Below are 288,358 nucleotides of genomic sequence, written 5' to 3' on the forward strand. Positions count from 1 at the left end.
AAGATAACACAGACGTAAAACCAGTGCTCTTGTTCATAGGAAAAAGTAAATTAAACAGGAGCAAATTCCTTGGCATTTAGCAAACAATTACAAAATAAACAAACAGTATTACAAGTTTCATGTAAAATTAATTTCTTTTTTTCATCCCTGAGTTTCTGAAAAATTTAGTTTGGCACAAAGTTCGTAACATAGCCCTGGAGACCATGTGTTAGGTGACATATGGAAGGATAGCCAACTCAGACCCAGGGGATCTAACATAGCTCTAAGAGGTAAAAGTTTTTTAATTAAAAAAGTATTATCTCCACAGACTAGCTGCATGGGGAGTAAATCCTTTACCCAAGTCTAAGTTACTTAACTGGACACGCAGACACAAATAACAACAGACTTAAAACTATTCAACATCATTTTTTCCATTTTACTTTTTATACTTGAGACAACTAAGTAAAGGTTGTCCCTTTCCACAAAGTATTTTTTAAATTTCTGCCATTTACCAGTGAAAGTTCCAGTAAAGAACTCAAGGTGTGGATGGCTCGCTTTTTTTATATACCCATCAGGCAGACCATGAACTATCACATATTCAAGTTCTTCCTTGCATTCATGAGTTTGATATTTCCACTGTACAGCAAGTATCTGGAATGCCAGCTCTCACATAGCTGGAGGCATATAAAGGGAGCGATGATCAAATACGTGAATATAAAAAAATGTTTGAAGAGTTTGAATTTTAGTCTTGAACACAATAGGAGCCTGACACATGCATGTTGTGTACATCATATAACTTTCTGTGCATTACTTTTCACATCTTTCAATCATGCAGAACAAAATTCTGACAGGGACACATACATATGTATTCCAGCAGCTAAAGGGATATGGTGCCAATATGCCTCTGTGTGCTTTTTGGCAAGTGAAGAGTGCACTAGTATTTCTGCATAAATAGTCAAGGAAAGAAGGTACAGATTTTTAAAATTAATAAACTGATTTTAACAGGTGGAAAATGTTAACATTACGTTATGACATCTGTTGACAGATTAACCGTAAGTCCAAAGGGAACAGAGTTCAACAACATAGGCTTTCACTTACGCAGGAAGGTGTAAACAGTTACTTTCAACCTACATGAACATTTCTAAATGAGTGTTGAGCTACTTCACACCCCATTTGGGCATAGGAACAGTAATAACTTAATTCTACAACATAAAAATAAACACTTACTATTTCAGCAATTACCTGGAATACTATAGAAGAAAGAATTGCAGCTGATGTGAAGGCGTAGGAGATTATTACAGACTTTGGTTAAAAATATTGCAGGCAGGCAAGCCCAGCACCAATCCCAAGTCACCACTGTGTGGTAAAGGTGGGACAGCAAAGAGGTCTCGTGCCAGGTCCTGGCACAAGCTGCCAAGGACTCTGCTAAAGTTACCCTGTCCACAGACCACCCCCAGCGCCCTTTGGGCAGCCACAGACCCTGGACAATGATCATCTGCCACAGACCTTAAACTGGCCTTTGTAGGGGAGAAAAACATTGCGGCTCTCCAGGTACTGCAGCAGGTAAGAGGACCCGAGCTCCTGAGATTTCTTCTGGTGGCTGAAGTAAGAGAGGACTTGTTAACAAGGGATTAAGTATCACTGCTCAGGGAAAATACTGTGACACACGTGAGAAGTTTTAGGAGTATCCAGAAGGGCCAGCAGTGATTGTATTCACATAAAGCATTATTAGATGTTGCCTGATTTCAAGCTACGAACAAACCAAGAGCTGCCACGTAACTTCTGTGGTCATGCTGCCAGACCCAAGCGCAGGTAATAGCTAAACGTGACAGCATAAGCAGCATCCAGAAGAATAACCAAGAATAATTTCCAAGAAGCCAGTGAGTATACCACTTCTACAATTTCTGACATTTTTAACAAAAATAGAGATAAAGAACTCAATAACGAAGAAAAAACTATTACTTCTCAGTATTTGCTAACACACAGTATTACAATAGTCATCCATCCTTATTTAAACATGGAATAAGAGGGTACTTACATCTCAAATTAACATCACTGACTTGCAATATCAGCTTAATTTTACTTATACATGTGCATCTTATTCCCAATAGTAAGCGAAGCTAGGCATATACAGAGGAAAAAAACTCACGCAGAACTTAAACCCCATACCCCAAATCTAGAGCACAGATAAAGGCAAGAACATCAGTACAGCATTGCCTGATCCAAAAAGCATCAACTGACCTGAAATAATGAAAAAGCCAAAAGGCATTACATGATTTCCTCCCCCACCCCCCCATTTGTTACACAAGCTTATCAGGGATGGAGAGAGGGAAAGGAGTAGCTTTACCAAGTACAGTGCACCTCTAGTTATTCCTCTAACTTGTGTGTTATAAAGAATTAGATTTGTTCCTCAATTGATGTTAATCCTTATAATATTGACTATCACGTATTAATTAAAAATTAAGAAAGGATATTAAATATTAGTTAAGTGTTAATTTTCCAACATTAAAATATTTATTATCCTTAATTTATTTTACCCAAAATAATAAAATCCAGAGAGCCTCACTTTGGCAGTATATCATACTTTGGAATAATTTAATTAATCTGGTCTTAGTAAAACTTGGAATTAAAGTACAGCTGTTGAGCCATAACAATTCTTGAATCCCTGGTATCATGCTGAAATTTTTTCCTTTCTCGCGTTACTGCAAGATGGTCTGATATTTGGAAAAGTTTAGAAAAATAGCATTGCAGTAAATTAGTATTTGTCAAAAGTCTCATTGCTCTTTAAAGTATTGATAATTGGGACTGAAATATGCTGCCTTCCCTGGTCACACCCTTCAGTGATTGAAGCAGTCCCTGATTTGCATGCCTTCTCTTTTAGTGAAAGCCCAGATGGCAATTACTAGTGCAAAAATAAGCGTTGAAGGGGCATTTCAGTCAACAGTCTGAGGTTGTTTTTCCCTCCTATTCAACATACCCAATATCCATCTTTTTGTTGCTGTTTGCTTGTGGCTGATGAAGTTTGACCCCACCAATAACAATCCACACTGGAAGCTAAAAATCACCCAACACACATTCCACCACCACCCACCTTCTCTTGACACATTAATTCTCTCTGCACAACCCCTGCATTACAACTGCAGGCAGAAATGCATTTCCTTTAGAGCAGCTTTGAAACAGCCTTCACAGTTTATCTTTATGCTTAATTCCCCGCAGCTGTCGGGGATGGTGGCAGGCACCGGCCGCACGCGGGACCCCACTGCAGTGCCCCAGAGCCGCAGAAGCATTTTGTCATTTCTGCCTTTCTCCCCCTAATCCCCTTTGCTGGCCGCAATCCGACCAACGCCTCATGAAAAAACAGATGGCAGTAACCGATACTGTCCGTAATTGTGGCCAGTTAATAGCAGAGGATAAGAGTGAGATAAGGACCAAGCTCTGGTGGCCAGCTGCTGCCGAGTTAACCCTTCCCAGCATCACCTCAGTGGGGCTCAGCTGCCTGCAAAATCCCAAGGATGAATTATGGTTGTTTCCAGCTCCCCCTCTCTGCTTTTTTTCATTTCATTCATTTCAGGGCTTTTGTGCCTATCAGGATAATGAATTTGAAGCCTGATTCTTCCCTTCCACCTTCCAGTCAAGGACCTCAAGAGCCCTTGCCATTACTGAATTTCTCAGTGGAGCAGGTAACCCTTACTCCATTTTGAAGAGGGGTCAAAGAGGAGGAGAGAAGCTAAGTGACTTCTCTAAAAGCTCAGGACCAGATTTATGCTGGTATATACCCAGCATAACCCAGTTTAAACAAAGGAGTTGTTCTGTGTCTCAATCAAATTCAGCCCTCTAAGTAAACATAAACAGAAATTCCTTATCCCAAGCTATGAATGCCAGACTGGAAAAAAACCAAACCAAACTGAAAAATAAACTTCAAAACAAAGCTAAGATACATGAACAACAACCATTTAATGCAAAAGCAAGCTCTAGCTCAAATTAAGTGATTGAGATATTGCAGCTTTATTTTCTAGTCATGTATTCCCACTCAATTAAAAAACAAAACAAAACAAACAAACCAGAAAACACAAAAACCATACATCACTTCATGAGGTACTCGTCATGCACTGCTCGTGTTGTCAGCTTCCCTCTTCAGGAAAAATACCCCAACTATTGCTAAAATTTATTCCAAAACCCTTCATCTTGTCTACCTCCTATTCAAACTCATAGGTAGCAGCAAGAAGTCACAGTGGGATTGCGCGGTGTGGGTCAAGTGCAGGACAATGTAGAGAGCGCGCACTACTGTAAAAAGCATCAACTACAATGTTATCCACCATGTAACTAATATTCTACCAAACATTTTCCTCCACCTTATGGAAAAACCTCTGAATCTATTTTAGAGACTTTGGCCTCTCCTGCCTAATAGACAATTCCTTGAGGGTTTCTCTCCATTGTGTCTGCTTGGGAGGCAGAAATGTGATTTGTGCTAATGTAGACTTCTGTATGACATTTGGGCATTCTGTGCAAAGAGAGTCAAACAGATTCAAACTCTATCCTGCAAGACAAGTGGAACTGCAGAAATCTAAACCATTACATTTAGGGCAACACATAACACAAATACAGAAGCAGTTTTGCATTTCTTAAGAGGTGTTCAAAAAACGCAGCAGACTTGGGTAACTCAATTGTTTAGTTTGTCAATTAGTAAGGAATTGAAGGTGTGGTTGCATATACTATTTCCCCCTCAACCCTCTTCAAGCCACTCAGACTTCTGTAAAACACAGCTTTTTCCTACAGCTCACACCAGAAGTGAGTTTGGCCTCTAGCTGTTAATGATATTCTTTTCTATTTTTAATTTTACTTCTTTTTGGATAAAAGATATCTGTTTCAGGGAATTGGATTTTTCTTCTATTGACTAGTTAGATTTTTGTTAATAATTTTATTGAGAATCAGTTCCCAGATCGTAATTTTTAAACTTGCCACTTGCATTGTGGTGGGTCTGTGCACCCATACAACAGAAAAAGTATCTCCTTAAAACTACTGAGCTAAATTCTGCAGTGCCCTAAAAGTATTTCTTGGGTAAAACATCCTGGTGACTATGGCTTGAACCACATGGAGCATATGAAGATTTCACCCAAGTACAGACTTGGGTGGGATTAAGCCAAGTATGAGCCACACCAGCAATGGGAGTGCAATTGTCACTTGATGCTGTATAGTGCGGGGATTGTAATGATTATACATTTTCTAATCCTGCTTCCTTCTGGTGAAACAATAGATTTACTATGACTTTATAGCCACCGTATGCCAATCAGTTGGGTTTCCATCACCAGCATTCCTCCCTCACCACTGACACGTTGCTTCCACTTGGCCATAAGCCGCACACTAAACCCTTTCGTGCCATGGAGTTTGATTCAGGCAGGAGGAACAGCCCAGCTCACGTGCCCTTCTTGCAAGTGCAGAAGGCTGTGGTTGAACATCTTGTTTTTTCATTTGCTACAGACATTTGTTCTTGCAGCTGACCATGTGCAGGAGAATTTGCTCATGTTCCAGAAAAGGACAGCTGCACCACAAATTACCTTAAACCTCCTTGCTCCAGGGATTATCTGGGTACAGTGAAGTGTGTGTATCCTAGGGCAGGGGTCTTTTCTTACTGCAAACAGAGTTATTAACCTCTTATTTACTAGAAGTGTTTATAAACTCAGTAATGGAGACTGTTTTGATATCACTAGGCACTTCTTTCTGGTAATAATTTTTTTGGATGGTCCATCAGTCTACACTCACAGGCTGGTTTCCTTGACTACTGCTTTTATACTTTTCCCTCATGAATTATGTCTGCTACTAGCTACCTGTACTTATGGGACAACATACACCTCTTGGGGCTGTGGGCACACGAAACTGGGGACTCTAGCCCCTCTTTGTCACATTCTCCTTTTGGGATTCTGCTACAGTAACTTGTCAGAGGTCTTCCACCACCCTTATTGAACGATCTCTCTAGTAATTATGCCAAGCATCAGCCTTGGCTCTCAGTGTACTTAATCCTGGCATTTATAAGAGGAACTACAGGAGCAGAATGAGCATCATTAAAACCAAAGGCAATCCAAATAAACATTTCCAACTCTAAAATTGTAAGCATCACTTCAGCAACACAACTACAGAAATAAATCTAAATCCAGGTAGTGAACGCTGTCATCAGCTGACTGCTATTCAGCATCAGGTGAGGAACCAGTCAAGGGACAGGCAAAGACAAAGCCATTGATACAGGTCCAATGAGACTACTAGCTTTTCACAAATCTAAGTAATAATGAAGACATAACTATATGGACCTTCAAGACATAACAGCATTCTGTCTATTTAAAATTCATTCTTTTAGTCTTCTATTTTTCTCCTTTTATGTTTTCCATTAATGCAAACATTTTCAATATGAAGAGGCTTTTTACATGTGCTTCACATAAAAATGTTTAGCCTCCCTTTGCCCGAGATCAGTGTACCACCTCTTGACTCCTGCTCTAAAGCCAATACCTGCACTTTGACACTACAGCAAATTCTCTGCTACTGCAAATAGCCTCAGAGAAGCCCTATCCATTTCCAGCAGCAGAGGTCTTGGCTCACTCCCCTCGAAGTTCTTCTCTCTATTTAAAGCATCACAATAGATGAGAGGTTGACATATTTAACACACGAACACACTTGTTTTATGAAACATCTATGCAAGTAAAGAAGCTAAAACAAGAATGAAAAAATAGAAAGGGAGCTTAATGGGACCCCTCAGAGTTCTCTGTTTTAACATCAACAATGCAAACATTTGTGCAACTAAAAATGTGTGTTCAGTCTAACTTCAGGTAGGACTCAAATGGAAATTTCATGCATTCTTCAACTCTTCATTTGTAACTGGATGCCAGTTAAGAGGTTTGGAAACACATGTCAATCAAAAACCTGGACCATAAGAGATAACATGCCAATAAAAAAATACTAAAAAACACTGTGACCAATAACCGTTTCCTCAAAATCATTTTTAAGAATTACTTCTTTGTTAAGCCCAGCTGTCCTGCTGCCGCAGTGCTCCAGTAGACATGCCATCCAGCATGTTTAATAGGCCTGATGGCAGTATACTCTTGCCACTAGCAGTTAAATGGCTACCTTGTGGCTTCAGTGCACAGCTTTGGACTAGGCAAGGTGCAGCATTACCTTTCACTGCAGTTCCCAGGTACTAAACCAATCTGTATCAGGCAGGCAACCTGCCAAAATGGCAGAAGTCACCATCAACCCAGAGGCCCTGACTCATGTGGCAGTGCTGGATTGATGGCAATTCTCAAAATTTTTTAGAGTTTACCCCTGAGTTGATCCAAAATGAAGTCTTTCAAAATTGCTACAAACTGTAAAATTGAACAGAAGTTCATCTGAGGCATCCCTCTTAGTGTGGTATATTAATAAGTCAGATTTTTTTTAAGACAGCTAGGATCTCATGTGTAGATCCAACAAATACAGGATATATTTAGGGAGACATTTTTTACACGCAGAAAAAACACCAGCAATATCCTCAGCAAACTCAGCAATCAGATTCCAGATGTCAAGGCAAAAATTAATAACAGCTTGCTTTTTTTTTAAAAAAAAAAAAAAAAAAAAGACACTCAGGTTCTTACCAATGGAAAAAGCCCTCAAGTGATTTTCAACATTCTTAATCATAAGCTGCCCTGATAAAAGCACTATGACCCTCCATGTTCAATGGCATGATGTGGTTTGGCAATACATTGACTGTTATGTCTAGAGCCAAACACTTCCTAGATCCAGATAATCCTGTATTTAATTTTTAGGCCACCCTTCAGTTCACAATACTTGTACCAACAACTTTGAGCTATTTACATATATCTCATAGTTTCAAGATCTTATCTAATAGAAATAAGGATATCACTACATATATTAATTCATCAAAGCTTTTGCACGTACAAGCTGTAGCATCTTTCTAAGAAGTGTTTCCATTTGTTCCAAAACTTTCACTCTGATTCCCAGTAGCATTATCACTGTGATGCTTTTATCTGGGATGTATATTGTATTACACTTCTAGAAGTAAGTCAAGGGTTAGATATTGCTGGGAAAACTATGCAACACAAATTCCTGAAGTGTACTGGCAGCCCACAGCCACATCAAGACCAGTCTAAAAATAAGTCAATTTGCTCTGGTCCAGAAAGCAAAGTACCAACACCAGCTCCTTGAAACAATCTTCCTTCCACTGTTACCAAACAAGCCAGAATCATTACCCAGCAAAGAAAGAAATCCTGGAAAGAAGAACAAACCACCGCTCTTTGTTATAGTGGTAAGTTATGAGCTTCAAGGAATATTTGAAAATAAAATGTCAGTGATGCCTCTGAAATCAGATTCTCAACCTGTTTTCATTTCATCACAGTCCTCCCTCTCAGCATCTGAGGGCTGTCTGTAGGCTATATACGTCTCAGTCTTAAGAGATCACAAAAACCAATCTGGCAACCAAAGAGAAAATAGACCAGATATTTTTTGTTGTTTTGTTTTTTTAAAGAGACCAAGAAATGAACACATTTGTACTAGTATTCTTCACATACTCATATGAGCTAGAGAAAAATCTCCAACTTTTCTCATCACTGCTTTCCGCTACAGCATTTAGAGAAGTCCAAGACACTGGGAGCTTCCAGCCCTGCTAGCATTTCTTTGTAACAGTTTCTTTTACTGGAAAGTATGGAACACCAGAATCTTCTGACCTGGTGCACCCATACCCACCACCCTTGCCAAAACTGCCAACTCCTTTCTTCTACCAGCAGAGGAGGACACATCTACAAGGAAATGAAGCTGTATCCTGTTCTGGCTTTTACCTTTTTAAGCCTTTTTCTCCTCAGTGAAGTTTCAGTGATCTAACATGGATCAGCCATTGTTTGTCCACCAAAAAAAGTCTAATCCTTACTGATTTAGTACAAACCAGCATCTGGGGATAAGGAGGAGAGTACCTGCAAGATGGCAATCCTTTCCTGGTGGGTCAGGAGATTAGGAAAAAAGAAAAGTAGTATCTTATGCTAGAATGGATACATTTGAAATGGAATCAATAGGGACACCCAAACAAAGTCTGTGTTGTACCATAGGTTTTCAGACTAAGTTTTACCAAATACTACACTTCTAAAAAGACATGGTTCTACTAGTGCTAGAAATATTCATTGATCAGTCCACAGTTTTCCACAAGCCTGTGTGCTAGAAAAAACATGCATCTGAGGAAACAAGAGCATATAATCCTGTCAGCTGGAACACGTGAAAGCATACTCTCAGTTTACCCTATCCTTCTGCACAAGAAAGGGCCACCCAAACAGTTGGCACAGACTCCCCTGTCCAGATATCTCTGTTTCCTTATGGGGTCCCAAAAGAAGGGAGAGGGCCAGAGTGCCCTCCTGCAGGATGGGAAAAAAGGCTGTATTTTGGCAGGGAACACAGCATTTCCTCCACCTGAGCCAGAAAGGGACACAAGAGCTCAGTGGCTGTGGGGAAATCACTGCGCCTGAATGAGACTGGAAACCTATAATGGGAAGGGTTTGGCTTCCTCAGAAAGTCTTGTGGGGTGAGGAAGAGGGAGAAGATGGAGATTAAATTTTTTTTTTTTTTTTTTTTCCTTTCCTAGAGACTTTGGAGGTAAGAAGAAAACAGAGTTGTTCAATTTGGATGCCAAAAAGCCTGAAGTTCATGCTTCAGGTGCATTTATTTCATTAATAGGCAGTTTCATATTTAAGGAGAAGCAGCTATAGGACATATGACTTTTATTCCCAGGAAGGAGCCACACAGCATCAGGATGTTTATAACCTGCACAGACAGCTCTGGTGGAAAGCAGTGTTAGAGGCTCTTCACATGTGCACCCACAGGGAGCAGAGCCCCCACAGTGTCCTCCACACTCCAGCTGGGGAAGCCAAAGGCAGAATTCACCCTTCTGATTTCCCCATGGTTATAGCAACAGCATGATGCAGCAGAGAAGGTGGCACTTACCACTTCCAGAAAAGCCATTTGAAGACAGCCTGAAGCATACCCTGAAGCCCATTTCGAAACATTCACCTTTTGAGATGCAGTCACACCACTGCTATGAACATCAGTCAGGACCCTCTTAATCACAGGACCTTTGTGCAAAGCATGTGAGATGCTGCCAGGCTGTTCAATGACAACAGGGCATCCCAAACTTTCACAGCACATCCAGTACATTTCAACAGGACAGATCAACTGGGGCTTCTTTTACACAGCTCTCAGAGTCAAAAAAAATCAAAGCCCACACTTCCATAGTGTTAATTATATTGTTTTATGTTAAAACAATAAAATATGCCCCACTTGCTTTTTACATCCTTTCAGTCTTACTTAACATGCATTAGTTAAGGAAAGAAGATAGCATTACTGAACTGAGCAACTGCAGTTTTTACAAATATAAGGAACAAAACCATGCCAACTTGGATGCTTTTTCACCTACAGATATCAAAGAAAGTGTTGGAGTTTTATTCTAAAACATCCTTATTTTTTGTGCGGCAAACATAAAATTACAGTCAAGCATCAGGAAAGGTGCGCAGAGTAGACCATGGTTTTCCTGGCATCTCGTGTCAAGCTCCACATTGTCCAGTGACTGACCCACCACAAAGCATTTAAAACCACAAAAAAATATTCCTATCTAAATAGCATCTCTCAGCTTCTATCTCCTCGCCATCATTAGGTCTCAAAGATCCATTTTTAAGTGTTTAGACCCTCTGAAGAGAAAAAAAGAATAGGGCTGAAGGAGTTAAAGAGTTTATTGTGCTTTTACACATTTTAAGAGATCATCTTTCAACAATGGCAGTAAAATCAGCATGTAGCCTTAATTTTCTATGGTTGAACCTTGAACGTGAATCATTATATTACAATGTACTTATTGATTTCAACAGGAAGAGGATTAAGCCCAGAAAATCAGGTTAGGAACCTGAAACTGGACTGAGGAAAATGGAATTTTTCTGGTACTAAAACCCTCTTATGTTATGTAAAATACATTAGAATTTTAAATATGAGATTTGGCCATTTGGAAAATATTCCTAACATCTCAAAAATCAGCAGAGAAGTGACAAGGTCAGTGAACTGAAAATCTGATTAGTAACCAGTGCTTTGAATAAAAAACCCTACTACTACACATATTATACAGTAATATCTGATTTTACCCACTTTCACAAACAGACATATATAAAATGAAAGGTGGTTTAATGGAATATTCAACAGGTATAAAGACAAAACATCTGTGACCACTGAGTTTGTTGGCCACCAATACCATATTATCACATTTCCATTGTATGCATATATAATATACACACATAGAGTATACAGAGTATATATATACTTCAAGTACAACCAGAACATCAAATAAGTGAAACCATTTTCAGTTACCTGTTTATTGGAAGTACCAGGCTAACTTAGCCACAGGCGCTGGCACTTGCTCCTGCTGCTCCCTTCCACCACTACTTAACTTGCTGGAGAGCAAGTAACACATTTCAGCTGCACAGCCATTAACCCTCCATGCATTATTATTATTTTCTAGAGCTGGTAGCAGCAACCTACCCCCACCCCCAATAATTTACCCAGAACTCTTACTTGTAAAAATCCTAATTTTGGAAGTTTATGGTTTTGACAAGCAAATAATTTGGACGGAAGTTTTCTGTAATGGACATATTCCTCTCCAAGTTTGCTATGTGTGCTATTGAAGATCTCAGCTGGAACAGTTATTTGCTTGTCCCTATAACTAAAAGATACGTATGTCTGTGGAATCATTTGACTGGGAGTTTCTAGTACTTACAGGCTTTGGAACAGAAACATGGCAAGGACCAGCCTCAGCACAAAGATAGTCCCTTTAGCCTGTAAAAATTCACCTAGTTTGCCCAGATATAGTTGTTTCCCCACAGCCCAGTTCAGGCAATACCAGCTCTGCCACACTCCACCATCCTGCACCTCAGACATGCCAGCTGGACCATGAAGAAAACAAACCACCTGAGAGGAAGAAGAGGGAAAGAGGCAGGTTTGGGGCAGACAGAAGCAGAGAAAGCTGGCAGTGACAAGGCAGGCTGCTCTGATTACTGGGGGCTTTTTCATTACCACAGCTTTCAGACAACCCACAAAAGAGATTAAATAAAAAATTAAAATAGAAAATATACCCCTTCTTTATATGTGTATGTGATGCCCCAACGTGGCACTCTGCCTTGTCTGTGCTTTTCTAACCTCTGCTGACAATGGCAGCGCAGACACCTGGGGACATGGCACATGGTTTATGCAAACCCACTGCTTGCAGCAAAAGAACTGGGAAGTGGCTTGAATACTGGCACAGGCTGGCACCCTGGAAGTCCCCAGACACCTTTTATTCAAACGATTTAGAAGAAATTTTGCCCAAATTCCACATCCAACAAACGTTTCTTAAAATGCTCTGTATAAGGATTTTCTTACACAGCAAATAGCCATATCTTATTTTAAAGAGTATGCTGCAAACATCTTCAACTACTTTGAACTTCAGATGACCTGTTAACAAAAACAGATTATGTAAGCAATGAGCACATCGCATATTTCAGCAAGTAAGAGCACAACTCATTGAAATTTCCAACTTATTACAAATACTTAAATCAGAATTAGCTGTGTCAGAGGAGACAAAAATTACTTCATTAAACTTTAGCAGGAGGCGAGGGATGCTGGTAACACGTGGGTGCAAATCACTCATGTGGTACTATCTCATTATTACTTCAAGCAGTTTTGGGCAAACATCAGACTGATAAAAATATTCTGGTCTGTGCAAGGTGGCTTGAACTAGAATATGGAAGTACTGGAAGTGACAAATCTTTCATCAAGCAAAAGAAACAAATGCAGCAAGGATGAGAAATTAATCCAAATTCACAGTCACAAGGCATCAATCTCTCTCTCTCTCCACCCCATCCCCTGCCCCCTCCGCAGCAGCCCCAGCTACCTGCACACTGGTGCTGTTTGCTGCTACCAGTGCTTTGATCTGCCCTCCATGGGTCCCAAGCTCATCTTCATCACAACCATGACTTGTGACCAGCTAACTGGCTCTCTACCAGTCCTCACACAATGGTAGAAACAACTCTATTCCACTCTAGTAGTGCTTCACTGAAGCTACAGATCAAGAGAAATAGATCTATGGGACACCTACTGCCTTAAAAAATAGCGGGGGTTGGTGCAAGCCCAGAGAAAGCGATACTACCAGAGCACTCCCAAGTCACAAGACAAAAGGAAGGCTTCTTGTTAAGCTGCAAATTGTCTCTCATAAAAAGACCAGATGGCACTAAGTTAGCACAGATGGCATGAAGTTGTTTAGGGTAAATTGCAGTCTAAGTTAAATCTGGACAAATACTTCAGTTCTGTTTTTAATCATTCCATTGTTAATGGAGTTAATTGCATGGTCACTTGGGAATAAGCCCTTTGCACTGAATTCAAAGGTTAAAAAATGGCCCTAGGGAAATAAGCAAGCACTTCCACTAGCCACTTCCACCAAGTAACTAAGTCTTCCCAAAGTTAAATTGACAATGTAACCAACAAAAATGCAATTTTAAATTTTTATTTTTTTTTTTTAATTTATTTTGGCTCTCCAAGTGTAACATGACACGTTTCCAAAGCTCTAAGGCACCATGTCTCTCTTGGGAGCTGACACAGGGTACTGCTGGAGGAACATTAGAGGAGGCAAGAGCTACGAGCACTCCAGCACCTCTGTGCTAGCTCCACCATGGCCAGAATGGAGCAGGGAAATGGATGTGGATCAGGAGTGTTGATACCCAACTTAGGACACCCGTTGTCAAAATGAAGCTTGTTGTAGAGAGCAGAATATTCAAGCTCCACAAAGGCATGGACAGGTTACACCCAGGGCATCTTGTCTTTGAGCACAACTAGCACGCACTACCTACTGGTGGCATGGCTTCCACTCAAGGTAAAAGAAGGCAATAATGGAGTTTGCCACCAATTATTCAGTCATGCATGAAGTGGAGCATCTGAAAAATGTTGCTGCATTCTGGAAACACACTGCTCTTATTTGATATTGCTGTATAAGCACCAAACTATTTTGTTTTAAAAGCCATGGTAAATTTATGAATGAAACTGTGCAAGAGGGATTTAATAAGAGATCCATAGCAAGTGTTCAGTGGTCTGGACGTTGCCTGCCACCAGGGTAGCATGAAATCATTTGATAATTAGACCATGGCCATGCAGGATTAACATACCATAAAAATATAGGGCTGCATTATTTTTATTTATATAACAGATGGATGTTTAAAAAGGTCGTGCATTTTTAATGAATGCAACGTCACGCCAGTGTTGACAGAAGATTTAGGAGTGCTACAATACGGCCAAATCTAAACCCCAAAAATGCTAACTTCCCTTCCCCCCTTCTCCTCCAGTCATGGAGCCAAGAATCAAATGTGCAATAGTGCTGTGAATTTCATTCCAGAGATCAGCTTAAGTACTGTATTTATAGGACAGTAGGTTATATTTTCTTTCATTTCATGCCTATTGTACATAATTACAAGACTCCCATTACTAGAGCTACCTGAAGGCCCCATACTCCTTCTTTAGCCCCACAACACATGGATAAGATAGAAGAGCAACTACTACTAAAAAAATATGGTAAACTGCTAAAACTGTATTTTTTAAGCAGAACAGTATTTGCAAAATTTTCCTTTAAGTACAGGTTTGCAGAGTATTTCTTCTTAAAAAAAATAATACAGGAGACAGACCTGGTAATGAAATACCAGTTCCTGATACTGTAACATCACAGAAATTGCATCCTTGCATTAACTGTGATCTACAACTCTTTATTTTTGTGGGCAGCCCAAAGCTTCACAGCCAAGCTGTAACAGGTAACAAACTTTGTGGCCCTGTGCAGCTGCTATGTCTCCATCACTGCCTTCAGACAAGGCAAAACTGCAGCCCTGAGAGACCATTGGACACATCCACGTCTGAAATAATTCACAGAGCCAGAAACCTTAATCAAAACTCTCACAGGCATTTGCTAGGGAAAACAGCAGCAGTCTTCAGCCCCTGACTTTTTGGCTTGCTCTGACCCTATTCTGGCATCACCAGCAAAATGCACAGGCAGTGCAGTCTGGAGACATGTGGCAAACCTACATTGATACTACACCAAGGGCTGCACTCAAGCCCATTGCTATCAGCATAACCACAGAATACATCATTTTAACTCCATTATCAAGAGAGGGGTTTTTTTCCCCCTCCCCTCTAATACTGAAACTCACAATAGGCCCTTTAGGTACTGATTCCCACTTTCCCCTGAATAAAAACTTCATGAGAATTGGGCTTGCCAGTCCAATTTGAAGAGATAAAATTCTAAAAGTTTTCCTCAAAAATCTCATTCCTCATGTCCTTTCTCCCCCTCTTCCAGAGGGGAAGAGAAAAGGATGAGGGACAGGATCGAAAATGCTGATATTCCAATGAAATACTTGAAAATAAGAAGGTTGCCAGAAAACCACTTTTAACATTTTAGGGATTTTAACTAAAAGTGAGGGGTTTTTTCCACTTAAAGTTATACTAAGCAGATACGATAAGCATTTATTTATTTTTTTAAGCCAGCCCTTTTGTCAGGCCCCAGTTTTCTTCTAAAAAGTTTTCATCTGGAGAACTTGGAGTTCCAGGAAAATACATAAGCAGGAGTGCAGTATGAACTCATCCTCCATTCTCCACAAGGTTGGTCCTGCCCCAGGTGGTACTACTGAAATCCTGTCAGACCACCAGTGGAAAAATGCTTTTAAACAACCGCTATTTTAAACAATAACACTGGGAGAGGCCAAGGGGATTTCCAGGTGTGGAGCCTGAAAAAATAGAGGTGAGGGGAAGCCATTTACCAAACTGAGCATAAACACCGCATCAGCAAAATCTGCTTCCAGTGCGCTCTAGCTGCCTACATACAACATGGCCTTAAAGAGGGTTATGGTGAACCCACACGTAACAATAAATGCTACCAATAGCCAGGACCTATTCCTCTCCCATAAACCAAAAACCACCTAACTGTGAAGCCATGTGTTTCCTCACAGCATCCAATTAGCCTGTACAATTAATTGCAAGCAAATAATCATTGAAAGTTTTTTTTATGATTCATAAGAGATGGGGGACTTTGCTATTAGTGTTGGACAGCCTATCAGTATATTTGCCTAAAAATGCCAGTTTTGCACCCAAAATTCTAAATCACCTGGTTTTTTTCCAAAAACACTAATCTAAAACTTCCCCCTTCTTGCAGTTTCCTCAGAAGCAAGAGGTTGGAAAGGGAATGCTGGGCTATACAACGTACAATTCCAATACAAAATGATCTTCATGTGCTACTGTGTTATCTAGTATCTAATCGCTCCAGCAATACTTAACAAGAACACTTTGCTTTAGTGATTAGTTGTCATACAGCTAACTTTTGCCACTTGTGGAAATAGCTTTGCTTGGGCAGGGTGGGGTTCTTTGAGGACCAAAAAAAAAAAAAAAAAAAAAAAAAAAAAAGGAAATATAGCAGCTATCTTCTACAGATAGGAAATGGAGAACCACATTATTAGTGACGCTCGTGTTTTATAATCAAAGGACACTACCCTGCATACAGCCAGGTTAGAGATCAGGCCTATCAGGCACCTTGATGCCCTCGTCTCAGAAGGTCCTTCTCTGCTTTTCCCCCTATTTAGTAAAATAAAACATCAATATGGAGCTTAACATGGAATATGGTCCAGAAAAGACAGTTGGGGGATTAAGAACAGGCATGCTCTCAACATTAGGCAATACTCCAGCTATTCCGCCTTTGATATTTCATGCTTAAGATCAGACTTCTGCATAATTAATCAAAAAGAAATTTTATTAAAGTGATCTGCTATATTTTTTTTTCTTTCCAACCTTCTACTACACAAGGCACATATTGGACAAATCTCACATACTCAATTCATGAACTAATATCAGTCTTGAGAAAAACCAAACACCAAATCTGATGTTCCTTTCAAGTATATTAACTGAGGTCAGAATCTGCTCCCAGGCAATTGTATTAAAAAAATCAAACAGTTGGGAAAGGCCTGTGTGTTCAAAAGCCTCTCTGCTGCCTTGAACTCAACTCCAGGCACTCTAAGGAGCTAAAGCACAAAGATATTTCATAGGTGGGTTTCATAACATTCTGAAGAATTGCATTACCTTAAAGATCTTGGAAGCCAAAAGCTTAGAAAGCAAGATCACAAATCACCTGTAAGACTCGAGCCAACACTTACACAATAAAAGGTCTATAAAGTAGAAGTACTTCAAAATTCACTCACCTTATAGATCTTTTCCCACTAATATAACACCTTGTCATGGCAATAAATGCATTGTATCTTCCCAAATTCAGTTGCGCTTTTCTATCTTGAAGATTTGCCTGATGACAACATCTTTCTTCAGCTCTAGAGATACAGGGATAGTTTAGCTATCATACAAAATGAGTATACTTTAAGACATACAGGAAAAACTGTACAAGACATTACATTCAGCTTCATGCAAATCAAACATTACCATTAATCACCTCATATGAGGAGGTCGGATAAGATGCTATATACACTATCAGAGTAGCTGACTTTTGAGCCTGTTGACATATCTTTAACCATTAAGGGTGAATTTCATTCCAACTAATTTTAGCAACCTAAAAACGAGGTGCCTAACCACATCTTGCTATCCAGGTTCTCTCTACAGTGAAAAGGAAAGATGATACATCTGGAGGATGATTCATCACATCTATCTTAGACACTTATTTTAGGATGGGATGAGTCACTCTCTGGATGCACCTCTCTTCGGTGATGGATGGAGCCTGGACACCCGAGTTAATTCAGATATCTATGTTTTAAACGGCTAAAGTGAGTTGACATCATCAAAGCCTTGGTCAAAAGTCCATACAGAAAGCAGACCTGAGGGGATGGCAGTCTGTCAGGTGCTATTTCTAAAGAGGTTATATGTCTTCATCAAACTGAGAGGGGATTTTTCCAAAAAATCACCATCTGCATAGCAGCTGTTACTCCATTTTAATTATTCATGGCTAGCCAGTTGTACTGGGGAGAAAGATGATGGTGTGGGCAGAGATAAGAATGAGGACAACATTTTTTTAATTATTTTGGTCTGACTTCATGGACTGCATACTTGAGAGGCCATCTGAGGAGATTCAAGTTATTTAACTTGTGACTAATAGTTTGCATTAAGCTGCAGACCAACAGATGACAATATTTCAGATTAATTTACCAAACCACCAAGCAGCACTATCACTAATTAGAGGAAGAATTATTTGAGAGGCTGTTATCCCGAGACCAGATCATGTACTAATAACCAGACAGTGAGAGTTTTGATAGCGCAATTGATATTACTATATTTCTTTTTAAAGACCTTTCTTAATGGCCAATACCCATCACACTGAGGGCTTCCGCTGCCAAATCATTTCTGTTTTCCTGTGAATCATGGCTGGCTAAGCTTGCTTGAGGTAACGCAAGTAAAGTGTTTTTTTAAAGGATTTAACAATGAGCAATCAGCACCATAACAAACAAGCAATGTTTCCATACTCAAATTGCTAAATATTTTATTCAACGCTGGAAAACAATCTAGCATTAGAAAGATTTTAAAATCCTAGTTTTAACAAGATACAAGCCTACGATGTTTCTGTACCTACATTAAGAATCACTTTTGTGTAGAAACTCCACATATGCAAACAAATGCAAGGAGAACGTGACCTTTGGGAGTGGAATAAAGTTTCAGGACTTGTGAAGAGGCCTTGAAACAGGCCTCAGTTTCAAGAAGGTCAGGGTTTTACTCCCACAGCATTTTCATTCACATTAAACAAAAAAAAGTTATTTACTGTGATGTTTGACATCAAGGAGAAAACTATTCCTGCCCACTTTTATCATATACCTATTCCCCCTGACTCCCCAAATTACTCAGTCTCTCTACCTTCTGAAGAAAATTTTTCAAATTTGGTTTCTTTTATTCAGGATAAACAACTTTACAACACACTCAGCCCTGCACAGCAGCAGTCACAAGATGTCTGCCAGAAGAGCACCAACAGAATTTGTTTAGAGGAATCACATAAGCACAATTTTTGAGTTTGATCTCAATTAATCATCCTCTAGAAGTCCATTTCTACAGATAGCCTTGAAGGCAATAAAACCCAAGAAAACTAGAGAATATTAGGTGTGTTTTCCCCTAGTGATCACCACAGTTTCAGATTTACAGAAGTGAGGCAGGTCTGCTCTCCACCCAAGAGCCACCTCTCCCAGCAGAGCCTGAAAAGCTCATTCAACATGGTTGTACGAGCACCAAGTGTTCCACCACCACCAGTATTTTTATTTATTTCTTTGCTGCTTTCACAACCCAGAAACCAGCTTTTACAGAGTAAAAGATGACCTTTACAAATCTCTCACAGCCACACTGAGATAGGCACAAGGGAAAGACTAAAGACCTCTGCCAGAGCCTGTAAGGCCACACACCTCCTGCCCCTCATTTTACAGCCCACAGACCCCATATCAACTGGCCGGCTGTTCCTCTGTTCTAAAATAAGGAACTAGTTCAGGAAAACAGCACTCACCACACACACTGTCCACCCCTCCATGCTGCTTCTAGGCCCAGACACCCAACCCAATCCAGCACCACCACTTCTACCTTCATTGCCCCACAGAAACAGGCTTCAGCTGGTGCAAATTGGCTTTTTAGCTGGAGGGAGGGGAGGAGGCCTCTCCTTAACCCCTTCAGGCTTCCCCTCTGAGAGGCAGCAGGAGCACAGGTGTTTTCTCTGATCTATCCCTATGCTTGTGTAGGAGCAAAGTCTCCCTGCTCCGGCCTTCGTGCTGGTTGCTGCTCCAGCAGTCACCCAGCTGAGGTGGCTCTCCAAAAGACTACCCAGAAGCTGCTAGATAGGCAGCTTTTTTGTTCTCTTCGGCTTCTAAAACCAGGTTTTTCTTTCTTTTTTCTTTCTTTTTTTCTTTTTTTCCCTAGGAAGCACTGTTCTTCCACAAAATACTGCAAGAAATCTTCACTGAACGATCCAGTCATGGTTTTGTCTCTGAACCATGAACAGTGCGCTGCTGCAACAGGAGCAACCATAACAACAGAGCGTGTCATGGCAGCAATGCTTTTAGAAAGCTAGTTCCCCTCCAGTGACTTGTTTTATGTGCTGAATGCAGGATTTAACTTTTGCCACTATGAGAACTTACATAAAAGCTCTGGTATTTCATTAGCTCCAAGTGCACATATGCCTTTATGGGTAATAAAGACACAAACAAGGTTGCAGTAGTAAATTCATGTATTATAAAAAGCATAGCCTCAGTGCTGTATACCCTTTGCATTAGACCTATATAATCAAGCAAAAGACAATGTCCTAGTAAGGAAGTAAAGCTGTATTGACTCAGATATTTTTACAGTCCAAGTGTCTCCTGCATGGGAGGGTCAGATGAAACCCGCAGCTCATTGAGGTCCCTTTGGTTTCCAAAGACGTGGAAGTACAAATATGGCAAAATCTTTATCCAGCTGAGCTGCTTTATGCAAACACAGTGCAAGGTAAATACATTGTAAAGGCCCAGGTTGCTTTGACCTAACCACAGGCAGACAGGCTAAGCATCCATGAAGGAATTTAACACAGAGGCAGAGATAAAAATAGCTTCCCCTGTCAAGCCATAGGCAGTTTGGATCTTTCCCCTTGACTCTCTCAGCATAAGCCTCATGTTTACAAAATCAGAAGTAGGGACTAAACATGATGTTTATTATTTTACTCCTGAAGTAGAGGCAGCAGCAGTGTTTAATTATGGTTACTGGATTCACTACAGTCTGCTTTCTACTCTTACTGCCAGTACTAACTTTGCTCTTCAACCAAGAGCTGAAAGTTTGGATCTCGAATGGTTTTCAGAGTAACTGCCTTGTGCTGCTGGCAGCAACGAGGGCTTTGCCATTAGCTCAAGTGGCAAGAGGAGGGATCACACCACAGCCGATGGAAACATGGTGGCTGGCCTAATTCCTGCTCTAATCCTGTCCCTCATGTTGGTAGCTGGCGTTTCACAGCAAATGCATCTTGCTTGAGAGCAAAAGAAACACCTCTTATTAATTCCTACCCTCTAGGATAGCATCTGCCAGCTGGTACTCAGGGAGGCTTAACTTCACCTTTGCAAATGCCAAAGCTTGAATTTTAGGCACTTGGGTTCAAGTACTTATGTCTGCTTAATGTCTTGTAAACACCTTTTTTTTCTGCTTTCTGTTTTCCAAAGGATGCACTCCTCCAAGATTCTGTGCTTTCTCATGATTTAGAAGATGTCTTTGAACAAGGAACATGTCTTACTAAATGGGTAGGGACTGCACATATCACAGTTAGATCTTAATGACTTTTCTGGCCCTAAGTACTGAAGGGTAATCATCACTGTACAACAACTGTGTTATAACAAAATGTCTACACTTAATCAAAACACAGTCTACTCATTGCAGTCAGTCCTGAGGGCCAGTTTAGGAAAAAGCTGTGAAAAGGAAATGTGCAGAAATTTACCCTTCTTTTTTCCTGTTTTTCCAGAACAGCCTATCTGACAGTGTCAGAAATTTGTTGTTATACTTTGATGAGCAATAGTTTTCCAATTTTTGTTTTGAATAAAATGACATCATTGAATTTTGCATTTCTAAGGATGAAAGTAAACTCTGATAGAATCAAAAAGATGCAGATTTTCAAAAACCCATATGTAGGTCTTCCTTGATTTAGTATTAGATCATTAGTATTAGTGATAGCAGCAAACACTAAAATTAACCATGTCCACTGCTGAAAAACAAATTAGTAAACACCGTGTGTTGAATCTCAACAGTAAGCTGCTTTAACAATGACAGCACAATTATTTGTAACAAAATTCCTGTTGTTTATTAGATATTGTAAGAATGAAATGTACAGTATACAAAATTAATATAAAAAATGTTCACGACTGATTTTAACAACACATTTTTCTTTGGATTAACTGCAGACAAGCAGCTTTTTAAGAAGCTATGCTGAAATCTATTTCCTCTTATAGGATCTCAAGCGTATCACTATCTGCTATCTATAATTTTAATCTACAAAATGAAAGCTACCGAATGTTTGCTGAATCTTGGTGGCATTTGTTGGAAAACAATAGAACAGCCACATTATCTTAGAGGAGAAAAAAATTAATTCATTACAACAAAATGTTAACTGTTCAAGTTCATAAGCAAAACTCCTTTTGAAATTTCAAACCTTAAACTGGTACATTTTCAATATCAAACACTTCCCATAAGAAGTTACATTCTACTACACTGATGACAAAGATTTTCAACTTTGTTTTTCCTTTAGACAGATACATAATCCTGGTTTTCTTTTGCCTAATGAATTTTCAGATCTTTAAAATTAGTGTTAAACAAAATTCATTCTCCTAAAGAAACAGCTGAAGTATGGTGCATTTCATAAGCTGAATGTTTTAATTTAAGGTGTATCTATATAAAGAAATGTAAAATGGTTTTCATTTGTTAAATCTGTGTATTTTCAGTTTATGTCATATTGTTTAGCAGAAAGATGAAGGAACTACTAATGACTAATCTAGATAGCCTAAAAACAGTCTATCTGTTCCATACATTACATGTTTGCCATAATGCTTATCACTACAATATAAAATACACTAGAAAAACTGAAATTATTACCAGGGAATATTACATACAGTTATAAGTATTGACAATTTTTCCCTGATTAAAAAAAACCAAAACCCACCTTTAATTGAATTTTTCACACATGCTCTACTTTGCAATAGGAATATGATTTAAACTGAAAATTCTTCTCATGTTGTCCAAAAAATTTTTCTTAATAGACACTGAATGTATTTGCACAATTGCAATGCATTCAAAATAGCAAACTGCTGCCAGATAAGCCGATCAATTATTTAAAACAGGAATGAGTGCCTGGTAAAGAGTGGGCCAGCCTTCCAGAACAAAATAGATGGTGTTCTTTCTCTTGAGGGGTCTCTAATGTAAATCACTTCACCTTTTAAGTTGGCACATATCACAAGAACTCTTAAAACAATCCCTGTGAATGAACATGAAGACAAATCACAATACAAATGATGCAAAGTCATTCTTCAGATATTTAGAAGAGTCCAAAACCATTTTTGTTCTTTTTTCTTTTAGCATTAAACTGGTAAAATGCAGTGGATTGGGTACTGTATTTTTAATAGATAAACTATTCAAATTATCTTATGCTGGGAACAGCTGGGCTTGCCATTTTCTTTCCTTTTATGCTCTTTTTAAGACCATTGGCAAGAACAATCTGTAGGCTCTTGGATTGAATAGCTGACCCAGGTTGAATTACTGGTGCAATACAATTGCACAGTTCGTCTCTGTAGTCTGAGCTCCCTGCAGCATTTGCAGAATCTTGCATATGTGTTGATGTTGTAGTTGTAAATGCTTGCAGATGGGCACTTTCCATCACATGAAACAATGTTCACCTGGTAACAAACATGAAGAATAATCAGCAAATTGAAGCAGCTAGGAAGTAAAGTTAGGAGTTCCAAGGAGAATCATTACTAATGATACCAAAGCTGTAATAAAGACTGTAACAGAAACAGTCAAATAAACCGGGAATTTTTTCAAGTTTTATAGTCAGGATTTGCATTTCTGTTCAATGAGACACTGAAACTAAATTTTCTGGCTGATCAACAGTTTACTCTACAAAACGTACTCTCAGAGTCATTTTAGAGGTTACAGCTGTTTCCCTATACTCTTTTATTACAGCTTTTCCAGGCGCTCTTACACATCTCACACAAGACGTCTGTCTACACCCTTGCTGCTGCTCACACTGCCTTACTGTCCAACAGAACATGGCTGGTGTCCTCCTACAGTAAATCCTTCGGCAGACACACAGATAGTGCCTCATTCTTCCTACACATTTTACAGTATGCTCACACTGCCATCTAAAAAAACCCTTCAGGATCCAAGATTCCTTCCTTCATAAAGCTGGCATTTACTTTCCCTAGACAGAGAGAAAATTAAACACATATGCAGCTGTTTTAACTGTAGTATATCACAGGCAAGATACTGTTATATCAATTTTCATACAATAATTGCATTATAGGTTGAACTGAGACCTTGGATTTGCACTAAATCAACATGCACCTAAATGCATACAAAAGCAGAAGTCCCATCCCCCTTCTTATTATTTGAGGAGATGATTGCTGAGAATGCAGGGAAACATTAAAACAGCTCTATGAAACATAGAAACCTGACTCTGTGAGAGAGATGCAGGCAATAGCCTTGTGGAATTTGTGTTCCTTTCTTCCTTCTTTTTCTTTTTTTTTTTTCTCTTCTATTAAAATAAATTGTGATAGTTATTTACTTACTGGTGTGTTACTCCTGCAGTCATTCTTGCGGATAGTCATCCTAACAGTCACTTTTTTACAGAATTTTCCATCTTCCTTACCTGCAAAATGGGCACTGATTGAAAAATATCAGCTCAAAACTCTAAACATTTCAGACACAAGAACATTCCTGAACATTTTATGGGGTCAAGAGACACAAGGAAGAAAATACCCAATACATCACTGCACATACAAAACTTTGGCAAAGTGATGTTAGCTATACATTGTATCACTTTTAAAACTATTCTATTTCATGCATTAAAGTAATCTGTGTCATTGAAACTTCAATAAAATAATTATAAAAGGTTCATTCTTCACTCAGAAGTCTTTTCAGAGTAAGTCCACTGTCTTTAAAAAAATTTTGTAAAATTGATCATCCACTCCTGTGAGAAGGCTTGTCAATAATGCATAAAATGCATTTTCTATGAAATAACTGTAACAAACTTTCATAGCAGGAATTGCATTCCAGTGGCATAAACAAAGTTTAAAATGAACACTTAACAGCAGAACCTGATGAAGAACATTACTGTATGTTTTTATTAAATAAGAAAAAGAACACCAGTCAACAGATAAATTTTTTAATTTACATTTTCATTGGCATTATTTCCACAATTTTTCTCAAAGAAGTAGGTACGAAGTATATAGATGAATAAAGAAGATAAAATGAAATCATGAAATGAAATGAGGAGTTAATTTGATAAGGGAATCCTGAACCTTTGAAGAAAAGCAAAGTAGTTCAGTAAAAAGTTCAGTTGTTAGAGATCAGAAAGCACAGTATCTTCTTACGATGATCCTCTCCGTGCTGAAGAAACCACATCACATTGCAGATCTGTAAGAGAAATGAATAGTCCATTCCATTATAATAGCTTCCACAGTTTCACAGCAGATTTTACACACCATGATGCAGTCCCACATGACCCTCCACTTACAGAGCTGCATTTTCTTTCAGCCAGGAAATCCAAAGATGTTGACAAAAGGTGAATACTGTTAGCTCCAGAAAAGCAAGTGCAATAAAAGACTCACTGGTTTGAACAATACCTAATACTGAACTGTGACAGAGGTTTATTATATCTTGACATGTGATGTCCAGTTCCCTGCTCTAATCACTGTCAAACCAGGTTAATACTGCTTCTCAAAGAGAAGTACTTTTTGTGGTGGTTTTGTTTTTTGTTGTTTTTTTTTAAACATAAAAGTCTGCTACTGTTTCTAGACATAGCAGAGGTTTCTGAAATGTGAAAGAAAGGACAGCAATGAATCTGCTTGGAAGCAAATAAAAATCTACAATCAGAAATGGCTGGCTACTGCTCAAATACCATTGAATTATATTTTCTTAGGGAAAAAGTAAACTAAGAAATGAAAAAAAAAATTGTTTTTGAAAATAAAAAACTCACCATTATTTTATGTTCCTCATAGTCCTATTCATGTCTTTTCTTCTTTTATGTTATACATGGTGTGTAGGATGGAAAATTCAGTGCAGCTGTGGCTATGAATTCATCCAAGCTATAGTGAAAGTACATCATATCTCAAAGAAATAAATACATAATGTATTTCCATGCATGTACTTTAATGTCCAGTGGCTTTTGATGAGCTCTACAACATAATATACTTTTCCACGAACAACCTTATAAAACATTTGAGCATCTTATACATGTCATGTTATGATGAGATTCTTTTTTCACAGTCTGTATGGCTGGAAATCCTTGCTTACGTTTTGAGTTGACTTGTAACACCTTTGTCATTTAAAATGGTGTCAATATGAAAGAGTAATACAGATTTCAGTGTAGTACTCCTAGAGTCATGAGTGTAATTTAAGGAAGGATGTATCACTCAGTGACGTACAAAATTACAGTCAACATAATTTCTCCTACAGAAATAGAGAGAGATGTTTTTACAAAATGAATGCAAAAACAATTGCATTCATACCATGTGACAATTCAAATAATTATCATGCTCTACTAAAAAGAACAAAGATCATCTCAATTTTCATGGAATAAACATAGACTTGCTATTTTCAGTACACTGTCCTAACTATGGATGGGAAACAAATGATCTGCTTCTACTGTGTATGCCACTGGAAGCAAAACTGTATGATACATCATCTGCGAAAATGTTGTCTTAAATTCTTTACAATGTTTAACAAGCAAAGCCATTAGTCTCTATGTTCTACAGCACTGTAAACATAATGGAATTAGCTTACATTTTTAAACACAGCAATTTTACACATGCAGCAAGCTAAAGACTATATGCAAGTGCATACTACCAACAGTACATTGTTGGCTAACAACAATGCACTGCCCACACAGTGCAAAATGAAAAACAAAACCAAACTGTGAGCCACCCTGAACCATGAGCAGTTATACTACACTGCACCTTTTGGCATAATTGGGTAATGTGAGGCCTGATGCTCCTATCAGGGAGTACATTGTTGGAAATCAACAATGATGCTGTTTGGGTTGGTCCTACTTATTTCCAGGAAAATGTACCTGTGTTACAGCTAGTATAGGCTGTAGGAGTGACTGGGCTAACAGGGAATGGGAGGAACATTGACACTGAAGAACCTGGTAAGAATATTGCATATTGAACAGAGTACATGTTACAAAGGATCCCCTACCAGTATGAAACATTCTGGAGTTATTAGATTTTGGCATATTTAAGAAAAGAATTCAACCTTAAAATGTCTGTATATTACGTGATCACAGAATGGCTGAGGTTGGAGGGGACCTCTCGAGGTCATCTAGTCCTACCTCCCTGCTCAAGCAGGGATCACTGTGCCAGCAGCTCAGGACTGTGTCCAGGTATTACTTGCATTGCTAAGCCTAATGTCAAAACCAGGAAGCATCTGATCTATGCTGGTATAACTAAAACAATCTGGTACCCCAAATTTAAGTTGTCCTTTGGGGCTACAAGCAAGCAATAGTATAATTTCCTCAGAGCAGTGTTTGTAAAAACTGTCTAGGTTTTGATGGAACTCCTGGGACTTAATTTTCAAATACCACTTAAAACTGAAAGCAAAAATCACAATGATTTCTAATGGTAAAGTACATCAAAAGAAAACAACCTGATAACCCTCGTCAAATATGATTCACACAATTACAATTGACTAACAGCTCTCAAGGCAGATTTCTTCGGAGTCAGAAGGAACTACGTGATTCATAGAGGTACTATGTTGTCTACAAAAAGGTATGAAATCAAAACTATTAACCTACTCATAAATGCATGTCAGAAGTCACTGGATTTTTCAAGGGTTTAATTTTACTTTGTGATGCACCCCCCAGTTTACTAACTTTACTTTTGCCTTAATTATTTAAGACTGTGGTTATGATTTTTATCTAAGTGTAGTAGCAGGATCTTCTGTCTTGCTGAAAAGTAGCTTAATGGATTTTTAACGGTCTTAAATTGTTTGTTCAGAAGCTGGCTTATATGGCTGCTAAGGCATTGAAGGGTAATGTCAGATAATCAAAAACTAATCTCAAAGAGCCTATGGAGAATTGTCTGTAGAACTAGGACAAACGCAGGTCCATCAGAGTGAAAAAACATCAAGAGAGATTACCATTCCCTTAAAGTGATCAGGAGCAGAAAAAAAAGTGGGTAAATCTTACAGTTTCAATAACCTTTGTACTACAAAATGCAATACATCAGGAATAACACCAAAAGGTACCTCCCAGTTGGCGACACAAATCCCACTGCAGTAACTGTGCATGTGGTACTGTATCTGGTAGTCATGATTGTTCAAGTCCCATCCCACACAGCAGGAAATACCTGTATTTTTCTCCAGCTCTCTCCCACACTTTATCTCCTACTATCTTTAGCTTTTAGGTCACTATTCCAGCCACTTATACAAATGAATTGAGATTTTTTCACCTTTTAGAAGATAATCTGATACTGTCCAGTAGAAAATCTCTTTTTCAATTGCTTTTAACATTGTCAACTGCAAGTATCTGAGCTTAGATTCTTCAGGTTAGGTGTCTGCCTCGGGCTAATTTCTTCAGGAAATCAGCCAAAATGTTCCAGCTATGTACCAGTGTGTTAAGAAAAAATGTACTTTGGTCTTGATTTATTTTAAGAATTAGCGTATTTGGAATGTATTCTGCAGAGAATTATTTTATTTTTTTCCAGAGAACCTTTATTAGCTCTCATAGATGTCAAAACATATCTTGGTAATCAAGTAAGGGGGATTTTTTAATTGTAAGTTCTTTTAAAAGGTATTGCCTGAAAGCTTCTGAACTGTGTCTATTAATGGAACCTAAGACTATATTACAATCAGTTAATTACTTACAGCATTAACTTACAAACTGCATAGATCAATCTTCATTTTTACCAAATATGAAGATATGAATGCAGATGAAGCATGTTTTAAGGCACCTTCCAAAACACAGTACCTTTTATTATACTAAATGCAGTAACTAATATTTTGAGGAGTTTTACATGAGAACTACAAAGTACTCAAGGTAGCAATTTTAGTGACTTGGCCAGCCACAGTCACTATCAGTAGAGGAAGCCCTTCAATGTTAAACTACTTTCTTCTGATTTAACTCCACTGGTTTCACTGGTATTCACATGAGTAAAACTGGGAAAAGCACAGCCTTTGAGATCAGTGAATCAAGCTTTCATGCAGGAAAGAATCAACCTTATTTCTAAGGTAACAACAAATCAGACAGGCTTGTGAGGCAGGAAGTATCATTAATCACTTACACGTTTTGCAGCATCCTTCTAAGAATGGTACAACATAGCCTCCAACCTGACCAAGACAGAAATGAAGACAAAAAACCCTTGAATTCTTCAAACATTCATTCCCATATATCTATACTATTAGAAATATCTTCCAGATAAAGCTCTGCAACATTGTTCAGGCAAATGCAGCACTCTGGTGAGTGGATGAAGGTTTGGCTGTAAATGATCTAACTTGACTGTTATAACACAAGTTAATATTAAGTTGTTGTCACTGAATGCCACTATACATCACCAGCTATCAAAATGCCACATTTGGAGAGGAAATGTGGCATTAAGTCTGCTTCCATCCTCTGTTACTTAAGAGTAAACATCTGACTTCTTGTAGAGGCCGTACTGACAATCACAAAAAACTGATTCTGAAATCAAAGCAGGAAGAAATCTCATTTATATGAGAAGCCACTCATTCCCCATAGTGGAGAGTCATTGCTCTCTTCAGTGCTGTAGCATGAAGCACTCCCCAGAGTACTGTGGGAAGAATAGCTGCAGCTTCTTAAAAAGCTCTCTCAGAATTACCTTGAAGTTCAATTGTTGATGTCCACCTCAGTATCTGAAGCCATGATGATCTATCTCTATGCCTTAACTTTTTTAGTTTGCCTAGAACAGCAAAAGGCCTTTCACCAGCTGTGAAACCATGACTCACTCTGAAGAACCAATTCACTGTTATCTGCAAGGAAGAATTACAGCCACCTAATTCCTTTAGGACTGTTCCCTGCTTGTGTACCATCATTCATTAAGGAAAGCATCTTCCCATCCACATGTAAATGTAGAACTACAGAGAGCAATGTGAGATTGCTCCCAGCATACATATCCTGGCACTTAGAGTAACCTCATTTTGCAAATTCAAATAGAGCTTTTGCTCCTCCTGCAAAACTAGTCCGCAAAACCTTATGTCTCACTGTGGAAAAGATTTTCCTGATATTCAGGCAATCTTTCCATTTCTTCAATATTTTTGACTGCTGTGATGAATCAAACTGTTATATGCAGAAAATCAGTTAGAAAGGGTAAGTCCAACCCAGAAAAGCATCCAAGTTCAGACAGCTGTATGAGGACTAGTGTGATATTACAAGCCTCTATGAAAAAAAAATTTTTTTTTGGAGCGGAGGTCTCTCCAGCTGTGTTAACTGGGCAGTCTGGTGGCACAGTATATGTGTAGAGTTAGAGATTTTCACCTTCACATGTCTGGGCAAAAATGCAGGCATTGCAAGAATTTATAATTTCTCCCTTCTAGAGGTAAAAACGTCTTTTGTCAGTGTTAATCTTTTCATGCAAACATAAATCATAGCTGGAATGCAAACAATGTATTGAACACTGACCTTCACACATTCAGTTTCATTAAAGGGTGGGCAGCCAACTGAAGAGGAAACCAGAACTGGTCCTATTGCTGTGTTAGTGCATTCATATCTGATGCAGTTTGAAATCCAAACAGTACCAGGCTGTTAAAAATTGTAAACCAGAATCCTTACTCAGAAACCCAGCAAAAACAGTATTATAAGTATTTATAATACAATTCCATTGAATGTGGTCTTGTCTGAATCAAAAGTAATACTTATAGCAAAATATAATTTAGATGCATGTTAAAGTTCTGTTTAAGTACAGAAATTGAAAGTCCACTAAATACATAACGTTAAGCAGGTTGTAAAATAGTCAAGTGGACGATAATTCTCTGATATATCAAATTCCTTAATCTTTGTAGACAGCTACATGATTGACACTCCAAGAAATTAATGTTGTGTGCATGCAAAACTATTCCTAGTATTTGGCCAAATAAAGTTGTTCTTTGCACATTTTATATGGCAATGTATGTACAGTAGCTTATTTTTTGTTTACTGCTCAGTATTTTGAGGGAGTAAGACATGTATAAACTCACCTTAAAATTGGAAACTGTGCCATTGCTGAAGGTATGGAGACAAGACAAGTTCTTACAGCTACCACAGCAAGTTGTTAAATCTTTTGGTGGCTGATAGACTTGGTTCTGCCAAAATAAAATAGATTATTCCTTGTACGACACCATCTTGCAGCTCAACATTTTACTACAGTAATAGGCAGATTTTTTTCAGGTATCCGATTTTAGGAAAGGTTTTTAAATAACTTGCAAAACCACATAACTTACATTTGTACACACTGTACATTCATGAAGCTTTTATAAAATACCTTAGACCTTAATTGAAGTAAATGGGGAGAAGTTCCAAGTCTTGAGAGAATGAACTGGTCTTTCTACCATTTTCAAATGTAAGTCTGACAGCTTACTTCAAGAACCACTTAAATTTTGACTTTTTACACATTAGACATCAAGTAAGTACATAATTGGAAAAAGCAATCTTTATACTATTCCCATGGTAATGTATCATACTTTGTAAAAAGACGGGGTATCATTTCCTTATTTTACAAAGCTGTTTTCACCACATTTAGAATTATTCTTCTATTTATAATTATTGTCTTCCCAATTCTTATTGAGCTAATGTCTGCCAGGAATTTGTACCAGTTTGCGCATAATGCAGCTATAGTTATACAGGGATGCAAGGTGGCAGTATGCTATATACATTAGTTTGTGCAAGATTTACATGGGGGAGAAAACAGTGAAGGGAGTGAAAGTTCTATACATTTCTATCAGAAGTGCGGTAGCACGTCATTAGAGGGAGATCTCATAGTTACTCTTTTGATCTTGTTCCTATGACTAATCTACTCAACAAAACCCAGTGAAAAGTAATAAAAAACACCAGTCACAATACACTGTCTCAAATTCTGAATTTCTTACAGCTTTGCACTTGACAGTACAGTCTACTGAAGATGTGTTTATTCGGTAGTATTTAGTGGAGGGATCAATCACATTTGTACAATAAGAAATATGGCAAATGCCATCTGCACTGTGTTCCACGACCGTTTGTCCAGGAAGCAGCACACCTCTCTCATTACTCAGGCAAACTTTGTCTCTCACTACAAGAAAACAAAAAAATAAACAGCATGCTCAGGACAATCAGCTTGGTATCAAAACTCTGTTAAAAAATGTTTCAAAAAGTAAAAAGGAATGGAAAAAGCTACTCTACCTCTAAGAATTATGGGTCAGATTTTCAAATATAAACTGTTAATACTAGTCTAATGCTTCACTATAATTTCCAAATTATTTTAGATTTAACCATGCATAGAATCTAAATAAAAATATCATACTCTATTAGCTGCACCACCAAAATGATGGTGCAGGCTTCTTCAACTAATCTGTTTTACAAGTCTACTTCAGTATAAGAACGTACCTGAGAAATTTTGGTTTCTCCCCACTGATTACTGAGGGTGCAGAGGATAATTAGCTCAGAAGTATACACCTTTGATACAGAAATCTAGGCAAGAACAATCCCAACTCTATTGGCCAGCTGGGTGCCCCACAGGAATTATTTTTTTCTGAGTTTTCCCAGATGCTATTTGGCACGCTCTAAGATGAGTTTGCATGGTGCTGAATGCTATCCTTGATCTTGCAAAGCACATAAGCATATCTACCAGCTCCTGAGTAGTTCCCATAATGTGCTAGCGGGACTTTTCTATATGTGGACATTGAGCGTGTGTTTCAGCTTCTTGCTGGAGTCCTTACTCCAGCTCAGCAATATGCAGGCTGCTTAGTCAACACCATCCAACTTTCCCAAAACTCTGTCTGCTATTTCCCTGCACAGACCTCCTGCTGCAGGAATTAACAGAATACAAGGACAAGCCATAAACAAACCAAGTACTTAAGGAGGGGTCCTATCTCCTTGCCTTTTCTTACACTGTTTGTGAATTACGTCAGTCAATTCTTTCCTCGTCAGTATCACGTCAGAAGTGAACATCTGATTTATAATTCCTAATTTACCTTAGCATTTGAAAGGGTATTTCTATGAATTAAATTATTTTCTGACTTACCACATTTGTACTTAACACAGTTACAGATATTTTCTGTACTGTTCTGAAACTGTTCATCTATCTGAAGTTTCTGCCCCTAAGTGTATAAAAGGAGAAAAAAAAGAGAAGTGAAATAACAGTGTTTTCTTATTTGTATGATTTTTTTTCTTCTAAATACCTTTCCTTCAGGATTTGAGTAGCAGTATCTCTTGCCCCTAGAAACCTATTGTGAATCCACTTTCATCACCCAGAGGGACATTTAATTTCGTAATGATACCAAATGAGAATTTTTTTTTTACACCTGAAAAACGGGAATGATTGTTGGTGTCAGTACAGCAGCCATTTAGGACAGAAAAGACTAAGGCAGGTCAATGAGGAAATGCAATGGCTTGCCTTTGCACAGAAATCTCCATGCAATGTGGTGTGTATTCTTTCATGGAATAACTTAACGGATATAAATAGTATTACAGTAGTACAGATTTACTTTTTAATTTTGCCTTTTCTTGTTTATACGTATGCATATTAAGATTCTTTTCACAGTTTTCTGCCAGTCCTGATTGCTTATAACCAAGTTTCTTCATCTATGAAATGAAAGCACTAACAACAACCTCACTTACAAAGCATTTTAATTTCCTCTATAAAAAATGAGCACTATTTCCAATTCCTTCCTAGGACTCCAAACTATAATTTTTATAAATTATTCCCATCACAATATTATTTTCTGGATAAAATAATGACAAGCAAAATCAAAGCATACACAGTACTGACTGAGAACCTAACCGAGCAATGCTAATAAGCATTTTTGTAATGCAGGACAAGTCACAATGAAATACAGTTTATAAGTTCTGCATAGTCAGCAGTCTGAGTGCATGATATATGTTAACATATTCACTATAAAAAATAACATTTACAAAACACTGATGCTTTAAAGCATTTAGTTCTACCAATTTAAAACCAAAATTTTATCCCTGGGTACATGAAAGCAGTTCCATTCTACAAATACTGCAGGGCAGGATATGGTCATAAAAAATACAGAAATATCAATGCTATACAGACATATTATTCTGCAAGATATTTAAACTTAGCTGGCTTCTTAAAAATGGATATAACTTCTTGTAAAGCAACTTAAAAAAAAGATAATGACATGGCAATTCATATTTCACTGACAAAACTATCAGTAAGATACAGATAAATAGATTTATTAATAAATTAATAAAAGAATACTACAAAGATGATTAATTTCATACCAGCTTGCACTGAGGTTTGGGGATCGTTTCACATGCACATTCTAAAACAAAATATGATAACAGAAAGAATAGTTTACAAAGTTATACGCCATTTGCTTAAAACAGAACATCGGAGACTAGAAATTGCAGTTTTACAAGTCATCACTGAAGAAGCTGTGTTGTTTTTTGCAGTATACCCATCTGGGGAGTCCAGAATTATGTTTGATTTCTATTCCATCCTGAAAACTAATACCAGCTGCTATGACCACCTTCACTTATTACAACAATTTACATTGTAATGTTTACTGCATTGTATCAACTGCAGTTCACCTGAACACATTAAAAGAACAGATTATCATTCCAGCCGCTAGCCTCCTTGCAGCGATGGCAATCATTACAATCTATATAAAACAATGGAGAATTATGTTTAAGGCATTACAAAGAGATGTATGACATACTACCGTCTTTGTAAACTGGCAAATTGCTGACCTGCGAACCTAACTTTTTTTTTTTTTTGCCATAAATAATTTACTAACTCTTACAAAATTTTCAAGATGGTAAGTCACCCAGTTTGGACAGGCAAATTCTACAGTATGCTATCACCCTTGTGAAGCAAGAAAAACCAAAACAGGCAGATTAAGAAGTTCGGTACCATGACATGACTTTTCTATATCATTTGTTTATAAGCAGAGCACAATGGTATAGCTGGCTTAAACTGGACTTAAACCCAAGAGGCCAAAGCTCTTTTCAGTGTCTTATTGTCTAAGGCAACTAAAATGAAAATCAGTCATTTTACCACAGGTCTGAAAGGGGCAGCACTTCTCTGGGCTCCATACCTCCACCAAAGACATGCCTAGCATACATTTGAATTCAGGACAACGATGTATTTCACAAACTACAATTAAGGAAAAGAAAGTCCAATAAACAAAGGTTGTCATATTTTGATGAACAGAAATATGAATCAAGAGATAGTAAATTACTTATTCATAATAAATACCTTTAGAAAACATCTTACTTGAAAAGATTAATAATCGAAATGTAATTGTTGCCATCAGGTAATAGTAGCATGAAGTACAACTACTCTAGGCAAATATTTAAAACAGTTTTACATCTCCAGAATTTGGTGTCTGAAATTACTCATTTGTCTCCATGATACAGATATTCAGATAATGCTTTAGGCACATTTGAAGTTTTAAAAACAAAGATTATTTGTTCAGGACTACAGATGATAGCTTGCTTATATGTACAAGTAGAGCTGTATCTCTAATCCATCATGTTAGGCACTGAACATCCACACTACAAAATTTGACATGATTTCTGTTACTTAAAATATCAAAACCAAGTCAAACTTACTACACTGGTAGGTAGGGCAACACCTCTCTGTAGTGTTGGTATCCACAATAAGAACTTCTCCTTCTTGACATTTGGGTATTTGATCAGAGCAAGCCCCGCATGCTGGAGAAAACAATTATTTAAATCTAAAACACAGGAAGAAATTTTACTACTTCCTAGGAAACATGCCCATAAGTTTGTCACAGACACATATGAAAGACAACAGAGATACTCTGCATTCATTCTATATAGTCCCTATACAAGAGGCTAATTTTCAGTGCAGATTGCCTATTCTTTGTCCCCTGATATAAAGAATTAATACATTGTTGATGAGTCACATCACAACAAACAGGATTTTCCCTCCCTTTCTGTTATGAAAAATTTTGCTAGATTTTCTCTCCTACCAAGTCACCCTGTTGTTTTCAGCTGCTCGAATTATAGGATCTTTGATCCCCAATAGAGGGCATCTCCTGTGATCCCAGTGCTATTCTCCTACTTGAACACATATGAAAACCTCAAACCACAACTTTTTTATATGTACAGTGCAAAGACTCATTATATCAAAAAAGAGACAGAAGGATGCTATGTGGACAGCGAGAAGAGCCAAACACAGCACATCGCCATCACATGATCAAAGTGACATCTTGATTACTGTAACTAACAGAAGTATAATTCAAGTTTTCTATTAACACTTAAATTTTTGCACATGGAAGAGCTACTCAAGATGAATCGACCTTTGATTCACAGATATCTATGTGCAAAAGTAGAGTAAATTCAATAGGACCTCATTTTCACATTATTATCATAAAGAAAACAACCATATGGTAACATCAGAGCTCCTACGCTGATGACAAAAGTGCAATTTTATTGTTGAATTAAGTCATTAAAGACCAAGCCCCGAAATAACTGAACAAATTTACATAATAGTCTCATATGGGATATTTACCATTGACTAAGATGGGCCATAGCTGATACAACAGAACATAAGGAACAAGAGCATATATAACTTCAGTCTTCTTTCAGATAAAATATTCATGCAGCTAGTCCACAGACTGTACATGGACAGTCTCTCAAAAGCTGCCAACTCCCTCATCGATGGACTCCACCACCACTCCTCTACATGACCCAAGAATATTACTCAGTCGCACAAAACTGTTTTGAGACTCTTGATGAGTTCTTGCCATTTCTCATGTTTTGTAAAATGAATGCCCATTTGTTTAACTACTTTCAAGCCTTACTATGTTGGGAGAGCTAAAGGAAGTACAAGGAGCCTTAATTGGCAAGATAAGAGTAGGTATCATTGCAAATACAAAAACAGTTATAGACTCAACCAGCCAGATACTCTACCACATATATAGGAAATGCAGCAGGTACTCTCGACCCGAGCAGCAATTAGTGTTTGATCATCTTGACAGCTTGGTATCTGCTCCACTGGTTCACATTTTGCTGGGTCACATTCTGAAAAAAGTACAACAGATGTATTTCTTTATACAAAGTATAGCATTCCTCCTTTGTTATGCTATAACCCTAAGAAATGGCAGTGCAGAGCAGAGAAATACTACAAGACACTTTGGAAAAACTTTTACCTTGTATGGCAAGAAAGCAAAGACACATTCTCGCCTGATCACTAAACACAAAACTCCTTCATGATTATATCTGCTCAAATTGAGGCACAGACAACCCTGAGCTTTTAGATGAAAGAGAATTCTGTAAATGGCCATACTAACCATGATGTTTATACTAACTACCCTTTTACTTCTAAGTTGATCTATTTAGTTTACTGAATGTCTTTTACAGGGTGAACTTTTTTACCTTTTCAAAAGAAACCTACCGCAAACATAGTTGGGACAACAGGATTCTTCACTGTAGTAAGTGACCAGCTTTTCCAAACCATTACATTCAGGGATTAGGGGTTCACAGAGGCTCTGATTACAAACTGTTACATAAAGGGAAAGAAAAAAAAAAAAACCTCTTCTAAACTATCTTACACATTTATAAGTTGAGTAGAGCAGTGGCAAGCAGTATTTGCAGTTTGATACCCTGAATCTCCAAATAACAACATGCATATGAAAACCACAACAAGCTAGCTAAAAAACCTGAGGCAATATTCAGAAGTGTCCAGCATTTGCAACACTCTCCATGGAGGCAAATTTAAGCTAGAGCTGAGTGCTTGTGAGAATTTAAAAAAAAAAAACAAAAAAACAAACAAACAAAAAACACTCCTGTGGAAAACTCGCTGTTACATCATCCCAGGTAGTCAAAACATGAAACTGCTTACAATTTCTTTTTGAAGATGGACTTTCTAAGGTAAATAAGGATTAAAGAAAAAATCTTTTAGATCCTTTTTTTACTGCTCACTTTGTAATTTAGATAAACAATAATCTGATCTTTTTTCCTAGTAACTAGTTATATCATTTATTTGTATTTGGGTATTAAAAAAAAACCAGTAGCCTGTACAGCTGAGAGGAACACAATTCATATCCAAATAAACACACAGCTATTTCAGTCCTTATAACCCTTGTCCCCTCCCCTCTATCTCTCCCCTCAAACCTACTGGATATTGAGCCAAATCGCACAAAAGTTTCTACAGTTTTCTACATAATCTGTAAATTCAAACCAAAGTAATTTCCGTTCACTTAAAAAATAGGATGTGTAACAGGAAAACAATCCACAGAGAAAGGATATCCGCATATTCCAGTGGGCAGTATTCATAATCATTAAGGAATACTTACTACAGATCTTCTGAGGACAACATGTCTGATCACCAGGAACAAGCAAGGCCACTTCTGCAAATCGCTGACAGTCTAAATCGTGGATATCTGAACAGTCATACTCCACTGGAATAATGGTCTCACTGTCAACACATTTTTGCATACAGCATCCGCTCAAAGAAGTTTTCCAGATCTCACCTACTGCATGAGGTGCTCCTGAGCTGTCTGTACAAGCTAGATCAGGACAACAGAAAATGGAAGTAAGTCCTTTTTACTTCAAATGTTGACCACCATTTTCTTCCACAGTGGGTATAGAACTATGAAGTGTAAAAATCCCAGAGTTTTAAAGGTATCACTTATCCCCATCACCCCACAAAAAAGGGAAAAAGGAGACAGTCTGAGTTTGTATGGGAAAGCAAGACACTCAACACTCTCCAGAGGATCAGGGCCTCCACTTTGTTTTGTGTCTCCAATGCAAGGCTAGTCACTTAAAATCCCAATCCAATCCTTTGTTTTTAAAGCAGTGATCTGAAAATTTACTTTTGTATTTCACACACAGCAAAACTATTATTAATTTACAGTGCTTTATGTAATCTGTTTTATAATAAACTGCATCTTTCAGGTTTGTGTTGTTAGTGCTAAGTATTGGCCCAAAATTTGGTGTGCTCAGGCAGAATTGTAATGTAAAAAAATATCAATGCTGGCAGGAAGAACATAAGACATATACATGTATTATTCAAAATGTGTAATTAACTATTGTTGCATGTCTTTTGAATGCCATTTAGTATCAATAGGTTCAAGCCCTTGGCAAGGGCTAGGTGAAAAGGAGGCCAAGACTAACATACTTAGAATGCTAGGATGCATGAACATGAGCAAACCCTTCCATTTTGAAGAGCATCCTCCAGCTGAGAGAAGGTGAGCAAAATTGTATGTCACAAGGACATTCCCTGCTTGCTCACCCGTACAGTTAATGTTTACTGAGTACCTAGAGTCCTCAAGTGAATGACACAAGCAGAACCCACACAACATCAGGCCAGAACTCAACTTACTACTAATGAAGTATCTGACCACCAACCTGCAGATTATAAAGAAGAAAATCATATCCAAACATACCACATTTTTCTTCAGGAATACAGACAGCAGTGTGAGCTCGGTGAAGGATGGTCCCTCCAGCACAGACACAGCCTTCTGTCAACACTGAGCAGGAGTCTGCATCCAGAGAGGCAACCTCATTATTCTGACAACTATCTGCAACCTCACAGGCAGCTATACAAGCCTGATAGGAGAAGTTTTCAGAGCAGGGGAAGGCTAGGACAGAAATAAAAAAAATCACTCATTCTGAAGTTGTAATCACATGAGGCAGTACCTAAGAGAAGACGTTACTGTCTTCTTGTCAACTTCCTGTGATTGCCAACTTAGTAGGACCTACCAACCTATAACACCAACGCAGACTAGTTACCTTCTATATGACAAAATCAAACAAAAGGAAGTTCTGAGCACTTCTACTTTTCTTGTCGTAACATCTTCATCAGGCTTTGGTTTGCATTTTGGCAGTAGAGATATCAAACCATGCAGCAGTGCTGACACAAAGTAACTTAAACTTCAAAAGCATTTGCCAATACTACACGGATTAACAATACGCTGTTCTGGATCATTCTAAATACTTTGCAGTGGCTAAAGAAAATACAGCAATTACTAAAAGGGCAAAGCTTTGTTAATTACAAAAATATATATGTAAAGGCAAATTCAGCATCGTTTTACGTAGAGTAATAAAGAATGGGATGAACTCATTACTACATTTAATAGATATCCACACTAATTATCCTTTTGTATGTGTGTGAGATTTTTAAGTCAATGAACACAGTTAAATTTAACATTCTTTATATTACTAATGTAAATTCATTGACATGTTATGGGTGCATGCAGGAATAGACCAAAAAAGCATCTCATTTTGATTTAACTTTTGCTGTTGAAAACTTAACATGATCTTTCATTGGTTCAAAATAGTGATTAAAGCTGCATAAATATGGCAAATGGAGAATGACTATAAATGCCAACAATGTGGTTCTGCGAACTACCAAAATATATGATCCTCATCATGTAATGATACCTAAATCATACAGCAACACCATATGGAATCATGGTAATGAGACAAAATCCAGTGCACAAAGGGACTGTCTGCTCAAAAATGAAGAAGGTTCCAGTTTAGACTTTAAAGATTAACTGGGAGAGGAGGTTGATTTTATTCAGCTCCTCACTACTGAAAATGGTGATAATGCCCGACAGGAAATATCTAATAGAGCTCTGTAAATAGAAGACCTCAGGCTTTTAAAAATCAGTCTACAGCATATCAACACTTAGTGATCACAAAATCCAGATGCAACTTCATGGTTCTTCCTTGCTGGGCATGCACCATCAGAGGTCACTGTGGTATAAAAATATGAGTGATGTGTCCCATCAAGACAGATGGAGTACCTAACTATATTTACATATACACTTTGTAACATCTCTTTCTAAACAGTTATTTGCTAGTAAAATCCATACAAACCCAAGAGTTTAAAAAACAAAAAGACTGTGTTTAAGCTTTAGACGGCTATTATTTGCAGGGCATTATGACATGCCTGCATGAAGCCTGTACACATGTACACACCTTAAATAACTTTAAAAAAGACATCACTTATGATTTCTATGTACAGTGAGTTCTCTTATTTTTGTAGATCACGCTTCATCAATAAGTCTTTCCCTTTTCAAGCAGTGAAACCACAGATCTCCCTATGTTATCACTGCATAGCGCTTTTCCTAGGCAATCGTTGACAACAAACAGATGCTGTAATCCAAATTTTCTATTTACGCTACTGATGACTACAGATCCCATTTAGCCTTACATTTTAGTATGTTTCTATGGGAGATGTCTTCTGCCAGGATACTCTAGCTGTCAGGCTTTACTCCTTACTTTCCATCTAACCTCAAAGGAGTTTTCACTTCTCTAACCCTTTCTCCAAAGACACAGCTTTCTGGAGCAGCATCAAGCAGATATCGCCACTTCACAATACCATGAACTTTCTGTGGCTTCCTCCTTTCCCCATCCAATTCTGTTGTGTTTTGGTTTTATCAGTGGAAATTGGCTAAGAGAAATGAACACTACATTGCAAGTGAGAAGATTTGACTTCTACAGTCAATTACGTTATAACCCAGAGGCAGACTTCTGAGCAAGGTTCTTTAGCTTGCCTCTCCCATCTGTGAAATGGCTATAATGTTCCTGATCCCTTTTGCACACTGCTTTGAATTCTATCATAACAAAATGCTGAATATATTATCTTAATAATGACTTCCAAAGTATGTGAGGACTCAAGGAGCATTGGTATTTTCAACTTACAGTAACACATTAAGCAAATTTTGTATCTGTGAACACTAGAGGTACACATACATGCAGAATACTTACGGCAGTAATCAGAGCTCCTCCATTCTATACAAATATTAAATTTGTTGCACATTGCCACATAGGCAGCTAGTGAAATGCATGGATTTCGAATGTACTCAGTGTCTCGAACCCATATATTACAGAAGAGCTCAGGTGAAACCTAATAAAGAAAAAATAAAAAATATTGCACCTTCATAGAGACCCTGCTAGGTAGGAAACAGACTGACCTTTTTAAATATCAGCTACAAACAATGAAGCCAAAAGTTCTTGGTTCACAGTAAGCAAGAGGCCACCAGCCTTCACTGATGTACAAAGAGACTCTACTAGTATTTAAAAGTAAGGCTTCCTGAAAGTTGAAAAAATATCAGACATCCTTATATTCCTCGGTTTCATCTCTTCTAAGTGCCAAGGCAAGAGCTAATACAGTTTTTTCCAACAGAAGGCATAATTACTGATTATTCCTTGTTCTTCCTTACCTCTATGTTTTTGTCTATTTTTGGTCTCACCTTCATCAAGCTCAACAATATACAATAGATGAAATGGTAAATGTACTCATATAAGCCCAAATACATACTTTATTTGCACACTATGAGTTTGTTACTTGCTGTAGTTTTGCTTTAAATATCATCTCTCTAAGCTGGAACTCCTTGTCTCTAAAGTCTTTGAGAATGAAGGCTCTTAGATCACCTACTGCCATTTAGAACTTGTTAAATTACTGAGCACTTATGGATTAATTAAATCTTAGAACTGTTTTATTTTACTTTGCTCTACATCATATTGATGCAGTTGAATTAGCTGGGACCAATTTATAAATTAGATGGTATTGTCAAAACTAACAGATATATTATAAATTCTGAAAGCGTGAGTTGCTTATTACAACTCTCCTATCAAGCTGCCACACTCTTCAATTGTTTTTACCTTGCAACTGTAGATACAAAAAGGCATATATCTCGTTCCACAGATGTGGCTACGTATAGCTTCACATTAATGAAGTTATCAAGTATACAAAATTATATCAAAACTGCAACTCTCTCAAAATGTAAGCTTCTGAAAGTTAACATACATAAGGATGACAGCTGCTGAAGGTCTGGTTCAACACCAGTCTTAAGCACTCTGAGCAGTCCATGACTGAGCAATTAGCTTCCCGATGCCTGTCTTCTCCAACATGCTTTAACGTGTCTGGCACTTGCCAGCTGTCTATAAAAGTCGACGGAGCATCACTTTTACTTAAAAATGTCCTGTTGGGTAGCATCAGGTCATTTTCCAAGCTTCTATCACAAAACCCTGTGTATTACCAGAAGAAAAAAGCAGGTAAACACCGACCTCATGGTTCATTCTGAAGTATGTTTGAAGTGACATATTCAAACAAGTGAATAGCTTTTAAAAAACTTATATGACATGACAGTATCACAACCCACAACAGATGTGCAAAGTCTCTGGCATATCAAAATACACAAAATTCAAATTAAGCAAAGCAAAAGTAAAGATGCATCTATGAATTCAGATAGGTGAAAGGAAATCTATTGCATATCAAAGAGCTGTTCGCAGAGCCCAGCTATGGCACACAAGCTTCACCTCTCAGTTGCACAAGCACTAAAAATGTATTTTAAAAAAGGTTACAAAGCACCTCCATGTAAAGCAACAAATGAAAACTGTGAATGTTATAAGAAGAGGGAACTGCCATAAAATGCCAAGATGCTTACCCAATACTGTACTTCAGAAATACTGTACTATTCTACTTAGGCTTCTGAGCTGTCTTAAGCATCTATTGACTTAAGCTGCACCATAAAAGTGCAGCTTCTGGCACTTCCAGGTATGCTTTTCTTAACCCTCAGCAGGAAAAAAAAATAATCAAACTTTTCTGTATTCACTTCTCAGAAGGCAGCATCATGTTTTGTTTCTGTTTAAGGTAGCTGGCAATTCTGAAACACTTTGGAGCAAAAGAAGCAATGTAACATATGGAGAGTGACTTTGGGCAACACAGAACATCCAAGTATTAACAGTAGTCTCCTCTGGAAGGTCCTTTAAGAGCCAGCTGGTACAAAAAAGCAGAATGATGGATCAGTCCCCCATTCTTTTGTCCTAATCACAATTTCTGAGACTTCTGTATTAGACTTCTAGAATGTTTTCTTCTGATGTCTCCACAAACTTGCATGGCAATTCCAAATCTTTATCTGTTCAAAAACTATTTGTAGATTTAACCCTTTTCTAGAGAACTGGTCCATTTTACCATTTTTCACCAATTCTTGATGACAAGAGCAAGCCATTGACAATCAGTGATACAGCAATAGGCATTCAGAGAATAAAACAGCTTTGAAACTGTAACAATTATTGGACCAAAAAATGTTTCTGGTTAACCTTTTTGAGGTTGTGAGTCTATGCAACACAAATAGGAAGTACTTGATGGTTCCAAGAGACTTCAAACGATTGCTATCATGTCTGGGATATCTTTTTCCACTTCTTCTCTTACACAACAACAAGGAGATTTAACACAGCAAAACTAAGGCTTCACATTTGGCTTTGTGGGATCTGTTTGCAGCTGAAACTGACATGCTTGCACTCTCCTTCACCAGTTTTGCTATAGAGATGTCTATGTTCCCTTCCCACATTCCTCATCTCCTACACCAGCTCTTCACCAGTTGCCACGTTCGTGTGATCCTTCTACTGTAAAAGACACCGTTGTCTCTGACACAGATCCTTCCAAGGAATTCTCGTGCTGCAAAACTGTAATGGTGCCTCCAGTTTTATCATCTCCATGAAGCTAAGAAATTAGGATCTACCAATACTGCAGTTCAGCTAAAAGACATCTGAGAAAGCTCAAATACAAGAAGCAGCAGGCTAACACAGGAAGCACAGGAGATCAGGGTAGACTAATTTACCCTGAAAAGATGCAATAGTCAGTTCATTTAAAGCAGGCTCTGGTAAGTCACATCAGACAGCACTGTGCAGGCAGACTTATGCAGAGAATCCCAATCAGAGAAGAATACCAGAAAAATACAGTACATTCTCTGAAGAAGTTGCACTTGGAACACCATCCACAGAAATGTGTTGACCTCTAGTTAAAGCGCCTTGTAAACCAGGAACATAATGTTCCCAATTCTCCCTATCACAGTAGTTAAACAGGTAAAGGCAAAACAGACTTTCAGGATAACTTGAATCAGGCTTACTAAAAAATAGTCTTTACTTTCTTGTTTCTGTTTAATCTAATTACAGTAACAATTAGCCAAACAGAGCCAGAATGATGATGAAAACAAAAGTTAGGGCAATTTACAGATAATAATCCAATTTCAAAATGGCAGTAAATTCTAACTCTCTTCCTTTGTGAGAAGCACATTACTGTCTGCAGGACTTGGAACTGGACTGAGCTATCACTGGTATTTGATACTGAGCTACAAGCACTTGCCCTTTCTGAAACTGCAAAGATATCCACTGTAATTATATGAACTCTGTAACCCTGGTTTCCAGTTCTAATTTACAGCAGATAAATTCACAGAATCAGGTGTCACAGCAGGGGTCTACATCAACAGATACACGCTTGCAAAAGCTACAGCACCAACAGCTTATTCAAGGCTATGTTTTTAGAAAGAAACTACATGAAACTATTGAGAAGACCTAACAGAGTGCAACACTATGGTTATTTAACCCATTACTATTAAAAATTCCCTCTGAACTATTTCCTCCAACAGATAAATTAAGATTAGTTCTCTCAAATTTACATTTCCTGTGAATTCTGACCTTTAGAAACTGAAAATAGCACATATTACTTCCTATCAGATGGATATCAAACACTAAATCTGTAAATGACCTTATTTGACATTATGGATTTATGCCTGACTTATTTATTTGGGTTTGGTTACAGCAATCATGGCTGTGATTCAAACAAGTTACAGTCAGAAGCAACGCTACAGGTAAAAAGCAATTACATGAATAGGTATCAAGCAAAACTTCAACAATTAACAAAATTAATAATAATTTAATTTTATTAGTATCTTAAACTTTGCAAAGATCTGCAATAACTCTTTCTGGACCAGATCTTGCAAAAGATAATTTATGTCATTAGGAAAACGTGCCTCCCTAGCAAAGCATCTGAATGCCTTTATTTCTTGCACTACTCTATACTTACCACATAGTCCCAAAGCTCTTGGTTCTCTGGTACTATTAAACTCAATAATCATCACACCTGTGCTGTGAAACCACTGAATTCTGATTTTTGTTGGGGTCTCAACTGCATACTTGAAGCCTGAATCCTCGACTTTGTATCCGTATTTTCTAACAGTAGGCCAAGCAAACCTTGAATTTACCGTTACCTAAAATACATACAGAAGAGATTAAATGTCAGGTACCAAGTGCTGCAGGTAGAACAACTAAGGCCAGATTCTCGACAGCTTAGGAATCTAACTCGTAACTCATTTCAGAAGACGTCAGGCTCACCTCATTAACTGTCCTTGTATCACAGTTTGACTCTGAATTTACAAGCAGTTTACTAAATTACAAAGTTGGAAGAATGAATTATATTACCTATTGTGTCCTACTCTAATCTTCAGTATCCACATGAGTAGGCAGTTGATTACAGAACTAAGATGCTATCTAAAGGCAAATAAAAACTAACCCTCAAAATACTTACTTTTCTACTTAAACGATTGATAATAATTTGGTTTGATACATAGGTTAAATTCAACATTGCCAGGCACAAAGAAGGTGAATCTGAATTACTCTGTGGAGAAAGCAAAAATACATCAACCACAGTCATGATGTGCAAAATATTCATACATTATCTACTTATTGTTTTTAGGTACTGGGGCATTAAGGATTTTGCAGGGGATATGTTTTTAAGAGAGGAAAACTGCTGCTGATTGTAGTTTCAAGTCTGGACTACAAAGTTCATCTGGATAGCATTCTTACAAAATAAACAAACAAAATATTATGATCTCGTGTTCAGCAACTACGTTCTATCACCTGATCTTAAATTTACAACAGAAATAAAGGTTTTCAGGAAAAAAAATAATACAGTGGACTAGCTGTTTGGACACTGAAAAATATGAACTACAGATCTGAAGGTGAGCAAGAATAAGACTGGGAATGATGAGTCTATATGATATATGAATGGATCAGAATGGATCAGAAATATACCCATGCTGCCCGAGCTATACAGTGCTGAACAAAACAGAAAGCACTGAATACAACAGAAAAACAAATCTGAAAGTCATAAACAGATCTCTTTTTTCATATCAATCATATCGAGCTTCTGGAGTTAACTTCCATAAGGTACTACTTGGGACCAAACTTTGTGATGGACATTGATATGGACATCAAAATTACCTAGCTTTCATAGAAGAAACTGGAGTTTAAAGAGTTTTGTAAAGGCTCATGAGAAATTAACTCTTCATGACATAAAGCAAATCTACACTACCCATTAGGCAGGATGCCCACTAGGGTTTCTCTCTTCCCTCTCTGAAACAACACGTATTTACTCCTGTCAAAGACTTGGAATGCACAGGGTGGTCTAATTTAGTCTGACAATCCTACAGTCTTTTATGGCTCTGAAGATTGGCATTTCCAGTGCAAATTTCTTTGAAGGAACTATGCATACACAGTCAGGTGATAAAGCGCTATACAATTTACAAGTGTTGTAAAGTGTAAGTACAATTCATAGATACTGCACAGAAATGAATAATTAACCACAACTATGTCATACGACTATGCCCTTCCTTTTAAGATACATCTTATTAGCAGTACTGAACACAATTTGTTAGCTGACAAATGTTAGTTACCATTCTACAGTCAAGGACATGGATGGTTATAGTTTCATCTTGAGTTTGACTAACAACGTAGGATGCTTCTTTGAATAAAGCCAAATGATTTCCATCATAGGTTACAATGCTCAGATCAGAGAAAATTGTGCAACGACCTAAGAAAAATTAAAAAAAAAAAGAAAAAAAAGAAAAAAATTTTTCTAACTTATTTTAGAATTTCTGTAAATTTTACAAAATATGAAGATAAAACAATAAATTTTGTAAGATTAACTAGCTTACTAGAGTTTCATATATGCGCATATATTGTCAGCTACATTCGATATTGTTGCACCTCTGTAAATGGACAGCAGAATCAAATCCTGCATATTTCAGTAGGACAATTTGCAGGCCTCTAATTAGTTATTTTCTTACAGTTCTTGCCAGCAAAGGTTTGTAATTTTTACAACCCCCAAACTAGCAAAAACATGAATGACAGTGGATCATGCCAGATCCTTAGTTCCCTTCTAGTCTTGCTCCTAAAGTGGGAGCTCATGTGGAAGGTTTCCTTCTTCCCAGTCTTATCATTAAAGCTTTTGTGTTTCAAAGGGCTTGGAGTTCTATTATTTCAAACTCTAAAGCATAAACAGAAATTTGCATTGCTTGACTCTGCATCCTTTCTTTGCTATTATGGACTACATTGAATTTACTTTAAGGTTTGGATTCTTCCTGCCCCATTCTAGGTAATTGATGGGAGTGACTACAGTAGAGCTGTAGTCCCCAAACTGTTAACAGAGCTAGTTAACAGTCTAGGGAATCTTCTCATCCTGAAGTAGATATAAGCTGAACCAAAAAATCCACTGACTATAACTGACTAGGTGTCCTCTGATTAGACAGAAGACAAGATGGGTCTAAGTCAGACTTAGACATGCCCACTGCAGATACCTAAAGTTGGGTAAAATGAATATCCTACATTAAAGGAGCATTTTGATTTCATTTCCCTGGATGTAGAACTAGAATTGCATTAGACAATGAGTAAGCCATACAATATGCATCTTCTATTTCTACGCCATGGTACAGAAGCATCAGTTCTTAGCCTTCTTACATATGTATTAAATTGTTACCTAAATTAACTTCAAAAGTACTGCATAATTAAAACTTACATGCACATTCCCACTTTGGGCAGCATTTGTCACCATTCGTTTGAGTAGCAAATCCTAAAACTCCACAGCTGGGTTGAGTTGCATTGTATGGGCAGTTTTGCGACTTATTAACTTGGATCAGTTGTCCATCCAAGCAAACATGTTTTATGCACTCATTTTCTGTGATTGGCTAAGGCATATTTAATAAAAGACATAGGTTACCATTCTTACCAAGGTAGTATCACAACATTGCAGAGTATTTGCTCAAAAACGGGGCTCACATTCTTCAGGTACAGAATACTTATGAATCCCCATGACACTGATGGAAGCTACAAGTGAAGAGCACCTTTGAAAAGCCAACCATTCTGAGGACAGTTTAAAACTGCTGTCCTGTTGTAAAGTGGAGAACAGCATTATTGAATTTTTAACTTTAAAAGAAGTTGAGAAAGAAAAGTATAGAAAAGCACAAGAGGAATAATAACAGGGATCTCTGGAAAGATGTACTTTAAAGAGGGTAACGTAACAAAAAACTGCCATTGAACAATATGAAGCACCATATTTTGCCAAAACCCCATTCTTCTAACAGTCACACTCAGGAAACTGAGGCCCACAACAGTGTATTATAGCACTTATGGAAACCATTATGCACAATGAAATCATCCAAAGTTAGATACAATTGAGAAAGTAATAGGACTCCCTGTTTGATACAGATATTTTAAATCCTAAAGATCAAAGTATGGCTCACAATTTTTTTTATCAGTGTGTAAAAGTAACCAAGACTTATTCAAAACCAAACATATTAATATTTATAGTTACTCACTGTACAAGTTTGAATAGCTGGTGTTTCTCCAGGCAGCATAAAAGCTGATCCTGTGACTCCTGAAATTGCTTCAGCTGTTGCCAGTCCATCAGAAAATGTAGTCAAGCCATAAAGTGGTTTGGCAGACAAATAGGCAAATGAAGAAACTGATGGAGCTGTTGTGTCATTTGGATGGTCAGATATCATTAGCAGTGAACTCACAGAAGGCATTTGCACCTCGGGTGATATCTCAAGTTTTGAAGTTTGAGTAGTAGTGACTGATGACGCAGCTATAGAAAAAAAAGGTTTTGGTTCAGAGGATGAGTGTAGAATGGACAGTACTGATACAGTTCTATTAGAAGGAACTGCAGTTGTGTTTGTGAAATAGGGAGAGTAAAATGTCTGAGGTGTTTCTGGGGTAACTGTAGCACCTTGAGTATGGATAGCTTGGACTTCTGTTGGTAATTCTGGCTCTTCGTATTTTACTGTATCAAAGGACATGGTTCCTTTTGCTTCTGAAGTAAGAGAAAAATAGGTGGGCTTCACAGAGCTTGTGATGGATTCTGTTACTGCTTCTGCTTTGTCTGAAGTTGCTGATACAATACTAATGTTTTGCCCAGTACTACTTATTGTTGAAGAGGCTGAAGATGCAGCTGACGAACGGGCCAGAGCTGACAATGCTGTACTTGCTAGAACCATAGAACTGCAGGGGGTGGTTGAAAGTGTGACTTGCTTAGGCAACACTGCTGTTTCCTCTGTACCACTTTTGCCCATTGATGTGGATGGCCCAGTCCCCATCATGATGGGAATTTCTGTTGTTTCTGGTAACAAAACTGATGAAGAGGTTGACTTAGATTCTGGTGAAGCTGTAGTCGTTTCAAGTGTTTGACTTGATTCAAGTGATTCAGTAAATGAGGCCTGCCGTGTGAACTTTAGATCAGTACCTGCCTTTTGTGTGGAAAATGAAGGAAACACTTCTTTTTTAACTGTTGCTAAAGTAGAGGAAGCTGTAAGCTCTTCTGGTGAAGAAGGGAGAATTCTGGTGCCAAAAATCAAGTCAGCTGTCATTCTAGTTGAGACCGTAGACTGCAAAACAGAAGTTCTTGATACAAATGGCTGCATGACTGAATCAGTTAAATGCAACTCTTTTTCAGTTGGTAAAATAACTTTTGTAGGACCTGCTGAGGTAGGTAATATACTTGAATGAATGCCTTCAGGTAGTGAGGTGATTAAGGGATATGAAGAAGTCAATTCTACTGTAGCTTCAGTTGTCCTAAAGACATGTTGTGGCTGACCAGTGGACTTTGTCAGAGTTTCTGCAGGATACTGGTAAATTGGGGCACTACTTTGGCTTGTCAATAAAGGCTCAGAAGTCTGATGACCAAGTTCCATAGCCTTCTGAGTAGAAAAATGTGGTATAGCCATGGTCTTTGTGGTCTGTACTGAAAGTTTATCTGCTGAAGATGTCTGCCAAGAGAAGGGGCCTACTGAAGATGAAGGAAAGGATGGCTGAGCTGTAACTGCTTTAAGTTTTACTGTATCTGTTATACTTTGGACTGTAGATTTCAATGCTGTAGAAACCATTTTACTTTCTACTGGATATTTTAGTGTGGTTGTTACTTCTGGTATCATTTGTGTTAAAGAAGGTGAAGAAACCAATTTACCTGCTAGATACTGAGAAGTGGAGAAAGTGTAAGAAGACTTTGTTACTGGAAGTACAACAGAAGGGGACAGCGTTGATTTTTCTTTGGCTGTCATTACTTTTTTGGTTGTTATGAGCTGATTGCTGAATTCAGAGGATGGGGAGGATGTGGCAAAAGTGATATTTAAAATGGCTTTGCCTGGCGATTTGTCATGTGATTCTGTTGTTATTGTACTTGATTGTTCTGTTATAGCGGATAAAGCAGAGAAAGTCAGGACTGGAGAGGCCTTTTCTGTTGGTAACAGAGACTTTGCTATAGTTGTTCTTGGATATAAAGAGATTGTTTCATGGGATGCATGCACAGGACCGAGAGCTGTCAGTGATGCTTCTGTTCCATATGACGGTAGTGAAGGAAGAGAAACGTTTGAAGAGATTAGAGAACTTGATGGTGAAGAAGGGAAAGCAGATGGCTTCCTAGTAGATATGCTAGTAATTCTTTCCACTTGTGATTTATCAGGCTTTGTTGTCAACAGTGTGGTTTCAGTTGCACTAAGGAGAGTAAGTGGAGATCCAGTGACAGATATTCTTTGAGCCAACTCTCTTTCTGTAGCTGTGAAAGGAACTGTGGTGATTTCTTTTGATGAGATGGAGGTTTTCATTGCTGGTGTGGTAACACTACCTGAATATCCTGAAGTGCTTGTCTTCACTGTACTTGAAACTTGAGTTGACTTGTACTTGGTAGATGTTTTTCCAGAAAACAAAGTTGACTTTGCTCCTAATTCAAAAGGGGATGTTATTTTGGATGTTACCTCAACAGACAAAGGTGCCACACTCATAGTCTCAGCCACGACAGGATATTTAGTATATAATGTAGTCAGGAACTCTGTTGTGTTTAGAACTATGTATGAGGGATATCCTGTAGTTGAAACAGTTTTAAATGTTTTTTTTAATTCACCTGAAGCTGGAGAAGCAGAAGTAGGAACAGACACTGAAGGTCTTTTTGTAGAAAGGGTGATGGATTTTTCAGTTGTAGAACTAGGATGTAGTGAATATGGAGGGAAATAAGAACTTGACGTATGCTCCACATGAGGTGTTGTTTGGGGAGTTTCCTTTTTAAGAGTTGTAAATGATAACAAACTCGTTTCTGATGATCTTTCTTGAGTTTGCAGAGTTGTTGTCTTCAGACCTAGAGCTGTAGTGAAAGGTACCTCTGCAGTACCAGTCAGATGTTGAACCATTTCAATAGCAGGTTCTGTAATTGCCTTTCCTAATGAAATAGGTGGTGTGGATGTTGGTGAAAATGTAGTCTTTGTGCTTTGTTTGGTTAAAACAATTGCTGCTTTTGTTGTTGCTGAAGACACTGGTTTTAACAAAGACAAAGTAGTGATCACAGGAGAAAATAATGCTAATGTAACATTAGGCACTGTGCTAAAAGACTGTCCTATACTTATTTTCGTTCCTTCTGAAGTTCCCGTTAGGTTTACTGGTGGTGTATATGAAGGCATGCCCAGAGGTGGTGATGTGGAAAACTGGGGCACATACACAGTAGTTTTTTCTCTTATTGATTCAAATGAACTGGGTGTATATGTTGTAAGTTCTTCTGGTTTTACTTGTGCTTCTTTTGTGGGGAGTGTTCTTGTGGCTATTTCTGGTATTTCCATTATTTTAGTTTTGACTGGAAATGCTGTTGTTCTAAGTATAAGAGGTGTCCCATTAAACATAAGTGTAGAAATTGGTTTGCCTTCTGATTCTGTGCTTGTAGTCACTGCATGTGTAGCAGTTACTGCCTGAGGTCCCGTAGTCCTCAATAATTTAGTGAAACCGCTAATGATCGGTTGTATCTTTGTGGAAGTTTCTGAACTGAGAGTAGACAGAAACAATGGAGAAATGTCAACAGGAGAAGACAAGCTTATATTAGATTTTGTTGTCCCAGACATTGCTGTAGTGCTTCTCCCAGATGTCATTTCTGTTGATTGTAAAGAAATATTTGATGATGAAGTTATGGCTGGAAGTGTTATATTAAATGTAACAGCTGAAAATGCAGTTTTCCCTGTAGTTGCAGTGAGTTGCAATTTTGAAGCAAGTGTTGTTTCTGTGTCCTTTGCTTCAAGTACAGGAAATGAAGGTACCGCTTCACTGATCACTGCCCAACTTGTACTTGGTGTTATGTGTGAAACTGCTGGTGTTGGAATACCGGGTGGCAAAGGTCGACTATCATCTGCAGGTTCAATGCCTGAAATCAGACACAAGTAAATAGTAGTTTGAAATTTATGAATAATCACAGTCATGAAGGCAGCAGAACTAGAAGGAAGTTATGTTAAGTCACATAACTCTGATCTTTTCAATTCCCTTTAAACTTCAAAAATTCATAGACAAATTATAAAATAAATTCATTAAATAATTTGCTGCATACCTAATGTTACTAAAATGTTTTATGAAGAAAGAGCATCTTTCTTAGTTTAAAATTTGTCTCAAATTTTTGAGGAGTGAAATTATTTTAACCAAAATGTATGTTTGGTGAGCTCAAGATTCATTTAACTAAGGTCATAGTTACACAAATTTAAGCACCGATATTTGAAAATTTGACTAGAGACCTAAGAAATTAATAGGGTAAGTATCATACATAATATATATAATTTTTCAAACATACAGTCTTCAAAATACACGCATCTTTGAGTGACTTCATCCAGCAACATATTGAGAGGACAGGCAGGGATGCATCCTTCCACTCTATAAGAAAAACAGTATTAACTAGTTGAACTAGTTGAATTTAATTTTAGGAAAAACCAATTTATTTATAAATTAATTCTAAGTAGACAGTCATGTTCTATCTAAATCTCATCACCTGAGTATACTCCTTCAAAATGTCATTGCCATGGCTTCCATTCTCACTCAGATCTAAGCTAAAACATGAACTCCGTGATACTCAGCCTTTGAAATGAATGGTCACAAGTTCAATAGTGAATGCTATCACTTAAGCAATGCCAAATATTTTTGCACACCAAAATCCAAATGCCACTTTTACCAGACTTAGCACAAATTCCAACTGGAAGGAAAAGTCAAGGAAGGACAGATGTGGCTGTTGCAATGCCATAATGAAAAAGTAGAGGCACAACTATTTGAAACAAAGTTGTAATCACCTCTCTTTATTAATACTCCATAATACCCCCCCCCCCTAGCTTAAAAGTTAATACTTACCTAACAACTGAAATGTTACTTTCATGTAGCTGCTGCAGCAGGTTTTATTCCATTTCTTTTCTCCTTCACTTACCTCCTTATACAAGAACACAGTCCCGCTATACTGAGCCTACCTCTGATCTCTCATATTCTTACTATGCTGCATAAATATTTTACCCAAATTACATACTTTTCCATAAAAATACAGATACTTACTTTGGTACTGCCTGACAGGTTTTTCCCAAAGGGTCCTTGCATGTCTTGAAACAAGGGCTTGTACAGGCATCATAATGCCATTCACATGCAGAATGGGATAGAAATTTGACATCTGAAAAACAATCAAGATATGTTATTCTCATAGTATTTCTAGAAACACACAGAGATACATATCACTAAGAGGCATGCTTTGAGTTCACTGCAGCTCTAAATCACTTACCGTTTCTACCTGTATTCTCTACAAACAAAATTGGTAGTATTTTTTTTAACTGCTAAGGTCTTTAAAACATAGACAAACAGTTTATTTTAATGCCAAGTATATTAAAGAGTGCTGGCTCCACAGCCTGTCTTACTCTTTGTAGTATAAAACACGACATCAAATTTGCCACGTTTACTGCATATTACAATCACTTGAAAATAAAGCCAAGCAAGTTAGAGCTGCTGTTTTAAAGTTTTTACAACTGTATCAACAAGGAAACTATATGTTCGGTTATTCCAAGAAAATGCAAAATTAAGATTATGTTGATTCGGTGCAATTATTGCTATTAGAATAAAACTAAAAAGCACCAGTTTGATACACTGATATTCTTCATAACAATGTATCATATCAGTTGTTTACTTCATGTGTAAAATTTGCTGACAGAGCACAAGCGTGTACATAACTTGTACAATACAATTGTACTTTAAAAACCAAAACAAACACCGTTCCAAATAAAGCAAGCAGAAATTATGCCAATTTAGGCTCTCTAAAGCAACAGTTCTTAACAGTTGATCTTCTCAAAAGCAGTGTAAGATAGCCACTCCAGGAGAAATTCATTCAAACCTCAAAACATTTTGAATGTGAAATTCTTACTGCTCCTACAATGAACAAAGCAACTCAGATGAGATGAGACATGTAGTCTTGCAACATTTAACTCAAAACATATACTTCACCAGACAAACTAGTACCAATAATGAAACATTATGGCAAATTAAAAAAAAATAAAAATAAAAATAAATCAAACAAAACCTAAACCAAAAACAAGAACCACCCCCCCCCAAACCCAAACTGCCTTCAGAGTATCTACACAGATAGTGTGTGAAAGACTTCAAATTCACATAATTGAAACCCACAGTACAAATTCAGACAGAGGAAGAGTTAAAACTTCAAAGTGAGAATAAACAGAAATAAAGATCAGCTGTACTTCCAGTGCTTATTAAATTATGCAGGAACTTTACATAATTAAAGAAGAAATAGACTGAGTGTAAAATCTGAGAAACAAATTTGTGTCAATCATCATGTGGGTGACATGCACTTGCATGTTCAAATGCCGCATCATGCTTTCTTTTTCACTAAAACCTTGCCCCACCTGTATGCAGGATGGTTTCCCGCACAATGCTAGATTAGCCCAGTGGCTCTTCCAACGCTTGCATGACTTAGACAATATATCTGGATTTCAGTACCTGAACTACAACAGCCCATCCCAGCTCCTTCCTGTAGCAGTCAGGGCAGAGACACTTCCCTTACATTTATGCCTACAGAAGACCACTATCATGACATATGGGTCCCCTCTAGATTGGTAAACCTGATCTTAGAGCTATGTTGTTCAGAGCCTACGAAGAGTAGCTGCTCTTACACAACGTTTACATTAATGACCAGAAAGAAAATGCTTACTACTTAGAAAAAGTTTCCATTTTTGGTCTTTTGAACTCTTTTTGCTTTTTAAGTTTTGCTGATCTTCACTTGACTGAGATACTAAGAGAGCAGCTCTTTTACATCTTCTTGGAGACATTGAGGTTTTCTCTGAAGATTCTAAGAAATTGTTCTTCCTGCAATTTAGGGACATTGGCACTTACAGGTAATTATCCCTCTGCCATTATTAACCATTAATGCCTTCTTTTTAATAGAAATAATTCTCTTAAATCAAAGCTGTAAATCAAACTCAGACAAAAGAGTGTGTATGGTGCCATCTAGTGTTATCCTTTTTACATGCCACTATATGCAATGACACAACTTGTCACTGCTTTTGAAAACATGATTCTTAAGACAGTAACAAATGCATTTATGAAGTCACATTCCCATAAAAAGCTAAGTACACGTCACTAAATTCTTCTGTGACCCCTTCTAGTGAAAACAACTTAAGTTGCTTAAATCTAAGGGAGGAAAGGAATTATTTCCATACATTTTGCAAACTGATATATGGGGTATTGTATGGACTGACAGGTCAGAGTGGTAAGGTTTAAGGGCAAAAGAAGATGATACAGGACAAAAAGACAGCACATACCGGAGACCTGTTGGCACAGGCAATCACCAACAGTAGTAATAACCAGCCATAACAGTATATCCAAGTGGAATCTAGGAAACCGCATTCATCAAACTACCCTGGATTAAGTATGGAGACAGATCTGTAATTTTAACTCTTGCCACAAACCTCAGCATTAATCACAGAAGTAGTTCCAAACACAATAAAGGCACAGGCTTTGTAGAACACATACTGGTATCTGACAAAGAATATTAGTTTCTCAGTTTAGCAGAACAGTGATCGTGAATTAACACTTCCAAGTGCTGAGATTAACATACCCTCTCCCATTCTCCAACCAAATTTATACTTTTATGAAACAATTGCGATGTTTCCCTTGAGCTCTCCTACAGATTAAGTTCACAGAGGGTGCTCGTGTTGCATGCATTGGTAGGAAATAGGGTGAATTTCTACATAAAGGCATAGATAGCATTTGTTGAGTGGTTCATAAACATCATTTACAGTAAAGAGCAAAGTCATGCCTCTGCAAATTCTGTCTCTGCAGAAAGAAGTATGGACAACAGATTAATTCATAAACCTGGTTGCAAAGAATGTTTTCAAAGAAGAGCTGTAGAACCAATGGACATTTAGTTTTCCAGTCAAGGGATTTTAGAGAATTGAGTATGCCAGGCCAAGCTGTATTAGTTTTTTTAGTGAGTAAATTACATAAAAGAACAGACTAAATCACCACAGGAAGAGCTGAATATATTGCATGAATTGGTTTCCAGTATCTCAAAAGTTTTCAGTATATCTCAGTAAACCCCTTGGATATAGTGAAATTTGTGCTTTATTATGAATTATGGGAAAATGCCTTTTCAGTATTAGGCGAACGTCAGTTCAGTCATTCATCATATTTAAAGTTTTCACTATTGGCAGTATCACTTCCAGAAAGTCTAAGCAGCCCAAGGACCCAGCTGATTGACACTGCAAGCCACTGTTAAAAAAACCCAACCACAACAAGACGCAATTCCTGCTTAAAAAGTTCAGACTATATAGAGATTAGACAGAAAATGAAGGGGAGAAGAAAGAGATGTACAGAGCCGTGTTCTGAACTAACATGAATTCAAGACTAAGCCAAGAAAACAACAAATTTTCTCTATACCTTGCTAAAATAAGATTATTTTGCCTCTTTTTACTACATACATCATATTAACTATGACCCCAAATCCCACAATCATTAGGGTATAAGAAAAAGCAGTAGCAAAATGTTTTAAAGCCATTCAAGCATCACTCTCCCTAAACTGAAGGAAATACTCCTTTCATTCTCTGTATTGATTTTAGACATTAAACTTCCACGCCAGACCAACCTCAGCTTTATTGTTACTACAATACAGCTACTCCCATGACAGAAACTACCACAGCTCAGAAACTGTGGATTTCACCAGTGTCATGGCACGAATGCTTTATGCTAGCCAGGATGCTAATCAGCCACCTCCACCACATGCTTCCCATTTCTTTAATACTTAAATTCTCCCTCCAGCAACTAGTAATATGAGCTTACTGTACTCTGTGCAACAGTACAGTTCACTCACAACAAAAGAATGATACACAGTTTACAGACAATGAGTCAAGCTTCTTATATCAGGCATGTGTTCCTCAAAAGGATTTGTCATGGCATTTGAAAATAACCATGTGTCTCCTGGTGAAGTCTACCAGCATTTGTCTTCTGTTTGGTGACACAGCAAATCCTTCGCAAAATGGTAAATTATGCCCTGGATGACAGTTGCTCCAGTTGACATGCCAACTGAGCCCACAGTTCTTTTACCTAACAGGGGCTGAGCATATTGACATGTTACAGTACTGCAGAAAAGCTTTTGTATGAATGCAGGTATACATGTTGCCAAAGACAATATATTAAGAGACATTCCCCAACTCCATTGTTTTCTCACTTGCTTGGACATCAGAGAAGTATTTTGTTCCCTGTCCTTTATGATTTTTGTTCTTTGTGGTTTTAAAAAATAATTCTGTGATAATGAGAATAATTGCTACCATTTAATGAAGAATTTTAATTTTTATCACTGACAGACTGTGGTATTCTGTTGAGTCAAAACAACCTTTCTTAGTACCTTGGTCACCTTTTTGTGTGTTGACAATTCCTACTGTTCACAAGTCCATCCTGCCTTTTTTTCCTATGCTGACTTTTATCTCACAGGGACAAAATTTGCCATTGTCAGAATCTGCATATTATGAATAATTTCATGCCATGCTCAAAAAATGGCTATTTACTTTAAAAAAACCTAAAATTTGAAATGTTCTAATGTTAATAAAAGGTTGTGTTTAAAATAAAGGTTTTAAAAATAATGAAAAAAATTAAGTATTTGGATTTTAATTCTCACCCGACACTTTTTTCTGTTTTGCCACTTTTCCCAAAGATTTCAAAAAAATCCATTAGGAACAAAATTTGCTTTAAAATTAGTTCTATTTATAATGGCAGCAAAACGCTGCTTAGTAACGTAGATTCCCTATCTCCTCAGTTACAAGTTTAGAAACATGAAATCCTATCTACCCACTTAACACACATTAACTACTAACTCTGCCCATGACTTCTAAGTTTCTGCAATGAGAAATGTAAGCAAATGTCACTGGAAAAATTGAACTTTGTGCCCAGCCAAAAAAAAAAAAAAAAAAAAAAAATCACTGAAAGCAAAGTATAACTATCTACCTGTTTTAGTTTAAGATTACCATGTTAGAGGAATATAATCTTTTTAATGTAACTATTTAATCTCCTATTTTTTCAGTCAAAATTGGGAAGTCAAACATTTGAGTTTGTGATATAAATAGGAAATACATTATAATTCTAGAGTAACCTCAGTCCGATTCCAAGAGATACTGAGCAGATGTGTTCAGTGGCATACCCAGGATTTGCAGGTACAACAGCAGTTGCTCAGCATTATCCAGTCCCAGGCCCTATGTCATGATCTTCTGGACTGACAAAGCACATGAGCTCAAATTAAACTTAAAAGCAACTCATTAGAAGTAAAATAGGACATTCTAGAAGATTAGTTCTACTGATGGAAATGGATAAGAGTATGTTGAAGTTAAAATAGTCAACAATATCACTTAAGATGCAAGATGCTTTTGTAAAAACATGTTTTTCATTAAAATTAATTTCATTTTCAGTTTGTACTATGTTTCTGAATGTGCTTCAGTTAATTAACATACAAACATTAAAAGCAAACAAAAATGCCTTGTATCAAACTTAAACATCAATAGACACCTCTGTGCAGTGAGCATATACTTAGTGCATCTTGAGACAATTTTTAGCTTAAAATTCTCTCTAAGACAGTCCTCATATTTACAGCAAGTTAGCTGCTAAAGCACACAACTAACCTTATTAAGAACTTTGCTGTAGAATATATACAGGGCAAGTCACATTTTTATAATATATATAAAATTAACTCACTGTAATCTTAAAGTAAAGAAGATTATGATAATTCTATGAAAGGTAAAAGATAACTAGCTTGAGCACAGTATTTTAAAAAAGTGTAAGAAAACTACAGCTATATCCATAAAAAAGATCATCAATTCCCTACATCCACTAATTTCCCAACAATTTCAAATATGAATTGATCGCTCTTACATGACACTTCTGTGTTTCTCCATCTGGTAAGACTAAGTGTATTATTTCTTTTGACTGAATACATACCAATCCAATACTGATAAAAATTCCTGCATAAAATGCAAAATGTATTTTCTTATAAGTATAGTCTAGATATTCAAATTCAGATATCAGCTCAAAACCTCAAATGTTTGTGGGAACAGGACAGCAGACAATTCTAAGTATAATGAAGATAACCCAATTTAAAAGCTGAAGTGACTTCTCATGGAAAATACTTCACTGTGTTAGCCCATCGTATCTGTGCAATTTATAGTCAAAGTATTTCAATGTGACAATATTTATTGCTATGAAACTGGAAAAAGTGACTCGTCAGATGACTCTAGACAAACATGTATCTATTGCTGTAGTGATCGGGTCATTTAAAATTCCTCCTTTTGAATGTGCGTCACAAAGCATGAAGAAGTCTCATGAGGAACTTTCTGGCCAAGAGGATTTACTGGGTCTATTATTCTGCTCCCGATATTTATCCTCCGATTCCGCAGGAATATCTGTTCCCGGTTCAAGAGTTTCTGATCTAATATGCAAAGCATTTACAATAGTCAGCAGGAAACTCAATACACTTTTGCCTGTGCACTCTGGAGCTGGTGTAACTTTTCCATTAACTTAAACAAATGCTGCTGTATTTTTAGACCATGTAATTACCCTACATCAGCAGGCTGGCCCTTGTGAAAGTACACTGGAGAAAGATTCGAGCCCCCTGTTTCTCTGCTTATAAAACTCTGAAACCCAAGCCCTCGGATGTGGTGATTAATGAAATGCCTCTTGATCATTCGATCTGATCCCACTTGCTGAGGTAAATTGTTTTAGTTTTCCATTGGCATAGATAGGATTTTTTGGTATAATGACTGCAGGGTAAAGACTTCACACTTGAAAAGACAGACCCCTCTGTGTTAACGGATGACCACTGAGAATTGGAACATGTTTTAACCTTCTTCATTCCTCCCTCAGAGATAAAAGACTAAGGAGATTTTTTTGTTATGTCAAAAAAAAAAGTTCCTTGCTTGAAACGCTGTATGAACATCCTGGTAATAGCATTAGTTCTGTAATTCTGCTGTTCAAAAACCTCAACAGCTCTGTGATTACAAGCATTTGTCAAGAGGCAACAGGCACTTGGCAATGACAAAATCTGTCATTTTTTCTGAAGTTGGAGTGTGCCAGTCAACAGCTGCATTAGGCTGTCAGCATAACGCACCACAAAACATCAGCAGATTCACAATGCCACCATTAACACTTTAATTCAATGTTTTGATAACAAGAAGCTCCACGAGGCATACAGTTGGCCTCTTCTGTCACAGAAGTCAGTGCCTGCTTAAGATTTGTCTGTGCTGAGATTCAATATGGTCACCATAAAACATGCCCAGGCCATGCTTCATTTGTTAGAATATTTCATTTTCTTTCTTTGCTTGTATAACAAATCTTGATTTCAGAGAATAAAGAACTGATTTTAAAAAATGGTATTGCAAAGAATACGTATTAAAATACTTCTGCTACCCCAATAAACAAATCACTAATGCAGGTAAAATTACAGCACAATAAAAAAGCTTTAGAACAGAAAAACAAACACTTCCAGTGATTTTGGAATTTTATATACCACATAATGGCCAGTGGTTTCAGCAAGTAGTAGCTGTCACTGAAGTTCATACATCAAAAGCATTCATATGACTATTTATCTGATGTGTCCAGACAAGCAGACACTAAAGCAAATGATGGTTTCATGAATAATCTGCTTTGCTTTACTTCATAGGCTAATATAACTCCTGCACCTTTTTCTTGACCCGTAAGGCCATCTTCATTTCAGGGCATGGGTCCCGAGTGTTTAAGAATATGTGAGAACAGCTATTCTTATTATTTCTTTTCCTTACTAATCTAAAAAAGAGTGAGTTTGACCGATTAGTGATTTTTCCAATGTGTGTTTTGTCATCAATTCTTGTCAGAGCAACTTCTGGATCCAGCTCCTATAAAGGGTCCTAAGAATATCTCCTACATTTCTGATCCTTATGTCTCAGTGGAATGCGACTACTATTAGAAAAATGGGAATCTCTGAAGTAGTTAGAAACACTCTCACAGCAGTCTACGTTGTGTATGCAAGAGCTGTAGCTGTCCACAAAACATTACAGAAACAGACATCTAGATCCCCAAGAAGAGGCATATATCTCCAGTTAGATGATGCCTGAAACACTAGGGGATAACATCCCAAAAAGCAGAGCCTCTGTGAGTGGGCACATGGATAAATGTCAAGGTGTTTTTCAGGGGAAACTCGAGGTTTGAGAGGTGTAATCTAGAGGGAAGGTCCTTTGCACTGGATGGCATGACCTCTGAGGAGGCAAAAAAGCTCACAACGAGAATGCACTGTACAGAAAACTCTCTCTTGGCAGCAATCAGACAGAAAGGAGGGGAAAATGTCATCCACAGACCTTAGCTTTTAAAGATGCACTCAGTCCATTTCTATTCCCTTCATGAATCCATTATTCATCAGTATGATTTTTCTACTCCTTAAGAATTTCTTCACCACCTACAAAGCAAGTATTTCCCAGAAACTACACACTGGGCTACATATTTCTAAAACCAGTTGGCAAATATAGCAAAGTTGTGTGTTATGCTATTTAGCGGCCTTTGACAAGAAAACAGAATCTCATGCTCAATACAAAGCTCAGGGAAGATTTTGAGCCTACATGCCACAGACTACCCGCAGCTCCCAGTGATGCAGGGGAGAAGTAAGCAATATCATCACCTCTGAAAACATCAATACCATTTAGCCTATATTTTCACAGGGAGCAAACTGCTTTTCATAAAACGCAACTTTAATTACCTACCTACAAGTTTAAAAAGGGTCGACAGTCTGAACTCCTCTGAATGACGGTACTTCAAAAGCTCAACTGAAGAGGCTGAAATGTGAATGAAGTATCCTGGTTTTGCAAATGACTCGAAGGAACTGTATCCTGAAACCCATGTATTCTTGTGAATGACAAATGTAGATCTGTTGTGAAATGCTTCTCTTTTTTCCCATTTAGAAAGAACAAGACTATTATTGGAGGCCAACTGAAGAAAATAGTTTGGTCTCTCAGCTGTTTCAAATGAAACCAAGTTCGAATCTGAAAAAAACACACAGAACTCATTTACTTGCTGATGTATGCATATGCATTTATATGTATAGTAAATTAAACTCATTCTGATGTACTGATATTAGTAGCATGAGCAATGAAGGCTGACTTTGGCCTTATCAGTGAAAATAGCCTGAATCTGGTAACAAAATATACTATATATGGATTTCAGAGTGCTAGATTCGGATAGATATTTAGTTTTCCAAATACCCTACAGATACGAGCAGATTAAGACACTTGCCTACACCAGGATAAAGGAATATAGCCCTGCAGTCAAGCAGAACTTGAGTTTACAGCCTTCACTAAGCCATTTGTTTAATAAAAATTTAAACTTCTTCAACTAGCTTTACAAGTAACATTTGCCATCAGGAATTCATAGCTTAAGAGCTCAGCCTTTCATTAAAAATAAATTACAAAAACGTATTTTGCATTCAGCTTACAGCTTTATGTCTTAACTTCTAAGCAGTCAGCTCTCTAGCCCTTCCTCTAAGAATGTTAACAGCAAACTTTGTTTTCTGGCAAACGTACCCACATGATACCTTACCCTGAAAACAGTACTGCTTATTTCAAGCAAGCCTCTGTACAACCACTTGCAGTGTGGTAGATCTTGAGCCTCTTACAGGCATCTGTTGCTCACAGAATTACTTCATTCTATTTTGCTGTAAAATCTGCTATTCTCTTAAAAATAGCCATTAAACTACTGTAAAATCAATTAACCCTCCAGGCCTGGGTAGTATTTCTTGAAAAAAAGAATGCATAGAAAACAAATTATGTCTATTAAACAGATATGCTATCACATTCTGGTATAACACTTCTGGAAAGCCAACTTGTTTCCTGAGCATAAAAACTTCAATTAATCTGAAAAACATAGTGGCACTTGCAAATATCCTTTTATTAACTGTCTGTGGCAAGTACCTATTTGATAAGTAACAATGGACATGTTGTTACTGCACACAAATGAGTGTGATACATAATACCTGCCACATAGCCAATCAGTACATCAATGCCCAAAACTTTCCATTGTCCATTATTTGTCTGAAACTGATGAAACACATCCATTTCTCTGAGGTACCAAAGAACCAAGAACACAGATATATAATGAAAACATGGATATTAAAAATATCATAACAATTGTATAAACTCCTCCTGTATAAACTCCTCCACAGCCAAATGATGAAATGCCATTCATTCAAATTGGACTATAAGGCACAAATTCCATTTGCCGGGTTAAATTCTGAGCAAGAGATTTTTATATGGGAATAGAACAGTAGGACTGACCTTCCCTTTCCAAACCTAAATTGAACGCAATGTACAAGCGTCTCAAAAGTATGACTAATAAAAGAAATCTGGCCCTGGATATTCTGTTACATGAGTTCTTGTGTCAGTTCTACAGACAGCAGTATTACTAATCAAATGCTTGTCATTTTTTCAACTGACCCATATCTCCTCTTTGATTACACAAAGACAGCCACCTTCAGGCTGTCCAAAGAGCTGATCAGGGGACTCTGGGCAGTAAAACTGTACTGAGACTCAAGTGGGCATTAAATGCTCTGTGGGCATTAAAATCACGTATGCAGACAACTCTAGCATTTAATCAATGTCACAAAGTGCTGAATATATTCTTGTAAGCTTTCTCCACCTGTCTGAAGGTGTGCAAAACCTTTTTCTTCTGCTGAATAAGCAACACATTCCTTCAGTAGAAACTTAAGTTGGGACCTGAAGGAGACAAATTTGCAGTATACACCATTACACAGCTCACGTTAGTGCCAATGGCCATACAGTGAGTGATGGTGGCAAAGCAAGTGAATTAGGGAGTACTTTTATTGTATCATTTCTCTACCATTCTTTCCTGTGCCCCAGTTCTGCCAGAGAACTGGTGGAGGGAGCTACACCTATCTGGAGAGCTGGGCTACAACACTGGTTTGGTGCTTCTGAAGGTTAGGATGCGGGGGCACTTTTGTTTTTCAACTAAAAGTATTTGTTTAAAAAGCTACAATCATCTAATTAAAACCAACCAAATGGAAGTTCTGGCAGACAACATTAAGGTGCACAATCAGCTGACAGATAAAAAAAAATTTTGACCTAGGTCTATTCTTAAAGGTTGGCTCATATTCAAGGGCAGAATTTGCCCTGCCTTATTTAACCCTCTAGGATACAGTGACTTTACCATGTGCTTTGGGTTTATAAAGTCCTGAAGTCAGCATAAAGCTCACTGCATGTCCAGGAACAATATCTTCTTCTCTCACTGGGAAAACAACACCATCCACCAGTTTCAGTGCCACTACAAATTCTCCATCCAAATAGCTAACCAGTTTGTATGGACCCTTTCCCAGAACTGTTGAGAAAAAAGTCAGAATTACCTTTCATATCAAGAGCTCTGAATATTACAATACAGCACATAAAGAAAAACACATCTCTCCACTCTGAAAACAGCGCTGTGTGTCATACACTAAGCTGTAATGACAACCAAAACAAAGCCAAACTCTTTTAGAAAATACATGATCTGAAAACTGTCCAAAATATCTATTTTCAAATTTCAAGATTCAAGATTAGCTTCTCCTTTTCCTCCGCCTCATTCACTTCAGTTTCGTAGTCACTTTATTGAAGTCAGCTGACTGCTCAGGTATTTGATTTAGAAGTAAACAGTGTTCTATGGACCACCCTGGGAGCCTCTAATTGTTTATTTGTATGGCTGAACTGATTATACACTTCCTACTATTTGTCAAAACCTCTTTTATTAGTGTCTAAAGTATGAGGCATTTTACAGGGAACAAAAGTTTGTTGTCATCAAGTATCGAAGAACTCCTTGAACAGAGTAGATACAAATGTAACCACTGGGAAGTGAGACAGGAAGAAATCAGCATCATAAGCAAAGGAATGGTCATATTTTATCTTTAAGTTAAAAAAGGCAAAAGCATGTGAGGTTACCATTCGCAAATCTTAAATGTCACACCTCCTCATTAGTTTCAATTTCACTGTAGGAAAGTATTTTAAAGTTCATTTTAAAATGTTATTTGAAATTATTTTTGCAAATTTCTCTGTTAAAACCAAGCATTTTAGACCACACATGAGCAATTCACCTATGATTTTACCCACAAGCCAGGACATGGCCTGCATTTATCTATGGCAAAAGTGTCCCAGAACTTCTCAGCTGATAGTTGCAGCTAATACCATCGACCCTTAAAATCTGTTCCAACAGGTTAAAAGTTTGGACTGCGATTTGCAGCCTGCCCTCGTATTCTGGTTCTCCCTAATCTTAAAATTTATTAAGATTTGAAATCCTAAGGAGGCTGCACTGCAACCAGAGTTTTAGATTCTAATGGTATAAATAGGTGGCCAGTTAGGACACAAGCCCATGCCTATCTAATCACGTACAGTGATACCTGGTTACTGTCAGTGCAGGGAGTTGAAAACCATTTTAAAAATTAATTAAAACATCTAGTGTTCTGGAAATGTTATTATATGTTTAAGTCTCATATCTCAGCCCCATCCAAAACTTGAGAAACCGCAGCTACCAGCTGAGAATCAACCCTTACCAGAGACAAAAAGCTTCTGCTCCTGCCTCTAGCAGGACTGCAACTATTTCACTCTGGATTAATGACACAGTTGCATAGACAAAACCTCTCTCTGGTCTATGACAGTTTCTTAACCTTCTTGTCTCCAAAACTAAGTATTCTAGGGAGCACTACTATACTTGAGTTAGAGAAGAAAATCTTCAGTTTAGAGATTATTTTCTTCCCCATTGGCAGCTCTGAAACATCCTATGTTGAATACCAATGAGCTGGATTAACAAACAGTAGAAAGAAACGAAGTGAGAAGTATACGATAACCATGTTTATTACAAGCTGGTCACATGCACAACTCTCCACTATTTCAACTAATTTCTGTCAGTGAGAACTCAGTAACAAGTAAAACTAATAACACACTTTAAAAGTATATGTTATCATCCAAATTCACTCCACTACTACCACAGATGCTAGAGGCACTGCACTTTCAATTTGTTACAACCGCAATAAGATTATCCAGTATCAGACTGTGTTTCATTTATAAAACAATACAAACCAAAAAGGAAATGTAAAACTGCAATCACCTCTTGTATTCAACTGGTCTTTATTTAAATTAATTTAAAGGCTTAAGTAGTGATTTAGATAAAAATCCACTTCATTAGCAATCTGACCCCACTCAAAATCTTTTCAGCAGTCAGCGTATCAGAACATGTACATTTCTTGGCTGTATTGTTTGGGCCTGGCATGTTGCACAAGTCTCTTCTAATTTAAACTTGGTCCCTCTCAGACATCTTTCTGGGAGTGAGCTGCTGCAATATAGAGTCTAACAGAAGACCAAAATATCACAAATCATCTGGATAGACAGGCTTTTATATGAGCTTGATAAAAAGAGTTATAGAATAAATAGCAGGAGTCCTGACCATTCCTCTCATCAGGCTGGCTTGCAGGGCTTGTATGCATGCCATGTCTAACCATGCAGACACTCACAAGATAACTTTGAAATAGACTGAATATGGATGCTAGGGTTAACACAGCAGTACAGCACCCAGTGCAGATTCAAGGTTTACTCTAGCACCTTGTACGAGTTTTGCACCTCTCACTGAGAGCCATTCTAATGCAGCAGCAATGCTTGTCTCTCAGGAACTTAAAGCTAGGTCAAACATACCGAAATGGAGAGTTATTACCCATCTGGGCACAGAAAGTTGAAATATCTTAATAGCTAGCTCCCTCCGGAGGCTACATAGGAGATCATGATTGGTTTAACAGACACACTGGGTATCAGTTTTGAACTGCAGTATACCTTAAGCAAGTAGTGCCACTAGTACTGTTGGATGGAATAGTCTTACTAACTACTTAATGATTTAACTGTTTAATCACGATGCATAAATGCAAAGAAAATGAGTTAAACATGTATTCTTGGGAAAAAGCCAGGAATTAAAAAGATTATGAAATGAAAAGCCTTTGAAAAAGCAAAATAAACTAGTAAACCAGAATCTTGACTATTTAAATAACATATCATTCGCAACTGTTTTCATTAATACAATTATTTTATGCAAAGTACTAAGACTTATATGAAGAAACCAAAGATTCTATTGACATTTTATCATCTCCTTTAGGACTTACCTTTGTTGAAATATTCACAATCATAAGCTAAAAAATAAAAAGAAAAGAAATGCAGTTGCAAGTATGCTGCAGATAAACAGGTCTCCATTAGCCTTTACAAATAAGGGGTAAACCAAATGCTTGGCCAAGTTACATCATACACAAAACATTTATTAAAAAAATTATTGCCAAATATTTACATCACTGCTTTAAATAAAATACTAATTTAAACTACACTGACTTAAACAAAATACTGTTTTCTAGCAGGAAATACTAAGTTTACATACCTACAGCTGTCTCTTTGTGACCTCTAGTGGTTAAGACTAAGCTTTGCTGTCTTTCCATGGTCACTTCAAAGCACGTGTACCATTTCTATCAAAAATTTGGAATAACCTTCTCACTCTATGGCAAATTTCCCATGTGACTTTTAACAAGCTGCATACTTTCTCTGTGCAACTGTGAAGTTAGAAAAATGCTTGTTTCCTTCCATTCTTTCTATCTTGCACTTTTTTATCACATCTTTGGGGAAATTACTGTCTCCTGTTAGGCATTTGCACTAGGTGCCATAGAAAAAGCCCTCAGATTTTTTTACAACTTCTAAGCACAGTTGAATAGGGATATTAAGGTAATGACAAAGTCCTGCTTAAAAAACTACTTGTTTTTCTTCAGAAGACCTTTATATTTCACACTTGCTCTCAGGGCAGCAGTAAGGCAGCTATATTTCCTAGACCCTGTTAAGAACTGTAGACTTCCTGAAGACGGAAATTACTTGAGCTGTTAACTTTGTAACTGTGGTTTGAGGGATGCATGCCATATGTTCATATAGACTTCCCATGACTTTTCCTTTCACATCATACGACAAGGAATTAAAAATAGAAGTGTACCATCCACAAATATGGAAAGAACCATGTAATCCAGCTAGACCAAAATGAACATGGAGGGCAGTGAGATGCATCCACTCATCTTCCCACCAGTGTGGCTTAGTGATCCAATTCATGGCCCCAGGCAATTTAATGTGATTGATTTTTCAGGTCTGGGTCTTATGAATGCAGACAGCAGCAGCCACTGGCAACACTAGTTGAGTAAACTTACGACACACTCTAGGGGACCTCCAGTCTACAGCAACTCCATGCTGGCAGCACTGATGGGCATATGCTGATACACTTGTACAGAAACACTCACAGTCACCTCCTTGGTTACAACCACATGTATCTGTCAAGCAGTTTGAGTAAAACCAGGTGACGTCAATCTGGAAATATAAATACCACTTATCAAAATATTCATATAGACATTGGCAACAATCACCTCTATACAAAAAGCTGTGACTCTTTCAAAATCTAATATGTAAGACTTTGAAGTAATAAAGAATTTAAATGTTTCCCGAGACACAAGAAAAACAGTTTATTAGAACACATAAAATCTTATACAGTACCCAGTGGCACAATTCAATCAATGACCCATTAAAAACATGCACACTAAGATGTTGATGTGAGCTTGTGTTTTGTATGGTCTTGTAATATTTCAGTCATAATAAACTACAAAGACACTTACAAAATAAGAGAAACTGTCTCTAAACTGATCGCAAATCAATAAACATCACAAGTGCTATGAAAGTGAGATATACATAAAATGCAGGAAATAAAGTAGATGGGAAACTCTTCATGTGAGAGTGGTTCATTCTCTTCATATTGTAAGACATTTTCACAGGCGAATTTGTGATTTTTCCCTTAAATTATTTTGAAGTCTTAAGTGACAATATTTCAAAGAAAACTGTCAATGCTGATTTGCTTATTGAATTGTTACACATTCTACATGGATTTGCACTCGAGTAATACTTACACACTTTTGAGGAATGTAGTTGCTACCTATGGTATACAGTGGATGTTACATTAATACAACTTTAACAGCAGCTTCCCCTTTCTTCCAAAATAATATATAAAGCAACCCTGCAAGATTCCTGGCTGCCTTTCATATGAAATCTCCTCTCTCCCTAGGAATCACTCTGATACTTACACTCTTTAAGCTATGAACACAGTCTCAATACCTGAACATCTTGGGATATGTCATTTTCCATATAAGACCTAGCTCTAGGAATCAGTCCGCCCTCATTTCCCAATTGAACCTGAGCCTGTTGACTGTCAGAAGATGTTGTACGGCTCATTTATTTCCTTAGGTGGTTGCCTGAGTGAGGAGATATATGCATTTTTTTCTAGGAATGAGTTCTTCACATCCAATACTGCCTGGAAGAAACTGTCAATTTATTTAAATACGCCTGAAAAACGTGCATGCTATGTAATACATTTGAGCAAAATAAAGCAAGTGGTTATGCTTATGCAAATAGTGCTTGGGATAAAAAAAAAAAGATAACAGAAACTGGGTATAATTTTGTCTACATTAATTACAAAGGGGACTAATAGGACTACCCATGTTACAGAATGCTAAATTGGTGCCAAAGTAGCTTACTGTCTAGGTCAGCTAAGTGCAGATAGTCCTTGTAACAGGTCCAGCTAAACATTCACATTTTAGAATCTGAATAGGTATAGGTTAGACTTTCTTCGTGTTTGCTTTTGCTATAGTAGTCAAATTATTATGTTATGGATGACAAGATGAAGATTTAAAGTAATGTGAGCCAAAGCCAGTTGGTGGCGCATCACAAGTGGTGTTCCCCAGGGCTCAGTATTGGGGCCAGTTCCCTTTAATATCTTCATCAATGATCTGGACGAGGGGATCGAGTGCGCCCTCAATAAGTTTGAGGATGACATTGAGTTGGGAGAGAGGGTTGATCTGCTCAAGGGTAGGAAGACTCTACAGAGGGATCTGGACAGGCTGGATTGATGGGCTGAGGCCAGTTGTATGAGGTTCAAAGCTAAGTGCTGGGTCCTGCACATCAGTCACAACAACCCCATGCAGCGCTACAGGCTTGGGGAAGAGTGGCTGGAAAGCTGCCTGGCAGAAAAAGACCTTGGGTGCTGGCTGACAGCTGGCTGAATATGAGCCAGCAGTATGCCCAGGAGGCCAAGAAGGCCAATGGCATCCTGGCTTGTATCAGAAACGGTGTGGCCAGCAGGAGCAGGAAAGTGACTGTTTCCCTGTACTTGGCACTGGTGAGGCTGCACCTCGAGTATCGTGTTCAGCGTTGGGCCCCTCCCTACAGGAGAGACATTGAGGTGCTGAAGTGTGTCCAGAGAAGGGCAGCCAAGTTGGTGAGGGGCCTGGAGCACAAGTCTTATAAGGAGTGGCTGAAGGAACTGGGGTTGTTTAGCCTGGAGAAAAGGAGGCTGAGGGGAGACCTCATCGCTCTCTACAACTGCCTGAAGGGGGGTTGTAGTGAGGTGGGTGCTGGTCTCTTCTGTCAGATGGCTGGTGACAGGATGAGAGGAAATGGCCTCAAGTTGCGGCAGAAGAGATTTAGATTGGATATTAGGAAAAATTTCTTTACTGAGAGGGTTGTCAGGCATTGGAACAGCTGCCCACGGAAGTGGTTGAGTCACCATCCCTGGAGGTATTAAAAAAGCACGTAGACAAGGCACTTCAGGACACGGTTTAGTGAGCATCATTGATGGTTGGACTCAACAATCTTAAAGGTCTTTTCCAACCTAAATGATTCTATGATTCTATGAAGAGTAAAGTTTCTCTTCAGTGATATGTTCACTTTCACATCTTTCTGTACGTGACCACAACTCACCACTGGATGGCAAGCTTCAAATGCTTCACTTAACAGTATTCCACATTCCTTCTTGGCAAATGGCTCTCTAAGGGGATTCAAACTGCATGGATTTCGAATGTCAGAGCTGTCAACACACTTAATCAGAAAGCAAAATCAAAGTGAGAAACTTGTTTCATAACCACTCTGTGTTTGAACTTGCAAAGCATAATTTTGCTTGTTTTTTTTGTTTTGTTTTGTTTTTTAAAAAAAAGAGATGTAAACCACAAAACAAATGCATCATTTATGAACTAAAGCCAGACTAAGATATGGAATTAAAAGGGGATGATAATCTGAAGAAAAGGAAAATTACACAATCTGAAGAAATGTTTCATTTGTCTTGAGAGCAGCAGAAAAACACATACATACATATAGGTCTAAACAGACCTGCCATGCAGTCCCAATCTGCAGTCCTCACACCTGGATAGTGTAGCTTACATAATAATAAAGTTCACTTGGACAACATATATTACAAGTGTCAGAAATCAGACCTTCTTACTCTAACTACTAGGAAGGAACATTTCTATGAACACCACTAGACACATGACATTAAAAAAGTTCAATTTTTAACTTTACAGCATATAGAAAGAATATTTTTTCTTTTCATTGCTATGGTTTCAGTTAAATATCGCCCAGCTATGAAAGATCAGCTAAACTGATGACAGTCTAAAATGAACCCACAATTCTTCCATTATGTAAAAAAAGACTACTATTCAAACAACATCTACAAAAACACATCTAGATTCAGACCATTGCAAAGCATTTTTCTCTACATTATAGAGCTGTGTAGAAAAAAGGTGATTCTTCTTAACGGATTATGGTATCTGTAAGAACCACTGATACTGCCATTTGCATTGCTGCCTGATTGATACTTCTAGGAATTAATTTCTTATTTCATTCTAGATAAATTATACGATGTAACAGCAAAAAATCTACTAGCAAACACGTTTTTTTTACAATGTACCTCTACAGCTGTCCAGCTGTTTCCAAACTCTTGTGAGTTTGTTAATTCAAAATTATCTGGAGTCCTCAATTCATTTACTGTCTTCAAATCAAAATTTCCACATAATCCAGTCAATTTACCCTGGGGAAAAAAGATAGATAGATAGATAGATAGATATAAAAAAACATATTTCCACATGCTACAAAACACTACCAGCCATGACTGTTTTCAAAGCTTGCTTCTTAAGTTCCTGTCTGCAGTCGCTTAATTATAAATCTGGCAGGACTTGATCCTTTTCAGTGAAATTTCAGCCAAAACAGTTCAGCTCTTCGTGATAATAAAAGCTATGGAAAATATTTTATTTTGACAACATCAATATTATTCCCTTTCAACTAAGTATCCCAAGCCTTTGAGAAAGGAGCTGATCTTTTGTTCAGAGAAGTGACCTGTTTGCTAGCTATGTGCTTTTTAATGCTTCAGCAAAATAACATCTGCTCCAGTCATATAAGGAACAAGTACTGAAGGACAATGTTGCCTCAAAGATATTTGTTTCTGTTGTTACAGAAGTTAGACAGTAAATAGTCACTAGAAAAAAAAAAAGTAAATGAGAATGAATATTTTAATTGACAAGGTAGTTGAATGCTTCTCTCCTTGACTGCCAATGAGTTTCTACACGATTTCTGACACATTGTCTATTCTCTGAATAATGGTAATGTCTTACTTAATACGACTTATATAAATACCTCAAAGAAATGGCCATAAAAGTGTTGACTTCCACTTACCTGCCACTGATGACCCATCTTACCTGCCACTGATGACCCATCTGTACATGAACTGTTGTTCTCTGATCCCAAAGAATGGTGATGTGCTCATCAGGAAAATGAACAACAGTGAAAAATCCAGCTTTCCATAACTGTATTTTTTGTAGTTCATCTATGTAACTAGATAAGCTCTGTTCAAAATAAAAAGACAGCTTATAATGTAAGTAATGTCTTCACAAAATGTTCACTTGACAGGAAATGAAACACCTAAATAAAATGAACAAAATGGTTCTCAGACAAAAGTCCAAAAACTGACAGAAGGCCACACAAGGATAAATGCTTAAACAAAAGCAGTCTGGATTTTGATTGTGAACTGTGTTGTATTTCTACGATTTCCCTGTTTTAAGAGTTGATTTTATATCAAATTCACAGGGTGAGTAACAGCAACTGGAATGAAGATTAAAATGTTAGTGGTTCATTTAAGAGGTAAAAAAATTAGTCTTAAGGTTCCTGGTGATGGTTTTCACTTAGTTATACACCATTGCATTCAGAAGGTCTTAGTCACATGCTTTTTTTGAATATGGATAGGTATAGAGATGTATAGAGCATCTTCTTGAAATAAGTAATTGTCTAAATATGTCCAGAGATTGTGGTCTTATTTACATAAAGCGTTCTTCTCTCCATCCAATAACAATCAGATTCCAAATTATTTGTATCATGGACTAAGATGTCTGGTTTGATTATACACTACCTCATACAAAGAGACACAACTTCCTTTGTATAGTCAGTCTATCAACTGTAAATAGTACTATTTATACTAAAATTACTAAAAATACTAAATATTTACAGCAATAGAGTTTGCAGTTTGGCCAAAAAAAAATTACATTCAGGCTGTGTAGGATATACCAGGGACTGCAACTCATTTTTTACAACTGTTTAGGAATATTCTTTCTATACATTCCAGACCAGACTAAACTCAGTTCTAGTGGAATTAATAGCAAAACTCCCACTGACTTAAAAATATCTGGATTTTTTCCTAAGACACTAAACAGGAATTAAGTGTAAACAAAAGAATTATGATCATTTCATCTAACATTTTTGTGCAATATAGACAAAATTTTGTTTAAGGTTTCCATTGAACAATACAGATGTGATCAGCATTCATGGTAAAGACATTTATGCCTCTACTATTTAGGTACACCCAGAGAAGTACATATGCTACCTTTTGATCAGCGTTCAAAACTGAAACTTACTGGATTTCCAGTTTCATCATCAAATATTAAAAAAGATTTTCCAACATTAATGAAAATGTTTTTTCTGCAAATTAGTCCAGTATTAAAGCAGTTAATATTCTCTATAATAACAGAAAAACTGGTTGAAGAAGTACCCTGAAGGAAAAAAGAAAAGAAATGGATACTTTAAAATATACTAATACGTATATTGTTACATAGTTCAATTAGCAGAAAATGCAGTGTATAATTATTATGTTATGTACGATTCAAAGTCTAAGCAACATCAAAGCATAAAAAATAGTACGTAGGATTCAATAAAATGTACAGGTTGGAAATAAGTAGAAGAGTAGTTTTTAACAGGTAGTTTTAAAATCCAGTTTTACCGAGGCTTTACAGAAAAGTCTCACCTTAACTAGGTATGCCTTACAAGTTCCAACAAAGTCAAATGTTAGTCCATCAAATGTTCTGTAATGCCGATCCCCATATGCAGTACACATTGATGGGCAAGGATGGAAGGTGCATTGAAACGATCCATGCTGGCAAATGCTGAAAAATGTATGACCAATAATGGTAATATCGACTGTAACCACAGATAATATTGCACTGAGAAGCAATAAACCAAAAGCCATGCAAGTATGACGACTATGGACGGAAGCATTTTGAAATGTTAAATAGAAGCAGCATATGTAAATTGATTCTCTGGGGAAAAAAAAAAAAAGAGTACATATTGAACTCTCACAGTCTGTGTTTCTTCCTGTTAGAATGTATAGGTTCCAGAATACATAGACACCAAAAGGGCATTTATTTTGTTGAAACAAGAAAACAAAAACTGCCACTCAAAGTAATACAATTTATTCTCTAGTAACTCCCATCAATAATGTGCAACAAGGATAAAGCTTTCTTTTTCAGCTTCTCACAGAACATTTGTTTCTATACAAGCTGAATCTCAGAATCAACAAGCAATGTGTCCTACTACTACCATCTTTATTCAGTCTCTGCTTGAACGATAAATTCATAGAAGTGCAAAGGAAAAATTTCGGTAGCACTACTTTGGTGCTTAGGTTCCTTCAAAGAACTGTAGTTTGGGTTGTTGGGCTTTTTTTTTTCAGATGCCTAGGTAGTATCACCCCCAAAGCCTAGCCTAACAGTTTAGGGACTTCTGGAATAGTTCAAGTTCTGTCTATTGCCACTGTAAGCATCAAAATGCTTTTGTCACACATACACTAAGTTATTGTTCAGACTTTTCCAAATTACCTTTGCTTTGTAACTGCCTAACAGTGAGGCTCTGTAACACTGGATACTATGTCTCTTTTTGCACCACCCTGTTGCAATCTAAATAACATTTTCAGATTTATAAATAATGGATAAAATTTCATTTCCTGTATCCACAAGTCATTTTTACAATTTTATTTTTTACATTTCTAAAATCACCTGGACGCTTAAAAAACTTGCCCCAATAAAGACAGCAGAACTGGTGCCTGTTATACAGGTATATTTTATAAATATAGGTTAAATTAAGTATGTGATATAATTTCAGCACATATCTAACTCTATTTTCAAAAATGCTGAATTTTGAATTTCTTGATTAAATGAAATGCTTCATATTTTACAACTAAAGTATTAATCTGACTTATGGAAATATTTGACAAATCACTCATGTTTAGCATCTCATGTACTGAAGCACCAAGCAGGATGAAGTTTTTTGTCAGAATAACTTCCTTTTCTGTTCATATTGCTATCATATATGACAAGGTCAGAACACCACTGTTTTCAAAAGAGCAGCAATAATCTAGAAAATCTAGGCAGCTCCAATTATTAGTAGTATCATGTTTTCTTCTGTTCCCTTAGCATGTAGCTTGCACCAACCTCGCCTCATTTTCCAGATTTTCCAAGACTCCGCTTATCCCATCATTGATTTGACTCGTTGCTTGTGTTTTGTATAACTACATATATAAATATACTAAGCACACAGCTAAACTAATTTAAAAGCAGGACATGTGAAAAGGGTTTGCTGTACCAAAGCACAAGTAGATGGTAGTAGGACTCGCCCAGCTAACACTAGTCACCTCAAAGCGGTACCTAGGGCAGGAACATAATCAAATTTATGGAGAGAGAGGCAAATAGAAGAAATTATATTTGGATTGAAAGAATAAGTGCTGCTTCTCATGCTCTCTGTGAGTCATTAGGTTTTGGATTTACTCTTGGCCTAATCAAATCCTCCTCCACATGCTGATCTGTTAAGGGCTTGTGCAGAAACATTTCTTAACACGTGATAAGTAGCGAGCTCCTTTGCATACTTTTCTTTTCAGGAGTTTTAACACATTTACAATGAGAAGGAAGGGCTTAAGAGGTACACAATGTCTTCAAAGTCCTCTGTACCAGTCTTGTTTCATACTAAGTAAGCTAACATTTAGTATCAGAATCCAGAAAGTCCTACTTGGAAAAGCAGACTACTAGTGTCTTCCAAACTTCAGCTAGCTTTTTAAAAAAAGTGTTTCCAATAAGTATTTGTTTAAGAACACAGAAGGCCCAATTCAGCAGCCCGCAGAGACTAACCAGCATTTGATCAATGGTCTCAATGTATGACAGCATAGCTAACTGCACCACCCACCTTACCCTGCACAACACAGCACCAAAATGCTGCACTGATACCTTCAGTTAGTGTAATAACCTTTTGTGTTTAATCTCGCCAGCACATGATAACAATTTCAGGCAGTTGCACTGAAAACCAAACTTGGGAAGCCTAGAACCACAGTTCAGTCAGACCCCAGAGCTTGGGCTAAAAGCTTCTGGCACTCCAATGGTAGGTTTGCAAATTTAAGAAGTTATTTTATCTGCCATTTTACTGTTCAACAGACAAATCAGATTAATAGTTACATTGCTAATACTACATCAGATATGATTAAGATGATATTTAGTATCAATAAACACTATTTCTGTGCACTAAATAACACTAAAGCCATCATAACTGCTATAAGTGCCTAAGTGGGTTTGTTTGCACAGGTGTATTCTTATGCTTTGCATGAGCAAAAATGCACATTTCCCTTGACTTATTAAATACACTCCTGCATACACACACAGCATTCTCTAAGACTTTATACACTTTGTATCAAGCAGAGCTTGTTACAGACATCCAATCTTTCAGTGGACAACTAATCGCCAAAAGCCATTATCACTTGATCTGTCTTTGCTTCTGGATGTGGAAGACTAGAAAAGTCATGACAACGTTAAGAATTTGTACACGAACTAATGGGCCTGGCCTCAGAAAAAAAGAGAGAAGGCTAAATATCCAGTGTCTTTCTGCCTGCACTGCTGCTGCCTTTAGTGAAGTCTAATAAAGATTAAATGGGATATAATAGTTCTTTCTGCTGCAAGCAATCCCACACCAGGTCCAATTGGAGAGGCCTTTGGAAATAAGGGGGTGAGTAACCCGGGTCGCTTTACCTGCCTGCCCAGTGGAGATGGCTTGTAAGTCGTTTCACCAGTCGACCAAAGGGCTACAAATATCTTCTAGAGCAGATACTGAGGACCTGACGAGAGGCAGAGGTAGGCAGTCAGCACAAGGCTGGAGGGGGCAACGACATCCAGACAAGGCAGTGATTAGTGCTGACTGGACAAGCCTTCACTGTACTAGGCTATACTGAGCTGTGCAGGCCAGGAGCAGTAGCTTACCAGGTGACACCAGTTAAATGGTCCTGGTAAGCTAAAAGAAGGGGACAAAAGGAAGGAACTGCTCTGCTAAGAAGCTGGAGGCTACACCACTACCATAGTATCTTGATGCTTGACAGTACAGCTGATTTTTCTGAGGCTCTGGTAAGACAAATAGTGCTGCTTCGCGCCAGCTTGCAACATTCAACAGTGCTCAGAGAAGAAAACAAGCAGGGACCATCATGAAACAAGTTTGTTTCAGGATCATGCAGATATGGCGTATTTTCACATCTTAGCTCTCGTAAAGCTTACTGAAATGGTAATGTACCATGTTCTACTGAGAGGGCTCAAGGAAACTTCGCAAAGTAACATAGCTATAGGGTATATGCTGCATTTACAACACTGGATAGTAACAGGAATAGGTTTCTGCATGTATGTGATCCTATCAACCCTTGTCTATTGGAACACTTCCTTTAAATGGTGATTGATTCGTTGGTTATCTTATCCACACACGCAATTAGCAACCAATTTATCTGTTACTGTGCTCAGTATGTGATGTTGCTCCATACTCATCTTAATTTATCATTGTTGTAGGTGTATACTTATGGCCACAGGGCTATGTTTTGGGTCCCTAGACTGCTCAGATTCAATGCTAAATGTGAAAATGAATAAATAAAGAGCTTTAACAAATATCACTCAGGTGTAATATTTGAAGGATTTTACCTGCACTTTAGGAACACCGGCCAAGCAATATTAATTTAGATTGCCTTGATAATGAAAAAGTGATTTTTTTAAAATCGAGCTTTTTTAAAAAAAAAAAATCCCAAATAGCTGTTATTTTGTTAAGTAAAAGCTCTTTGAAACAACAAACCCTAAAAAAAAAATGCCATTTTAATAGCTCTTCAAACAAATGTAAATACAAAATTAGGGTAAATGTTTTTCCAAAAGCTGGTGTGAAATTTATGATTAAGAAACATGAAGTAATAATCAATCTATAAATAAACAACGAAATAATCACCTAAATAGATCTCTGCTTACCATGTATGACAGGAAGAAATTACTTTGTCACCTGGAAAGTATTCCTTTCCTTTCCACGAACATGGACATTCATCTGCGACCAAGCACACATCCCCATGTTTAACAAGACTATCAAAATGAGAACAAAAAATATACATTCAGCAGAAGTACAGCTGGTATCTAGATACAAAAATACTTTCCTAAACTTTTAAATCATTATTACTGAAAAACAAATAATATTTAAAATCTTCTGAAGTTGAAAAGGTACAATTTTATTAATAATTATATATAAGTAGTTTGGAAATTTCCTTTCACAGGTACCTGAATATTTTATCTTTAGTAAGTGCTAGCACTTTGGGCACTAGCCCTTCAGCCACTAACCGTGTGAAGACTTATTCATTAACATAAAAATTTTAAGGTCAGGGAAACTAAGATTTTCCAAACCTCCTCTAAATTTCACCAAATTTGTTTTAAGTTACCCAATTAACATATATTTAACTAAAGCAAAGAGATCTTCCAAGAGATGTAGGAGCCATCACGTCCCTTTGCTCTAGTAATATGTGCTCTATCAAATGTCAGTAGCTTATTTATTCCAAGAATTTTTAAATGAGAATTTCTTCTTGTTCTCTTCTTTTTTTCACCTGATTTAAAGAGCTTTCATTTGCTGCATAGTTTTCCTATAGCTATAGTTACTGCTCTTGCTCTATGAATAATTTAATCAGTATCAAAAGAGCTATCCTGGTTGCACAAAATTAATTGAGTATGTATTTCTGTAAAACTAGCACCTTCATGCAAGCAATCACAAATATACTTAACTTTATTAGCAGAAATATCCTCACAGCCTTCAGAGGTGATTTTCATAACACAGGTAACCATACACATAGCTATTTACAATTCAAGACTAATGTATCAATTTGTGCTTATAATCACAACTCAGAGTAAAAACTGAAAATTCAAAAAAATTGTGAAAAAGATTCCATTAACATTGAAAGAATAGAAGAATTCCTGCCCAGCAAGACTAAATAAAGCAACTAGTCTAAATTTTAAAGTCAATATCTGTGTCTTCTAATAATATCCAGAAAACCTGAAATATAAGAGAGACGTCTCAAACAGATTCTACAAATAAATCTAAAGAAATATACCAAAAATATTGAATGATTTTATTTTAAAAGCTATCTTTTCACTGAACCCAAGAAAGTTGTCTTTCTCACAGACTGATTCATTTTTTAAAAATATTGTAATGCTATTAGATAGGCAAACAGGTATCAGTATAGGACCTAAAGGTCCAATAACAGACAGAACACCACCTTTGATGACAAATCAACCTGCCAAATCAAAACTGTGAAATGTAAACTCTTGATAAGCTACAGCGGTGTCTTTCACACTAACTGCTGTAGCTCCAATTTGATTTGTGCTCCGTATCTGTTCCTACAGAGGATCCTGCTTAATACAACATAAGAAGCTGTAACAACTAACATGCTAGTTAAACAGTACAATGATTTCTTACAGGTACCACACAACCTACAAGTATCCCTGTTTCTAAATGCTAAGTTTTGAAATGTATTTGTATTGGGAAATAAACAAGTATCTTAAAATGGTGCTGTTGGGCTGATAACCTTTTTTCTTTTTCAAGGTAAGATTGTTTAGAATTCCAGTACCTCTCTGTAGTAACACAAATTTTATACAGGTTTTCCTGTGCTCCTAACAGTTTTCCGAAGAAAACAGATTTGGTGTTTCTGATGTTTAGCACTGTAATACGGGCAAGATACTGCACCACAGACAAGAGATCATAGCTGCGAAGCGCATCCGTGACAAATAGGGTGATGACACTTTTTTTTCCCCCCTGTTACCCAAAAGGAAAGATTTCAACGTTGCATTTATCATGAAAGATTTTATTTGCTCATATTAATGAACTCATAATTTGTGTACTATGACTTAGCCTCTTCTTCAGTGTGTTATTTATCAGATGGAAATTTACAACTCTGTAGCTCTTCTTAATGGGAATGTGCAGACATCATAAAACCCCCTCCTCCATTAAACTGAAAAACTGTAATTTTCCCCCAGGGTATGCAAAGCATTCCTTGTAATCCATAGTTATTTCAAGTATTATGTCACTTGAAGACAATCACCTGTGAGACTGAAATTCCCACTGGTTTAAAGCTGCTCAGAACTAAACAGGGCACGTTCTGAAACAAAGAGTGTCAGACTGACAAAGTAACACTAAATGCAGGTTTTTCCTCACATTATTACCCTGGCTGAAACAAGCGATAACAGCTTTCTCTCTTGTAAAGCCAAGCAAATGGATAGATTTCAATGATCTAAGAATTCACCACAAATACCCTACAAAGAGGCCTTGCACAGCTCCCCTTTGAAGTATCAGACATTTTTCTTGATGCCTATACTTACTGTCCAACCTACAATGAACTGCAAAGATACAACGATAGCTATCACACTTCACCATACTGAACATTCAGTTTTGTTACTATCTCATTATTATCTATAGCTTTGTTCGTTCACATACACACAAATATGCAAATAATCTTGGTAAAGACATCATGAGAGCAATGTATATCCCGTGAGTCAAACACTGCTTTGCTCTGCAAAGCCCACAAATCTGGACCAGAACACTAAAAAACCAACTCTCAGTCTCCACCAGAGACGTTTTCAACAGGTTGTGTATTCCCTTCCCCTGGGCAACAGACTACAGCCAACTGATTTATGCAGCCACAAACCCTTCTGCCCCAGTACCACATCTGCTCTCTGAGGGTTTCACAAATCCTCCTACAACGGCCTGTAATACAGTTTAAGGGAGATAAAAAGAATGAAATAAGCAGTAGATAACGTTTCTAACACCAGAATTCCATCACCACCCATGACTTCCCGAAGCTGAGAAGAGGATAAACAAATTTTTAAAAAACAGTACATGTTGATAATGTTACTGCAGCACCTAATAGCTTCATTATAGCTCACTCACTGTCTAGACAGGGAGAGTTACTATATTCCTGCTGAGTGTTTCCTTACTTGTTTGGGGAACTTTTTACAGTCCACCTCTTCTCCCCCTGCAGTTTATTATAAAGAAATATTAAGTAATTTTGCAGAATGCTTAAAGGTGGTTTAGTATCCTTGCTGTATCCTTCTGTGTAACCACTGATGTCAATGCTTCCATGGGAAAGTGAGGTACCAAAAAAATTGCCATTTGTGAATGGCCAAGAGGACAACAGTAGCTGTCCCTGATGTATCATCACTGGTTCTTCTGAAAAGAATTGTACACTTCCGGGGGGGATGAATATTTATTAATTGTGCTTTTGGGGAATGAATGTGTATTTGCAGACACATGCCAAAGTGTCATACCGGTCTCTTTTTGTAATAAAAAGAATTTCAGAAAGTAACTCCAAATGTAACACAAGTTTTGCTTTCAAACCAAATGGCATACAGTTCAATCATTCTCTTCTTAAAAACACATGGAAAAACAGAAGGTAATATATAAAGGTGGTCAAGAATATGACTGATACTGGTGAAGTTTTACTGTGAATTAAATAAAAGTACAGGAAAAAAAAAAAGAATAGAAAAAGAAATTTGCTTGCAGCTAGTGTAAACTACAAAGCAGGAGACCAAGAGCATTTTGGAAGTATTGCAAGAGGAAATAACGAGCACTGAAATGTATCAAAAAGAGTACTAAGTCTGCGGAACAGAAGAGGATGGAAAAGAAGAACTGGATTGTCTTGTTATGGCATTGCAATGGAGGTACATTTACTCTTTGGAAATAAACTTTAATCCAATAGCTTTAGCATGCTGTAACTCTATAGCCATCAGAAATAGAAATCAGCACATAAACCCCAGTGTGGATAAATATGCACTCCTGAAGCACCCAAATACAGGAATGTTGATGCAGTCTTTGTAACAGAATTGCACAGTAGAGCGCATATCCATGATTGTACCCTCATGGGGGGTAATCCTTATTTAGCTGGAAAACATTAAGTCTTCCTGAGAGACCTCTCCAAAAGTCTGCCTAAACCAGGAAAAGATTAAAAATACTTAGCATGATAGCAGTGGCAGAGCTATCCAGAAGGTGTGAACAAAACACTACTTTTATTTTCATGCTAATATTAATACATTGAGCTTTACTTCTCAAACTGAGGAGCAGTAGGTCTTTTGAAAAAGGAGATTAAAAACACACCAAAAGGACAAGACTTTGAATTCATCTAAGGCGACATATTTTAAGACATGAAACAGTCAATGTAATTACTTCTATTAAAAGTTAGTTTTCTAAAAATATTTGATACTGAATAGCATTCTTCCTCCATTATTAGATTTGTTTGCCCATAGACACATTTATAAGATGATGAAATGCATTGGGTTTTTTGTGCAAATAAGAAAGTGATGAATTTTCGTTTTTAAGCTCCTTACATGCTATTTAGTACAGTACACCACTTCAGAAATACAGTGATAATTCAGAAACTTTTGGAGGAAAAACCTGGCATGATATTCCTTTCTTAGTTACAAAACTTCATGACAATTACAGAATTCTACAGCTTTCAGTTTACTATCTTTTTCATAGCTCTATTTTATGAGAGCAGTAAGTGATGAAAAAAGAAACAGACCTAAAAATTCTCATTGCAGTAAATTGGCCCAAATATAGTACAGTCCAGGTCCAGCACAAAAGATAATCTGTGACATAGAATACTCTAACAGTTGTCTTCAGGGGTGGACTCTTGTCCTACTGTGCTAGAGAACAGTGTCCAGCCTGGAAAGGCCATGCAACTCCACACCACTCATTCAAGACAGAAACTGGGATGGATATTGAAACACTAGCATCAAAACCTGGTCCCACAAATGTCAGTGATGTCTTAATGATATAACTGAGTGTGCTAACATTGAAGCATTTGGAATCTGGGAAAAAAAAATAAAAAAAAAATGCATGTACTTTGGAATTGCATGTACTTTGGTACCAAGAAAATTAAAATCCCAGTTAACTTTCTCCACTCTGTGAAGTGTCAACCACAAGCCACATCTACAGAAGTTCATAGCTGTAAAGTTGGCGAAATGGGACCTCAGCTTTTCAGGTCCTGTCCCCCCCCCCAGCCCCCCTTGAGTTTTGGGAGTTTTTTTGGGTGGGGGGCAGGGAAAGAGAGATTGAGGGATTGGGTTTGTTTTTTCTAAATGTATCTAAGAAAAAAAATTATCAGAGATCCTGCTTAAAAAGGTGGCTCACAGACTTATAGACAATAAAAGCATATAGTGGAGGGGAAAAAAGAAAACTTTGATACTGCAATGTCATCTTGTATTCTTGAAGTTCAGACTCATAGACCATGAAAATACACACACACATACTTGGAGATATGGAGCCCAGTATTTCAAAAAAGCATGTAAGCATTCCTTTCATGCTTCAAACTATGATCCCAAAATCTGTGTTCTTGGTCATTCTACAATGATGTTGACACTCATGATAAATACCAAGTTGGATAGTGGATGCTGCTGAGCTGTGAGAAGTTAAGTGACCTGGACCTACTAGCAGCCAGCTGAGAATTCATTTTTTATTTCCTTGCACTACTAACATTGGGGGGGGGGGGGGGGGGGTGGGGTGGGAAATGATACCACTGAAACAAGGAGAAAATTACAGCTAGTTTTGTAACCTTGATTAGGAAGAGAAGTTTGGTTATGATTTAAAGTTCAAAGTTAATCATGCCAAAGATTTACTAAAGTTTTAAAATACCCAGGAGTTAGCACAGACTCCTTCACTTAATTAATTGTATAGCAGTTGGTTTAATTAACATAGCTTATAGAGGGGACAAAACCACAAAAGGGAAAAAAATGTGGAAGATCTAATAAGTAGGTAACACTGAGGTCCTAACAGAAGTAGTAGAAATAATTACTATTTGCATTTGGGGCAATATGTATTGCAAATTATTGACATAACCCTCAGAATTTGTATTTATTATTCATATTTAGGGGCTGGAGGGCCTCAGTTTTTACAGCAAGATGGAATTAATGTATAATATACATGGAAGTTATTAAATATTTCAGTTAATAGAAATATGGATGGATAGATAACACTAATGTATATTATTAATCAAGTCAGTCCAAATAAAAGCATGTCTTCAAAAAGATGACAGTGCTTTTCTTGTGGTAGCTTTTCTCAAATGAGGTGCTTGACAATGAATGGATAAAAAGAACATACAGCAGGTGGACCCCAATGTTCAGTTTTCTCTTCTAGTAGGGACATTTAAAAAGATGCACTTAGTTATATATAAATACTTTTTAAAAGGTCACATATAAGGAAGAAAATTCCCTTTACAAAAACCCCATCTGTTAATACCTACTAATATTTTTTTTTAAATGATGCATACTCAGTTTTACAAGTCTCAATCCATTCTTCACTGTAGTAGCATTTTTTGTTGGTTATTTCAGAGCATTAGTGAGATCAGGAAGCAAGGAGTGCTATTAGAACCTGCTATACTTAAAATGAATCCATCAAAAACCCTCAAAATTGATAAAAAAATAGGATTAGCACAGATATCAGACATCACTAGTTGAATTCAGGCTGTGCAGCTTAGCTGGACTGAACTAGTATTGTTTAGTTCACACACCTTGACAACTCCTCTGCTCCCTGAGGCAGGGCCCTTCATGTTACTCAGTGTTACAAGTTCTGTAATCTCTACTATTTTTATATATTAAAAAAATTGACCTCTGGCTATTCTGAGGGGCCCTCTATTAAGAGAAGGGAAATTTTAAGGTGTGTGTGTGTGGGGGGGGAATGGCTTTTTAAAAAAGGCCTTGGATCAATTATATCCAGTAGAGCCTCTATGTTCTATATTGTGACCTATGACATAGATAAACCTGTAATATTGATGCATTCCATCTCTGACATCAATTAATCAATATTTCAAAAGCATTGTAAGGTAATCCTTTAACAAATCCTGTGTTAAATTATCAGTCCTTTTTCATTTCTGTGTGCTTCATAGGACATGCACAGGGAACATTTGCAAACCCCTTCCAGGGATCCTTCGCATTGCAGTACGGAGTTCTGTTCGTTCCTGCAGCCCCAAAGATTACATGAAGCCTTCACCACTACTACTGGTTAACATAAAAATAGCAGGGAGGCTGCTCTAAGATGTTGGTGAATCAGGCAAAATAATTACATATGCAATATGATTGTGGCCCCTATGCTGCAGTGATATGGTTCATAAATTCCAAGAACACACACCCGCACAAAACAGTACCAAGTAGCCACCAAAATTCCAGCTAACCCTCAACTGACAGTTTGAAAAGCTATATACATTGTGTATACAGTACAGTTTTTTTATACTGTACACTATATGAAGTATAGAACAGCCAAATCCAACTCATGGTGCAGTGAAGGGTAAAATCAACAGGGGACGTGAGAAAATACAAATAAGTTTCTTCGGGGAAAGTGACTGTTGTTCTCGAAGGGAACAGGAAGAGCAGGTTATAAAGAACAATGAACAGAAGCTGGCTGTTTCAGAGATCATTATTGGTGTGATTAGAGACCATGCAAAACACAGAATAGGACAGGCACAAACCAGCGTAAGTCCATTTGTGGTAAACATGTCACATAGTATGCAGACATATAGGAAATACTAATTTATTTTTTTTTCCTCGCTTTGTCTTTCTCTCTGTTTCTTCTGCAGTCTGATTAGAGTCTGTCTTCATGTCAAATCACACATTTGGTATAGTTAAAGAGGAAAAAAAATTATTTGATTCATAGCAACCCAGAAGCAGAAAGTGTAATTCAAAGATTGAACTGGAAAAATTATGAATTGTGTTGTAAACAGAATATCACCTCTTTTTCTGGAATGCAGCATGGAAATATAGGAAACTGCCATTTAAACAGTGCCAGATGAAAAGCAGAAAAACCACAAAATCTGAAAAATCACTGAACGTGTCAGCAAAGCAGGGTGGAACAATATTAGAATGTGTGTTCCATGAGAATTAAATGTTCTGCCTCAATCACTTCTAAAACAGAGGGAAAAGTACATGATCATAATTTTTATACTTTAAGAACTGTAACCCATAGAATGGGAATGATCTCCTGTAAATTTAAATATTTACAGCATAGTTACTTGCATCTGATTTATTCACTGCAGACTAAAAAGGAGGTCAAATGATTCACACTCAGAGACAACTGCTACTTTTCACTATGATTTACTTATTTTGTATTGATTTTCCATTTCATGCAAATTCCACTAGAATGTGGTCTAAGCACAACAAAGAAGGAATGCTACAAATAGTGAAATATTTGAAAGAATATTTCACTCTCCAGACACTAGAAAAATAGACTGCAAAATAAAAATATTGCCCTCTTGAAATCTTAACACCACTTTCTGCAAATATAGGTTCTTTCACTCTCTTTCTGTGTTAAGTATCTTTCATGGTATCACTGAAGAATAATCATCCCACTGAATAGATTGGTAAAATCCTTCCTCCTGAAACAATGAAGCTTCCTATACAGGTTTCTCAGCTGTGACTTATTCACTTTTCTGCACCAAGCTTGTTTTTATTGTTTACCTAAATCAACCCAAACTAATCAAACATGTTAAACTGATTTCATTACTGCTTAAATCTGCTTAAGCTTACAGATAATGAATGAAGCTAAACTGATGCAAGATCTCGAACAGGAACAGAAGCATGAATAAAGGAATGAAACTAATGATTTCAGGTAAAGAACTAATGTTAAGATCAAAGAAATTCCATGGCTGGTTTACCCTTTCAAAGTGGACAATGTCACCTCAGTTTTATATTTCACCAGTAAGAACTGATTGCCTTGAAAGGTGATTTTGAAGTTGCACACATTCACAGTGAATTTGAATACTGCACTACTTGAACTGTCATGAACATAGGATAAGGTGCTGTTTGAAAGTAATTTGTTCCATCTTTCTCTTCCAACAATTTGGTTTTGTCTTACTGTGTTGCTCTGACTCGTGGTCAATCTGCAGTACAAATCATTGGAGTGTGAATCCAGTGACTGACTTAAAACATTAGGACTATTCAGATACAACAGCTTCAATTCAAAAGCAACTATTATTAAAATAATCAATACATTAATATTTGTTGTCTAAATAAAAGAACCTGCATAATTAATACATAAAAGTCTCTTGTGTTTCCAAAAGCATACCTAAAAACCACACACGTTCAGGACCACCTTATTTTTTCTTAAAGCAATCTCAAATAAAAACAAATGCATATGCAGTATAGGACCACAGAGGACAAATACTTAAATGATATCAGATTTGACTAGCTTGCAAGTAACTCTACAATTCTCAATTTATTTTAAAATAAACATATGTGATTCTTGGATTACACCTTGTATTCCAAACCATGCAGTTTGTGATCATGGAAACAAGATGCTACCATGTTAAATTTCACGTAAAAGGACTGGCAGAACCTGCAAGCTTGTTCCCTTGCCTTTTGAGGAAGTGTCCTTCAAACACTGCATAATTGCCTTTTGAGGAAGTGTCCTTCAAACACTGCATAAGCACTTCCCTGTCAGTCAGAACCTGGGACTATATATATTAAACGCATAGAAACAAATAAGTACTTTGTCATTTCTACTTCATCAGTATAGACTGATATTCCTGGTTCAAATCCTAGGCTTGTGACACTGTTTCCTAGTTCTAACTTAAGCACTGAGGATAAAGTCCTACAGAACAAACAAGCCCCCCACCCCCAAAAAAACCCAACAAAAAAGTTTGTGTCAGTATCTCTTCAAGCTGTATCAGTGTACAGCCATAGGAGAACAGAATTAAGTTTGCCAAAGTTACAATAAATACAGAACTTCTTAATTTTGTATTTTTGTCTCTAGGAAATCATAAAACTCTGCCTCTTCTAACTATACAAATGTATTATCAGACCTTTGGGATCACCAATACTTAACACTAAGCCTTCCAATGCTAAAAACATTTTCATTGCTTAAAATCCAGAACTCACTCACACCAGGACACAGTAGAAAAGTTCACAATCCCAGTGGTCATGCACAGCAAAATAGATCATATAAACTTTTTATTCTCTTCTGAATTGCCTGCCATACAGTGCTGCTAAAGGTAGCCATTGGCTTTGAAGGGTATCAGCCAGGTCCAACAGGATGAGTTTTTGCAATTCTGAAAATGTGTGCCTCCAGTTAATTTCAAAATCTATCTTAGCACTGTACTTTTTTCAATAATGTACCACATTGATAGTTAGACTAATTATGGGTTCCATTTCATGTGAACAGTTAGACATGCCATGCTTCTGAATGTTAAGGTAAAAAACAGAAGTCTGAGTAGCAATCTTTTACCATGACACAAAAATCTACATATAAATGAGAAAGTCCACTGACTTCAACTGAGCTCTTTCAATCCAGTTCAACTGAGAATCTGGCTTTTACTCTTTGTTTTGTTACTCAAGGCATTAACACTAATTTTAGAATGACAATACTCAAAAACTTCCAAGCTATGTGCTTAAGAGACTAAATCCCATCAAAAGCAACATAATTTAACCGCATAATCGCTATTTTTATATTCACAAATCTCTCAGCAATATGGTGCTTGGTTCCAAAACACAACAGCTCATCTACACATTTTCAGCATAAACAACTGAGAATTAAAATATTGAGGGAAAGAATACTGAAAATAATGCCTAGGAATGAAGAAACAAGCCTCCCTCAGTGAAATGTTCAAATAAGATGTTAGATATCTGAAAAAAGTTACCCGGGTAAACATGATTCTGCTGTAGTACAGGGATTGGATCAAATAATTTCAATGCCCTTTACTATATTCTTGTTATTTTGTTTTTATCATTGGGAGGTATTAGACCTTTGGCTCCACCCATCTCTTGGTTTACCATTTCTTATGTCTTCAATGGCCCATATCATTGTGTGGTAAGCCTTCACAAGTTGGATGCTCACCCTTGACACCTCATATTCTCCAAGTAGAAATGTGGTATGTCCTCAGCAGAATTAATTACCCAATGGCTACTGAAGGTAGTCATCTATATTTATGCACCAAAAGATGCAAATCTGTCTGTACTCACCCCAGTGGACAGACACAACCTGAAACACAAGGAAGGTGTGCTGAGAAAGTGAGGTTTAGCAGCTGATTCTCACAAGTTCTCTCTCTGTTGAGTTCAGGATCAAGTTGTGGATTACTGCAGTTAATATAAATCTGTCCAACTGGGCAGCTGTGTGCTGTGGGAAAAAAGTGATAAACATGTTAGTCTTCAAACCTGAAATTTTGTATTCCATAAAGGTATGCAATAGATTTAGATTGACAATATGTTAACACAAAAGCGTAACATCCAGTAACATCCAATTACCTGTCCCTCCTGAGCATAGTTAGCTTCACAGAACCCCTATAAATCTCATACAAAATACTGAAATGAATATACTCGTTTAGTAGAGGACATGACTTTCTAAATGGTCACTTAGGAATCAGCCCTCCAAAACAGAAATGCAAAGTACTACCAACAGAGAAACAGAAATCAACAAAAAAGCAAAAAAATTCAATAAAAGGTCTGAGAGCTGGATGCAACTTTCCATGCTGGAGCCACTGACTATGAACAAAACAACTCTACTACACAATGGCTTTTAGGTTGCGCTGAGCATACTGTGTATGTGCAACAGAAATGCCCAAAGTGCTGGCAGTGTTTTAAAGTGGTTTTGGTTGGTTGCTGGGTTTTGTTTATTTATTTATTAGGTTCTGGATAATTGTCAAATCAGTACAAACACTGCCTTCAGGTGCACAGGGAACAGATTTCTGCTGAAGGCCAAAGAGTTGGCAATTCTAGAACTGAAACCTCAAATAAAAGTCCTTCTCACTAAAGTAAAAGGAGCATCATAACAGTATGGACCATAATACTTAACGACATGCAAAATATACTGTAATAGAAAAAGCACTTGTTACTTTTTTTTTTTTTAAGTATGACAGAAGAAATATTATTTTTTCATATTTCAGTTACTCAGGGTTTCTGGAGGAATGAAAAAATATCTGGGAAAAATTAATGCCAGTGTTCAGTTCCTACAACTGTGTTTTAGGGGGCAAAGCTAACCTTTGCTCTACTGAAGTTCTACTGTTTGTCATGCAGCTAAGCATGTTTACATTAGCAATCTAAAAAAAATAGTATTTTAAAGCTCTGGGGAAAAATACGTTGCTCAGCTTTAATAGCATTCTGGACAGTTATGCTGCTGCTTTGCACCAGCCTCGCTTTCAGTCACACAAATGTGTAATTCCTGAATTACAGATCCTCTCCTGCAAATTATTCATTTGTACATATTGCACAATCTTCTACTACAGATAAGGGGTTCCACAGAGATTGGAGGATACATATTCATTGGAACTGAAGTATCTTTTCTCCCTCTTCACTCACCTATTATGTTGTTATCACAATTCATTACTCCATCCCTGCAGTGGCTGCAATAAAAATACATCAAGATGTAAAGAGAGCCAGGAAGATCTGAAATATTAATGTTTTCTTTTTAATAATGAAACATTCAATATGAATCAATACAAAATAACTGTATGAATATGTTTGCATTAGATGTTAGAACTGTGGATAAAGTCTGCATTGCATTAACACCTGAAGATTATTAATTATGTTTCAAATTTTTGATTTCTGCTCCCAAAGACGCCAGTGCAGTAAGAACAAACCAAGCCCTGCACATAACAGAATCACCATTATGTAAAACAAAAATGCAATGAGCAATAGCAGCAAAATGAAACAAAACCCTAAACACACATATGTACATGTTACAGCAAGCTCTGGGTATGAACTCTTATATGAACATTCTTAACACTACTATAAATGCTCCATTTTCCACACCATCAGCTTAGAACTCTGCTGAAAAGCAAGCTATTAGTTTATGTGAAACTCTTGACAATATCAACAGTTCTTAACTTATCCCATAGTTGAAGGTAAAACCCCAGTGTTGAATATAATACAATCACAAGCTATTGTGATTGCAACAGTTTTTTGTACTGAACTGGAATGACTTTTCCCAATACAAAACACAGTAACAGTAGACTGGTAACTTCCTCTTTTCTCAACCACTCCTAACATGGATCATGAACAATCTATGCATCTGAAAACATCTCCTAATATAATGAATTTCTATCTCATTGTCCTGATTTCAGCTGGGATAGAGTTAATTGTCTTCCTAGTAGGTGGTACAGTGCTATGTTTTGAGTTCAGTATGAGAGGAATATTGATAACACTGATGTTTTCAGTTGTTGCTAAGTAACGTTTAGTCTAAAGTCAAGGATTTTTCAGCTTTTCATGCCCACCCAGCGAGAAAGCTGGAGAGGCACAAGAAGTTGGCCCAGGACACAGCCAGGGCAGCTGACCCAAACTGGCCAACAGGGTATTCCATACCATGGGACATCACATCCAGCATATAAACTGGCGGGAGTGGGAGCAGGGGGGATTGCCGCTCAGGGACTAACTGGGCATCGATCGTCGGGTGGTGAGCAATTGCACTGTGTATCATTTGTACATTCCAATCCTTTCATTATTACTGTTGTCATTTTATTAGTGTTATTATTATTATTATTAGTTTCTTCTTTTCTGTTCTATTAAACCATTCTTATCTCAACCCAGGAGTTTTACTTCTTTTCCCAATTTTCTCCCCCATCCCACTGGGTGAGGGGGAAGTGAGTGAGCAGCTGCATGGTGCTTAGCTGCCAACTGGGATTAAATCATGACACTCATTTATACCAAAATGAGTGTTTCTACTATTCTACTGTTCTTGGGCCACAGGAGGAAACAGTGATGCAGTTGCTAATTTTTATCCTCACACTGTCTCAAACTAATTTTGCTTTAGCAATATGATGGGAATCTGGAATAGCAACTTATTGTGACTATTATCAGAACCAACTGGAACTACAGTTCATAATCAGAACTTAAAAAAAAAATTCAAACTACTCTATGCTAACCAAAATTCAAAATAAAAATTTTAAGCTAGTGTATCATAAAGCTTGTAATTTGTATAACCATTCACATAAGCAAAATATTAAACAAACAGGAACCGATAAAACACATTTCCCCTGCATATCACAGTTCAGCAAAGAAACAAGCAAACTGCATAAATCTCAACCCTAACAAGATACTATATGCAGGAAACTACTGAGCAACATGATACTGTCTGCCCCTATCTAATTCCAGCCAAAATAGTCTAGTACTTTTATAAAATGGTAGCAGATCTGATAGCAACTCATTGTCAGGGAAAAATGTAGCAGCACTGGCTTCATTTCAGGTTCTGTGCTTCACTAGAGAACCTGAGCCCATGAACTCCAGCACTATTCTCCCATTCTTTTGCAATGGCTAATATGTCCCCCGTACAGCCACTGCTAGTCTGCAGATTCAGAATCAAATTCTGTATATGCTACAGCCACTCTGCTGTGATGTTTGGAGTTGTGGATGCACCCCAAAACACTGCAGGAAAAGTGTCCTAGTTCAAGGACTTCACAGTATAACTCAGCCAACAGGCAAAGCAGTACCAAAGGGAACTGACAGGGAGGCAACTCAAGAGCTGACATAACAGCAATATCGCAATGAAAATATTTTAAAGAACTGGTTGAAAACAACAGAACAGAAAAGCTATTCCATAGACAAAACATGAGAAAAAATTCCAGTTTGAAAATAGAAGTTCCAAAGAGGAAGTACTTGAGAAGAAAAAGGACAGAGAGAGCACAATAAAGATCATAATTGTTTCTAATAGAAAGAGTGACACAGCAAGCAAAAGTCATGACTAAATAGGAGATACAGATCTCTTATTTTATCTTAAGGACTTGTAGGTGTAAACCAGTGGATATATTTTAATTGACACATTCACGTGGAACATAAGCTGCCAGATCCCCAATAACTCCACTGAAATCAACAGAAAGATGATTTTTACCTGTAGTCATTTCTAAAAAAATGCATTTGTGGATGATCACATGATCAGTGTGCATTCAGCCAAATATCTACCATAGCACTTAGCATGAGTAACTAAACTAGACCCAGGAGGAGGAGGATAAAAGGACACAAATTCAAGACTCTACCAGGAGAAGCCCCTTCCCATGACTGCCAGTGCTGTCTGACGCATGTTCTGTGAACAAAAATATCCAGGAAGGCAGGCAACAGTGCACCCAAACTTTGCACAGCTCCATATGCAGAATGGGTCGCCTGGTACTCTCCAGGGAATCTACCGTAAGGTAAAGGTAAGCGAACTCGATGATTAAGACACAGATTTATAACAATCAGTATTTATGGACACTGGGCTGCTAACATGAGTAAGAGTGAGAATGAGTGTCTGTTTTCACTAAGTGTCCCCACTGCAACAGATGTCTGAGAATATTAATCTCTTATATGGCCTTTACAACAAACCAAAGTATTACTCTGATCTATCACAGACATGATTTGGTCTGTTTTGCTTTTAATTAAGTGTTGTGCTTTTAATTAACTGACAGAGGGAGTGAGAGGTCAAACATTACTTCAAGAAAAAGAATTTTGAAAGCTTGTTTTTTTACACAACTTGTTGTCCACATTATTTAACCTTTTCCAGATAAAACTAACTGTTGAAAAGGATGCATCTGGCAGCAGACAGAATAGTTTAACAAGTTTTCTTCTTTAATGTCATGACTAGGCAAATGGAAGAACAAGACAACAAGAACAAAAGCTAAATGTAAGGAACAATAACAGAGATGCTTATTTACCTTTGGCTGCAGTTGACAGTTATTTGTGTTGTATCTTAGTGATAAAGCCACATTGCTCTTTTACACTGATTCCATACTAGCAAAAACAGATTCTTAATAAGTGTTCATAAATGGTTTTACAATCTGGTATAGGGAAGGATAATAGCAATGAAGGTCTAGCTGAACAGACTTGAATGGACAGTCAGGAAATGTCTGGGGGTTTCTGGAGCTCTCCACATTAGTATGGATCTACAAAATGATAGTGGCTTTTCTCTCTACTTTGCACTTCAATATATTGGATTATAAGCACAGCAGCCTGAAAACCTAAGTTCTAAAGAAACTCCAGACATGCATAGAAAACAGATGTAGGTTTGTTCTGTATGTGTCATTAGAAAACAACAACAAAAAATACCAACAGGCTAGCCAAAATGATTTGACAGAGCTCTTAAAAAACAGACACCATTCAGTCAGAGGAAGAAATAGTTTTGTATCTTACCATTTGCCCAAAGATGTCATAACATTTTCTCCAGGGGGATAGTCAATTCCTTGAAAATAACAAGGGCATTCACTTCTGGAGCAGAGGAAAAAAAACCCATGTAACCATGATTAACTCAAATTGAAGGAATTAAAAAAGTCCCATTGACTTAATTGCTGTTTGAAGTTCGATTGGTTGCTTTGTTGGTTTTGATGATGTTTTTTGGTTAGGTGGGTGGGGTTTTGGGGGGTTGCTTTTTTTTTTTAAAATACAAGAAATTGATCTCAGTAACTACTGATACATACTGTCATATAATTTGAGCGCATTCCAAACCAAATCAGTAACAAAGAACCACCTCTACATTACAATTGACACCTTTTGTATCTCTTATATGCCAAAACCCAGACAATATGTAACAACTAGCTTTGGTGTGATGTTGGATGAGTGTCAGTACTACAGAAGAGCCATTTTTGATCAACATATGGGTTCTGTATAATTCTAAGATCCCGCCAAGTCTACAGATGAATAATATCTACAAGGTTACATGTTTATAGCTTTTCACCGACTTGAAATACAGTGGTCTAAAATACAGAGTGTGACTATTAGAACTGCAACTTTACCTACCTCTGTACACATCGTTCAGTCTTGGAATTCAAATACATTCCAGAGGGACAAGCACAGCCTTCAACACAATCACTGCTACACGTCTCTGGCACAGACAGTGCTTGGCAGGTTCTGCCACAGGTAGATACACAAATACTGTACTCCTTTGTATCTTCACATGAAAGAGCTGTCCAAATGAAACAAAGCTCTCAAATTACAGTGCAAGAGACTCAAGTACCTCCCAACAGTTTTCTGATAAACATCTCTCAATCACATTAAATTCCACTAAAATTGCTATCTTGGCACTATGCTGTGTAAACTACACAGATTTAAATCCGCAGTAATAACAAGTACAATGAAGTCTGCGCAGTTAATCCAGATTTACACTGGGGAAACCAAACAGTTGAAGCTTTTTTTCTTCTGACTCTGAAAACACTTGGCTCTCCTGCATGGGGCTTTGGGAAATGGACAGCATCTTGAAGAAAACATTAAAAGCAATAAATAAAATGTGCGTACTTTGTAGATGTTGCACAATACCATCTTTTCTTTTATATATGTATCCTATAAAGCTCTAAATAAAAAAAGATCTGAAGTTCTTGAAATAATAAAGATTCACATATTTTAAACCTGACAAGTGTGACTTTTAAAAACTACTCTAATAAAACTATATTTCTAAAAAAGTAAAATAAAATTAAATGGTTTGAACAATTCATTCAGTCATAGTGGACACAGCCATTCATGCCATAATGGCTCCAAGCTAGTCTTTTTAGATGTACACACAGGTACTCCAGCTTGAGGTACTTAAGCTAGCCCAACTTTCCAAAATCCTGTTTATCATGCATTACGACATAATTACATGATGTGATGAAAACTACCAGATGTTACATTCCTGAATGTTCCTTAGAAAAGCTTGTTTATGGAGCCAAACCTATTGAAACATCAGGGGTGTCAGTTTAGGGTTGTTTTATAGGGTTTACAATTCTATAATTAAAAAAAAAACCAAAAAACCCAACAAACCCAAACATGAGGGCACTACATGTTTTATCAATATCTTTCGCATCACTGAAAGTTCATATAAACTAAAGAATTCAATATTATCAGACTCTATAAGGAATAATCCTCTGAAGACACTAGTACTAATTCTGTCTTGACAAAAAAAGAACCTTGCCCTGTACACAAATGATCGTGCTAGAATTAATCCTCCTCTCATTTAGAAGATTATAGCAATTTATTTTTATTTTCTGATTGTCATTCTAAAGTCCTCAAACAGTAATTATTTAAGACTAGAAGTGAAAGGCAACTCACCACAATCTGGGACACCTCCTCTGAAATCTATCACAACTCCAAATCTTCGGCAATGATGAGCATAATGGGCCAGAGCAGAGCAAAAACAACTCTGTCCGCATTTGCAAGTGTCTCTTCTGCACTGCTCAAAATAGGGAACGGGACTCAAATAGGGGTAACACGGAGCAAAAAGTTCTTTCGTAAGGATGCTACAAGCTTCCGCTGCATAAGACGCTATACAAAAAACAGATTAAACACTGTTTCAGTGACAGAGTTTTAAAAAGACTTAGAATAAAAAGTGTCTTCTATACAATGCAACTGATGATGATTATATTCTATTGCCATATATATCCTTCTGTCTTTAACACCTACATAACTGTATGGAAGGACAGAAAAGTTAGCTGCTCATGGTTTTGAACTTGTTCTGGGAATGATTTTCAGGTATTTGGAAAACTTTACAGTAGGCAGACAGTGCCTACATATAGTCTCCTATCTATAAACTGATTCATGGATGTGGGTTAGGCAGCAGATGCTACGTACCACTCAATGCCTTTCATAAACTGAAGAGAGATGTAATCCTGTGTGTTTAAGTCATTCCCAGTAACTTAGTTCAATAGGTCAGTATTTTAAAGAATAATCTGTTGTTCCCCGTTGTTTCAGTTGCATAAGGCTGCAACCACGCCCAGAGCTGCTAGGTTGGGGTAGCACTATCGCACAGGAGAACGAGCAGTATCAAATAGGTACACGAGAAGCACCAAACAAAGCACTCATCTGAATATCTGAATTCTGAATGCATTAAATAATTGTGCAATAGTGGTCAAAAATATGTTATATTAGCACACCCAAAAAGAGATAAATTTTTATTTCCCACAAAATAAGAGAGATGCATAAACTAGGACTTCAGAATTCCTTTTCCAGAGTTTCTGACTTCCTGTACAGGCCACTTTTGTCTACATTCATGTCCAGACCCACTATGAAGAATGCAGCTTCTTAGTGCTGCATAATGTGTAAAGACTTAGAAGACAGCATGACGTTGTAGCAGGAGACATAATGATTTCCTAGCACTGCTGAAATTACAGACAAAACCTTAATCAATATCTTACCTCTGTATCTCGCCTAAAAGTGTGTACAGTCCAAGACAAGTGGTAGAAACTGTGAAATGGATACAACTGATGATCTACAAAGGTCACCATTATTAAAGGATGTCTTAGTGACCATCTGTGGTCCTCATGGCATCAGCCACTAGCCTCATTCCCCAACTGTAGACTTTCAGCTGAATGTAAAGGCTGGCAGTGCATAAGTATCTTTCTCCTACTCATTCTCCTTCACAGCAGACAACTAAACCAAAGGTTTAATTTGTTCAGTATTTTCAAAAATGATTACTGCAATATTTTTGAGTTTCCATCTTAACTAATCACCAATATTAGACATACCACAAACCTTTAACACATGTGTAGCTTTACACATTGTAATTGCATACCAGAAATAAAAAGGGAGTATTGTACGTACCTCTGCAAGAGAGAAAAATACTGAAACAATACTCTACATGATTTGTCAGGGGATCGAGCTCAACAAATGCTACCTGTAAGTATTCATTTTTTTCAGTGGGTAGGACTGGTTATTACTTTACCTGATCCAACTAGGATAATCAGCACAGATGTAATAAATAGAAATGCATTTGTCAATAACAATTGACCTTCACTGCCCACCTGCCTGCAGATGAATATCACAGGGATCCATTTGCGAACTATCATGCATGAGAATGCATGCCGATGAAGTTTTCCATGTGTTTCCAAACAGCTCTGGGGTGCTTTCAGTTACTCCAACTGGAGATCTTATACAAAACAGAAGTCAGTCACAAAATATACACTGAATTTACAAAATGGTCTCAGTTTTACCACCCCCTTCACAAGAGCTGATTTAAGTTCCCCTTCCACTGTTCTATATTCTCAGGCACTCTCCCATAAAGCACTGCCAGCTTAAGTTTCAGGACTCCTCTTCCTTTCAGGCAAAAGCCCAGAAAAGAAAGAGAAATATCTGCTCTAGAGCCATTAGATACTCCATAAGGAAGGACAGATGAAAACAAAGATCCATTTTCACAAAACAGAAGGGAGCACCACTGTCATGAAAGCCTGCACTCTCATTCATCATTGAGGAGGCAGAAGTATATCTGATCCATTTTTATCTCTCCTCTACCTACAATTTCCTGTCTGTTCCTGAGTAGCTGACTTCCCAGGCTCTCTAGTCCCTGCAAGAAAGAAGAAGGAAGAGAAATCCAAGAGTTCAGAGATATAACTCCAAAAGCAACAGGATAGATATCCATGAGGCCCAGGTAAGCAGAGGCGCAGCAGAAGCTGAAAGATAGAAAGACTTTGATCAAATTAACCAAGACACATTAATACTGTATAGGGAGAATGACTGAAACAGTGCATTTAAATATGGGATGTGACACTCCAGGGAAAAGATTGTGTTAGGCATACAACCAGCAGTATTACTTCTGGTAAAGTAGCTGGGGTGGAGGTATCGCAAAGGACACCACCGTCTATGGCAAGTTTCCCAAACCTGGTGTGGATCAGGTGTTTTGTGTACATGTCAAGACGCTTGCACGTTATGTTTGGTGTCATGTCTCAGCACAATTCATAAGTTCCTGTAGTTTAAGGGCTTTATTCACAAACATCAACTATTGAAAAAGTCCAAACATCGTCATTAAAAAGACACAACAAAATTTACTTGATTCAAACAGAGAAATACTTCCAAGTAGTTTTACATAAATAATATCTCTTGAGATCCTGTATCATGTTTTTGTAGTCTCATTATAAACAATATTCTGATAATGCTTTTTAATCTATAAGATAAAAATTGTTAAAAAATCCACTATAATATGTGTGTGTGTGTTTTTAAATGGGATCTATTATGGAAAGCTTTCTCATTTTCCTATTAGTTTCATTTTTAAAAATTCCAACTCTTTTGAGAAAAGACGTTCTCCTACTTTTTTTTCCCCCCCTTGGTCAAAGAAATATTCTGTCATGCTCTAAATTCATGTTCTCCTTCTCCTACTTCCATTAGGCTATTCGATGCCCTGGAAGCCAATTTTCTTCAGTATCTGTAGGAAACATGCTGCAAAGCAGCTGGACAAACAGCAATCTTGACTGTAGCGCTCAGGCAGCTCGAACCACCTTTCGCTGCACTACAACAAAGTGAAGCTCAGGCAACAGCCAATTCCTGTTGCTGGCCTGCAGACACTGAACAACAGAGGCTCTGTCAGAGAGAGCAGATCAGAACTTGCAGCAGAAAGTAAGAGCTGGAGAGAGATAAAGAGGCTTGCAGGAAGGCAGAAAGTCCCTTATATAGGCCACTCCATATTTTGGACAAAACTTTTCAGATAAACTAGCACTTATGAGTCATATATATTTTACTGTATTTTTATATAAAAATATTTTAAGCAAAACCTGGCTTGATATCCTATAGTTGAAGTTACAGATTTTCTGTTAGCAAACTAAAACCTCCTACCTATTGCACTAACACAAAACTTCAAAATAAATTATTCTTGGTATCTATCCATTCAGCTTCAGTACACACTTCATCTACCACTCTAACTGTAGATATTCATATACTGGCAAATAAAAATCTTGCAGCTATTCATACAAAAAGTCATCCTCCATATTTCCATTGAAGGTTCCACAAAGGCCCACAGTATCATCTTTCCACCGTCCATCAGCTTGAAGATAAAGCCTCAGTCCTTCTCTGTCATACAGTATCTGTAATCCAATGTGTGTCTTTACTTGAAGAAATAAAGAGGAGAGTTTCCGTATTTCAAATAACTCTGGTGAGTAAAAACAGAGATTGTTGAAAGGCAAAGGAAACCTGCTTGTAATTTGCATTTTGTTTCTTGTAATTTCAATGTTTGTGTTGTATATTATTTTTATGTAAGTTACATTTTTTTCCTATTAAGGCCCTATTTTTCCCTAATCATTGATTTCTCATGCAAGGTTACACCAATTCAGACTTTAAAGAAAACAAGAAACTTATGACAATCACCACACTTTTAAAAAATGCAGAGTTCACTGGAATATTCATAAAGGTTCAATTTAAAGATACAAACATTGCAGACCATTTATTTTAGACAACCTAATCCTAACACCAGCAACGTGCTTCCTGTATTAAAGCCTTTTTTGGGAAATTCCCAAAGAGCCAAGGGCCCACAGACATCAAATGTACTAATGATTTGCTTATAAAACTCTCACTGAAGCTAACATTGAATCTCACAGAACACAGTCACGTATTCATATGTGGAATACTTGCTAAAATATTCCAGGTAGGGAGAGATTTAAAAACTCATTGAAGCAAAAAGAAGCAAAAAAAAATTTTGCCAGAAAATCTGTAGCTTATCTGCAAGGGGAAAGAGGGCTCCTTCTATTTATATTTACTTGAGTTGCTTACAAAAAAGTGAACAGAAATTATCCAGTCAAGAATCAGAGAAAAGAATTTCCCCTTAGAAAAGAACTAACCAAAATGGTAAATGTGAGGGATGGCATTTGGACTTTAGAGACAGAACATAATCAATCTTAATATAGACACTAGCCCAACACAGTTACTGTATAACTCCTACCAGCTATAGGTGCTATAGCTGCTATCAGCAGCTAATTTGTGAAACATTTCATAAGAAATTAAAAATGTTGATATTAACCACTTAACTTCAGTATGTTAGCAATATGGACAGTATCACAACATACACATATGCCATTAAAATACTGCTTTAGTGCTTGAGAGGAGTTAAATGCTCACATATTATTCCTTACCATCTGCATAAGGCAGGTTAATTTTGTATTGGTCATGGACCAAAACATCTCCTGATTGAGTCAGAGTCACTTGCCTCTTGGGGTCCTGCTTAAGAATAAGGGTGATTGATTGGATACACGATCCATCCTGGTTCTACAAGTAAAAGCAAAACAATTTTTTAAAAAAATTAAGTAGGATGAATGTTAAATAAGAGTTTGAGTAAAGCTATAATTAGTGGGGAATTAAAAATTTTCAGTTGTCTTGCTTCTTAGCTAGCAGAGTGCCCTTGGAAAACATAAATCTTTACAGCTAAGTAAGAAAAATTAGTTATTTTGAATGATTTCATAGGTGTTTAAATACAATTCTAATCTGTTATGCAAATACAGCTCAAAAGTGGGATTTGGAAAGAGAAACTTAAACAATTCTTAAAATAGCCTAGTACAAAGACACCTACAATTCATGAGACCCCATGATTAAAGACCCACTGAGGCTGAGTGAATGCTCACAAACAAGGCTGCATTGTCCACATAGCTGTGCACAGAAATCAGTATTTGTACTTTAAAGTGTTCTGATATACCCAGGTTCTTTTAAAGCATATTTAAGATATAAAATTTTTTTAAAGGTAAACAATAATGAAAGATAGAAGCATCTTGTGAATCATTATTTAAAACAGCATTTAAGTTCATTATTTCTGAGAGGAGTTGTGGTGTATGTTCATATGCTCCCTGGATGAATATTGATGAAAGAAAGGCAGCATTGTGTCAGCATACAGTATCACGACATCCAACTGGCCTGACTTGCTTATTTTGTTACTACCAGTCCTTATTCTTATTTCTATTTTGGTTCTCCAAGTCAAAACAATATATAGAAAAAACATGAAAAGGAATATTGCATTTCAGTCTGGATGAAACATAATCCAAAGAAATCTTAGATCAACCTCATTTACCTCACTCTACAGTGGAACTTAATTGTCAACATTACCAAAAGCAGCTAATTGACTGAAAACCTAAAAAAAGTATTGAGACTCATGTGCTAGAGTTTCACCATATAAAGAAGCTACATTCCCTACACAAGAAAATTTCACAACAACTTAAATACCAAGAATTGAATTCAAGTTAACTGCTTTCAACAAAGTGGAAGTTAACTATAGTACAACACTTGCTCTGTGTTAGGCTGGATTTCTTTTCCATTCATGATCTGGTATATCATTTTCAAGTTTCTAAGGAACACATTAGGGCCTATGCTGATACATAGACAAAGTGGTTTTTAAACATTCAGCCATTTTTTTTTAAACTTTAATTACTTTTAAAGGTGGATGATTCCAATGCAAGACATGAAAGCCCACATGGCCTGTACTTTATAAACTTCAGCATGAAGAAACACCCAGACAGAAAAGCCTTTAAGACAGCCTAAGAAAAGTCTTAAAACAAGTTCTGAAACTGGTTGGTACCTAAATGAAGTCCCAAACTACTTAATATTCCTGCATGTTTTATATTACTGTAGTGATCTTCAACTAGTCACCATACCACACAGGTAGAAAGCAGCACAAGTCTTGGGCCTATTGCATATCAAACATTTTCAACATATCACAGTAACAAGTACACCTGTACTAAATAACATGGCAACTAGCCAGATAGATGATTAACACTAGTCAGTTCCTATCAAAGTTTCCAGGCCAGGACTTCGACCTTTCAGAAAAACTACAGGTACTTTGGCTTTCAAAGCCAATAAGGAAAGAATCTTCATTAATGCATGCTTATTAATCACAGAAGATTACCAGATTTTTCTTAATAGAATGAATTTGATCACTGCTGAATTTTTTAAAAAGAATGTTCTATCTCAGAGAATTAGGTAGAGGTGAATCGAGAGATGACTTGAACTTTACCATGTCAGCATCCTGTAATTCACTTTGATACATGCTGAAAGACATCAGAATCACAGTACACCTTCTACTTTCTCTTTGCTCTGGGAAGGAATTAAGTTTCTGGCACTCCTGCTATACTCAAATCTCTTTACTATAGCTTCTAAGGCATCAGCTTATTTACATTGGCTTAATGTAGCTGGATAAAGTGAAGAGACTGCCTATTCCCTGCCACCTACAGAGCAAAGAAGCACCCAATTGCTGTTTCTTCCGCTCAGCCTCCTTCACTGCATGACCTCGTAACAGTTTAAAAGGTATTCAAGAACAATGACAAAAATTGGGTCCAGCCGCTTTTGGCACACTGTTCAGTTTACTCTTAATTATGCATTTTCAATGTCTCATAATGTCTTATATACCCAAACATACAAAAACATGTCTGAAATCACTTAGACAAAGAGCAATCTAGGTCTCACTGGAGGATATTTCTCATTGATTGGATCTGGGCCTGAGCTGTAGTCCAGAAACATCCAGAAGAGGTGCAGGAGGCTGCACTTTCAGTCCCACTGCCTAGAGTGAAGGCATAACTGATGATGAAATACTGAAATGTTAAGCATCTTCAGTGCTGAAAGAGGCACTGAACAAGATTTAGTAAAAAGATCCCTACCTTTGGATAGTCACACTAACAGCAAAATTATAGTGTGAATAGCACCATTCACAGTGCAAACAGATTAGGATGTTCAGTTTAAAGATTTACACTTTTATCCAACTCTCACTGACTTTCACTGGGATTTGCCTAACACAGGGCAAACGTTGCCCTACTCATTGAAAACAATTACTATAGCTATAAGGATCTCTGAACACTAACACATGGCTTTGACAGATGCTGAACTAGCACAGAGCAAATCATTTGTCAGTCCTTCAAGTACCATGGACGCACAAGTACACACAGTGGTGTGTACAAACTATGTTGAGAATTTCTCCATGTCTAAATAATAGTGCAAGAGCAATCTTTCACCAACAGTTGAAATGATAAAATGAAACTTGAAAATAGCAAATTATTAAAATAACTGCAGATATTTCATCAGGTCAACCAGCTCTTTTGGACTGATAGTGAAGACAGACGTATACATTGTGAAGCCATGCTCTTGTAGCTTATTTTGCTGTCTTGCCTCTTTACCAAGAAATTAGGTTTCTGTTGATATAGAGAACGAACTGCTTATTGCTTAATGATTGTCTCTCTGTAACTTTACGTACCAGGGACTGGTGTTTGTCAGGGGTTAAGCCTGTCAGTGACTGGTACTTGGGAGTGATGAGCAAGAAAGAACCATGAGCGATCACAAAACTTAATTAAATATTTGATGAATTTATGATCTTGTTGAGAAGGCACAAGTAGAGGCCTTGCTTGAATAGATAGGGCCAGAAAAGATAAGAACTCCTGCCTTTGTTCTCATCCTTGTAGATAATTTAGCTTAAACTAGCCATATGGTTCTACACCACTAATGAAAACTTAGATAATAAGAGCAATAACAAGCACTGATGTATCAAAACATGTAAAAGACCATACTGCACAGAATCACCTGAGGAGGGTCAAATAGCGGACAAGTGAGGAAGACTATGGAAGACCACCAGAGGACTCCTGAAGACCACCAGAGACCTTCAATTCACCTGCGTAAAGGACATTTGCATATGCTAATAGTTTCCTGGAAAACTAATGAATATGTATAACATTTCTCAGAAATCTAGTGAATATGTAGGTAGAACACGTACTTAACCTGCACAATTAGATCTGACAGTGTGCACGATAGGTGGAGCAATGCCCCATGCATCCAGCGCTGCCGATGAAGAATACCTACTTAATAGTTAATCAAACTATTGTGTTAGTTTCTTTGAATCACTGTGCATATCATTCAGCAACAGTGGCTACATATAGACAATTTTGTCGACCTTTTAAGAAGCTGAAAATAAAAGAAAATAAAAGAATAAGCATAGGGGACCACAGACAAGAGAACAACCCACCATAGTATATACATTACTACACAATATTGACAAAAGCTTTATTATTCCTTCATGCTGAAACTAAAGGAGAAATTCTGCCTGACAATTATTCTCTGTTCCAATGAACTGTTTCTTTCACAGCACTATCCCTGCCAACTTTCAGCAGGTGTTTTCACAGGAATGGCCATTTCTCTCACTAAACACTTAAAAAAGATTTCTATGTTCAGAAGACCTTCTCATCATACAAACTACAAAGCCAGTGAGGTTGTCACTGAAACTCAGATAAGGTTAATCTGTGCTGATCACTTGACTGATCCTCCTTCCAAAAAGTGCTTAAACAAAGTTTCACATCATTTTGAAATAACTTGTTGTCTGATGACTGTTTATGTCACCAACTCTAAGGCTCTAGATGACTGGATTCTTTGTGATTCAGAGAGCTAAAAATCTCCCTAAGTATTTTCTTTCTACATTTTTTAATCTACTTGAGTGAGATGGGACTGATAAGTTGCTTTTTTTTTTAAAAAAAGCACATAAAATCTTAAACCATCGGGAAATATGAGATACTGCACTACAGATCTTTTAGCTTCCCATTTCAATTCATTAATTTTTATAAACGGGAACAAGCTAATGGATGGTGCCTAGGGAACTGTAAAGCAGCACTTCTACCAAGTGGTACCAGCTAGCTGATAGTTAAGACAGTTGAATAGCTGCACTGAAGCCCCACATTCTTGCATTAATAGTACACAAACTGTTCTCACTGCCCTCTCACCACTTGTACACTGATAATTAAATAAGCAGCATGGAGCCCTGCAACACACCACAAAAGCCACTGATCACCCAGTTAATGTCTAGAATGCTTCACTCAAACCTCTGTAAAAGGCTGTATCTATTAGGGACTGATCAGGTTCGTTTTTCTAAAGGCTAGGTGAAATATGAAGCCCAACATGTAGTAAAAGCCAAGAGAATCTATTTGTTCGCCTACAAACCACTTGGACACAGACACATTAAGCAAAGTCCCTAAGTCAGGGTGAAGAAGATACAAGAATTACTGCAAGGCTCTTTGTAGTCTCAAAAGTGCTGCAGAAAGCCAACTAATTCAACTATCACTTCCCCAAACAAAAGTATCGCCACAACAACTAAACCAAAAGGCACATTTCTGTCTTTTGCAGAGATAAGTGTTCTGTAACACAAAAGGGAATGAGACCCATAATACATATTCTGCACATTGCCATGGCAGATATTTGCTCCAGACCTCTGTTGTCCATTGACGGGCTTTTCAACAGGTCAGACTGAAAGGTATCTCACTGTGGGCTTCCACAAAAAGTCAATCATGCCTCAACTTTTATTTGATAAAAAAGCTGCCTACAGTGGTTTTTTTGGGATCCCCTTTGCTTATCTTCAACCATATAGTACAGGACACAGCTTCAATATACAACCACCTTCCTCAACCTTCTTTGACTCTGCGAAGTTCTGAGAATATTATGCTGACTGAACAATATTATGCCTATGTTGAATGCCTACATTTATCTTTTGTTTCTCAGCTATTCTATTTTTTTTTTTCTTCTTCTAGATGATGATATGAACCTAGCCAATGACTTGGGATCCCAAGGTTAGCACACAATGAAGCCAGCTAAACTCAATGAAATCAGAATAAGCTAAGTGAAATGTGCACTTGAAGTGGGGAATTGTAGCATGATCAGATATATTGCATCTTGAAATAGTCTCAATCTTCCTATCAACAGGAAATAACTGGCTGGATCACCAGATTCTTCCCAAGCCAAACAACAATGCACACAGAAGTAAAAGCCTAGAAGTTTTTTTAACATGCATGTTCTTGCCAAGATCTCATTTCACAGCCCCCACTGTAACTCTTCTACTTCAAGGAGCTCAAGGCTATTAAGAGCATAGCAAAGTAGTCATATTCACAACACAAGAATCCACTTGTTCAACACTGGTCTACGCCCTGTCACATAACTTCACCTGATGTCCTGGTGCACTTCTCCTAGGAACCATAGAAGAGATAGTAGGACATTTCCTTGCAAATCATCCACTTGGAAAATATATTTGGTCTCTATCTAGTGAAGCTATTTTTCTTGCCTCTCAACTTTTATCACTGAGATGAGAAGGGGGCTCCACGTGCTCAGTCTCCCATCTCTCACCTGGACTGCAAATAAATCATTTCTATTGTAATAAACTTGTCAATGCCGCTTTAATATGACTTCCTTCTGCTTAAAGGTCTTTTCTGTCACATAGAGAAGTGGGTTTTAACACACAAGGACAGAAAGACTTTACTGAAATATGTCTTTAGAAAATGTGGCATGACAACTAATATGACCATTTTTATTCTCAGGGAAATCTCAAATGCACAAACAATAGAAGCTGCAGAGAACAATGAATGTAATCATTAGTTTAAGAGGACTTAGAGAATCCCACATTTATTTAGAACACAAAGGAAAACTAGTAGAATTAAGCATAAGTAGTTACCTCCACAGAAGTAAAAAGTAATGGTGCTAAATCTGATTTTATGTGAAGTATGTAACTGCAGCAATATCGAAGCTCATCATGATAAGAACTAAAATTCAGGCCTAACATACTGTATATGGTCTAGAAATACAGCAAAGAGTCATCTTTAAGTCTATATACACTTCAAATATCTGTGCAGTTGCTCCTAGGTAAAAATTGTTACACAAGACCATTGGAGACAGAACATAAATCTGACCAAGATATAAAGTTTAACATCTTGCTCCTACAGCAAGTCCAGCAGCTTAATAAGTAGGCATCCACAGGAGCATTGTGACCCTAATACAAATGTGGGCCAAATTCTGAGTTCTACATATGCACATAAGGGCAAACTCAGTGAGAAAAGCCCAACTGCAGAAGACAGCTCAACTCAGTCAACTACACTTCTCACACCACCTATATATGTCTAAGGTCTATTCTAACTTGCCTTAACTTCCTCAAAATTACAAGACATATCAAGACTGTAGTAAGAATGAAATGCTGTAGTGAAAATCTTACCAATGTTCTATACCTCACACATACAACATTATAATACATGCTCAGAAATCCGTGTACACAACAACAAAGGAAAAAGAATGGGTCTTGGACATAAAGCAGATTAAATATTTAGTAACTTCTGTGTCCAGTATCATAAACTTTCAAATATAAAGTAGGAGCACCCTTAGTATCAGCTATATATATGCACATGCATGTTTGGTTGAAATAAATTATACAACTTAACAACACAGATGCATACATATACCTATATCCGAAAGAGCTGTCCCAAAAGCTATCCAAAATTTTTCATATTGATGTAAGTAAAAGTGAATTTCAAGCTGCAAGAACAAAGCTGAAAGAGAAATCTATATTCAAGGGACAAAAAAGTCATTCTTCCTTCAAGCAGTAATAAACAGTAGGCTTCTTTTCTGCTGGATGCAAATCCACAAAGATGGACTTAGAAAGCTCAAGAAAAAAAGTCATCATCCAGAGTTTGTTGCATGAACCACCACATGCTATTGAATGAACTCAGTGAACACTGAATCAGAATGCTAGCATAATATTTCCTATTTACTGCAAGCAAACATGACAATTTCTGTACAGACTTCCTCTACACTGTTGCTGAACAACTATTTCATCATTAAGAAAAGTTGTTGTTACTGATTAATTTAAATATATTCAATTGCAGGTTTTTTTTTGTTTTTTTTTTTAATACTTCCCCTCCCCAGTTAATAAACCTTCAGGATATTACAAGAAAGTTCTAAGCCTTACCTGTCCACAAGGAGCATTTTGCAAGGATATGGTAAACACCCCAGATGTACGGCTTTTTGCTAGAATATATTGGCAGGTAGCTTGGAAAGTGTATTTGCGCCCATCAAAGGTCATGAAATGAATGTCTCCTGAAACCGAGCATTCAGCTGACAAACAACAAATAACGTATTTAAGTATGTAGAAAAGTCAGTGTACTGTCAACAGTTATTACTGCTGTAGAGTTCATACACTACGATACATGCTGTAACTTATAAAATTGTATTCATATTATAACCAGGTACTAGGAGCACTGTTAGGAACTGAACCTTACCCTTGCTTTTGTTACGGAGTTCCTACCTAATGCCAGGTCAGGATACCCAAACAATTCTTCCCCCAAAAGGAGGCAATAATACATTCTGGGTATTTGATTTATGGCTTCAAAAACTGATTTGCAGAAACATTAAGCACTTCAACAGTTAACTGGTAACTCTGAGACCAGCGCTTGAATCTATTGGCAGCTTTAAGAACCTTGAGGCCATGGGTACCTTTAACATGCAAAATCCTTTTGGCCTTAATCTCTATAGTTGAGCTGCCTGTCTGTGAAGTGAGAATAACACCCCTCATTCCACAGACATACTGTGAAAATAATTAACTGATATTTGTACAATACCTAGATATTACATCACTAACCGGCAATACTGAGGTGGGGGGGTGGAGGTGGGGGGGAGTAATCTTGCCATAAGTCTGTCAAATGAAGACTGCAGAGAAACATTTAGTTGAATGACAAGAATGACCAGGTAGTGTCATCTACCAAAGACATTATGGTGATGTATAGGGAGACACATTACTGCGCTAAGTTGAAAGGCAGATGCCTGCTGTTCAGACCATTTTAATATTTAATCTACTGTGTGTGTAGATGCATTTATATTTAGATAGAAATAAAAATACAAAGTATATAGTGAAATATCACATTAAGATCTAACAGTAATATTTTACTCCAAGCAAAATTTCAGTTATTAAGTATTCAAGACTTTCACATACCTGGACATGTAAGATTTGTACAAATCCACTTTCCTCCAGTGCAAGTGCTGAAATAAAAACAAAAAGATTTCTTTTTTTTTTTTTTTTTTTTTGTGAAGTACATACAGCTGTCCCTCAGTTGTTCTTCCTGGATTCCTTCTCTATGAAATGAGCACCAAGTGTCTCGAGTCTCACAAAAGGGTGCAACAGAGCTATGAGAGTCACTAGAATGCCTGGAAGCTGTAGCAAGAACTTGTCACGAGTATATGCTCAGGTGAAATTTCATCCACGCATCCAGTAACATTCTTCTCTCTTTTTAGCTCCTTGATAACAATTCTAAAACGTTAAGGATTACTAAAATTGAGAAGAATAAACACAAACAATTTGAATCTTATTACTTTAAAAAAAAATAGAACTGTTGTGAAGAAGTTCCACATCTGCAAGCTCACTGGTTTTCTTCAATAAGTTGATCCAATAAAAGGCATTATCTCTTCCTACAAACTTTTCTTTTATAAAATTAACTTAGAAATTCCCAAAAGAGCAGCTTAGTGTCATAATGACATTAGACTCTGTGTCCAAGTGAGACAACACAAAGAGGAGACAAAGTAAAGTCAAAGTAATTCTCCTGTTAAGATTTTGAATTCTAGATTCCTTTTAGTTTGAGGCAGAGTTCAAGGTGAAAAGAATACTAAACATTACAGTATTCTCTGCAATATCTGTCATTTGCTCTTATGCCACATTAATAGCTCTATAGCTTCTTTTATCTTTCCCTTCATTGCAAAACATATAGAGAACAACAGTTTTTTGTATATAGAAACAGTGAGGACTTATCACCTTCATTCAATTTTTAACTGAAAAAGGCCTTAAAGAAGTTATCTCATGACCATGGAAGGATTAAGTCCACAGCATAAAAAGAAAAATTACTAACCAGTTATTACATTCCTCATAAACTACTGAACCCATTTCAAATAAACTTCCATGGTAGTCACAAGGACAGTCCATTGGCTTGACACACAATTCATTCTCATAAATTAAGCCTAGAAGAAATAAAACAGCACCAAAAAATATTGAAATATCTGTACAGATGGCTGATGGTGCACTAACAAGTACACCCAAGAACAACATAAATGGTCATGTATTATAATGAACCTCTAGACTATTTAGTAGTCATTTTTGCAGAATACACGTGCATTTGAATTACATTAAATAATTCATATTACATGGACCAAGTCCCTACATTGCTTGAGATACACTAACAATAGTATGAATAACACGTATTTAATATTGGGTGAGAGGGGGAGGAAACCACCCCCACAAAAAAACCAAAAGCAAACACAGAAACACCAAACCATGCTGCTTTGAGTACCTTTGTCTTCTTTTTTGACACCTTTACAAATCTTTGCCTCTATGTTTTAAGGCACTGTTTGGTCCTTATTTTACTATAATGTTTTTTTTGCCCCCCCGCCCCCCCTTTTTTTTTTTTAAATTATTCCACTATTAGAGAGTCAGAAGCTAAAAGTCTTTACTAGCTTATAAAAGATAAAATATATGACAAAGATGATTATCCTTATAAATCATCAGGGTATGTATAAAAAGCAGGACTTGAAGATCCACGGCATAACTTTCTCTGTCATCTTTTACATAGAATTATGTACCCAAAGAGAAGCCAGTAACAAGGGGAAAACTGGACACCAAAGTATATTTTGGTATAAGGGTAAAGTTTTGCTATAGGCCACACTGGTAAATACCTTACTTGAGAGAGCCATACAGCAGTGTAAGAATCTCAGTATCAAAACCAGTTTCTGGCCACATGAATGATTTTTAGCCATGTCACATTTCTGAGCTCTCCTAAGCACTTGACCTTGCAGACATTCTTCTTCAGAAAAAAAGAAAAAAACAAAAACAAACCGAACAACAAAAAACCCAAACCCCACGACGCCACACCACAAAACACCCCAACAGAACAACACACCAAAATTACCCCCAAAGAACCCCATGCAGTAACCACCAAAATCAGGAGGATGGCTGCCCTGTCAACAACAGAGCAAACCGATTTTTAACTCAAATTGTGAAGCCCTATGGCTAGAACATGGATCTGTCTTGAAACCTATTCCCACTTGTTAGAGGAAGGAAAAGGATCTCGTCAGTTATGAGGAAAACAGGGTAATTCATCCACACTCTGTTGTCACTGCGTTTACAAAGAGCTCCTCTGAATGCCTTAACCTAGCCAGGCTATATAATTATGTAAACTTGGGGGAGAACAATCTGAATGTTATATGGAATCAAATAATACGTATTTGAGAAGCAAAACTTGCCATCTGGACAGTAGCACCCATCAATGCAGGGAAGCTCACTGACAATGCACTGTGATTGTTGATGACATGAAACAGGGCAACAGTTGATGCATTCATTGTAGGTCAAGGGTTCAGCACAGGTAATCACTGAAAACAAGAAACAGGTACAGAAATGAAAAAGTATTGCGCTACTGCCTCAGGGCTTAAATGGATCGCACATGTTTCTTTCAGCTATTTAATTTTTGGTATGTCGGTTGATTATCTGTTGTCTAGATCAATGAAACAATAACTTTCATAACACACACAGAGAATATACATACATTTGTATTCTGTCCATTAAAGGTGCATTGAGAAGGAATAATCTTAAGTTACACCAAAGAACACTCAGGGAAACTTTCTCACAGCAGAGCTACTTAGATACTCAGACCAGCAAAAGAACCGACAGAACATCCATTAAACATTTTTGGAAACACGGGGGAAATCTTCTGTCAGGAATGACAAAGCAGTTTCGACCCTGTGTTCCTGACAGGCAGAAAAATTAGATGATCTCTTTCAAGCTTACCTTCTGTGACTTCCAAGATGAAGACTTATGCAAGTGTAATCTGAATTTATTTTAACACTCATGACACACATTTTATGTATCAGAAAGCCATGAAGACTTTGACAATATTTGAAAGAGTAGCTCTATGAAAATACAAATGTTAATCACCTTCAAGAATCTCTGATGTTTTAGTGAGAAGGTTCTTAAAACATATCCTAATAAGCTTAGTGCTTTAAATACATTCAGTACAAATCATACATATAAAAAAGAAATTCCATTGCATTTATGTAGCCTTTGACTGAGCCCATAGTTATGCATTCACCAAGAAATATACGAGTTCAAAACTGGGAGAAGCACAAAGAAGTAAAAGTATAAAGAGCACTCTTTTCAAAACACAACTATGAAGCAGTATTTCCAAGTATGAAAGCATCTGCATACCACACTGCTGAAAGTGCATTCGCCATCCATGAAGTGGCTTTCCTGCTTGGGCACATGCTCTGGCATATTCAGTTAATGCTCGACACCAAGTTGCATTATCAACTGCTGACCTTACACAAATAAAAATTGACATATTATTTTCTACCTATATTCAAACATGCAATCATAACCTCATAAATGCTCCTGCATTGCATACAACCATGTTCATCGAATCTACTTTAATAATGTTCTAAAGTACTGCATTGTTTGGCTAGGTTAAAAGTCTTCAATGGATAAGACATTCTGCCACACATGAAGATAGGTCATCAATGTATTTGAGACCTGACGCCAATTTCCTGAATAAATCCATGAAAGCCAGAGATACAGCAGTATAAACAGACTTGAATAAAGGTCTTGATTTTCACAAAAGGAATAACATCCTTCAGAAAACTCACAAGAAGAAAGTGTAAGATTTCTACCAGTGAGTCACCATGGTACAAGAAATGGAAATAATCTTCTCCTGTCCTGTCTGTTAATTTAACTAGTCAAAACTGCTTGGATAAGGACCATAGCAGGTTGTGAAATGATAGCATAAATTCAAATAGTTATTAAATTCTTCTTTTCATTGAACTAACATATGGCTTGCAGATGCCAAACTAATCTATTCACTATTACTTTTCATTAAGGTTAGAAATACTGACTTTGCACATTCAAAAATCAAACAGATGCCATATTCAAGGGAAGGTACACTAACAACTTATGAAAATATCTGGGCCTAATTTTGGTCATCCTTATACCAAAACAACCAAGATCAACTCCATAGAAATTTCTGGCAGTAAAACTAGAACAAGCGAGAACAGCAAGATAATAACAGAACGTTAGGAAAAAAACTGATATGAAGAAAAGGACACACATTAGTTCTGTTAACATTTACAATTCATTCTCATGATACAAGGACAATGTTTTTTAGAACAGCTTTGGAATTACCCAAAAACATTCACTTACATGCAAAGATCATTGGTGCAGCTTGCCATAAAAGGAAGAGGACTCACGTATTCATGACATTGTTCAAACGGGGGATGTAAGAGGATATTACACAGAGTATATGCCCTCTGTAATGAATGAGATAGCTGTTGTGAATAGATGATTTTCAAAAATAGACCTAAGCAGAATAGAATATTATGGAAAAGCAGAACAGACATCTCAGTCTGTGACTAGGAATCACTTTCCACTGATCAGCTAGAAGCAGTGGCTAGCAACATATTGCTCTCCATACCAGAGTATTCATAACATTGAATCTTTTATCCAAGGTCATACCCAATAGTAGTAAAACATACTCTTTCCCAAGAAAGGCATAGACAATGTTACAGCTAAGCCCAGACAACCTAAAATAGTCCTCATTTTAGTTAAATTACACAGTAAAAGGCAACAGAAATAAAACATACCTGGCATCAGCTTTAGTTTCAAAGCACTTCATTTCAGGGCTATATCTTGAAAATATTACTTAAAAGGAAAAACTACTTCAATGTGATGGACAAAAGTAACAATAACTGGTTTTTTTTTTTTTAAACACTGGCAAATTAACTGTGTTCTCATTCCATTTTTGCCTGCCTGCTTCTTTCTATCCTTCCTAAGGGAAGGAATTGGAACCAGCTCTAGAATGCACTCCTATTTTACAACTTTTCACTCATTCAGCCCCAGATTCAAACACTTCTATTGGCTGCTATGCAGACAAGATAACATTTGAAAAGATCAAAAATTAAATTATAAACTCATACAGAAGAAAAGTAGGGGGAAAAGGAGGAGACAAGGGAAGCTCTGCCACAGCAACCATTTTAATCCACTTCTTCAAAGAAGAACTGAGAACATTTCCAGCCTCCTTCAAAGTGTTAAGTTAAATTCTCACTCTAATTAGAATCACCAACTACTGTAGTAATAATCCTTTTGAGTTGATCCAAACCTGTAGAGATTCATGGGTTTGTGTCAAGCAGGGTGGTTCATTGAGAAGAGATTTATCCCAATTGGGTGTTCCTTGTGGAGGGTTTTCCTGCCAACTCTCTACGAATTCTGTTACATCATCTGTCAGTTTTCCTAAACAAGACACACACACACACACACGGTCACACAGTGACTTTGAAGAACAACATTTCTGTAGGATTTCCCACAGAAACATCTCAATAATCAAAACATCACATTAAGAAGAAAGCACCAAACCCTTCCTACAACTAAATCAATCAGCTGGTAGTCTGAAGACAATCTGATCCTTTTACAAACAAACAAACTTTTAAAAGTGACTATAGTAGGAAGGCTTTAGAATGGCAGAAAGAAGCTACTCGTGTGATTTAGGAAGGATGGGCTTTAGGGAGCAGGACTGTGCCTGCCACAGTCTTTGAATGGAAGAAAGGAAAGAAAAGCTAAAGTAAACTGTATATACATAGGTCTATGCTGCTACTTTATGTGAAACTTCCAGATAGTCTAAAACCCAAGAAAGATTAAGGCATTCCTGAGTCACTGCAAGGGTATAAAATAATTGTATACATTAACCAAGTAAAAGGTGTGACTTTTTCATGTAAGTAGAAATGTCCACACTAGCTTTAAACTAGTTAAGAAAGATATTATCTATCATAGACAAGTGGTGACATGGATTACTACTTGGATTACCCACGAATGCATATCTTGCCATGTCTTTCTTACTACTGCTCCCTAAGCTAATTGGATAAAGCTAGTATGCAGCATATTGACTTCTGCTACAATCACAGCTTTATGTGACTGAAATATCCTGAGAAAGGTGAGAAGATATAGGAGAATCTCTGAGGGCAATGAGCTACTGAACTTGGCATTTAGATTTATTGAGCAAACTATTCAATGGGGCCTAAGAGCTGATATTAGTGCAGGGCTGGTGCTTTCTAAAATTGAGTAGCACACTTAAACAACAAAGGAAACCTACTACATATTGTACTCTGAGCTCAGAAGTAGTACTCTACAGAAATATCCTAATTTTAAAGAAGGGCAGCAAAGAGTTAAACAGCCCAAAGCAATGATTTCCAGAAGTTTTTATCACCTAACTTGAGATAACTTTCAAAAGGCCTTATTTTTTCCCCTGGTTCTTTTTATTTTAGAGGTCTTCACTCAGTATTTATTCAAAGCAAAGATTCTTGAAAGTATCTGAAGTTAGTATTCAAGGATCACTGGTCACTTCTGAAAGCGTTAGCATAAATGAGGTGCCAGATCAAATGAGATTTGGCAATCCTAATTGATTTGATTTACTAATTAAAATTATCGATTTATTTCCAATAGCAGTATCTCAGGCTTCCACAGGCTCCTATATAAAATTGCTAAGAGGACAGTAAACATATAAAAGTAGATTTTACCTCTCAAGTCCTAGGAAACTGAAGTGCAAATACCATTGTAGGTAATAGAGCAAGACAGCTTTTTGTCATGCTTTTTAAAGATCTTCCTCCCCAGAACCCCATCTATATTGAAATTGGCCCTCTTCACTAACAATATCATCTACCAGAAGTATTTCTGTATCAAATTTTCCCTTTCAAAAGGTGTCCATCTTATATTCAATTAGTATTACCATTAAAAACTAAGCAAAGTAACATTCAGTTTACCTGAAAAAAACCCCTGTATTAACACAAGAGGAAGTATTTTAAATACTCACCATAACTCGTTTCAAGATCATCCTGCAGGACAGCATTATTGTTTCCACACAGTCCATGTGTTTTACCCAGGTACTCTGGTGCCATTTTGATATACACTGCAGACGTACCATCCCAAGCCAGAGTAAAGGCGTACTGGTGCCTGACTAGAAAATATCCAGCTAGCTTCTGGATGTGTAAGTTTCCAATAATATAAGGTAACTGTACGCTGAGAAATGAGACATAATGAAAAACAAATTTACATGAGAAAATATCACTATTATAAATAAATTACTTGCTGATTTAATAACTTCCTCATACATCTGAAAATCTGATATAAATATTGAGTAATTCCACTAAAAAAGATGAAATTACAAATAAAAGCAAAAAATTAAAGGATCAATGTCAATGGTTATGCTTCTTAATACTATGTACCACTCATTTAGGTATCACCTTCCTCAGACACTACTCTGTAGATGGGGAGTAACTATTACAGCTGTGGTCTGGATAGCTTTTTTTAAGCTACCAACAAGTGAGTGATCTAGTTTACATCTCTGTTATCAAATCGGTATCATGAGATCAATTCCAGTGTAACTACACCATCAGAAACATGAGTGCAATTACCCAAATCCTTTATAGACGACTTCACTGCTCATCTTAATCTCTTCATCTCCAGAAAAGAATAAACTAATGGACCTTTTGCAGGAGTAAGGAGAAGAATGGCACTCAGGATCATTATTCACCTGCCAAATAAAATTACTAGCATCAAAGTCAAGATTTAAATCAAACTCTTGGTAATCCACATTACACAACTAATACTCCCAATCCCACAATCCTACCCTCGGCATGTGAACAAGTAGTTTGGTCCCACTTTTCCACAAAAACCTGAGTACAATTAGCACTCTTTTTAGAGCAGTTTTTCACAGCAGCCAGGTTTTCAAAGTACACACATCAGTTTCCTTCCAGCTATTTACATTTTGCGCTACAGTAACTGGTAGCCCACATTACATTACAATTAAATTTAGATTACATTCTAGAACCCCATACTATCATCACAAGTTACTTTTAATTTCTAAATATTAATGCATTACTAGCAATATCAACAACAGCCAAGATGAACACAGAAGTACAGTCCCCTACCTGTATGGAAAAACTCTGTTCATCTAATTCAGTATGTCTCACAAGGGCATATGTGGATTTCCCAGAAAAATAATAATAGAGTCCATCGAAAGTTTCAAAATTATATTGACCCCATGTTCTGCATATATGATCTCTTTCAGCACCTGTATTATAGACTAACAAAAGAAGAGTCACTTCAGAAGTACCACTGGTTTATTGGATTCAATCTGCAGTTGAGATGTAAGTAAGCGGTATGCTATGAAATATCACCACAGAAAAGAGAGAGAAAAATACTAGGGCACAAAGGAACTTTTACGCAGAGGGTAGTCATTATTTTAGCTGTGGGAACCTGAGTACAATCCCAGAAACCCAGTTAGTTCTCTCTCTTTACACACCTGTCTGGCATCTTGGTCCAGTTGCATTGAATCGACTGCAGTTGCAGAGCTCTCTGTAGACACACTCACCTCCATTAAAACATGTCAACAAATCTGGGTGGATAAAACAAAGCATGTTAAAAATAAATTATGATAGTTTTCATTCTTAAGACCCAGTTTTGTCACCAAATGTAACTTCATGAATGACAGGAGATGCTGGCTTAGCATTTAAACATTCTGGAGAATCCCACAGACCTCCACAAACAGGAAACATACTGGAAAAACTTCACCTCAAGAATTACAACCAGATGAAGTAAATCTATTGCTCAGTTAGAGAAGCCAATCAAAACAGCTGTGATATCTGTTAGTCTGACACGTTTTTAGTCCCCTGAGCAATGAATAGAGGAAGTGAACAAGTATTACACAACAAAAAAGCATGATGCCTAAACCCTTAAATAAACAACTGCTACAAGTAACACTGTATGGGTAAACTACCAGGATGAGAGCGTACTACCCTAGAAACACAAATGTTGATATCCCAGCTGCCTGCCCTCTTTCCATCTTACAACTTCCAAGTCTACCAACCACAAACACTTTCCATAAACACACAGACCACTGCTCTTGTTTCTAATTTTATTAGAGACAAACTTTTAAGAACGTAAAAATCTAAAGCATAAGTATAGTAAGCCTACTTTAGAGAAAGCAAGCTCCCTAACTTGCAGTGATAGGTTTGGGGGACGGAGGTGTTGGGGGTTTTTTACCTTTTTTTTTTTCCCCGGGAAGATCTCCATCAAAATCTGACAAAAGTTTTCACAGTCTAAAGGAAGATATGCAGAAGCAGAAACAAAGCTTCTTGCTACAAATTTAGACTCTTTGATTAAATGCTTTTCTAAAATTGTGATATAGTCACTTATTTTGCTAATACTTGATCTTTTAAAGTTTAAGTCTCTTTAGGAAAGCATTTGAATTTTAATAATTGAGTATTATGCAATCATAGTAAATTTTGTGTTTGGAGAACAGAAATTAGAGATTGTATTTGTTGCAGACAAGCAGACAAGTTGCTCAGAAGAAACTATTTCAGGAAGAGACAAACTGAAGACTCAGACTTCTTGTTTTCTTTACCTTTATAAACACATCATTCTTGGGGGGGGGGGGGGAAATCATATATAAGATTATTTTAAGTGCTGTCCTGAAAACCAGTATTCACAAAAAAAGATCTTTTCTCCTATTTCAGTAAAACCCTTGCTTATGAAATATCTAGTCATTAGTACATACACAAAAGTCCTAGCATACTGAGATTACCTTCAGGCTTTTGAGAAAGCTTTGCTAAAGACAGTTTGAAGCTCTGCTGATGCAGGCAAAATAAAGCCAGGTCCACTTCTGACAATGTGAATAAACTCTACAATTGATTTAGTCTTGACAGAATTAAACTTCAGAGGAAAGCCTTCTAGATTACAGACCACTGTTTTATGATTTCATGGGTCACACCAACTTTAGGTTTTGTTCTCACTACTGGCATTCGCTAAACATACATGAAAACCACCAACATCAAAAGTAGATTCTGAACTACTTTACAGAATGGTTGAAATGTTTTTAATAAACTGACTGCAAGGAAACAAATACTTTCTAACAAGTCACAAGTTGATCACTGACATCTTACTACCATTACATGGATGCTGAACTCTTGATTCCAGCAACAGCAACAGAAAAATCCATCCATTTCAAAGGGTGTTTTTTCTCCCTATTTTTTTCCTCCCCTCTTCCAGAAGCTGATTTTATTGATGTCTTACCAATACCAGTTTCCTACCAACACCTTTTATAGCACATATTTAGTTTGTTTTGCCATCAACAGAAGCACCATTACAGAAGCCAGTGAGCCATACCCTCTTACTGAAGAGCTTTAAATACACTAAAATAATACAAAAGCAAGCTACATGCGGAGTGTATCCTGTGAGTGTATCCCAGCCAAAAATTACTAAACTTGTTAACAGTCAGAAACAGTGTTTTTAAAAAGACACTACAAACACCCTCCAGCTTCCTTTTAAGCCCCTACTTTAACCTGAGTAAGACTTCAGAATGCCTCTTAAAAACCTCACCTGGTTTACAACTGTATCTACTACAGAATTGCTTTCAGATGTACACACCAAGTAACTGTGCATCCAACATTTAATTCGCATGCAAACTCTTGTCAGAATTCATGGACTGAATGCTGTTAAGACTTTGCCTCTTCTGAGGCTATCGCAAACATCATCACCAGCTGTTTTACCAAAGTGTGGTCAATGTAGAAGTTTAATGAGGAAAAAGATCATATTTAAAGTTCATTCTGCTTTGTGAGATCCTAGGAGCTTAGAATAAAGAGGCTCTGTGCTAACAACTGGCTATAATGCTAGAATGAGGAAGACTTCAAGAAACCTATGGTGTGCCATAACTTAAAAAAAAAAAAAAAAAAAAAAAAAAAAAAGCTTAAATGTTCATTTACTTTAGGTCATGTGATTTTACAAAATATTATCTTCAGTTACAAGTTTACAGAACCCTTGCTTACTGAGGTCTGCCAAAATTTGTCAGTACAGTTTATTGGTGTTTATATGGCTGTTTCCATTTGCAAAAACATTATAAATACTAATTACTTATATGCTGACTTTTAAAAATATATGAATGATTAATTTTGATACCTTTGTTTTCAACACATACAAGACCCCCCCCCAAAAAAAAACCAAACCCAAAAACAGGCCAAGCTGAAAAGAACAGGGCAGGTAGACCAAGTAAAAAAGAACACCCCTTTGCCTAGCTAGCCCACGTACACAGCTCCTTTCTCTGCCCAGCCAGCATTAGTTGTTCAATTTAAAAACTAATGCTAGCACCATGTAGAAAGGTCCCTACTTATTCTGACTAAGCCATCTCATTTACATACTCACAGTAACCAATCTTGTCACTAATGCAAAAGCCTTATTCCTCTTGTCATGCAAGGCAGACATTGATCTCTTTCATCTTAAGTGGTGCGAGACCTGCGTAATCAGAGCTTAGGTCTCTGTTCTTTGCTTCTCTAAGATTATGCCCTATTGCCTGTCCAGTTACAATGACATGCAATTAGACTGCAAGTCATGTTCCTCTTTGCTGTAGAGGAAGTTAGTCCCCTTTTGATTTTCCAGTTGAACGATTCCCCTTTAAGCATGGCTCAAGTAACCTGCTTCAAGCCACATTTATTCAGATAGTGCACACAGTCAGCTGATCCAGGGACCCTTGCTGTCACTGGGAAGGATCTCCCTTGCTCCCTTTTAGAGAGAAAGGGCATTAGTCAAATCTGAATTGGAAGTCAAATGACTCAATGATGAGCATTTTTCTCTTTATGAAGTTCTCTTCTGTCTGTGCATGTATGATTCTAACAAAACATGTGTGGTGGGTTGACCCTGGCTGGACATGAGGTGCCCACCAAAGCTGCTCTATCACTCCCCTCTTCAGCCGGACAAGGGAGAGAAAATGTAATAAAGGCTCATGGGTCAAGATGAGGACAGGGAGAGATCACTCACCAATTCCTGTCACAGGCAAAACAGACTCAAATTGGGGAAATTAACTAACTTAATCTGACAGTCAAACCAGCGTAGGGCAATAAGAAATAAAACCAAATCTTAAAACATCTTCCCCCCACCCCTCCCTTCTTCCCAGACTCAACTCCACTCCCAATTTTCTCCACCTCCTCCTCTGCAGCAGCACAGGGGAACAGGGAATGGGGGTTGTGGTTGTTCATCACAGGTTGTCTCTGCCACTCCTTCCTCCTCAGGGGCAGGACTCCTCACTCTCTTCCCCTGCTGCAACATGGGGTCCCTCCCACAGGAGACAGTTCTCCACAAACTTCTCCAAAGCAAGTCCTTCCCACGGGCTGCAGTTCTTCACAAACTGCTCCAGTATGGGTCCCTTCCACAGTGTGCAGTCCTTCAGGAACAGACTGCTCCAGTGTGGGGCCCCTGCAGTGTCACAAGTCCTGCCAGCAAACCTGCTCCTTTGCCTAGCTCCTCTCTCCACAGGTCCAGAGGTTCTGCCCCGAGCCTGCTCCAGCACAGGCTTCCCACAGGGTCATGCACCTGCTCTGGCATGGGGTCCTCCATAGGCTACAGGTGGATATCTGCTCCACCATGGACCTCCATGGGCTGCAGGGGGACAGCCTGCCTCACCATGGCCTTACCCACCATGGGCTGCAGGGGAATCTCTGCTCTGGCATCCTGGAGCACCTCCCTCCCCCTCCTTCTTCACTGAGCTTGGTATCTGCAGGGTTGTTTCCCTCACATATTCTCATTCCTCCCTCCAGCTGAAGTTGCTGTTGCACAGCAACTTTTTCCCCTTCTTAAATATGTTATCACAGAGGTGCTACCACCATCGCTCAAGGGCTTGGCCTTGGCCAGTGGCGGGTCTGCCTCAGAGCCGGCTGGCATTGGCTCTATTAGACATAGGGGAAGCTTCTAGCAGCTTCTCACAGAAGCCACCCCTGTAGCCCCCTGCTACCAAAACCTTGCCACGCAAACCCAATACAACAGAATAAACCTAGCTCTTCTATTTGCTTATATCCCTTTTTACATCACTGTAGTTATCTTTCCTTACATTGCACAGAAGAGCTCTGTGTACAAAGATTAGTTATCCTTAACCAGGTAATAAGAGGAATAACGTTGATTCAGATTACATTTAGTGATCTTACTGCTGCAAACAACGTGGCCTCCTTTAATCATCCAGTTCTGCTCAATTAACGCAGAAATACTTCCTCAGGTATCCAGAGTAAACATCCTGTAACAAAGGGTTCACTCTGATCTTTGTCATTAAAGGAATATAAGCTCCGTAAATAAGCTAACCCATATGATCCTATCACAAGTTTAGGTCTCTCCTAGGGACATGAGAAATATTGCAAAACCTGAAGAAAGGGAATAAACATCAAGATTAAGCAAAGGTTAAAATTAGGAAAGGTTATGGAAGAACATTGTGTCCTTCATTTACCTGAAAGAGACCTCTATCAAAAAGTCCTTAGCTCCTCTTTTTCCTTTGACATTATGCCAGGTAAGTACATTGGGTTGGAATCTGAAATTGAAAACTGGTGATACTTTTCTAGCAGAAAGTAGTAGGCCTAAGTAACATGTTTCAACTTGCATAAGTAATAATGTGATTTCTAACCAATGATGCCATTACAACCAGCAAGCCACTCCAATAGTATGACCATTGTTGCAAAGAAGCAACTTGTCTCAAATTCCTTCTTTACTGAACAGGGTGAAGACTTGAGATCATCTTCTAACCCAGGTCTGAATTCTTCTCTGCTCCTCTCATTGCTTAAATACTCTAACCACCTGGTAACTACTGAATAGACTGCAACCCCACTCGGTATGTAGATAGGGTTATTTTAGTCCCTTGGGCACCTGGACCTCCAATTAGTTCATCCCCCTTCTTAATTCTTCAGTGCCAGGCAGCAAGAGCCTTCAGGCCAGAGCTGGCACCCTATAAGCAGTAGCAGAACCTCATGCCCATTATTTATCACAGCCTTTGAAAAAATGAGACTCTAATCTAGCCTCGGTGCATTTCATTGCAAGTGTTTCTGGAGATGTGCCCAAGCTTCACAGAGGTGATGACTGCTGTTGCTCTCTGAAAAGAAATGCTTTAATAGCATCATGTAGACGTGATAAGAGGAAGTTCCAAAATCCATTGTGAAATACAGTACAGTCCCACCCAACTCTGGTTGGCCTTTCAAATGTTCTTCACCTGGGCTCCAAGCACAAGTTCTGCCAATTTCATATGATAACTGTTGAAAGGCATCTTGCATCTTCATCAAGATAAGCATTATTTTGAAACATTATTATAGATGCAATATATTTTGTGCATTTGTATCTATGATATTGTGCCCACTTAGTTTATTATGCTTTCTTACATTACTACTTCTCTAATGAGTACTTAAGATCTCTTGGACTTATTTCAGTTACAAATCAACTATCTGTCCAGGTTTGCTCATCCATGATTTGTTCTTCTGATCTTCTAACATTTATTAGGAGTAAAATTAGTACAGCTGAAAGTAATTTATATAATGTGAAGCCCCTCAGCATGAAGCAAGATACAGTCACTAAAGAACAGTTCTACTCTTGGAGCACAAAGAGGTAACTGAAAAGAAAGCATGTATCTGCATCCCACACAAAAGTTAAGATACTAAATCAGAGACATCTAAATTAAAGTTTTTTTCACAAAGTAAAAGCAAGCCAATACATTCAAGAACATGTCTGACTACTCAAATTACCATGCACATCAACTTTGAAATATTTTATTTTTGTTTTAACCATCACGTCAATCCAGTTGCTCCAACTGAATTTTGACCTCATTGTAATACACCATTATCAACACACTATTAATTCTTGAATATTTGTGACTGACATGGACCTTCCTACAGGTATTTTTCTGTACAACATTAAGCACTTCCTAGTGTTGGAACTCTGGTTTTTGCTACTGTTTTTTAAGATATGGCATGAAAAATTTAATGCAAATCACTCAATAAATATCCTGAAAGGAAACCTGACTTACTAGATTCACTTGGAGAGAAAAGTTGAAGTGTGAAAGATTAATTTTGAGATCTGAAAGCGATCAAGTTTTACTTAAGGTAGGCAGGTACAAGGTCCAGCCTGTTCCCTCAGTTCTTATGATTCTGCCTATTCACCAACTTTGGCCCAAACAGTTTCAGAGCTCCAGAGTCATTTGCAGAAACAGACAACTTTACAGTTCTCAGGATTCTTTAAAAGATGACACATTTTAAAAGCTTTATGCAAGTGTAGAAGAGAGGTCTGCCTGAAGGTTATCAAACTAGTAAAAAGTAATAATTAAAAAAAAAAAAAATGAGCAAATTTTATTCCAAAATGGAAAAGTGAAAAAGCAAAGCAGTTTGGGATAAGAATTTGCAAGAAACATCAACTAGGACCTACAGCCATGCATAAAAGAGTAGAAGGTATGCTTAAAATTGAATATGTAAACTTTTGCTGTTGACATTCTTGAAATTTTATATTTTGTAACTATGCATAATTTCCATTGCACACTTTCTCTAGAAAGTTTTCAGGTGTTCTTTTGACTGTAAGAGAACTAATACAACAACTATTTCTTGCGTTGACTTTTATCCTTCAACTTCATAGTCTTTGAAAGCATCTGCCTGTAACAGCACAAGTTTTCTGTGGCATACAGGCAGGCTTCAACAGTATGCAGTACAGCCTCAAAATGAGGACAAAGATCTCATTACACTAGGATGTAAAATTTTCCTTTTTGAGATTCTGAGGTGAATGAGTAGGATGTAATTTTAATCCTGCAATACTAAGAGCCTTCCAGTTAGCTGTAGGTTTTCTGCTCTGGTGCACCTCTTCAAATCAGCACACATACTGTAAGGGACAAGTATCTTCTATAGTAATGGTGACTTTAAACATTGAAGACTCATGCCTGCCACAGCATTTCAACACAACAAAATTTGAAGTGTTTAGACTGTTAGGAATTTTCAGCAGTAGTTTGAAACTTACTTCCAGAAAGCATTTTTTTTTCCTGTCCCAGGTTCTTAATATGCTTTAGAGCTCTGGAGTTTTTTGTTTGGGTTTTTTTGATTGTTTGGTTTGGTTTTTTTAACTTTGCATGAAAAACAGATTGGTATGGAAGTTACAAGTTTAACAACTATGTAAACTACACCTTAAGTGCTGTCAGTTATTCTGATAAACATTTCAAAACTCAAATCCCATATCCCCTGGGTACAAGAAACTAACACAAAAGCTTATTTCCTGGCATTTACTTGTACTATACCAAATTTTTTGTTCTGTTGACATAAAAGACATTACCTTGCTTTCTAAACTACTTGCAGATGACTAACATAACACAAAGGTAAAGAGATCTATTGCACAGTAAATCATGCACCTGTCATACAAAGTTCCAGACAAAACACGTTGGTTTATCTATATATACAGAGTTACAGGAAGCAAGAAAAAAATGTTATTGCAACAAGAACTGACTAATAGGATGAAATATAAGTCTGTTATAATCACAGTTTTCTAAGCATGTTATAGAAAAAATTTTCATAGAGACATCACTAAACTGGAAAAAGAAGATGATAACCTACCTTGCTGGTTTAAAATAAATTAAAAAAAAAAAAAAAAAAAAAAAAGCTGTAATATTTCATGTATCCCGAGATTGGTGCAAACTCCAGTCCATGGACAGAGCTATAGCAGCTTGCATCTCTCTTCAAATAAGAAGGGCCAAAACAAAATTACTGTTCTAAGCATTTAGAGTGTGTTACTGAAACTCTTGCACAAAGCAGATCAGGTTGTTCTTTTGTTTTTAATATATATTTTGCACACAGGCAATGATGGATTCCACTTCCCACGCAGAGTTTACTAGGATCTAAAGAGAAAACTTCCAAGTCTAGGTATTAAACTGTTTAAAGAGTTTAATAATCTGAATTAGAAATAAGCCAGGAAGTTTATCCTATTACATCTGCAGAGGGCAATGAAACCTAATTCTTGCCATCATAACTACATCCTCCTTTAAAATCTTAAACATGTGATGAGTTAGCATGAGATACTTGCTACCCATTTCATTCTCCCTCCTTCTAGATTTGTTCTTCCCTTCCTTAAATATTAGGCCTATTTAAAAAGCAATAAACTTGCACATAAACCCTTTTCAAGAGTTGTTCCAGTAGCACAATGCATCTTAAAAAGTCTTTTTTCTAGCTGGTTGCTCTGAAGCAGAACATGAAACCCACTAGTCCCACTAAAGGGATTTTCACTTTGCAAAAAATAACCCAGGGAACTAAACAATTCTTATGACAACAAATTTTTCAGCACAATTTGTACATCTTTTTGGAAGCTGCTTTATTCAGTTAAAAAAAAAATAGAGCTAAGGAAAGAACTACTTCTTGGTCAATAAGCTGGTGGAACCCTCAAAAGCAGAGGGAGTTTTACTGGCATAGACTGCTACATTTGTAGAGCTATTTTATCATACACTATATATATATGATATTTTTCATATACTGAAGAGGTTCATAGGTAATAGTTTTTATTTGAGTAGTATTATGCTTCTCTAAACCCTTCTATTATTCCTCCACATTCAGATAACACACTTCTCAAAAGCTCCTGAAAACAATATGTATTAAAGAAATTAAAAGCTTTTGGAGATGACACAACCCTAATCACAATTTATAAGAGTTCGGTCCACACATCAGTCTTGCATTTTGTGCTATAAAGCCAGACAATGCAAACACAGACTATTCACTATTAGGTAGGTCCCATGTCCAATGCCAGCAGTCAGGCTGACTGAAGAAAAACTAGAGATTTTGCATCACTAACTAAAATTACTCTGAATTATTTTGCCTTATGTTTCTCCTTGACAAGCATGACACAGCCTCTACAGAAGAGCCAACACAGATGATCTCTACCCTTGAGCAAAGAGATTTAAGCCTGTCCACTGCTGAAAATAAAATGAACCAAAAAAGCCAAGATGCAAATTCCTCAAGCAAATGCCCACCACTGCAAGCTGCAAGAGTACCTCATCCTGCTAACCCAGAGATTACACACACAAAAAGCATCCATAGATTACCTCAGCAAAAGAGCAACAAACAAAAAATCTCCAAGCACAGAAGAGATACAGAACAGGTAATTTAATGGCATCTAGGCAGCAATCTACATCTTTAGGTACGTCACTACAAGAGCAGATTGCCTTGCTGAAAGCTCTTTGCTAGAAAAACTGCAGTTAGAGACAGTCTTTAAAATGCTCAAACCAGAACCTGGTGTAAACTTAAAGCTATGTCAAACCCCATAATAAGTTATCATATTCCTGTAGTCTTTTGAGACCAATCAAGGTAGAGCCCCCTTATCGTGAAGACCCGTATTAGCTATTTTAGGGCTTTTTTCTTCATGAAATTAATTAAATGATGCAGAACATAATGGACAATTGAATTTATTTCACGTAAAAACATAACTTACTAGATGGTCCACATTTTATACTGTGAGGTCTCCTGTTCCAAGATAGGGATATTGCAGTAGATGAAGCATTATAAACCATCATTCCAGGCTCCTTTCAGAAAGAACAAAGAAATCAGCAGCTATAACCAAGACACTTGAAAAACCTCTTCATGGTCTATCAGTAAATTTACCATTTTTACTAAGCTCACCGCTTCATATTGGCTTACTAAAAAGTTATGAAACACCACCACTGCAAAGTAAAAAGTATAGTCCTTCTACTGAAGATGCCAGTAAAGGAGTAAAGTACATTATGCCTGAAGACAGCAGGCAGATTTTAAACCAGTTAAGCCAAAATGCCTAAAACTGCATATACAAACACTGTCCTCTGTGCCGCTCTCCATACTCCTTTTACTCTCAGTTACAGCCTCTATACCATCATGTGTGTTTAACATTAATTCTCAGTATAAATACTCTGCTGTTTTGTAAATTCTTACTACTCAGTTGCAGTTATTTAAAATCATTTTAGCATACATGCTTGCATAAATCATTAAACAACATCATAATAATTAACAAAATGTCTTATAAGGTCCTAAATTCACACTCTTTTCCAAGAACCTGATCCAAAACCCAGCAAAAATCAACAGGTTTGTTTTGTGGTGGTTTTTTTGTTGTTTTTTTTAAAAAAAGTAATAAACACACAGGTTAGTTTTCAAAACATTTCCTACCATCTACTCCTTAATCTTTTCCTGTTGTTCTAACATTTAAAAATATATGATGACTAAAGCTTTTATTCTCTTGTGTTTCCTTTCTCATAAGCACTTCTGCCTTCAACAGGCAGCAGCAAGGTATCTTGAGTTTTCTTGTATTAATTCTCAATATTGTGGTGAATGAAGCTTTCTTTTTCTCCAATTAATTGCCCTTTGGAATCCCAGTGTTTCTAGTCTATTAGACTTTGTAATCATTTTTATAAATTGTTATGTCATGATAATGTTGACTCCCCCCTTATTCTTGCCATATTCATCTACTAATCCAACTTCCATCTACCAGTGGTGCCACTCAGAATCCCTCCATTCCTTTTCCAAATTCAGATTATTTACACAGTGGCACCTGTATCACTTCTGAACCAGAAATATACTGAGTCTTACCAGAGTACCATAACACGAACTCAAATCAATACTTTGAGGGAACAAAACAAACAAACAAACCCTACATGTTAGTCTTTAACAGCTTAAAAGTCAGTCATGGTCACTAGTCATCCAACAGCTTCTAGATAAATTGGAAGGACAACATTCTTTCACACCATTTTACCCAAGGATGGTGTATAGTTTAGGTATCATGTGTGAACATGAGTTCCTTCCCATTGTCTTGCAAGTGCAAAGTTTCAGCTCTTTAAGTAAAACTTATGACCTTGCCTACCCCGCTTACAGAGAATTGGGACTAGGTGCAAACCCAGTTATTTATACAAAGATGTGCTGTAAATAGGATTTTGGAAATTGCTCTTTAAGAAGCAGCTTTGAATGCTCAAGTTCAAGGAAACTTGCAAAGACAATCCATCTTAAAGGGAGCATTTTAATGACTGAAAGAAATAGGACAGCACCTGAGCATGTATAGCTTGTTTAACATTCCCCACAATTTTTCTCTGAGAGGAAACAATATCCAAAATGATTTATGTATTACTCAAAATAATTTTCACACCAGCTCTTATAGAAAATATGCTTTAAGGAAATAATACTAACTTGTGGTTTTAGTGTGCACAAAACAACCAGCCCTGTAAAATGTACTGTCATACAGAAGGGAAAGCAGTGTCAACATTGATCTAGAAAGGTGCCTTAAAGAGTTCTTCAGAGCTTAAATACTTACATTTCCTTTAAAAAAACAAATAAAACCGAACCCCAGCAATACATCAAATCACAAAAGCCAATTCAGCCTATATCATGTATCTGAGAAAACAGAAGAGCAGACCTGCTTAGCAAAGTTACAGAAAACAGTTGATATTTTGTCATATGGTTATATATGAAGCATCTAATTACATTTACCTAGTTTACTTAATACAGTAACACAAATGTTACTGCCATTTCATATTATTTCTTCAGCTCATGAAGAACAGCAGCTCCATCCTTTAGAATGTTCATATTTTAGTGGCACATTAATTATAAAATACAGTTTTCATTAAGGAAAATTCAGTGACAAATACAGTATCTGTTAAAAAACAGCATTAGCTACAATGTGTGATGTTGACAGCGATACAAATCACCAAGCAAAATATTTCCAAAATTACATTATAAACAACACCAGCTATGTCTACATAATTTTACCTATGACCTTGGTTAGATTTATTGCATTTAATTTTTGTGGCCTAGTTTTATCATTCAAATTTCTCAGTCCTGTGCACAATTCTGCAAAGTATTTTTTAAAAAGCAGGTCTTCTCTGTGTTCTAAATACCCATTTAGACATTTGACTGACAACTGATCTCAGAAGCTATGTCATTAACTAAGTCTTCATGGACATAAAATTCTGCAGAGGGCTTAACTACCATTGCTTAGTGTTGCTTTATCTCTTCCTCTTGAAGAAGCTTATTAAAAGCAAGAAAGTGTAAAAATGCATTATTCTTAGACAGTTCAAATGGCTAGAACAACTACTCTTCAGGATATTATCTTTTTAAAACTAACACTGATTTTTTTTCTACCTTTCTCCTAAGCATATTTCTTACTGAAGATTTCTGCTCAGTTAGCTAGTACAGAAGGAAACAAAGTCTATTACTGTATCTTGAATTCTTGGGGGGGGGGGGGGGGGGGTGTCAATCCACAAGCATTTGCTCTTATTGGTGGTCGATTTTGTTACCTGTTTGCTCTTATCTGGCACATTCTTCCCTCTGCTGAGCTTTCCCCAGAAAGAACAGGGAGAAAGCAGAAAAAAAGGCGACTCCTCTGCAGAGCTGTGAACAAGGGCTACAAAGCAAACTTCCCTTTTCCCACCCTCGAACAAGGGAGTGGGAACCACACACCCTAATTACATTTCAGCAACATGCCACAAATAATATAATCGGGTTGCCAAGATAAACCACATCCAAAAACCAGCACTGAGTTGTAGTGATCTGATAGTGCCAGCTCATTTACTTTTACCAAGAAAAGGCTCCCACAAAGCGATTATTGCTGGATGAGCCAGACCAGACCTCAGCTTTCCTTGGAGCAAGGATGCTTCATGTGACATAGAACTATTTCTGAACGAGCTAAAGCTCATCAGAAATACTGACGGTATCGTGGTAATGTACAGATATATGCAGGTAAGCTATGACAAACACGTTTTTCTGATGACAACGATAACACCCATCCCTCAGACCGGCGCCGCCAACCACCCCTCAGAAGGGTCTCGTCAGGCAGCGGCACAGCGCGGGAAAGTCAGGCGCCATCTTGGGCCACGAGCGACAGCACCGTATCGCCTCATCAGCCCTGGTCGCACTGGGGCTGGAGGCAACCGACCGCGGGAAGGGGCTGCTCTCCTCGCGGGGGGCTCCTCAGAGAAAAGTCGCACGTTCCGGCAGCCTCGTCTCCCCAAGAAGGCGCCGCAGCGCCCGGCCCCGTCGTGCCCGCCCGCCGCCCCTCACAGCGCCTGGCCCGCGCCCCCTACCTGCGTCGCTGCGGCGAGGCCACCCCCTCTCCGAGGACCCGCGGCGCTGCCACGGCTGAGGGCAAGAGAACAAGTCAGGGTTTGCTCGGCCCGGGCAGCCCACCCCGCCTCAGGGCTACCACCCGCCCGGCCGCACACCTCAGCGGCGAGAAAGGAGGCCCACTGTACCCCGGCTGGCTCTTACCTGGAGAGCGGTGGGTCCCCACCGACAGGCAGCTGCGCCCGGGCGCCCCACGGAGACGGGACTGGAAGGCAAAGGCGGCAGGTTAGTGATGGTCAAGACTACCCTGTCCTTCCTTCCTTCCTTCCTTCTTTCTTTCCTCCCTCCATCCCTCCCGTCCCGTCCCCGCGCCGTGCCCGGCGGGAGGCTCACCCGGCAGCAACCAGGCGCACAGTAGCGCCCCGAGGAGAAGCCGGGCCTCCATGCGGGCTGATGGGCGGCAGAGGCTTCCCGCAAAGCTGCGGGCCTCAGCGCCGGCCGCTACCTGCGCCTTAGGCTTATCCCGCCCTCCCGGGCGGGGCGGCCAAGGGGTTTATCAGCCGCCCGCCCGCCTTCCGCCCCCGGCCCTTCCCCGAGCACCCCCCCCAGACACCACCCCTCGCTCTGCAGCGGGGCTGCGGGTCCCGGGCCGGCTGCTCTCCCCTCAGCGGAACAGCTCCGGCCCCACTAACGCTTCTCCATAAGTGCTGGTGCCGGGCGCCGACCTCGCCGGCTCCCCACGTTTATTTCCACTTTTCCGCCCTTCTGGGGTTTAGGAAATTATTAGTGTCACAGCTTCTCGGGAGGAACTCAAACCTCCGCGGTGGGGTGCGGGGTAAAGGCTGCGCCCCGCCTCTGACGCGAACGAACCCGGGGCTTTGCCTTTGCTCCTGGGAACGTCGCATGGCTGGAAACTGCCTGTTTGCGGAGAGCTGCCTGCTTGTGCTGAGAGGCAGCGAACGTGGTCGGTGCTTCACACGGAGCATTGGCCCCGACCCACTGAAAAAAGTGTCAGAACTTGAGTAATGAAAGGCATGAGTAGGACATGAACTGAATGCAGCATGCAGCTAATGTGTATGGATTATTTCCATAGCTTCTGATAACTTTTTGTTACTATAAATTGACACTCTTGAACTTCGAGCTCTCTGTGGACCCTTTTGCAGGTTCTTTTTTTTTTCCTTGTGATTAAATTTTGCTGTCTGTTTTACCTTCCTTCCATTATTTTTCTCCCCTTTTCTCTTCTCTCTTCCTATCGCTTTTGCCTTTTTTCTGTTCTTTTCCCTTTCCCATCTGCTGCTGCCTCTCTCCCCATCATTCTTCAGGTTTGCATATCTTATAACAGAAGCTTTAGAAGCTGCTCATACCAGGTGAGAAACTGTCTCAGATGAAAAGGGGCCTTTTCTGACTGCTTCAGGAAGTCTGTTAACAGTAAGTCATTAAAAGGATCTCTTTTCTGCCTTTGTAATTTGTCCCTGTGGATTGTGTTTCTTGCTGCAACAAGTGTTTCATTTCTAATGAAATGATGGAAAACTAGTGATGTTTTCACTGAGAATTCAGTTCTCTCCTGTAAGTGTTGGATGGAGAATGTGTATGAGAGAAAAGAAAGTGAGACAGAAAAGATATTCTTTAACTTCAGCACAGCCTTTTCCCAATAACCCCAAACAGGTTTTTAGAATTATGTGCTAGCCTCAGCCTGTAGCAGAGCCCAGCTACTCTGAATGCACTATGCACTTGGCTTTGGTGCACTTGCTCTGATCCAGGTTACATTAATGGAAGTAGAGAAAGTAGATCAAAAGCAACAGGAATCGGTTTACACAACACACATTTTAATGTATTTCTTTGCCTACCAAATGGGCTGCCCACTTTATTCATTTTCCCTTAATGCCACCAGTAGCAAACAATAACTGAAACTAGTTTAAAGCTAATTTAGATGCAATTTGATTTCTTGGTATGAAAGATTTCATTATCTAAAACTAACAGTCATAATTGTACTGTCTTTTAATATGACATATTTGAAGTAATGGAAACTTCAGAACCATCTCATAAATTTACTGATTATCAAACTTCCAGTTTTGGAGCATGGGATAGCTTTGTGGGTTTGTTTGCTTTGTATTTGTGCAGAGTAGAGCACAGGAATTCACATAACAGAGCAGACTAACAGCCCACCAAGTTCATTATCCTTTCTGTGGTGTGTCCTGTACCTGATGATTCAGAGCAGTTTTCACATCACCAAATGAAGTTAATTCCACAATGTTTTACTACATGGAGGAGTTTCTGACTCCTGGAAAACTTATATACATGATAAAAAAAAAAAGTTGCTTTCTTTCAAATGTACATAACTTTCAGCTTGTAATAGATCTATTCCTGTAGTCTTCTAGAAGCGATTGATAGATAACAATGACTGTTGCAGTCTATATGTAAATTTAAAGGAAACATACACAGTATTTTATGTGTCCTTTAAATTTCATGTGCCTCCTCCCTTCTCTTTTCAAATATAAGACAATTTTGTTTTGCATATGCAGGGAAGAAATTCTATAGCTGTGTGTCTGATGCTTGGATAGAATAGCCTTTCAATATCATGTGGTACAGGAACTTAGGTAGAAGGCAAATGATTCGCATACTAGTAGTTGCACTTCTAAGAGAAAATTGTTTTCTGAAAACAGTTTTTGTATTTGTTTGTACACAGGCTTAAAATGCATTCCTCTTTTATTCCTGACACCTCATAGGAGAAAGGGGTAGTGTACATACCATTGAAATGTTCCCATACGGTAAAGCCATCTTCTGAAAGGGTTAAGAGCAATTTATAACGGAGCTGGTGTAGCTTACGAAGGTTATCACACAGAAATAATAAAGCAGATTCCAGTTTGTATTTGGCACTATGGAATTTTTTTATCATCCCTTTATACGGATCCATACAAGTTTCCACTCTGTTGGAAGGAGGAGGTAAGCTACCTGTGCTTACGTAAACCCCGTTCTCTCTGGAATTATATGGGTAAAGCTGATTCTTCAGGGAGACTAAGGGACATAAGTTAGCAGGTCTCCTCCACTGGCTTCTAGCCTTGATTGCAGAAGTCTTTGTTGTTGTGTATTACATTAGGGAATGTGAGAGAAGAACCAGCCCGAGACAAAATTACCTAAAAGAGATTAGTCTGAAATAGGCTCCTTTTCAGGTACTCCGACCTTGGTTCTTAGGCAGTTACTCACAGATATTCTGTAGTGGGAAGGGGCTGGTGGAAATCAGACTTAGACAGCGATACATCAGATTCACCCTGCTTACCGAAAAATAAGAAATTGAGATTGTTTGCAGTAGAGCAACGTGTTGCAGCAAATGGTTCTTCCCCCCCGCCCCCCCAGGTGTTCGCATGCTTTAAATTTCACATCTTCGTGCTTTTATTAACTAGTCGGGCTAGTGACATACATACCTACAAATACAAAAGAGCAGTTTGGGTGTGAGCTCCGTGCTGTACGAGAAGCACCAGTTGTAAGAATCAGCCCAGGGAAAAGTCCAGGTGACACGCGGCGGGGCGGGGGGGGGGGCTTCTCATTTACTTTTTCTTTCTCTTTTGCTTTGGCCCGAAACAACCCAAGTCGGGGGTCGCGGCGAGGTTATCACTGCCCGGCGGCTCTCACCGCTTACGCGGCGAGGTAGGGCAGCGGCGGCGGCCCGGGGCCGCGGGCGCTGTGGGCGGCGGGCGCGCCTCCCGCCTCCCACCGCTCCGGGGCGCGGCCTCGCCGGCGCAGCCGCTCCCCGCACCGCCCGCACCCGCGCAGCACCCGCGCACCATGGAGCGCCGGGTCGCCCGAGAGTTCCGGCACAAGGTAGGAGAGCGGGGCCGCGGGACCCGCGGGCGCCCGGGGTCGCTTCGCCACGGGCTGTGGGCAGAGCTGCCGCCCCGCGGCCTGGAGGGAGGCGAGGCGGCGGGCTGGGGCGCGGCTGCCGGCGCCGTCCGCGCCTGGAGGCTGCCTGTGTGCCAGGGCGAGCGGCGGGGAAGGGGGGGAGATCGGGGCGCTGGTCGGGGCGCTTGGCGCTGCCGCCCCAATGGCGCGGAAGAGAGGGTGGCAGCCAACTGTGAGAGGGCGATTGTAAAACTTAAAGCCCTTGAAAAGGCAGGGACGTTCCCCCGGGCGTGAGATTTTTCAGAGCTTGCTACAATTAACTTTATTTTAATGTCATGTAAAAAATGTTGCACCCAGTCCCGTTCAGGGATGGCAACAGTGCAGGTGCTGAAGTCCAGGCCCAGGCGGGTCACATTCGTGGTCCTGCGCGCTGCCAGCTGCTGCTCAGAAGACGTCGGCTCCGCCTTAACATTCACGAGTGCAATTGTGCATGTGCAGTCATGTGCAAATGCACTTGATACATGGAGCGGCTCAGTCTGCGTGGCACGTCCTTTTGACATTTACCCAGTCAAATAAGTGCTCAATAGAGCTCAAAATCCTATCAGCAAAGTAAGCTCAAAAAGCTCTATTTAAGGACAGGAGGGGAAGGAATGATTTACAAATCTAAGAGATGTTTTTCCATATCCATTTAAGGTTCTCTCACACTAAAGTTTTCAGTACTGTTTTGTGGTGCCTTTTTTTTTTTTTTTTTTTTTTTTTGTGGGGGAGGTTCGTTGAGGTTTTTTGGTCAGCTGGGGAATGGAGTTTCTTCTAAGTAGTGCAATGTTCTGTTTTATAGAAGTATCACCTGGTAATAAACCCATCAATTGTTGTAATGAAGTAGAAGGGCTGCAAAAAACCACCTATATGGCAAACTGAAGTTCAGAAACATTAAGGACCTGGGTACTCTGTAGTGATGACTACAGCCATCTAGCAAGTTATTTCTGCCTTGCTACCTATTACTGTGTAACTCAGCAGTGGGTTGTACAACATATCTATAAAGACTCTGGTTCCTAGGCAAATAGTTACCATCTTGAACTTTAAACCTTTTCCCTTTCACTGCTGCTATAATTCATAAAACATTCTAGTCCCACCCCAATAACGTAAGACTTACTGTCAGTGTTTGTTGGTGCAATAAGTAAGATGCATATCTGAGTGAAAACTTCATCTGAGTAAGAGGATACTGGAACAGGTCTTTATTCTGTATCATCCCGCTTCTAGTGGATTCTGTGGCAAGTTTAATGTCTTGGATGCTTTTTCTGTGTCAAAACAGTGAAAATGCCCAGCCACAGGATCTGAGCTTCCTCAATTATTTGCTGCTTCCATATTATCTTTTTCTTAGTAATTTAAATCAGTTCTCCCTATCAACCAAGCAGCAATGTAAAGTATATAATAAAAGCAAATATATTGGCCAGTTCTTCCATTTCCCTCGGTTTTTCAGAGGCTGTGTAGTTTAAATAGAACTTTATATTATTCTTTGAAAGCTGACAGATTGGGCTAGTGCTACAGTAGTGCATTACTGTAATCTGAATATTTTCCACACCAAAAAGCACCCCCACAACTTCTATACTGCTGAATAAACTTATATAGACATGTTGCCAGATTTTATTTTTCTTTTGTATGTAGGTGCAGTTTTTGTGATGACTCCTTATTAATTTTTATGAAAAACAGTGCAATTTATATAGTGAGAAGTAGAGCATAAGCAACTCTCTTGTTTGTGTTCTAAGATTGTAAACTACACAGCTACTATGAAGATACTCTTAAATAATCACAGAAAGTTTGAGGTTGTAAGTAACCTCTGGAGGTCATCTGCTCCAACTCTCCTGCTCAAGCAGGGCCACCTCAAGCAGATTGCCCAGGACCATGTCCAGATGTTTTTTTAATATTCTTGGTTTAAAAGCTGCGAAATCATCTATCCCATACCTCCACAGTTATTGTCTTGAGAAATATAGAGATACTAAAATACTTTTATGATCCAAGTTACATCATGTTACCACTGATTTATTTTTTTTTTTCTTAATATGTGGGGGCATGTTCTTCTAGGATTTGTGAAATTAGAGTGAGCTCTTAGAAGCTGTTGATAAGCTGACGTAAAGTGTATGTCTAAAGTAAGACTCTGTCCTAAGGAGTTAATGAATTATGAAAATGGTAAGAGATGCAGGTGGCTACAATGAAGTGATAATTGATGGAATAGAAGGCAGCAGCAGAAGAATGACCTAATTAGAGAGATGACCCAGGAAGATTAACCCAGCTGTAGCATTCTGAATATATAAGAAGTTACTTGGGTGTTTGTTTTTGTTAGAGTACAAGCAAGTTGCTGGTGTAGGGATCAAACAGGAGGACTGAATGTTTTGTGAGAAGAAATGCGAGAATTTAGATATGGCCCTGCAGTTCTGAGAGGGAGTGGGAGATGTGTCTATCAGCTAGCATATCAGGAGAAAAATGTAACATTGTTACCAGCTGCTCTCCCAATCAGGAGGAAAAATGATGATGGTTTTGCTTTTTGCTGCATAGGGCTGATGTGCTTATTTAACGTTCTTCATGAGGCACTGCTCCTGCTGTATCTTAATTAGCACTAGGGATTGAGTTCTGTATACCAGAACCAAAGCTGACTTATATGTTGTAGTTTTCCTGATGGGGAAGGGAAAAATGGATTTTGGACTTAGTTTTACATGTATCACCTTGCCTTGAGTCTGTGTACAGTATTGGTGAACCAGTCAGTTTTGATTGCAACCATTTTATTTCCTTTTAAGGCAGATTTTTTCTTCTGTGTTTTGAAATTCACTATGAATAAATTGGTTTACTCAGTAGTGTTGCTGTCAAGCAATCTTGTCCTGCCTGTAGCTTTTTGGCCTTTAGGTGTTTTGAAAGTGTCTTTTTCCAGAGGAGACGTAACAGAAAACCACCTGTATGTGGAGTCTTGCTGCCTTAGAGAGCCAAAAGGGACAAAGGGCATATGAAGCATGCATTTAGTTTAGAATATAGCACAAACCATTGCAATTCTAGAAAGAAAGGGCCTTTAAGTATGCAAATTGGTCCTCAGACTTAACGTCACAGTAATATTAGCCTCTAGGTCAGATGTAAATTGTTTTCCTAAACATTAAGCTTGTCCAAATGTAAAAGTAATGTGATGTGACCTCTCACTCCAAGTAAGATCAGCAGGGGTCTCAGTGTCACTGAATATATATTGAACTCATATAAGAATTCTTGGGCGGTGGCGGGGGGCGTTGCTTTATTTTACTGTAATTATCCAAGAGCAGGCATAGTAATATGACACTGGTTTAAGTAAATGTGCTATTAGTGGGGGAGGAAAGAATAACTAGCAAGTTCTGTCAGTTAAGAGCTGGAGCAAAGAGAAACAGTAGTGTAGCAGTTTGCATAATGTTATAAGTGAGATCCTGAAATCAGTGGTTTGGATGACAGAACATAGATTATAATTATCTCAGTGTGGTGGTTTTATCTGTGACAGCATGTGCTATATTAATGAATGGCCAAAAAGGTTTCTGAAAACATTTATTCAACAATACAGTGATTATCAGGTAAGGCAAATATCATATTATTGTAATAATATTACTGCTGAGGGAAATGTAGCATAGAGAATACATCAGTATTTACCACCTTGCCCAATTGTTGTAATGCTAATTTTAGAAAGTCTTGTTATAAGTTTCACATTGTGAGGTAATACTCTACTGCAAAAATGTGTTTAAAAAAAAAGGTCTTAATGAAATCTTTGCTCTATGGCTTAAGAATTTGTGAATGACTTGTATGTTCAACATTTGTGGCTATTTAGTCAGAGATTTAGAACAATATTCTTGGGTTTTCAGGTTAATCTACTAATTGACAATGAAGCGGAAAAGGATTACCTTTATGATGTGCTGCGGATGTACCACCAGTAAGATCTAGCTTTATATATGTCTGTGTAGAATTTTACTAATGCTTTTAAATGTGAAGAGTGAATAATTAAGATTTTAAGTGGTCTTTCTACATGCTACTAGAAAAGCAGTTGAAGTGATAGTTTTTATTTTGTTTAATGAAGTGTTATCCTTTCACAGTATAGCTTGCAGACACAGAAGGAGCATATCTGTAATCACCCAGAAATTATGACTTGGCAGTTTTGTAAAAGAATTTGGTGGATTCGTATTGGGGGGGGGGGGGGGGGGAATGCACTTGGATTATAAAACTGTTCTTAGGAAACAGGAAGAGAGCATTAATCAAATTCATTAATATTTCCAAATAATGCTTACTTGCAACAGAGGCTTTCATTGAGTTTGCTTTTCAAAGATTTTTGCTAAAAAATTATTTGCAACTTTTTTATCTGAAAGCTGAAAAAATTCAGTCTGGGAATCTGTTGGCATGGTTAACAACTCTGTCTTATTATGACATAATGGGGAAAAAAATGGTAAGGTGCTAGGCCTATTACCAATCCTTTTACTGAACTGATTTAAACCACCATTGCTTAGGACCTGTATCATTGCAAATGAGATCAGTGCCTGATCCATTGTTTTTCACAGAAGATGAGAATGTATTTTCCACTCATCGTAGACAAGTGGTTCTGACAGACATTGTTTCCATTCATATTTTAATTAATAGCATCTCAGCTGAGTGAAATGTAGACATTTCCATCTGATGTTTGCACTGAGCTATAGTTATGGGTGTATTCAGCTGCATATCTGATTCAGTTTCACTCATGTCTGTCTAACTGCTAATCCATTCATAAAGCCTGTTGTTTGGAAAGCTGGTTGATTCAGTAGCTTTTAATTATTTAAAATCTTCTTGCAGTTACAAAATTAACAATGCATATAGTAACTTTTCTTCAATTTCCAAAATTGCAATGACTTGAGCAAAACTTCCAATATCTCTGTGAATATATGTTGATGATGTATCACTCTTTCGGAATACAATATGAAGTATTCCAGGGCAAAAATATGTGCAATTGCTGTTGGAATTAACATTGAAAGTCTGCTTCACTGTGAATAGCATTTCTAAAAGTATTTGACCTCTAATCCCATGTAATATGCATTCCTGATCCATATTGTCAATGCATATGCCTCAGAAGTATTGTATGCCAGGAAATGTAAATTTTAAGAGAGGGAACAGCAAATAATATAGCCGAAGTTTAACTGGAGGTTGTGTAGGAATAGCTCCACTGAACCTTAGGTAGCTGTTCTTCCACTCTTGCAGCTGGGCAACAAAGTACACTTTCTAGACCTCTAACTATCTCAATGCTGACAATATCAAGTAGGCTACTTTGCCTAGCTCTCCTAAGACAGATGGTCACAGTGGTTTAACTTCTGTAGATTTTGTTTATTGGTTGATGGCCCTTCGATTTTGATTGGAAAAAGAATTTAAAATTTAAAACAAATCTTTGCTCTAGTTACTGAGCTTCATGATTTTTTTTTTCCTGGATGAAAACAATTTGTCAGTCCCCGAAGTTCATAAGAGGAAGGAGCTTGTAACCTAGATTCACTTAGAAGGATTGCTAACTAGTAAGGAAACAAAAATCTAGTAGGCAGGTATATCTGATCTAGAAAGTTATTTCCAAACAGTTCCATAAATCTTTTTGGGACTCTGAAATTAAAGATGTCATCTGTATAAGTAATGTGTGTGACCTTAAAGGCAATATTTAGGAGATTTCAGTTATTTTGAAGGAGGTAGTTGTTATTCTTCTTTGCTTATGGAAGGCTTGCTTTCTCAGAGGCTAATTGGCTTTGGTTAAACCAGTATCTGCATAAGTAACTTTTTTAGTAGGTTGAAGGGGCATGCAAACATTGAAGCCACATGTACAGCAAGTTATTAAATGATGCTTTGCATTGGTGTGTTGATTACCTGTGCTTGTTTTCTCACTGTGTTTTTATAGATCTATGAATCTCCCAGTGCTTGTGGGGGACCTAAAACTTGTGATTAATGAACCCAGCAGATTGCCTCTATTTGATGCTATCCGCCCACTTATCCCATTAAAACATCAGGTGGAATATGATCAGCTTACACCCAAAAGATCACGGTAAGAGAATGCAGAACAATGCAGCTAAGTTAAATACAAGCAGGAAATACTGACTTTCAGACAAACTTCAAGTAAAATATCAGTCACCTCTGTAGAGCTGGGCATAATTTTTTTACTTTTGCTATGTTTGCTAGAAGAACAGTTTTGAGCTACCTGAAATTGGTTGCCAAGCAGCTTAATCTAATAAAAGCAGTGTAAGGGAGTCAAAAGCGATGCTTTCCAGGTGAAACAATCTTTTTCTCATTTTTCCTGCATTTAATAATAAAAAAATTCTTGTAGCTCTAACCCGTTAGAAGCAGACAGCTTCAATGGTTGCAGATGTCTCTTCTTGTGAAAAATACTTGATGGCTTTAGCTAACACACATCCATCCAAACTTCAGTCAGCTTGCTTTTTTTCATGCCTAAATGTTATAAGAGAACAATAATATGTAACCTTCATATGAAACATTATTGCCACGAAGTGTTATGCAGCTGAATAGTCAAGTATGTTCTATTTTTGCAGAAAGCTGAAAGAGGTGAGATTGGATCGTTCGCATCCTGAAGGACTTGGAATAAGTGTGAGAGGTGGAGTGGAATTTAGCTGTGGCCTCTTCATCTCCCAGTTAGTTAAAGGAGGACAGGCAGACAATGTTGGACTTCAGGTAATAAAATTATATTCATGGCTGCTGTCTGCAGAAAGCCTTTTGCTACAATGTGAGGGAAGCAGCCAGTAAGAATTGTTCTTTAATATTTAGAAATAGCTATTGCTAAGCTCTTTGTCACTTGTAATAAAATTCATAAAATATGTAAGTCAGTGCCATATGAAATACCATTATACCAATCGTGAATCAAGTCATTAAAATTATATTTTCCTATTCACCAATTTTCATGATTTGTAAACTTCTTTTTTTTTTGTATTTAGGATATGATAACTTTTGAAGATAGAAGGGCTTTCTGGAGTGTTTATACTTCATGAGTAGCAACAGTTAAATGTAAGCGGGTGGAAAGAAAGATCTCTAACTAGACTGTGAAAAAGTGGTTTAAATTGCCAAATTCTGATTAAATGTAGAACAGAGCATATAAATACTAAAAATGATAATTCCACCTTGCACAGATATAATTTGTGTAATGAAACATTTATTTGAACTTCATGTATAAGTGCTGGGGGTTTTGGTTCATGCAAAGGAAGGGCATAAAAGAAAGAACCTATTTTTAACCATTTCCAGTATCCTTTGTACTGCATGGAATTGCACTTTCAGTGATTGAATTTTAGATATGTGAACTGTAACAAGGCTGCCAAAAACAATTATGTATAGAAACACATTTTTTCTAAATTGGTACTTATGCAATTTGTATTAATGAAGTTTTGGGTGTTTGGTTTTTTTGAACGTGTCATTTTTTGCTTGTATATACCTTGGTGAAGAGGGAAGTGAGCCATTGCTATGGCAAGTGTCTGCATCTTTCTATGCTTTCAAAGCTGATAAGGTGTATTAAAGGTCTGTGTTTGAGTAGAAAGGCTGATATGCCTGGCTAATTTCAATTTGTCGACTGAATAGTTGCTGGACGTATTGATGTTTAAGGATTATATTTAATTCTATTTCAAAATGTATTAGACTGGCATGATTAATTACAGTGTTCAATTAAACTAATGTGTTTTGTAGATATGCTTCAGTGTAACCCCATGACTCTTTTAGATTAAAAAAAGAAAAAAGCTCTGTCAACAAGGCAGTCAAAGTTAAGTTTCCATGTTTGTATAATTCATGCTGAGAGCTTTCTAAACTTTATTTAAATATTCCTGTCTGTTTGCATACATGCATGTGCCCTTTTGTTTGTGCATTCATACCTATATATCCTATTCACTAATTCAGATTCACCATTGAATTAGTCCCAATTTCTGGTGGCCTGCTCTGGACAGGCATGTGACTGGCTCCCTGGATGCTGTTAGAAGCTCCTTCTTGCAACAAAACCACAAATTCAGGGAATATGCCCCCACAAATTCTGTATTTAGTTAGAATTGAGAGAGTGGCATAGGACATCACACTGTGCTGTATGTGTTGGTAGCCTACTTCTAAGTATGGGATTTGCTAGTGGGTAACTCCAGAGAAGGACATCAACGCAACTTCCTAGAGTTTGCACTACAGAAGCTTGTGTACCTTGTGTGCTACGTTGCACAGTGAGAATGGGAAGTGTAGACAAGAGAGTTGTTCCTGGATTGTGATCAGCTCAGTAGAGAGATTCCAGCTGCATCCTTCCTCCACTGCTAGAAAACTGAGAAAAAGACAAAGACTGGTCACTTACATGGCTTTTGAAAACATCTCCTGGAAAATACTGGAAGGCATTAATGATGCTGAGCAGTAAAGGACTTAATAGCCACTTTCTTAAACTGTCATGCTAGTACGTTCGTCTTAATGCTGTGTTGCGGCTCTGCTTCTCTGCTTGTTTCAGACTAATGTATTGACATGATAGATAAGGAGTTATGCTCAGTTGTTGGGCTACTGTAAGGATGTTAATTTTCAGTATGCAAAAAGGCCGCACTGGCTTTCTGTAGCTGAGGCCATTGTACTACACGTTGGTGACAGAGAATAGGATTGTAAAGGCTGGCTTGTGCAAATTGTACTGCAACTCCGAATGTGGTTGGAGTTGGGCAGACAAAGTAGGGACAATAAGGGGGAAATATGCTTGAGACTGACTATGACTTTAGTGGAGTTAGATTGTATGTATTAATATGAATAGATGGTGCTTCACAGCTCACGTAACTGTCTGACTTGAGTTTTTTCATATGTTCTGTTAAAGCTCAGCCTAAAGTGCCCTCATAATAGGTGGCACCAGGCACTTTCTGAACCCCACTGAATAATGAGAGCTGACAGGCAGTCCATTGTTCTAAATTGCTGTCTCACAGTAAAGCCAACTGCTTCTGAAATTTCACCCACCTGCTTTATTTGACTAAATCTCTACACATTTTCTATCCCAAAAATGCTGTCTGAGAAAGGTATAATGATCTTCTATTATACCATCAGTTTTATATCCTACTGCTTTCTAAAAAAATTCAAATTAATTTTGCATGATTTCTCCTTGAAGTAGTTTCCAAGTTACGCTACAATAATTGAATAATTCTGAAGGCTTAATTCTGAAGGCATTTGTAGCTTGACCTTTTTTTAAACTACAGTTTCTCTAGAAGGCAAGTGTTTTGTCCTTTCATGAAGAAATGTACTTCATCTGCCCACCCTTCCCACCTCCCCACCCCTCCCATCCCCCACTTTCTGATACTTATGTCTGTGGGGATTCTGCTGAATACAAAGATTTGGAGATTGGTATGAGTGATGAATGTGGAAAAAGTATACAAAATGAGAAATTTGAAACAGTGGTGGTGTTATGTAAAAATGCTTCAATTTCCTGGAAACACTAAATATTATATTTCTTATGTTAAAAGTTACAAATAATAGGCATTTTACTTGGGGAAAAGTTAGGTTTGCAGCTTTTCTTTTGACAGTCCATCATCTCCCTGTTTGATAGGAAAAGGGGAAACAGTGATATATAATAACAAAATAATTGTTACTGTTCTACTCTGCTCAATCCTGCAGAGTTTTATCTTTACTGCTTCCGACTCAAAAGGTTGGTATACAGTGATACCAGTACAAAAGTAACAAAATATATGAAAATAACTATTAATTACTTCGGTGTATGGACATTCTTTTACAAGAAGAGCTGTTGAAGTGTCCTAAAGAGAAAGCAGTTTGTTACATGCCTGTCTCCTGTAGTTTAGCCTAGACAGGTATTTCTAAAGCACCTTCAGTCATACATTGTCAGTTAGTAACAGAAAAGTCATTCACATGAGTGAAGAGTATTAGACTGTATTTTCATTTCATTTCTGAAACTCAGCAAAGAGGAGTATTAAGAATATCTGTAAGGGAAAAGCTCATTCCCATATGGGAGGAAAAAATAAAATATGATCTTGGCTGCATTTGTGATTTTATAATTGTGTGCCTCTTAGGGAGATGATATAATACTAACAGATGTGACTTGCTTAATGAATGATGACATCCTCAGAACAACACTAGTTCTGCTGATACGGAAGCTATATGGACACTCACAAATGGCACTGCCATTTGCAGTCCTAAAACTGGGATGTTTCTGGGTGTTATGGCATTGCAGTTAATAACAGTAGGTTAGGTTACCCCTTTAAAAAGCTGAGTTTGTGCAAACCCAGGCTCCAGTGTCTGTTATAGCCTGCATGATGCGGAAGATGCGAGTAAAGGAGGGATCTTGAACTAAACTAAAACCAAACAAAAAACCCCAACCACCAAAAATATATAAGATCAACAGCAGAGTCTAGGTAGATCAAATGAGGTCAACATTGCATACTTGAGGCTGAATAGTTATACACAAACTTCTGGTATTTTTGCAAGTGAATAATCCAGAGAGAGGCCAGAGATGGGAATGGAGAAAGCTTTTTGAGCATTTTACTGTAGAGGAACTCAAACTTCCTTTGAAAAGCAGAGGTGCCTCACTTTTCTTACCATTCCTTAGAATAACCAGCAGAACCCTAATTAGGCTGAAAGTCTTCATCCTTGTAGAGGATATTGAGTCTTTATGCACAGTGACACAAGTCTGACTTCTCTGAGCCATTTTGCTTCTTGGCAGTACAGTCACATTGCCAGTGCTAATCCCAGTCCTAAAAAGTGCATTATTTACAATGGATTTCCTGAAGCATCGAGGGCAATGGAACAGCTCTAGACCAATTTATATCTTAGAATTTAGCAGGGGAAAGAGGAGTGCAATGGCATGGCTGCCAGGCCTGTGGGTGGGTGGGTGGATGGATGTGGTTTTGAACATTTGGAACAAGTTGGTTAAGCGTGTGTTCTTTCATAGCGAGAGCTATCAGGGGTGCAACACTAAACTGTAGACACGATGTGCTTTTCCTTGGGTTTTTCTGCATTTTTAGCACAGGTTGTATGTTTAAAAGCCTTCAGTACTGACCTATATCCACTCTTATTAAAGATCATGTTAAAAATCTGACTGGCTTAAATGAAAACAGTCAGGACTGCTGCAAATTGCAGACAGGCCATTGCCCTGGGTGAGATTTTCGGATGTCCAGCAGGTGGAGCAGCAGTCCCGCTGGTTAGGAACTGGGGACCACAGTCATGTTCTGCCTCTGCAAGTGTATTCTCTCCTGCAGGACAGTCACATATTGCATTTTCTTTGCTTTTGTAGTCTTCTGATGCTGTGTCGTCAGATAAAAATATCTAAGTTAAGTGGAGAGGAAACTGCACTACATGATCTATGCTGGTACAGTGGACGTGTTGTCAATGTTTTGTGTGCTATTGCAGAGTATATATGGCACTTCCCAGAAGAAGTAGAAAGTTTTGTGAAAGAAGTGAAGATGATAAGCGGCTGGTTTCTTGTTTTGTTGGTTTTTGGTTTTGTGTTTGTTTTTTTTTTTAGCTGAACAGGTCACAGTAGGAAGATTCAATAATACTTATTACATGTGAAAAAAGGCAGAAGGTGATGGCATGCCCACTGCCCTGTCACCCAAGGGTCACAGTGTGTGTTAATGTGACAGTCTTTAAGACATAGGCCATACTGAGGAATTCCTACTTGCAGTTCCCCTCCCTCCTCTCACATAAATGTGGTGATGCAAATTTAGGCTTTTGGTCCTGAACTGTGCAGTGCCAGATGAGGATTCTCCAGCTGTGCACATTTTTTCCCTAAAACTGTCAGCAAGGTACAAGGAAGCTAGTCCTCAGTGAGCTAGACTGAATTTGTCACTTTTTTTCAGGCACATCAAACTTGTGTGATGGAGAGAACAATGGATATACTGTATGATTTAGTCTGTATGGCCATAGTGGATCACTCATTCAGTCTGACAAAGACTGGAGGTGTTACCTTCTGTCCTTCCAGTGACAGTAAAGTTGGAAATTTTCTATGGGGGAGAGTAGAAGTATCTGGCTCAAAAGAAAAAAAAATACTGTTATATTAAAAAAAAATAAAATTGGGACACAGAGTTATCTAAGGTGTCAATTGCTTGCACAGTCTGAACAAATGCATTAAAGATTACAATGTTTATTGTAATACTGTTGTGAATATTACAACAAAGTCTTGAATTCTGTAAGTAGATAGTGGGTTTTGCACGATGGCTTTTTTTTTTTTTTTTTTTTTGCACCACCTTAGTGGTTAGGGCTGAGTGATGCTTTTTATCCCTTCCTGTTCCTGGTGAGTCTCCTGTGCCTCCTGCATTCTGGAAGAAATAATTCTTCTGATCTTTTGCAGCAGTACTTGAAAGTCTTGTTCACAACTGATCTTGGCACCAGGGGCTGGTGCACAGGCAGTCCCAATGCAAGTGGATGAAAGTGAAGTTCCCCCCAGATCAGAACTAGTATGTGTTATGATGAGCCTGCCTCTTCCCCTAAACTTTTTAGTCAACAAAGATGTTCACTAAGATTGTAAAAATTGTGCTCTTAATTTGTAGTATAAGGACCTTTTCCAAACCTAAAGTGAAAGCACAGAGCCTCTCAAAAAAGTTAATTGTAGATATTTTATTTTTTTTTAATGAGTGTGACAATGCATTCCACCCAAGTGTTGTTGTTTAGAACTAGTTGCTTTAGGTGCAGATACCAGCATGGAAAATTTAAGCCTAAACTGAAATTTGACAGCTTGAAACTTGAGTCTTTAAGTAGAACATGTTAGGCAATCATTAACTAGGGACAATGCTGCTGTGAAAGTGGACATATTTGCGAGGAGGCATGCAAAGTGTCAGTGACTAAGACCAAAATCCTAGGCTGTTGATGGTAATCAGTAAAGTCCTGTCAACTATCAGGGTGGCATTTTGATATATTTTACATAATAAATATTCATAGTAGTTCATAAAAAATGCTACTGGAGAGCAGTAAAGTCAAAGTTCTTGTGGAGATCAAAGTACAGAGCTGTAAGAGGGTATTGTTGATGGTTTGTAGTTAGAGCCATTTCCTGGTAATCATTTGTGTATCCTACTGTGCAGAGGATTGATTTGAATTGCCTAATGGAAGAGAGTTATGCACTAGTTTTCACACAGCCATGTCACGTGGTTCACGTTAGGTAAAAGTCTTTACTTATGATACTTTAGCCAGGGCCTTGCATTTTTCAGTGTTATCTTGAACAGCTAATAAGGTACAACCTTGAAGTGGGCCATGTTTCCATCACTGATTCTTTCTCAGTCTACATAGCTAGGGGGATCATTAGGCAGAGTTCATAGAAACTTGGAAATTTCTAGTCTATTTGTCATATCAAAACAAATTTGGATTTATATTAGAGGAAGGGAAGCCTTTTGAAATAAAAGCTTTCTGGTGATGTACTGTCATTTTATCACCAAATAAACATTAGTTCTATTAGTTCTTTTGTGTATTCTGATAAATAAGATTTGAAATTTTATAGAAGCAGCTGAAAGCTTCTGGCACCCTGTCTGTTCTAAGCTAGTAAATTGAACACTGCTGGGTAATATTCTTGGGGTGCTGCCATTTGATTGCTGCTGAATGTTAGTGTGGTCCTCAGTATGGCCTTTGGTCTATGCCAGCAAGCATTGTTGATCAATTCCTACACAGTTCAGGTGATAGCACGTGCCGGCGTGATTCCTACAGAGCAGGTTACATAGAGCCACCCTACTTCGGAGGAATTGTCTTCAGTGCTAGAGAATGGTCCTTATACATAGTTTATATATGAAAGCATATGTAGTTTCTGTGTAAGGCTGGCCTGGTTTTGGATCAGACAATGAGTCTTGGAGATCAATTGAATTCACCATGTAGATTTGTTTTTACAGTCTTTTGCTTCCAGATATGTTACTTCTTTTTGGTGCAGTATATGAATATAAGGATGCTGGAGGATAGTTCAGTTGTTTTGTATTTCTGCTCTCATTCCTTCATGAGAGTTTTGTGATATGTTCTGTGATTTGTTCAGAACAATATTGAACTGTTTTGAGGCAGGTGGTACACACTGGCAATGAAGTATATCTTTTACACTAGTATACACTTAGTTATCTAGTATTTTTTTTTCTCTGTTGGTTTTATTTCCATTAGTAAAACCCCTACATCTTTTCCTGCGCAACACATGAAACCTCTGTGGAAAAACCTCTGGTATGCAGTCCATTGTATACCCAATTTGTGAGACAAAAGGCACACAGATTTGGAAGATAATCAAAGAGGGCCTGTATCTGTACAGAAACCCCGAGCCAATCCTTTAGGGTGGAGGACAGAGCACAAATTACTGCTCCCTTCAGTCAAGTTATCTTCATCTAAATTTGCCTCAGGGATAACACTAGTTTTGTCTCTGCTATTCAGAGTGCATGTTCTTGGTCTGTTCTGTAGCTGACTATGCTTCCTGTCATCCCTGGGGCCCAAATATATATATTGCATACACATGGAGGCCTGAGTAAGCTTGGGAATAAGTGATTGACTTGCCTTCTATCTGGTGGGAGCTTCCTTCTGCGTTTCTGTCCTGTCTCAAGTTTTCTGACTTTTTTTCATGTCATACAAAAGAGGGAATGCCACAGCCTAGGGGTCACAGCAGCGTGGTGATACCATCTTCTCAACCATAGTATATGATGGGTTGCTGCTGTGAAACACTTGAAAATGTGTCACACGTGATTAGCATGCAATTTTGTAACTAATGTAGATGATCCAAGAAGGCTTAAGCTACTGCACCCCAGAACAAGCATTCATTATGCTAGTATATGACTATTGTAATTAATTAGAGTCATTGCACCTTTAATGGAGGTAAATGCCATTAAAATAACTCATAATCAGACAAGGTAATAAGACAAAGTTTAGTTTCCTGTTCATCAAAATAGTTAAGGTATCTTGGAGAACATATGGTAGAAGCAAACTTAAACTGCTGAAGTGTAGGGGAAGAAAATCACTCCAAAATTATTTGAATTGAAATACAGACACTTGTGTTTAAGGTAATATGTGGAGTACAAGTCTGATGTGTAGAGACTAGATATTATTTATAAAATTGTTATTTGGCCATTAATCTGCCCTTTTGGTGTTAAATGTTAAGCTCAAACAATTACAGGTAAATCTGATCTGGACATTACCTGAAATTCAAAAAGTATTTAGGACATTATCAAACCCTTGCATCAAAATGATTGCCAGATTGCATCATCGATTAAAAACCTTTTAACGTTAATTCATGATTTATTTTTTCTTCTCCCTTTCATTTTTGAGGTTGGAGATGAGATAGTTCGTATCAATGGATATTCCATTTCATCATGCACACATGAAGAAGTCATAAACCTCATTCGTACAAAGAAAATAGTGTCCATAAAAGTAAGACGTAAGTAACATAAAAAAATCACCTGCATCACTAAAGATTGCTGGTGATCTGTAGAAAGTGCTACTTAACAGAGTATTTTTCTTTTTCAGATATTGGCATGATACCTGTCAAAAGGTAATGGTATTTAATTTGAAAACACATTAGATGATTAATTTTCACATAGTCAATATCCAAAGAACCTCTGTGTTTATCTGTATATTTGAAAATGTCTGAATGAGCATCTCCACAGCTGATTAAAATGTCACGTCCTTTGTGATAAACAGGGAGATGTCTTGTTTGATTAATCTGATTTCTTATGCCAGTTGCCTACTTAAATGAACCAATTTCTATTTCCTCATTATTTGTGGATATTACCTGGAAATTTCATTATCAATGCACCTACCCTAACAGAGAGCTCCACTGCTTCTCTATGTACATAACATTTGAGGATTGCTTGAGCTTAGAAAAATTTCAAATTATTGTCCTCTTTCAATTTTTGTTGAAAAGTTGAAACTTTAAGTGCAATGTTTGAGAAATGTTAATGATGGGAGGTGTCTCTCTGCATAGACATTTACATAAGCTGTTCAAGTTGTTATGTTTATTTTCACAGTCTTTCTTAGAGTTTCCCAAAATTGTTTCACTTGAGAAGGTTTTCTCAGTTTTATGTTTGACGAGCTTTACTAGCCTAAATAATTGTATACTTGTTTGATGTTCCATTTAAATTGCTGGAAAATAAAGGAACTTGAGGATGAAAAATAGGAGGCCACATTCCAAAGCAGCTTCTTGAATACATTCACAATTATTTTTGTCCTCATTATTTTAAATTACTTTTTCTTTCCAGTTCAGCAGATGAACCCCTTAAATGGCAATATGTGGACCAGTTTGTGTCAGACTCTGGGGTAAGAGATCAATATTTTATTAAGATATCTTCTGGGAAATCTGTAATGGTTCTGAAACACTTTCTCCTCTGACCTTGTCACTGAAGTTATTGTATATATTTCTGTGATGCAATATCTTGTTACAAGCATTCTGGGAGAAACATCTTCTGTGACATGAAATGATTCTAAAATCATTAGGTAAGGAAAGGGCAGGATACAAATGAAATGTCTTTTACTCATTAATTGGTACTTTATTTTGCTTGAGCTTATTACCTTACCAGCCTATAGTTCTATTGTATAAATCTTTAACAGATTATTTGGTCTATCTTAGCTATATTAGTGAAGGAATGACAGGTGTGAATGCAAGTGGCTTCTATGGATTGCAGCAGTGGAAAGAGAGACCACAATTACAGTTCTTTTGCTTTCAGGAAGAAAGACTTCGTTAAATAGCGAGTACTTTCATGTATTTTTCCAGCTCTTTTGTCACGGAACATCTAAGTGATTATTTTGCCATATCACTTTCCTCTAATTTTCCTTCACTCTTTTCTGAAGACAGTTTGACTCTTTAAACAATCTTCTCTAAATAGAAAGATAAGTTCAGTCTTTCACCTCAGCCATGCAGCTTTGCTGAAATGACTGTACTTCACATTCATCTCCAGCAGGACCTCAGAGGAATCTTATCTTGATGTTGGCAGGGTTTCATCCTGGCTTTATGAAGTTTTGTAGTAGTCTTGGTAGAGTTCAACACAGAGTAACTTCTGCAGCATTTTTAATCCCCCTACAGGAAGGAAAGGGTAGTGTTGCTGGGCTTGCTTCTTCTGGAGGGAGAGACAATAAAGAGAAAAAAGTCTTCATTAGCTTGATTGGTACAAAAGGCATGGGTTGCAGGTGGGTACATGTTTCTTACTTAATGTCACTGGTTTGTTAAGTGAGACATCCAAGGCAGTTATTTCCATCATTCACTGATACGATATCAGGAAAATGGAGATCCACTCTGCTTCAGGAAAGCAAACTGGAACAGGAGGATATCTATGGCACACATTGTGTATTATTAGACAAATCATAAATACCTGTGTCACAAGTTCTGACTTTAAAAGATTTTTTTTGGTTTTAAAATAAGAGCAGGCTGAAAGTGACATAATACAAGCTGTTGTGGAATGGAATCTTCTAAATGCTTTTACATTTTAAAATACTTTTAAATGCTGCTCTGTGATGTAGCAAGTTTCAGCACTGTCCAGTGTCAGGTTCACTCCCTGAACTTAGACTGCTTTCTGTGGCCCTTTTCAAAACTGAGAAGCCATCACACAGATATATCCAGTTCCTAAAAGTAATGTTGAACTTGCAAGATTTTTAGAAATATGAACAGATGCTTTGCAGACTCCTATCCTAGCTGAAAAGCTAGTTATGGAGGTTTTGGGGGTAGAAGGGATATTTTAGGATTTCTTATACATTTAGGAATATATAGTTGAAGTTATCAAGATTGAACTGCACAGAATATTTTCAAAAGCATAACTTTTCTTTCATATTATTTGGAAGTTCTAAAGTTTTAAAAATTATTTACAGACCTGGAGGAGTGGTTCAACATCACCTCCTGGATATATTATCTACAAAAATAATTTCTGTGTTTGGGCCCAGCTTAGACTGCAGCTTAAAGTTTCCAGGCTAGATGTTGGCCCCTGGTTGAAACATCCCACTTGCTTCTAATAAGTAATCCTGAAAAATAACATTGTATTATATATACAGTATACCGCAGTTCAGTGAGTAAATGTGCAAGCAATTACTAATTCTTCATTGTGTTCGATGCTTGCTTTTGATTGTCATTAGCGTCCCAGTCCCTTAGACAGTGTAGGTCAGTATACTGTTATTTTCAACATCTAAGGAAAAATCCAGGAGCTTGAATATTTTTATTTTAGCTTTTTCTTAAGTCCTAGTTTTGTGCTGCAAGGGATAGAAAAGTGGGATGATAAACCATTGTGCATGTACTGGCAAATTTTGGTGTTTGTTTCAGAGTAGGCTAATACCACAAAAGTATTCTTTAATCGGAAAGAAATTATGAGAGAACAACTAAGACTCCTCACTGTGTTACACTGTAATATTCTATAAATATTATCCTTTAAGTGTTTGGTTTTTATATTATACCAGTATTTCCAGTGGTCCAACACAAAAACCAGGCATTTTTATCAGCAATGTTAAGCCGGGTTCTCTTTCAGCAGAGGTGGGCTTAGAGGTAAGTATGCCACCATCCAAGGTAGGTACCACAAAGAAATGTTGTTTGGTATTTACTACTTTGAGGATTCTGGATCACTGTGAAGTCACTCGGTGTGGGGTGGTTTTTTTGGTGTGGGTTTTTTTGTTTGGTTGTGTTTTGTTTTTTTTTTTTTCCATGGGAAAGAAATACCTTGTGGTTATGTTTCAAAATGAAACAAGTTTCCTAAATTTTAATAACATGAGAGTGCCCTCCTGGGTCAGACCAATAGTCCGTCGAGCTCAGTATTTAGTCTCAAAACAGTGGCAATAGGAAATGCTAATACAGGAGGATGTGCAAGCTTAGCCGGTTTCCAGTCTGTTCCCCTTGTACTCTGCCAGTAGCTATGATTATTGTATTAAGAATGTTAGAGAGTATATCTATTTATGTTTTAATTTAATATATGTACTCACTTAGCATCTGTACTAAAATTTGAATTCATTCCTTTAGGTCGGTGATCAGATTGTTGAGGTAAATGGAGTGGACTTTTCTAATGTGGATCACAAAGAGGTAAAATCAAGTCTTCCTAATTCGCTGAATTTGTAGTCAGCTTATTAAGCACCTGTCTGATTTTCCTGGCTGCAAAAAATATGTTTTGATACTGAGCTACATAACCAAAGAGGTTGTGTATTGAACATGGGAATGTGGAGATTTGAATATCTACCACACTGTTTAGTTCAGGCAGGTCTTCTGGAAATCCAGGTTTGACAACCAGCATCTTTCATCCTATATATACAGGACTTTTACCCCTTAATTCAGACTGATCTTTGTTTTGTTTTAATTTGCAGGCTGTCAGAGTGCTCAAAAGTAGTCGTACTTTGACTATCTCTGTGGTAGCAGGCGCTGTAAGTAGTAGTATATTTATAAAAGCAGAACATGTGTGAAAATTACTATGTGGGCAAATAAATGGTAAAAATAAATAGATAAGAAGTAGAGCTGTGTTTCTTTATGATGTCTGTACCACTAAATTCTGTCAAACCAGAGCAGCGTTGAGTAGCTTTTGATTATTTAATTGGTAACTATCCACAGTATTCTCAAATAAACCAGTTTCATGACTGTGGGCCAGTGCAAAACCATTCCCTTGACAAGGAATGGAAATTAACTTCTATTGTAATTGTTTCTCATGTTTGAGAGCTTCTGTTTTAATAGATAGCTGCTTCTGCTGAAACATGAAAGGTGAATTGGAGTAAATTAATTTTTCCATCCTGAATAGCTGATGTCTTAGTCTTATTCCAAATTAATTCCTTGTGTAACTGTTTATCTGATCTCTTCAGTGTATCAACACATTGAAAATTGTTCAATTTTCCATTTCCACTCATTTGTATAACAGAACTATATGTCTTTGGGTCCTAATCTAAAACCAGCTGAAATTAATTAAGTCTTCCCACTGACTTCAGTGTGACTTTCAATAAATGTTTTAATAGTTTTACTGCTTCAAGCCTTCTTACAGTAAAATGTATAGTTCTATACAAGAGGATACTCAAGTTCCATTGACTAATCAAAGATGGTATTTTCTGATTGCCTTGCAATTGAAGTAAATAGGGAAAACAAGATTTATTAAATGATTTAAGATGCTTCCTAAGGGCTCATGTATACTGTGTAGCTATAGTAAGGAATTCATGGTTTAATTAAACTACTCTTAAAATAACAAAAGATGCAGTTGTCCAAAGGCTTTGTAGAAATCGTTTAAACAAATGTTCCAGACTAGATGATTAAGGTCCAGGAACTCAACATCCTAAGGGCTTAGTTTCAACTCCCAGATATGTTACCAACTGTTAGAAAAGATGGGATCTACTCCAGCATGTACCACTGGGGTTGCATCCTTAAAATGGTGAATTGTTGCTATGGAACTCTTCTGTTCCACCCTGCTTCACCTTGCATGTCTCTCCTTTCCTCAGTACACATCTTTGTAGTGAAGAAGAGACTGCGAAGGGAAACAGCTTCTCTACTCCTGGTTTTTGGTCAGCTAAGACCGTGGTGCAAAGGCATTCTTCACTGCTTCTTTTTGTTCAAGCCGTCTGCTTTTGAGCCTTAGAGACATGAAAAATCTGGCCTTCCTAATTAATAAGCGATTGTAATTTCAGTAATGAAAATTAGATAAATGTTATCAAACTGTTCCACACACAGCACCATGGAAATACCTTTCCTGAATAGAAAATAGTGCTGGTGTCTTAACTGTAAAGCAAATGAAACACATCAACTATATAACCTTTGGGCAATGTAGGTTCCCTATATTTGAGTTCCGTGAGTGATGGTACATTTCCACAGCAGCCAGGCACAAGAGCATTAAAACACAGTAACTGTAGTTGCCTTCCACGTTGGCATTCATTCAATGTGCTGTTCTCTAGCATTGCATTGCTCAGATTTCAAGGAAGTATAATGTGGAGTTTTTTCTGGGTGACACACTGAGCATGTCTCTGGCATGACCCCTACGCTGTTGTTGCTGACTTCAGTAGTTGCATGCCTCTTCTGAGTTGTTTAATATCATAACTTTGATACTGAAACTGGGGTAGCTCTTTGGAATGAAGTGGTCAGATCTTTCAGGGTCTTTCAGAAAGCATTCCTCAGAAAAAGTGATGTGAGGAAATGGCAGATGTTCTAGTATGTAATTGGTTTTGAATTATTTCCTAGAAGAACTACATTCATGAGACTTTTTCACAACTGATTTGGGTGGTGGTTCTGATTGCAGGGAAAGGAGCTGTTCATGACTGAAGAAGAAAGGCAGAGAGAAGCATGTCTCCGTGAGCAAGAACGCCAGGAGTTAATGCATCAAAAGCGACTCGCGCTGGAGACTAACAAAATCATCAAAGAGCAGCAAGAGAAAGAGAGATTGTAAGGACTCTGTATAGGACAGTCTGAAAAATTTAGCTTGGATTTGGAAAGGATATGGAAGACAGGAGCAACTGTGAGAAGACTCCCAGTTTAGAATAACTTACAGAGTCTCTGTTCATAAATCCTTATCCTGTGGTGCTCTTGATGTTCTGGGTTTTCAAAGCTGATATCATTCAAACACGTCTTGAATAGAAGGGTCACCTTGTTCCCTGACTGTCATACCCCTATGATTCAGTGTGATATTAGTTATTTTCCCAATGCCATTCCCTCATCCTTTATTTTTAGCAGGACAGTTACAAATTTTATACTCTTACAATAACACACTATGGAACTGTGTCAGAAGCAGATAGTGACTTACAGAGTTAAATAGATGATATGCCCTTATCCAGATGGTCATGAATGTCCTCAGGGTTCCTACAAAAGTATATTGAACCCTTGGTATCTTAAAGATGACTTTTAAAAAGGAGCATTTTTCCCAAATGCATATGTATTTACTGTCCATATCTTTTACTAACTATATGCTGACACACTTTGTGCAAGTTCTTACTCAGAAAGTACTATTTTTATCATGGTGTCCTAATTCCTCTTATTATAGAAGAAAACTGGAGATTTCCCAGAAGGCTGCAGAGGAAGAAGAGAGATATCGCAGAGAAATAGAGCAGTAAGTAAAAAGCTTACATAGGCAATATGCTGCCTGAAAAAGGGTCTTTATATATTAGATCTGACTGAAAACATTCTGCATGTTCTTTTCTAATAAAATTGTGTAATATTTCAATTTGGCAAAATGTAGGGTCCAGTGCATATGAGTAAGTACACCACAGTTAAGGAAAAGGAAATGATCTGAAAATCAGCACCTTGAAAACATGAGGATTATGGTGATAATAAATTCAATCTGAAATTGAATTTGAGTGCTTATTTTAAAAATATATTATAAATGTATAGAGAAACTTAAGATTAAGGAAGTTCTGTGTCTCAGAAGTCATTTACTCTGTTGTCACTGAACCACTACATCTAATTCTAACAGAAAAAAAGAAATTAATATTGCAAGGAAATGGATCAGGGAAGAAATAGGAGAATGACTAAAGAGCTGGAAAACATGCATATACTCAGGGGCTTGATGACTTATCCACTTAGCTTATATTTTTAAAAAAACAAAACAAAACACAGGTAGTTTGTTCATTATCTGTAAGAGTGTACACAGTATGGAATTTAATAGCCTTTTCAGTCTATCAGACCGTTCTGAAAACAAAAGCTGTGTAGATTTAGACTAAAATATGGACTATGTGATGCTAATCATCTTGAGTAGAAATTTCAGTCATAAATTTTAAGTAGGCTTTTGCTTTTCTAAGGAGAGAATTAGTTAAATTAAAACTGTGGCACCTAAAGCAGGAAGTTCTTATAACCTATTTTATTCAGGAAATCTGATTTTTATTATCACAGTCTATTCTGGTTTTAAAAATCTGTGATTATAGGAACTAGACACATTCAAAGATTGTATTATAATAAAGTCAGTACTATAAATGTAACTTAAGCATTGTTCTACATTTGGAACTTTAAAATTAATCAGTATAATATGTTGTTGTTATCACAGTAATTAATTTCCATTCTAAATGATGTTGGGAAATTGCATGAAAGATAGTGTGAAATTGCACAATATCTGTTTTTATGCATCCTTTTAGAGCTAAGATTGACCCTGAAGTATTCAGCTTTGCACCTTTGACATCTTAAACAGTTTTTAATTCATGTTCGTTCACTTAAGTCCCTTTACATGTAATTGTATTAGCTAAAATTCTCTGATAGAAAAAGTGTAGGGATTTCTGAATATGTGAGGTGCAAAAAGGAATATATTCCCTAGCTGTCACAAGAGAAGAATCTTCTGACAGTCCTGCCATGGGCTCTACTGCAGCACGTGGATGAATTCTTACACGTTCTCTTTTTCTAATTCCTGAGGAATAGGTAAAATCCTGTTCTTTATTGTGGCCTACTGTAGAAATTGCTGCAATAGCCATGGAAAGCTGCTGTAAAAGCAGACCATCACAGGTGAAGAATGATTCCATTCTCCAAATGCAGATGGCTTGTCTGTTATAATGAATGTTTGGTATCTGCAATATCCTTCTGAACTAAGTGCATCTTTACTCACTCAGGGAGGACTTTCATGATCAGGCTGCCTTGAGGGCTGCTCATTGTAAGGTCTACCAAGTCTTTATACTGCGTTGTGTAATTTCCAAGTGCTGCTCAAGCACTTATTAAGCTTTTCCATATTACAATCCAAACTGTTAAATCTGTCTCAATCTTGTTGGTGAAGAGGAGGGAGGATGGTAGTATAGCAACTTTGATTTAATCTGAAGCTTAGGTTTAATAAGCAATGGCAGGCAGGCAGTTTCACTAGAATGTAATGCTTTCCCATATTAACAGTTTGTGAGGATGACCCTTTGCTCTATTTTTAAAATCCTTTCTGCAGGAATTCCTTGTATAGATTCACTGTGCCCTTTATTAGTATCTTGCATACATTTTAGGAAGAAATTTCAAATGTGCCTAAATGGCAGAGGTCCTTAACTCTGTGTACTTCAAGTTACATTGTAACCCCATTTTTTATTTTTTTTTTAATTAAAAGAAAATGTAAAAACAAATAACATTCTGTCCAATGTTCCCTGCTATTGACTATGCCTCCAAATCTAAATACTGACCTCAGCTGCTGATATAATAGTGCTTTGACCACATGTGGATATTTTTTAAATATACCTTAGCTAATTTAGAGATGCAAAAGATAATCCAAGTATGAATAGCATCATATATATCTAAGATCTGGTAAGTTTTTGAACCATATATCAGTTAACAAGTTCAAGACAGGCTACAGCCAAGAATAGATCTTAGATCACTTAAAGGCACCGTATATGAAGCTACAAACCATTAGGTTATATGGTAGTTCTCTTGTGACATACTTGGGATTTGCTGAATTTTCCTTCAAAATGTGGTTTTTTGATCATGGTATGTTTCTAGGTGCCTTCTAGGTAATTTACTTGTTTTATGAGCTGCTTTGTCCTGAAGCGTGACAATTTTTTCTTTCTTTTTTCTTTCTTTTTTTTCCCCTAGAATGCTGAATTTTGTGGTTTGTGTCTCAAGAGTATCTAGTTCTTTTGGGGAAGAGTCACTTTTTAGTGTAGCCTAGAATTATGTATTTAGGAAACTATCATCCAAATGGAGATAAGATACAGAAATAAGACGTGCACTCTTGAGGTATAATTTAACATTGTAACATCTGATTTAGGCATGTGGTAAATATTCTGTCACTTGGTATTTTAGCTAAAACTGACTGTTTTTCTAATGGATATTTCCCAGTTCTAAAAATGAAGAATTATTAGGGGAGAGATGGCTTTTGGCTTCAGTTAAGGTAATAGTCAGTATTGCAGTGTATCACTCTGGGGTTAATATTTGTGGAGGTGTTTATATAACTGGCCTTAGAAGTCTCAATATTAAATAAGAATATTTTACTCAGTTACGTTGTATTTTACAAATTATGTTAGTAGCTTAGTAAATGAAACAGATTGATGAAAGGAATTTGTTTTGGGGAAAGGGGCAGTTTATTGTGTTTTATATTAAAGAGGAAAAAAACAAACATATACAACACTAAATAATTGTAATGAGTTTATATTGATGATGCTGGTTCTATGGTCAGAATTCCTAGCTGCATTTTTTTCCTATAGGATAACAGCAGAGGAAGAGAAATTTAAAAAGGAGTGGGAAGAAGACTGGGGTCCTAAAGAACCTCCCAAATCTCTAAAAACTGTGACTGCAGAAGTGCACCCTGCCCCTCATTCCAAACACAGAAGTAAGTAATTTATTTCAGTCTGCTTCCTAGGGAAAGTATTTGTTTCAGACACATCACTGAGCTGTATGGAATATATCACCAGTGTGTGTCCAAGCCAAGCTAGCTATGACTTGGTTATTTTCAGAAGGCTGAAAGCATATGATTGTTTAATTTAATAGCTCTTATTTAACAGGTACCTAGCAAAATCTACATCCACTCAAACAGTCATGTTTTTTAACAAGAAGCAGCAGGAAGAAAAAATAAAGCTCACTAAGAAATCATTTAAAGTATCAGCCTCTTTAGTTTGGGGTTTTGGTGCCTTGCTTTCCATGTTGTTTCTGTTCAGTGTTTTGCCTGTCAACCTTTTCACAGAGCAGTTCTTGTGTCACTAGACTTGTGCTAATTTCCAGTGCATGCCCAAATGGAAGCAGTGCTGCATTTTTTATATGCTGTGCAATTATGTTTTTATGTCCATGTGGATAAGCTGATATTCAAATGCTAAGTTATATACATAGGAGTGCTTTCATCTTGGTGAAGAAAATATTACTTATAAGAAATATTTTAGGCTTTATGGCCTTTTTTCTACTGGGTTTTTTTATTTTTCAAAATGAAGGTATGACGAAGGGGAGACAAGCATTTGGCTTTGCTTCATTTGGAATTAGCTTTGAGCTTTCTGCATTAATCATATAAGCAAATAATTTAACATCATTTTTATATTTGAAAAGAGATCTTGGGAGGTGGAGTGTTTGAAGGTAGAAAACGAGTACTAGATTTGCAGTCTTATTTAGAGTGAATGAATGCACTTTGTACTATTCCTATTGTTACCTTTTTTTCTTCTCCCTTACTCTAAATCAGTGTATTACAGAGGGTGGAGGTTATGGTTTTGAGGTTTTTTGTCTGCTTGCTCTTAACTAAAAAAGACAGATATGGAATCCCTGCTTTTGGCTTGGAGGAAATTAATTCAATGGTTAGTTTTCAGAAAAATCTAAAGATCTTCTCCCTCATCTCTTCAGCAGGATCTCGGCCCTCTCTTACTTTGGCAGTCTTTGAGGGCTGTAGGAATGTCTTGAAGCTCCCTTGCTTCTCTTACATGAGGAGGAGTTAACTTAATTGAGTAAACAACTTAATATATTAAATGTCATTAAAAATTGCAACAGAAATCATTGTTGCAAAAGAACAGTGAGACACTAAACAAAAAAGAAAAATCAAAGATTCTTAAGAATCAGCGACTTAAGTGTTTTTGCTAGATCTTTTGACAAATCTGTTTCTTGCCAGCATGCCTTTCATATCTAATTTATTTCTTCTCCAGCTAAAGTATTTACCACATCATTTTTCTGCATATCACTTTCTTCAGTTCATGCTCTTTTGACAACTATCTTGAAAATTAAATGATGATGGTATAATGATATTTACAACCAGTGCAAAAATAATCTTGTATGCTAAGAGCTTGGGTAGCAAACATGTAAGCATGTACTAATTAAAAGCATGCAATCAGAACTTCTGAATCAGTTCCTAGTGACCTAATTGTGAGAAGGCTAGGCACATTTCTAATAATTTGCAAAATTCAGGCATCTGTCCATGAGTTGCTGTGTGTAGTAGCAGATCTGTTAATATCTTGAATAGATCATCTGTCAGAGTAGAAGAAAAATCCTGTTTTTTCAAGTGTGGTTTACTTGTAGATTTTGAAAGACCTTTTCCTTACTTTTTGTTTTTTCTATTCCTCTCCTACTATCATTTTTCTTACTGAATATATCTGTTTTTCCTCTCCTGTCCTCCTTTTTCCTGTCTTTTTCCTCTTTTCATCCATTGCAGCAAATCTTTCACAAACAGTCTGTAGTCTGCACACACTGAAAATTGATTTGATATCACTGGGCATGCTGCTTCAGAATTAGTCTAGAGTCTGAGGAGGTACTGTTTTACACTGCAACTTTTCCATGAAGAATTGCCCTGAAGTGTAAGTTTGACTTAGTTGTCCAAAGGAATTTAAGACCCTTGGAGCTTAATTGGCTAAATTGGAAGCTACACATAGTATGTGAAGAGTGTGCTAAAGTGGTATTAGACAAAGGAAAAAGTGGAAAGTGCTTATTGCATAACTTAAGGGAGACCTGGGTCAGTTTCTAACCTGATTACGTTATTTTTTTGTGTGACTTTGGGGAAGTCACGTAACTTTTCATGGATGAGAAACTGAGATGGAGAAATGTTTCTTCTGCAACTCTCTTTCATCCATTTAGTTTTCTGATTCTTCAGGACAGTGTTTTCTCTGTATAGCATTTGACCCAGTGACAGCACAGTAGAAGGCTGATATTTCTTTTTGAAGCCAGATATCCCAGAACTGCTGATGGTTTAATTACAGGAAAAGCCACCTACGTCTGCAGGTTCCCTTCATAGCACAGCAGACTAATTGGCCATGTGCAGATACTAACTGCTTTTCAGGGTTGGAGGAGGTTGGAAACCGATTTGATTTAAGCAGGACCTTTTTTTTTTTTTTTTTTTTTTTTTTTATTATGTGGAAGAATATCCTGTTGCTAACTTTTTATTTCATGGAAACTTCTAGTCACACATTGGTGATCTCTTTTTTGTTTCATGGCAACCTCCAGTGAGACTGTCATTTCTGTCTCCTCACTCCTTTCCTCCTTTGTTTCTCTAGTAGATTTAAAGGGAGTTGCACATGACCAACTTGAAACAGATGACATGGATGAAGTGATCATGAAGCAGGACAAACAGGTTTGCAGCTCAGCCTTAGCTTCCTTTCCTGATTCAGATTCTTCCTGTTTCACTTCCTCCTGACAGTCAGTCCTGACACTGAACTGATCATTCGATTTTGCTAGGGTATGACGTTGTTGCTGTCATTGCTTTCTAAAGATACCTTGATACAAATACAAAATCTATCAATCCTACAGAAAAGTGGCTTAAATTGAGAGCTGTGTGTGTTATTGGTGTTTCTTATATAAAACTATGGTAACAGATTATTTTGTATGTTTTTACTTAGCAATGTGTTTTGTAATACTCTATGTACTTGGCTTGAAATATTCTATCCTAGGAAATGGAGCTTTTCTTGTCTCCTCAAACGCCACTGTGTTCTGCCACAAGCTCAAATGAGTTTTAATACCTGTTTCATTTTAAGAAGGTTTGTTAAAACTAGTGTAAAGTAGGACTGTGACCCTAGATATCTTAGCAATGCATATGGCTGTATGGTTCTGTATGAAGATTACTTGTTGCATTTGCTTTGTTTAACATAAAATGTGTATCACTAAAATAAGGGTAACATGACTAAATGTACTAGCACAATTGATCAAGAAGTCATCTAAGAACTTGTCATATAATATCAGACCTTTGGTCTTGTGCTTTTAAAAAAATTTTAGTCAGTTATATGTTTTACCATGGACTGATCTGAATGTGAACCAGTCCTTGACTTTTCTTCCAAAAAAACCCCCACGTTTCCTTTACCTTTTGTAGCTTTTGGATGGTTTTATCGGTATGAAGGAAAATTTCCCACAATCCGCAAGGTACAAAGTTTGATATGTAAATTTGTTTGCTGTGCATTTGAATTTTAATTCCTCTTTTTTCTTCTTCTTCTCTGTTACTACTAGACATTCTTTATAGTCAAATACTTTTTCTTTTAATGTGTGCACAAATTCAGGTGTGTTTGGGATGCATCTGCCTAGGAATTTGTCCTTTTGAATACTTTGGACTTTTCAAGTTCTGCCAGCTGCAGTGGGAATTATATGTCAGTACTTTGCAGAAAGTGTTCAGTACAGGTGGGCAGTACGTGTCTTTATGTTCTCCAAAAGTCCTCAGAATAATGTATAGAAAATGTAGAGACAAAAATTCAATGGGAATCAAGTATGCAGTTCCCAGTTAGACCTTTGCAAATATCCCAGTAAGAGGAGTGCTGAAGGCAAAAGGCTTTTAGGCATGTACATCACACAGAATGAGAAAGAAAAAAAGAAAGGAAAAGGAAAAAAAAAAAACCCAACAAAAACCCAACCAACCAACCAAAAAAACAAAAAAAAAAAAAGAAAATCTTTAAGCTTGATAGAATACTTTTATATCTGTAGAGTTGCTGCTAAAGTATTGCAATTTCAAATTATTAGAGTTTAATAATTTATTCCTGCTGTTGCTTTATTCTCTTTATTTCTTTCAATGTATATTAGCCATATTATAGGGTTTTTGTGGTTGTGTTGTGTGTTGGTGATGGGGTTTTTTTTGTGATGGCTGATGGTCATGAACTGGGGTAGAAATGTCAAGAAAGAGTTTGTATGTCTATCTTCTGAGAGCTCAAGGTTTCTGAGGAGGTCAGGATTGTGTCTGACAGATTAAGTATTTGTGTCACCATTTAGGACTATTACTTTAACCTTCTGTGTGGACAGGAAATGCATGTTCACCTTAATAGAGAATAGGAAATGATGGTACACTCTGATACCATTTTGTACTGCTAGCAACTCTAAATCAACATGGATCTGTAACTTGTGTGAAAGCCAGTACAGTTAGGATATCTATCTGAAAACTATAAATACATGTTATGAAAGCTCAATCTCTTCACACAAATAGGTGATCTTCTGTATTGCTGCTGACAAAGGTAGTTTATAGAGTGTACAAATACCTTTTCATACAGTAATGAAGATCTTACCCAGTTCCTGTTGAACTCTACTGCACAGTGTGGACTAGAAGCTTGAAAAGACGTATTTTTAATCTTTGGCTTTCAGAAATATTTTTAAATCTCGAAGTGATGAATTTTCATCCTACTCCAAATTGCTAATTGATATTTTGTTTTGTTTTAAAAACAAAATTTCATTCTGTACTAAAAATGTCTATAATAGGAAGTAAACTGAATCCATGGGGAAAATGGATGGAAAGGGTGACTCATCCTGCTGTATCTGAATGCAGTGAATGCAGCTAAGATTGTCTGATATATGTTCATGTTCTGGAACACTTTGGCTTGTTTGTGTACTGCTTAGTGTGCCTTTAAATTCAGTAATTTTTCAAATGTTGATACCTAGGCGGCTGACCTGCTAGATGTTACATGTAGTACTAAATGTATCGTCTAATTTATTAGAAGATAAGATAATATCAGCAATTCTTATTAACGTACAAACTAATTAGCCCTGAATAAAACATGCCAACAGAATTATGTTTATGTTAAAACATTAGTGTGAAAAGCTAGACTGGTTTTTTACTTAAACTTTTTTAAATTTTTGTTGCCAACTATTATTGATTTTTTTATTATTTTTTATTTTTTTCCCAAGAACAACTCCACTTAACCATGAAGCAATAGAAAATATCCCACTGAATTCAGTAGTACAAAGTTCTGATTAACTACTTGCCTCGGAGAATTATCTTTTGAGGCTGCCAGGGAAAATGTCTGTTTTCCAAGGGTTTATTATCAATATTACATGTAAAAGGTGGAAGGAAGACAAATAATGCTATTTAAAGTGAAGCATGTTCATGCTTTGAATTCCCCTAACCACCATGAAGAGTTAGTAGCTGATGATAATGAGCAGAGCAAAATCAAACCCAAAGCATAGCCTTTCTGGGCACAGGCAGTAATCGACAATAAGTGGCCAGCTGCTCCTCCTTTTTACTTTTTCATAAATAAAAGGAGAACATGGGCTTTCCAATACCAGTACAAACAGAAGAGGGTGGCAGAAATGTGACATCATTAAAGTAGAAATAAGGAGCAGGATGTACTTTGAAAATAACAGGAACAGAGGCTCCAAAAAGGCTATGTAGTTTTCACCTTTGGTTGCACTCTACATCTAAAATTTTAGAGTTGCTTTGTGCTGTATTAGTTCACTCACTTGAGCAGATTTTATCCAGTGCTCATAAAAGCTACTTGGCCTTCTTGATGGACTGTTCTTTCCTGGGAGTAATTCAGCTTCTGCACTGATCTAAGCCTTTCCTTTGTAATTGCTTATTTCAGTGGTATTAAGGCAGGCAATGCTGGTTTTAGGGCATATGCATGAAGATGTTTTATGCATAGAATATTCACATCTACCTGTACATGAGCATCTGTCACCTGAAAGCAGTCAGTCTTGTATTTAGATAAAAATGCCAGAACAGAGCGATGGCAAATCAAGACCTAACCAAAATTGTTTGAATATTCAAAGTTTTGTACTGGGCCTGTGTGCCCTAATGTTGTAACTTTGCAGAGGAGCAAAAAAGTTGAGTTGTCTGATCTTGTCCAACTTATGTTAATGTCCACAAGCACTCCAAATAAAGTTGAGTTTCCTGCAAATTGCTGGGGAAATGGACTTCAGATTTTCTTTTAAAAGACCATCCCCATACTTGCACAGACTAATTACATTTTCAAGGCAGGCACTCATGTACCAAGCTTGAAGTTTGCTGTGTCTTTAGCTGATGTAAAAATTTGCTTAATTGGAAAAAAAAAAAAGAAAAATGAAACCACTAAAACTTCCCAGAAAGGGAAAGAGCGAAAGAAGTCAAAAAGTGACAGTCTGTGTGAACAGAGGAAGAATAAAAAGGAAATGGAGTTTGAACAAAAACTTGCCAAAGAGAAAGAAGGAATGTTGGAGAAAGAAAAACAACTGAAAATAAATCGTCTCGTACAAGAGGTATGTTGTGTTCTCCTATGAAGTGCAAAATTATATTGAAAGAAAATGAGCTGAATCTTTAGTGCAATTATCTTAGCAGGACACTTGTTTAATTATTTCAAAGATAATGAAGTTTTAAAAAATTGCTGTTTCACTGCAGAACTCTGTTCCCATGTTTGCTTGTTTCTACAGTCAGTTTTTGCCCAAATGAAGATACCTCTGCAGTTAATGAGTGTCCATGTGTAGTGATGAATTTAATGAAGGACAGCAGAATAGGAAATCATTCTCAACAGCATTATTAGTTTTAAAACTAATTTAAATGGCATTTCATACTTTTGAAACATTTTGTATTGTAACTGTACCTATAACTTTTTTTCACGCACTGATGTTATGGTTAAGGTATCTGAGACAGAACGAGAAGACCTGGAAGAATCAGAAAAGGTGCAGCACTGGGTGGAAAGACTTTGTCAGACACGGTTAGAACAGATTTCCTCTGTGGAGAATGAGTCTCCTGAGGTAAAATTCTGGCTTCTCCATATATTGCATGAGCTCTAAATAACTCAGTAGTTGTGTCCTAAAAGCAACAGGTTTTTACCAGAGAAAAGTCTGTTTTGACCTTTCCCTCTCAGCCTTCATTCTAAGAGGGGAAAAAAATGTCAGTAATTGATAAATTACAATCTATATAATTTGCTGTTCCTATATTTTATTGAGGTTTTTTTAATTATTATTTTAATGAACTGGTTTTATTTTGTCCTTTTTAAGTATATTATCACCACAAAATTAACAGTTTTATTGGCTTGTGAGCTGTTTGGCCTAGGTGGGATGTGCTACCAACAATAAAACTGAAACTAGAATACCCGGCCATGTTTTTTTAGTATCCGATGAAAATAAGAACGTGATTGACGATGGGCTCTTGGATGCTTCCTTGTGTTGCATGGAATAAAGCTACAGGTTAAGAAAATGACAAAGATAAGAAACTCCCAAATAACAGGGTTTGGTTTTGTTTTTTAAATAGTCCCCTTAAAAGAAGAGAGTTGCAGATAGTGATTGTGCCTTAGAGCCTGATGGTTCTAGATGTGGAGTGAGGCTTTCCCACCATCCTGCTGCTCTGGCTCTCTTCCAAGCACAGCTGCTTTCAAGAGGAACACTGCAATCTGTTGAACTCCCCTGGGATCCCCGAGAAATTGCAACCACAAAGGAGACCCTTGGGGAACACTCTTGCATGAATTTCCTTCAGGTCAATGTGGAGCTGCTCTGAAAAAAGCAGCTGGTCTTCTGTTCTTCCTGATCTCAGGCTCAGATCCATGTGGCTCTTTCAGTGCAGGTCTCTAAGACAGTGGAATGATTATGCTGAGTTTTCTCTCGCTACCCGATTTTGGCTGCCTCTGTTCTGGTAGGTCTTTGTCCCACTTACTTTGTAAAGTAAAAGGGAACATTACAGATTAAAATCACTGTTGTATTTCCAGAGCTCTACCCTGATTTAAGACAAGCACTCTGTTGTATTTGCTCCATCAATTCTTCTATTACATTACATTACATATAAATATTCTATTACAATTCTAGAAAACTACCTAAGCAGTTAAACTCACATAAAACAAAACCAAAATGCTTCTGAGAGATAAATGCAGCTGAACAATATTCAGGTACTACAGGCTTGAACTGCTGCTTAAGTGTAAGAGCAGTCAAGATCTCTTGACCTCTGCCAATGAAATACCTGGTTTTTAGTACCAAGGGGTGAGTATGGCAGATAAGGAGATCCCAAAGAATGCCAACAGAGATATCTACTTGAGGGAAGTATTGTCATATTAGACTGAGATGCATGTGTCTGTAGGACAGCTCATCTCAAGTATTTCCTCAGCTGAGTCTACAAAATAGCAAAATGAAAGAGTATCAACTGGATTTTCTTAAATACTTCAGTTTGTTCACTGATAAAAGAAAAGTTAGCCACTCTAACAGCATATGTAGAATCCTTCTTTGCACACACAACCTTATTTTTTGGGTGAGCTGCTTGTTATGTTCAAACTCTGGAGTTTGTTAGCTCCAGCATGCATCTGGTGTTGATTAACAGAAATTAGAAGGTCCAGAACCTCCTGAGGATCTGAATTTCATAGCACCCTAAACTTTGTTTTGAGAGCTGCTTAAGCTTACTTTTCTCATGTGTATTAATGTCTCGTTATGTTTACCACAGACTTTAGCCCCTTTCCCTTTTTAAAGGCATGGAATTTCAGGGCCCTTCTTCAATTACTTTCCTTTTATATAATCACCTTTTATATAATATAATTGCAGGAGCAATTCTTGCTTTCTCTTCATAAGAGCTAGAGAGGCAAGACTTGTGTTATCTGTGATTTGTCCTATGATTTTACCTTCTGAAGACTCCATGCAGTTGTGGTTTTCTGGTTGTCTTTTGAGGGGTTTTCTTGTGTGTCATCCCTCCTGCCCCAACAGCCAAGCCTAGTGTCATAGCACTCCAGTTGTCTTTCCAGTTTAGAAGTAAAGTGCTTTTAAAAAGGTTTTCAGAGAAAAAGTTTATGTATATTCTGTGTGGGAGAAGCCAGGAGCTTCCTGTGCAGGAGCAGTTAGGCTGAGTGATGTTCCTAAGATTTGCCACTAATTTCTTCAGAGCTGTTGCAGGCAGATGAACTGTTAAGGCAGATTTCTTTTCTGTTGCACATAGTTGGCAAGTGGACGTCCTTCCGCTTCTCCTTTGGCCACATCAATGCGGCGTTTTGCTGGTGGCCTGCAGCTTCATACCACAGATCTTGATGACATAAACTTAGATGAAGTTGACAAGCCTAAACAACGTGTCACACCGTCTCCGCTACCACCCCCCACTGTTACTCCAGCATCATCAGCTCATCCGCTTCCTACATCAAATGTTCCACTTTCAAGAGGTCCAGCCCTGGCAGTAACACCAGCTTCCCAGGTGACCTCATGATCTGTTCAGATGCATGTGCCTTTACCATTCCCCTGCCTGGCTTTCCTCCCCTACTCCATCACCCACTTTATCCACTGGATCTACCTATCTGCCATATGCAATGTTAAAAGAAGGAATGGTTTCAATGCTTCATAGTAGTGAATGCAGTCCAGAGAGGTTGTTTTTGGGTTTTTTTGTTTTGTTGGTTTTTTTTTAATTTAAGTCCAGAGGGTTATGCTCTCTCCTCCCTATGTACATTGTAACACTACCACATGCAGGTATCTTGGGCAGAACGTATCAGCTAAAAAGACAATTTGGACTTGAGTGTTTAAAGATTAAAAAAAAAAAGCAATGGCAGGCAGCAGATTAACTCACAGTTGACAAAAATATCCCTGTAGTGAAAATGACTTGTGAAAGTGTTTTAAACGTTACCAAATTGATTTGTTAGGTGAGAATTGTGGACAAAGAAAATTAGCTTAAAATCAGAAGCTCTAACTTTTAAAATATCAACACTTCATAAATTACCAGTAAAATACTTTTAAATGAACAAGAGCTGATAATCAGGTTTGACTTTTGCTGCACACACAGGAGTTAGGGATTTCTTTGAGAAAATGTTCTGACTTTCTCCTTATTACAATTTCAGTCCAAAAGAGGATCAAATATAAGAAATCTTGTGCCAGATCTCACTTTAGGAGAGAAATGGTGGCTGTTGCATCACAATTCCCTTTGCTAAGCACTGTAGTGGGATTCACGTACTCATTTTTGTGGCAAAAGATTCTTATTTGTTTCGAACAGCAGAAGAGGATCCCATATGGTCACTTCTTTCCTGCACAGTTTTCTGCATGGATTGACTGACTGCATTGTTGGATTTAATTTTTTAATTATTTTTTTTGCATGTTTGCTTGGAAATAATAGGCTTTATGTTTGCATGATTCTGGTTGGGTGGGGAAGGATATGCCAATTCATCACTTTTCAGGGGAAACTTGCAGATTATTTCTATGTGAATAATTGCCCTAATGTGAACTATGAATCTCTTCTTATAAACTTAAGCAGACCTCTGATAGTGCTCGAACTATGTCCTTTATTATGTTTGAAGTGCCAAGGGTATGATAGATCCACTGAAATGGAGATGTCAGATGTTCTTATGGATAACAGGTTTCCCAAGTTCTTTGTGAAATAAAAATTATGTGAAATGACACAAGTGTACAAAGTGCTAGCATTCAGAGGAGAAATACATTCTCCTAACGCTAATAGAAAATATTCAGATATAATAAGTAATATAGGAACTGCCATACTGGATCTGACCCCAAACCCATATATTACAAAATATGTTTCTGGCAGTTTTTCACTGCTAAATATGTTAGAGAAAAGACGTTAATAATTAAAGAAAAATACATCAGGTAACAACAACAAAAGACGACCTAGCCTTCAAAAATGGTAAGTCATTTTTCACTGAATATAATTCGTGTATATGAGGAAAGAACTAACCTCTTAGTGAAGCATTAATACTGAGCCAAAGCTGCTTTGTTTGTAAGTAGATAACTCAGTATTTCTGATGTGGTTTCAGAAATGGAAGAAAAATCAGAAGCTGGACAATTTATCCTTGCTGCTTTTTAAAAAGTGGGTTTTTAACACCACAGATAAGCAGAAGCAATGTGTTTATTTGATGTCAGTGATTAAATATCTTGTGTTTATGCCTGCTAAAGCAAAAAATAAGACAACTGTTGTTGTCCCATAAGTGTACTTTTCTAAAATTAATCAAACTGGTAAATCTCCTCTATGTTGCTAAGTTGGTGGGTTCCCCCCCCCCCGCCCCAGATCATTTAATTTTAAATTCAGCTTGAACAAATACCAGCCAAAAAGGAATGAAATACTGTCAAATACATTCTTGACAACTAACTGTTAAAATATCTGGTATAAATTGATCTGTTTCTCAAAACTATTATTAGCTATATACTTCATATGAACCCAGTACTAAGTCTGTTACTGTTTAGGTTGTAAGAAACACCTCCCACGGCGGCAAAGTATCTTCTGTGTCAAGCAATCCACTGGTATGTCATATACTGTTAATAATGACTGTAGTTTTATGAACTTCCTATGTAATGCTCATGTCAAGGAAATGCCAAGGGTTTGACTCTGCATGGCTTGCTTATTTAAAATTCAGCACTTGCATTTATGCGTGCGGATCCATTGCTCTGTAACAAGATAACGTAATACTAGGTAGTGGAAGTGACTCCTATATGGTCTGAGGACTTCATATTTCAGCACTTCAGCAACATACAGTCCATGTTTGGATATTGGGATATCCATGTTCTGGATATCTGTATGTCATGGAGCATATACTTTGTTCTTCTGCCAAGACAGACAAAAGGAACTAGGACCAAACTATATTTTAAACATAATGAGTGCTAAGAAGGAAGCTTCTCAGAAGAACCAACATTTGTTTGATAACTCTTTGCACTGATTTTGATTCAAGATGGCTGGATGTCAGGTTTGCCCATTCTGAGGCACTCTAGAAAAGTCTGTCTCTAAACTGTGCAACTGCAGAAGAAATCATCTGGTTCTCGTGCAACCTTAACAAGTTGATATCTGTGAACCTGCCGATTCTTCTAAGATCAGAAAGCTTAATGATACGATACATTTTGCAGTGTGGAACAATGTTCTTTGAGGGATATCCACAGGGACTTTGAAAGATCTGGTTCCAAAACTTTTTTCTTAAATTATTTAAAAAAGGAGGGGAAAAAAAAGACAAACAAAACCCACCACCAACAACAACAAAAACCCACTCCAAAAACTCCCCTTTAAAAAAAAACCAACAACATGGCTTAACAAATCCGCTGGAAGCAATTCAAATAATTTCAGAGGATACAGCTTGTACTATATGAATGATATCTGGAATACATCACATTTCCTATGAGAAACATTGACAAGAGTGTGCTGAGAGTTGCTGAGGTTAAGTCAGAAACTAAACCCACAGGGCTCAGTTTTGAACTTGAATAAAACTATGCTTGACGTCAGTGGGAGTTTTGACTGAGTAAGAAGTGTACAACCTGGTTAGTACGTGCTGGATGATTAGGTCTTAGATGCCTCTGGGTATCTGTACAGTCAAGGATAGGTAATTAGCGTAACTAACCCTTGCTCTTAAGTCAAGATAAGTTAGCTTGAAATTCTTTACGGAAAGCTGATTGCTGCAGTCCTGGTGAATTTCATCTTAAAATATCTATTTAGCCACAGATTAGTTAAAATCTCATTTCAGGTTCACTATGTTCTTATACTCAACTTAAGCATTATTTTTTTTCCTCTGTAGTTTCTCATTAAGTTCATTGCCTTTACAGGATACATGCCAAAAGCAGGGATGAGATTTTTCCATAATCTTGGTGGTGAAGTCAAAGTTTAGGGGAAAAAGCAAGAGAAATCTGGATGAAAGAGAAATTATGTTTTGGCTTGTTGACTTTTTAAGTCTTAGTTAAAATAATTCTGTAAGCCTTTTGTTGTATTAGTGTCATTAAATTGATTACCATAAACTATTAGAATTGAGGCATCTTGATGAAATGTTGGATTTGCACAAATTATGTTGTGAATTGTAATTTTCTTAAATTAACCCCATAGCAGCTTGCTCCAAGTCCACCTACCCAACGACCTCCAGGGGTATCAATAGTCTCTAAGCCTGTCATGCTGCATCCTGACCCAAACTTTATGGTCAGGCCAACAATCAAATCAGAGGCTCTGGTAAGCCTTTTATTGTTCTTTTTCCGAGTGCTATAGTACTGTGGGATTTGTTCTTGACTTGTACTCAAAGAATCAGTTCTTGTCTCATCTTCTGCTAACTAAAATTCATGTAGATTGTCAAGCGATCACTAATGGTAAGTACAAAAGGGTATTTTTCCTTCTCCCCATCCCCCATTATCTAGAAGTCACTTTTAGTGACAATTTTTATACAGGGGTGCATAATTCCAGAGCAGTGTAGAGCCTTAGACTTTGTAGATGCTATTTTTCATTTATTCACATGCTGGTTTTTATTTTTATAAACTCTGAATTCATTTGTCAGAAATTAAACAGTAAAAATTAACTACACTGTATTTTTCCTTTGTAAATAGTCATGACCATACTTGAAATGTAGATGTATATCTCATCATTTCATTTCCAGAGGAAAAAAACATGTGTTGTCATATCTTAGACTCCGATACACTGGTCACGCAGTGTTCCTGCAAAGTTGACTCACAATCAGATTCTTTTTCTTTTTTTTTTTTTCTTTTCTATTTCAAATGTAAATGAAGAGAAAACTCTTAGGTTAAGTATTTTAGGACCAACCATGTAGCTTCTTCAGGAATTGTGGTAAGGAAGGGGAAAGTGAGCCAAAGCGTACTGAAAAAAAAAACAAAAAGAGAAATACTGCTCTGACAGGTAATAACTCCCAAGTGACAGCCCTGAAAATTCATCCAAAATAGGTGGTGGACCAATTAGTAGTATTTATTCTTGAGGGTCATCATGATTTATGGTGTTAGAATTAGAGTTGTGTGTCTGTTATATGCATGTGTGTGGACATGTGTGTATATATACACTTATATAAGCAAGACAGTGTATTGCAACGTGAGCTTTCTAAGTGATGGAAAAAAATATCACATTTGCATTTCATTTATTTAAGTACAAGCTTATGCTGTATCTGACAGTAAACGATGTGTGTAATATTCATAGCTGTCTTTCATTAAAGTGCAATGGATTTTTTTTGTCATTTTCTGCTTTAATAATTTAGATACTCTTGTTCTTTTTTCCCCCCCTGTTAAAGTTTGAACAAATTTAAGTGGTACTTAGTAACCAGTTTTCCCACAGACATAGTCATCTTGAAACTTCCATGTTATAAATGGATTGAAATGATAAATGAAAGCAGTTTTTATAAGTTGCTCAAGAGAAGGCTACATGAGCTAAAAATAAATTCAAATACCCCCAGCGCAGATATTTCCTTCAGTTGTATGCATTGGAGCTTTCATTTTGATTGTGTTCAGTAATTCAGCATCTCTAAGCAATATGAAATTCCTTAGGGGAGGAGTGAACAGAGTAAAATCATATTCTGCAGTTAATAGAATCTAGCTCTTGAAAATAAATGCCTGTGTGCAAATGTAAACTAGTCTGCAAAACTGATAATACCCTTATGTGTGTTCAGACGGTCTTGGTACAAATTGAAAATGTTGGTTGTTTGGTTTGGTTTTCTTTTTTTCTTTTGTTACTGCTTACAATTAGTTTGAGAAATTGTCAATAAGATCCACCTCCATAGGGAAATTTCTATGATTTGTTATGCATGCATGCACATTTTCCAAATCACAAGTCTGCTAAAATGTTTCAGTTGTCAATCATCTTCATTCGGAAGATCACAGTTTCAGTGGGAGCAATATTCTGATAGGACTTTGAGTGAAACATTAGTCTTTAAATTGGTTTTGTAGAGCTGTCACCTCTTACTTCCATTTATGACTTCATTGTAGCTCTGTCCTGCATTAAAGTCACAGTAGTATGTGGAGTAACGCTTCTATGGGTACCAAAGTGAAGTGGGGGTCTACTTCTGTTAGTTAAAAAATGAAAAGGCCAGTGTATGATGAAACAGACAAGAAGGTACTTGCCTGTCCCCAGAAATGTATAAGAATTATAATTTGATTTCATGCAGAAGGAATGCTTTTTGTTTGTTTGCAGAGGGGTCCTTATTTAAGTCAATGGTTCAGGTACAGGACTGGTTCGGCTTCTCTTAGTGAAGGGGGGTATCACCAAAGGAAAAGTATCTTTTGCTACCCTATTTCTTGTCTTGGTAGATTTCACACACCTTACAGAATTCTAGTCTTTATGTCTTAATAAGACATAACACACATAATTTCTTCTACCTTGTTTTTATCTGAATTTAGCTGTCCAGAGTACCAAACTCTAGAAACTGATCTTGATGGATTTACTTGATTCAAACAGTTAATCAAGTGAGCCTATACTTTAGCAATTCACTAATAAAGTAGCTGAAAAGCATGAACATAAGAATAAATTAAACATGCAAGAAAGGGTAAAATATTCCTGTTACCTGGAAGGTAGTTGGGCCAGATAGGAACAGTGAAGTGTCTGTTGTGACTTAAGTCTTCATATTAACTGAATTCAGGTGACAATTCCCAGGTCTTTGAACAGTTCTTGAAAATGGAATTGTTCTCACTTATAAATAGGAAAATGGTGGGTGAGGATTAAACTTTGAGTGTGGCCTTGAATGCTGAGGGTTGCTCTGGGTCAAAATCAGTGTGAATTGTTTGTAACTGCTGTACTAGAGTGAATTGGAATACACTGGTGGCAAAGCTAATTAAATTTTGGCTCGGAAAACAGGAGAGGATTGTTATGATTTAGTGGTAGGGTTTTCAGAGAAGTAAAACCAACATGGACATTAGCCTCTGCTATCCCAACTATCACAAACATCCTGTTGTGTGAGTTAGAAAACTTTGATGCACTTGCTGCTACTAAAGATTTTTCCTTCCTCGCTGCTTTGTGGTTGGATGCAGCATTTCTAAAGGAAGAATGAATGTTTAAGCTTTCCTCTAATTTGCAAGATTTGAAGCCTGATTCTGCAGGACTGCAGTCAAGGGACCTGAGACAGGTGCTTAGGTACTGTGTGGCAAGATGTGCTGTGACTGGAAATTTCAGTTATTATTGGTCACAGCTATACCAAAACCGTCTGTGTTGAAAAGGAAATTTTTTTCTAAGTGGCTAGAGAGGGCCTGAAGAGTTTTCTGGAAAATCTTGCCAGGTTTGCCCAAAAGTCCCTCAAGACAAAAAACCTCTGTCATTGTATTAATTAAATGCAGACAACAAATCTCTCATCAACTTGGGAAAAGATATGTTTTTCCAAGTAATGGTATGACTATAGGACACTGATAGAATCAGTAGTGAAACTGATATATAGTAATTTGTTTTAAAGCAAATTGAGTTTGGAAATGTAAATACCATCGTTTAGTCTGTAGAAAGTTGTTCTTGTTTCAGAAGACTCAAATACATTACCTGATTTGATGCAGGGTTTTGAATGGAGGCTGGAGAGTTGTAAGGGGTGTATAAGGTTGGGGTTTTGGGGGTTTTTTTAGCCCATTTGATTTTTGGAAATTTTTGTAACATAATAAGAGGTTCTGTGTTTTAAGTGATTCCAAACTACAGTGTACCATTTTGTTAATGCACTGGAAGCAAAAGAAATACAGAATCAATATGGGATTAAAATCACTGAAGCCCAACACAATAAAAAAAAACAACAAACAGTAGTTACTAATCAATATTGTGAAATTACTTGTAGATACCGAAATTGAAGCAAGACCACTCAGAAATAAGTCAATTTAAATTCAGAAGGAATTTTTCTTTAAGTAGAATGAACCTGTACTGGTAATTGATTTTTAAGTAATTGCTTCTTTCAGGATGAGCCCAAATAGACATATCTTTTCTTTCAGCTTATCAACTTCATGAGGAACTTAGTAATGAAATTCACCTTTCAGTATAGGAAATCCATGGTAGGAGAGCAAATCTTAAATGTGTAATATATATTTATCATGACTTCTCAATATTTTGGAAATTACTTGTCTAGCACTTTGTCTATGTGGGTTTTAACAGTTATTTTTTTCAAAATCATAGAGAAGAGAGCCCAGCACTGTTCTGTAGAAATTAGGGATAAAAGGAGTCATGGAAAATATTTTTAAGAAATCTTGTGGTATGGAAATGTGCATTATTTATGTAGTTTCTCTAGAATTCTTTCCTCTTTGTATTCAGTACTATTTCACTGTGTGTGTTCTCTCATTTTGAAATGGTATAGGGAACAAGCAGTAACAAGTGTGCAAGTGTGATTCAGTCCCTAGAAGTGCAAGAAAAGCAGTGAGTTTATTTGTGAGTAGGTGATAGTTATTAACAGCAAAAAGTTAATATCTGGTTTGGCAATTTTCTTTCTTTTGCAGCCACAAGAGATGTTTAAAAGGATGGTGGTTTACAATTCATCATTTAGATCTAACAAAAACCAAGTAAAATAACATTTTCATATTTTGTGTGGTACTTCTTGTTTTGGCTGGTCATAAATTTAAAACTTTCCTTTCTAATCCTGTTGCTCAGTTTCTAAAACAGAGGTGCAAGACAGCCCTAGTGCATGAAAACTGCTAGTCTTTGTAAACTTTCAGTGTGTGCCTGTGGCTCCTGCTAGTCTAGACAGATGAAGAATGAGAGGACAGTAAATCCTTCAGGTTGAACAATCTGTAACTACTTATATGCTTAGTGCAATCTTTAAGATAGTTGAACACTGATAACTGATCTGATACTGGCAATTTTTTTTTTCTATTCCTAAGATTTCCTTGTTTCTTTTAGTCTCCAGTTGCAATGCTTTCAGTAATAAAGTATTTTTAGTTTAACAAATAGAGCTATTATCATAACATAGTTATTGGTAGGAAATCAGAGGAACTGGTGGTGGAAAGCACTTATTCATATAACCTTTCTGTATTCTGTAGGATATTTCTGTTGTGTTACTACTTTTATCGCTTCCCTCTGTCAGTGATGAAGTTTTCGTCTCTTCCTCTTTGGTTGACTGGTGGTTCAATAGATGTTCCCTTGAAGAAGTGAACTTCTTGCTTAACTTCTCTGCTGCTGTTAAATGTGTCAGTTTCTGTGCAAAACACCATTAATGCAAGCTAAGTCAGATGCATTGCCATGTTATATGAAAATGTTGGTGCACAGTTGTGAGCTCACAGTGTGAGCTTTTGAGTGGTAAACCATTAAGATCAATAATTGATTTTTTTCTTCTTTTGATCAGTTTCAATCTAGATCTAAAATGGAAAACTGAATTTGACTAAGATAAAACAAACTTTGAGATTGGTCAGTTGCCACTGTATGTTAGTATGTTCTGTATATATAATAGTTGTTTTCTTAGCAAATGTGGTTTTTGGAAAAAGTTGTTAATTCTAGTCATAGGTTTCTCTTTCAGTTCTTTTTTTGTTTATTTCAGTTAAGTCTCAATTACTATTGATGCTAGAAACTTCAGTGAGAAGTACCATTGGCCTAGGTGCTTGTGTTTGTGGCTTTTTTCTTTAAGTAGTAGCTTTACCTTTCATCTAGAAGTCCAGACAGTTGTTTCAGTGCAATTAAACATTTTAATGTTCCACATTCTACTTATGTGCAGTCCTATGAATGTCACTGTAAGTCAAGAAAGGATTAGAATGGTCTTCACTCTTTCACCTGAGATGTCCTGAGTAGTGAAAGGGTGGGCTTAGCACTGTGGTTTTCACTCAGTGTTGCTTGGTCTATTAGTCCCTGCTTGGATATGGATTGCGCTCTCTACTCTCTGAATTTGTGATGCCCATTTCTGGGAAGTTTTATTTACAGTTCAGTGGATGTCTTCATTGTATCATAGCTCTATTTGTACATTATTGGAGCCAGACCATGTCACTTCTTTGCTTGCAGGTTTTTTGTTGTGGGGTTTGGGGTGGGGGGTGGGGTGTCTGTTTAAAAATTATTTTCCCAGGAAAAATTTCTTCAAGGGCAACATCTGTTTTTCATGAGGGCGACCTGGGACAAAGAGAGTTCAATGACTTCCTTTAGATTACATAATGAATTAGTGGCTTGGCTGAGATTGAAGTCCTTTTCCTCTAAGTTGCTTGCTCCAAGAACATAGATGTCTACTTCAGCCATGATTCCAAAAGTCAATACAAATTCAGCTATTCAAACTATTAGTTGTTTAGGTAGCTGTCATTGTAAAATGTTTCTCTTAAAGTTTTAGTAAGACTATTTATAGTATTAATATACTTTGTAAATGAATGAATGATTGGGTTTTTCCCCGGGAGGAAATTATACCCTCACTGAAATCTGTGATCAAATTCCCATTTATTTAGTTTCTCAAAGGTAGCCGTTAACAAATGTAATGCAACCCATACTAATTTAAATGCTAAATAATGTCTGTCATGTTCCTATTCCCAAAAGATGCTTTTAGTACATACTTCCCTACAAAAAACACCCGCTTGTGGCAGTAAGCAAAAGTTCTGCAGTTGTGCCCTGATGATTTAGCTCTCTGGAGCCTGGGGAGACAAAGTCATGCTTCCACCCTTGCAAGTGTTTCTTCTGTCTCAGAAGAAACACAGAACGAGGACATGATTTGCTTAAGTTAGTCTTCTGACCTCAGGGGAAGGGTAAAGGGAGAGGCAGCCTGCAAGAAAGCCAGGGTTCACACTGTACAATTCAGTATGCCTGTGTGTAATGACTGCCAGTCAATGCAAGAGTCATCAGCACTACTATTGCATGGTCTGTGTAAGTGTGGTTAGACAAATGGGCAGCACTGTTGTACATTTGAGGGTCTGCTAATTCAGAGCTGTGTAGTACCGCAGTGGTGGTAAGGATGAGATCTGACCCCAGAGGATCATTCATAGTCATGTCAAAATTAGGCAACTGAGGGAGATGATAAAGATGATAACAGCAGGAGGTATTAGTGTTTTCTGCTGCAACTTTGTCATTTAACAGCCAACCCTTAAAGGTACCAGAGGAACCTTAAGCTGTGCATTTGGTTTACAAGTGGAAAAAGGCTTAGCTGAGTCTGAGAGTAGAATAGACTTTGTCATCAAATGGATCCAGTAGAAAAGAGGGCAATAATGCCTATATAAAACTTGATCCCACACTGAACTACTGGTCTGCATCAGATTTTGGCTTGTCTGCTGTGTCAGCAAAGGGTCGTGTGGTTCTGTGTTGTTCTCATATCCCCAGGTTATTGCAGCTTGAAGTCACAGGAGCGATGCAGCACATAGATACCTCAGTAAAGATTTCTGTTAAGTCCCCATAGTCCTTATGTTAACATGCAGAATAAGTGCAGAGTTTTTATAAAATCTCCAGCATTGCCCACACAGTCTCACCTGGTAACTACTAATCCTCCCCAAGAAACCACCACCCAAACACCGTTGATTCCTGATTGCTGACTCAGGAGCTCTCATCTTTGCAGAAAACGTAACTCCTGCTTTTTCCCTGCAGTGTTGGTCTGACAAGGGTAAGGCACTAGGTTTTGAAAGTTTAAGAAGGTATGAGTCCTCTCAAAGCTTAAATCTTGCTTTACCTAATTGCGATATTATCTTCCCCATTTCAGACACTCCCTGCCAAAACTTTTAAGTCCTCCACAGAACCATATGAAAACAAAATTGGTTGTCGTCTTGTGTTTGCTTGTGGTATGGAGCCAACTCACTGAAACTCTGTGGAAAGGAGGAGAGAATGGGGCTGGAAGAGGGTCCTGCAACCTAGACACTATGGAGTAGTGTTGCTGACAGGTGAATTGGAGCCTGTCACTTCTGCCTGTGTTAGGTAGGGCCCAACATGGTGATAGTCCCCAGAAACATTGTTCAGAAGAGTGTGGCAGAACATACCTGCCTGTGATGCTTTCAAGATTTGTTTCTGTTCTGTCAGGTGTAGAGAGAAACTGCGGAGCTGACAGAGTGGTAAACTGTTCCTCAAAACTACTGCATAGTATGACCAGCTCAAACTGCTGATCTGTCATAAGATTTTGAAACGTCTTTTGACTGTCAGGATGGACTGTTGCTGCCTTTCTGTGCTCCTCTCCATTTACTGTCTTCTTTCATAGCTTATAGAGTAACATGTTCTCTCACTAATAAAGAAAATGGAATTTGTGTATTAAGTGTGTGCATGAGTCTCATGTTTTCACAATTAAGTATTGTTTTATTCTCAGGGCTTCCAGAAGTATTTGGAAGATTTTGATCCATATTCAATGGTAAGGAGAGAATTCAAATATGTCTCACTGTTTAATATGAAATACACTAGAAAAAACGCATCCTTGATTTTGAGGGCTGGAAGGGTGTAAGGTTCTTGCTTGTTGGTTTGATGGGGCTTGTGTATTTGTCTTTTCTAGTCATGTTAAAAAGGAGCTTTCTTAGAGGAAAAGATTATTTGGTGTTCTGATCTTCTGCTAAGACTATTTTGGAGGAGGGAAAGGTCCCTTTTCTCCCATAAACTACATAGATCAGCCTAATTGTTTTGTGTTTCCAAGGTGGAAATGACTAATCACTAAATCTTTTTCATAGTTTACCCCAGAGCAGATTATGGGAAAAGATGTACGGCTATTACGAATTAAAAAGGTAAATACTATATTATTTGATTGATATTTAAAGGGTTCATGTGAGCATTTCATGAACAGTCCCATTTGCTGGGAAGAAGGAAAGATTAAGTTCCTGTTAATGGCAAAAATTAACAGCCTTTTCTGAATTAAACCTCTTTTTTAATAGGAAGGATCATTAGACCTCGCAGTTGAGGGAGGAATTGATTCTCCAGTTGGAAAGATAGTCGTGTCTGCCATCTATGAGGGTGGTGCTGCAGACAAACATGGTGAGTAACAATGAGGAATTTGAATGCTGCTGCAGAGTGGCTTCTTATACTGACTGAGAGTTATTGCCTGACTTCATAGCTATGCCTAGTACTGAGAGGCACATTTGGATTGTCCAAGGCAGCCAAGTTCTGTCTCAGTTCTAAGGGCAGCTCAGGGAGAGGCTCATGGTTTGAAGGGTTCTGTTTAAATTAATAATTTTGTAAAATTTAATAGTGTTTAAGAAGAACTGATCATTGCTGCTGTATTTCTATCATTACAGAATTTTCAATTATGTGGCCTGAAAATGTAGAGCTGTTCTATTAATAAGGACTACCCTTTTTCCGGTCTGATATTAAAAAAAAAAAACACAAAACCAAACCAACAACAGCTGATTCTCTGGTGTATTATGTTAATTAAGGAAAGCAGCATATGGTCTCCATTATTTCACAATTTCCAAACAATGACATTTGTAGTACTTCCATGTGCAAAGCAATCACCTGACCATGGCTACACTACACTGCTTAGTTTTCTTCTTATGCTACTTTCAATAGTAATTTGTTTTGTATAACACCTGGCTTTACTCCCAAAATCCCACTAAAGGCCAGAGCCTTCTGGGTAACAGCTTTAGCTCTCTGGAAGGCACAAGAATGTGCATACCAACATGTCCAGGCTTTGCTCCTGGTGGCCAGTATCTCCATCCTTTCCTTGAGAACTCTGGCAACGACCAGGTAGACAGACAGGACAGTATCTCCTTATGTTGTCTTTGCTGACCTTGTCCCAAGCTGCACCTAACTTCAAGTCACTCTTGCTGTGAAGACGTCTCAGCCACTTGATCTCTCAAGTACTCTGCTTCTCTTTGACTCTTCACTGTAGTGAGGGTCTTTTATAGCTAAGGTTGTCCCCTTCCCATGTGTGCTTTCCCCTCTTCAAATACAATCCCAGTTAGTTGGTTGTACTTCGTTCCAGATTAGGAAGTCAAAATCAGTTCTAAGGACTAAACATTACACAGGCTTTTGCAAAGGAATGACAGTTCTGCAAAGCCTTGACAAATGCCACTTATACCTTCAGGTCTTTTAAGTAATGCTGCCATTTTCATAGTAGTAACAGCCTACAATCAACCCCAGTTTGTAGACTGTATACATGGATTACCCAGACAGGCAAACTGCTACTATGGAAAATCTTACTGAACTAGTTTCTTACTGGTCATGATCAATAAGAGATCAGTGTGGCTTTTCCATGCCTAAAAATTCCTTTTGCTTTTGCCTGTAGCAAACTTCCTTGTTTATGTCAATTTTTAGTGTAAGCCTTCACATCTAGTGAAGACACTTTTGATTATACTCATTACTGCATAAATACAGGACAGAAAAGACCCACAGAATTTTTTTTGCTTAAGTGTATGTATACCATATTGGTCTTTTCACCAGGAGGCATAGTGAAAGGGGATGAAATACTAGCTGTAAATGGCAAGATATTAATTGACAGCAGGCTGGCAGAAGCACAGGCAACACTAGCAAAAGCTTGGAACATGGGTGGGGTAAGTAACCTGGAATACTTCTTCATTCTACCTGTGACGCTCATATGAGGTATACTTTTCTTTCATGACATTGTCACATCAACACAATTAAGGTTGCAAACATCAAAAGTGACAGATATGCCACATACTACCTAAGTGAGCTGAAATCTGCAGAAGATATTGGCATATAGCATCTCTGAAAATCATGCATGTAATTTACTGTGAAAGTTCATGGTGTTTAGTCACTTGTCGAGATTGGTATTTAAACACATTACATTCTGAGTGTTTATAGTACATTTATCTGTAGAATCTCTCTTTGATATTGAAAATTACTTGCAAGCTGCTTGGAATTTTATGATAACAGATTATCTTATCTGTGATTTCTTAATGTACAAGTAACACTGCACTACAGCTACAGTTTTCTCAGCAAGAACTGTAGTAATTGCTAACATGACCAAATACAGGATGATTCTTAGAAAAATTATTTTTAAAAGCTTGTTGCAAGACCAGTAGATTTTTCTTTAATTTCAGGATACAAATCAAAAAGCTCAATCTTGAAATGGTCTTCCTATAGAAGTCTTTAATAGATATCTTTCTGCTGCGCTCTGTGGTTTTCCAGGAATAGATTGCCTTCCTGATCCTGTATCTGATATTCCATGGTGGTCCACTAACCATCTCTAAAAGCAGTATTTAGCAGCACATGTTTGCCTGTGCATTTCTTTTTCAGGACTGGATTGACTTAGTCATTGCGGCATCACCTCCAAAGGAATACAATGATGAAATGTAAGTGCATAAGCTTTCTTTCTCTGGGAATTAAAGGGCTAGTAACAATAGTCTATACAGTTTGCTTTTTTCATCAGACGTATTTCAGGTATTTACTTCTTGTGAACTACATAACCTGCGTCACATGGTTGCTAATTTGATAGTTATAAGTAGCTATCACACATTACAGCAGTGGTTCCCAGACTCTTCAAAATGGTGATTCTCAGAATTGGTTGTACATGACTACACACTCATACTTTTGGTTTAAAGTTTGAGGATTTTGGGGGTGTGGTTTTTGGGTTTTTTTTTAGAAATTACTTACTTCAGTCTGGATCATTTACTATGGTCCCATGGATCATAATTTGAGGAAACAAATGCCTATAAGCATTCTTCATCACAACTAGACATTTAATTCTGTTTAGTTTGGGTTTTTTTAATTAGATCGCAGTTACTATCCTTGTCTAAGCCAATGTAAATGTAAAATTTTCAAAAGAGCGAAGTGATCTGGGTGTCTTGGCAATTTGTGGTGTTTAAAGAGTCCTGTTTTTAAAGATAATCAGCATAGGTGTGAAACAGAAGAATCCATGGCTTAGTGTGATAGAGGTATCAAGTCGATACAACTTGCTTTACTTTGGACAGTTTCAAAAGCAAGACCAATGTTTTCTAGCTTGACTGAATTAAAAGATTTGAAAATATTCTTACTACTATGTAAAATGGCAGAGGAGAGTTTTGTAGTCACTGTTAACCCAGACTCTTGTTCTATGTAGAATACTAGAGTATTAGTTGCTGTAAATCAGTATAGTTTCTCTGGCTAACACCAACTGAAGATTGCTGTAAAATTTTGTTTAATACCTGTGCATAAACTAACAAGCAAGGAAATAACTGTCACTGTTGCTTTTGTTTTCATATCCTGTATATTTAGCCCTACTATTCCCTCATCAGCAGTCAGTCCCAACACACACAGAAAGGTTTTTGAAGGCAGTGCACCCGTGTACAGACAAGGGTATCTCCTGCAGCTGTAGCCACTGCAGTGTTCCCTCATGGTGAATAGCTAGACCTGAGTTAACGTGACTGTCCATTGTGAGGCTGCATTAATTTTTTCAGCATGTGCCTGCCTGTGCATTGCATGCCACGCTTGCTTTTGTTCCTGGCATGCTGGAGTGTTCTTTGGGCTTTTGCCATGCCTGTCCTATTAAAATACAAGTATTTAGGTTCTACTTCATAATGTCCCTTAGATGTCCCCTGCAGAACTGGTTTATCATCTGCCAGACTATAAAATAAATAGGCCCTGCCTAAAGAAGTAGGATTAATCTAATTTTTTTTTTCCTTATCTGTGGACCACTGCTGTGGCTTTGTGAATTCATAAATATACAAATAACTACAAATTACTTCCTTGTTAAGGCTTGTCCAAAGAACAAGTTTCCATTTGTATTATATGATAGTGTGCCTGTAAACAAGTATTCATGACTGTTTGGTTTTCACTGAAGTTTGCCTGTGTTAATTTGTCACTATACAATGGGTTTGTCCCAAAATTATCCTTGTGTCACAAACTCAGTTTACTGTGTATGGTTTCTCTATTCTGTAATTACTTTTAAGAACAGTCATAGATCTCTAGAAGATCCAAGGTAAAATTTCTTGTTGCATGTGGGTATTTGTGGTCTTCTCAATTACTACTTACAGTACAAATCAAAATGACGCCACTGAGATCCAGTTATATAAAATTGTGCTTACCAGAAAGACTAAAAATTGCACTACAGCTAACAGCATCTGTTTCACTATCTCTCTTTCTTTTTTCCTGCAGGACATTCTTCTAAAGAAGGCTATACTGGAGAAATGAAGTCTTTCCCCTGCAGGAACCTGCTGCTCTATAAATTAATAGGGAATCAATAACCACATGAAATGCATCTTTATCTGAAAGAAATATGAGCAATCAGACCTGTAAATTGAACTAGAGACTTCAGATTCTTCAGGTAATTAGAGTAGTTTCAAATCATTCTATATATATACAGCAAGAAATTTTTGCAAAATCATGGAGAAGGACTGCCAGTGAGCATGGTTTGGTCTGTGAGAACTCAATCTATTTTTTGCTATTTTGGGAGGCCAAATTTTGAAAATTATCTTCCAGTTTTCCTGGAAATAGACACCAAAATGGCAAACAAAGATAGAACACAGATGTCTGTTCCCACATGCAACACTTGTGATTACATGTTCACAGGCCAGTTTGGGTGTGAAAAGGATTATATTTTTACTCCACACATAGTGATTTTTTCCTGGGGAAATGGGAATGTATATAGGTAACTTCTGTTCTCACTCATATTCTTGTAGCTCTCTTAGTGTCCGTTTCTGTTGCTCAGTTGTGAGTTGTTTTGAGTATAAAAACCGTGCTGGTGGAAGAACCAGTAACACCAGGAGTGCTAGCATAAGGAATAATTTTGGTGATGCTTATACAGTATGAAGAATCTTCTCTACCAGCAAAGTAAATAGGTAGCAATTAGTCCAGATAAAATCATTATGTGTAGTCACAGTTATACCACTGAGTATTTGTACTGGTGGCAAAAATTACTCCCTCATATAGTCATGGGTGGAAAATTTGGGTGTGATTCACAGTTTGCAGTTATGTATTTTGTTGTCAGTGAGGCTATATAAGTGACTAAACTGTACAGGAAGTCACTAAGTGTAACATTTTGCTCTTGGTGACTATATCTTTTGTTTGAGTAAATTCCTCAAGACTATAAAATCTATACTAACCTGGCTTTAACTATGTATGATTACAGTCACAGACTTAGTAATTTCTTTATATTATCAAGATACCTCCTTAGAAATGTCTTTGTCTTCCTTCCTTCCTTGTATCTGTCAGTTTGTGTTCTGTTTTTCATATTGGGTTTAGATTTTTCTTACCTGGACTAATGAAAGCCAGTTTATAGTTTTTTGGCTTATCAGATTCCCACTGAAGTTTTGCCTCTTCAAAGTTGGAAATCCTCCTTTCTGTAACACAGAAAAATAACTATTATGTTCCTGAGAACTCTGTACTTGGATGATTAATTACATTGACTTTCTTCATTTGCAGTATTGTTGCAGTATGCCAATTAATGCATCTGGCAGGGTACACATGACAGAATGTTTAAAATTTTAATTCTTACAACTAATCCAGAAATAAAATTGCATTTGCCAAATGGAATAAGTCTTGTTTCCTCTTTGCCTCTGGGTTTGTACCTCATAGTAATAGTTAATCTGCTCAAGTACACAGATTTCTGAGTTGATTTTTAATAACAGACCCGTTTGCAGCAATGCCATCCTTGTGGAATTCAAAAGAAAATTCACTCTGCATAGTAGGGGATTGTCACTCAGCTGAGCTGCAGTAATCTTTTACTGAGTTTTTATGGGCAAATCTGGTCATTTGATAGTTGGCAAGCTACTGAGTGCAGCTGCTCCAGTTTATGTAGTTTGCTAGGTCTTTGGGTGCATCAAGCCAGAGCTGTAGACTTCCTAACCAACAGACTAATCTAAATGCATCAAGATTAGCACCAGAGGGAAAATTGCAGCAGGATGTACTCCTGCTGCTCTGGTTCCCAGTTGCCTACATATCGCAACCATCTGGACTGTATGACAACGCAGATAGATGAGTGATGCTATCAAATGTTGTCTTAAGGGATGCTCTGATGCTATGTACCAGCAAATAGAGTGCCACAGTAATGCACCAGTAATGAACTTCAGTCTGCAACCAGTGCTTGATTGTGTCAATCACTGTCTCAGCACACTAGGAAACGTAACACAGAAAACCTAAATACTAGAAATATTTTTACTGCTGTTATTTTTTCAAAGACAGAAGACTGAGCTGGGAAATCTGTGGGAGTACCAACAGTTGAGTTGTAGCCATACTTCTTAGTCACAAAACTATCTTTCTTCTCCCCATCTACCCTGTTAACTTGATTTGCTTTGATACAGCTTCAGTTGCGTGAGAGGCAGTTGAAGAAATAGTTCCTGCTTATTACTTCATGTATATAAGATAGTGTTTCTTTGTGTGTTTAACCTGTGTTAGGGCAGCAGAGTTGCCTTAGGCCATGTAAGTAGGTGGTGTGAGAAAAAAGGAGGCTGACATTTCTGAAATCTTAAAATGATCTTAAGCCATTAGTTAGGTAGTGTTTTACTTTATTTCTGGCTTTCAGTGCCCTGGGACTGGATCACATCTTTCACTTGCCAGCTACCTTAAGGAGTTAGAGAATGCTACAAGAACACAGAGTTTTCAAGCAACTTCCCTTTCAGTTACTTTGATGTGTGTGAGCAGAGTGTCCCAGATGTAAATCATTTAAACAGGTGCACCTGTTTAAGTTGCTACTGCATTGTTTTCTGGTTGCTGTAATAGTCACTACATGTGCCCATGCCTCACCCCTGTTCAGTCAAGCCAGCTGTGAAAAGATAACAGTAAGGGTAAATGGGACTTTCTCTTTTTTTCAGCCAATGCTTAGTTTCCTTTGGGAGTATGGAAACTCTGACCTGATGCACAAAGCAGGAAGAAGTCCAAGTACTTCACTGAGAGTATCATGAATGCTTCAAACCACTTTTAACATAAGATGGTTTTTTGTTTTTCATTCACTGTAATCTCAGAGGGAATATGTCTAGTTTCTCAGAGCTGTTTGTTTGGTTAAGACCGCTAAAACCCACTATCTCTCTCTATGGGATAATAACCCAGAGGAAGAGTTTCTCAGAACTGTTAACAGTCATTCTTATTCTCTCAGGAATTTCTTGGCCGTGTTAGTCACAGCGTTGTCTTCAGCATACCCTCACAGTTGCTGAACTGGAGCATGAATTACATTAGAGACTTGTGACTTTCACATCTGCTCTGTGAGCCTGTGCGTGCCTGTGTGCAGGCAAAAAATGTGAAACCTTATATATCAGAACCATGACATGCATTACAGGATAGGAAATATTGTTGTTTATTAATCATATGGATATTAGCATAGGGAAGTCTTTGATCTATTTATTACTGCCATTCCACTACTTTAAAAATTCCTAGTTTAGCCATTGTTTATCATATGACCACGGCATCTTTTAAAACTTGTAAGTCTGTTTCAAAGAAGTTATGATTTTTTAAAAAAATTCTCTATTCATAAAACAATTTACATACATAAAGGACAGGTGTATATGTGTACACAAACCAATGAGATTTTTTTAAATTGATTTGAGTAGCACACATGTACAGATAATGTCAGTACTTCACAAATGTGAGATATAACCTCTGACTATAAATAAGTTGTTCAAAAATGTTCTTACCTTAAAAACAGGACTGAAAACCATGGTTTCACATCAAAGGACATATATCTGCTTGTAAGGAGCTTGGTACACAATAGCTGATACATGTTTTCTGTATGTTTTAGCTATATGTTGAATTTGATGAAGCAGGGTCAGACTCAGGGTAGCTGCTGTGGAATTCTTAGCCACCTCTTTCCAAAGAATGTCCCCCTGGGATCTGTGCTGACGTGAACAAACTTTACAGCATCTAAGGACCAGATCTAGTGTAGAAAAGCCAGCGTTTTACCTGTAAGGAGCTGACCCATAGGATTATAGATCAGATGAGTCTAATCCCTTATTATCAATTTATGATAAGCTAATAAGTGTTTGATCTTGATACTAAGTTTGTCCTCCAGTGTTTTTCTGACCATCTGCCCATTCATTCTATCTTTTGCTGTTGTTCTTATTCTCAGGGGTTTTCTGGTTTTTCTGACCTTCAGAAATTTCTGGAGCAGAATCCAGACTTCCCTTCTTGCAGACTTGAAAACTTAGGAGGCTCCAGGTGGGCTGCTCACAAGTCATGCAAACTATTTTCATGGAGATTGACTGGGATGGTTTCTTTCCTTCTTCCTAAGGAAGGTAGCAAAAAGTTTGCCTCTGCTGGAATACTGGGGTCTCTGTGGGAATACTTCTTCCTCTATTAGTAGGTCTGCATTTGCTGCATTATTGGAGGAAACGGATAATAGTACAGCACTTTGGTGGGGCTCAGGGTCTATCTATATTAACAACAAGGAAACTTGGGCTATATTTGATCTCCACTGAAAGCATCTAAGATGAAAGAGGAAGTGGAGACAGACATAGGAAAAGCAGTAAGATTTCTGTTCTCTAGAAAGGAACTTTTTGAAATCTGAAGCATGTTCAGCTTTGGGAGGATCATGGATTACGGGTAAGAAATAAAAGCACTGTGATGCTGGATGTGTATGATAATGTCCAATGAAGGTGCTAAACTGTTAGTGTAACAACCACTGGAAGGAAGTTTTAAGGAATTAATTTTGAACAAGTACACTGCAGACTGGCAGCTTTTGGATACTTAAGTCTGAGTGGCTGGTATTCAACTGGGACTGTTTGTCTACATGGAAAAAATGTGGAGTCTGATGCATGGCAGATAGCTGCTTCATCCAGTATCACAAAACCTGCTGCATGATTAGCAATGGATTTCCCTTACACATCTGTAAGGTAATTTTGCTTGATAGACACTTCCCACTTATAAGGTAACCATCGACTAGAACAAGCAAGGCTCTGATCCAGCAAAGCACTTAAGTACATGCTTAAATTTAAGCTTATGAGCCAATCCCATTGACATAGGTTGAGTTCATTAATACTACTCAGGTTTAAGGGCTTTGCTGGATTGGGGCCTGAAGTCAAAATCTGAAGGCAAAGGATGCCTAAGCCCTGGAGATGCTTATAGAAAGTTATTATTGTTAATACTGAGGCTCTAGTATTCATACTGAATTTTGGTTGCTCTTCATTTTCTTAAATAATCTTTAAAGGTTATGCCTCCCGCCAGCCCCCCACCCATTTTCTTGGCTTGTCCTCCTCTTATCTTTTCTCACCATTTCTATTCCAGACATCAGTAGAACGCATTAGTCTTCAATAGCTATAACAGAGGGTTTTTTATTTGGTGCTTAAAAGAAAGTTTGGCAGAGAAAGACTGAGACCCTCCCAACATAAACTGAGTTAGATAGAAATCAGACAGCTTTTTTGAGGACAAGGACTTTTCTAAACAACAGGGAAGTGAGAGGGAAAGTTGCTAACAGTTATTCTTTATGTAAAGCTACCCCCACCCCCCCAAAAAAATTTCAAATTACTTTTCTCTGAGTTTTTGTTCTCTTCCCCTGCCTTTCCACTAAGCAGTTTTGGATGCTTTAGTAAGAAGGGGGACTGAGACTCCATGTTCATGCTGGCAACAGCTTGAGACATTTGAGTGTTAATGCTGCTTAACAGAGAGAGTGTAAATAACACTAGATAGAAAACATTTGGTTCGAAACACTGGGCACAAAATTAAGCTTTGATTAAAATCTTTTGATAAGCATTTCCTTGACGGGGTGAAATAGCTTTTCAGGGTTATCCTTTGAAACTGAGTAGATTATAATTTTTCAAGTAACAATGTGGGTTTTGTTACCCTTCCTCCCTTTCCCAGCATAAAACCTGGAATTTTCAGAGGAGAGAGACCCAGGAACACTTTTTGATCAGCAACAATTCCAAAGAGGGGAAGAAAGAGAAGGGGAGATGCACGTTTACATTTTGATTTTTCAGAAGAATTGTCATGAAGCAGATCTTTGAATGTGAAGTATGGACTTGGTAGGACAGAAGAAATGGCATACTGTTTCTTAGTGAAAATCAGGCAGCACCACCTTAGTGCAAAGGATTGACATGCATAGCAGGAATCAAAAACTGAAGAGTTCCTCAAGCCAGGCAAGAGAATTCCAGTTCAGAGCAATCACTTAGAACAGGTATCAAGCCATTCATACAGAGATTTTAGCTGTTTAAGAGAATAGAAGGAACTGAGACGATTGAGGTGTGTCCATTGTGCCCCTGACTCCAGGTTGCTTTTTCTTCACAAAGGGGAAGGCAACTTCCCCATCACATAACTCATACATCTGGGTATGGGCAAATTTTCTATTTTCAAATAAATCAGCATTGTTATAAAGAAGTCAGTGTATGTGGAATGCTGTGGTCTACAAATCATGCAAATGATCAAGACATAAAGTCCAGATTGAGAGAAGGACAACAGAAATAAGTCTGTTCTCCAGCTAACATATAAATTTCTCACTGGTGATTTCAGCCTTAACAGGTGGGTACAGCGTAGTTTCTAACATTGCTTTTCTTCTTGGAGTAGAGAATTTGATTGCAACAACTCATAGGACAGATTAAAACGGAGCGGGTGGGCATATATTGTGGCTGGATTGTTCACAGGAAAAGGTTATTTGAGTGTATTAAGTTGCCTGGCTTACTTGTAATGATTTGTCCTAGCTTGTACTGCTGCAGGAAAGCTGCTTATTTGCTTTTTTTTAAAACTATGTCAATATTCACATTTCTATACCTCTAGCCAGGCAAACAGATGCAGAGACATTTTTTTCCATTGTGTTATTGAAGTACTTCATGAATTACCTACCTTCTCGATGATAAAATTACCCGCTATTGCCTTTTCTAATGGTATCTTTAAATCCATGTGTACATGAACAGATGTGTTTAAAATACCATAGTAAATAGATGGAGAAAAGTGGCTAGATTTATAAATGGCACAAAGGGACAAAATGCTTACCACAATGCAAGTGACTTTTATATGAGGCATGTCACTATTTTCCTAGAAAACAGATTACACCTGACGATTAAATTTCAACCGTTCTTTCTTTATTATCGATATAGTCTCTTAATCATGGGGCAATGACCAGTATAGTCTCTTCATAGGAAGAGACCATCTGCCATAAGGGAGGACATTCAGGATTTACTGCTGCCAGTTAACAGTGTCACAGACTACAGTTACTTCCATGCAAAGCTTCCACAACTATGAATGCAGGTACAGCGCTTTGTTGTACACAAACAATACTGTACTACTCCAAGAGATTGAGCTTCAGGTTAAAATGAAAAACAACTTAAAAAAAAAAAAAAGTTCCCACTGCCTTAGGAGTTCAATTAGTAAGTAGAAAGTTAGTAAACTAATTTTCTATATATTTTGTATGGGTATTGATTGTTTTCATTCCCTTGAGCCTCTGGAAACCCCAAATGTAGTCTGCATGTGGGTTGAACTCAAGAGGAAAGTCTCCTGAAATAGGCCATTGGCAATTAGTTATATGATAAATCACAACAGGGAATACATGGTCTTGGCTATATAGGATCAAGGGTTTTGTGCATACTCATGATCTTTTTTCTTTTTCTTTCTTTTTTTTTTTTTTTTTTACTGAATCCACAATGTGATTTTTTTGTTGTTGTTTTATTTTAAGAGCTAGAATAAATGGAATTTATTAAAAATAGATAGAAGAAAAATTTGTAGTGTAAAACCTCATTAAACTGCAACACCCTTTTGGTTAATTTTTTGTATAATTTAGTCAAACAGCAGCAAAAGAAAAATACATTCCAAATCCAAGTCTGAATTGACAGCTTTAAGTTTCTCTCTAACAGTTGTGTTGGTTTTACCCACAGGATAAATTGAGGATAGCCTGGAACAATTCCCACGTGGTGAATAAACAAATCAACTAACTACAATTTTCTAGTGTGCCTGAACAGAAAACCATATTCTATTCTAAAGAGGAAAAGTGGTAGCTTCATTTTGTTTCTAATAATCTTTAACAAACAATTCCAATCTTAGTTTTCAGTCTAATTTCTGTTTCTTGGAAGAGTTCCTAGAAAGGCCAGTGACTTTTAGCCCTGTTATCTTTTAGAAATTAATGCTGGTTATGTGTTTTATTTGTTAGTGCGTGTGATTCTTGTAGTATAAACAGGCAAAATAATCTTTTGTATACAAGAGTCCATATACAAGGTAAGCATTGTAAAGGCGCTTAACTGAATCATTAACTAAAATAACATTTGCTGAAGAATACCACACTGGAGCCAGCACGCGAGTTGTTTATTGGCATGAGTTAGTCTACAGCACTCAACTTATTCTCCTGAGGAAATCATGACACTTGTACTACAAGTACTACGCAGGGAGTATTCAAAATATTAACCACTTAAATGCTGGAAAAATAAACTAAGGTACAATGTCACCAGTGAGATTATGCGGAGATTATAAGAGTACATCTACGTATGAGGATAGTCAGGAGTGAATAGGAAGTTGGTTTAGGCCTGATTTTTCAAAAATTCCTGCTGCTTTGGTTGCCTCAGCATTTCTCAGCTCAACCTGAAATATTTTCAAGTGTTGAGCACCAACCAAGCTAACTGAAGCTGGGATAATAAATTACCTTCCAAAATACTTACAGGATGAGTCAGAACCGTAGGTGGAGTAAATAATTGGGCAGGTAAGAGGAAAAGGAAACCTTTTACTGAGAAGCTGGCTCTTCTTTTGGAATGAGAAGTGGATGCCCAGAGGAGAGAGGACTGATGAGTGCAACAGTAACCTCTCTGCTTAGTGAGAGCAAGATGCAGAGTACTGTCGCTCAAGGAAAGCACTGTACCGGGAGAATATTGTCCTCGTCGTTGTGACAGATCCTGGTGATGCAGGAGGGCAGTGGAACATCAGGTGTATCCTTAGGTCAGGCTAGTAGGGGAAATAGCCTGCAGCTCTTCAGCTGATTCACCATGCATTTTGCTGGGTATCATCAAATGCCTGAGTGTTCTCGCTGGCTGGGCATGAGAAGCTGAAAAATCCTTGACTATAGTCTAAACATTACTTAGCAACAACTGCAAACATCAGTGTTATCAACATTCTTCGCATACTGAACTCAAAACATAGCACTGTACCAGCTACTGGGAAGACAGTTAACTCTATCCCAGCTGAAACCAGGACACAAGTGGATGCAGAAGAGTTCCCATTCATTAGTTCCAATGGAACTCTGTGGCACAGACTTAAAAATAAGCTGTTCTAATCTAAAACACCTATCTGACTATTTGCCTAAAGATGATTGTATTTTGTTTCCACTCTAAGATAGATCTGCTTACTCATAAGCTCTTTCTTCATTTTTAATGAGGGACAGTAATTAAAAATTAATAAGGTTTATTTAGAGAAAACCAGCCATTTCTGTGAACTTCTGCACTATTATGCTTATTGCACTGTTTTTAGTAGTAGTACCTTAGAAAATTTTTAAAAAGATATTTCATTTACTTTGACAAATGGTATCTTCTATGAAATTCTAGAATAGAGTTCTTTGTTCCAGAAGAATCAAATAACAGTTTTCTCTGGAGGTGATTTTCTCCAATTTTTTCCTCTCAACCTTTCCCAATGTGATTTTGAAAGGGATTACTAGTTTTTTCCCATTCATGTAAATTGCTTTTCCTTTCTACCTCCAAGAGCAAAATTGAATAGGAAGCAAAAGTCATAAATCAGTATATCTTGTTTAGCAAATTCTAAATCACAGTAAGGATTTTCTTTATTAGGTTTTCTTCTGATTAAGATTTCCTCTTAATACATGGTCCCATTAATGACTTTAAAACACACAGAAAAGTGAAATTTCCCTGCTTGATGCCTAAATTTATATGCTAACTAATTTTGAACATGGGCTGTGGCTGTTTAGAACTTTCAAAAGTGTATTTTTCTTTTGTATCTGCATTTCTAGATGTAAACACAAGCAAAAACCTGCAGAGTGATCTATAGTAGCAAAACATGATTTTTAGAAATAGATCACTTCCCCTGCATAGCACTATTGAGAATAAGAGGTCAGCGCAAAGCAGTTGAATAAGAGGAGCAAGAAACAAATGATGAAGGTGGAAAAGAAAAATGAAAACTTCCACATAAATGAATACTCTTACCTTTTAAAAACAAGTATCACGTTTAAATTCTGAAGTGTCAGTACTTGACTGTAAATACCAAAACGTGTCTGCATCCTGTCGACAAACTCAAATTCCAAGGCAAGCACAAAAAGTGTTTTTTTTTTTCTTTGGATTAAAAATATTGCCCTTTGTTGCCTGGAATTCAATTTCAAATAATCAAGATGCTTCCCAAATATTTCTAGTCACCTAATGAATGTGCTGGTGGCTGCCAGGATCTAACCTGATTTGTCATTGCTAATAGATATGTTGAAATGATGAAGTAGAAAACTGACTTCTTGTGATATGGAAATCAAAATGAGTGAGGGAAACGAGATCTAATGGGACTTTTGTGAAAAATTAGGTTGCATTTGCAACATGCAGATAAACATAGCTGTCTACCTGTTGGTTTCATATTGTTTTTTGCCTTTTCTGTACTTTGAGAAGTAATTCTGTTCTCATAAAGCTTCACAAAAATGCAACTTTGAGGAAAAAACCTATTCCTCTGTGACCTGCTCCACAGCCCACTGGACACAGGACTGGCAAAGATATTCTGGGTAAGTAGATTCAGTCCTTCAGCACCACAGGCGATCACATCTAAGCTTTTCAGAAAAGCATCAAACTCCGTCTTAGAATTATTTTGTAAAGTCACAGAACAGCTCTTTCACCATTTGTGAGTGAAAAAGAGATTGTCATTTGATGCTTTAGTGAGCAAAACCAGTATTAGTCCAAATTCAGCACTCTTAATTTCATTGTTATAGCGGGGACAAAAGTGTGGCATTGTTATTGGAAGTGTGAGCTCTTTAAAGAGTTTATGCATGTACATGTGTGTGTTTCTTGCTAAGAATGCTTAGCTTACCAATTTTAGTTTACCAAATGTTTTGATTTCTTTCAGTGTGGGTTTTTCCAGTATTTCATTAAGCAGTTAATTGTAGTCCAAGACTCTTTCCCATTTTAATCTATCACCTTTCTGTTCAGGTTGCCAACACATTTCTGACTCAACTTTAGCTCTGTGATGGGTGCACATATGTTGCAGGACCTGGACTAGGACCATTAAGTTTAAACCACCATGTTAACTATGTCATCTTGGCTGCATTTGCAAACTATTGAAAAGATAAATTTCAAATTCCAGACTATGGACTCTCATGATGTTCTGTTGTTTGAGAAATAAGGTTTTTAAAATATTGTGATTGACACCTTGTAGTAAAGGAAGAGGGTCTCAAGGTTCAGATACCGTGCAGAGGCTGCGGATGTGAGCTCAGTTCCCGGATTCCTTTGGAGGCTTTGGCAAACTTCAATTTCTGTGTTTAGTTCTCCAGCTACAGTGAAGGTGATGATGATGATTCCTCCCCCAAATCTTACCCCATGATTTCAGTCTCCAGAGTGTAAACTGTCAAGAGTTCCTCGCTGCTATTTTTCTGTAACACAGAACCCTTGTGTTACTTGGGGCCTCAGGAAATACTCAAATATAAATTATTTTAAAATTATCTGCATGTAAACTGCACATACTGTTTATTAAGTAACTATTAGGATAACAGAGATGAGCTTAACCAGAAGCTCAGATGAACGCTGGGTTCTGTCCAAAACTTGAAATAATTATAGTCTTTCCAGGGTGGGTGTAACTTTATTATCTGAAAATACATATACACAGGATTTGGCTTGGGGTTTGTCTTTTAATTTGCATTCTTAACCACACCGCTGTAGCCCAAGAAGACCCTATATAGGAAATAATATGTTGCATGCAGAGAATTACTTTTTCTTTTCTCCTGTCTGACAAAAAGCAGCACGACAAAATTTTCAGGTCTATTAGTGGAGCTGTCTGTCCTAGAAATTGAATGCTCTCTGTTATGTTGAGCATCCATAGCTTCATCATTAAAGGAAAAACAAGGAGATTTTTCATTTATGGGGTCATTTCCCTTAGAGGCATTTATCCAACTTGTAGCTTTTGCATTTTGAAGAGTTAAGCCTAGATATGTAGGCATTATTTGCTTGCACTTCTGTTGGTAGGATGTGGCAAGCTGTATTAAAAACTCAGCTAAGCGGTGGATAAGCGTGACTGGGGATGAAAGGAGCTCTGAAGTAAAGGATTTGGTTACATAACTTAATGTTGAGTATTTCATGGCTACATACCAGAGATATGCGAATCTCAGGTTTTGACTCAACCTGTGCTTGGAAGTGTAAGCCAGGTGCAGATTTCTGATGCACATCACATTTTACTTTCCAGTATTATCCCCTAGCATGGAGGTATTTGATTAGAGTATTTGTTTGGCTTTGGCTCAGCTGAGCCTAACTTCTACTCAAGACAAAAAGGTTTGAGAAGTTTGAGTTACAGATTATTTTGATATACATAAAATTGCTTAGGGAGTGATGCAGAACCCACTAAGTGGTCTGATTCCCACAGACTGCAGCGGTCTCAGGGTGGGGGGGAGAGGGGGGGGAGTTAGGCTTGAACTCATTTTAGGGATAAAAAAAGGTAAAGCACAAATGTAATAGCTGTTTAGGATATGATGTTGAAGTCTCTTTTGAGGACAGGGTACAGCTTTGTGTGCAATTTGATCTAGTAGTATCTTCATCATGGTGGAGAAAAAAGCACAAAGCTGACGAGGTTAAAAATATATATTTCTTGTAGTCTCTGGTCCTCTGTCATGACTAATGCGGTGTTTTGTGGTTTGGTTTTGTTTGGTTGGCTGGTTGGGGGTTTTTTTTGTAATGTTCTGTCTCACGAGCGATGCGTGAAATGCTTAATTACCGTGCCCCAGGAGCCCTGGAACGCTGGTTTGTGTTGCTGTAAGGTAGCCGAGGGCTGCCACGGTGTTTTCGCGTGGGTCCCGGGTCGGCGCAGGAACGGGAGGACACCTTCCAACCTGCCCGGGCCCCCCCCCCTCCCGAGGCCGTTTTAGCCCCCCAGCCCGGCGCGGCAGGCGAGGGCGGGCGGCCCGTTAGGGCGGGGCCGCGGGGGCGGGGCCGCGGAGGCGGGGCCGGGGCCGCTCGGCGGCCGCCGCCGTCGCCCGGCAGGTGCGGGCAGAGCCGCCGCCGCCGCCGCGCAGCCCGCGCCGGCCCCGCCTGGATGTGCGCGGAGGCAGCGCCCGGCTGCGCGCAGGGTCCCGCCATGGCCCTGGCTTTCTGCGGCGACGAGGGCAACTCCACCGCCTACAACGTGGACCACGGCGTGCTCAACAACGGCTGCTTCGTGGACGCGCTCAACGTGGTGCCGCACGTCTTCCTGCTCTTCATCACCTTCCCCATCCTCTTCATCGGTGAGTGCCTGCGGGGCTCCCTCGCCTTCTGCCCCCCCCACCCCGTGCCCTTGCCTTCTGCCCCCTCCTTTTCTCCTGCACCCCTCCCCCCGTCTTGCCTTGTCGCATCCCCCCCGCCCGCCTTGCTTTGTCTTGCCGTGGGTTTCCCTCCCGCGCTTTGCCGTGAGGTGCGTGTCGCGTTCCCCCGCCGCTCGCCTGGCCTTGCCGTGCCGCGGCCCCTCCTCGGCCTGGCCTCGTCCTCTGTGCTGCGCTCCCGTCCCTGCGGGGCGGCGGGCGGCTGCCGGGACGCGGTGTTGGGGAGCTCCGGGACGCCCCGGCGGCCGCCCCTCCCGAGGCTGCCCGGGCGTCTGTCGGTGCCCACCTCCCTCTGTCGGGGGCTTCCCGGGGCGGGGGCGGCCTGCGGGGCTCCCTCCCTGCAGGTGAAACCAACCCCCGTGCGCAGGGGAGGGATGCCGGAGGAGGCGGCAGGGTTTGCCTGCAGGTCTGGACTGGCAGCGCGGGGAGCGAAAAATAAACGCGCTGTTAAAAACCAGGAAACCTGGTGAGGCAGTCTTACGTTACCAAATAACGCTGCCCGCAATCACTGGAGAGTTACAGCGGCCCGACAGCCTTCCTCGCCGCTGGTGACGACTGGGAGGGCTGCCGGGCCGCTGTAACTCTTGCCGTGTCTGCAGCGGGAATGATTTGGTAACATAAAACTGGGGTTACCGGTAGGTGGCCCGGTGGTTTAATCCATGCGGTTGTCACTACTTGAGTACCATTCTCCTCAGCCTGGTCTGTCCTCTAGATCGCCAGGGCAGGAGCTGCGTGATTTAAGCGTAAGAGGTCCGGTGCTGAAATAACAGTACAACTGTTGAAACGGGGGTCGGCTGAAGGACTAGTTAGGGTCATCTGTGTTTATCTGGCTTTTCTCAGTATTGCTGATTTTTATCTAGATCAAGAGCATGAGTTACTTTCAAAAAAAAAAAAAAAAAAAAAAAGTAAGATAAGGTGTAAATTCCTAAATGCATTGAAGAAAAAATAGTGTATGTGTTATAGTGTTTGTGCCTATTTGTCAAAATGTTCATTTGTTGTTCATTTAAACTGCTAATATATTTGAAAAATGTTTAATGCATGTAATTACTTGATAGTAAGATGCTAAAAGTATAGGAATTTAAGGCTGTGTCTTGTCTGCGTTACTGATCTTATTCTGTATGAAGTAAAGCAATGAGAACACAGCTCTGAAAATATTCAAATATGTGCATGTTTAACAACACAATTGTGTCAACTTCAGTACAGAAAAGCATATATGTAACAACCTAGTGTATGCAGGAGCTTTGTATGTCACTCTTGTTGTTAAGAAAGCTCTTTATAATTTTCTTTTCCTGTTTAGGATGGGGAAGTCAGAGTTCCAAAGTACATATACACCATAGCACATGGCTTCATTTTCCTGGCCACAATTTACGCTGGATACTGACTTTTATCCTCTTGTTTGTGCTTGTGTGTGAAATTGCAGAGGGCATAGTGTCTGATGGGTAAGTGTGTATGTCTACCTTCTCCCGATAGCACTGAGCATTTTAAAGGTTTCAGGGTAGGTATTTTCTCCCCGTCTAAATTCTCATCTAGACCATCTTCCTTGTGGTTCTAAACTTGTAATCTGTATTCTTGGTGATTAACCTACCGACCTTGTATCAGAAATTCCACAGGCCTTGCCAAGTTATGTACACACGCACAACTGACCTTAATCATTTTTAGTTCAGCTTAATGACACTATCTTTCCAAAGAGTAATCACAGATAAATCCTAACAATTCAAGCAGATGGTGACATTTTCGTGATATGCTTTATGTCCAAGGACCCAGTCCCACAGTCCTTACTCACTCAGAGCTCCCATGTGCGCAGTAGGTCATACAATTTCCCCACAAACTGAGTTCTGCTCATCTTAATAGGAGGAGTGGATCTACTGGGCCTTATCTCACACCCCATAGAGTTTCTTCTGATATTTGTGCAGTACATCTGATCTGTTACCTTGAGCAGAGTGGCTCACATTATATGAGCATCATCTCTCATCTATTATTCAACTTGGGATGTCTTTAAGCAGTAATCTGTGGGGGAAAATTATTCCAAGTGAAACAAGTGATACAGGAGAGTGATTTATTATGAAGAAAAGCTAATGTTGTATAACAATGACTATGGTCATCTTCCCCTAAAGAAAGGTCTGATTTTCATAAGTATTATGAATTTGCAACCTAAGGATTATAAATTTGAAGCTCCTTGTTAAATAGAACAAAACCTCTCTGTTTAGCCATCTGTATAACCGTCCACCAACTAGTGTGAAAGGCACTGCAGAATTTTGCTGTAGAAGCTGATATCATCATTGTTATAACTTCTCTTAGACGTATATAAATAGGATGTTTCTCAGTGCCAGGTTTTTCTAAAAAGGATTTTTTCTCGTGCTTATTCAGAGTTATCAGGGTGTGGGATGCTCAGAGCAAAATCTCCTGCTTTTAGTTTTCTGTTTTATTTTGCTCTTTAGCAATTCCTCTCATTATATTTATTTGCTCTTTAACTTGACTCAGAATGCTGCTGTTAAGTAATAAGTGTCACCTGATGAGAATCAAAGCTCCTAGCTATACTGGGGGAGTGCCAACCCACAGTTGTGCCTCCCAAGCACTCGGCAGGCTAGTGAGTGCTCCAGTGAATAAAAGCAGATTTTGAGACTCGGCAGCTTTCTAAGACACAAAAGGGATCATGTTAGTAAGTCCTTTTGACAGCAATTGGGTGTCAAAGGCTTTGGCACCTCAGCAGTAGATGTGGCGTATTGGAGATACAGTTATATAGGGGAATTCCAGTAACTTCTGTCTGTGAAATAAATTTTTAAAAAACCTCCCACTCCTGCAGTGTTACCTACTAAAGCTTAGGCTGTCTGAAGAAATCTCTTCCTATTGCTTGTTTTTCCTTGCTGAGAATTCAGCCCTGATGTACAAAAACCCCTGGCATTACTAGGAATTCAGAGGCTGGAGAATCTTTTCTGGTTTTGCTGTATACATGTACAACTCACTGTCAACAAGATGAGTTAAGTGTTTATGACACAGGCCATCAGCATGGCTCCAGCCAGCTCTGCAGAGTTCAGCACTATGTCCATGTGAGGGAGGGCTTTCCTTTCCCAGTATAGATGCAGGATGTGGTCCTCCTGAGCTCCTATGGATCTGTTAGTCATCTGGGACGTTCTGCTCTGAGATGTGTGATGTCCTGTGACGGTATCCAGCTTCCTGAGAGCACAGCCCCTTTTGTCTCCCCAACGTACACAAAGGGATGCTAATTTATTTTCCATGAGGTTCAGAGGACAAGGTGTGAATTTCCCCAAGTGTTTGTGTCCTGAAGATTTCCTCTTGATGCCTCTTCTCCTGGAGCTGGCTGGGAGACAGAGGAAATTGTACCTCTTAACTCCATTACTTTTGTGAAAGAAAGAAAAGGGGGGGAGGAGAAGATGGCAGTAAGAGGAAAGAGGTGGGTATGATTCTATCCACCTCTGCACAAACCAACAACGTTGCCCAACGATTCGCATATTCCCAAAGGGGTGTAGTTGGCAGGACCCCCTCCACTGCTACGTCAAGTGAAGCATCAGGAGTTTTTCTTTATAGGACAAAGCTTAAGGGTATATGAATCTGTTATAGGTTTTGTTTGTTGGCTTGCAGTTACTGACAGGAGAACTTGCTGTAATTCATTCCCATGCTGTGGTGCTGTTCCTTCTCCCAAACTGGAAAAAGAAAATTAAACATTTCTACCAAATGTTTCTGTAGGAAATCTTAAACTGTGCTGTCAGTTGGTCTTACCTACAGAGTTTGATGGACAGCTCCCAAACTAGTTTAGCTTAAATTAACTTTTCTCGTTTTGGAGCTCAGCTGCTTATCCTAATTTAAACAACATTCCAACCGATTTCAATAGGAAATAGGAGTACACACATTTCATTTTCAGCACAGGGGAGGAATCTGAAATCGAACTGTGTGATTTAGGAGCATAAATCCAATTGAAAATCGGAGAGCTTTACGTCCATAACTCATTCTAGAAAATCCTACACCAGGACTGGGTACAGGATACAATCCATAAATTAAAAGGGAAACATTTAAATAGCTAATGGGGTTTGATTTTAATAGATGTTCACTTTTTTCTTTTTAAGGGTTTCAGAATCGCGCCATTTACACCTGTACATGCCGGCTGGGATGGCATTCTTGGCGGCCATCACATCGGTTGTCTATTACCATAATATCGAAACATCCAATTTCCCAAAGTTGTTAATCGGTACGTCTCACAATTTAGCAGACTCAGAAGTGCGACTGTGGTGCTGTGTGTCTGTTCGTTCTGTGACAGGTGATTGCAGTCTCAGTGCTAGCCTGTATGGATAAAGCTACACCTATGTTCTGGTCTGCTGGCTGCTGTTACCAGACTCAGTTCTGAGTTTTCCTGAAACAGTTCATTGTTTTCAATGCTTTTAACTTCTAATAATAATCTGTATGGTGTTCTTGGGGATCCAATGGGCCAAAGGCTTCTCTAGGAAAAACGGGATTTGTGGGAAAAGTAGCACATCAAATTTGTAACTCTAAAAGCTATCCAAATCCCCCTGCTTGTCAGCACGTTGCATTTAAGCATGATATAAGATTGAAGCCATCTTCATGTGTGTGGTCTACTGTGAAATATGCAGGGAGTCAAGGGAAATTAATGACATCACTGACTTTCGGTATGACCCTGGATATATTACTTTGCCTGCTTGTTCTTGCTTGCTGTTCCTCAATCTCCCTTTGTAAACTGCTTTTGAATGGAAAATGCTATGTATAAGAGCTACCTAGCATACTCTATTTTTTGCAAGATTGTAAATAAATTGTAGCTAGCTATGGGAAATCTATTACTGCTGACAATCATGCAGTTGGTGATGTGTTCTCTGCTGTTTAAGTAGATTGCAGACTGTGGATGTCTACATGTTCAGTCATCCTGTTAGCTGTTATTTCTTTGGTGGTCCTGGCTCATCAAATTTTGTTTGAGCTGGTTTTCTGTATTAGTAGATCCTGCTAAGGCGTTCTTGTGTCATTGTAGCTCTGTGTATCAAAGTTCTGTTCTAGTTTTTGTCAGGTGGTAAAAAGTCAGTAACAACTGGATTTGAGAAAGCTTTTAAATATTGAAGATTATTTTGAACTACATGTTGTGTTAAGTGAACATCCTCTTCTGCAGAAGGAGACTGTAACTCCTGTAAAAAACAAACAAACAAACAAAAAAAAAACCCCAAACAAAAAAAAAAAAAAACAAACCAAAAACAACAAAAGAAAAAAACTGACCTCATTCCTCTTTAAAAACTTCAGATGCCTATTCAGGCTTGGTAACCTTTATGTCTTCTCATCTGGGACTGCTTTTCTTCTTGTATCCTTCTTTTAAGTAGGATCTGTTTTGTCTTTTATAAGCAGGTGCAGTCATTTAGTTACTTTTTTAATAAGTCCACACAGTCTATTTAACACCATCTCACAGTACTAGATGTTGTGTCTCAGGAAAGCATTGCTAGCTGGTTACAATCACCTGAGGAAAGCAAGCAGTGATTTTCTTGTTTGGTTTTTTTTGTGGTGATTTTAGATGTATAATGCAGTGTTTAATTATTCAGTGTTGCTACCACATTCCTGCTGTTAAGTCATTGAGAAGGGTAGCACAAATTTACAGCTGGTAGTTGATTACCCATTTTTGCATAATGCCCTCTCTGTAGAGATTTCTCTTATGATAATTTTGTTCAGTTTTTAAAGTGTTGATGCTGGATGAGCTCTGGACAATACTTGAATACTAAACAGTTATACCAATGAATACCAACATTTAAGTAAGTGTTATTGATACTGAAGGTAATAATTATGAATTTTCATTTTGCAAGAATTTCCAAGGAATAGGGTCCTTTTAGGAAATCTAATCTTAATAGCTAACTCTCAGGCAAAAAAGAAAATCAGACTACCACAGTCTTTCCCACTTAGCTGGTCTGATTTGAATTTTAATCCAAAGTCTTCACTAGGTGACGGCCTTTGATTTTTATTTTATTTTTGCATCTGTTTTTCTCTTCATTGTCCTGTGTTTGCAAGAGAACCTAAGACAGACATTTCTGGAAGTCTCCATCCTTTATTCTTGACTGCACAAATTTATTGTTATCTAACTGTGAGGATCGTCATCTTTCAGTGTTAATTGCAACTACTCTGTATTGACATCTGGAACTAGGTGGTGATAACTTTATGCACATTAGCCCAGTATGAGATAATTAAGTTCTACCTATACTCAGCTATCAACCCACTAGAGTGCAGTGTGGCCATGAAGCAGCTTTCTTTTAGAGCCTAATACAAATGAAGTAAATGGAAACCGTGAGGAAAACTTAAGTTGGTGATAAACTTTTGCTGAGTATGTGAGAAAGAAAACCAAAAGAGGGTTCTTTGTTAGTAAAACATTGTAGAGGAGATGTAATATTACACATGCGCACACAAACAGAGTAAAGTAAATGACCTGATGTGGCATCTTCTGCTGCTTCTGAGCATCGGTGAAGTTCCACCTAACTGCAGGGCATCATCTGCCTCAGCTGCTGGATCGATGCCTACACTTGCAAAGAGTTGGTAGCCATATAAAGCAAAGGCTAACATAATCTTATCCAAAATTTACTAAATCCAGTGGGGGAACTCTCATTGATGCAGGGCAGAAGACCCTTAAAGGTCTGTTCATTAATTCTGAATTTTCCAATTCTGTGAGCCTTTGAGATGTTTTCTTTTTTTAAAATTTTTTTTCACTCTGTACCTTAAGGAAACCAAGTCCATTTGCAGTTCTTCATAAACAAGCAAGAGGCAGATACCATAACAGACCCGGGGATTAGCACATTCCCTTGGGGTATGCGAGACAAGGACGCAAAGTTCCTGTACTGATCCTGCATTTCAGCTTTATGCTCAGGCTGTTGGCTGTTTTGAAGTAGTTGTTCTTACTACCTCTTATCAAAAAAAGTTGACAAGGTTTCAAATATTTATTCTCTGAAGCTAATGATTGAGTCCAGGGTCCCAGTTGAGTGTCCAAACTATTGGAATACTTTGAACTGGTCTGGATCTTTTTCTCTCTATGGTTTTGCCCTGTAATTATATTTCAACAAACATAGCTTTGCCAGTATAGTGCTGTTTACCAGGGGACTCTGGTAATAATGCTAATTTTGGTGCTTTTTGCATAGTGTTGCAGAATGGGTGCATAACAGCTGTACAGTTTAGCAGGACACATTTTAGAATAGTTTTCTTACTGAATTGGAAAATCTGCTAGCTTTCTTGATGTTCAAAATATGTAACTGAATGGTAGCATCTGATTGCACTATTTTTTAAGTTAGTTTGTTTTATAGATAAATAAATCTCAGAAATTAAGCAGTAGGAGAAAATTATGACATAACAATAGGACTTCAAGTTTTTAATCTGAAAGGGATAGTAGTATGGGAACACATGAATTTTTTTGATTTAAGAAAATTGTCTTTTTTAACCACTCATAATTACAGGACTGCTTTACCACTTCTGACAGTAATTTAGTTTTCTAATTTAAATTTCTTGTGCCTTGACATTGTAGTTAATTCCCTTGGAATTAGTTTATTGTTTAAAATGGCACTTCCTATTATCGTTTAAATACAATGCTTATTGCTTAGTACATAAAATTTCTCTCCAAACAGACACAGGTTAATTAATAAATCCCATCCAGTTAGGTGCATGGTTTTTCATATGTTGGACTTAATCCAATAAAGGTGTAGAATAGTTTGAGTTCCACATTGCTTAGTTTTCAGTGATCCGGCGCCAGGCGAGAATCTATGCTCTGATTTTGTGGGTTGTGGTAGCTCACATGGGCTGCAGGCATCTAGAATAGATTTAAAGCAATCGAGTAAATGAAAGCATGCCTCTGTGGTCTGATCACTAGGCAGTTCAGGCCAGTGGATGTTCTTGGGGATAATTCTAGAAAGTCTCAGCCAATATGCACTCACCAGCCAGATAATAAAAACACAGCTTAAAAGGAAGGGCCATAACTATATTTTCCAAGGAGCTTTATCTTGAGGGGCCTGTGAACATCTGCCAGATTAGATTATATACACTTGTATTCAAAGGTAAGAAGCTAAATAAGTTCAAATGCTTCTAGAAGGTATGACAGTGGGAGGACAGTTATCACCTGAGAATGTTGCCTTCGGCACTTTCTAATACTTCTTAGATAAAAGATAAATGAATGTTCTAATAAAATAATAATAATTAAAAAGGTCATATAGACCCTTATTTAAATTCTAAATAGAAGAATGGTTCTGCTAGTTCTTATTTCTAATTCTAAGAGCTCTACATAGATACCAGTTGGGTTGGTTGGTTTTTTAGGTGTCCTCTGCTGGTGCAGATTTTCAGCCTGCAATGATCGTGTAAGTCCTCTTTACTCTGAGAAAGATGCATTCGCAGCCTGTTGTAAGAAGAATGAGACAGAGCACAAGGATTGACAGATAAAGATGGTTAGGAGTAGAACAATGTGGAATGTATTTTTGGATGAAGTGAGATTTTTAGAGCCAGACGTATTGCAAATAGGAAGGAATAGTGCCTTAAAGGTAGGAAACAGTCTGAAGCAGGATGAGGAGATTAGATTTGATGCAGTATAAATTGGCAAGAAGGTAAGAAGCCTCACATAGGAAGGCTATAGTTTTATAAGAGGGTTTCTCTAAGTATGTGGCTTAAATCCTCTCTGCAACTGCATCAGCCACTAAAATACAGTGCTGAAATATCTGACCTCTTAGTGCTTTCTTCTTACAAACTGGCCTATTAATTTTAGAGGAAGATAGACTCTCCTGGCTAATGTCCTCATGCCCAGTACTCCTGTACTGTTCCACTTACTGTTCTCATTTAAATGAGAGTTTTGAAATTGACCTCCATAGAAGCAGGATTGGCAGCCCCAAATCCCATACAGACTCTCTGTGTTGGATTTATTTTTGCTTGGAAAGGGTAGCCCCACAGTACATCCCCACAGGGTACCTCAGGGTAGCTGGAACACCACAGATTGTTTGGAATTTGTGCAAGTTCCTGATGATTATCCATGTTTGTAAGTTAGACTTAGAGTTGCTAGTGTCTTGGTTGAAGACTTTCTCTGGTGTTGCAGCAAGACACTCAGAAAGCATATCCATGTTTTTCTTGGCAGTTAGAGCACATTCCAGCTGTTGTACCATGGCAGATACAGCAGCAATGAAAAATTCATGTAGAAGAACATACCCTAGAAGGTATTCCCTTAAGAATGGGGAACAAGAGCTGGCTTATGGTGTGGTGAATGGCATGGAGTATGTTTCCAAATCACCAGAGTTTACTGCAGGGATTATTTATCTATAACTGACAGTAGCATGAGCACTTTTAGACAAGAAGTTCAGTATAGAACTCTCAAAAGTTAAAGTTGTGCTCTATGAATGCCAGAACACCCTTCCTTGAAGTGCCCATGTCTCTGCATTATAAATTACATATACGGAATTTGCATTGAACAACAGAGCAGCAGCAGTTTTGGAGAAAATATTTTAATATCTGTTCCTGCATATGTCCCAGAAATCTCCAGGGGAATGAGATCAATTTTCCTTCAAGCCAAATTTGTAGCAGTCTTGTAGCATTAACCAAATTTGAAGAGTGTTATTCACAGCCACCTTCACTTGTGCGGCAACTCCCTCTCTTGAACTCATTGTGCGGATGCATGTTTACAACAGATGGAAATTTCCTTCAGCAGCCTTCAGTTTGTGAAACTTTCCAAATACCACTAAATCTAATAGGAAAGGAATTTGGAGCTAACATTATCTTAATATTTTCATGTTTATGGAGTTGAATTAGGCTTCTGTTTTGACATGAGAAAGGCCACTCTCTGGTTTTACATATTCTTGTTGCATTCTTTCTGAATGAATATTTAATACTGCTATTGCATATTTTTGCAATTGTGGAGCTGATTAACTTTTTTTTTTTTTCCCCTACAGCATTGCTGTTCTACTGGACTTTAGCTTTCATAACTAAAACCATCAAATTTGTCAAGTTCTGTGATAATGGGGTTGGATTTTCTCAGCTTCGGTTTTGCCTCACAGGACTCCTGGTTGTTCTCTATGGAATGCTACTAGCTGTAGAAATCAATGTCATCAGGGTGAGGGTAAGTTAGTATCATAAAAGTCTCCTTCTGTGGTTTTTGTTGTTTTGGGTTTTTTAATTCCCCTTTCTGGGTACTTAGTATGAAATGCATTTTGAAAGGAGAGAGAAAAATCCAGTTAGAAATTGAAATATATTTGAGAATCAAAGTTAATCAAATTTTATTAGGTGAGATGAATCCATAATTTCAAAAAATGCCAGACTCCATTGTAGTTAAATTAAGATGAAGTTCATCTCTTCAAGGTTGTTTTAAAAATGTCTATTTGATTCACAGTTTCTGATGCAAGGAAAGACTGGGTGAAAGGAGTTGTCTGCTCTATCAGAGAGTATCTTAGACACACAAATAATATATCTCATTTTCCACCAGGAAAGTGATTTATTGGGGCAGCTGAGGTTGCTATCTAGCCTCCCAGCTATATATATTTCATTTTTTTTTCCCTCTGTGGTGTCTGCAGTCATAATTCAAACTGAGAGATGGTTTTGAAGACTGATGGATAGATAAATGCCAAAGTTCTTCCCTTCACCTGTCCCACACTTAACTGTGTGCACAAATTAAACTTTGTCTCAAGAGGGAAAGGAACTTTTCTATATAAATTTTCTTGCGGTTTCCCTCACATTAATATGTGAACTCTTTCCAGTAACACTTTCAGCAATGAGAGTTGCATCTACATGTATTTGTTCTTTTGTGGTTTTCTTGGGGGATTTTGTGTTTCTGTATGTTTATCTGATAACTTAGGACAAAAATATGTCTAAAAGCAGCCTTTTCAGTAACATCTTTGAAAGAAAGAGGAATAAGAACCTCAATGTGGGCCATTCAGTATTTATATCATAAATGAAAAACAGTGGATTGGCTTGTGGGAAAAGTAAAATTCAAATGTGACATCAGAGACACTTGCTCATGAACCTCCTCATAATAGAACTGCGTAATTAAATGAGATTTAATCACTGTGGCATTATAGGTCACAAAGAAGAATTAAAAATGATCACTGCCTATTGTAGCCTTTTTTATATTGTATTTATTTGGGTTTAATTATTAAAAGATGTCATTGGTGCATAGAATGAACTAGCCAGCAGTATGGATTTCTTTACTGCCTGTTGTCAGTGGGAGAGTTTGGAGAGCCAGGCTTGTTGCTGCAGCAGCTGAAGGAGGGGATTGGGGTGCATGGACAGTTGGCCACCGCTGAGGAGGAGGAGGGGTTGGGGGTTGGGGGGTTAGAAAAAGAAAATAAAACTAAGGGGTGAGGCCTCTATGCTAGCAGAAACAGCAGACCTTGCTCTCGCCTTTTTTTCTCCTGCATTCCCCCATCTTCTTCCAGAAGACAGAAGATTGACTTGTTTGATTTTCAGTCCCAGCTGTACCTCCTCCCTTCCTTCCGCCGTTCCCATTTTTCCTCTAGATGGCCTTTCCCAACCCCATCACCATTTTTTCTAGGATCTGTGAATTATTTCTCCAACTAGCAGTGAAACATATCCAGAAATCCTACTAAGTTGAATAGGATTTAGGTAGTCATGAGTAGAGATTGAATGAAATATGTGATTGAGTACTTCTCAGAAAGGAAAGGTGTATTTTTAAGAGGCTTGGCTTTTCATTCCCAAAAATAAGCCATGTCTGAAAAAGTTTTGTCTTGATAAGAGGAAATCATCAGCAGTCTGCCCTCTCTCTTTTGATACTTAAGCCAATGAAAACATGTGTTGGTGCCATATGCACTCTCTAGTTCGGTGGTTTCCCAGACCCATTCAGGACGGCACAGGTAACTCCACGTTGTGAGCTAACTAAATGCGAGGCAATATGGTATGGAAGATGAATCGCTGTGATAGCCTCAGGCTGTGCCTAAGCTAGTGCATCCCATGTTGTACTGTCTGGAACTCAGAGAGAGAGACTGGGACTGTACTATTTAAAATATAAGGTAAGTATTTTTTCTACAAGTATGCAAATTTGTACCCCATAAATAAAGTAACAGTGAATGTGATTTATTTCTAGACTGGATGCCTCTGATTTTACTCAGTACCTGAGGAAACTGGATTGCTGTATTGGTTGAATTTGAATACCTAAGTTCCTTGAGTACTTTTGCGAAACCAAGACTGATTCATTGATTATCTGCAACATCCTTTATCTCTTATCTATTCTTTGTGGACTTTTATTTTGTATGCATTTAGTGTGATTCTTTCAGTATTTGTCTGAATTTCAGAGGTATGTTTTCTTCAAAACTCCTAAAGAAGTTAAACCTCCTGAGGATCTTCAGGACCTTGGCGTTCGATTCTTACAGCCGTTTGTGAATCTGTTGTCCAAAGGAACATACTGGTGGATGAATACATTTATCAAGACTGCCCACAAAAAACCAATAGACTTGAAAACCATAGGCAAGCTTCCCATTGCGATGAGAGCTCTGACCAATTACATTCGCCTCAATGAGGCCTTTGAAGCACAGAAGGTATGCAAAGCATGGAATTATGTCTGTCTGCTCGCTCAGTGCTTGTGTTTTTCATTACTTTTTATGCTGTAAGCATGATATAAAATTACATAAACAGACATGATGCAAATGAGGTATCTATTAGCATAGCTTTCCGTATACAGAGAGATCACATACTCAGTTTTACCTCATACAAATAATGAAATTTCTCTACCAAAACATGCATATCAAACACATTACTGGTTAAATGTGTGAAAAGCCAAATGGCCTCTGTTTTGATGTGGGAAGTAATTACAAACTGTATTCACTGAACACCATTATCATTCTTCCTAATAAGAACCTGGAATCATTCAATTACAGAGTCAATATTAATGAGGCCTCACAGGACTATTTTTTCCATGTTATTTCAGTTACAGTTTGTCTGTAGGAGAATTCAGGGCTGAAACTACCTCAACTCAAATTGACTCCCTGGTGGGAGCTGAGCGTAATCAGGATTTTAAGAGAAGTCTTTTGCATCCTGTCTAAAAAGAGTGGAGGTTTCCAGTCTCTATGTTCACAGGAAAAAAAACCAAACACCAAACCAACTGTCAGTTCCCTCCCTCTTTTTTTCTTTCTCTCCCAGCAAACCACAAACACCACACTTACTTGATCCCTACTAAGGGTAGGGAAGAAATCATGGTTCTTTTTGTGAAGTGGAGGATAGTATAAATTAATGCTTTGTTCTGACTCTATAAGAACAAATGAAACAATAATTGTAGTTCCTGTGCTTTTCTAGCTCAAAGATTGCAACTGGTTGTCAATGAATTAAAGCAGGGATAAAAATACCAATAATTTATCAGACCTGAGGTTAATGTATGACATTTTTTTTTTATTCTGAACAGAACAGAAGGTCATCATCTCCACAAGGATCCAGATCAATTTGGCGTGCTCTCTGCTGTGCTTTTGGAAGACCCTTACTTCTCAGTAGCACGTTCCGTATTCTGGCGGACTTGCTTGGATTTGCTGGTCCGCTCTGCATCTCTGGGATTGTTCACAATGTTGGAAAAGGAAATAACACCATCCGCCCACAGGTACTGTCAAAATTTCATAAAAATAGAGGAGTCAAAAAAGTAATGCTATGACGATATATTATTTGGCCTCAGTAAAGAAAAGTGACTCTGCAATGTATTTGTGAATGCTAGAAATGACAGTATGTATGTACTGCCTATTACCCACTTTTCTACCTTGATGGGGAGCAAAACACATTACCCACGCATCTAGTCCGGGTTGCATTCTGGAAAATAACCTCATTCAAGACAATGGTGAAGCATATCCAGAGTCCCATTAGTATCAAGGATTTTAGGTACAGTCTTCATTAAAGATTGATTCAAGTATGTGACCGAGTGTTTTTTGGAAAGGAAAAAGTGTGGTTTTAATAGGCTTGGCTTTTCATTTCCGAAAATGAGTGATGTCTAAGAGGATTAAAGCAGGCTTTTGTCATCACAATAAAATGCCAAGTAATTTAACTATGACAAAGAATTTCCACTAGGATCTTTGGGGAGATTGGTTTTGAAAGATCAACTGAAACATATTTTTAAGGGATGCTGCTTAAACAAATGTTCCCCAAGAAGAAACAGATATACTTGATTAACTACAGAAAAAAGACAAAAAAAACCAGACAGACTCAGGAAGCATCTTTTCATTATAAGGTGAGGTCACTCAGGCTGGATTTCTATGAGAAAGATCAGTTTATTTCTGCAGCTCACTTATTGTTTGATATAGACTTTATTTCCAAAGTCTGTTGACACTAACGGAAATGTACACATTCATTCAAGTACACTCTGGATTAGGTCCGCTGTAAATATTTAAATACATCAGATCCATTGCAGTGAATTTAACAAAGGCCTCAGGCTAAAATTAATTGTTTATCCATTTTGCAATCCTTATCCCAATATTTGGAAACTTTAATGTAGCAAGTAGATTCAATGGAAACCAGTTAAAGCAGGAAATGAAAAAATTAAGACTATAGGGCTATGTTGCAGCAAAGTACTGTGGGAGCTTTTTAGCTCTGCTTCTTGATAATTTGTTTGGAACACTGTTTCAGCTGAAATTATAACAAATCACAATTTACAGATTATCCTATTCAATTTTCCTATTAAAGTATCAGCTAGTGCTTCTCTGTGGAAAAAGCTCAGGTCTGGTCCAGATAAACCCTACATGGCCTCGTCCAGCATTGACAACCTCACCATATGTAGCAAAGTGGTAGCCTTGTTGTTGTCATTTATGCTGTTTGGGGATTACCTAACAGCAAGATTCGCTGATGGTGACAGTCCATGGGTGACACGGGTGTATATTTACCTTTGCTAAAAGATCTCCAAGAGGCTTTTCCTTCTGTTTTAACCTGATTTGTACACATTCTTTTTCTGTTAGGAGGCTAATTACCTTTACATTTGAAAATTGGTTTTGCTGGATTAGGTGAAAAATCTTTCTAAAATGTATGAAGGCTTTCTATTCAGACCATCTGTAAACAGATGGAGGTGTTTAGGAAAACTCCCACATGTATACACATACCTAGCCAACTGGGTCTACTTTGGAAAAAAACCACCAGCTCTACTACTAGGAATGTTACATCCTTACTTGTAATGACTCAAGAAAAGAGAACCTTGCCTTATTAATTGTTCGCTCCTGAGAGCCACATAGGTGTGAGAAACAAGCCTCCTAAAACACCGTCTTATGAAGGTAAAGATAAATTGGGGGAAGACATTGTTTGTGTCTGTTTTGCTGCTGAGTTTGAGGGCGTTAGAAAGAATTGCTGTATGGTGGGACAGAATTGGATAAGCAAAGTAAACCGTGAGTACAGCGGAGAGCATCTTTTACCCATCCCTTAAAGTGACATTTCTTCATTTTAAATAGATTAGATTGAGGAGATGTTATAATGGCTCAACTGTATCCTTCAAACAGAAATTCTGTTTGTGAAACTGAAAGCCAAGGGATAGATCCTAAAATACAATATCTGCTCTATTCTTCAGGCCCTTTGTGACAAAGATAAACTACCGTGGAGCTGGAACTCTGAGATCACGTGGGCATCATGGGCAGTATTAACTGCTTTAGTTAGTGCTGCAGTTAGAGCACAACAGCATCTTAAATTCTGTCACACTCGTGTGTGTATGTATATATATGTTTATTTATAAACAGTATCAGTATTTATGGCCATCCTTGAACATTCTCATGACATGAATTTCTCTGAGTGTTAGAGAAACTAACTACTGGCACTTCTGAAAAGTGGTATTATCCTCAAATCATCAGGAAGGGGGGGACGCTGAATGTCCCCAAAGCCATTTCTGAAAATAAAACATCTAATTAGTTCATCAACTTCTCAAAAAAGGTTATTTGCCCTATATGCAAAAAGTTCAGTAGATGTTCAGTTACTTCTTTGTGTTTCCTGCAGGCTGACAAGTGTACTCAAACAACACAGATGTTCAGTGACTTTTTGTAAACCATGATGGCCTGATAATGCATCTGAGACTTGGCAAATATCTTGGTGCTTTCACTGTCTGTGTGTGACGTTTATGTATATATGTTTAAGTCCTCATTTTCTCTCAAGTGATTACTAGAAGACACAACAAGAATATTCATCTCGCTTTTCCTCCTTGTTTATCTATTATACAGTGTTTTGATGTGAATCAAAACTGCACCAAAATCTAATTGCTAGAAAAGTGTGATTTGTCAAAACGTGATTATGTAAAAAATGGTATTCTTTTAAATACAGTAAAAAGTGGTATTAGCTGCAGTAATTAACAGTACTAGCCAGGTGTATCTGTAGGACTGCATTGAAATTGTGCTGCTTCTGTTACTGCCTTTGATATAATACAGCATGACCTGTAACCTTCATGGTTCATGATTGTGGTAATGCTCTAGCCTTTGTCTTTGCTGTCACATTAGTAGCCTTGACAATCGCTATCTCCCAGTGTCACAGACTTGTATGTTCTAGCTTTGCCTTCATAAGAAGCTTTTTTTAGTTTTTAATTACAGAGATGCCACTTTTTCCTGGATGTCACCCTGTATTGAAATAAAAAGAAATCCCAGTGAAGAACTGCTGAAATAATAGCTGACCTGAGGAAGGGTAACTCAAAGGAAAGATTCTCACTGTTGCAAGTTAACAAGATATGTCTGAAATGAAAACAACACAAATGTACATGATCCCGTTTTTCCCTAAATGTGCTTTTTCTTTCTTTTTTTTTTAAACCAACATGTTTTGCAGTTATATACTGTTTTGCATTCTATTTTGTATTTGAGTATATAAACAGTGTACAGGAAACAATAGGTGGCTCTTAAACTTGTACAGTTGAGCAGCAGGGGCAGTTCTTCTACCTTCCATGTGCCTAATGCTTATATTTAAGAGTCAGAAGGATAAATTGGATGCATCTAATTGGCCATGGACTTGGCCAATTTGTGAATTTCTCTTTCTTTTCCACTGTCAAGGCCTTACAGGTAGCATGGGAGGAGACTTGGTTGTACTTGTAATTTTCCAGACCTGTGGTACATTTTTTTTAAAGCTTCCAGGCTAAATGTAGAGCCTTGAGTCTTCCTTCTTATTCTGCAGAGTTACAGCAAGAATAAATTTGCGACCACAGTTACATCTTGCAAGGGTCAAAGACAAGTTAACTTGATTTGAAAAGCTGAACTTGTAAGACCGTAAATAATATGGAAGAGAGGCTCACTTTTACTGTACCATAGACTTTTTGTCGTATATAATGCCGCTGTAGCCTATTTGAATTACTGTGGAATAAGTAATAATTTAGGGCTTAAAATCCCTTTAAGTTACAAATAACTAAAACAGTAGTTAACTGTCTATCTGAACATAATTGCTGGTGTGTACCGTAATTGTTCAGAGTGTTGCACTTGAGACAGATTTAAAAAAACAAGTATGCCCAGTGATTGCTCACATTCTATTGATTTAACTTTGAAAACCCTGTATGTTTGAATACTTTCTCAGAGGGCTTCTCTGAAGGCTAATTCCTTATTTAGTTCAGTGGCCCTATAGACTGCAGACATGTTTATGTGCATCAGATCTGGTTGAAGTTGAAGTACCTAGCTGAACTGGAAAATATTATCATTAACAATTTACCTTTGAGAGCAAGAAATAAATTATTGAATAAAATAGGTTTTATTCCCTGTTTTCAAAGCATAAAGCTCAGCACTGTTCAGTGTCAGTGAGGGAAATTTTCCATGTTCGTGTAAGTTCTTGCACTGTATACATACTTAAAAGTAGTATATGACTATCAAGATGCCTTCTTATGGAAATAAGGAACATTTGCATGAACAAAGATTTACAGGATTGGAATCACAATTACTTGCTTTTCTTTGTGTCCAGCCTTGGTCTGAATCTGAGTAGCTTGTAATAAATGCCACGTAAGTGGGAAAAGGGGGTAAACCTACAAAATCCACACATGTCCGTCTGTGTTACATAGTAGACAAAAGTCCTTTGATGGCTGCTTAGTTTGGCCAATGTAAGAGTTCCACAATTCATTTGGAAGTGTTCAGATACGGAGAATGACTCTTTGGTCTTGATGAATGACCTGCCAGCCACCTCAACAGATGGTTAAACAGCTGTGTGGACAGATCAGACTAGTTTCCTCTCAAGAGAAGCAATATTGCCTTGTGAGGTGGGAGGCACTATGTCAGGAAACTTGTATTGGATGTGTTCTTGTATGTGCTTTTCTCATGGAGTAAAACATAGGATCCTTCAAAAACTGTTTTGCTCATCGTCTTGTTTACTTGTTTGCAAAGGTAAGCATACATTTCTCTGCTTTTAAGCTTATAAATTACCCCACTGATGTCAAAGGGATAGTGTGCCTACTACGGCAATGGCAGGAGCAATTATGAATGTCAAAAGATGGAGTAAAAAGGGATGGAAAAAATACCCCAAGACTTTGGTTCCTCAAGAAGGTGAAGTGACCTATTGGGTAACCACTGCTGAAAGGACTTGCTCTTCCTCCTTTCACATTCCTTGTCATCCCTGCTCCTGTGCTCTCCTTTGCTTTAGCTCTGGCACTGACTGGACACTTTTGTGGTCTGATTTGGCCAATTAAATGAGAAGTAGCAGATTTTTTTTTCCTGGGCTGATTTTCTTTTGTCAGCGATTTGAATCGGCTCAGGAAGAGATCCAATTAGCTCCCAAACAAAGGCATAGGAAGTGACAGAAACATGCAGGTTGGAGCAACCCAGGTGCAATTAGAGGTAGGGAGAAGTTCGTTCCTCTTTCAGCCGGCTCAGCCTCGTCTTAAAAAAATCACTGCTTTAAAAACTGAGTTTAGCCTCTATATTAACTTGTCATGTGGCGTGTCTATAAACAGTTAACTGCAAGGTGCAGATCAGATCTAATAAAATGTACAGACAGTGAGAGTTTGTGAAATATAGTTTAAGTATTACAGCAGTCTTGAAAACATCAACAGCAAAGAAACTATGTAGGCAAGAAGAAATGTGCTGAGCAAGGAATACAGCCAGAGTGTAAATGACAAGAAGCCCTCTGAGAGGGAAATGAAAGACATCTCTTCCTAATTTTGCCTTCAATGGCAGCATTAGCTAGCAGTCCAAGTTTTGAAGGAGCCGAGGGGAGAAAGAGGAAGGCAGAGACATTTTAGTTTCAGAAGGCTTCCCAAGGTGAGCCAGCCTCTTGGCTAGTTGTGGCACCAAAGGTGTCTGCTTGTTAAATATAATCCAGAATAAATGCACTGCTTTCCTAGTAAGCTATCGACATGCTTTAGAATGCACTTTGGTGAACTCATGAACTTGCTAGGAGGTAATGACCGTAAATAAAAAATGCTGAACAAGATGCTGCAAACCAAAATAATGTGCGTGGTTCCAGGAGTTGGAAGGATGTGGTTTTGGCAAATTTGTGAAGGTCATTTTAGTGTTCAGTAACATGAGGTGCTAAAATAAGGAGATTAAATTCTCTGAAAGGATGTTAACTAGTCCTTTCCAACAATGGGCAGTGCACATCTTTTAGCAAATGACCATATGGAGTTACTTAGTGTCCTGGAGTTTTGGAAGGATATCAGAAATCCTATAAATGTCATTCTGCATTTAAATAAAGCTTACCGAGTTGGCACATTATATGACTCTTTCTTTGAATTAATAAACTGTGAGGTTTCAGATAAGGTTGGGCGCATTTTCAGTGTCATAAACGGTGGTTATCTCTGCTTATTAATTATGCAAAACCAGTAATTAAATTACCATTGTACCTGATTTCTAACTTTTTTTTTTTAATAGACTAAAATTCTGGGTGTCTTCTTTATTTCATCTCAAGAGTTCCTGTCCAATGCTTATGTTTTGGCTGTACTCTTATTTTTTGCTCTTCTATTGCAAAGGACGTTTCTCCAAGCATCATATTATGTTGCTATTGAAACAGGGATCAACTTGAGAGGTGCAATACAGGTAGCCAATATATTATTAATTAACCTATTTTCATACAGTCATGTATATTTCTAAATACAAATTTTAATTATAGTCGTTAAATTCTGGAACGGGTCTCTCCTGAAATGTATTGAATGTAACCATTGCCATTAAAGATTGTGTTAACTTAGAGCTGCATTCTCCTTCCTCTGCATCTTATTTAATGATTTTATATAAACATTTATTTGTAATATCTAATGCTGTACTTCTTACCTTTGAGCATAAATTTGCTCTCAGTAAAACTGAATGTAACTTTTGAAAGAATTTAGGTTGTGAACTACACCTTTCCTATCTCAAAGGCGCATTTTTGTAACATCCCATGCAAATAATACAGCTTTAAAATGTCTTGTAAGTATACTTTGGACAAAAGGATAGATTGTATTCCCAGTGCATGGAGTAGTGTCTTATTCCATGGGTCAAGCCACAAAAATCTGCCAGGCATTGTGGAGTCTGTAATTACTGCACATAAGTAAGACTGGTAAAATGGAGTCCATAATCATTGTATAACTGTGAACAGCAGATCAAAGTTTTATGTAGTATACAAAGGTCTGTGCCTGGAAATGAGAGAATTAGGTGTAAGATTACAAGGCGATATTGCCAAGTGCACTGGCTGAAACCTACCCTCTGCCAGCTTGAAAGCCAGCCTTATAAGTTACACTATTTATCCACGGAACTACATAGATCCTGTGAGAGTCTGTGAGATAGATGGATGCTTTTAATAGCAGCATAATTGTTTAATCCTCTTTTGATCTTACACTTGGAGGCACTTGTCAGCTGCCAGACTTCTGGATTCCACCCATTGATTTTCCCTTATTAGAGTGAAGTAGAAAATTCCTTAAGAAATAAAAATTTGACCCAAAATATATAAAAAAAAATTATATGTATTGTGTCAAGCAGAAGAGCTGCAACTAACTGAAAAATACATGGACCACAGCAAGTGTAAAAGGGGAATTTTTGGAAAATAGTGCTGCATTAATTTTGTTGAAGAAAAGCTTTGGGTTCTCTGCACTGGCTATTACACAGAAGCCCAGATAATGCTGGCAGCCAGACCATTCAAATAGGACAATTTCTAGCCATCACTCTAAGCAGCAGAATAAGTAACGGCAGTCTCTGTGCCAGTTTTTTTATACAATTTTTTTCCTATAATTTTTCAATTTTCTTTAAACCTTTTATCTCTTTTCCTCCCCTGTGTAAACCTGCACCTGTTCAATGTGCCCTGTATGACTTTACACTTTGTGATGGACAGCTGGCACTTGATCCGAAGGCACTTATTGAATCAGGGTGCCTCCTGTCAGCCAAGTCTCATGATGGCAAAGCATCACTGTGTAGCCTTTTACCAAACCAACTGGTAAAAGTACACTTTCATTATTGTGTATTAAGATACTATTATTCTGCACTGCGGAAACTACTTAATTCAGTACAGAATCAGACCTGTTACATTAGTTGTCTGTGAATTAAAATTTGTAATGGGTTTGAGCTCTCTAGACAAAATATAGCACATTCTCAGCCAGGAATATGGTCCTGAAGTTGGATGGGACCCAAAACAATTGTCAGAGAAAAATAACAAGGATTATAATATATTGACTATTATATATTGAGTGTACTAATATTTTATTAGTACTAGTTACAGCAGGGGCAGTACATGGAGAAGCTGGAGGTATAAAAATCATAGTTGTTAGTATGGTTCTTGGACCTTTGGGGCAGTAAAGGTTTCATTCTCTTACTGATCCACAGGGATGCAAAAAGGGAGTACTTGGACAACCATTATGTACCTAATTGCACTGTGCTTTTTGTGGGTGAACAATAAGACTGTAGCTTAAAATTTTTCATTATAACGCAAAAGGCCAAACTTTTAAGTTCTTCATTCAAGTTATTGGGAATGTTGGTTTCCCTCAGAATGCATGTGTTTTAGATGGAGCTAGAAATCTTGTTTTATTTCTGTATGCTAACACCTTTTGATCTCTCTTCTAGACAAAAATATACAATAAAATTATGCAGCTTTCAACCTCTAACATGTCTATGGGGGAGATGACTGCAGGCCAGATCTGTAACCTGGTTGCCATAGACACAAATCAGTTGATGTGGTTCTTTTTTCTTTGCCCTAACCTTTGGGCTATGCCAGTACAGGTAAGGAGCTCGAATGTGGTTGTCTTATTAATGCGCATCAGTCTGTAGTGAGCGATTGCATATGAATTTTATGAAAGTAGAGATATTAAAGAAGTTAAAGAATAACTTGAAATGAGATTCAAGCTGTTAATATCTAGAAACGTTGTATGGAATATATTTCACATCTGTGATGGGACTCTAGGTATTTAGGATTGTATTAGGATCTTGACTGCTGCCAAACATGCTTTGTGTTTGTAACAAGAATTTATAGCGTGCAGCAGGTCACGTTATTCCAGTGCATTCATTTGTTACATCAGGGGAGTTAACTGGCATGTATTGCAATCATTTGTCTTTTGAATCCCTGCAGAAGCAAGAGAAGTAGCAGTTTGTTAAAAAATATGATCGCTTAGAGATTGTCCTTTGGACATCCCTTAAGACTACTGCTGCCTTATGGATGACGCATTCTTGTGTACGAAATTCCACAGATTCATTTGTTATACGAAATGGTTTGGTACTTTATTCTCTCTGGTGCCTTTGGTCTCCTGTCTCTAAATATCATCCTCATCCCTTCGAATTCCTTTCCCACATGCATGACATGGGGCAGATCACTGTTCTGAGTCATGCTCAATCGCCTGGTGACTCCGGGTTCCATGTCCTGTAGCCTCACAGCATGTGTAATGCCCAACAAAGTACAACTGTGTCTTATCAAGTCTTTAAGATGAGGAAAGCAGAGTCCCATCTCAGAGGGTACTTTCACAATTGATTTAAATTAATCTAAGCCTGTTCCCTTACTGAAACAGTTCGTAGGCGACGTTCAACATGGAAACATGGCATTTTTATCTCCTTCATTGTTCCAGCTCTATAAATTATGCGTTGTGTCACATGAGCTTGCGGAGCTATGGAAAAACTAATCTGATGAAAATTAGTCTTTTTTCAGTGAGGTAGCATTCCTCTGAGTCTGTGAAGTGGTCCATCTCACTGGATGGCCATGCGATTAAGTTTAAGCTAGTAAAAGGGTAGAACAGACACAGAGTAGTAGGAGGTCAGAGTGATCTCAGTACAACCTTAGCTCATTTTTCAAAGTTTACCCTTACTGAAACAGTGGAAGAGTGGAAATTATTTTGGAAGAGCCAGTACTTAAACAAAACCATAGAAACCTCCTGCACTTCCATTTAGGAATTTTCTGAGAAAACTGACAGTGAAGCACATAGTTTCATCTGATATTAATATGTTACCCTGCAAGTTTTTCTGCTTTCTTCCAGCTATGCAGTGTATATTTGTCGAGAGTGCTCCAGTGCTAAAAGTAAACACAAACAAAAGAGGCAGTAGAGTTTAAATTCACTCTTTAAATATTTTTGAAAAGTATAATTTAGTTTCAAAAACATGATGAAAACTCCATTGTGTTCATGTCACAAAGGTGGTCTGGGTCTGGTTCCAGCACTATGCAGAGACTGATTGGGCTGGTGTGGAAATCAGAAAGCTGCAAGTAATCTACCCAGCAGCTTTGCATTTTGTGTTGCCTGCTCTTGCCCAAAAAGGAAATAATTTTCATGAGACAGTATATGGACTGCAGCTGGCAGATGGTATTTCCAGTCAATTTCTAACATGGCTTTACGAGTGTTGCTTAGGAGTTCCTGTGTCCATCAACATCTGATACTAATGATTTTCTTCTGTAAGATGTTGAGCATATCAGAATACTATATTGAGAAGTTGGGGATAAGGAAGAAAAGCCAGCCACTCAGGTGATTATATAAATTATATGAGTGTCCTTCAAAGGTGCTAGACTGCTGGCCGTCAGGAGATCTGGATTCTTTTCTGACAATAAAGATACAGTTTAGAACTGAGTGGGTTTTATATTTGTTCCTGTGAAAAACAAGAGGTCAGGCTGCTACAGATCAAATGAGCAAGTCCTCCTTTGTGATCATCTTAAAATCATCTAATTGCATGGTAAGCCAGATTAATTTCCTAACCTGAAAAAAAACCAAACAAACAAAAAACCCCAAACAACCACCTGGTTTAACTATTTTCCCTGTATTTGGGTTTTTTTTTCTCACTGAGGAAAATACTGGGGAGGGGCAATGCAGGTCGTCTTCATTGTCAGTGATAGTGAGTTCCTGAATGCATCTTGTGTAAGTCTCAATCCTTGGGGAGGATTTGTTCTCTGGAAAACCAGTTAGTGTCCTCAAAATACTCTGGGAGTCTTCACATTTTTGCTATGTCTTGGAAATCTAGTATGTTACCATATGTCTTCTAGTATCTCTGTGATCATGAGGGGTAGATTGCTTCTGAGACTGCAGTTGAACCTGGAGGAAGAAGAAATCTCTCTGAATCTCTGGTAAAACTCTTGTTGACTCCAGTGAGAGTTGTATAAAGCCTCAAACCATGATAGCAAGCACATTCAGGTGTAAACAGTCAGCAGCTTACTAACTGATGACTACTTTCTGCTTTCATGCCTAAGGTTTGGATTTACTCTACATGTGTGAGCTGTATATAACTATGCCTGTTAAAATATTAAGGTTTAAAGTGCTTGTAGTCATATTTATACAGGTTATAGTATGGCTCCATTCATACAGCATAAACGTATTTGTCTCTTTCTTGTGCAGGAGTAACTGCATTGGGGTATAGACTAGTTTTCCTGATACTGGAGAGACTTATATGCCAGTTAAAAACATTTTACTCTCTAGAATTAAAAAAGGGTGGTGGATATAGGAATTATCAGCAGGAATTTTTCGGGAAGAAACTTGACTTATTTTTTAGCATCAGGATGGTTTCCCTGAAATTATGGGGCAGAAAAAAGGGAACTATATTATTATAAAGTGGGGAAAAACCCAATTATCAAGGAACATGTGCTAATATTGATTTCTAATTGCAAAAGAGAAGACAACTGTAATGAAGAGAAACTGATAGGAAATACAATATTAAATATGGTTACAGGTTGGCTCTTTGTTAGTAGTAGTTTGGATGTCAGAGTATTTTTTTGTCCATTTACTAGAAGTACCCTGCAGTAAGAAGTCAGTGATTGTACACTGCTAAAATGATATTGCTGAAAGAGCTATGAGGCATTAAGAAGAGTCCACCTCTTTAATGATAACTTTTAGAGTCCAATTATCCCCTAGGCTTAGTCTCCATTGTAAGTCTGTTAGTAAAACAGGCTATGTGAGAGGTACCAATTTCATGCATGCTTTTTGTAAGACCACTCTGGCAGCTCAGGGTAGGGACAGCTTTAGTGCAACTTAGAATTAAGCCAATTTAATTGCATATTCTGTAACAACATTTTGCTGTAATGTGCCAGAAGTCACGGACTCATAAAGATTTTCTGACAGTTATCTGAAAATATTATTCTATTTGCATTAAAACTCAGACCCTGTGATGTTCCTTAGATCAGGATGATCAGTGTCAAAGCATGCTCCTGTTTTGTGAATGGTGCACACATTGTAAGGCACAAATCAATGAGTCACAGTGGTCACAAAGGTTTCTCCAAAGCATGTTTCTGCAACACTCATTCAATACCTTGTTTTATGAGGCAGTGAAAGCGATTACTGGATGCTGGAGAGATGGCTAATAAAAACATTGAACAAACTTGATTATTATTTAAAACAGGTTTTTAATTGTTTTGTAGCTCTTGACCTAACAATTGGCATTTCAGCATCTGCTGCGGATTTTGTAATTATCCTCGACTTAGAAGACCTAGCCATTCATAACAAGTTAGGTTTTCTATACAGTCCAGTTAATTTGAGCCCCATCTTTGCTCTGACTGGAGTCAATAGGAGCTTTATCATTGCCTTAAGTTACTGTTTGAAGGCCATTGAAACCCATGAAAAGAGGCCTGGGCATGTCCATCAATTGAAAGATGCCCTCAGAAGGCTTGGCTCAAGCCCTGGGAGCAAAATGAGGCCCTATAAAGGCTTTCCCCGCTGCCTCCATTTTATAAACACCCTTGTTTGTTTTCATTGTTATTATTAAAAAATCCTGTATTCTCATATCTCTGGTTCATTGGCAGGGATAGTTTAGAGTTGTAATGAAAGGACATTTGTCTCTTTCAAAACTGGCCACAAAGCAGTTTCTGGCAGAAGGTGTTTGCTGTCTTGAGTAAATAGTCAAGACAAACTAAAAAGAGCTATTGGTGAGTGTCTTGCTTGTGATATGTATCTCTGACAGGTAAAAGCTTTGGGATTTTGATGAAAAGGCAGCAAAGTGTTTCGTTGCACAGTTTTTTTAAAAATATGCTCGTTATCTTATCAGAAATATTAATGAGAGTCTTCCCATCTGTCAGATACTGTCCTTCAGCAGTTCAGGTATTATCTATGTACTGTTTATTCTTGACTGTGTAGTGTGCATTATAATAAATATAGAATTACTTGCAATAATGCTTACAGATTTCAGCACTTTTCAGCTACAAGTATTCACGTACTTAAATTGAGAATATATATTTTTTTTTTGTCCAATACGTGATGAATGTATTTTAAAAGTTTGCCCTTATCACAATTTAAAGATGAAGAAAATAGGATCATTTCTAATCTATTGAAAACATAAATTTTTTATTGCAAAGACAGACCCTTTCAATATCTAGGATGTGGGGAAAGAAGCTGTGAGCTAGCAATTCCTTCAGGATCCAATAGCTCGAATAGCTTTCCCCTTGTCTGTGTGAGAAGCTGACGCTCTGTTACTTGAACCAACCAGTCCCATAACATCCTTGAAAAACAACCAGTAGTGGGGGAAAGCAGGGGGCGAGTGTTCCACATTGGCTTAGTAGTTTTGAACATCTCTTAACTGTGCACTGTTTAATGCTTGCACGTACTTTGAGTGCCTAGATTGTCTGCCCATGAAGAAGCAGTTGGGAATGAACATCTTGAAATGGTCTTGGTCTTACAGATTAAAGTTTTGGAGGGGAGCTCTGCCAGGGCTATCTGACAGAGGAGAGGCCTTGCATGTTTTCTTTGGCTTTGTACGCTCATGGATTTCCTGGCTTCGGATGGAAGCAGATTGCTCCCTTACTCGTCACTAAAAGATTTTTAATTTACAAATTAAACTTTGCTCTTACTACATGTGTGGTGTATATACACTAGGACTTTACTTTCATGTTACTGCATGTTTCTTAAGTAAATACTGTGACTCATTTTAAGAGTCACATTTTAGTTTAGTTCATCTGCAGAGAGGCATCAAAGGATTGTTAAGAAAAAAAAAGTATTTTCTCTCTCTGTGTGCCTTAAGTTCATGGAAATGTCAAGATGGAAACGTGCAAAGTAAGGACTCCATTTTTGTTTGTGGAAACACCCGAATCCCATAAATATGTGTGGGAATGGATGGGCTTATGACTACTGAGCTTTAAAATGATGTAATATAGCATTTCTGTAAGGGATATGAGAGTATGCAAATATAGCAAGTCTAGTAGCTAATGCTTTAAGGAAACTTCTAATTTTATTTTTTTTTAATTAAGGGAAATGATGTATGAAATTAACTTTCTATCACTATGTCTTCTGATTAATTTCTCAGCTTATACTGATAAATATAGAGTGTCTGCGCTCCAGATTGGTTAGGAGTCAGTCATTAGAATAGTGGTAACTAACATTGATAGCTTGTATATCTTGTTTGCATTTATTGAGCTGCTTACAGTATCCCTTTCTATCCAGACTGTGGCTCTCTAGATTCTTATTTATCCAAAGACAAACTTTTTTTTCCTAAGCTGTTTTTGTAACCTGTTTTTAATAGTCATCACCAGTCTGGTACTAAGCATCCTTAAGACAATTCCTTGCAAGGTTACGTTACAGTTTATTTGAAGTGGACGTTCTTAGTGATATGATTTATTATGTCCCTTTTTTATGCACTGGTCAGCAATAATGTCATGTTAACATTTACCAGATCAGTTGTATCTTTAATACTATTTCATACTAGCTTCTATAGCAAGCAAAGAAGCATTCCTTCGTTGTGCAAGTCCCTTGTGTTGTAGACTAGCAAGTTCTGTTCAAACTAGGAGATGTAATTTCTTCCCCAGTGTAAAAATGTTTAAATGTCACAGAAGGAAAAAAAAGAATCATAAGTCAAAGAAAATGCATGCTACATCTTCTGGCCAATGGGGAAAAATATTTAATAGTAACTGCAAAGGGAATATCTCTGTGTGTTACTTTGGAAGTATTTTAAAATAACTTTTAAATTTTATTTTAAAGGCTTTTTTATGAATGTATGTATTTTTAAGTAAAGTTATTTTAAATAGCTGTGAGTTACATTATGAAAGATATGCAAATCTGTACAACCGTGTTCTACTGTTCATAATGGGGAGTCCATGAAATGGAAATACACAGAATCCACAAGCAGGGGAGGAACACTAGTGGGGTGTATTTGGTCCTCTGACAGAATACCCTGACTGATCAAACCCCCTGTGCCAGCGAGGCAGAATATTATGATGTCTGGGGCTAGGGTTAGCTGCAGTGGCTGTTGGTTTTGAACGTGCTGTCCAGTTACCCTGTGACTGGTCTTTGTGGTGCATATACAAAGTGAAGCCATCCCAAGCCTTCCCCTCACTTTTTTTTCTTTTCTTCCAACAGATAATTGTAGGAGTTCTTCTGCTCTACTACCTTCTTGGAATCAGTGCCTTAATTGGAGCAGCAGTAATCATCATCCTTGCACCTGTTCAGTACTTTGTGGCGACAAAACTCTCACAGGCGCAGAGAAGCACATTGGTAAGTGTCTTCGAACTTGTACACGATCAAATATCATTTCTGGTAATTATTCATTGGTCTGTGTTTGGAATTACAAAACTAACCATGGACATTGACCAGGAACTGTGGAGCTTAGAGGTCTGCTAAGTCATGAGCTGTTCCTTGATCCCTCACTTGGCTTGTCTATAATTTGAATCACCTGCATCACTGCTGGGAAAGTTACCTTGTTTCATAGGCATTACCATGCCCAGCTGCTCTGAACCTTATCCCCACATTCAGCCAGTGTTGCACTGCCAAGAAAGCCATATGAACCTGTAATGGAGCCAGACAGCTTGCTGAAATCTCTTCCACCACAAATCATGGGTGGTAATGAGAGTTATTTGTGCACATTCCTGTGTGATAAGTAATGCCTTCACATCAACTGCATATACTCTTCTAGAAATGTCGACAGTATCCATCCCTGTAGCATCCAAGCAGACAGTCAGCATCACCTAGAAATTCCTGCAGATGGGAGCAGCATATTTTGTGCTAGAAATAGCTCCACTGCACAGTGTAGTGCAGTACAAAGATCCTTGAGCTAGCCTGAAAACTGGAAGCAGCATAACTTCTAGTTATGCTTTACTGGGAGTATAACTTTAGCAGTGTATTACTGTGCCTGAGCCAGCTGGCCCTGCTCAGAGTGAACGTTCCTTACAGTATCACCGCTTCTCACTAATGTGACCTTGCTGCTTTGAAGCCTGGCATTGATGGTTCCACTTCAAGTTGATGGGACAGAGCGGTGTGCCAAGACATAGCTTGTCTTTGTGTTCTTATCTTCTCTGTACATTGTCAGTGTGCCTGTTGAAAATCGTGCTGGGCAGTAGAAGTCATGAGAGGCTGCCTTGCAAGTGATCAGAAAGCTGACAGAGGGGTAAAATTTTCAGTACAAGGTATATGATTTAGGACAGCCAACCAACTGCCTGTTCACTTGAGCTCTAGGGAAGCTCGCCTTCATGAAAAACAGTAACAAAACATCTGAATGGACAGAATTAGTGAAGTACACCTGACTGATTACAAGGGGCTGCATACAATTTTTGTGTGATCCTTATGTTTAGCAGACAGGTACTTTAATTATACTGTTTTAAGTAAATATGTATGTAAATATTGCAGGAGTACTCCAATGAGAGACTGAAGAAGACAAATGAGATGCTTCGAGGCATTAAGCTCCTTAAACTCTATGCTTGGGAACACATCTTTCACAGCAGTGTAGAGGAAACCAGACAAAAAGAAATGACTAGCCTCAAGTCTTTTGCCCTTTATACTTCCATATCCAGTAAGTCACTTCCTTCGTTCTAATCCACTGTTCAGATGAATTGCTACTGCATTATTAGCTACTAATGAGTTTACCATTTCTCTGTTGAGATTGTTTCAGTTGCTTTAGGCTGTGGTCCATGCTCCTCACTTTCCATTTAGTCAGACTTTCCATTTAATTCAGTAGAATTTTGCCTGTATGGGAAATACGCCTGAAAGACAATGTCAAGATTAATGCTTCATAGCATTAGGTTTTCTGGAGAAGAACTTTTAAGGGACAAGTGTTTCCCAGGCTACCTTCAGCCAGCACTATTCCCCTCTATAACATAGGATTCAGGAAGCAGCCTTTGTTGATATTTATTTTTCTTTTCCTCCTGCATTTTGCACAATACAGCGTATCATAATGTATCACAGGAATTGTCTTTGCATTGAAGCTCCAACAGATGGTACTTATACGTTCTTACCTAAAATTTTGTTTTCTTATAAAAACAAGTAATTCTTAGGAGCATTTCTATATCCTAAAAAGGTAAAATATGAGAATCCTGGCAATTTCATCAGTCCATATCCAGATTCGTTTGTCTCATGTTAACTTTCAAGCTGCTTTAAGGTATTTATCATCCTTTTAAAAAGACCTAGGGTCAATTCAACTCTGTATTTGAGGAGATCATATGCAACACCTGTATAACTGCTACTGTAATAATTTAGAAATAATTAGTAAAGTCATACTGTAAAATGCTCTTCATGTAATCTGTAAGGTATTAATGAAATGGAAACTTTTAGTAAGAAGTGTTCAAGTACTACAAGCTACCTGTACAAATGCCTTCTAGACTAACAAGGAAGGCTACTCCTTAGGAAAATACCTTCCAGTCTGGTTAGTACTATTTAATTTCATTCACCCAAGAGTTGTGCCGCTGACATTCTTCCCTGCCAAATGATCACGAAGGTAATACACTCTGAGGGGAAAATCCTGATCGCACTGAATTTACCTGGCATTAAGTCGAGGTTTTCATTGACTTCTGAGACCAGAATTTCTCTCTGGGGATCCTGACCTCTCTGTGCTTGGAGGGTAGTTTCCATTTTGACATAAAACAGAAATTAGCTGGAGTAGATTGTGTGACTGGAAACTCCATCTTACACCCAGATCAACACAGACAGGCTCCCTTTGTTTGCACTACTTCAGGTGGCATTAAAATCTATAGTCAGAGCCACAGGTTCAGCTGTAGGACTGAAGGAGCTGTGGAGGTTTATTTGATTTTAAGTCCTCACAGTATCATTTGTAACAGGTACAAAAAGGTGTTTTCATCTCAAGAGTACTGACTATTCTGTAAAGAAATAGTGACATAAATATGAAACTGTATTATTAAAAACAATTCTAAATAGGTACTGATGGTTCTTGAAACACGTGTACATTTGCATTCTTGTTTGTATTATGCGTGATATTTATTTATGTGTATGTAAGACAGAGATCAGTTTCTCAGCTGGGGTAAACCAGTGCAGCTTTTTTATGTTGTTGCATATCATTTTGGCTTATAAAGAGTTCCTATAGTTTCAGCCTATGAGTTCCTTATACCCTTTGTCTATAGCAGAAATTACACTGATCTTTACAAACTTGTACTTTAGCAGACTACATAGGGAACATAAATATAGGAGAATTTGCTGGTTTCCTTACCACAAGTATAAATAGAATGACAGGCATGATCAGCACAAAGCATGTTTGCTACTATTACAGTAAATGTATGATTTTGTTTTTTTAAAAAAGGAGAAAAAAAAAAGCATGAAAAAAGTAGGAGGTGACCAAGATTTTATGTATTATTGATAAGAGGAAGACAGACACTTCCTAGAACAATAAGAAAGCAGAAATGAGATTTTTTATTTATTTTTTTTTTACATACAGTGCTGAAAGGACTCTGTAATACTTTTCTAAGTATACTTAGCTATTAACATGAATGAAAGAATGTAGGTGAAGAATAGATTTGCATTGAATTACAGAAAATATACCTATGACTTTCAGGGCAGTGTTGGCTAGACCACAAGAAAATTCCATTCAAGACCACATGGAAATTAGATCTCATTTCCCTTGCCTCCTGTGCCTCGATCCACTTTGTACATATATGGAATTGTTCATATATAATAAAAAAGCTATTATAGACATTAGCTCTTCCTATGATTTTAATGAATGTACCCACCAGAATCAGTTGGGTTGCAAAGTTGGTAGTGACACCTTTTGAGTTTCAGTGGTGAATTCTTTAACTGTAGCAAAGAATAATCCTATGTAACTTTTTTCATACTGATTAGTAAGATTTATCCTATGTTCAGTTTTACAGGTTTTAGTATACACTATATATTTAGGAAAGATGGAGAAAGGAAGGAATGGTTTTTCTATTTCTATGAATTTTTGCCTAATCTGTCAGAAGCGAAGTGATTCCAGGCTTTCTCACAGGAAAATAACAGTAGTTACTATTCTAAAATATTCAGAAATTACTGGAAACATTTTTCCCAGTTTTCAGTCTGGCTTTTTCCAGTAACAAAGTACTTTTGACTGAATCTAATTAAACCAGAAGTCTTAGCTGCAAACTAATTTTACGTTAAAAAGCATTTTATTATTCTGAACACTAGCATAATTGAAAATAAATAAATAAATAAAAACCCTCCCAAACTCCGGTGGCTCAGTAAGCCCTTATTTGTTGGCTTGCAAGAAGATGTTTGGAGTGAAGTCCTTAGATGTACTTGTGATCTCACAGAATAGCAAAATTCAGAGCGACTTCTTGGGAGCCACCAAGTGACCCCAGCTGTCTTAATGGCAGTGGGCTTTGTCAACCCTACAGTATATTTAATCTGTCCAGCTTTGTGTCTGACAGGTATGATCTATGATCTTGTACTGTAGGCAGCAGAAGAGCAGAATCCATCTCTGAGAAGTTTATCAGCTTTGCTAGATTCCCTCATCAGATTCATTTATAAAAGCAAACTCATGTACTGCAGCAGTCTCAAAGGCAAATTGCAAATGCAAGGATTTAATTAGAATTAAGTAGTCCATAGTTGCAGACAGCAAGCTTCACTTCTTCTTTTTCAAAATTTCTATGCCACAACTACCTCAAGTTTATACAAAGTGTGAAAACTGGGCAGAAAGTAGAACCATTAGGAGAAATGAGAGTCTGAACTGAAGCTGCTCTGTATTCCAACAAAGAAAAGAACATTTTCCTCAGAATTTTTCTTTTTCCTAAGGTGAAGAGTAAACTATTAATTTCTAGGCTTTAATACATACCCATCTTTCAAAGGCTAAGCTCTTATTTTGGAAAAATATAAACAAATATACCTACATTTTCAAACTCTCTTCTGTCAAGGAATTAGAGCTACATGAAATTACATAGCTATTTTATTTATGCTTGAGTACAGAGTTTACAAGTGTGTTACAGGATTCATTAAATATCTTCTAAATGTAGAAAAAAGGAATGACTGACAGTATGTTAAGTTCTTCAGGGGCTTTATGCCCAGAAAAGGACGGAGTCAACCAGAAGTATTTGTGGGTCAAATGATGACACTCCACTTCAGATGAAGCAACTGGGGAGTGCTTTTACTGTCTGAACGTTGGCTGTACCTGGTGGGAAAAAAGATCAGGCATAGTTTAAACAAAAAAGAAGTGGCTAGCCTCTTTCTTTTCTGTTACACATGTACTGACCTTTTAATTCCATTTTAGCTATAGATTCTATATTCTTTATCTCTATTGTTTACTTCATGAAATAAAATTGAGCGAAGGTCAAAATGAAGAGGCGATGATTAAGTAATCATCACATCCTCAGGTTGTGATAGAGAAGACAGGTGTGTGGGGTAAGGTTGTAGCTCTGATTCTGACTCAAGCTTCCAGATGGATAACTGGTTTTTATTGCATTCTTAACCTGTATTCCTGCCTGATCTAAAAGACAAACCTATGCAGAAATGGTATTTGCTTGCTTCTCCTCATCCATGTGTTTAATAACCTCTGAATGCTATAGTGTATGAGTTGCTATAGTGAGGGGATCCAAGGCACCAAGACAGACACTGTTCGAGGTCAGGGAGGAAACGGGTTCATCGTTTGCATTTTAATAACGCCAGACCCAGCTGAAATCAAAGCTCTACCACATTTAGGTACTGTTAGAGCCTCTATCGAGCTCCCAAGGACATTCACAAAGTAGCCAAGCCTGACAAAGTGGGAGTAATTAGGAGTAAATCCTCCATAAGAATAAACTAAGTCAATGATACAGCACAGGATTGCCAGTCTTTTCTTACCCTTTCATCCTTATCCTGAATCTGAGGGGAACCGCAAAGCCCTGTGCTTCAGAGGTGGTTGCGACACGAGGTATGTGCCAGTGCCTCAGCCAGGGGGTCCTGCCGCTGGGCTGCGGGATGGGGCAGAGCTCGGCCTGGCCTGCAGCCGCGGGATGGGGCAGAGCTCGGCCTGGCCTGCAGCCGCCTGCGGGGCAGGCCCAGCCCCGCCACCTGTGCAGCCCCTGCCGGCTCTCCTTTCCTCTCCCTGTCAGGAGCTCGAGTCGCCCACCAGATCTTGTACCATCTTGGCCTTTCTGCCCGTCATCAGACAGAGGTCCGTGGTGCCCCTTGCCTGAACGGCGTGTGAGCTGATGGCGGCTCAAAACCAGTGGATCTAGTCACCTTCTTCTAGGGTGCACTGCTGGGTTCTGTCTGTTCTGATGACGTGAAGTACAGTGTAGGCGTTTTAAAACAATGTACTGATGTGTGTAGATACTTGAGCATTTTTCCGATCTTAAACATAGAAAATACCATTGTAAACCAGTGCTAGCAGTATTTTAACATTTAGCATGTCTGAATAGAAATTGTTTCTAAATGTTCCTATGTGTTTCCCTCCACAGTCTTTATGAATGCAGCAATACCAATTGCAGCTGTACTTATAGTAAGTATGGACTTCTCTGAGTGGTGTTAATTACAACTGCGCCCTCAAGTATAAGTGATGTGGAAATGAGCAAGGAGGACAGGATGCAAACCTGCTACAAATTTGCAGTTCCTCTGGGAGAGAATGAAAATGCCCACTTGTCTGTGACCAGAAGCAGCCCGGAGTATGCAGCACACGTGCAAACTGTTGAAAGAGTATAAATTAAGATTCTGTAAATGAAATGCTTATGAAATACGAAGTCTTTGTGCATTTCTTTCTTTATGACAAAATGCTGATGATGTCTGTCTCTTTGTAGACATTTGTGGTCCATGCTCATCTGACAACAAAGGCTGACTTCTCCCCATCTGTGGCATTTGCCTCCATCTCCCTGTTTCATATTCTGGTGTCTCCATTGTTCCTGCTCTCCAGTGTGGTTAGATCCACTGTCAAAGCATTAGTAAGGTAAGAACTGTAAAATTAATATCTTTGCTACCACCTCTCTGACTTTTGAGAATGTATCTAGTGCTCATTTTACAATTTTAAGTTTAGAGATAGTGTGGTGATTATTTATCTGTTGTTGTAAATTGCTTCCCAGCTTTTTACTTTGCACGGTTCCCTCGGTTGTAGCATGTTGGCCAAGTTCTTTCCTGATACAATTATCACAACCAATATTTAGTTATCCACAGCTGGTACCTCATTGTGTAGAACGGGTTGAGCTATGTTGGTACTGCTTGCAATGAATATGTGGTAACTGGAAAGGAAATGAAAACTTACTGAAGATTTAGTTTTGTAAATCATCCAAGTGTTTCCCTCCATCAAGCATGTAGAATGAAAAAAAGGTAATCACAGAAGCACATGTGTTTCACGTGTATCTCTTGGGCTGTACTCAGCCTCTACCGCTCTGCCTGAGAGGTTGCCTGTTGGTGCAGAGAGAGACTTAGTGAAATAAAGAAACTAAAAAAAAAAAACAAAACAAAAAAACCCAAACAAACAACTTAAAAATCACTGTTAAGTATTGAGTGTAAGTTAATGACTAAATATCTACTCCAGACTTGATGAGTTTTTACTTTCTTATGAACATGTTAGTCTGAGTGTTCAAAAACTGAAATAACAACCAGTAGAACTGCTGTTTCACTAGGAGTTTTACGTGGAGTATCAACAGATTTCTGTAAAAACCTCTTAATGCTTTTCATATGCAGTGTAACTCTACCTGACTGATGGGGGGAAGAAGGACTTTGGGTGGCTTACTTTATTAGGAGCTCTTTGTGACCTCCACTATAGCTGCCTTAAGAGCTTGTTTAAACTATGGGACAGACACTGGACATCAGTCCTTGCTTAATTGCCTTTGTGTCACTTTGGAGGTGGAAAGGAGACTACAGCAGGAGGCTGAGATTGCCCTCACTGTTTTGAAATTCCCTGACAGTGCAAAGTCACAGCTGTGCCCTCCCTCCTAACAAGTGTGAAATTTGAGAGTGTCAGCAGCTGGCATGAAATGTTTTGCAGCCACTGTGGCAGTCCCTAGAGTCATGACAAATTGTCATGCTAAGATTGCAGCCAGCGAAGTGTCTGGGGGCCCACACTAGCACTGGTAATGGGCATTTATTTTGGCTTGTCTAAGGATTTCTTTGTAAATGAATTATGTGCCTGTTAATGCTGCAGGAACAATTTTAAAGCAATTATTATCAACCAAGTATTAATTGTTGCTAGGTGGGAGTTCTTCATGAGTTATTCTGTAGTTATCTTCTTGTTAGCAGGCTAATGCCCTGCCATTTATGCTGCAGACAGGAATCCCCCAGTTCAAACTCTAACAAAGTTGACATGATCCTTGTCTCCCTGACTGGCTGTATCACAGTAACCCAGGTAGTGTTCCAGAGTGCGTTGCTCCGCAGTGCTGCTTGTGCTACTCTAGGTGTGTCTTCTGAGTACCCCATCCTTCAGTGCAATATTTTGGGAGCATGTACCAGGTATTTTCAACACATGCAAACACATGCTTCCTTAGTTTGGTAAATGTAAAAAAGCAGGCAGTTATTAGAAAGCTGTGTTTCTGCCAGTTGAGCACAACTAATGTTTACTTGCTGTAACTGTGTCCTGCTGTTACACCTTCCTTCTAATAAGTAGCTGATCAGTAAGATCGGGTAGAGGTAACCTAATTTATCAAGTTGTACTTCAGCTTTCTTTAGGCTGAGATACTCTAATTGGTTTTAGCAAGTGTACAAGACAGCTTCTCCTGTAGTGACAGAAAGGAGCTAAGTGAAGCAGAAGATGATCCCGCAGTGAAACCAGCACATAAAGGATACTAAGAGGGTGTTACTGGCTTTTCATCTCAGGCACTTCACAACCCCTGCTCTGTTAATATTGGCTACAGTCTCTGATACCAGATGCTATTAAGGACAATAATCTCCACAAATAAACTTGTCAGTATCTTTAATCATTACACATGTGCCTAACTGCAAAGCATCATCATGGTTTGCCATTGACACCATCAGAACAACTGATTTCAGTGGTAAAACAGATTTAAAGCTTCTGTTCCACATAGGGCCCCTGCAAACTTTCCAAGTTAAGGGGCTAGGGTGTTTGCTTCCGAGAGGGAGAACTGTTGAAAGTCTTTAGGAAGGTAAGAAATTCTGTTATGTTATATCTTTGAAAAGTTTGGGGTTTTTTTTTAATATGTAGAGTGTTTGTGCCATTGAAAACTAAAACTGAGCAGTCAGTTGAGGTATTTCTTAACATGCGAAGTCTTCAAGGACAAAAGGTAGTGTACAATTTTCCATCAGCAAAGGTCATGTAGCTAGAGTGGCATTATGTATCTTACTGGGTTTAATGTGAAACAGTTTTTTCAGTTAGCTGTGCAAATAACCATGTTTTGATCAATACATCTATTCTGTGGCTTAAAAATAAGGTCCCCTGTGGAGATATTGGAATACAATGTCAGTGAGAGCTCTTCAGAGAACATAGGGGTTTTTATTCTTTAAGACTGTAGAATGGTGTGACATCCTGAAATATGAGTTGCTACCTCTAACAAAAGATTTTCTCACAGCTGTACTGTTTCCTTACTAATTGCCACAGGAGTGGCAATTCCAGAATTAAGCAGAGCATTGGGCAGAGGTCTTGCAGAGGACACTTAAAGTACAGCCACTGATATGCAACCAGAGAGCAGAGAGCAAAATCAAACTATTGAATGGTCTTGTTTGGGTATGCATGGTCCAAGAATAAGTTTGCTGTCTTCTTTTCCTCCCCCTCTAGACCCTGGAGCAGATACACAGGGGACTTCTCTATCTGCTTTTTATACCTTCAGAGCAATCATTAAAATGTCAATGTAATTTTCCTATAGAGAATGTAGGTGCAGCTGCATACCAACACCATATAAGCAGCATCTAAACCATCATTTGGTCCATTTAAAGACATTTAAAATGTTTGTCGTGGTTTAACCCCGGCCAGCAACTAAGCACCACGCAGCCGCTCACTCACTCCCCCCCATCCAGTGGGATGGGGGAGGAAATGGGGAAAAAAAAGTAAAACTCCTGGGTTGAGATAAGAACGGTTTAATAGAACAGAAGAGAAGAAACTAATAATGATAATGATAACACTAATAAAATGACAACAGTAGTAATAAAAGGATTGGAATGTACAAATGATGCACAGGGCAATACCTCACCACCCGCCGACCGACACCCCGCCAGTCCCCGAGCGGCGATTCCCTGCCCCCCCACTTCCCAGTTCCTAAACTAGATGGGACGTCCCATGGTATGGAATACACCATTGGCTAGGTTGGGTCAGGTGCCTTGGTTGTGTCCTGTGCCAACTTCTTGTGCCCTGGCTGGCCATGAGAAGCTGAAAAATCCTTGACTTTAGTCTAAACAATACTGAGCAACAACTGAAAACATCAGTGTTATCAACATTCTTTGCATGCTGAACTCAAAACATAGCACTGTACCAGCTACTAGGAAGACAGTTAACTCTATCCCAGCTGAAACCAGGACATGTTCTTTTAAACACCTGGTTCACTGAACAAAAGGTAAGATCATTCCTAGCCCTGTTTTCCAGAGCTTTGTGCAAATAGATATAAAAATCTCTAGCAATGGGACTTCTGATTTCTTCCTTTGAGATAATTGACCTTCCCCTTGAGGAATTTTCCTTTGAGATAATTGACCTTCCCCTTGAGGAATTTTGGTCCAACATTGATCCTGAATTAGTTATTATTCCTCTTGTCCCATCCCAAATAGTTATTCTCCCCCTTTTTAATTGCTTAGATTGTAGTACCTGCTCTAGCTAAATTCACCCCACTGTATATCTTTTAGTCCTCAGCTGCCATTAGCAAGCGGAGAGGTTGACAGAAAAACTGTAGAACCAGTTCTCTCCTAGGGAGTCCCCAGCTTCAATCTCTACTTGCAGGACAAGTGCTAACTGTACAGGGCATCTGCCTTAGTGCTGTAATGCCTTGGTCCAAGCACTGTTCTGGCACCAGTGGGGTATCTCATGAGGTTCTTAGAGGAAACTGTCTCCTTCTGAAAATGAAATCCCTGACGGTGGAATGCAAAATAAATGGTAGGGGGTTTATTTTTTGAGATTTGCATAGTAACAGATAGCCATGTATCACTATGCTACAGTGGCATCATTTGCCTGTTTCTCCCCAGTCAGCCTAAGGCTAAATACTGAAATAATTTTTTTTAGTCCTTGTCCATAAATCTATTTTTAGGAACTTAAGGCCTTCTGGCACTTTAGCATTTTGGAGTCTGATAGTTAACTTCCAGCTAATTGAGCCCCATTGATGTTGAGTTCATGATTCAATCCACTTCCTTTACAAATTTCATTTGCTGTCCCTGTAAGTAGATTAGGCATACATTTTATAAAGTCAGGTAGAGAGATAAAATTGATGTCATGATCTGTTAAGTGTCATAATAAAGGCACATTATCTCTTAGCTAATTAAATCTTAAGCAGCTTGTGAAGATTTTATGCCTTCTCCTTTGTTGCTGGTTGTCGGGATTCCTTTTATATTATCTGTTGAACACTGTTCCATTAAGGTATATTCCTTTATCACACCTCATATGCTTCGTATTTCATCATAGCTGGTTGAATTTAGCTCACGGTGTATGGATTTCATCAGACTCCTAGTGTTCATAAGACCGTTTAGTAGAACTGACTGCAACACTTCAGTAACATAAATTACATTAAGTCTACGTCAGCATGTGGCTTTAAAACGAGCTGCTGTTTTAGCTGGTCTGCATCCCACAAAATGCCTGAAAAAATCTTTTATATAATCTCTCTGGTGGTATCAGAAAATACAAGACTTGAGAAGCTTCTGCACAAGCCATTAAAATATCATCGCTGTTAATAGACAACAGGGCGGGTTTTGTCAGCTTCCTTGTAGTCACTTCTCATTGCACATATTCATATGACTGTAACAAAATGAAGACAAACAAACCATACAGCAGACAGTGGTTGAAGTACTAAAAGGGATGCTATCTAATAAACATTGCAGTGAACAAAAGTTTTGCATTCCGGGTTGACGTGTGATTCTGTTTTTTCCCTTTCAGTGTGCAGAAACTTAGTGAATTCCTGTCAAGTGAAGAAATTGGAGAAGAGCATGATAAATCTTCAGAGCTAAGAAGTGCAGATAATCACAGCAAATACCAAGCGGTGGTGAGTAATGCTGTTTAGTTGCAGGTGAAGTGGCTGGAGTAGTTTGTAACCAGAATAAATTGTTTACTTTTCCATTTCTTACTGATTATTTGTTGCAATTGGAAAAGCTCTTTTTAATACCCTCTCCTGTATAGGTCATAACATGGTTGTTTGTGTTTAGGACATTTTGATGGTACTGCCACCAATTACTGCTTATTTCTGCCTTTCTGATTTTGCACAGCCACTCAAAGTTGTTAACCGCAAGAGGCCTGCCAGGGAAGAATGGAACAATTACAGCTCTCACATGAGAAGACCCATTAACATCACAGAAGCAGATGATTTTTGTGTAAAGGTGATATGAAGGTCACTCTAATAACACTTACTATAGTTCACTAATAGTCACTTTTTGTATTCTGATGGCAGTTTCAAATTCAAGAACCATCATTTGATATGAACTGTCAGACATTTGTGCTCATGTCAGAGATTAACCTCCGCCTTTCTTTTCTGACGTTTATGTTATGATTAGCTGTGTATATTCCTCTAGATTTCACTCTGCAATTTTCTGTTTGAACTGTTTAAGTCATTAGCCCTGTTCTTTTGACAAAAATTTCCTACTTAGAACATAGAACAGCCCAGATTGGAAGGAACCTCAAAAGATCATCTGGTCTGACCTTTTATGTATGCCAGACTTTCTTCCATTTCCAATGCCTGTACAGAAAAATGGTATGAAGAAAATTGATAAGAATTTGTTTTAGACATTCCTAAAATAATCTTGTTATGGGTCTTCCCTTCCTCTTTTGGAATTCCTAGTAGCCTTTCAAGATGAAGTTAAAAACTAACCTCCAAAGACCTAACTTTTTGGAAGAAAAAATGAAAATTACCCATGCCACTTTGAAGACTGATGCTCTTGATTTGCTCTAGAAATGGCCAGAAGTAATAAAAATCCTGATGGTTTTTGTAGTGGTGATGCAGTTTATTTAGAAAGTCTGCTATTACACTTGCATTTCCTGCATAAGAGAATGAATAATTTGGTTGCATGGGATTAAATAGGACAACTAGTAGTGCTTTCAGTTTGGGTGTGGTTTATTTTAGAGGCTGTCATCTGACATGCTGCTTTGGTGCAGGATCTTTCTTGAATAGACTTCCAAGAAAATAAGAGGAATATTTGAGAAAGGGTTTTGGGGAGGTGGTGTTGAATCAAGAGACAGCCGGAGTGACAACAAGGGAGTTTGTCACAAAGGAGAGGCCAGAGCGGTAACCTCTGTAAGGATAGTATTTATAAAGTCTCAGAATAGAAAGCCAGTACCAGCTATAATCTTTGGCTCCATCTGCTGACATCGTTGTCACCGGCGGCACGTGGGTCAGGGTGCTTCTGCAGTTTCTGTCTATCTGCAGCTCATTGCCCATGAAGGGACATTTTTTTTGAGAGAGGATCTTTTGGCTGCCTTCGGTAATCTAGAAGGAGGAACACTGCACTTTCTTTTGCTCATTTTTTCTTTTTTTTTTTTCCCAAGATAAGAGTATCACTTTTTTTTCTCCAGGGTAGGATAAAAGTATCGCATTCCACTCAGATCAAAAAACGTTGTACCTTGCATTGCTGAAAGGCTTTGAAGGCTTCAGTGGCTCTGAAAAAGGGGGAGAAGAGGGTCTTGTATAAATACAGGCCTTTTAAAATTGTCTCCTGTTTCCTATTTTTCCACAGTATCCATGGAAATCTCTTCCATTTAAAGTCCTGAACATGCTTTGTGTCTTGTTTTTAGTCTTTTTCAGTGAAAAGATTGCTGTATCTAGCAAAACCTAGGTTATTTGAGAATCATATCAGAACTACGAAGGAAAATACTGTAATAGGCAGCAATATCAAATTTCTGTGGAAAGTTCTGCAAATCTTCTTGCAATTTGGACTCTGTAATTGCTCTATATGCTGCAGTGTGTCTAGTGACATTCAGTGCTCTGCAGAGAGCAAACTGTGACCCTGTATATGATTTAATGGTGTCATAATCACTTCACTTATTTCATGTGCACACCTTACAGATAACAAAACAAAAGAAACCCTAAACAGCAAATTTTTTTTCCTCAGGAATTTTCCATAATTTTCTAACTGCTGTTCTTGTTTGTGTTCAGAGATTCTTGCACATCAGAATACAGGCCTTTACAAAAATCACTCTCTTGAAGATCAGTTTCCTGCATTGAGGAAAGGCTAACTCTCTTCCTATGCTCAGTGTAATGGAAATAGAAGTGTCCCTGATGTTGAAAAAAAAAAGTCAGCTCTAAAGCTGATTTTCTGTTTCTTGTTTCTCTCCATCTTGGCATAGATCACAAATGGATTTTTCACTTGGACACCTGAAGGTCCTCCAGCATTGTCCAACATTGATATCCGAATCCCTCAAGGTACAAAATTATATTAGACATATCAGAATAAAATGTTTTTCTGTGAGCATTTGGTAGATCAGAAGTTTATATATGCCTTCTTTTCTCACAGGTCAGCTAACAATGATTGTAGGACAGGTTGGCTGCGGTAAGTCATCCCTCTTGCTAGCCATACTTGGTGAGATGCAGAAGATCTCTGGGAACATATTTTGGAGCAGGTAGTGTTACTTAAAAATTCAAGCTTGAGTTGAGTAGTAATGCAGAAAAAAGCCAAAATCTATCCTGGGAACCTTTTTGTGGAATCAGGGGGTTTGTAGGTGTACATTCAAGATAAAAACCTTACCCTAATGTTAGGGGAGCACATCAGAACGAACCCCCAGCCAGGGTCAAACAAACTATCTATTCTGTTAATAGGAATAGATAACCATACTTGGGCATTCTGTACTCTAGCAACATAACCTGAGTGAAATGGTAACTAATTTGGGATCAGAATTAATTAGCTCAAGTGTTGTGCTGCTACAGAATGGCATTTGCACTTTCAGGCATGAGCTTGTGTCTTTGAATGGAACTATAAAGAGGTACCAGCTCACCAGCATCGGTCCTTGGCTGTGCTTTTAGATATGAGCTCCATCCCAGCACTGCTCTAGTGCCTGAGAAATTGAAGAGATTTTTATAAGTGGCAGTGACCTCAGGGTACTCCCCCAGTGCATCCTGCCTGATTTGACAAGAGGGAGATAGTCATGTCCTTCCCCCCTTTTCCAAGAGGACACAGCAGCTGCGCTCTGACAGCCAGATACAGGCTATACTTGTGTCTAACTTTTGTACTGGCCATGAAGGGAGTAAAAGAATGCTATCGAACTCCAACAGCTGTACTGTTCAGACTTGGTCTCTTGACCCTCAAACTAAATGACAGATGGTATAATATATTGTAACTCTGTATGTGATTTCTGGTAAATTACTGCCGTTTCTAGTACACTGGCTGATCAATGCGTGTGAACATTTTTGGCCTGTTTATTTCACAGTACTAGACTTCCTAGCCATACAGACTACACATTGCCTATTGGGATACAATTATTTGCAGGTAAAGCTTGTCAAATTGCAGAAGAACCTAGAGAAACAATTAATTATTTTTCCAACTGATTGGGAATGAAGGAACAACAGTGCAACTGTAAGTAAAATCCACGCACTCCAATGGACAGAGGGTCATTGTTACTCGGTGGATTCTGCACTGATTTTGTGAAACAAATCTCACAAATTCCTTGAGTGTTTGTAGCGAGATTATTTATATCCAGCCTTCATGCGTAAGGCAGTCGCACTACTCAGAGTTGCACATGCTTTAATAGTAATAGTACAAAGAAGGGCGATTCCCTATTTTACAGGTGGGGAAAATGAAACATAAGAAGGTGACCCTCTCAGCTAGTGAGGGAGACAAGAACAGATGCCAAAGTTCCAGAATGTGGTGATCTATCCATTAAAACATACTCCGATTTTCTGCTTAGGAAAATATGGTGAGGAACAATACAGAATCCCTGCAGCCTTATTAGGTGAACTAATTTCATTTCAGCAAGGCCGTAATTTTTTACAGATGACATAACATGATTAAGAAGTGTAATTTGAATGTCTGATGCTAAACTAAAACAGATGACATGACGGTTCTGATGAGACTGTGTTTTTAAATAGCACTTGTTTAGAAGTATGTTCTTCACAACAGTGTAAAGGTCAGAACTGGTTTTCGTGTCTTCTATATGTGCCAGAGTATCACAAGGTAAAATTCACTTGTTATCACATTTGTTTTGCTATCTGTCAGATATGTATAAAGGGGCTTGTGGCTGAAACAATCTTAGCACTGTAAGTGCTGGCTGCGCTGGGACAGATTATGTTCTGTCTCATCTTTCAGAGCTGGTATCATGTGCACTTGTCTATTCAGAGTGATGGATGCAGTCAGTGTAGGCTGCATACCTGTATTGTAAAGCTATCAGATGAAAGCTTCCTTAATTTGATAAGAAAGTAGTAATGCTTGACCAGGTACATGCAACATTATCCCAGGTTCAAGGAGAGTAGTCTTACGAAGTAATCATGAGAGCTTGTAGCCTTAGCTCAGGCAATAAAATGTCACCAAAATCATTAAGATCCTTGTTACAGCTCTTTCTTTGGGATGAGATGAATGCTTGGCTTCAGTCATTCATGTTACAGAATAGTCAATTATTTCATTCCAAATTTCCTTCCCCTTCCCTTCCTCCAAGGTCATAGCTATGAAGATGAAGGATACATCCTGCTGACATGTCACTCGGTGCTCAAGAAATCTGGATTCTATTCCTGGCCCTTCCCTTGGACTAATGTATAACCTTGCACAAGTCATTTCCCTCTGTGCCTCCATAGTCTATTGATAAAAACAGGATTAGCTGCATATCATCTTTATTGCTTCCTATAGAAATTATTTGTTTCAAAGCCTTAAAAAGAAATGTAATTTATTCCTGGGCTAGGAATCAGCTAATCAGAAGTGAGCACTGGCTCATTTGTGATTTTTTGATGTTTGTAATACAGTGTGTGCCTGGAAGATCCATCTCAGATTACTGCCCCTTGTCCAAAGCAGGCTGAGAGCATCTTAGTGTAAATATTTTATAAAATGGTTAGAGATTAACAAAAATAGAGAAATAATTATTTACATTCTGAACAGATGGTAAATAGTATTGATTTGACTGGTTATTGAGTAAATAATTACAGTATATGCCATGCTAATTTCTTCTGGGCAGTATCTCACTTTGAGTAGTCCCAGTTCAAGTCCAGGGAGCAGCTTATAGTGTAAGTCTTTTTGGAGTAAATAATATCAGAAAATTGACTGAAATGACAAATAGTTTATTCAAACAAGATTGTCATTTGTTTCTAAACAAGACATTTATACTCTCATGTGAATGTAGAGTCCTTATAATGTGAAGGGAGTGCTAGATTTGTTAAGACTCTTAACAGTAGATTTTCTTTTACTCAGTGTGGAGTTGGCCATTTTCATCAAATGACAATATTTTTAAAGTTATTTTGACGCCTAAAAAGTACATTGATTTTTATAAACGTGTTTACTGGAGTTTTTGGAAACATCCAGGTACTTTATTTAAATTGGAAATAGAGATCTGAAGACTTGAAAATCTCAGTAGGCACATATTTGCATCTTTAGACTTCCATATGCCTTGAAAAATTAGACCTCATTATCAAACATACATTACTTTAACATTTCAACGCTGGTAGAAGATGAATGCATCCTTAATTGCCAGGAATATCCAGGGAAAGGAGGGATAAGACAAAATCAAAGTGGGAAAAAGTGGCTTGAAACAGCTGAGCTAAAACTGCAAATGGAGAATTAATTTTTTACAGCTACAGAATAGAAACACAGGTCAGGGAATTGATCTGACAATACTTGCATATGAAAATTGTGGTACCTGTGGCTGTATAGCAAAAGAACACAGTTAGCAGAGGAAGTGGGGACATTGCTGTGTACTGCTGCATCTCATGTTACTCTCTGAGAATCGTTTGTGCCCTGGGAGCATGGTGCTTTGCCCTGGTTTCTGAGCAGAAATGGGAGCAAAGTTGCATGCCTGCAGTAAGCGCAGGTAAATTGTGCTAGCCATGAGGGACCCTGGCTGATCTTTGCTGCTTCAGCTCCATTGATGGATTACATGAGCTGCACAGCTTTCTGCCCATCTTGTAGGCTGGTGTAGCAGAAGAGCACCGTGGAGAGGGAGTCACTGTCGCACACGAACACTACATGCCACAAGTTACCAAGGTGTTCCCTCGTAGAATGGCTGCCTGGCTGCCTTCAGGGTGGTCCGCGAAGCAGGAACTGGTATTTGTTGTTCAGCGTCCTCGTGTTGTGCATGGAAGGGCTGAAAAAAATATTCCCTATTTCAGCCCCTTGATATTTTTTGTAAAGAATGTGTTTCTACTTAATGATATGCAACAGGTTCATGAGTGTTTAGAGAAGGTGTCACTAAGACCAGTGGAGTGCAAGGTAACTGTGGAAAAGCTTTGTTCAGTGCACTGAGCTTTGGCATAAAGATAATAGTGGCTGGCTGGCGCTCTCAAATTCTACAGTGAATTGAATTTAGATATGGTCTCTGCTCACAATGCATTAACTCTTTGGAAGTGTCTCAAACCAACCTTTTAAACTGCAGGTATTGTTTTCTTTCCTGGATATTTATAAGCAAATGGTGTTAGCATAAAGTTAATGAGACTGTTCTCTTTAAAGCATGAAAAACTTTGTTCGTCCTTGATTTTGTTTATACCACTTGACACACAGATTTTTCATTCTTTTCCATGGAACTGACTTTAGCATCGGTAATAAGTATGGCCAGTCATCCCGTCAAAACAACTCTGTGAACATCTTGATATGCGTTCAAAAATAGCAAAAACAAAACCTGTCTGTCCCTCAGACCTGCCCACATTTACTTATACAGGCACATCCCCCCAAGGATTGGGCTAATACACAATGCAGCATGTTGCAAGTCAACTGAAGGTGGGATTTGGGGTTCAGACTAACCCTTTATATGCTGCGAAGGTGCAGTTACTGCCATGGAAAAATACAGTATCACAAATTATCAGTTTGTTTTCCCTGAAAATGTCCATTTTTAATGGAACTGCATTCTTGTCACATTAGGTCTTGTCACATTAGGCCTTCTCAGTTCTGTTAGCACCTGCAGCACAAAGTGGAGGTGATTTTATTTGTTGAGTCAAATTAAATGTTTGTAAGCAAAAAAAAAAAGTCACCAATTTTATTTTTTTTGACTGCTAAAATCAAGTCAGTTTGTGTAGAAGGAACAGATGCTGCGCTGCAGCTCTGTGATAAATACTGTTTGCAGTCTGTGCACTAAGTGGAATTTAATAGTTTTTCTTTCTGGGGCAGATTGCCTGTGCTTACTTAAGTAAACAGTCTTTGCTTTCTATTTGTGATGCAGCTGTACTTCTGACAGTGAGACGGGGGAAGATGTCAGGTATGGTACTGTATTGGTCTTCCTACTAAATCAATAGAAGGAACTAAAGGTTTCTAAAATCTGTGCTTAACATTTTCAGAGTCAGAATTCAAAAAATCGGTGAAACTTTCACTGTCTTAACTAGCTTAGGTGGCTTCAAAAATTGTATCCTATGTGACTTATGGAAATAAGAGTTGGATTTCCTTTATGAAAACATTGCTGTTTGGCGATTTTGAAAATCGTATCCTAACTTTCCTGTATGTCTGCAAAAATTCTTCTCTCAAAGTCTCAACCAGAATTTTCCCTAGTGCTACACTTTAAAAAATAGTATCAAGTATTGCTTTAAAGGTTTAATTTATTAAAGCAAATTCTTCCCATTACCCTTATCTTCATTTTTTACATCCTGTCATAAGTTTATGTTCTCACCTAGCATTCTTCAGGCACACACAAACTGAGAAGTGTGGTGAGTAGCAGATTAGTCCATCTCTTGGCAAGGGATCCATGCGTGGAAATTATTATTACCTGATTAACATAGCTCAGCTTGGATTTTGGGAATATCTACCAAATCAACTGAGAGCAAAGCTTTCTGGCATGCTTGTCTTTTTGGCATAGCACACAAACCTCCAGAATTGTAAACCTTGTAAAAGTGACAATTGTGACAATCTTATCCCTGCTGAAGTCAGTGAGAACTTTGTCACTGAAATTGGCAGAGGAAAAATGTCATATGTTGTCCCTTTTCTTGACTTAGGCTAAACTGTATGTCTTCTACTGACCAGAATATTTTCTTGGTTCTGTGACACACCAACTATTCTACTGCCTTTCCTTTACATTTATCAGTCTCTTCTCTCCCATTTATCTTATTTCTCAGGCTTGTTACCTGTTTGTCGGGCTGAGTCCTGCAAAACTTCTGCTCCCATCTGTGTAGTATAAGAGGGAGTTTCGTGTATCTAAAGACTAAGCCTCATGCTAAAGGATACTCAGAAACCTCACAGTTCTTTGTGTATAAGAGAGACTGCAATTTGTGGGCCAAGTTAAAGTGAAACCATTTGAACCCATTAAGATACAAGAGAAATATGATCAGAATTAGACATTCACATGTTTGAAACTGTTATGGGGATGGACAGCAAATAGTGAGGTAACATGCCCAGCAGTATGGCGAGCATATTAAAAAGTAGGAAAGAATATAAGACTGTATGAAACAATTACCTACGTTATCGTAGGTTCTGGGAATCCTAGTTGGGTCGGTTAAGTGCTGTAGGAGTATGACTGGTGGTTGTTGCACTCGCATCCTATAGAACATTTTTGGTGTTCTCAGAACAGAGTGTTTTCAGCCAAAGTCTTGTGAGATCTTGAGCATTTCCTCATAGGTGTTGAATACTTTCTACAAGATTGTTTAGTGCTTCTCAAAACTGAAGCTTTAACCATACCTTTTTTAGGTCAATATCATGTACAGAATTTTAACGTACTTAAGAGTTACAAAATGACTACAAAACAGAAATAAAAGTATTTTTAATGTTAGCATAGTGATAGTACTTTAAGGTATTACTTGTGTTGTCTACAATCATTAAATTGTAAAAAAAAACCCACAAAACCACAAACCACCTTGTGTTTGTTTTCTGCAGCCCAGAGAAAGAATCTCCTGTTGACATGGAATTCAGGTATGACACTTTAAAAGCTAATGGGAACCTCCAGAGGTCCCTTCCAACCTCAGCCATTCTGTGACTCTGTGAACATTCTTCAGAAGTGTCTGCACTTAATGAGTTGTTCCTCCTTAGAAGGCAGATAGGTTGTCTCTGTATGCAGCTACTGCAAGATTTAGAAGTAAAAACAAGCAAATGACCCTTGTTCTTAATAACGGCAAAAAAGTACGCTCCTGAATACTCAGGACTGGTAATATCAGAATGTTCTATTACCTACCATCAGGCTGAAAATAATGGAAACATTTTTTTTGTTCATGCAGTAATAATATAGGACAGGACAGTATACATTTCTCTCGTATCTGGAGACTGTTTGATTTTGAGTTGTTGACTGATATTAGAAATTCATAAATTGTGCAAAATAATCAAGATACAACTGTAGTCAGCAATCCAAAATACACAGGAAAGGCTTTGCAATGTATTATTTCCCTACCATTGTAATCATAACTCCATTGCATTTTAAGTGCATCTATTTTCTTTTAAAAATTGGCAACATTTCAGACTTGGTAGGTTGAAGACACTGAGATTCATATATCAATGTCCCTTAACTAGTCTTATTTTCAGTGATCTTGAACATGTACTGAGCTTACTGGACTTAAAATGAAATGTGAACTTAGAGTTAGATTAATAACTTTAAACAAACAATCTTGACAATGTTGTTTATCATTCTAAATTAATGAACAAGCTTGATCCTATATTAGCCAAAGTGCATAGTCTCCAGGGAGCTCAGGGAAGGTTTTACCTATTTATTGAAAGGTCAAATTTTGCTGTTTGCCTCTTTGCGATAATTAAGGGGCTATGATTAGTCTATGTTGTGTTATCAGAGGAAAAAAAATTACACTCCTTTGATGAAAATGCATGTTTATTTATGCAGTCTGGGGGTAGGAGGCAATTACTTCCACCTGCAGAATAAATTCTTCATAAGTCTTTGTCTGCTAAGCTATTTGTTTGCTTTCAGTCTTTTAAGTGTGAAACCTTAGGTAGGTTCAAGGCAGGCTTTCAGAGAAAGTGTTGCACACTCGGCCTCAGAATATTTTGTTCTCTGGATTTTTGACCACGTTTCTCACAGTTCCAGAAAAAGTTTTGTTTGATTGCGTCTTTACTGTAAGAAGCACTGTAGACACACAATAGATTTCTCATATGATCAAGCATTTGCAAGCTTTTTGCTTATGTCAAAATGTGATCTGCCCTGAGAAGTCATCCTAGTGACAATTGGTAATTAAGGTTAATTTGGAGGGGTTTACTAAATTCTAAGTCTGTGATGAATTTTGGCAAGCTTATTGCTTGTTCCCAAATTCCTTGCAGTAATTAATTCTCACCAATGGGCTCAAAGCAGAATGTAAGTAAGCCAAGTGTGAATGGTGTTCCCAGGCATTGTGCTGGTACTGAGCATGGAGTGCATCTTACTGGCAGTGCCTGTATCTTCACTGAACAAAAGAACACTTCTTACAAAAGTTGTAAAAACATTTTCCTCAAAATTTTGCTACTATTTTTCAAAAACAAATTAGAAGTAACTTTTCAATCATGTGGAGAATTAAGAGTAGCAAAAGCATAGTTTCAAGCAATGAAAAGGAAGGGAATACATTTTCATCTTGGAATGTTCAGAGCAATTTTTTCTCAATCAGTGGGATGAAAATTTCATATTAATTGAACTGAATGCTCTTTGAATTAGATTTTGGGACTGTGGGCTGGACTGCCTGGGGAATTTTTTCTGGGTGGTTTTTTTCTGTGTCATTTTCCAATAAAGAGAATTCATAAAACATAATTAAATTCTAATGATCCATCAGACATTTGAACTTGGAAGCATGTTAGCAGGGTAATGTAACTGTGTGTTCTTTCAGGTCATCAAAGAAAATTGGATCCTTTAATGACTTCTAAGCAACCTTGGTGAAATCCTGAAAAAATGAGCAGGGCAAGCGACCTTAACTCCTGATAAAAAAAGATAAAGTGCCTGGTGTAATTTGGCAGCTCATGGTTTGAATTGCATTCAGGTCCAACTAGAAAGAGGCTGCTGTAATGGCTGTCTAGCAGACAAAGGCTACATTTGGGTGAGAGGTCCTATTTTTTCATTGGATTAGCTGATATAGCTGGAAAGAAAACAGATACACTTTTAGGTGTATGATATCTCTTTTGGCCCTTTTCTGGAGGAACAGTGATATGCCAAGGAGTTTTCCAACAGTATCAGTTGCTCTAATAAAAAAAAAATAAAAAATGTTGCCTTTCTCCCAGCTGTGCCTTACTGAGGCCCTTAGTGCACAACAGCCAAAAAAGCACTACTACTTCACTAGTAAGCAGATACTTTTATTTTTAAATAGTAATAATAATAATCCCTACAAAATAAAATATGCATGGTGAGAGCCTGTTGACCATACCTGGTAAGTTGTCCCTTCTTTACAAGAAAATGGTTTCCAAAAACACCTACTGCACTGGTAAACTGGGAGCTTTTTTTTTTTCCCCACAGGAAAAGAGGCTCAGTAGCATATGCATCACAGAAGCCTTGGTTGCTGAATGCCACAGTGGAAGAGAATATCACATTTGAAAGCCCTTTTAACAAACAGAGGTAACAGGTTTCTGCACTGTTACATGCTTTACTCCCCTTTTTGCTAAATAATGGAGTTGCATATGCCTCAGTTCACGTATGCGTCCCCATCTTCCTCTAGTAACAAACATACTGCCCTGCCTGGACATGACAAAAGACCTTGAGTTCTGCGCAGTCCCCCTTTGACTATGTTTTTCCTGAGGGACATGAAGGACAGTGTTTAGTCACACTTCAACTTAAGTGTAGAAGTGTTTTCATTTCCAAGGACCATGTTTGTTTAGCATGCAGTATTCTCTTCTTACACCTAATTGACTAGTTTAACTGTCTTAGAAGGACATTAGCTGTTTGGGAGTGAGAATGTTTATTACAATTTCAGTATTTGGTACATTGTGAACGATTAATGGGCTGCCTTTTTATTCAGTATAAAGGCCCACCCAAACATTCTAAAATATTTAAAGTTAATTGCTGCTATTCTATCACCCCTGCCCTTAAAAGAAGTGGTTGGCTATGTTTTCTTCTGTCATCCTTGGATATTGAAATAAGAAACAAAGGCCCTGGGCATGAAAAAAGTTAAACTGTGAACAATAACAATATACCATGGAAGAAGTTGTGCTTGTTTCGCCTGGTTTTAATTATTAAATGTTTTTAATTGGGAAGGTGACCTAAGATGCTTTTTTTTAGCTGAAATATTTACTTGCCTGTGATTGAAAGAGATCCCATTAGAACAATTAGTGGCTAACAAAAATGTTTTCCACTGTGTGATTTTTCCAGCTGGTTAATTTTTGTTCCTCTGCAAGTAGGAAATGTGCTTCTTTAGCAGTATCTGTGTGGATTTTGCGTTACCTTTTTTATTTCCGCAGGTACAAAGCAGTAATTGATGCTTGTTCCCTCCAGCCTGATATTGACATTCTCCCTCACGGAGACCAAACCCAGATTGGAGAGAGGGTCGGTAAACAGCTACAGACTTCTATTTTTGTTTTAAATATAGAGAGGGGGTTTTATTATTTTGTTTTGTTCTTAAAATCTTAGTGGTTATTTGGCAACAAAGGTCATCTTTTAGTTAAGTGTACATTTGGGTCATTAGTCTGAAAGTGCGTTGCTCAGTAAACATGGAAACATGGTCGTTTATGTGAGATGCAATGATTTAAATGTGCTGCTATCAGAATGTTTGACTAATTCTGCAGCTGCTGTCTCAAATATCCTGACTTCACTGCATGTTTTGGTTTCTTTAGGAGTAACATAAAAATCAATAATTTGTAGACTTTTAGAGCCCCTTCATTTAAAGAAGGGCAGGTGTTTAATCAAAGGCAAACTAAGCTTTATCACATCAGGGAAGATTAGGGAGTGACAAGAAAGGAAATAGAAGTCACAAATTCGTAAACAATTTACTCTGGCATATATTGGCACTGTCACCAAAAAAAAGAAACAAAAAAACCCCAACCCCCCAAAAACCCAACAAACCATCCCATGCGAGGATACATTTAAGGATACATTTCCATGTCTAATCTCCACACTGGCTACCATGTTAATTTTAAATGGATTAGTTCCTAACCCTATTCATTGTGTAGCCAAACAAATGGTTTTTTGACAGAAGGAGTGAAGTGGAGGGGAGGGAGAAGGTGAGGTAGCGTCTTTTGGCAGCAGTACTGGCTTATGAGAGCTTAAGGTGTTTGTGAAACTGCAGGTGGATCACAGGAAGGATAAATAACTTAGAGCGGGGAGGTAGCAGAGGACTAAGGGCTGAAAACAAGCACAATAGCAACCAGGTAATGTTTACCTCAGCATGGTCTGACCTCCCAGCTAGCAATTACTGATTACAGTATATGATGGAGCTGATATAGTATGACAGCATACAATTATGAAAGTAAATAAAAAACGGGACACAGACTCATAAGGCTAACTTTTGAGTAGGAGTCTAGTTTAGACTGCCTGCAGAATATCTATGCCACCTACATCATTATGTCACCACAAACCATTAAACATTTCCCATCCCTCCAGTATGTATGGAGTACAGCTCCAGACAGAGTGCTCTGGCTTTTCTAACAATTTGTGTACTGTGTTCCCAGCTGAATTACAGGCCCACACTTCTGAAAAATTTCTCTGGGTTTCTTTGTCCAGAAAGGCTTCTGTGGATAATCCAATCAGAACATGAATATTCAGTTGATGTTTTTATAACTGTCTGATTGTTTTTCTCCTGCTTGTCTCCAGGGTATTAATCTGTCTGGAGGGCAGCGCCAACGTATCAGTGTGGCAAGAGCACTTTACCAGCAGACAAATGTTGTGTTCCTGGTGAGTAGGTGCCGTTATGTTTATGATCCAAACAGAAGCGCGAGATACAAGTATTTAGAGCTTTTCATGGATAACACACATGGAACGTTGTGCTTCACTGAGCTAAGCTAAATGTGCACTGTTTATTTTATAGTCATTGTTAGCTAGCCTGCAGGTAAGAAGCATTTGTAAATGCTGCAGACAGACAGATAGGTAATAGGACACAAATTGAAATGCTGATGCTTTGCCTCTCAGTCTATTGAAAATGTTTTTTGATCCTTGTGTTTATCTTTGGTACTTAGAAATCTAATATTCTCAGCTGTATTCATGAAATTCCTAAGCTGCCTCAGGCCTAAAATTAATGTTGCCCTGTGTCTGGGGTGTTTCCTTTACTGCAATAAACACGGCTGTCTTCCCACCCTGAACTGTTTGTTTTATATCCTGTCCCAGCTTCAACAGAAGTGCTATGGAAAAAGGAGAGAGAGCAGGCTCTAAAAACTTGGTATGTGGGAAAACAAATACATCCTACACACTCACAAGTAGTGAGCTTGCTGGCTTTCCAATTTAGGACTTCCTTCTTAAGATCAGTTTTTAAGGAGCTTTGAACCCAGCTGTTATGAGAGTGAGACATGAGTCACATGGGATTAGAAAAGCTGTGCACATTAGAGGTCATCCCTAAAAGTCTGGGAGGTAACTTAGACCTTTCCCTGTGATTAGGCTGATCAATATGTGCTTGCTTCATGTGTAGGGCATTTCCAGGCAATGACCAGAAAGCAAGACAGCAGAGAGCAGTTGGGCCAGATGCTGCAAATCAGCAGATCCAGTATTGGGCTGATGTCACTCAGAAAGCAGAATTAATTCAAATTCAACCCTATTTTATTAGCAAACATCTGGAGAAAAAAAAAACCAACAAAATTTGATTTTTAAGCAATCCTCATTTTACTATAATGTAATAGTATGAAATAATAATACTAAGTAAATCCTACAGCCAGTATCACTAGTGCAAGCAGAAATAATAGATTTGTAATACCATATAAAAAGGATTAGGTAAACAAGTCCCCCAAAAGATGGTACAGATTAGTTTATGCCTAAATTAATTGCATGTAATTCATTGATTCAGTAAGATAATCTGGGTCCTAAATCAAGCATCTGAGCAGAGTCATCAAAATGATCAACATGTCTCCTTTTGTGATTCTTTGTTAATGGAGTTTTGATTAATGGATAAAAAAAAAAAATCAGAAGGCAATTATGTACAAGTAAAATAAAATTTGCTCCTTGTCACTGTCCCTGAAGCAGTTATGCAATATATGACATAGACATACGTTGCTGCATTGTCTTGAGTCTGACAGAAACAATGTACTGCAGTTACGAAGGCTATGAAACACACTGTTGAGAGGAGCAGTTCCCAGAAAGCCTCATGAAATCATAGCATTTACAAAGCTGATGTTACCCTATGTCTGAGTACTCACTGCAAAAAGACAGTTCAAGGTTTGTTGTTATGTAATTCCTCAGAACAATTTTGGATCTTCTGATGGCCTCTTTTGATTGTCTATATTGATTTAATTAGTTTTACTGGTATTAAAATCTGTCAGTTTCCTTAAATCCTGTAAGTGCTGGCTTCAAAAGCTGAATTCTTTTCCTCGTGACAGGATGATCCATTTTCTGCACTGGATATTCACCTAAGTGACCATCTCATGCAAGAAGGGATCCTGAAAATGCTACGTGAAGACAAGCGGACCATTGTGCTAGTAACTCACAAGCTGCAATACTTACCCCATGCTGACTGGGTAAGAAAGCTCTTCCCGTTTTTTCTGAGGAAGGAAGAATGTGGCATGGATATGTCTTGCTACAAACAAGGCTTTCGCTGCATCTTTCCACCAAGTGGTGGTTTAGTGAGAAGAGACATAACAAAGATCTTTTGAAAATTAGGCAGTGAGTTTGGTGTGCCATAATTTTGGGATTCCTATCTTAGAACATATAAACAGGTTGGATTTTCATAAAGCTGATACTTAAATGTAGCCTGCTTTCATGAGAATATTAAAATATATTTATCCAAACCCATTCGTTTTATTGGAAAATTTTGCTCATTTTTTTAATCTCAAAACAATGAAATGTTTGAGTAATGTATTTGCCTCTGCTGGGATGTTACTAGGAATTTGTCTGTGCTGTCACAGGAAAAGGTATGTTTATGGATATTGAGGTGCGTGGAAATACCAGGGAAAAAACAGTATTTCCTTGTGGTTAGTGCTAGTGCATAATATATCAAGAACATCTTTACCCTTTGTATGTTGGCAAAATTTTAAGAAATGTGTAGTATTCAATTGTTTTGTTAGGTTTCTTTGTTATGTCTTGTAGTTTACAGAAAAAAATGAAGGTATGCTTTCTATAACAGTTTGCAAATGCAAATGTCAAAGATTAAGCAAATCAAGCAGGATAAGGAGGTTTGGGTTTTTGGATCTTTGGTTTTTCATTGGTTCACACTGGCCTTGCACTTAGTTCTCGTACAGTTATGCAGCTACAACATCACAGGTCTTCTTGCCCAGAGGGATTGATGACTGCAGTTAAGCCTCCTATCAGGACTTGTCTGTCATTTGCAGCTTGCAAACACTACAGCAGCAGTTACTCTGTCTCAAGAAATAATCGTATTTCAGCTGCTTTCTGTTCTTCATATTGGCTTGCTATAAAGTTGCAGATAGACATTAATCTTGTTCTGATCATGTTGTTGGTGGGCCACATTTATCCTGTATGGTGTCTGCCATGACCTTGTCCCTCAGTTGTACACCTTTAAGAATTACTGCTGTTCTCAACACAGTTCCGGTTTTCCTGTTAGTGTCTCTCAGGATACAGGAATTTTTTGCCTTCTTCCCCTCCCTATGAGGTCCATCTTAACTTCCACTTTTTCAATTGTTATATATTTGCTTTTTTTTTTAATATGCACAGCTATGGCCTTTGTATCAGTATAATCTTTTTTACTTTCTCTATGAATGTCAGACCCATTTGTAGGTGTTTGTGGTTTATGAGATACTCTGAGAATTATTTTATTTTTATTATCTTCTAATTTGGCTTCAGTGTTGTTTTATGAAATATACTGTTCCAAACAGACTGTAGGACAAGAAGGACTTGTATTAATTAAGTTTATAATTAAAAAATATTTATTAAGAAATAGTTCTGGTTTTTTCCCTAAGCAGAGGTCTCATTAAGCCTTAGCAGGTTTTACCCAATGGAGTGCAGCAGGAATATTTATCTTCTCTTATTAAAGAATTGTAAATAAAAATATAATTTGAAGTATATGCAATGGTCCTCCTAAATCTCCGTAGCAAAACCCTCAGAAGAATTCAAGATCCAGCCTAATTACAGGTTTCCTGAATAAATTGACCGCAAAAAGATTCTTGTTTGCTTTATTTTTTCTTTTCATGGGGTGTAAATTCTTCGCAATGAGTGGAATGGATTATTTCCCCACCCCCTGCCCATGGAAATTTCTGAGTTTCCAGGGAGAGAGAACAATACTGCATTAACTATTTTCTAAAGATGTCACATGGGTTTACAATCCACACGCCTCATTTTCCAATTCTGCTTGTCAGATCTAAAATGAAGGTAGTTACACTGTGTGTATAATGTAGTTACACTGATATAAACCTGGAAACCACACCCTTCAGACTTTGTCTTGCATATGTAATTTTTTTTTTCAAACTGTCCACTATTTATGCTTTTAAAAGCTTTAGGGATTCAAATTTTCCTTATCAGGTCCATGACATCAAAACAGGTGGTGGAACCAGCGTGCTCGTATCTATCTAATTGCCTGAATGAGGGCAAAACACGCTGTGCACAGTATGTTGCTAAAAGCCTTTTCCTTTTAGGAGGTAAGAGAACTGTAATATCTGATCTTGCTAATGACTTGTATTTAGGAAGAGTAATGCACTCTCCTGTCTGCTGATGGGATCCCTGTTCTTTCTTACTTAAAAGCAGCTTTCCTTTCTGAAAGCATGAAGTGCAGGAAGTTTATGGTTTTGCAGCATCTTGAGTGAAGGGGGTAGAGTCAAGAGGTAACTTCACTATCTTTTTAGAAGGCAGATTTGTTCGCAGAAATAGTCTTTATTTCAGAAAAGAGAAAATTCTGTCCAGACACAGCAATGTAGCTTTAAAATGAATAGACACGTGGCTATTTATCTCACCACTTGTCTTTCTAACTTTTTAGATAATTGCAATGAAAGATGGTAACATCCAGAGAGAAGGAACACTCAAGGACATTCAGAAATCAGAGACTGAGCTCTTTGAACACTGGAAGACATTAATGAATCGACAAGACCAAGAGCTGGAGAAGGTTTTTGATGGGCAGGGCAATCAACATTTGCAAAACATGTGACTTTTTTTTTTTTTCTTAGATTGAAAGCATTAGCAAGGATTGACATGCTGTGTGTGACTTCTAACTTAGTAGGAATGTAGTATTACTATTACCATAATTATTTATCTATTAAAAGAAATTCTTTCATCTGGACATCTCATACTTTCTTGATACTGTTGCCTCTGATCCATTCTTGATAAGAAGCCCTATCAAAATATTCTTGTCTAAGGAATAATAAATAGGGCCATTTTAGGAAAAGCATTGTTAATGTGCAATACTGACCACTGCTTCTCTAAATATGCCTGAATTTATTCATTGCATTGGGTAGAAGTTTTTCAGATGCGCCAATATCAAGCTCTCTAAATCATTAACACATTTTGTCTTTAATACTATAACACAGGAAGAATGAGATATTAATCTTAGTTCTTATTAATTCAGTTAAATCTGTCCAAGTTAAGATTCCAAGAGGGTTGGGATTGACAACCTGAAATTTATGTCAGATATTTAATTTATAACCTTAGGTTTTACACAGAGGTAGCAAATCAATCACTTATGACTGCCTGCTGTAAGATTCTTACTTTTATTTTTCACTGATGTTCTGATTGGAAACAAATTTTGTTATAGCTAGTAATTTTATTTTAGTCATTTTCTGGCTGAAAACACATAAACTGTCCCTTTTTTAGGAGACTATTATTGAAAGAAAAACTGTTTTGGAAAGAACGAACCTCCGGAGGACTATGTATTCCCGTGAAGCTCTGCTGAAAGATGACGAAGAGGATGAAGGTAAAAGGGCACCCTTTGAGCCCAGTGCCACTACATTACTGTTTCACAGTTGCATTATATTAGAAAGAATTAGCATAATTCAAACTGGCAAGAGAATAATCATTTTTCAGGTAGGTCGGAGTTCATAAAAGTGCTATTTCCATTGATTTTACCTCTGGACTACAGGGGTAATGCTTGTGATTTCAAGCATTCGGAAATCATAGCTTCCTCCAAACTTTTGAGGGTTTTTTTCTTATACTTGAACATGTTTTGATAATGGAAGAGGAATAATATTGAATAATTTATACTGGGTGAACTTCAAACCTGTCAATAGCTAAGCACGCTTGTTTAAAGTTTTACATAGGAAAAAATTACAATTCATTTTTATCAAGCTAGTACTTTTTTTTTTTTTTTTTGCAAAAACATTGCTGAAGGCATTGATTGCCTAGTGCTAAGATTTTTTGCATTTTTTTAGCATGCATTACTAACTTTAGCAGGTAAATATGTGCATGTGTAAACAGTTAATTTCACCTTAAAGCCACTTTTTATCTTGCATGGTAAGACCTGTTTTGCAGCTGCCACTTGCCAGTCCCTACGAAAGGTGTGTATGAGTAAGTCAGTGTGGCTGTACTTTTTTCTTGCACATTGCAGAAGAAGTAACAGAAAGTGATGATGAAGACAACCTGTCTTCGGTGCTGCATCAGAGAGCAAAGATGCCCTGGAGAGCCTGTGGCAAGTACCTCAGCGCAGCAGGAATCCTCCTTCTGCCGCTGCTGGTTCTGTCCCAACTGCTGAAGCACACGGTAATGGTGGCCATCGACTACTGCCTGGCGTGCTGGACCTCAGAGGCCATTTCTGTGAAGACAGAGCTAGAGCTGAAAAACTGCTCCGACTGTGAGGTATGCAACACCTCGTTCACCTTCCTTTTATGATTTAACCAGTGGTGATCTGCCGCTGTCAACCTCTGCTCCAAGATTTGCATATGATGTGCTATATTTCTAGTAGTAGAGCCTTTCCAGAGTATTTTGAAGGTTAATGCATTTTCAGGTACACAGTGCAATGAAACTGACAATTAAGTTTTGTGCAGTTGTTCTCCTTTTCCTAGATTTGTTGTATTTTCATCGTCTAGCTGATATGACTGAACCTTGGTCTCTAAAGTAAATTTGATGTTGTAGTTATTTTTTCTTTTTCCTGTACTGTTACAAGTAGGACTTTCAGGTTTTGTAAGATACAGGAAACACAGATTTATATTTTTTTTATGAGCACACTTTTTTGGTTGGTTTTTGTGTGAATTCCACATGGAACTGACCACAGTGTTACCTAGCAGGTTACTCTGTATGTATAAAGCAGTAGTGGAGGGAGTTTGTTAGAAGTGGGATTGTTTTCTTTATCAGGATTTAGTGCCTGAAAATAATCTTCGTTAATGTTCAGGAGGTGCATGTATAATTTCACTGGAGTCATACTTTCATCTCTAAAATATGCTTTATTGATGCTGGGTTTTAATATGAAATTAGTATTTCAAAATAAAAACTATTATATTCTGTTCCTATTCAAAAAATAGACCAAAACAACAAAGCTGTAATAAATGCTTTGAAGATTTTTTTTTTCCTTCAGATTAAATTATCAAATATATCTTTTAAGAGTTTTTTTGTAGTATTCTATGACTTTAAATTTCTGATTAATCTCTTATTTTCATGGAAACAGTCCTCTGTCCAAAGGATAATAAACTATGGTTTAAGATGGTTGAAAATCACTGGCAGTTTAATTTAGGGAGGAAAAAGGATTTACTCCTTAGATTTTTTCAGTCCTGCATTTGTGTTTTTACAATAAATTTTAAACATACTTTACAGTGAATAATTTTGTTACTCTTTCTTTGTTTCTTAGGATTTCAACCATTCTCCATATTCAAAAGTGTTCAGCATTCTCTGCTGTCTTGGGATTGTGTTATGTCTGGTCACATCAATAGCGGTGGAGTGGACTGGCTTGAAAGTCACCAAAAAGCTACATTCTTCTTTACTAAATAAAATTATTTTGGCTCCAATGAGGTATTCCTCTGACTGTAATACAAATTGTATTGTAGTCATTTTGTGTTCCTTACTTCAAGGCAGTCTTCTAAGCACAGTTTTTTATTAAGAAGTTACTGTGAATCACATTTTTTTTAATGTGTCATTGAAAATCACCAGGTATCAAACTACTGAGCAATTTTTGAAAATGGTACCCAGGCTGCTCGAGTTCCTAGACACTAGTCAACTGTTTTTGCTGCCTGACTGCAACTTTAGAGATTTACTTCCATGCATGTTTAATTTCTCTTTGCTGTTTTTAATTAGAGAGAAAACGCAGTTATTGATCCATATGTTGTACAATTAATTCATAGTGTGCATCATAATCTTAACTACTGGAAATACTTACTGTCAGGCAGCAATTGTGAGAGCCTATGAAAGATAATGAGCTTAGGCAAGTGTCATCACAGGCATCATCAGAGTACACTGGGATGCACAGATACTGTAAAGGCCTTTGTCCTGCTTAAGTTTTCTTTCTGATGCATGAAAGGAAAGTTGTAGTTTGATTTAAACCTGCAGCTGTTGCTGCACATTAGGGAAAATCCCTTCTTATCTTTAAGCCAACTGTATTTGACCCAGAAATTATGGAGAAATAATATACATGGAAAACCTCAGAATATTTTTTTAAAAACTCTTTTTTTTCAGGACAGAATTAGACTTCAGATTCAACATGAGTTATTTAACAATTACAGAGCAATAATGAAGTTTGCATTTTGCATATGCAAATACAAAGGAAAGGTCTTTTAATAAGTTATTCCAACATCTGTTCCTTGTTATGCATTTCTATTCCCAGAAAAATGCAAGCCTTGCGATTTAACTTTGTTTGCATTTTTCATTAATTGAAGAGGCCTCAAATTGCAAATCTGAAAGGATTTTTTTAAAATGTAATCATGTGATTTGTGTAGCTTAGGCAGTAGAGGGAGCTGAGGACATGCTTGCTGTTGCGTTACATTCAAGATGGCCATTTTAATGGAAAGCCATGGTTATGGGGAAAAATAAGAAACCTTACTGTGGTTGTCAATTTATTTGCTTGTGTCTGTGATACAGTACCTAGCTTAAGGAAGACAGAAAAAAAAATTTAAAACTATTCTAGTATCAGTATTGTAAACTTTCCCATTCCTTGTCTCATTTTAGGTTTTTTGAAACAACACCTCTGGGAAGTATATTGAACAGATTTTCAGCTGACTGCAATACCATTGACCAGGTACTGAATAAATATATTCAAGCTGCCAAATTATCCTATCTTTCCCAGTCTGAAAGACTGGATTTTCATTTATTGTACACTCATTTAGATGAAGTTTACTGATGATCTATAATTTTGACTACTATATCAATTTGCATCATGATTTTCTAGGTTCAGAATTAATTCCTCATCTTAAAAGGACATAGAAAAAACATTTATTTAAGATGCCTTGTATAGAAAATGGAAGCAAAATTAGATCAACGGTGATATCCCCAAATTAAGAGGATCTACTTTTTTTAGAAGTGGGTAAACACATTAACTTGACACATATGAGCAAATGAAATGAGAAAAAGGCAAATGCTGTTGCCCAAAATAGAAATGACTGAAATTCAGATTATCACCATTTACCCCAGACTGCCAGTTCATAGGACCGATGCAGACACTGAAATCATCTGTGGCATCCCATCTGTAATCCTCTGACATGAGGATTGTGGTCCACAATGGCAGACATGAAGCAGCCCCACAGAAGTCCCTTCAGACTTTCCCAACACCCAGGAGTCAATTCAAAAGAAGGCCTGTATGTTTAGTGCTTCAAATCCCCAATATTTTTTTTCCTTTTGTAAGTGGGAGAAATAAAAATGAAACAATGCTGTTTTAAACTTGGTAAGTTATGGAAGATTCTGTGTGCTTATTCTTCTTTATCTATACAGCACATTCCAGCTACCCTGGAGTGCTTGAGTCGCTCCACTTTGCTGTGTGTATCTGCGCTTGCTGTCATCTCATACGTCACACCAATGTTTCTCATTGCCCTGGTTCCCCTCGCAATCATGTGTTACTTCATCCAGAAGTACTTCCGAGTTGCATCACGGTAAGAGCATAAACCTGTATCATTCTGGCAACAGAAACATATTCTGCAATGCACAATTGTATTGCAGAATTGCAGTTCTGGGGAACTTCATGTTTAAATTCGGTCCTGTCAGAGCCATGGCCCTGTCTGAAAGGGGGCCAAATCTACTACAGTGAAAATGTGCCATTTTACAAGTGCTTTTGTCTGCAGCTCTTCAAGCAGAACTTCTGGGAGGCACGAGCAGGGTCTTTGTCCCTGATCAAAGTTTCTTAGAGTTCACAGGACGCACAAAACCAACTGGATTCTGTCCTCCCCAAAGGCCGCATGCTGGGCATGTCCAAGAAATTGTGGTGACATAACAGGGAAACTGATGTCTGCCTGTCCAGGTAGAAGTGGAAATCTGTAAAGCCAGGGAGAGCCTGGAGAATGCAGTGTAACCATGGTACTGCTGCCCATTAAGGATCCAACGTGCACAAGCATCCTCTCTTGTTCTGGGTGCTTTTTGGGTTTTAACAAGTTGCAAAATTTTAGCCATATCTGTGATTTTTCTCCTTCTAAGGTCATCCAGCTTCCCTCCTAGTGGCACTCAAGAAGTGTTTGCAGCAATGCTGCATTTATCCCTTCATGTATGTGTGAATCGAGGGAGTCTGCAACCAATTTACATCCTGCTGGAAGGAACTGAGGCTAAACAGAATTTCACCCCACATGTGCTTCCACTGGTTTGATGACTAAACATGATATTGAGAAGCACAGCGTAACAATGAGTACAGGCTCACATTTACTGAGTGTATGAGCTATACTGTTAGCTGAGTGAGAAGTTGTGCTGTCATCTGGGGATGGAGAGGGGGGAGAGAGGAGGTTGCATTTCGCCTTCTGCTTAACTTGAACTCTTATTTGCAGTATCTGAAGCCAGAATAGTGTTTAAATGAATAAACAATTTATTATAAGAAATAGGAGTATAGGAGAAACAAAGGAAGGCAGCGAGGGGAAAAGACCCATTTGAACTCCTGCACTGTTAGTATTCAAATCTTAAAAGAAAAACCCTCCTGGGTTCTTCGTTCCCTGCTCAGAGACATGCAGCACTGCCTTGCAACCTATCTGAACCTTACATATATAATCATTGTGATAATATTCCTTTTCACTCCCTGGGCCTGTTTCAAGAGAATTAACTGCACAACAAAACTGGCATTTTACAGAATACTTTTCCTAACCCTTTGCAGGGACCTGCAGCAGCTGGATGACAGCACTCAGCTACCATTACTCTCCCATTTTTCAGAGACTGTCGAAGGTCTTACCACCATCCGAGCCTTCAGGTATAGTTTTTTAAGAAGCATACATTACCTCGCTTTTGAATATAAATCTCTGATTCTGTTCTGCAATTGTGTAGTTGTAAGTAATGGTTATTTGGATCACCTGGAAAATCCAGAGTCCCCAAAACACTGGTAAGGGGGAACTCCAGAACATTGAAGAACTTTAAGCATTTTGCATGTGAAGGAGTTACTGTAGAAAAACAAGCTAATTTGTGTCAGTTGCCCTGTGGTAACTTTTCATACACTTGCATACAGCCTGAAAAAAAACTTGGGGGCAAATGTGATTTAAGAAGCTAAATTAGCTTGCAATTACCGCAGCATGCAGTGTGGCAGACTATGCGCTTGGACAGTTTCCATGGAACAACTAATATGCACTAACTTGTTATACCAGAGTAATTTGTGTATGAGTTGATGTCCTGGTAAGATAAACTGTGCATGCTAGTGACTTCAGAGGATACAATAGCACCCTAAATTATTTTCAGATTGCTAGCTGAAAATGTGGTTGTTCATACTGACCTTGAAAATACAGAAGCTGGAGGCGAAGTCTTTGATCGCCTGTTTTGATTCATTTTTCTGTCCACATTAGCTCACAGGAGCAGCCCAGAAATACCTGATAACATGCCTGGGTTGTGCATCTGTGTCGTGGTTTAACCCCAGCCAGCAACTAAGCACCACACAGCCACTCACTCACTGCCCCCCCACCCAGTGGGATGGGGGAGAAAATCGGGAAAAGAAGCAAAACCTGTGGGTTGGGATAAGAATGGTTTAATAGAACAGAAAAGAAAAAACTAACAATGATAATGATAACACTAATAAAATGACAATAGCAATAATGAAAGGATTGGAATGTACAAATGATGCGCAGTGCAATTGCTCACCACCTGCTGATCGACACCCAGTTAGTCCCCGAGTGGTGATCCCCTGCCCCAACTCCCCCCAGTTTATATACTGGATGTGATGACACATGGTATGGAATACCCTGTTGGCCAGTTTGGGTCAGCTGCCCTGGCTCTGTCCTGTGCCAGCCTCTCGTGCCGCTCCAGCTTTCTCGCTGGCTGGGGATGAGAAGCTGAAAAATCCTTGACTTTAGACTAAACACTACTGAGCAACAACTGAAAACATCAGTATTATAAACATTCTTCTCATACTGAACTCAAAACAGCACTGTACCAGCTACTAGGAAGACAATTAACTCTATCCCAGCTGAAACCAGGATAATCTGTGTTACAAAAATGGCAGTCAGGCTGATACTAGTAGAGGTGCCAGTAAAGCCACTGCTGAGCTTACCAGCTGCTTTCCCTGCACTAGTGCTATTTTGTTTTTTCCCAGTTGTCTCAAATGCGGTCAACTGTCTTCCACACACATCTCATCTAGATGTCTACACATTTTGTTGGTTAATTATTACTGTTACCATTCTATCTTTGAAACAGTAGTGCTTATTACTCCTAACCTAGAATTTTAATTTTATAATAGAAGTAATGCACAAACTTAACTTTTCTTAAACTATTCTAAATAGGATATAGGTAGCTTAATGAAAGAAGAACCAATTTAAGAGTTTGTTTCTTATTGACTGAAGATATCTTCCTGAAGAGTGGTAGAACAGCATAGTATTTTCTATTATTAATTACTATTATTGGATATTTAATTCATTAAGTGCCAAGAGTGTTCTTTAGTTTGTAGCTATGTCTATGTTCAGTTTTAAAGAAATTCAATTTCTCTTTTAATTGTTGCTTTTCTCATTTATCCATAAATTCTTCTGCTTAATCAACAGGATCTTTAGAGTATTATGGCTGTATGTTTTCAGGTGTTGATGCAATAAATAATATTCAATGCTATCGAGCTAATATTTTCAGTCTTTTGGAGCATCCCGTCTTGTTTCTTCCTGTCACCTTGAAATGAATTCCTCTGTTAAAAATTGTTTGGTGCCTCCTTTTTCTTAAATCCTGCAGGAACAGATGTGTTTCTGACCCAAACAGCCATGTGTGTTCAGTAAGTTCTGTATTCCATCTGCCTGCCAGTGTCCTGCATCAGCTGGTAACCTAGCTATTTTTAGGACTGTGTAGCTTTTCAGCTGCCTAACATGTTAGCAGCAGTGGAGTTTAGACTTGCTAGCTTGAGCATCCCTAAAAATAACACTAATTCAGGAATCCAGTCATTAAGTTAGGAGGTGCCAGTTATTTGTGGAGTGTCCTTACCCTTGGTAACTCTCCGTCCTGCACTTACTCAGAATGCATAAGGAAAGAAATAAAAAAAAATCCAGGGGGAGATCAGAAAGACAGCTACTGCTGCAGCTATAAATATACCTTCAGCAGATGCCCTGGCCTGATTTATAGTTTGCTATCTGGCACCTCAGATAGCGTTGGTGCTAAACAATCGATAAAATGTAAATGTGAAGGCTTCTGCAATGACTGATCTGTATTCTGAGAGGCCTGGTAATCTGGGGCCACTTTCTGATATTTCTGCAGTACTCCAACAGTGGTAACTTTGTCTGAATCCCTGTTCCACGTGCATATGCATGACTGACTCATGATGCAGACCTCACATCTTCTGAGGCATATCTGCATCACGTAATACCTCATGGTATAGAGATATGAAAGTTAAATGTGACTGAATTGGTTCCAGAAGCAGTACAGCCACCTCTGTATGGTAGGGCATTGAGGGCAATTCATCCTGAGAAAAGCAGGGCTAACTAGCTCTGACACTGTGTGACACTAATGCTCGCTTTTGGGAACAGCCACTCCAGGCTATGCAAACACACTTGGAGCCAGCCCAGGCTATTCTCCGTTGCGCACAGCAGACATGTCTCTTATGTCTTGGCACGTTGGCTAAGTTGTGAACAGCTAAATTATTTCCACAAAGTGGCACTTATTTCTTATCCTCATAAGCATAAATGATTTATGTAAAGTCATAACTTTATTATACTGTAATCAGAAGAAGGATTAAGATACTCTGCAGTGAACAAATTTGAAAGCTTTTCTAAGCTATGTACTTCACACTTAAACAAAACATTGTCATATCTTTCTCTCATATCTGTATAAAGAGCTGAGTTTATAAACAAGTAGTGCTTGTTGCACCATAATAGCTAAGGATATAAATAGGGCAAGGTTTTATAGGGGGAGATTAGCAAGTTTGTTAACTTGCTAATGTAATAAAGGTGGGGAAAAAGGTAAGCTTTGGGTGCTTAAACTAGATCTTCATGCCTTCAAGCTTCTGTTACTACCGTGGAAAAAGCTTTTGTGCCAGACTTCTCCTTTATTATTAGACATAATTATTGATACACTTTATTATTAACACATCACATTAATTTACACCTATGCAAATAAATATGCCCACCTAAAAGGCGTGACTGACTGACTTGCATGCTTGCCAAGACCCCAGTCTAAATAGGTGTAACAGGGAATCGTCTTCCATACCTGCTGATTTCAAGGCAGAATTCATTGATGCAGCTATTCTGATGAGTGGGTGCAGATTCACTATCATAAACTGTAAACAGACCTATTTGCCATTAATCTTAATTTGTGTTATGTGGCTAATTCATGGGGGAGTGAGGGTACATGATACATTTCTTTCCAGTCTGTAACTTTTTGTTGTACCGTGTGCTTCAACTTTTGTTTTCCAAAGTGCTCCATTTGTTTAGTGATAAGGACAAACATGTTTGTCTAACACTGGAGCTACCATGACTGGCTGTACTTTGAATTTATACTTCATAAATGGTTACAATTTCTAGGCACTGCAGTAACATAAATTTTAAAACTTCAGCTTATATGATTGAGAAGAGGAACTGTGTTCTGATGCATTAATACTTCTTTTCACAAGTACGTGCATGTGTTCTCTCATATTTTTAATGTTTTTAGTTTCAGATTTGTCATTCTTAGTTACCATGTAATAAAATACATTTAGAAAATGCCCAGTGCAATCCAGAAGTCCCATATAGTGTTTCATCAATGCAATAACATCCATTTACTCCTGAAGATATTTTATAAATACAGTTTGCATGTATCTAATACAAGTCTACAGAAGATGTCACTCTGAATTATTGTAGGCTGATTTAGATGCTGTGTCAAGCTGTCCATGACCATATACCCCCAGAAATTAAATTTTATTTTTCATTTATCCAAGACCCCAAGGCCTGACCTTTTTTTTTTTTTTAGGTATGAAGCCAAATTTCGACAAAAACTTCTTGAATACACGGACTCCAACAACATCGCTTCCCTTTTCCTTACAGCTGCCAATCGCTGGCTGGAAGTCCGCATGGCAAGTACATTATTTTTGTGTATGCACAATGAATTTATTTTACTTCATTCCAAGCAGTCTGATGAGGCATCCAACAGTTATCCAGCCTCATCTGGGTTTCAAAGCTATACCTTTACCCTTTATATCTCTATCTCTCTAATGAACATGTGCCCAACCCATCCTGGAAACTGAATGGAGTACAAATTTTTCCCATAGCCTGCAGCTGTTTCTCCAAGACAAGAATAGTTTTTATAGGTCACATTGACTCTTCTGTGCGTGAAGAGTGATCAGAGCTGGTCAAGCTGTGCCGCCAGCCAGAATGCCTTTATGGGACTGTGTTAGTCAGCGTTAACAGGCCTTTGCCTTGTGGCTTCCCAGGAACGTTTCAACATCTTGAAAGCTCTCTGTATAAGTAGAAGGACGCAGACAGGTTTATGTCTATTTTGGGTCATCTGAAGAATGCCAAAGATACTCAGTTGCCTGTTTCCTTAGAGTGCTCAGTAAAGTGGCCTGGCATGAGAAATTATTTATTAAAAACAATTCCTTGAGAAGCAAATCAAGGAATTTTATGTTGTGGATGGTGGTATTTGTATCAGACTTTGTTAGATACAGGTGTAGTACCACTGTTATGGTAACATGGGGTCCTTTTATATGTGCTAAGTGTACCTCATATTTCACGTCACACTCTATACCTCCATTTTGGACTCCATTTTAGCTGGTACCTTTTGCTACTTAAATTTGGATATTGAGTACGACTTAAATAAAATGTTATTACCCTTTTATATGTTCAGTCCTAGACCACCTGAAGTCCCTAATTCTGATCAATGGCTGGATCACTAAACAGTACAAACATAGACAAGTGACAGTCTTCCTCCTATGTGATTAATTTTCTAGTCTGTTACATATTTTTAACAAAGACTTGTCTGTGGGAAGTCAAATCACTAATGGTTTAAATTAAAGCAGCAAAAGCCCATCATGGGTGGACACAGTCCAACTAACAGATACACACTGTGCAAGAACAGCTTGTTTGAACAAATGTGGATTGTAGCCACTCAGCAGCAATAGCAGTGCCTCCCAGCAGTTCATCATCAGCCACGGAGAGGACCTGCTCACAGATTGGATCACATGAGCATTTCCCTCCTACCCCAGGTAACATCAGCTGCACATTTTCAGCCATCTCCATTATATGCTTAAAATATCTGTATTGACTTCTCCAGAAGAAGATTAGGAGTGTTGGTACAACCCTTCTGTGTACAACAGCCTTTCCAAACAGCACAGCCACGTTAAAGGCAATGAGAATGGGTTCCTAGACAGGGTGTGTATGGAGTTATATGGTGTTTTCTGCCTGTATTTCAAACTGTGGAATGGGTTTGTTATTTGGTATGCAAAGTTATGAGGACGTTTTAATCATTTCTAGACTTACAGTGATGGAGCTTATTCATATTCCTTCAGGAGTACATTGGAGCTTGTGTGGTACTCATAGCAGCTGTCACTTCTATTACCAGTTGCCTGTATAGTAAACTCTCTTCAGGACTTGTAGGCTTGGGACTAACCTATGCTCTTATGGTAAGAATCTCAGGACCCTTTCTGTCTCTCCCAAACATATTTTTGTAATTCTTCAGGGCACAAAGGTGAACAGGAAGATCGAAGGTGTCTGTACATCTATAGTGGGTACCGTAACGTCACTGAAACCATGTGTTAACTTCAGTTCACATTCAGTGGTTGACATATTTGAGTGTATGCTTTCTTCAGTTGTTAGATAAAATTTTTATTGTAGTATTAGTTCAAATATGTCAACAAAACATGGCCAAGTTGCATCATATCTTTTTATATTGTTTTCCATTGTGAAGAATATTTTTTCAGTGCATCAATTGTAATTATGCCCTGGTACATCATTCTAGACTGTCAAACCTTAAGTTACCAATATGATGTCTTTTCACCTGTCCTTACTGTTCCCCTCCCTCTTTTCTGTTGGTGTAGATCAGATCTCCATAGTACCAAAGTATCTGTGCACTGCAGCTAGGAAATTTAACCTTTAGTTATTGTTATCACCCTGTTGATGTGTACTGTACAGTTCATTCATAACTTCAGCTTATGAAGGCTGAACAAGCATTACTGTGGAGGAATATAAACTGCATGCTGGTCAAATGATGCAAACTACTAAAAATCTGGAATTTAGCAGTGTATTTGCTTTACATCAGGTGTCTAACTATCTGAATTGGATGGTTCGTAACCTGGCTGACATGGAGATCCAGCTGGGTGCGGTGAAAAGAATCAATGGCCTTCTCAAAACAGAAGCTGAAAATTACGAAGGGCTCCTTTGTAAGTGCAGTTTTGTGCAGCATGCAGAAAGAGCTTGCTGAAATTTTAATGATTTTTGCACTGTATTACCATGAAAAAATGTAGTAAATCACTTAATGAGCTGATTAATTTATTATGAGAGGATTGGTTCCTTGTTTTTTTTTCCCCTGTGCTCTTGGTACAGCTTCCTCACAGATTCCCCAGAACTGGCCAGACAGAGGGGAGATCCAAATCCAGAACCTCAGTGTCCGATATGACAGCAACTTAAAGCCAGTGCTAAAGCATGTCAATGCTCACATCTCTCCAGGACAAAAGGTAAAGAACTGCAGTGATTCTGAGAAGCTTTTTAGACTAGCACATCACAGAATTCAGAGTTGAAAAAATATACAGTATGTTTTGATGACTGAATTACAGAATTTTTGCTCTAAAAGAATGTAGTACACTGTAGAAGAGTCTATGGGTTTCTTAGTTGGGTGTGTTTAGGTATATGTTATAGTGAGAAGTTAGAACTACACACCACTTCTCAGTATCCCAGTGCCCTGCTGCCAGCATACAGTGCCAAAAGAAGTGACAGTGACCCTTTACTGTTAGACCTACTTTCCATCATTCCCATGTGGCTCCTTTGCCTTTATTCCCATTGCCTTTATTCCCATTTCTCTTCTGCTTCATTGCGTCTCTGTTTTTTCTCTGTTGGTTTTCTCCTCCTTAGTCCTGTTTGCCTGTGTTCTTCCTGCTAAACAAGGCCACCTCGGGATCTGAAGTTTTGCCTGCAGCACTGGCTAGCCCTCCTTCTGTTCCTCTGTGTCATTCTCCTATTGTTCCTGTATATAGGACTGGCCTTGGTTTATCCCTAAATGCTCAGACCCCTAAAGACAAAGAGCAAACTTAGGGACTCTGTTATGGCCAGTTCAAGTCTGATTGAACTGTCAGGAGGACATGAGGATCACGTGGATTGGAAAATCTTTGTCCACTCATCTTAAGTTCAAATATGGACATTATCCACTTCTGCTCACCTGATGTTCATCTGCTTTCTGTGACACAGATTGGAATCTGCGGCCGAACAGGCAGTGGAAAATCTTCCTTCTCTCTTGCATTTTTCAGAATGGTTGACACTTTTGAAGGTAAGATTACACTTCTTCATATCGGTTAAGCTTAGCTCCTGAAGGTGCTTTGGTAGTCCTTCCTGAACAGCAGCAGCTTTGAAGTGCGATTTTTGAATCTGCAGGACGTACTCTCTGGCCTCATTTAAATACGATATCATCTGTTACCTAACAGCTGTGCCATTGATAAGCTGGATCAATAAAAATCCTACTTGACAGAAGGAAAAGTCCTTTTGTGCTGTTAAATCACAAGAGTAGAAGCAAACTATAAAAGGGAAAGGAAGGTGTTCAAATACAATGATGGATCAACGCACAAGGCACAGATAGGACCCACAGGCCCAGAAAACTCAGCAACTGGGGGATTGCCTTTTGGCCTGCTGCCCTGGAATTTTTTGCCATGTTTCCTGCTACGTGTGCCACGTCCACGTACCTCATGAGTGTCTTCCTGTGCATCTCAAAAAATTTTAGCCTCGGTTTCCCAGCCACATTGCCCACAGGACCTTTATGCAAAGCCAGACAGTTGTACTTGGAGATAAAATTTCAAAGTGCTCAATAATAATTTGGCTTTCTGAAATGCTTGTTTCCCCTGGTACCTAGTCCCTGGTTGAAGTAACCTCTTGCCTTGCTGTTTGATAGATGTTTATAATGGTCAAGAGATAAGTAGTGTGCCTAATCATTCATAAAGTACTACAGGTACACTTTGTATTCTTCCCAGCTGAGACTTAGTATCAAGACAATTGTGCTTGTTGCTTAACCAAAACTTGTTTCATTAATGAATAAGGGGATATGCCATTCAAGGCCTGTTCCTGCTGTACTGTACTGTAAGCTGAAAGTAAGCCATGTCTTTGCCGGCAGCTGTGTGGCATGATAAACAGTCTAGCAGACTATCCATTTTCTTTTGAATAGGAAGGATTATAATTGATGGTATAGATATCGCTAAGCTCCCCTTACAGACGTTGAGATCCAGGCTGTCAATCATTCTCCAAGATCCTATTTTATTCAGCGGAACAATCCGGTAAGCATTAGGCACCAACAATAAAAACTATATAATGAGTTATAAGCCATTATGTACTGTAATTATACCATATAATGACTTTCACAGAATTGCTGATAGCAAACTCTTCAATTGCAGTATCCTCAGTTGGAGAAGGGAGGATCACTGCCTTCTGTCCTTTTTACCCACCCTTGCCAGGCTGCACCTTCCCAGTGCCTGAGCCTCATCAGCACACTGTGGGCAGAAGGCATCCCATGCCTGGGAAGTAGGGAAAGTCACTATTTCCCCAGGATCAAGTAATCAGTATAGCTCACTGATCAAATACCTGTAACCACCAGCACTTCTTGAAACCTTTCTCCTACATCTGTTTTCATCTGTCTGCTTTAAAAAATGAGATGCAAAAAATGCAGACTAAAACATTTATGTAGAAAAAGAGGAAGCAATAGAACAATATGAGAAGTACTGGGGGAAGTCTGGGGTATGTTATCCTGGAGCCTCTATCTGTGTTGCTCTTCTAGTCTTTGCGATGTTCTTTCATCTGAGAATAAACGCCTTGTTTCTTCCCCTGCCCCCACTCTTTCTCTGAGAGGATGATGCAATAGAAACAGTGGCAGAAAGTACCACAGTTTCAAACAAATGTCCTTCCTTATATCTGTGGCATTTACTTTAGAAAGGAACAGTACAATCCTCAGTGCAGAGTTACATCACCTGCAGTTACAATTTCTACATAAAAGTCAGAGTTCACTGAAAATAATACAGGCTTCTGTGGTTTGCTGACTCCACACTAATACAGATCCCAAGATTATCTCCTGAACTTGCCTGAATAGAGCATGATTGAATCATGTCAGAAGATGAGGTGACTGTATACCTTTGTTATTAATTAACCTATTAAAAAATTTATTTAGGCCAGCATCAGTCATTGACAGCACATACAGTAGGAGTAAAAAGTAAAAATAAAGTGTTATGCACCATTAAATCTTGTATTTCTGATTATCATTCTGTATATTAATATGATAATGAGATTCACATTTGTTGCTATCATTTGTGGGCTACAGCAAGCTAAAATAACATTCATCTGTTCATAAATCCAAGATTTGTTCGGTTGTAGTGAAGACTTGCATTTCATAATTCAGTATGAAGCTTGATTGTTCTGTTTAGAATTTCTGTAGCAAAGAGACATTGGATTTAAAAGGAGAGATGGTAGAATTTTGGCCTTTGTTAAAAATGAATGTTAATTTAAACTGATTATATTCACAGCTTTTTTCTTCAGAGCTTTTTCTAGTAAAACATGAGAATTTCTTTATTCAGAACAAAATAAATTCTAAAACCACAAAGGTATCTGCAAAACAGAAAGCTTTTCTCATTCTGTGCAACTGAGTTAAATTTTTTTCTTAATCACATTGGTATAAATGTTGACTACGTCTGCAAAATTCAGTGCATTTATACCAATGACAGATCACAATCAGGCCCAGATCTTTAGCATAAGATTCTGATTATTTGCATGTTTGTTTCTAAGCACACTAAAAGAAGAAATACTTTGCAGAAGTTTATATTGACTGATATTCTTGAATTACACATAACTGTAGGTTTAACTTGGACCCTGAGAAGAAGTGCACTGACAGCATGCTGTGGGAAGCATTGGAAATAGCACAGCTCAAGCATGTGGTGAAAGCGCTCCCTGGGGGCCTAGGTAATAAGACTTCTTTCTTGAGAAGATTGCTTCCAGTGTTCACAACATTCCTGTTTCACACTTACTATTTATTAAAAAGGTAGTTGCTGACGAAAAAGCTTTTTAGGTTTATGGAAGGTGACAAAAAGTGCTTGCCGGCAGGCAAAGGTCCTATATCCATATAACTCCCTTACCAACTGCACCTGTGGGGCAGAATCCTTTTCTATTCAAATCAATGGTAAAATTATTATTTTATCTCAGTATGTTTTCGTTATGAAGCATTGAGGTTTACAGGTCTTGTGAATTCAGATAAGGTATCAAGTCAGGTGTTATCTAGAATATGTTCTTTTGTATTTTCCAATACTTGTGTCCAGGGAGGAAGATTTGAGAAGCTTAAAGGTATGACGCATTTGGCCATGGAAAAAAACCAAAACCAAAAACAAACCCAAACCTTAAAAATGGTAAGTTATACAGCCTTAGGGTAAAGAAATGGTGGATGCGACTTTGACAGGGGGGGTGCAGTGTCCTAGACTGCACATGTTCCAGAGCAACTTGCTCTTAAACTTCCTTAGGTACTTTGATGTCTAATAAATATGAAGAATATCATGAGACAGAAGTACTTGTTTTGAACAGTGGAAATAAACAGGAAAAATAGGGTCACCAGCAGCTGAGACCTAGGAAATGTTACTTTGAAAGTCTTTATGCTCTGAGAAAGACAATAATTTTCCAAACATATGCTTTACTCTGATCTGACCCTCTCATACACACACACAGGCAGACACCATAAATATTGTTTTTGCTGTATCATTTCCAGATGCTATAGTCACAGAAGGGGGTGAAAACTTTAGCCAGGGCCAAAGACAGCTGTTCTGCCTAGCAAGGGCTTTTGTGCGGAAGACGAGCATCTTCATCATGGATGAAGCCACAGCATCTATTGACATGGCAACAGTGAGTTTGGAGTGTTTCTGATTTCTGGTTTTCCTTGAGGGGGACACAACCACTAATATGCAAAGAAAAATGTGGAAAGCAATTCTATCTGCTCTCTAATATGCTTACACCATATTTAATGCAGATGTGTTCACAAGTCCAGGTAGTTGTGAGTCATTGCTGACTAATCTAAAGAGCTTTTAAATTGTTTTACCAGGGGGTTAATAGTTATTCCGGCATTGCTTGCAGTAGGAAAATGAAGCATGTTATTTTAATGGGCAGTTTGATTTCCTAAAGTAAATAAAGCTGTGGAAGGTCAGCTAGGATGATCAGTGAAGGGTAAATTGGCAAGCAAATTTGCACAGCACGATGGACAGCACAAGTCAGGAGGTTTAGAAGGCTTGAAAGTAGAGTCAAGGAAATAAACAGAGACATAGAAAAGACATACCAGGTTATTGCATGAATTGCCTGAAATTGCTAGACAGAGGTTAAACCACACGATAATAGGGTAGTGACTGGATTTTAGCCAAACAGAACAGTATATTCTTAGGATTTTTTTTCCTGTTATGAGAAATGTTTCAGTCTTCATGGTTATTCTGTGAGTAAAGAATATAATTGATGGGGTTTGTTATAACAGCTATAATTTTTAGTTAGGTAAAATGTTAACGTGTTGGGTGTCAGTAAGGTTGGGAATTAGACTGTAAGCAGCCCAGTTAAAAGACGTTTTGAATTGTGACGCACTGAGGTTATAGTTCCTCCCTTAAGATACATATCTAGAGAACAGATAACAAATAAAGGTATCTGTGCTAGTGACATTTCTGGGCAGAGTTTGGTAAACAACAACATGTTTTCTAAATAGCAAAGGATGAGCACTTGTTGAGTGAGAACTATGTACGTTAAGACCATCTTAAATATCATCTCCACTGTTAACTATGCCAGGTACAGCACACTCCCTTGCTTATCCCTGCCACCCCTTGGTGTTAGATGTCCCCATTGTGCTGGGACATTCCTGGGCTTGCAGCAGGGTGAAGAATGCACCGCAGAGGTGCCAGCATGCAGGCAGCCTGGCAGGACCCTGAATTGATCTTTGATTTCCTCACTGTAAAACTGAGGTCAGGACAGCAGGGGTTTGGGGGCCAGAGCACAGCTCTCGTGCATTGAAGCCCAGAGGCAGTGGGGGTGGCAAGACTGAGCTGGGCTATCTAATTGGAGACCAGGCTCTGACTTAATTCTGACATGTAGTTAGTTTTTTATTCTGTAATGAAGGATCAATAAAAGCATGTAATAATCAGTGGTTACTTAAGCCTTCTGAGTATCTGTCTGTCTATCATGTAACTTCTGTTGTTTGAAAGCAACGAATGTTTTTCTTTTCACAGGAGAACATACTCCAGAAGGTAGTCATGACTGCATTCGCTGACCGTACTGTAGTTACAATAGCAGTAAGTACAGTCCCTGCTGCCGTTCTAACGCAAACAAGAATCAGAAATGCTACATTAGTCAATTCTTGTCAATGTTAATAAATGTGTTAATTTGGCCATTAATCTTTTTTTTTTTAAGTGGTATTTAAGTACAAACTTTCTTTTCCTTTTTAAACTACTTTCTTACATGTTTCTTAAATGTGTTGCGTGATGCTAAGTCTGCCTATAAAGACATGTAATCTAAGTATGTGGTCTATTTTCTGTTATCCATTTTAGGCTAATTTAAAATATAATATGATTTTGACTACTGTGAAATCTAAGAATATGTTTCATCATGCTACAATAATTTCACTAAGGACAAGTAAAATTGTGTAATAGTTCTGCCATTGGATAAAGCAATTATGTTTCAGAATTTGAACTAATAAATGAGAATTTTACTAACTTTTAAAAGCAAATATTCCTTCCCTGTTGACAGTGATGGAATTTAAGTTTGCGTATTCTTGAAGTGATTATACAAAGATCTCGAGTATCTGTAAGAAAATTGTTTATGAAAGAGATTTGACCTGGATCAAAGCAGTTGGCTCAACAGATATGTCAGAAGCAGTACATACCTTTCAGTCCTCTATTTTCTCAAAATACACATATTTCAGGGAGTTGAAATAAAGTCATTATGCTTCTTAAAATTTAAAAATTAAATACAACTCAAGAAATCTATGCTCAGGAATCTTACAGCATCTTTTTATTTTCACCTAGCAGATATGTAATAGAAAACCTGATTTATCTTATGGTATCCATTCAGTGTGTCATTATAAAAAAAGCAAAGGAATCATAAGCATGAAATTTCCTGATTTCTCTGCATGAAAATTGAGTTGCGCTGCATTTTGCATTTATGTATCTTTTTCAGTATGTTTGGGCATAGGCTGAGACAGTTTATTAGTCTTTCATTCTTTTAGTGAGTTTTAAACTGCACAGTTCAAACAAACAGCATTGTAGAATAAACTTACTTTGACTGTTTTTACTTCCAAATGTAAATTGGGTTTACAGCAGGTGGGTTTGCATTCAAAATGCTCTGTAGTAGAAACAATATGGGGGTTTGGGGGGCTTTTGGGTAGTGGGGGTTTTTTTGTTTGTTTGGTGTTTTGTTGTTTGTTTTTGATTTGGTTTTGGGTTGGGGTGCTGGGTTGTTTTTTTTTTTTTCAGAGAAAGTCATATGTTCCTAATTCGTGCTTAGGAAGATAGGAATAGTATAGTACTGGGTCTATATTATCTATGTTAATTTACCAGCATGGCAGCACTGATTGTGTTATACTGAAAGAGATTAGACAACAAGGGCAGCAAGTACAACTGGAATGTGATATTTCAGTCCCCTTCCCCTGCCTGGGGACTGGATAAATGTCACAGAAGGACTGTAGCAGAGATGAGATTTGTAGATACCATCAGTGATTATTTTATGGAACATCTGGCTAGGAAGCCACAGAAGGAAATACAAGAGTTGTTTTGGTACTGAGAGTGCCCCAGATCTGATTAGGAACCTTATGGGTGAAAAGCGATTGTGTAACAGGGTCCACAGTATGCTGAGATTAAATATCCCTGCAGGAGTAATGCAGACCCAAAAAATCCAATGCAGTTACACAGAACTTTAAAAAGCGGAATTCTGCAAAAATGAGGAGGCTTGCTAAAAACAAAACCCCAAAATAAATGAGGGGAATAACAAAGCTGAAAGAGGAAGCAAAGAAAATTGAATCTGACAGAGATCATGGAAATTACTGAAGGATTTTATTCAGAAATCCCAGAGCCAATGCATGCTATTTATTCAGAAAGGCTTGAGTAAGGATAGAAAGAAGCTGGTTTGACTAAACAAATAGAAAAGGATATTAGAAACAAGAAGGCATTCCTGTAAAAGCTGAACTCAAAGCCAAGTAATGAAAACAGAAATGATCATAAGTTCTGGCATGTTACATGTGAAAATGCAGTAAGGCAGGCCAAAAAAAAATAATAAAATTATGAGAGCAGCTTCTGGAAGCCATCAAAACTGAACTTGTGAATCCGTGAATCCCTGAAACACACTGGGAGCAAAAGTCTGTCAGTCTATAGGGCCATTTGATGATCGATACGTGGAAGGAATGCTCAGAAAAGGTAATGGCATTGCAGAAAAGCTAAATTCTTTTCAGTATTCACTGTGGAAAGAACCGGGGAGGTTTCTTCCTAATAAAATAATTGTATGTTAGGGCTTACTAGGAAAAGGGTAGAGAACAAAAAAGAAAACACCATACCACTATATAAGTCCATAGTTCACCCATACCTCGAACATTGTGTGTAGTTCTAGTCTCCTCATCCCCATAATGACAAACTGCAACTGAAAAATGTTGAGAAAGCACAAGGATGATCAGAGGCATGGAACTGCTCTTTATGGGGAGCAGCTGTGTAGACTAGGCCTCTTCTGCCTGGAAAAAAACATGTCATAAGGACATGTGAGAGAGGTCTGCAAAATCATGAGGCAAGGGGGAAGAGGCATCAGACGAAGCTCTGAGCAGTGAGGCCCAGAGCATACAAAAAGGGGTACTTGTTCATGCAGTGGGGGGCAGGCCTGGAAAAATCTTTTCCAAAGGACGTGGATGCAAAATGTTTATGAAAGCTCAAGAGAAGACATGGTCAAGGTCCCAGAAGAGACATCTATTCAGTTTTACAAATAGACAAACCACACCAAGCTCAGGAACCCCCCTGATGTAGACGTGGTCTAGGACTGGGAGAGCAGTTGCGTGCAGTACCATGCTCACCTGCCCTGTTCCCACTCTTCCTGGCTACCTTCTTGTGGCAACCTGTGGTGGCAGGACTGCGGGCTAGGACATCGTAGTCTGAACTCACATGACTCTTCATACTCAAGTACCTATGTGCAGTTTAGGTACTTGAATATCCATGTGGTTCTTGGTCTGTATATTTGTCTGCAGTATTTGAACAGTAAATGAGGATGAGAAGTAGAATAAGTAGCCTTAATCAACCTTGAACTTGTCAGGAAAATTAATTTCTGGAAGTCTGTCTTATCTTGGAATATATTTGATAGGTACACTGAACTGGCATTTTGGTTATTTGTTTTTCAGCACCGCGTGCACACAATCCTCAATGCAGATTTGGTTATTGTAATGAAGAGAGGAGTTATTTTGGAATATGACAAGCCTGAAGTTCTGCTAGAACAAGAAGATAGTGTCTTTGCTTCTTTTGTACAAGCAGATAAGTAATAAAAATAAATGAAGCATTTAAAAGTACCATTGTATTATTTTCTAAAAATGTAAAATACCTGTAAATAAATATTATTTCATAATAAATTGAGGTTTTCCTTTTTTAATAAAATGAGTCATTTTTCTCCATCTGAAGCATTAATGAATTATCCATCTATTTTCCTTTTTTGTATACTACTACTCTTTTTATTTGCTACCAAAGAATCATGAAATATAGTCGGAAAAAACTACATGGGTGAAATATGACAGGATACATCAACAACAACAAACGCAGCCAGCATGGAGTTTTTATGTAACTCTTAAACCTCTCCTGTCATTTTATTAACATGTTATTTTTTATGTGTCATAGCACTACTCTAGATAATGCTCATGACTAAATAAATGCAGAAGGAAAAATTATATACCAAAGGTATTTCTCAAAAGCTTGTATCTCTTTTAAGCATATGACTCTGTAAAGCTTTAATATCTAAATATAAAATCTATGAAACTTTTTTTTATATTGTGGTTTATTGATATTGCCTGTGTCTCTTGATGTACTCTTGAAATTAATCACAAGCTGATCCCTTTAGCCTTGCTTAGGCTGCCTCACCTCTACCCCCATTGAATCATATTATACTGATCCTAAATGGGATTGAGCCAGACTCCCTCCCAAACTGTGAGGAAGCTGAGAGAAGGCAGGTTGTGATAAGTATCAGTGTTTAATGCACACTGTTTCCAGACCAATACAGATGTACCAATTCATCTGGAAATTATCGCTCCAAATCTGGTAAATAAACAGTATTAAACCTTTCACTGTAGCTCAGAGCTATGAGAGCTTGACTCATTGTCTCCTAGTTTCACATATTTCGCCCACTGTCATGCTGTTTCTAGATTCTCTGTGATCTTTACCAATACATTATCTATACTTATTGAGATAACTTGTAACCACTGAAATTATCCTAATTTGGCTGGACAACTGCTTATCCCTGCCATATCAGTTCATTGTGACAATTGTTCCAGGACTTGTTAATTTTTAAGGGGTTAAAATGTCAATGACCCAATGGAAGGCTGCAATGAATTTTTCACCATTATTCTTTTTATAGCAACTTTGGCTTTACATTCATTTTTGTACTCTTCCCTTTTCTGAAGAATTCCTAGCACTTGGGAAAACTCCCTTCTCTTTTTTAATCTCTTTTGGCCTGCTCAATTAATTTGGAAACTGTTTTTTAAAGACTATTTTCTAGAAAAAGATATCTCGGTGTTCTCATAGGACTTGTGATGTTTTTAATGTATTACTACTTTTCTAGCACTGCAGCAGAGAGTAAGGAAAACTGAAGAACTGTTGTTCCTGTTTAAGTAGTCTTACCAGTTCCACAGCAGACTATTGCAGCATCTGCCTGCTATTACTTGTGTAATACCTAAGGGTGTTAAACTGGAGCCAGAGAATGTAAAACCAACAGGAGAGTGTAGTATGAACAATGGTCGAAGTGAGGAGGTAGAATACAGTTGTGCAGATGAAATGCATGAGCTCTCTCATTGCCTACTACCGATGAAGGGAGAAAACAGGCAGTTGGGAGATACCTCCTCCTCCTCCAGGGAATCATTTTGCTGGAGACCTTCAAAGAAAAAATGGCTGCAGAACTATTGGTGTGTTTTCACCGTGGGATACCAGGCATCTACTATGGCTAAGAGATGAAATGGAAGACAGATGAGTATCCTTCTAGGGTAGCAGAAGGGCAGAGAGCGCAGAGCAGTTTTCTACTCCAGCTACTGTGCGTGCTGCCTCCTACCTGCCTAGCCCTCCTCTAAGACAGCATCTCATCCTGTAAAGGCAAAAGACACAGAGCAGTGACGTTTTCAGATGATTTTAATAAAGTGCCTGGGATTTGGCCCTGCAATATGGACTAGCTCCTTTTCCACAAGGTTCTGACAACCTTACCTGGAAAGGAATGCAAGGGCGTAAAGGACACAGCCTACCACTAAGATGGCTGTATTACATCTTGCAGTATTAAGAACTCCAAGTACAAGTGTCATACATTTCCATTGTAAATGGGGCTTATATTTCACAAAGCAGCATTGCAGAAGAGTAGGGTGAGTTGGTTCATATCCAGCAATTATATATCTTTTTAATGGTACCACACTGCTGAATAAATATGTGTGAACAGGGAGGCCTCTTCGCTGCCATGTGGACAGAATACACTTCACGTTTCCTCAGCCCATTTCTCTAGTCTTGTTTATATGGGGTCAAGTCCCAGGGATTTTCTGCCCCCTAACTCCAAAGGGGGCAGAGTCTCAACAGTGACCAGAAGCAGTATCCGAGAAAATTATTCTATGGTGGGAGGCTCACCGCCGTTATCAGAGTCATTAAACCTGTTGCCTCAAGATAGGCAGTTCAGAAGTCACTGCTGCATCAGGCTCACAAATTATTTTGCATGGCAACGAAGCATTGCTAAACAAAGTGCTGTACTCAAATGGGTGCAAGACAGCCCCAGAGCACCATGTGGAGCTGCTGAGGGGAACGGCCATGTCCAGACTTTCATTTCTTCTCTGGGATGGGACTCAGCTCAGTCCCAAAGGTGTTAGTGGGACAGGCTACCCACGGAGATGCAATCAGTGTTTGCTTTATTTTGTTTGATTTCTGTAAATGCCCCCCATTATACGAAAAGCTTTATAGCATTTATCCCCTTTTCTTAGTGTGGCCATTTCATCCTGTCTTACTTATAAGGGAGTGCTGTTTCCTTGGGAGGCCAGGAAGCACAGCATGCCTGCAACATTAGCCCTCTTCCCAGCTCTGCTCATGCATATTGCTTATGCAATGCCCTGTGGCTTTGCATAACCAACTCCCGTCTCTTTTGTTCTGTCTACCCAGTTGTAGAGCAAGGTGATTTGTGAGGCTTAATTCATGTTAGGCTAACCTTGTGCAGCCTTTGAAAGAAAGGTCTGCTTCTAAAGACAGAGTAATATCATGGTGCTAACTACATTTTAATTTAACAGTTATGGTAATATCTTCTTTGATAGACACTAAAATTAGGATAAATTGGGGCGGGGGGAAAGTTTTGAAATGTAAAACCTCTTGTGGGTGGAAAAAACTTACTCCTCATGTTTCAATACTGCAGACTGGGATTGTTTGTTCCTTTGAGCCCAATTTGTTCAGCAGCTTTTAACACAACTATGTTGGCTCACTCAGAAGATCTGTCACTTGTTTCTTTGAAGTATCTGTCACTTGATCCACAAAGACAGGACTTCTTTTTATTCTGCTCTAGAAATTCTTCAGCAGAAGCCACTTGCTTTGCTGTCCCACCTCAGCCAATATGTGCTCAGAGGTGAAGGAAAAGAAGTGGCAAATGACAGTCCCAGTAAAGAACCAAAGTGGAAACAAGGAAATACCCTTCTAGCTCTAGAGAGTTCAGGATTCCTAAAACCAATATGGTGAGTGTGTTCATGCAACACCCCTTGCTGAAGTAGGCTCCACGGGTCATTCCTAGCACCAGACTATGAAGCAATTTACTTTTCCCTTTAAAACACTCCTCCCTGACACAGCTGGTTTTTTTTTTTCATTCTACATTCATGTAGTTACCACCCTCTGGAGAAAAAGTTACAGAATAAGACAACCATTAGAAAAGAGTAAGGAAAAATGGCACAAAAGACATGACTACCTCTTGAATACCTACTTCCATCTCTGTACAAGAGTGTGAAATGTTACCAGTGAGTACTGCATGGCATTACAGGGCCTCTTTTTGCTTACTTTAAAATGCTGGAAGTAACTATGAGCTGCCACCAGCTGGAGAACTGCAACTTTGACAAGTAAAAGTCTTCAAATTACTTCCTCCATGTGGGTTTTTAAAAAATGTTTAGAGAGAAAAGTATAAAAAATAAAATATTTTTAAGTTAAATTGTATATATAAATCATGTATTTAACTAAGTAAAAGTGTAGGTGCAGGTGACATATTCACAGCAAGCACACAAAAAATGTCCAGCAGACAAAGTGATACAGAGAAAGGGGAAATACCTTTGGCTAAGCTCAGTGGCCTGGCAGCCAGGTGCCAGGGCACCTTGTTGTTATTTTAGTTTTATTTATCAAAGCAGCAAGAAAGACTACCCAGAACAAGAGAAAGCATGGAGTATTGGGAAACTGACCCCTCCAAAAGGAATGGATGTGTCCAAGCACATGCAACTATTCATACATGAAAAGTAGAAATAGTCTAAAGTAATAATAATCATTTAATTACAAGACCTATAATGATTGCTTAGAGAGATCAGAGTGATTACTTAAAAACAGTATTCTGAAATCCCTAGGTGGGCCACTGTAAGTAGCTGTAGGTGGTGAAAGTTAATTTCAACCCCAACCAGCTGGCTCCCAGCTAGCAACTGGGCAATTGCCTTGCCCAGGGAATCAATGCCAATAACTGCTTGCACTGTGTACCAAAGCACCTAGAGCCAAAACTGAAGGGAAAGTCCATGGACACATACAATTAGAAAAATATAATCATAAATCCACTGGAACTAAAGAAAAAACTCTTATCCAGAATATCCTAGGATGCTTTAGCAACTCTACAATGTTGGTGTCTAAACTGAAATAGAAACAAAATATTTAGATCGGAGGAAGTAAACACATGAATGAGAATATTTGCTGTTTCAACAGTGGAGCAGTCACACCTGAGTGTTTTTAAATAATGCATCTTGTCACGAAGATACATCCTCATATGCATGCACATGTATGTATTTATACACACAGAGACATTATACTGCCACACACAAGTTCTAGCTTGCTGCCTCCTTTTGTTGCCTCTTCTGGTGTTTTTGATGTCTCTCTGGAAGTTCATGTCACTGTGGGTTAACCATGTGCAGCCAGATCATTCTTTTGCAACTTTTACGGCTATTTGGACAGCAGACATTTTCCTGAGCAGTCACATCATTTCATAAGTTCCTTCTTTCAGAAAAATCCTTCCTTAGTCAAGGCTAAATATGCACATTTTGTAAGTGGGATTGAGCCCCTTTAGTTCCAGGTCTCTTAAGTTTAACCATTACATCCTTGGACTGGGCCTTTTCAGGTAAATTTCCTACCACTGCCTGCCCGATTCATTAGATGAATGCTTTCCTCCTACTTACAGAAAGACATGCAAGTGAATTTCAGATTTTTTTTTTTTTTTTTTTTTTTTTTTTTTTTTTTTTACATTAAAGATTTCCTTTAAAAAAAATGCCTGGTACCATTTTGTTTTCTATTTCATGGAATAATCGCCCAACCTGAAACCACACCCTCCTGTGAAGTAGCGGCTGTTAATGGAAGCCAGGCACTGGCAGCAACTCCATCCTCGAACAACTATTTACAGAAACGGGCTCTGGGGAAAGGGGATTGTTGGCACCACCGCGGACCCGAAAACCTGCCTCCCCCTTCCACGGGGAAGAAAAAAGCAAAACCACCACCACCACCCACCCACCCACAAAAAAACCCCAACCAACCAACCAAACCCCAAAACCTGAGGTAAAAAGGTAAAGAAACGGCCCCGCCGCTCACCGGGGAGCAATCCGGGACTCGGCTCCCCCCGTCCCTTCCCACAGGGCGACCCTGAGGAGCGGCGCCCAACGGCTTCCAACCGCCTTCCGCTGCGCCCGTCGCCCAACGACCGTTAGGCGGGGGCGCGCGCGACTCCTCCACACAGGCGCGCGCGGGATCGCCCGCGAGCCCTCGTCCCTCCGCTTCGGGCTCGCCCAGGGGCCGGTGACGGCTCGGCGACCGCAGCACCGAGGCCGGGAGCGGCCGAGCCCGGCCCCACACGCCCGTTCCCGTGTGGGGCCGGGCTCGGCCGCTCCCGGCCTCCGCTGCCGCCGCCTGGTGGCCGTCGCCGACCCCGCCAGCTCTCCGCCGCGCTGCCGGGACCGGCTACGGTGGGGGCTGCGGCGGCGCCGTGCACCCGCTCGGCCCCCGCGGCGCGGTCGTCCTTCCCCCCCCCCCCCCCGCCTCCCGCCCCCGGCGGAGCGGTGGCTGCATGGGGCGGCGCTGAGCGTCGGAACGGCGGTGGCGGCGGGGAGCCATGCTGTCGAGGAAGGGGATCATCCCCGAGGAGTACGTGCTGACCCGGCTGGCGGAGGATGTGCCGGATCATGCCCGGTATCGCGCACGGGAGCGGCGGGCGCGTTTCGTGGGCAAGAATGGTGCCTGCAACGTGGCCCATAAAAACATACGGGAGCAGGGACGCTTCCTCCAGGACGTCTTCACCACCCTGGTGGACCTCAAGTGGCCTCACACGCTGCTCATCTTCACCATGTCCTTCCTCTGCAGCTGGCTGCTCTTTGGCATGGTCTGGTGGCTCATCGCCTTTGCCCACGGAGACCTGGACCACAGCACGCGGCTGCAGCGTGACCCCGGAGAGGGGGTGGCGGAGGCCCCGGCTGGCTTTGTGCCCTGTGTGACCAGCATCCACTCCTTCACCTCCGCCTTCCTTTTCTCCATCGAGGTGCAGGTGACGATCGGCTTTGGGGGACGCATGGTGACAGAGGAGTGCCCAGCCGCCATCCTGGTGCTGATTGTGCAGAACATCGTGGGGCTGGTGATCAACGCCATCATGCTGGGCTGCATCTTCATGAAGACCTCGCAGGCCCACCGCCGGGCTGAGACCCTCATTTTCAGCAAGCACGCAGTCATCGCCCTGCGGG

The 288,358-nt window shown here is 38.1% G+C and overlaps 4 protein-coding genes across 10 annotated transcripts in view; 3 read left to right on the forward strand and 1 right to left on the reverse strand.

Moving 5' to 3' along the window:
* Positions 1–21,828: 21,828 nt before the first annotated feature.
* OTOG (otogelin) lies at positions 21,829–133,539 on the reverse strand. The gene is made up of 57 exons (XM_049820916.1): positions 133,464–133,539; positions 133,275–133,335; positions 133,091–133,145; positions 129,484–129,574; positions 119,543–119,635; positions 119,169–119,323; positions 118,653–118,771; positions 118,052–118,257; positions 116,348–116,478; positions 115,393–115,499; positions 114,409–114,518; positions 113,451–113,576; positions 112,064–112,172; positions 111,157–111,203; positions 110,137–110,282; positions 102,533–102,665; positions 101,379–101,556; positions 99,443–99,567; positions 97,755–97,967; positions 96,471–96,636; positions 95,868–95,942; positions 92,070–92,113; positions 90,738–90,891; positions 79,734–79,841; positions 75,455–75,593; positions 75,069–75,203; positions 73,860–74,006; positions 73,076–73,195; positions 72,094–72,210; positions 69,501–69,657; positions 68,430–68,456; positions 65,468–65,635; positions 63,013–63,291; positions 54,302–54,413; positions 53,559–53,638; positions 49,288–53,141; positions 48,489–48,657; positions 47,368–47,504; positions 46,221–46,310; positions 45,720–45,903; positions 42,660–42,880; positions 41,618–41,756; positions 39,289–39,483; positions 38,197–38,409; positions 37,296–37,400; positions 36,812–36,922; positions 35,486–35,587; positions 34,929–35,027; positions 34,154–34,194; positions 32,928–33,003; positions 31,798–31,976; positions 30,910–31,014; positions 30,356–30,475; positions 29,004–29,049; positions 26,795–26,869; positions 24,294–24,373; positions 21,829–23,402 (listed from the first exon to the last, which is right to left on the reverse strand). The coding sequence occupies exons 1-57, from the start codon at positions 133,513–133,515 to the stop codon at positions 23,202–23,204; spliced, it is 10,827 nt and encodes a 3,608-aa protein (XP_049676873.1). The 5' UTR covers positions 133,516–133,539; the 3' UTR covers positions 21,829–23,201.
* A 3,258-nt stretch (positions 133,540–136,797) lies between these two features.
* USH1C (USH1 protein network component harmonin) lies at positions 136,798–189,144 on the forward strand. Of its 4 annotated transcripts, XM_049821013.1 has the most exons (27): positions 136,798–136,889; positions 140,771–140,838; positions 142,804–142,947; positions 143,450–143,588; positions 152,118–152,226; positions 152,316–152,340; positions 153,047–153,104; positions 153,868–153,971; positions 155,226–155,310; positions 155,779–155,838; positions 156,117–156,173; positions 158,018–158,160; positions 158,756–158,821; positions 161,865–161,989; positions 165,425–165,474; positions 168,388–168,540; positions 168,919–169,035; positions 171,194–171,442; positions 173,428–173,484; positions 175,043–175,162; positions 183,123–183,164; positions 183,475–183,528; positions 183,676–183,775; positions 185,180–185,289; positions 185,996–186,051; positions 186,953–187,073; positions 187,832–189,144. In XM_049821013.1, the coding sequence occupies exons 1-26, from the start codon at positions 136,854–136,856 to the stop codon at positions 187,050–187,052; spliced, it is 2,427 nt and encodes an 808-aa protein (XP_049676970.1). In that variant the 5' UTR covers positions 136,798–136,853; the 3' UTR covers positions 187,053–187,073; positions 187,832–189,144. The 4 variants fall into 4 exon arrangements, with proteins under 4 accessions (XP_049676970.1, XP_049676967.1, XP_049676968.1 ...); XM_049821010.1 differs by lacking the exons at positions 165,425–165,474; positions 168,388–168,540; positions 168,919–169,035; ... (1 more) ...; positions 173,428–173,484; positions 175,043–175,162 and adding an exon at positions 164,616–164,692; XM_049821011.1 differs by lacking the exons at positions 165,425–165,474; positions 168,388–168,540; positions 168,919–169,035; ... (1 more) ...; positions 173,428–173,484; positions 175,043–175,162 and adding an exon at positions 164,619–164,692.
* Positions 189,145–200,747: 11,603 nt separating this feature from the next.
* On the forward strand, positions 200,748–282,216 carry ABCC8 (ATP binding cassette subfamily C member 8). Of its 3 annotated transcripts, XM_049821006.1 has the most exons (39): positions 200,748–200,978; positions 202,351–202,492; positions 205,136–205,257; positions 210,953–211,119; positions 213,305–213,547; positions 214,408–214,596; positions 220,778–220,942; positions 222,932–223,087; positions 229,609–229,743; positions 230,872–231,034; positions 235,875–235,915; positions 236,211–236,356; positions 241,430–241,535; positions 241,756–241,866; positions 243,827–243,902; positions 243,994–244,099; positions 248,825–248,860; positions 250,462–250,497; positions 252,998–253,096; positions 253,936–254,020; positions 255,284–255,364; positions 256,993–257,130; positions 259,539–259,664; positions 260,369–260,468; positions 261,099–261,346; positions 262,332–262,492; positions 263,642–263,711; positions 264,401–264,558; positions 265,758–265,850; positions 269,999–270,101; positions 271,533–271,646; positions 272,282–272,402; positions 272,566–272,696; positions 273,424–273,502; positions 274,388–274,496; positions 276,062–276,165; positions 276,959–277,092; positions 278,448–278,510; positions 281,588–282,216. In XM_049821006.1, exons 1-39 carry the CDS (start codon positions 200,789–200,791, stop codon positions 281,723–281,725), a joined length of 4,785 nt encoding a protein of 1,594 aa, XP_049676963.1. In that variant the 5' UTR covers positions 200,748–200,788; the 3' UTR covers positions 281,726–282,216. The 3 variants fall into 3 exon arrangements, with proteins under 3 accessions (XP_049676963.1, XP_049676966.1, XP_049676964.1); XM_049821007.1 differs by lacking the exons at positions 200,748–200,978; positions 202,351–202,492 and adding an exon at positions 204,208–204,258; XM_049821009.1 differs by lacking the exons at positions 272,282–272,402; positions 274,388–274,496; positions 276,062–276,165; ... (1 more) ...; positions 278,448–278,510; positions 281,588–282,216 and having other exon boundaries at positions 273,424–273,493.
* Positions 282,217–287,728: 5,512 nt separating this feature from the next.
* The window catches only part of KCNJ11 (potassium inwardly rectifying channel subfamily J member 11), a 1,889-nt gene continuing 1,259 nt past the window's right edge, over positions 287,729–288,358 (forward strand). Inside the window, exons 1-2 of one of the 2 annotated variants that reach the window (XM_049821017.1) lie at positions 287,729–287,813; positions 287,985–288,358. The exon at positions 287,985–288,358 is cut by the window's right edge and continues 1,259 nt beyond it. In XM_049821017.1, coding sequence (XP_049676974.1) covers positions 287,737–287,813; positions 287,985–288,358 — 451 coding nt within the window. In that variant the 5' untranslated portion in view covers positions 287,729–287,736. The other variant, XM_049821016.1, reaches the window with a different exon arrangement.

The sequence above is a fragment of the Accipiter gentilis genome, chromosome 17, assembly GCF_929443795.1.
Source record: "Accipiter gentilis chromosome 17, bAccGen1.1, whole genome shotgun sequence".
Lineage (NCBI taxonomy): Eukaryota > Metazoa > Chordata > Aves > Accipitriformes > Accipitridae > Astur > Astur gentilis.

Excerpts from the sequence above, each read along its gene's own strand:
- OTOG (XM_049820916.1), bottom strand. The coding sequence starts at position 133,515 with ATGGAGGCCCGGCTTCTCCTCGGGGCGCTACTGTGCGCCTGGTTGCTG. Across the intron at positions 48,658-49,287 it reads CAGCTATTCAAACTTGTACA|CCAATCACAGAAAATGAGTG; the intron begins GTGAGTAACTAT and ends AATATGCCTTAG. Across the intron at positions 42,881-45,719 it reads AAGAGCTTTGGGACTATGTG|GGTTTTGTGATAGAAGCTTG; the intron begins GTAAGTATAGAG and ends GGTAATACACAG.
- USH1C (XM_049821013.1), top strand. The coding sequence starts at position 136,854 with ATGGAGCGCCGGGTCGCCCGAGAGTTCCGGCACAAG. Across the intron at positions 152,341-153,046 it reads GGCATGATACCTGTCAAAAG|TTCAGCAGATGAACCCCTTA; the intron begins GTAATGGTATTT and ends TTTTCTTTCCAG. Across the intron at positions 165,475-168,387 it reads AATTTCCCACAATCCGCAAG|AAAGGGAAAGAGCGAAAGAA; the intron begins GTACAAAGTTTG and ends AAAACTTCCCAG.
- ABCC8 (XM_049821006.1), top strand. The coding sequence starts at position 200,789 with ATGTGCGCGGAGGCAGCGCCCGGCTGCGCGCAGGGTCCCGCCATGGCC. Across the intron at positions 214,597-220,777 it reads ATAACACCATCCGCCCACAG|ACTAAAATTCTGGGTGTCTT; the intron begins GTACTGTCAAAA and ends TTTTTTTAATAG. Across the intron at positions 262,493-263,641 it reads ATTATTTTGGCTCCAATGAG|GTTTTTTGAAACAACACCTC; the intron begins GTATTCCTCTGA and ends GTCTCATTTTAG.